At 38.2% G+C, this 286,482-nt stretch overlaps 14 protein-coding genes, 1 long non-coding RNA gene and 1 pseudogene across 29 annotated transcripts; 9 read left to right on the forward strand and 7 right to left on the reverse strand.

The window, feature by feature from the left end:
- The first annotated feature begins 7,289 nt into the window (after nt 1–7,289).
- On the forward strand, nt 7,290–16,575 carry LOC103711606 (annotated as a pseudogene).
- A 2,644-nt stretch (nt 16,576–19,219) lies between these two features.
- Nucleotides 19,220–26,752, reverse strand: LOC103711607. 3 transcript variants are annotated; one of them, XM_008797826.4, is made up of 9 exons: nt 26,471–26,740; nt 24,558–24,616; nt 24,146–24,454; nt 23,325–23,385; nt 22,148–22,272; nt 21,737–21,799; nt 21,365–21,489; nt 20,859–21,017; nt 19,220–19,642 (listed from the first exon to the last, which is right to left on the reverse strand). In XM_008797826.4, exons 1-8 carry the CDS (start codon nt 26,544–26,546, stop codon nt 20,873–20,875), a joined length of 963 nt encoding a protein of 320 aa, XP_008796048.2. In that variant the 5' UTR covers nt 26,547–26,740; the 3' UTR covers nt 19,220–19,642; nt 20,859–20,872. The 3 variants fall into 3 exon arrangements, with proteins under 3 accessions (XP_008796048.2, XP_008796049.2, XP_008796050.2); XM_008797827.4 differs by lacking the exon at nt 21,365–21,489 and having other exon boundaries at nt 26,471–26,752; XM_008797828.4 differs by lacking the exon at nt 24,146–24,454 and having other exon boundaries at nt 26,471–26,739.
- A 2,922-nt stretch (nt 26,753–29,674) lies between these two features.
- Nucleotides 29,675–54,665, reverse strand: LOC103711608 (myosin-11-like). The gene is made up of 8 exons (XM_008797829.4): nt 54,159–54,665; nt 53,775–54,065; nt 50,316–53,696; nt 38,273–39,122; nt 37,529–38,172; nt 30,930–31,074; nt 30,764–30,845; nt 29,675–29,981 (listed from the first exon to the last, which is right to left on the reverse strand). Exons 1-8 carry the CDS (start codon nt 54,387–54,389, stop codon nt 29,879–29,881), a joined length of 5,727 nt encoding a protein of 1,908 aa, XP_008796051.2. The 5' UTR covers nt 54,390–54,665; the 3' UTR covers nt 29,675–29,878.
- A 6,473-nt stretch (nt 54,666–61,138) lies between these two features.
- LOC103711609 (phosphopantothenoylcysteine decarboxylase-like) lies at nt 61,139–68,174 on the forward strand. 2 transcript variants are annotated; one of them, XM_008797831.4, is made up of 3 exons: nt 61,139–61,290; nt 66,843–67,398; nt 67,656–68,174. In XM_008797831.4, exons 2-3 carry the CDS (start codon nt 67,063–67,065, stop codon nt 67,938–67,940), a joined length of 621 nt encoding a protein of 206 aa, XP_008796053.2. In that variant the 5' UTR covers nt 61,139–61,290; nt 66,843–67,062; the 3' UTR covers nt 67,941–68,174. The 2 variants fall into 2 exon arrangements, with proteins under 2 accessions (XP_008796053.2, XP_008796052.2); XM_008797830.4 differs by having other exon boundaries at nt 61,143–61,290; nt 67,041–67,398.
- A 4,028-nt stretch (nt 68,175–72,202) lies between these two features.
- On the forward strand, nt 72,203–80,933 carry LOC103711610 (cystinosin homolog). The gene is made up of 8 exons (XM_008797832.3): nt 72,203–72,351; nt 72,513–72,645; nt 74,091–74,180; nt 74,299–74,423; nt 74,596–74,638; nt 78,593–78,710; nt 78,795–78,844; nt 80,610–80,933. The coding sequence occupies exons 1-8, from the start codon at nt 72,233–72,235 to the stop codon at nt 80,754–80,756; spliced, it is 825 nt and encodes a 274-aa protein (XP_008796054.2). The 5' UTR covers nt 72,203–72,232; the 3' UTR covers nt 80,757–80,933.
- An 18,788-nt stretch (nt 80,934–99,721) lies between these two features.
- LOC103711611 (B3 domain-containing protein Os01g0905400-like) lies at nt 99,722–113,942 on the forward strand. 6 transcript variants are annotated; one of them, XM_039133768.1, is made up of 6 exons: nt 99,722–100,253; nt 100,473–101,811; nt 101,908–102,027; nt 102,145–102,323; nt 111,877–111,945; nt 113,463–113,942. In XM_039133768.1, exons 1-6 carry the CDS (start codon nt 100,110–100,112, stop codon nt 113,709–113,711), a joined length of 2,100 nt encoding a protein of 699 aa, XP_038989696.1. In that variant the 5' UTR covers nt 99,722–100,109; the 3' UTR covers nt 113,712–113,942. The 6 variants fall into 6 exon arrangements, 5 of the variants coding, with proteins under 5 accessions (XP_038989696.1, XP_038989698.1, XP_038989697.1 ...); XR_005514898.1 differs by lacking the exon at nt 111,877–111,945 and adding an exon at nt 105,052–105,637 and having other exon boundaries at nt 99,723–100,253; nt 113,463–113,578; XM_039133769.1 differs by having other exon boundaries at nt 99,724–100,253; nt 101,911–102,027.
- LOC120113072 lies at nt 102,332–104,034 on the forward strand. The gene is made up of 2 exons (XR_005514899.1): nt 102,332–103,447; nt 103,543–104,034. It is a non-coding gene; the product is annotated as an uncharacterized LOC120113072 (long non-coding RNA).
- A 2,435-nt stretch (nt 113,943–116,377) lies between the features above and the next one.
- LOC103711613 (probable LRR receptor-like serine/threonine-protein kinase At1g67720) lies at nt 116,378–152,506 on the reverse strand. 3 transcript variants are annotated; one of them, XR_005514900.1, is made up of 16 exons: nt 152,369–152,506; nt 150,694–151,231; nt 147,816–148,327; nt 147,454–147,586; nt 147,288–147,359; nt 147,126–147,194; nt 146,964–147,035; nt 146,698–146,766; nt 142,231–142,400; nt 141,875–142,146; nt 121,407–121,533; nt 121,241–121,306; nt 120,973–121,159; nt 120,744–120,876; nt 118,967–119,494; nt 116,378–116,725 (listed from the first exon to the last, which is right to left on the reverse strand). XR_005514900.1 is itself a non-coding variant. In XM_039133772.1 (16 exons), the coding sequence occupies exons 1-16, from the start codon at nt 152,436–152,438 to the stop codon at nt 116,684–116,686; spliced, it is 2,799 nt and encodes a 932-aa protein (XP_038989700.1). In that variant the 5' UTR covers nt 152,439–152,505; the 3' UTR covers nt 116,378–116,683. The 3 variants fall into 3 exon arrangements, 2 of the variants coding, with proteins under 2 accessions (XP_038989700.1, XP_038989699.1); XM_039133772.1 differs by having other exon boundaries at nt 119,219–119,494; nt 141,875–142,137; nt 152,369–152,505; XM_039133771.1 differs by having other exon boundaries at nt 119,219–119,494; nt 152,369–152,505.
- Nucleotides 152,507–156,574: 4,068 nt separating this feature from the next.
- LOC103719649 (adenine/guanine permease AZG2) lies at nt 156,575–158,806 on the reverse strand. Its single transcript, XM_008808990.4, has one exon. It carries the CDS (start codon nt 158,540–158,542, stop codon nt 156,905–156,907), a length of 1,638 nt encoding a protein of 545 aa, XP_008807212.2. The 5' UTR covers nt 158,543–158,806; the 3' UTR covers nt 156,575–156,904.
- A 31,112-nt stretch (nt 158,807–189,918) lies between these two features.
- Nucleotides 189,919–190,644, forward strand: LOC113463566 (F-box/kelch-repeat protein At1g57790-like). The gene has a single exon (XM_026809451.2). It carries the CDS (start codon nt 189,919–189,921, stop codon nt 190,642–190,644), a length of 726 nt encoding a protein of 241 aa, XP_026665252.2.
- An 8,380-nt stretch (nt 190,645–199,024) lies between these two features.
- Nucleotides 199,025–200,373, forward strand: LOC103719653 (F-box protein At1g10110-like). The gene has a single exon (XM_008808994.2). It carries the CDS (start codon nt 199,055–199,057, stop codon nt 200,171–200,173), a length of 1,119 nt encoding a protein of 372 aa, XP_008807216.2. The 5' UTR covers nt 199,025–199,054; the 3' UTR covers nt 200,174–200,373.
- A 3,206-nt stretch (nt 200,374–203,579) lies between these two features.
- Nucleotides 203,580–207,232, reverse strand: LOC103719648 (protein WVD2-like 7). Of its 4 annotated transcripts, none has more exons than XM_008808989.4 (10): nt 206,975–207,232; nt 206,110–206,694; nt 205,645–206,025; nt 205,498–205,556; nt 205,177–205,251; nt 204,973–205,072; nt 204,713–204,784; nt 204,447–204,557; nt 204,242–204,352; nt 203,580–204,009 (listed from the first exon to the last, which is right to left on the reverse strand). In XM_008808989.4, the coding sequence occupies exons 1-10, from the start codon at nt 207,041–207,043 to the stop codon at nt 203,845–203,847; spliced, it is 1,728 nt and encodes a 575-aa protein (XP_008807211.2). In that variant the 5' UTR covers nt 207,044–207,232; the 3' UTR covers nt 203,580–203,844. The 4 variants fall into 4 exon arrangements, with proteins under 4 accessions (XP_008807211.2, XP_038989701.1, XP_038989702.1 ...); XM_039133773.1 differs by having other exon boundaries at nt 206,110–206,713; XM_039133774.1 differs by lacking the exon at nt 206,975–207,232 and adding an exon at nt 206,823–206,963.
- A 5,038-nt stretch (nt 207,233–212,270) lies between these two features.
- Nucleotides 212,271–213,254, forward strand: LOC120113173. The gene has a single exon (XM_039133984.1). It carries the CDS (start codon nt 212,271–212,273, stop codon nt 213,252–213,254), a length of 984 nt encoding a protein of 327 aa, XP_038989912.1.
- A 4,019-nt stretch (nt 213,255–217,273) lies between these two features.
- On the reverse strand, nt 217,274–256,806 carry LOC103719647 (kelch domain-containing protein 4). Its single transcript, XM_039133776.1, has 20 exons — nt 256,636–256,806; nt 256,454–256,540; nt 255,650–255,718; nt 255,109–255,241; nt 254,963–255,009; nt 250,793–250,879; nt 248,645–248,706; nt 245,185–245,227; nt 244,923–245,003; nt 239,635–239,751; nt 238,428–238,533; nt 237,645–237,708; nt 230,586–230,628; nt 229,466–229,732; nt 229,228–229,389; nt 228,600–228,734; nt 225,491–225,643; nt 221,892–221,978; nt 217,782–217,850; nt 217,274–217,683 (listed from the first exon to the last, which is right to left on the reverse strand). The coding sequence occupies exons 1-20, from the start codon at nt 256,765–256,767 to the stop codon at nt 217,576–217,578; spliced, it is 2,052 nt and encodes a 683-aa protein (XP_038989704.1). The 5' UTR covers nt 256,768–256,806; the 3' UTR covers nt 217,274–217,575.
- Nucleotides 256,807–267,871: 11,065 nt separating this feature from the next.
- On the forward strand, nt 267,872–279,048 carry LOC103719646. Its single transcript, XM_008808985.4, has 10 exons — nt 267,872–268,088; nt 271,702–271,727; nt 272,149–272,233; nt 272,336–272,545; nt 274,289–274,411; nt 276,384–276,441; nt 276,514–276,587; nt 276,949–277,037; nt 277,108–277,180; nt 278,621–279,048. The coding sequence occupies exons 1-9, from the start codon at nt 268,008–268,010 to the stop codon at nt 277,175–277,177; spliced, it is 816 nt and encodes a 271-aa protein (XP_008807207.2). The 5' UTR covers nt 267,872–268,007; the 3' UTR covers nt 277,178–277,180; nt 278,621–279,048.
- A 683-nt stretch (nt 279,049–279,731) lies between these two features.
- Nucleotides 279,732–282,552, reverse strand: LOC103719645 (heme chaperone HemW). Of its 2 annotated transcripts, XM_039133777.1 has the most exons (3): nt 282,459–282,552; nt 281,573–282,379; nt 279,732–280,456 (listed from the first exon to the last, which is right to left on the reverse strand). In XM_039133777.1, exons 2-3 carry the CDS (start codon nt 282,358–282,360, stop codon nt 279,832–279,834), a joined length of 1,413 nt encoding a protein of 470 aa, XP_038989705.1. In that variant the 5' UTR covers nt 282,361–282,379; nt 282,459–282,552; the 3' UTR covers nt 279,732–279,831. The 2 variants fall into 2 exon arrangements, with proteins under 2 accessions (XP_038989705.1, XP_008807206.2); XM_008808984.4 differs by having other exon boundaries at nt 281,573–282,546.
- Between the last annotated feature and the right edge of the window lie 3,930 nt (nt 282,553–286,482).

The raw sequence follows: 286,482 nt of genomic DNA on the forward strand, positions 1-286,482 counted from the left end.
GACAATGAAAAAGTGACATATTTTCAGTCCTACAATGAATCTCAAACATGTATGGATAATAGTAAAACTCACTTTGAACCGGCCAATATATATATAACTTTTTACGGATCCTTTTTTCCAAGGCAGAAAAAAAGTATGAAAAAAAGAGATTTTTGTATTTTTATTGGACCTGATTTATCCAACCCATCTCTGTCTAACTCTACTTACCCCATCTCAAGATTTTATCCCTCCCAAGGCAAGGGTATGATAGGTATAAGTAATGACCTATTCAATTCATTACCATCCTTACCCCAGCCTCTTTCTCTCTCTCTCTCTCTCTTTGGGTGACTATAATGAAAATCTCGCATGAAACTTAATGGCGTCAACTAGGCATGGATTATAGAACCCAACCTATCTAAAAACAGCCAAGAGATAATTTAAGGTCTGTTTGGAAGAAATCCTGCCAAATTTGTGGGGGTTGTAAGCTCGATCCCCGCGAGATCGCAATAATCATCTTCCCATCTCTTCTTCTCTAAGCTCCTCTTCTTACAAAATCATATAGAATTTCTCCCAAACAGATCCTTAAATTAAAAGTTCAATAGTTTAATAAAGTATTTCTCAAATGCTTTTTGAATGATAGTTCTTTGATTTAAAAAAGTATTGGTAATTTTTTTAATATCAATACTGGAAGAGCAACAAGATCTATGCAGCTGGTTATTCATCCATTTTTCTCTCGAAATAAAATAAAGAAAAGTGGTTTCTCACATTTGGTTGTTGGCCCACACCTCATTGAAGGGAAAAAAGAGAGGAAAAAACCAGGAAACTTATTTTTAATATTTTGTTTGCTAAAGTGCGTTGAGAATTTGCTACATGAACTTGAAAAAAATTCTGACGTTGCAATTCTCTTTCAAGAAAAAATTGCAAAAATCTAATTTTTTTTAAAAAAACTTCTATTAGTAGTTGCAACTCTTAGTGATTTTTTTCCCTCAGACCAATATTTATTTCTCTCATATAATATATATATATATATATATATATAAATAATAATAAATCTTTCAATCTCCTCTATATTATGTTTCAGAGAAATGGTTTCAACTTACCTCTATGACAAGAGACTATAAAGTTGTATCTTTTCTAAAAAGTCCGGAAAGAAACTCATATCAATGGTGAACTTCTTATTTTAACCACCACTAAAATCATACATTATTATTTTGTTATTGCACATATGTTGAAAATGTATATATATGATTATAAGGAACTTTAGCATGGACTTGAAATATCATGGTACAAGTTCCGAAAAATTATTACTAATACTAATGGACCTTTTATATGCATGTAGAACTTGTACAACCATTAAATATCATATCTTACTAATTGTTAATTCACTTATATTGAAAAAATATATACTATTATAAAAAACCCTAGTATGACAATGAAATATCATAGTACAAGTAAGTTGAGCAAACTAATAATAAGTATTAATTAACCTTATATAAGCATCTATAGAGCTTGTACAATTATTAAAAATTATTTAATTATTATTGTACAAATATTTGAAATAAAAAGGATCCTGGTGAGGAGCAAAATATCATAATAGAAGTTATCAAAACTTACAATGAATACTTATTGACCTTGCATAAGAAAGCATATATAGACCTCAAACAACCATTAAAGACCATATGCTGCTGCTAATTGTCATTATAAAATTACTGAAAATATTTTGAAATTACAAGAAAACCTTGTACAACAATGAAATATGACCGTCGAAGTTAAGAAAACTGGCAACAAATACTAATTTACCTTATATAAGCATGTACAAACTGTGTGCATCCACTATATCATGTACCGTTGGTAGTTTTTATTGTACAAATTATCAAAAAAATATATGATAGCATGAGAGCCTAGTGCAGACACAAAATATCATGGTGCAACTTAAGAAAACTAATAACAAATACTAACTAAACTTGTATGAACATGTAAAAATTGTGTACAATCACAAAATATCATGATATAAGTTTTAAAAACTAATATTGGATACTAGTTGACCTTGTATAGGCCTGTAAGGACTATATACAACTACTGCATATTAGGTACTACCACTAACTTTTATTGCATAAGTATAAAATGTATGCAAATGATAAGGGATTCCCGTACAGTCACGAAATATCTTGGTATTAGCTTAGGAGACTACTAATGGATACTAATTGACATTTTGTAAGCTTATATGAACCGTGTACAGCAACTAAAATTTATGCATCATTATCAAGCTCTACAAGAAAACTGAGATATGAGTGAAAATGTTATATTATTTTGGGTAAACTATTGGATGTGGGCCTAGTCCAAATCCAAGTCAACAAGAACATAAAACTGTCAGGAGTTTGAGAAGACATTGTAACAAATTTAAAAAGAAGAAAAAACTAAACAAGTGATGCAATTAGTAGAAATTTTTTTTATTACTATGAGAAGAACAGAGACAAATTTTTAATGGAAGCTGAAGTCCCTTTGTTATGCTAATATTACAATTATTTATACTAAAAAGATCCCTAAAAATTCTTAACTAAAAAGATTGAGAGCACCAACGTGCTTCTAAATTTATTCAGCAAACAAAGACTATAAACATTCAAATAATTGACTCCTAAATAAACTGAAGACTAAAACAAACTTAGATTTATTCAGCAATTCCTAAAAACTAGGATATGACAGTAGTCCAGTAAGTTTCACTAATTTGCAACGCACCCCCTTAGTGCAAACTTACTGTCAACAATGCCAAGAGCACTTCGAAACACTTCAAACTTTGCTTTGGCAAGAGCTTTGGTAAATATATCAGCAACTTGATCTTCGGTTCATATTTTCTGTAGCTGAATATTCTGAGTTAGCACCTTTTCTCGAACAAAACGATAATGTGTTTCAATGTGTTTTGTGTGAGCATGAAACATTAAATTTTCAGCAAGCTTAATTGCACTTTCATTGTCATAGTGAATCGTAACTGGATAGTCCAATGCAGAAATCATTTCTTGAATGAGCCTTTTAAGCCAAAGACACTCTTGAGTGGCCATAGTAGCTGCTACATACTCAGCTTCACAACTTGAAAGAGCAATAGTAGTTTGCTTCTTATTGCACCACGAGATTGCGGCTGAAACTATAGTGAAACAATACCCTATTGTGGAGCATCTCTCATTCACGTCACCAGCCCAATCTGTATCTACAAAACCATTCAAAAAAAAAGTATATATTGTTTGTACAGTAATCCAAAATTTTGAGTGCCTTTTACATAATGAAGAATCCTTTTTGCTGCAATTAAATGACCTTCACATGGATTGTCCATAAACTGAGAAATGACACCTACAGAGTATGCAACGTCAGGTCTTGTGATAGTTAAATAGAATAAACCACCAACAAGCTTTCGAAAAAGTGTGGCATCTTCCAGTGGTTTTCCTTCATCTTTAGTTAACTTGAGACAAGGTTCCATGGGAGTTGTCATAGCTTTTGGCTCCCCCATACGAAAACGATTCAATAAACTTGCTGCGCACCCTTTTTGAGAGACAAAATAACCATCCGATTTTTCAACTTCCAAGCCAAGAAAACAGCTAGCTTCACCCAAACTCTTCATTTCAAACTGAATGGACAAGGCATCTTGAAGACGAGTTATTTCAGCATTGTCATCTCCGGCAATGATCATATCATCCAGATAGAGAAGGAGCATTGGGTACATCGAGGATGTTTTCTTAATAAATAAACTTGGATCTACATTTGAAGACTTAAAACCACAAAAGTCAAGATATTGAGCAATCTTACCATACCAAGCGCGTGGAGCTTGCTTGAGGCCATATAATGCCTTCTTGAGTCGGCACACGTGATCAGGAAACTCCTTAGAAATAAATCTCTGTGGTTGTTCCATAAAAATATCACGTTCTAACTCCCCATAGAGGAATGCATTCTTCACATCTAGTTGCCACAATTTTCAGTCTTTATATGCAGCCAAGGAAATAATAGTTCAAACCGTCACCATTTTAGCAACAGGACTGAAAGTCTCCTCGTAATCTAGACCATATTGCTAAGAAAAACCACAAGCAACAAGACGAGCTTTATACCTGTCAATAGTGCCATCAACCCTTTTCTTCAACTTGTAAACCCATTTAGAAGTAACTAATTTAGTGTTCTTTGGCTTCGGAACAAGCTCCCACGTGCAGTTCTTGTTTAAAGCTGATATTTCGTATTGTATTGCTTCTTCCCATTCAAAAATACCTTTAGCTTTATTGTAGGATTTAGGCTCATTTTCACAAGAATCTCCTATAAGAAAGTAGGACAAAAAGAGCAATGATTTAACTAAAATAATCAGTTAAATATTCAAGTTGCTTTCTTTGTCTAGACAACTCTCGAATAGCAGCCTTAGTAGTCTCATGTTGCTGAATGTTTTCCTCGGTTGGAGAAATATTGCTCCCCTTTTCACTGGATGTAGCATCACCAAAGAAAGGTGTAAGATTAATTGTGCCTCTGTCCGCATATGCATCAACTTGATGTGATGACACTTTGTCAAACACCACACCACGGGAAACAACAACTTTTTTTGTTTCTAGATCCATACATCTCCATCCTTTTCTGTGAGTGTCATAACCAACAAAAATACAACTCCTTGCCCTCGGGTTAAGTTTAGTCCGATTACTTTTTGATATATGGACATAACAAACTAAGCCAAAAACTCGAAAATAACTCACATTGGGTTTGCAATGATATAGTGCTTCAAAAGGAGATGACAAGCAGACTGAATAGTTACTGCCCACAATTCTTTCGGAAGATTCTTTGCATGCAACCACGACAAGCACATAGTTGTTAGATGTACCAACTTGTGCTCAGCAATCCCATTTTGTTGTGGAATTTCTGAACAAGTCATTTAACGTTGAATCCCATGTTCCCTGCAATATTCAAAGAATTGATCGGACATGTATTCTCCTCCATTATCTGTGCGCAAACATTTTATTTACAACCCAAATTCTTTCTCCACATGCTGCTTGAACTGAATAAATTTGGAGAGAGCTTCACATTTGTGTTCCAGAAAATATACCCAATTGAACCGAGGAAAGTCGTCCACAACAACCATCACCATGAGATCAGAATGGACCAACTGAAGTGCAGTAGAGGCTATATTCTTTGAATTCGGGAAAGGAAGACGATGAGATTTTCCGTATTGACAACTAGGACAAACCACATCATGATGAATTTCCTTAAAGAGAGGAACTCCATCAAGAAGTTTCTTTGTGGAGATTTTCTGCGGCAATTGATAACCAACATGGCCTAACCGAGCATGCCAGAGTGTTGCATTTGCATTCTATCCCGTCTTTTCAACATATGCATCACTTGCAGACAAAACATATAATGATTCTTTTCTTTTCCCAGTAAATAAAACATCAGCTGCAATGTGCTTTACATTAGAAAGAATCTGTACATCATCAGGACCAAAATGAACATACCTCCCAGAATCGGCTATTTGAGAAACTGAGGTGAGATTCTTCTTTAAGCCTGGAACATGATAAACATCTTTGAGAGAAACACCTCTGTCATTTGAAATATTTGCCTTGACATTGAAAGGTCCTTTTATTACAGGATATAATGAATTATCAGCTGTCACAATGGCTCTTTTCCCTCAATGCGGACGAACATTAGAAAGTAAAGAAACATTTCCCGTTGCGTGATGAGAGCAACCGGAATCAACGATCCATTTATTGCTGTAGTCTATGAAAATATTAGCTTCTGTTTGTGCATCGGTCTGGTGCACAACAAAAGTCACATTAGTCGGTTGATCAATAGCTTCAATGGATAAGCAATGCTCCCCTTTGGGTTGTTCAGACTCACTATTTTCATGTGCAACATTTGCTTCTACTTTCGTAATTTTGACACGACAATTTGGTTTAATATAGCTTGATTTTCTGCATCGATTACACACAATTCTCACATGACAATCGCACTTTATATATCTCAGTTTTCCACACCAGTAACAACATTTTGAATTTCCTCTGAACTACCCCTCATTTTTGGACTGCTTGCTATCACCTGAAGAATGCTTAAAGGAGTTCTTTTTTCCTTGGTCCTTGGTGTAAAGAACATCCTCCACTTGAGAGAGAGGTTGTTTGTTATTACTGGTCATTTGTTTCATCAAAGCTTCCTAATTAGAGAGCAGATTCTCCAACTCAATGATCGAAGGTTGATTTGCCCACCCTTGTACCGAAGAGATAAAGGGCATAAACTCTTTTCGTAGTCCACAAATAAGATAACAACGCAAACATGCATCACTCACGGGCTCCTCCGTATCCAATTCTGAAATTTCAGCACACAAGGTTTTAATTTTTAGAAAATATTCTAAAATTGAAAGATTACCTTGAGTCATCCCAGCAAGATCATTCTCCAAGTGCAACCTCATCGTATTCTTTTGAGTGAACAACCGTTCAAGTGTCTCCTACACTTGCTTTAGCAATGTTACATCACAAACATGCTCAATATAGTCTTTACTGGTCGAAGTTCGCAAAGCAAATAGAGCTTTGCCGCACTTGATCTTCCACTTCCACCGCAACTCAGCATTTTGGGGTGTCTCATCTGGAATTACAGCTTCATCACCAGAGATAAGATCCCACAAATCCTACTCTTGTAGATAAGCTTCCATGCATAGCTTTCGATAACCTTAATTGTTACCAACAAGCTTTTCTACAGAGGTATGAGAGGCGCCACTTCCACCATTCATCTTTACTGAGTAATAAGATCAAACACTTGGTAGGAATCTGGCACTGATACCCTGTAACAAATTTAAAGAGAAGAAAAAACTAATCAAGTGAAGCAATTTAGTAGAGAAAAATTTTATTACTCAGAGAAGAACAGAGATAAATTTTTAACGGAAGCTGAAGTCCCTTTGTTCTGCTAATATTACAATTATTTATACTAAAAAGATTCCTAAAAAATCTCAACTAAAAAGATTGAGAGCACCAACGTGCTTCTAAACTTATTCAACAAACAAAGATTATAAACATTTAAACTGACTCCTAAATAAACTGAAGGCTAAAACAAACTTAGACTTATTCAGCAATTTCTAAAAACTAGAATATGACAGTAGTCCAGTAAGTTTCACTAATTTACAACAGATATTGCACATCGAAGAAAGTATTTAACCATAATAGGAATTCTTGATTCATATCACTTTGTAAAATGTAAAACATCTTTTAAAAAGATTGGTGCAAACCGACATAATTTAATTTTTGGATATATAAAACCTAATATTAGATATTTCATAAGTCAATAGAATTATAATCCAACCTCAAATAATTTTGTATTTTATCGTATCTTTTGTGGAGTTAGCGCAATGCATGATAAAGATTCTAATGGGCCCCGCTCTGCCAGGTCACCTGCTCCAAAACCGGCAATTGTCGGCCGCAAAGCGCCTTCTCGTTTCCCGTTTCCCGATTCCCAGTTCCGTGCGCATTCCCTCCCGTTCTTCGACCATGGCCGCCGCGGGGGCTCTCCTCCACCGCGCCTCCACCGCCGCCCCCGGCGGCGAGGCTTCTCAAGGCGCAGGCCCAAATCCTTTCAGGCGGAGGGTGACAAGCCGAAGCGAACCAATAACTTCTCCATCTACTGCTGGAACCCCGGCGATCCCTCCAAACCCTACCTCCAGGACTCCCGGATCGACCTTTCCGAGTGTGGGTCCATGGTTCTTGACGCCCTCATCAAGATCAAGAACGAACTCGACCCCTCCCTCACCTCCCGCCGCTCCTGCCGCGAGAGCATCTGCGGATCCTACGCCATGAACATCGACGGCGACAACGGGCTCGTCTGCCTCACGAGGATCCCCTCCTCGGCCACCAGCATCACGCCTCTCCCCCACATGTTCGTGATCAAGGATCTGGTGGTCGACATGACCAACTTCTATAGCCAGTACAAGAGCGTGGAGCCCTGGCTCAAGCAGAAGGACGCGCCGAAGGAGATCCCGCAGAGCAAGAGGGACCGGACCAAGCTGGACGGGATGTACGAGTGCATTCTATGCGCCTGCTGCAGCACCTCCTGCCCTAGTTACTGATGGAAGCCCGAGTCGTATCTCGGCCCTGCGGCTCTCCTCCATGCCCACAGGTTTGTGCCGTTTCCTTCAATTTTCTTTGTAGCTTATAGGTTTGGATTGGAATTTAGCTGTTAGTGTTGGAAAAATTAGATTTTTCTTATGTGCTACTGTCCATTTTCCTTCTTTTCATTTGATTTTGCTGCTAGCTATTGTGATTTGTGTTTGTTCGATATCGGTTGAGTGAATTATACTGTTATCGATGGAAAAATTTGATTTTTCTGATGGTGAATTGTTCATTTTCCTTCTTTTCTTCCGGTTTTGTTATCTGGACTGGTTTGGTTTTGGTTGATCGAATTTTAACTGGTAGTGCTGGAAAAATTAGTTTTTTATTGACGGTTATTATTTATTTGATTGTTTTATGAGCCGGACCTGCTGTTATAGATTGGCGGCTTTTGTGATCATTTGCATGGTATTTGGGTGTCTGGTTGATGTTTATCTTTTGTTGCGTCCATGGATAGTGGTGATTTGCTTCTTGTGTTATGATTTTTGCTAGTAGAGGAATGTGGATAGAGTATAAAGATTTTGATTTGGTAATAAATTTCTATAAGTTGTTGGTTGATGATAGGTTTATATGATTGCTGAAATTTGGTGTTTGTTTGACTGATTTTGAATATCTTTGCTTGATGTTTGGACTTGTGAGTTATTTTTATTGGTGGGTCAATAGGTCAGTTGAAAGTGGAAAGTGATAAGCTTCTTGTTTGATGTGTAAGTATGTGGTAATGTTAATTTGTAACCTGCGAGATCACTAATCAGTGATTTATTAAGTGGTGGTGCTATATGTTATCTTGTTAAAAGAAAAAAATGCAAATATTTTTTGGTCTGATTGGCATCTATAGGGGCTTTATGCATGTGTAGGGGCTTTATGCGTGCGTGTGTGCATGGGTGGGTGCGTACGTGTGCATGCGTGCGCATGGGTGCATGTGTGTGCATGCATGCGTGTGCAATCGTGCAATGAAATCAGTTTATGAACAGAAACTTTGAGCCGGTGAAAGATATGATTGAATGGCAAGGTCTTCTTAACATGTTCTGAAAGATTGCATTTTGCCGGTTTACTTAATACGCACAACCCATTTTCTTATGAGATGGACTTTGGAGTGGCCACTATTGTGTGCTATTATTATTTGCCTATGTCACGTGGAGTCGTGGACCCTGTGGATAGATGGATACAGGTGTTAGACTACTGGTGTGACAAATCAACATAGGTCCGTAAGAAGAAATTGTAAGATTTTGGAAATCTTGGACATTTAAACATGTATACTTACTGAACACAAATTCCTGTGTCCATGTAAAATGGATTATTGCTGTTAATATATCTACTTAAATGTCTAAGCTTTATATCGATTCATGTGATATATTTTGTATCACTATAGCACCACTAAAAATGATAAACTTCACATTTAACTGTAAATTGCTTCTATACTGGTAGCCATGAATGTCCATTTGTTCCTGATTTAATTATAAAAAATGGTAATGATTTTGCTAACTTTACTGTAGTCATGTTTTATACTGATGCTAGTATTTACAATGGATCACCTTCTTCAATTAGTCTGCACTGAGATGGTAGTTCTACTTCAAGACTTGAGCTATTTTTTGATATAAGTGAAATGCAAAATGAATTTATAGATGACATTGACGTAGATGCATGTTTAGTACTAGCAATCTCTTGCAAACATTGTGTTTTGTGGAGAAGTTGGAGATGTAGGTTGGTGCCACTAGTGTTAATAATTTTGTGTAGCTTCTACTTTCCTTCCTTTGTGGGGTGTGTTGTGGGGTGTTGATCTTACCCTCTCTTATTTGTTAAACCATGTTGCTGCACATAGTGAATTTGTATGCTACTTCAATCCCCAACACTGTTAAATGTAAAAAGATCAAACTTTAATATTCTCAATTATTTTGACTTAGAGGTTACAAGAAAAGATAAATTTCATTGTAGTTTCGAAGAAACGTAAGACAATATAGATGATCTATGATCTATCAATTAGAGTTAACAAAATAATCAACTGAAAAAAAAAGATATTCTTGATTCCTCAAGCTGTTGTTCCTTTAAGATGTAAAAGATCGGATTCACATCATAACCTTTCTTGTCATGTCATAGAAGCCATTTGAATTACGTTATCCTAATCCATATAGATGCTTAATTTTTTTTGATATATTATTTGATAATTCTCTATCTTTGGAAGCATTTCATTGTTGTTGCTTAAGTGCCTTCTAAAGTTTTAGTTGTGTTAATCACTTTGTCATATGTGTAGAATATGCCTTCAAAGTTTTAGTTGCTAACCACTTTTTTTTTTTGTAAAAAAAGTAAAGTTTCTATCTGTCTTTAAAATTTTTTAGGGCATCTCAGGAATTGATTATAGGTGGTTTACTTGAATCATATTTTTCAGATTATGATCTAGATTTGTTGCGCAATATTAAGTCATTTACTAATGTATATTGGGCATTTTCTAGGACTTAAATTGTTCAGAAGAGAGTGAAGTAAGCATGTGAAATTAGAGCTATGCTTTATCGCAAATTGCTGAACGGAAGTCTGTCCTTGCATACGATATGGCTGTTATGAACTCAATGTTTTCATTTGCTTCCTTCTTGCCCATCTTTTTTTTTTTTGGTGAACCAACGTCTCACTACATGCCATGAGTACGCCTAGAATAATTAGAGGACAAAACACGCTCTAGTGCCATCGGCACATGCTCCAAGACCCCCTATGCGACGATCCCAGAATGATGTGCTGTAAAGGAAGCGACCCAGTCCGCCGCACTGTTCGCCTTCTGAAAGATATGCGAGACTCGGAAGAAGTCAAACTGCCCCACAAGATGACAAATATCATAGACTAGAGGGTGCAAGTCTGTCCTGGCACGCCCGCTCCGAATCCAGTCGACCACTGTAGCCGAATCACCCTCAAGAAGGACCCGTCGAGCACCCAGGTGCACTCTGGCCTGAACGAAGCCCTTCCATGCCGCACACAGCTCCACCACTAGGACAGACTCATCAAAAATACGCCGTCCTCCAGCTGCAATCAGCCTGGAGTTGTGGTCTCTGATCACAAAACCCACACCGCATCTGTTGCCGCCCTCTGAGATGCTGCCATCAAAATTCACCTTGAGAAAACTAGGAAGTGGGGGCTCCCAGGATACCAAAGGTATCATCGCATGCCTAGACGCTGTAAGAGCCAAAGAGGAACCCCAGATGTCCCTGTCACCTTTAGGTGAGCTCACAACTATAGCGCTCACCAGCTCGGCTACATGTGCGAAGGCCCTGTCCACGACCGATCTCGGATAGAACCCTCGGCCATCGAAAATCCGCGCATTTTTGTCGAGCCATATGTGATATGCCACATATGCCTATACCACCCCCTCTATACCATATTGGGTCTCCGAGCTGAATTCCTCAACTGGTGTAGGAATGTCTCCGAAGAAGTGAAACACTGTCGATGAGCCGAGGCGAGGCCCCAAACTTGCATTGCTCGCGTGCAAGTAAACAACACATCTTGTGACCAATAGACTCCTCCTCCCCGGACAACCCTCACAGTCGACGGGTAGGCGAATCTCCCTCCGAGCCAATACCCTACTGGTAGGTAGTATGCCCTATGCCACCCTCCACAGGAATAGAGCCACCCGTGGATGGACTCGTAATCGCCAGATCCAATGGCCCTCCAACTGACGGTTGGGCCCCGAGTCCAATATAGTCTGGAGATCCCTAATTGTAATTCCCGCCCTGCCAGTCGGGCTCCATACCCTCCTGTCAACCGTCCGCTCTAAGAGTAGGGGTGTAGCCAATATGCTCTACGCTAGGGCATCACCAAAGAGAAGGTGGACTTGGTCAACATCCCATCTACTCTCTTCGGGAACCAGAAGATCACACACTCTGCAACCGGCTACTGTAGCCGGGTCGAACATGGTAGGCCATCTGGATAGCAGCAATCCAGCCATCCAACTGTCCTCAACAACATCAATCCTGCGACCATCCCTCACTGCCCACGAGATACATGGGAGCACCTGTGGGGCTCGGGCACACCATAAATCTGATCATTCATCCTATAATTCATGATCCTAGCCTTGGGTTACATCTATATCTCTTTGAACAGCTCCAAGATTTTTTTGGCAGCTTGGTCATATGTAGTATGTTCATGTGAATTTTTCATGATGATTCACTGAACAATTTCCAGTCACTAGTTATTAGTAGCTTCACATTGTCCTTTGGAGGCGCTTGTTATTCAGACCTGTTAAATAACCTTGTCTACTCCAAAAGCTTGCACCTAACATGAAGATGATGTTTCAAATAAATTGATCTTTGTCCTTTCCCGTAGAGAAGCATGCAATGCTCTGATGGAAATTAGCCTACCAAGAAGGGTGCTTCATGGCTTTTACTGCTAGTATGTCCAAATATTCTTGAAACTAGGACTAAAATACTGTTGCTCTTGAGTTTTAGTCTAAGAACATGGCCAGTTCTCCATTGTAACATGCCATATTTATTAAAGTAGGAACATGCAATATTTATCAGATTTGCTATCACAAATTTCATAGTTTTCAATACACTAGAATAGGGAGATTGAGTGCTTCCTGTTTTAGGAGGAACATAATATAAGTTAAATTAGTTAGTGTAATTTCTTGGTTGGGACTGGGAAATGACTGAAATAGTAAGAAGCTAGTTAATTCTAGTTGGGAAAGAACAGAGAAGTAGGTTCTTCCTCCTAAGTCCTAATAAATACTAAAAGAAGCCTTGTAGCAGGGAATATTTAAGACTTGGCCTTTTTTTGGAACAATGGAAGAGCTACAGAACTAATTCCAAGGATTTGTTTCTTGGCCTTCAATGTCTAGCAATGTGGGAATAAATTTGCAATGGATCATGAATTGTTTACCATCCTAGGACACATTTGTTTGCTATATTGTTTCTTGGAATAAGAGTGGTTTGGCTTTGGGTGATCTTGAGAGAAACCATGGGTGATGAGGAGCTTGGTGGCTTTCTTTGACATATCTCCTTTGTACCAGAGATAGACAAGAGACTCTTCAAGTTTGTGTAGACATCGAGGCAGAAAGTTCTGTTGAGCTGTGTTTTTGGTGTTGGCCATATAATATGAGGAGTATAGGTTATAGTTTTTTTCCTTGTCCCATAACTTCATAAGTGGACTTCATGGCTCTGTTTGGGTATTTTTTGGTCCTACCAAGACTGAAAATAGGTGAGAGTGGGGATTAGGGGACTGGGGCAAGGTGTTATTAGAATTTGGTATGTATCAAGAGTAGTAGGATGGACTGATTGCCTTGTAAAAAGATAAAATTGTTGACCAGTTTTTCTTTTAAGAGTAGAGAAGGGGTCGTTAAACATGTGATGGAAGTCTTATCCAAAACATTGGTTAAACCATTGGACTTGCATTTCTTTGTGCTGGAAACTCTGACAAAAGATATGGAAAAGCTTAAAATAACACCACAGATAGCCTAAACTAAGGAATTAGTTGCAAACCAGGATTTGTAATGTTGACTTCGGATAGTTGCAGCAAGCTTGGATTGTTGTGGTTATAATTCTCTAAGCACAATGTTATCTTAGAATTTGCTAGCTAGATTTCATTTGTTCATGTATTTGAGCTATGTGCTTCTATTTGTTTTGTGCTTGTCGAGAAGGGATGCTTCTCAAAGGCATTAAATTCAGTCTAATGGATACAAATTCTAATGATATTTGAGCACTAGCATTGTAAGGCAAGTAGTGGTTGATACACCAATCTGGATTATCTTTGATTAGATTTGAGGTAAAGTGGAGATTCGAATTTCAACTCCCTGTAGCGAGGACCCAATCTTGGTCAAGCTATTAAAACCTGAAGGTTTAGTGCATCTCTTCCAAGTAAGGGTGATTACGGGTCGTCCAGATGATGCGAACTGGCTATCTCTGTTTTTACGCACCCCTAATTGTGTGTAGTAGGTGCAAGTATAATTATCATAATTTATTATTTGTTATTTATTATTTGTCCATTCCAACATGTCACTATAGTTCTAAATGTTTGGAGTGAGATGGACATAATTGATCTAATGAACAGTCCTTTATAAACATTATAGATACCATTTATTTTGCATTTAACTTCTGAATCTCAACAAATGAGTTCTATATTTGGTGGTTATTAGAGAATCTTTGATTTAGTGGACATTTTATTTATGTCTGAAAGTCATCAGAAGAAGTCTTGAGAGTTGAGACGATTTTGATTGTTATAGATCACTAAAGGATATCTAGAATTTGAGGGATTTATTAGGGTTTATTTTATTATATTTATTGTAGTTTGTGTTACTAGAACTTTGACATAATTGATTGTATTGGAAGGAGAAAACTATTGCGTTGTGTCTTCGATGTTCTTATTCTGCAGCCATTGCTATTGTACAGGATAATTCTAAAATCAGCGGGTGTCTGTAGTCCACTTGAGCATGCTATACATTCACTGAGCTGCTCTGGAAAAGAATTGAATGAGAAAAATTTCTTAACATATTTCACTTAAATTGAAATAAATAATCTGCCATCTTGATTTGTCCTAGAGGAATTATGACACGGGCAATCTTTGAGGTGGGGCCAAGGTCAAAAGAAGAGTGAGGGTGGTTACTCCTTTTTTTGAAGCTTTCTCCTCATGGTCGAATCACTGCAGGATAAAGCAAAGGTATAGGGTCCAAGTCGAATGGAGCTAGAATAGGTCTTTAGGGCCATTAGGGTGGGCCAGGTGTAGATTTTGTTGGTTTTCGATCGGCAGGATGGTGCAATAATTTAAAAAAATAACATATCAAAGGATTTAGTGTTCTTTATCATTTATTTCTCTTGTTTGTATTGTGGTTTCTGCATGCAGACTTTGAAGAGCATGCTAGTCTTTTTGCACATTGTTACTGTATCAGTTATATGATATGTTTCATCTGGGGAAGATCACAGAAGTGTACAGGTTGATCCTGCAGCACATACTGATCTGGTTATGATATTTGAGTTGCAGTTTGACACCGAATGGGAATATAAGCACTAGAGGATGATGTTCAATTTTTAGATAAAGTGATAAGTTAAAAGCATGGAATTTTTTGATGCGTAACTATTATTTGTTCAGGAATGCAATATGCTACAACCCCAGCTGTAGGACATTGTGACAATGGGATACATTGCAAAATTTTATTGGCTGTGCAATTATGGCCCACTAATACAACAGGGAAGGTGGTTATGAATAGAAAAAGAATCTTCCCAGATTCTTTTGTACCCAAACAAAGTCTGCCATGTACGAATTTTCCGCAACTTAGGGTATGTTTGGATATTCCCGCAAGAATATCCTGCAAGAATCGGGCCTGTTGGCCTGCCCAGCCCGTATTTTCTAAGGCCTGTCCAAGTCCTAGCCTAATTCCCAATCTATGGGTCTGTTTGTCTGCAAAAAGGACCATGGAGGTCTCTTTTTTCTTCTCACAGGATTCAAGCTGAGAGATGTTGGGTTGGTATAAACCATGCTTAAATAGGCAGCCTAATCTACGAATCCAGCAGGAAATTCAGCCCAATCCTACTGGATTACCCAAACAGGCCCTTGGGTTGGAGGGGATCCGTTGCCTTCATTCAAATAGTCCTTTAACTATGTGAAAGAATGTCTTTACATCGCAAATATTATAGTTACTAGCATACAAACCATTTTGTTGGGTTTTAGCCTTGAATGTCATCCTAGTATGGGGTCGAATATTGTCTTACCATAGCAGACAAATTCCTGGGAAATGTCCTGGGGAATGTGTTGAATCCCAAGGGATGCTAAGAGGTAGAAATGCCTGGAGACCAGCTAATACAAGCTCTTTTTCTTGTGTTTTTTCTGATTTTCACGCACTTTTTGCTGATCTTTTCCCACTTAATTCCTGGTATTCTATCATCAATTCCAATTGTGGCAACCTCAACAAAATCTGCTTGCATTTATGCTTGTTTTCTATCGTACCTGATTGTTAATTTCAGCAGATTTACCAATGTTCATATATTTATAAAAATCTTTGACACCTGTGAGATTTTTTCCCCTTCTTTGTCATGCAGGTGGATACAGAACAGCCGTGACCGGTACATAAAGAAGCGTCTTGAGGCAATAAACAATGAGTTCAAGCCATCATTTCAAGCTATATCGCTGCCACACTATAATGAACTGTGCTTATGCCTGCCCCAAGGGATTGAACCCTGCGGAGCAAATTGAATCAATTAAAAAGCTCCAACTTCAGTAGACATTAATCGAGTAAATTTTTCATATTCCTGCATTTCTAGATTTAGATCTCCATATTGGGATGTTTTCGCCACTCTCTGAACTGCTGTCTGTGTCAGTAATAATCAAAGAATGACTGTGTCTTGCTGCAGTTCCTACTGCTTGTTTTGTACTAAAAGAAATAAAGGCTTGTAATTTTAACTGCTGCTGTCAGCTTTCAGCCGTCTCATTCGTGCTCTGTCAAATGGTTTTTCATGTTTTTCATTTAACTCACGACTTGGCAGCATGTAGTGAAATTCTTGAATCATTATTATCTGTCTGTTATCTTGATAAATTGGAGCGGATTGAGGATAAAGATTTTGGTGACCTTCGGAAAAAATCTGCTATAATGGTTGAAATTTGTCACGTTTGCTTATTAGAGTTCAATCATTTTTTAGTAGATGACCACAAAACTGTACTTGGTATCTGGTCTTTCCTGCCATTTTTGTTAGAACCAATAGTTCCAAATTTTTGATGATTGTATTTATATCATGAAGAAGCATCTTGTGTGAATCTGTGATATTCATAGAACTCTGAAAGGTCTCTTAATTAACTTTGACGAAAACTCTCCTGCTATTCTGGGTGTGCTTTTACAAGTCTGCCAATGGCATAGTCATTCAAGTTGAATCATAGTATGCTGTCCTTGAGAAAAATAATACTTTGAGGTATGTTTAGTTTCCATTCCATGTGTTGTCGATATCAGTAGTATAGATGGCTATGAAACAGTACCATGCCATGAAATTTTCTGCTGTTGTTCTTTTTCATTAGATGGCTGGACATCATTTCAGATCTGATTTGGTTGATTTGCATGCGTACCTGGGTTTTTCAGGCACAGTTTCGGGTATAGCTTAATCAAGGTTCAGGTTATACTGGTTCCAGTGCAAACCTGAAGATGAAAGATCAGTCCTCCAATCAAATTGTCCACTTTGGAATAAGAATAATAAGTTTAATTTCCAACCTAAATAACCTTATTGGGTTAGCCAAATCAAACCATTATGCCACAACCCATTCTCTGACCAAAAAGTCACTGAATCTTTGAAGAATTAAGAAGTAAAAATACAAACAACTACTTCACACCTGACCGGTGCTGCTGTTGTTTTCATTGGTATTGGACACCAGATAATAAATAGATGTCACAAGATCTATACCAGAAAACTGTTGTTTTCATTGGTACTGGATACCGGATAATAAATAGATGTCACAAGATCTATACCAGAAAATATTTTAACATGGCAAATAGGGATAAGTAGGTGAAATAGTTCTTGTTCCTTCCTAAATTCAACCTACAACATGAGACCAAAAAGAATAACAGACCTATAAATAAACCATTAAACCCGCATGATAGCCCACAGGTCAAACACCAAGTGCCTGATAATTTTCAGAAAGTGTGGTTAAGGCAGTTGCAATGAATTCATGCAGCTCAATCATTCTTCTTTTTCCTGGTTCTCAGGTCTTGCGCTGTACCAGTAAGCGTGGATTCCATCACTGCTCCCCCTAAGCGCCATTACCAAATTAAACCTCAGGAGCTTCCTGCGTCGCAGTATGTAGTCATAACTGGTAAGCAACCAAACTTCCTTCAATCCGGAAGTTCCGAATCTGCTATCTCCTTTTCAGCTTCCATTATTCTCAATAAATCCTTACCATCTAATAGGACACAATATGATTGCACCTGCTGACAAGCCAGCAAGTTTGCTGGAATTAATTAACAAATAATGCTTTCTGATCGATCATTCATGTTCCAGAACATGCAGCCTGCAAGTAAACTAATATTGTCTCATGTATGCAACACAAGGATGTGGCCACTCCCTGATATGGCAAGGGTTTTGGACCTGTACTCTAGTTGGCTTGTGCTTGCACCTTAGTAGGTGCAACTAAAGTAGGAACAACTAGGAGGAGGTGTGGGACTGAGATCTTGGCATTCTAAAGTAACTGGAAGCACCTGAGGACAAGATTTCAGCTAATTAGGTTTGAGATGGAAAAAGTATAGATAAATACAGTGGCTGATTGATTCATCATGTTAACAAGAAGCTAACATAAATGGACACTTCAGAATCTTTTTTTTACAGTAATCGATTTTTCAAACGGCGATTGAACTGAAAAATGAGAAAAAAAAAAGTTTGTGTCAAATCCAAGCAAAAAAACTCAATCACATTCCACCATCTCTTCACCCTTTGAAGTTTTATGGTCAGGTATGGTCGACTTTCCAGGCTGTCCTTGTTACCTTGGTTTGTAGGACCTCTCCTACTTGATAACTTTGTCATGGGTTTGAGGATGGGTACCTCCTTCCCCCTCAAAAAGGTAATATGAGACATCAAATAGTGGGCGAATTCCACAATTGGGGGTCCATGGCTGGTGAGCAGTCATCATAGCTCAAGCATATTTTGCATCATTTTATTTCTGACACAATAGTGCCATGTGATGAGGATTACGAGTTTGAGCTTGGTACAAAGCTACAAGCCAGGGCTCACCCCAAGCTTTGATACCTCTTTTCTTTTCAGTTCAAATAGCTGCAGGTGGGGCGCTATATGAAATGTATGTCGGTCTTAATTTAGCCCTATTGAATGTTGGAATACTTGTGTATAATCAAAGAATAAAAATTAGACACCTTGCAACTTTCCTCCTGGTTTTGATTCCTCCTCTAAAATGATATTGTATGCAATATTCTTACACTTGATTTATAATCTAAATTGCAGCATTAAAGATTCTTGCTATCTTTGTAATCTCTAATTGCATTCAGATTTCAAAAGTCCACCAAAGTTTTAAATGAAATGCTATTATAACATCATAATGGCTCTTCTTAGTACCTGGCTAATTACAGTATGGTCCCATGGATGAGGTTTTTACTATGAGAGATAAAGGCACAAGGAAAGGGAGATTGATGGAAGGAAGATTACCATATCCTGCAACAGAATCACCAACAATAAAACACTAAACCAAAGAGCTATAATTCAGTTCTAATTGATAGATAACATCATATACTCATCCGTTAAGCCAGTTACATAACAGGAGTTTTCCAATCAATATCATGAGTAGAGGCAGTTTAACTCAGCAAGTTTTTCGAGCTTGCACTGTGGCAGCCCTGTAGGTCATGTTTTATGAGATTCAAAAAGAAAGGAACAAGGGACTAGGTTTTCATAGTTGTAGTCTACAGGTGGTGCATATGCTAGATGTATATACAGATGGTACAGATACATGCAGATCAATTTGTTGCATCAATTTTACAACAAACAATGAAAACATTCCAGCACGTTATTTTTCGCTCATATCAGGCAGATCCTGTGTAACAATATACTCATCCGTCAATTTTGCTCCACCATCATGCATGGTCCTGTGGATCCTCCTGTTATGATCAATGCTTAGGTCTGCAAAAGGAACTGTTTTTCAGTTTCACCCACAAAAAAAAAAAGAAATTTTCCTTAATTTTGTTTATATTAGTAATAGGCTACAGAATGTGTCGAGGAAAACCAAGTCACATATGAATATAACTAACATGCTTTGAGTGTCAAAATGTACAGGTAAAATGATAGCTTACAAAACACTAGTTGGGTAGATGTTCATAATTTTGCTTCTTATATAATTGATTTCTGCCTTCAGTTTGCTATTACAAAATGTCCATGTAAAGATGCTGAATGTACATGAGAGAATATATCGAACTTCAATACTTAAATGCATATAGTGCGGACTAACATTTGAGCTTATCTTGCCTCATGTAGGTTGCAATAATAACTGTGATATAGCTTGCTGCTATTGTAATATCCACAAATTTCCCCCATTTTGTGAGAAGTGCTGTGTACCTTCATACAAGTGGCTATTTGATAAGCATCCAGCAAAGGGATATGCTTTTCCGCACAACACTCATTAAGATGGTCCGAATCATGATATCAATATGAAATTCCACCATCTTACTGGAACTTCCAGGTGCAGTTTTTGGGTGTTTGAAGCCTCACAGTAATGCCTATGAATGTATGACATAACCTTTTATGTAAAAGTCGCTTCACAAAAATTTTTCATTTACAAAGATTTTGTAGGTGGTATGAAGCAATCATTAAGGTTCTACTATTAGACTTGGAAAGAGTTCTAGACCAAAGGGAAAGATGAGAAAGTTTTATATAAGGAACAGCCTTTATGTTTGAGAGACTTCAGTGATGTCTTGCATAAAGCAAAAAAAAAAAGTCTAGCTGAACTAGTACATAAAAAGCTTCATCTTTAAAGCAGGGCAGACTTAATAGTTTGGAAAAAATGGGTAGAACATTAGGGTGAAATATAGAAGGGGTTGGATTTGTTTGTCCAACAACCTCTCTGCGGTAACCATATAAGGAAATACAAATAAATTGTCATGTACAGCACCAAGGACAATGATATGGATTATATTAGAAAGTTGGACCAAGATAACAATGCTTCATAATTCCCTAAACAAAAAATACCAATGACATGAGAAAAGCACTGCTGTGTAAGTGAGTATAAGTCCAGTTTAAATGGAAATGAACAGAGTAATGACAGAGTATTTACATAAATAACATATAATACAGTACATAGAAAATAGTATACAGTAGTGTTTTAAATGTAAAAGGGTCTTACCAGGAATGATATAATTATTCATTTTTCTCCTGTGGAGTGGATGTGAGGCGCCATAGGAGGCCTCCTATAAGATTGTTTAACGAATGCGAGATCATTGCAACCACAACATTTGAGGAAATAATTGTTGCTACACCATAGGCAAGGCCAACAAATGTCGCCCTGAACAATTCGCAATACAACAAGCAGTTTAAATTATTTAATTGAGCTATTGTTTGGAGGAAATTCTGTAAGTATCAGCTAGTAATTTTGAACCATAAGGAAGGGCAAGGATAAATTGGCCAGCTTAGAATTATATACTTAATGCTACTCCTGCCATTTGGTGGGAGGGGGTGAGGGTGCACAATGGGTGTGATGCAACACATGCCCATCGTGAGCTCAGCCCTGTCTTGGCCTTATCCAAGACATCAAGATTCCAGGAAGAAACTTCAGAAGGAATTTTTCATATTTCTAATTCTACCTATTGTTAATCTCTGTAGAATTGCTCTTTGAGATGCATAACTATTTACCAGACTGCATAAGAATATCTTCGGCCACTGCCCAAGTGAAGACCTCCAAAAATAGCACCAATTGCCAGGGCACTTTTCCAGTTAAGGCCAAAGAGTGGCAGCAGTGCCCCACGGAAAAGCAGCTCCTAAGATATGATAAGTTGATGTGATATGAAAATATAATATGGGTAAAGTTTAGAACCAAAAAAAATACAAGTCAATCATAGCTTCAGCTATGTATTAGAAAGTTTGCATGGAAGGACAGGAAAAATGGATTACATGGTAAAACAGATAAAAAATTATACAATTGTCAAAGATGATACATTATGAAAAGATACAAACATTGAATTGCTGATTATGGGGAAACTGAATTATTTTCTGAAAAATGACTACCTCACTGATCCCAGGCAGAAATGCCACAATAACATAATCCAAAGGCTGTAGCGGACCAAGGATCTGTAATTTAAAAATTGAAAAGCTTTAGAAAACTGAAACTTCATCAGATTTTCATGCAGTAATCAGTGAAAAGTTGAAATTCTTCTTTCTTGTTCTGTTATTTCTTTTAACGATATACAAATTTTCTGTTGTGATGTGCAAAAGTTCAGATATGTTCTTCAAAAAAATTAAATGGAAGCACTAGAGATTTCTTTATGCTTCTTTAATGGATAAATGATTAGATATTAGTATACTGGTATTAATCAATCAAGAAAGTAGTTGTGCTTTTCTAGTTTACACTTAAATGTTAACGCCAAAAAAAATAAAGAAAAAAGAAAAAGAAAGCAGAAAGGTAAATGTCATGCATACTTGTTGGTTGGCAGCTTTGCTGGATTCTGAAAAATCTGGCCATATCCTCAATAGCATGTATCGGCAAGATGATATCAATATAACCAATCCTATGATTAATTCAATATGCCACGTCTCAAAACCAACTGTAGCAAACCAAGTGGTGGAAGAAAAAGAGAGAAAACAAAAGCTCAAATAATGAAACAATCAACAATGCTGTAAAGAGTAAAATGGAAACAACAGTGTATGCAATGCCCATTTGAGCATATTAAAAAAAAAAGAAATAGAGCATAAAAACCACTGGCCTATAATTTAACCACCATACTTCATACACTTAAAGGAAGGTCAAACATTTGATGCAGCATTTTTATACCATGCAAGCATGGATATTTAAAATCTGAAGGCGCAAAGTATTCATTTCCTCAGATGTTAGTTAAACATCAAAAAAAATTAGTCACATAAACAGATATAATTTTCAAGTTAGTCAGGTAGAGGAAAAGCTTTGCACAAACAATGAACCATGGACGTGAATAAGATATGTATAGGAATAAACAAACATGATTATATATAGAACTTGAATAATCTGACAGTGATATGTATAATTAAGTGTTTGAATAGCTTAACAATGATATGTGTAAGTTGGCATGCAAAATAGATCCTATTCAGGTCAAGTCATTGTGGCCAGCATCCAGTATCTAGAAGGAAGGATGGATCAATTGACTCAGAAGTGCTTTCCTGCAAGGAAAAAAGAAAATTCGGTATAACCTTTAACATAGGTTGAATTCAGAACAGTAAAAATAATATAAAAATGGCTGTGGTAAACACAAAGCTTATGGATCGAGAGGATAGAATCCTAAGATTCATTTAACGGAGCAAGCAACTACGAGTATGGTAACGAACTGGAGTACGTGAGAAGGCAATGTGCCATCAATCTGCAAGAGAACATGAAACCTGGAATTAATCTAGTTTAGCATAGTCATGGTTTGCTCCCTACCTTAGCAACCAAATAGGCTGATGGAGCGGCATGTATCATAACTAAAACAACTAGCAGTGGTCCATTGGTGGCTTTTTAAACTAAAAAGATTGAATATGCCAAGGCGATGACAAGTCACATAAGTCATTTACAAAGAAAATGTGAGAAAATGAATATTTTTTCTTAAAATTTTCTATTGAAGGATGAAAGGGCATAAAAGCTTACATGATACTTCCGTATAGGAGTCAAAAATTGCCCACCCTTCCATAGATGCAACATGGGAGGCCTGAATGTCAAAACAGGCAAGGAAAAGTAATCGTTTACTCATAAATATAGTAAAATGTTAGACAATGCATGAACATACAGTGCCAAGTCCGGACAACTGGGTCCTATCAGTTTGCTTGTAAGATCAACTGCATGGTTGATAGCTCAGAATCATACAACTATGAACTGTTTACTAGACGAATGTATGTGGGGTCTACAGAGAGAGAGAGAGAGAGAGAGAGAGAGAGAGAGAGAGAGAGAAGAGAGAGGTTATAGTTGCTTTTATTATTCCTTTCCTCTTGTAAGATAATATGGAGGATATTAAATTTCTTAAGCCATCACAAATTACTTTACAGTGAGGCTGGGCCTTGATGCAATGGTACGGTTGCTCCATTGTGACTGGGCATCATGCATTTAAAATATAGAAATAGCATCTCCGCATGTGGGGATAAGGCTTTGTACATCTCACCGTCCTCAGACCTCGCAGTGGTAGAAGCCTCGTGCACTGGAATGCCCCTTTTTTTATCATAGATTAGTTTAAATCACTTATCCAAAAAGAAGATTGCAAAAATCTATTGACATCTATCATACGTAGAAACCATTTTCTTATCTTTGTTCCAGTTTAGCATCACTTTTTGAAATATAAAAATCTTTTATACTAGCTTACTACTTTCAATTACTATGCATATTCTTTCATAAGTTGTCCAAAGGAATGATGACGAGCATCCCTACAGCTAATAAGTGCAGTGATTTACAACATTCTGGTACAGTGAAAAAACCACCTGTCGAATTATTGCACCCAAAGCAAGTATCAGGCCAGAGCTGACAATGCAAGCTTGAAGAACGGCACCTCTAGTACGGCGTGCAGTTAGATCATTTTCATTCAAGTTACTGCTAATTAATTCAACACTAGTGTCACAAGTATTGTCATCTCTTGTTAGAATCTTATCCGACAAATCCACAGTGTCTTCTGAAGAAAGTTGTTTACTTTGCTGCAAAGTTTTACTTTTAGTCTTGGATAACTTCAAATAGTTTCTTTCTTTCTTCTCAGATTTCCTTAATGCAAAGGCTCTAAATTGTAGCCCAAAACCCTACAAGAAGAAATGCCAAATTATTTACATTAAGAATGCTGATCAAATTGTGATAACCCAAACAAAATAGCATCAATCCAATAAAATGCAGAGTAGCACTTACACTGCACACGTTAGCAGGCAGAGATTTCCTTGTAGAAAAGAGGACATTAGACTTCCTCCCTGGTCATATACGAGTTATCCATTTAAGGAAGCAAGATCAAGACATAACGAATGATGAAAACCACTTACAATTCTTGTTTTTGCAAAATCAGAAAAGAGTTTTGAGAAAAAAAAGACCTTCAACAGTTGAAAAAAAAATTAAGATGCAGAAGCATGATAACAGGGCATCAGAACATAATTAAATGTAAATTCTCAAAACTGTGAATTGCATAAATCAAAGCCAAAAAATATGATTAAATGCAGCTCAAGTTTTATAACAGCAAACATCTGATCATGTCATAACGAAGTTAAGTTGTGATTAGGCAGCTGCAAGTAATAAAACCACTACTTTGCAAGCAAGGCCTTCAAATTGTTTTTGCTTTATCCCTAATAGAATTATGTTAATATTTTAATCTAGTGATGCAGGAATTCAAAAATCATGCTATACATGTAGAATTTCCATGGCTTCCTATTTCATATAATTACAGTCCAAAATGTACCTGAGACTTTCAAGAACTAGCATACTACCATAAGACAACTAGATACGACCAAGATATCAAAGACCAGCCTTCTGCTTCATCAAAAAATTTCATGAAATCCTAAAAGTATATGTTTCGACTACACCCTTGTCATCTAGTGATTTCTGCTCCTATTCAGTTGTTCTGTTTTCCATTTGAACTCCTGCTAGAAGTTAACAATGTGAGTCGAGGAAATTTTGGTCACAAAAAAAAAAATGTTGTCTAAGGGCTAAGGATTGTAAAGCTTTGAAAAGCCTTCAGGCTTCAGCAGTATGATCCATGTCTATTAACCACACTCATGCACAACTATATCTGGAAGAGGGAGTAAATGCGTATCCCAACCAACCATGTACCCATCCGATATTCAATAAACCTATAAAGCAACGAAGTGTAGGAGTTCTGTAGAGCAAGAAGTATATGTATGTGTCAGTAATTGTTGCTTTCCATTTAACATATATCTAGCCGACACAACATGAAAAATCATTCCTAAATTATGCTGGTACTACTGAAACTGGCAAGTTATTGTTCCTGATACAAGAATTCAACTAGAACTTTTCAATTTTTAGTTTCTATGGGTAGGATCAATCAATTTGAATTCTTTGCATCATTATACAAGAGTTTGGACTTCATGTCAAATCGCCAGGTTTTATCTTTATATAACTTGGCAGCAGTTCAATATTGCACTACTTGAAGGCATTGTGGCCAGACAAGCGATATGCAGAGTCTCATTTATTGGTGGTAACCCTTTCTTTTGCTGCTAACAGCCAGCCTCTGGCTGGTATTTGTTACTGAAATTTCCATCCAATACTTGTATACCTTGCTAGAATTCATAGGATTTTTCTCTAATATAAAAACAAGAAAGATTTTACACTTCCAATCCCAACAAAGCAGGATCCATGTCTCAAGTCCAATTAAGGGAAGACACTGCGAAATGGCACAGTTCTTGCTATATGAAAGTCTGAAAGCCCATAGCTTAACAAAAACAGAGTCCTTTCAACAAATTCATCGCAAATAATAGCAAAACTGATACTCTTATCAATTTTTACAAAGCTGCTTCAGAATACACAGGACATAATTCAAGTCTCTACGATAATAGCTGCATCAAAAATTTTACGTGCCGTTGGCCAAAGGAACAAAGAAAAAGAAAGAATGGAATCCAGCAAGCAGCTGTGGGAGTTCCAAAGAAGGAAACAAAAGCCATCTAAGCTAAGACAAACGTTCCTTCAAAATAACTTGCTTCAAAATAAACAGCACCGTTGAAATATTGCGATCAAAAAGCAAAGTCGCTCCTTGAATCAATTGTGTATGATGGTGGAGAAAAATTTTGTGAGTATTTGAGCTCAAGCGAGCGACAAACCTTGATGCGACGATAACAACTGATGGCTCCACAGAAAAGCAGTCCCGTGTCTCAGCAATGTATTCACTACAATCATTCTCGTGAACTCTAAATTTCTGCCTTGATTTTTTAAGCTTCGCAAGCTCTACGAGCTCTGCAGTTCAGCCCCGCTATCCACCGCAAGCCAGATGAATGGAGGAGAAGGGGGAGAGGGAGAGGGGTCTGATCGTCAGATGGACCAGGCCCAGTGGACCAGTCCAATAGTCGCTCGCCACATCACCGCTTTCTAGGGAGTGCCTCTCATCGACCTCGCCGTCCCAGTCTAGGAAGCAAGCCCAAAGTACTTATCTACGTCTCTTTGTCATACTAGCATGTAGGTATATAAGATTCATGTTTAGTATAGAAAATAAAAATATAAATAATATATATATATAGAATAATGGATTAAAAATATTTATTGGTTATTAAAAAAATTAAAAAAATTTGAAATTAAGTTTTATTATATGACAAATATTTTTGACATTTTGTCAAATGATTGTTTCATGTAGTTATTGTGCATTCGTTAATGTTTGGCTATATTAAGTAGAAAAGTAAAATTACAAGTATTAACTAGATAGAGTACAAATATAAAATAATACATACCAAGAATTAATTTTATCATAAAAGTTGATGAAAGGTATGAATAAATACAGTTATCCATTTATCCTCTTTCATTTTAATTTCAAATAGTTTATCTATTCAGGAGTCCAATTAGCCTCATAAAATAATCCCTTATTTCGTTAGAATAATTAGGATAGGTGAGAAAAAAATCCGCTTGCTTTATTTACTCATGTTGTAACCATCATATAGTAAAGTTTTTCCATAAAATTAACTAATATTTTTTTTGGCAAATTCAAAAGACTCCCAAATGCTCTTTTAATATAGCATTAATAAGACTTTTTCATATGCAATGCATGTGAAAACCTAGAAATTGTGCAGGATCTTTTCTATTAAAATTTTTCTTGCACATATAGAGTTAACAGAAAATATATTTATAAAAAATTTCATTTTTGGAATTTAGCTTTGTGTGATTCAATATAGATGTTTCATTTATATATAGTAGATATGGTAGATAATTGTGGATTGTCCTCAATCTAATTTATATTAAAAAGGAGAACTAATAATAAATGGTTGTAGTCTCTAATTCAATAAATTTTAGGATAGGGTTAAGATACTCTCAATTTTTGAAGCATGCACTTTTATTATTTCTCTTTCTATAAGTAAGAACATGGCTCTAGGTACACATTTTCCATGTTAAAATTATGAGTAAATTTGCAGATATAGTATATGACACTATCGGTAACATTATTGGATATGATTGATATATCATGAAGTGAAAATACTTTACAGCACCAATTTAGTGCATGAAAAAACTTCCCTATGTCCACTAAATTAATAAGACTCAACTTGATATTCAACTAGCTCCCTATGTCTCATGAATTCCTATATTTACACTATTTCCCTCATATTATTAGGGCTGCAAATGAGCAAGGCTATCTCCTGAGATAATTTAGACCCAATTTGATTAGACCTGACTTGATCAATTCCTTAAAGTCAGATGGATAATAGCTCGAGATGGGGCACAGCCTAAGATCCGAATATTAGAGCAAGCGATAGCCGAGATAAAAAAAATTAAAGGTTGAAAAATAGCTTAGGTCTGCGATGTATAATTTCTGACCTAACTTGGCCGAAATTGCGAATAATTTGATCCTTTTGGGACTAATAAAAGATATATCAAAACCAATTTAGACCAAATCATAATAAAACAAGCTCCATCTTTCTCTCTAAAGATCTTTCCCCATTAATTGATTAAACTTCATTAAACAAATCCATATCCTTTCACCCCAGAGGCTGAACCTTTAAACCTTCTCTCTCTCTCACTAGGTTGTGTTAAGAATTTATTTTTTGTCCACATGAGCTTATTTATAATGTTCTCAGATATATTGATTATTTATTATTTTAAATGAATATTATTTATTTTATTAAAATTGTAATTTGCAAACTTGATTATTGAATATGTTCATTTGTTGGATCAAATTTATAAGTTCTATTTGAATGAAAAATTCATGTTTAAGTTAACGTTTGTTTAATTTTATTTAAAGTCTTTACTGATTTTATATTTGATAACAAATTATTATATTTTTCTAGCTATAAAAGGATTGCTAAATGCTTCACCCAAACTATAGATCTGTCATGATCCCGATCTAGACTCGAACACTTTGGTTGGGTCTAGGTCATGCATCACCCCAATTAGATGAAATGACCTATTGGGTCTACAATTTTCCTCGTGTGCCCGACTTGACCTATCAAGACAACACGTTGGGTTTGGGTTCAAAATCAATATCCAAAAAATAACCTGTGTCAGGTTGTGGTAAAGTCCAACCTGACTCATTTGCATCCTTATGGTAAGAGAACTTTTCATGCCAAGGAAATGGAACAACCCTTCCCACCACCTGCTCCATCCCCAATAATGGTATGATGATGTATGGCTGGGTAAAATTCGTCCTATGTCCGGCACAAAGCCTTTAAGCCAACACATTACAAGGAAGCTCAACCTGGCCTCTATGTAAACCTCACCCAATAACAGAAGGAAAACAAATGACAGAGTATCAAGAAGATTAATAATCTAAAGGAATGATTAACTACATAAAGTTGATGCAAACAGCAACTAGTTTCATAAATTCCAGTAAAGTTCGAGCTGGTTTGACCTGGTCCAAATAAGTCCATATTTAGATTGTTTTTCTTTGTTTTTTTTTTTTTTTTGATCCAGTTCTGACCGAAACGACTTTGGTTTGGACTGGACCAGATTATTTTTCAGTTCAGATTTCGGATATGAAACAATTCAGTCCAATTCACTTGAAGCCTGACCTAGAGGATTCAGATAGGTATAGAAACCACAAACCTGTTTCAACCTGTTTTAGAGTTTACCTCTCTACATGCTTGCATTGAGAAGCAGTCCATTTGCCTGACCCTTTTAAGTCAAAGATCTGCTCAAGACATCTGTGACTGAACTCGGCGGAGCTGGAAAAACCTGATACATAGAGACCTTATCTCGCATGTTATCCATCTGGTATCGGTCCATGCCGAGATATGTGTCCAGATATTTGACTTCAGCATCAGGTAGAGTGGTTGCCAGAACCGTGACTAGCTCACCATTAGATCAAACCAAAGCAATGCATCCCCAACTTGAATGTACCCAAAAGTGATATTATTCTTATGGACTTATATCCTTGACTTGTATGATATCCAATGAATGACCGAATACAGATTTAAGCGGATGAGGGAAAAATGAATGACTTATAGATCATATGTAAAAATAAAATAAAATAAAAATAAAACATTCTATGGTACAATTTGCGAGTTGTAAGCGGTGGCTACTACTTTGCAATGTTACAGAATGGTGCCCAACAGCCATAGATGCAAGAAGATCCAATATGCTATGAGACCTAGCCTTGCTCCTGGGCGACTCATTAATATCCGACCTCCAGAAACCCTGCAAAAGCACCAAATGCAGAATAGAATAACTTCATCTGCTTAAATTTAGAAAAGCTGATGATCTTCAGCCATAAATAAGGGCCTATTTCGATGCCCGATCACCTATATGTAAGATGTCATGTTGGGAGCTATGTTGCCAGGTCCATTAGATTTAGAAATTGAAAGGATGCAACAGATGGAAAAATACCAGCACCTGAGACATGAACCCGAGTCCATGTAACATAAGGTGGGAATAGCAACCCAGGGAAAGGGAAGAAAGAGAAGTAGGATGGACTAGAATGTCTCCCATTCTAGATGGGGCCTCCAAGACAGAAGAGAGACAGGAGGAACCAGAACTCATCCTACCCCGTTCCAAGTTGTTTGGGACATTGAAATCCACCCAAACAGGTAATTCTGGAATCCAAAAAAAATAAAGGGTTCGCAGGACTCCAATGATCCCCATCCCATTTTTATCCTTCTTTCTCATGTCTCCACCTTCCCCCTTGGTGGATACTAACAGGTAAGCTAGTTGGCAAGCCAAATAGATCTACTTGTTGATACTTGATACAGATGTAAATCCTAAACAAAGGCAGCTTTATCTTTATATCTACGTTTGGTTTTATCAAACTAATATTCAAAAGAAAAAATGGGTGGACAATCTTATTGCAGAACTGATTCCCAAATATCTGAATAAATAAAATTTTGTTTTGTAGATTTACTACTCAAGGATCAATCATTGCATGAATGTAAAAACAAGTAGAAAGCATAAGCATCAGTGAAGTTAAAAGATGACAAATTTACCAGATACCATCAACCCGATCTGCAATCAACTTTCCTTGCCTTGGAATGAGACCAGATGTGTTCAGAGATTTGAAAACATGACCTGACATGAAAGGAATTGATATTCCATCAGGAAGGTACTGCACATAGAACTACAGTAAGATCACAGAGGCTGTCAATATCAAACCTTTATCATCAGTTTCCTGGGCCGCAATTAACCGATCGGACTCAGAATCAATACTAAGAACCAGATGTTCATTTGAGCCCTTCCGCATTGTTCTCACATGTGCAGCAGTGGTGACAGGTGATATTGAGTTCTTTCCAATTGGCCCCTGCATATATGCATAAGCAAGTTCAGGATCTCCAGTATGAATAATTAAAATTGCATGCACGTTAGTATTTCAATGATAAAATACTATGTTGCAATTTGGTTTCATAAATCTGATGATCTATGATGTACTGGATAAACTGATACTGGCCCAATAAAGATACTATCAGCATAGAGACAATGACAACAGCTGCTAATTTTGGGAAGTGCTCGGATGCATAGAGGGATGGGAAGGCAGAGAAGATGAAAGAAATGAGATGGTTTGAGTTGAAAGAAGAGATTAAGACTTAATTGGAACAAACAGCAAAGGATTAGTCTTGCTTGTTATGGTTTTGTGGTTATATTTAATTTGTCTGTGTTGTGTTTGGAAACAAGAAAATGTAGATCAAAGCGTAACTAAGAACTTGAAAAGGCTTGGTATGATTATGAATGTAGCCATAAGCTCTAAATTTCCATGGAAATGGACAAGCACAGAATAAGCCTTCTTCGTTACATCTTTATGACTATGAATATTGTTATCCCTGCATACTCTGAACGTGACTAGAGACGCATGCTTTCAGCGCACATGTTTACTACTTGCATGGAAGAGGACATGTTTATAAGTTATAACCTTCATCCTGAACTCATCCAAACCCAACACTCTCCCTCCATCAGAAGTTAAGGGCAAGTGGCAGTTCTAGAGTCACTTCACTGATGACCCTCTGCAGTTCCAACGGTCCACTGCCTACTCGAGAGTCTCTGGCAGCCCAAACAACAGTTACCTGACTGCTCAAAAGCCCTGGACAGGTATTTTTCCATCCCATTTCCACAAGATTCTACCTCTTTTTCATCCCCTTCTTCATTCTTCTTTCTTTGCTCTTTTATCCTCCTCTTATTTAATCCTTTGTTGTCTCTTTTCCTATCCCTCTTTAATTCTTGTCATTTCTTTTACCCTCCCCCAACATCCCACCATCTCCCATACAACCTGCCTTCTTTCGTTCTTTATACTCCTAGTTCATCCCCCCACAGCTATATGTTCTCCACCCCCACCCCTCTTTTCTGTAAATCTGTTTTTATGCTCCCTTTACTCATATGCTTTCCTCTGTTGTTTTTCGCCTCTTCCCAAGTTGCACGCTTCTTTTATCTCCATTCTTCTTCTGTTGTATTTTCTGTTTTTCTCACTTCATCTATGTTTTCCCATACTTGTTTTTTCATCCTACCACAATAGCTCTCTGTTTTTACTTTTTTAGCATGTGTCTACATTTCATGAAAGACTAATGAGTTGACATGCTGATTATGCTGATTGTTTTGAGTTGTTCTCTACCTGTTAGTTGTTACAATTCAAATTGCATACCAAGCCGATAATTCAATCTCAAATTATAATGGTTTTATTTAGTTATTTATATGTATGACATGAAAAAATATAAGTTAACAGTGTTAATTTCCAAGCTTTTGTTGGTCTTTTGCCTTTCCATTGAGATGGATTGGCTAAGTCATTAAGCAGTCCACTTTGGAGCATAGGTGCCCTTCGGCAGTCAAGGAATTCATTCATACGCCTTTGATAATCTCAGGAGAAATTGATACAAGATGCATTCTGGTCATTTTCTTAGATATTGGAAGCATCAGTACCATTTCTTAATAAAATTGCAAGCTTCAAATCCAGGCAATTTCACCTATTCTTGCTTTCTCCTCTTTTAGCACTTCCCCATCCATCAGACTCTCTAAACATACATTACCTCTGCAGATTCTGGAGTACAGCAGAATCTTTTCATATCAAACTTTCAGAATAGACAAAAGATACCAAGGATGTGAAATGCAGTTGTAACTTCATCAGGGAGACACAATAAAGCAATATTTACTAAAGAAGTGGTAACAGGTAATAATACATGTAGTCATGATAACATACAGCCCCTCATAAGTGTATCTAAAAATAACTTGCAAATAGCTAATTCCTACTTACTAATAACCACTCTTTGTGCTCAACAGCCTCCCGCTTAAGTGCTCTGCATAGCCTATCTGTTGAAATCACAAGAAATTCTTTCATTTCTTGAGACTTCTTACATCTTATGCCAGAATCTAATACATTAACGTACAACCTCATAAAACAATATTTCACACTCCCTCCCCCCTCTCGTGAACTCCAAGAATTCTTCTAGTGGATATCAAAGACATGATGGTTGGTGATATGGATCTTCACAAAGGGATCTAAAAGCTCTCAATCGATTGGATGTTCTGAAACTATTCTGTAGATGATAAACATGGAGAGCTGAGTGATAATAAAACTCCATTTGTTTTACATGTTGCCAAAATCCAGACTCGAGCTCTTAAAAAAGCATTATGATGCACACGGTAAAAGTAGGAAAATGAACGATAATAGTCACCATACCTAGGTTATGAGAAAATCAAGCCAAACAGCTTCTCTAATGATATTGAGCATTGCTCCATACTTGGCCACAATTGTGACGAGAAGCTATATACAGCTTCTTGCCTATCTGGGAGATGAGAATCTCCAAGACATGAAATGCAATGTCTAGAAATAGGGTTTTCATTAATAGACTCACTAGCCGCAACATCAATTAGAGGCTTTGAACTTGCATAAGGAGGTCAAAGAGAGAATATAAGAAGTTATGTTTCCTTAAAGGCAACCAAGAAAGCGCAAGGTCCACCAAACAAGAAACATGAACAGGATAGCCACCACATCAATTATATGAGCATTTACAAAACTGCAAACAGATCTGAACACTCACCAATTGAAAATATGCACCAGGAATATGTAAGGGGTTTATTATCAACAACATGAAACTTCAGGTAACCATCAAATCAATAGAAGGTGCATACTCCAAATAGATGCATGCTATTAATCCAGTTGGGAACACAGCAGTTGCATTCTATTGTGGCAACACCATCCACAAGTTTGAGAAACCTCAACATCCAAGTAGGGAAGGGCTCAAAGTCCATCCATCTATTGCTTTTGAAGGGCAATGAGAATAAAATGATGGCATCTACTTACGAGAGCAGTTTAGAATGCTAAGGGGAGTATCAAATCAGGATAAAATGTCCATGACAGCTTTTGGTAAAGGGGAGGGTTACAAATGGATTCCATGGGAGATTAACGAAACACAGCTTTTTGTGCCAATCAAAAATAGAGGAGTTAATTATACACAGCAGTCAATGAGCATAGTGGTCAACTTTATCACAAGGCAATGTAATAGCATAAATGATGTCAAGAATTCAAGTGGGAATATGCATAAAACAAACAACCCATGCAGTGCTCCACTAAACCATCTGAATGGGTTGCTCAACTGAAACATCTGAATGGGTCTTGCTTTGGTAACTCACCTTGAATCTAATAGTGACCTTCTATGAGGAGGATGAGACAAAATTAGGTTCACTAAAGAGCATATAGCTCCAGTACCATGGTGACCTGCCCCTCTAAATGTTTAACTTCTTCATAAGATTGGAGTTCATGATGGCCACTAATGATTAAAGGACCAAATTTTTCACAGCTACAAGTTAAACATAAGAAAGCCGAGACATAAATTGTGTGTAAAGGATTACAATTGCGCAGGACATGGGTCACCGTATATGTGAGATGAGGCAATGGGTGAAGGATGCATCAGACTATCAGAGAACATTAACAAATGGAGGGATCAGAATATAGGAAATGGTAGTAAATGCTTAAGCTCGACATAAAATAACATGCACAATAATGGTTGAATATCAGATAAGAGGATGGAAAGGCCAAGGATGTGTGGAATGACACAGAAAGGGAAAAAAAATATGGAACCTAAATGGAGAACAATAAAGATTCAGCAATGATATTCAAGGCAGTCTAAATTTAATAGGTATGGACTAGTCATCTGAAAAAATAAATGGAAAATCAAATGAACCAAAACCAATATTTGTAAGGGGACAAAAGAAATTGCATTGAGTTGTTGAAAGGAAAGGATATCTCATGGACAAGATTCATAGGAGATCCCATAGGTAAGGACAAAGAATCAAAATGGTTCCAACAACTCCATATATAGCACCATACTAACTTGGATTGAAGCCAGCAATAGAAAACGGATAAACCTATTACTGATAGACGAACAACAAGGGTTAAATAGCCATACTCCTAAAGTAACATGATGATATAACAACATGTATGTTGAGCTGCTTGATAAGACAGGTCAAATCCCTATGGCTTCAAGCTGTTATAATCTTTTTATAAACAAAAATGTTATTTTTAGAAAACTTAAGATTTAATGAAATTTCAGTTGATTTCATCAATATGGAAAATATGCAGATTAATTTTTTGGGTTTAAAGGTTGGCCAATCTCCCCATCCTTGATCAATTAAAGAGTCCGATTTGTTCACCTCTGAGGTGTGATCATTGAAGACCAGTTCGTATTCCACTCAATCTATGCTGCCTCCTAGTTTGTGTTTCCAATCCAACGTACCAATACACAAATCAGCTTTCTTCCAAAAGTAATTAATCTATATCTCATGTTTCCATTTTTAATCATCCTTGACTTAATCAGTAACCAACAAGCTCCACCCCAACAATATAGAATCTACTTTGTCAATCATTTCTACTGCTACAAGCTTTATAATAGCCAAATTTACCATTAATTTCTACAGCATTTCCTCCATGCAACTTTAGGTCTTCCTCCTTTCTAAAACTTGTTACATGTCAAACCACGTTCTTGTCACAAACACATCCTCAGACAGGATACACCTATATAACACCAATTAGAACTCAATTACTCATTGTCATCTCACATGCCCTTTAGTATACTCCTTTTGTAAATGTATCCTTTCTTATGTTAATACACATCCAATCCAGCATTCCCAACTTTCCACACAACCGTATGTACTTAGAACATGGTTACTATATTGCTGAACATGTTGATCCATGATTTGTTGGCCTATCTTTTAATTTCTTGAATTACCACCCAAGTATAAATGGCATACGAGGATTACATAATACTGTAGAATGACCCCTCTGGTTCATCCAACCTATTCTTTTCCTATAAGATATCTATCCCTCCATTCTTTCCTATAATCAGATAAGTCTTGTCATATATAGTTGTCTTTATTGAGAATAACCCTTCCTATGTCTACCCATCTACCCCCTACATATATAATGACAGAAATCAAATAGAATATGCTTAATTGCTAATAAAGCTGGCTGGTGCATTCCCCTACAAGCACAGCACAGTAAAACTCAAACTCTCTTCCCTTACAGGGTCAGCTTTCAGGAGGAACCAGAACTACCCCTAATCTGAAACCATAATGCTCAGGTCAGTTATGGTTGGTACCAGCTGGCTACAGGTAATTAAAAATAGATCTTTCCATGATTTGTACACTCTAATGGAATATATTTGAAGAATATGGAGACAAGGGATAAGAGGAGAAAAGAAGGCGATTGCAAAATAAATATCCATCTCCTTTTGTAAGTCATATGTGACATTTCTTGTCCGGTGGCAAAGGAAAACAATTTACAACATAAAAACAACTTCAGTCTATTGCTTTCAAGGACGTTGAATAGCAATCTAATACACGTGCACTAACTTTTGTTGGATCTATGCATGTATGATTTAATTTTTTATTTACAATCTTGAAGTTTAATTCTCATTCAAAAAGTTCATGATTGAAAAATATATAAGGCATCAATATAGGATTTATGATGTGAACAAATTTATGCATTCAATATGCAGAACTATACATGAGAATTCCACAGCATACACTTTCAGTGCAAGCTTCTATCCTCATTAAGTCATTTTTCTGCCTTGACTTTTAGATTTTAGATTTATGAATGCAAGGTTTGTTGTCTCGGTACCGGATCCCGTACCGGTGCCACACTAGCACAGTGTCGGTATGGTACGATACAAAAATTTTTTGGCGTACTGAGTGTCGGTACGCCACCCATATCGGGCACCAGTACCGAACTGGTACGGTACGGTACCTCCGTACCGTCCAGTACGACATACTTAATGAATGTATAATCTCAACACAATTCTAGTTTCTTTCACTCCATATATTTTCAGAGTTAAACATGCTCAATTATATTCGAAGAAATAGATAGCATAACTTTATGAACTCAAGTATTAACGACTACTCATTAACTGTTTTTAACATCTGTTTTATGTTCAGAACTTCAGATACTTAGTGAGTTCTAAACTTTTTATTGATTTTTATATATTTAACATCTTTCTTTTGAGAGGAACCTAGTTCATTGTGCAGCAACCAGTATATCACTCAGAATTGGTCTTGTACCCTTATCAGCTTTGGCCAACAAATCAAGTAAAAGGACTTTGATCCCTCAAGATAAAACATTTTAATTTTGTTCCTACCCATTTAAATTCTTGCAAGGATGCAATAATCCCTAATCTGAGGCATGCCTCCATCAACTCTAATAATTAAACATACTCAATAGTAAAGATAAAATATTCCTCTCCAGCTGAAAACAGAAAGGACATAAAAATGAATCGTACCACATCTTCAATCTCAGATATCTCTGATCCTGTTGCTGCTGGAGATGCTTCAAAGGCAGTCCTTTCTTTTACAATGTCAGTCTGTGCAGGGCGAGAATGAAATGACTCTTCAAGCATCTTAATTTTTGCTGTCAATTCATCCACAGCCTTTTCCTTTGCCTGCAACTTAGCTCCCAGTTCCTGTATCCTTGACTTGGAATTTTCAGAATCCACACTTGAAGCTATTGCCAGTCTTTCCAAAACAGTTACAAGGGCTTTTGCCTTAGGTTTCTGATCTTCAATTGAATCACTTCCTCCCAACATCTGTATAACTTTTTCCAGACCAACAGTCAACTCAAATAACTCTGACCTCTTTGACTCAAATTCCTGATAATTAGTACCAATGGCCTCAGCAGCCTTTTTCAATTGTTCAATTTCGTGAACATGCGATGCATGAATCAACTGCATATCCTCATTCTCATCAGTGAGGATATCCAACCTATGCAGCAGCTCACTGAATTTATCTATAATATAAAAGAGCTTGTCAACAGGACTTGAGAAATGAAATTCTTCACTCTGTGTTTCCAACTCGCTGAAAGGAATCTCCATGTTATTGATTTTATGAATAAGGGTTTCCAGTTGGTCTTGTGAGAACAGCTGATCATCTATCCGTGAAAAGACAAAAGAAGTACAAAAAAGATGAGAACTGAATATGCTAGCAAGGACAAATGTCTAGGGAAAACAAAAATGCTGGTTTGCACTTACCTCTTTCTTTTTCAGTTAGAGTGCGTTGTAGAGACAAAAGTTCTTCTTCTTTATTCCTCAACATCTTCTCTATAGCCTGATAATTCTCTATCTGAGAGTTCATTTCATTGCAGGTAGCTTGCAGTGCTTCAAGATCCCTCTCCAATGTAGAAACTCTTTCTTGGCTCAGATGCCGATCTTGAATGGCAGTGTCAACAGTCAACTCAGCTTGTTTCAATTTATCTTTCAGATCATCTATGGTTGTCACCCAGACTTCCTTGACATTGCCTAATTGTTGACACTGAATTTTGACTCTCCTGGCAGCATGTAATAAATCATCTGCTGCCTTAGCATAATCATCAGCATACCCCCCTTCTACCCCACCTGAAACAGCTTGTCTGAATCTTGAGTCCAGGCTAGAATTCATTATGTCCTCCTCTGTGTTAGAGTCTAAATTCATTAAATAATGGAATTCAATTTGAAGTTCTTGGGTAGCATCCACGCATGCTGAAAAAAGTGCCGTCACCGCTCTTTGTAAAGAAACAATTTTAGCTTCTTGAGACTGGTTATGAGCTTCCAACTTAACCAAATCTGAGTTCAAAGATTCTCCAAGATCAAGCAAATGAATGAATTCACCTCTTGTTGCTTGCAGACCATGCAACACAAGTGCAAGATGGTCATCCATATATTTAGACAAACCTCCAAATCTGACACGGAGAAGTTTTGCTTGAGCATGAAGTCCTTCTATGATTGAAGTCAAGGATGGAACATCACCTAGGTCAGGTGTGCTTGTCATGTTATGAAGTATGTTATCACTGAGAAAATCCTCAAATCTTGACAGGGAGAAAAGCTTTGTAAACTCATGATCATGCTGCAGATTTCCACATCAGTAGATCAATCAGATGGGAATTCAATGGTATGAGACTGTTTAAAAATAAATACAGAGGAATGAAATAAATGGGATTGTTAATATGTCACAGTTTAAGATAAAAAAAGAGAAACAAAAATTTGAAAAGTACTTGAACATCTCTAAAGTTTCTAAACAAGAAAAATGAGATCATGATATTTTTAGCTGAAAGACAGAAAGGCCTAAAAAAATCATCAGATCAACCTAGTGATTGCTTTCAGCAATATAATACAATACTTTTGAAAATCAGGACTTAGACTGCCTATATAATTGTGGAAATACTCTGTCATGTTCCTTTATAACTTGAATAAACCAATAAGTAACTCTGTTAATGCCAGCCTCATGTCCAGCTATAAAGAAGTGCTGGCATCTAGTCAGGTGTGGATCATAAACATTTCGCCAAAATGTAATTTTTGACCCCTAAAGAAAAATGATGCTATGAACTTATACAATAAAATATCTTCCCAAATTATAAACATAAACCAAAAAAATCAGCGGGACACTCTTTTTTGCCATCATCTTTGATTGTAGCCCTCATCTTTCACTTTTATTTTCACTAATTCCTATTCCAAAAACAACTTTGTGGAGCCAAGACAAAGCAAAAAAAGGAAGGTGAGAATGTGACATTGTTAGTAGCTATAAATATATGATCAGTTACTGTATAATGATCATATCCATGACAAGATAACCATACGAGAAATATATGATGGCCAAAAATGAAGCTCTAAAGAAGCAATTATCATGCAAGAGCCATATTACAATGTGATGTAGTGGTAACACTAACACATGACAAAAGGCGCACAAACCACTTGCTGAAAATAGCATAATTAAATGCATGGAACTGACATCATACTTTGGATGGATGTCTATACCCTTCAAGTGCACACACTTATAAGTGCATAACTTTTATTCATTAGATCAGTTGAATACAACCTACCAAGGATAACAAAGAGAAAAGCATGGTGGAAAAAAATGGCCACGTGGCCAGTTCAAAATATTGTTTTAATGATAAAGGAAAATAAAGATTCCTTTAAAAATAATTTTCATGTATATTTCCCTCTTTACAAGTGATGTAACAAATCAATAGTTTATCCATGGAGAATCAAGTTCATATCTTATTCCATAAAATCACATTTATAAAAGATATATTCAATCAAACAGTTGAATTACATTATCTCTCTTTGTTTTATGACACTCAGCAGTAAGTTGTAATAAACCAAAAAAGATCAGAAAATCAAAAGAATATGGGTTGTCTTGTCCCATAACATGACAAGATATTAAGTCTAAATTAAAGAAACAAAAGTACAAAAGAAAAGAAACCAAACAGGTAACTACTGAATAAATTTTCCCCTACAAGATTAAGATTACATCACTAAGGATGGGAAAGTGGCTTCATAAACCTAGCAAAAGATGAAAGACCAGCCCTTTCACCATCTGCCTGGCATCTTATATATTATTATATATTGTTATTCTTTTCTCTCCTGAAAAGAATAACTGAACAATCTGATGGTGCACAATGAATCAGTACCAACCATGCTTATGAGTTCCAGCATAATTTACCAAAGAAGAACCAAGAACTTTCAGTACATTTTTCCAATATGGAAAGGTCACATCTGCCGAGGACAATGTGTGAAGTCTCCGACCAAATGCACATGCACAGTAGAAGAAAATTCAAGATAAATTGAATGCATGGGTTCATAATCAACTTAAGCATGGTTTAAGTTGGTCTGAATAATCTAATTCATTGATTGATATGGCACAGCCACAAGTGCATGGCCCATGCTTGCCACGCTGTGGTGCCCATGTGTGCCTACCAATATGGCACAGCTTGGTATGTACCTGCCAATATTAGGCTGGCACAGCAACATGAGATATGTCATTCCTTGAAGAAACCTTGCTGTCAAGTTTGAGAATTGCTTTGTAGACTGGCATGAGTTTTGTATGCATAAAGAAACTAAAGATGCACTAAATGATGAAGGGTTGGCATTTTAGTAGACTTCAGCTTCCAAAAGATTTGAGCATTTCAAATATGGTAGGATCAGTTTATTGTACATTTAGTATAGGCTGAATAACCTACAAGAGGCTGGTCATTCCTAAATTTAGTAATAAAAAGTTCCACTAAATCCACAAGAACATGTACCTGAGCTTTCCTCAACCATTTAGTCACTTATCAATTCCTCATGCTCACATGACATGTCATAGTGTGTAGGCTGATTTGTCAAGCGCTCATGCATATGCAGAACTTCTCTTTGTATAGATATATTGTGGGACAAGATTAATTTTAGAAAATTCTATGAAGAGCACTTCTCACCCTGCCGATTCTGTGTTCATGGCTCATGGAAAAACTGACTTATTGCGATTCAACCAACCCCAAGTGAATCATAACAATTCCCTCATGCCACGTCAGGACGAGGAATTGATAGATGACTAAATGGTGCCATATAGCATTATGCTCAATAAAGATTTAAAATCTCAGTCCTAAAATTGGTATTGATCAGGGACTAGGATGGTGCAATATTTAATGATATCATACTTTTAGTTGGGACGGCCTGGTGTCCTAGTAATTCAATGGGATGTCATTTTTCTCCTTTCTGTTGTTTTTAATGACTTTTTAAAGGATTTTTTCAGGGTTTGGCATAATTTAAGGTTTTGAGCTTATGAGTTGCTCTATGGTGTTGGTACTAGTATCGTCACCAATATGGCATTATTTCTATTTTCTATTTTTTAAGTGTTTATTTGGATTGACTAGTGCTATTTGGGATACAATTTTTCAGTTTATTTGTTTCTTACATTGTGTTACAAGTTTTTACAGTTGTTTGTTAGGTTTCTTGTCCCTTTCTTTCCTCCTCTCGAATGTGTTTAAGGAAAAGAAAGAGATTTGTGCAACTCATTTTGATGCATCACCAACTGGTGTCGGTTACCACTCCAATTCATAATGCCCAATACCAACTAGGACAACCTAGGTTCTGTGCTGGAGTCACAAACCAAACCCAGCACTCATCAATTTGATTCGAAACAATAGGGATAGGCCAACATGTTCTAGGTATTCAATCCTTGCTCTTGATTATATTCCAAATCTTGTGGGTCGGATATCTAGATTTAGTAAAAATCTAGAGATGCAGACATCTTATTTTAATCATAAAATAATATATCAAATTTAATTTAGAAAGTAGTGACTTGCTGTAGTTATGTAATTTTGGTAAAATATTCTAGAATTCTATGTAAGGGAAAAGATGTGGTTCCTAGATGAGCTGGTCATCTCAGTTAATGATGATTGCATAAGTTACTAAAAAATGGAAAGAAAAGATATTTCATGGTTGGATTTTTGAATGAATGACAACAATTGTTAAGTTTAGTTTCCATCTTTTTCTATCATTTCTAAACCAAGAATTGTGGACTAGTTTTTTTTTCCACTAGTATCAATGTATTATTAGTAAGGAGCAAGGTATGCGGTACCACTACCGGCACCCGTACTAGTTGGCCGCATTACGGTATCGTGCCATGCCATTCTGGCACGTATCGACAAAGGAAAACTGCAGGAGGGGGAAAGGAAGGAGAGAGAGGAGAAAGAGAGGAAGAGGAAGGGAGGAGAGGGAGAGGGAGGGGGAGGAAGAGACGTCGAGAGAGGTGGAGCAAGGGCAGAATCATGCCAGTTCGCCTTGGTACGGTTTGGAACATCCTAAATCGGATGGTTTGGGATGGTACCGTGTTTCTTGGTTGGGAGTGAGATTTAATCCCCACCAACCAGCAACCCCAAGCTGAAATAAGGAAAAGATGCAGAGGTGGAGAAAGAAGGCCAATAGGATTTTGGCACTTATGACAAGGGTTTAAATCTCGATGCTAAGACTCATCCCGGTCTAGGGCTGTTCTGGGGTCAAATCGATATGGTACTAGGATAATACTGAAAAGGAATAGAACCACTATCTACAAAAAAGAACAAAGACAAAAAAATAAAAAAAACAAAATTAAATTTAAAAATTGGTGTCCATGGGATAACAAGTTGTCCCAAATGTCGAGACGCAACTATCCCAATCCATCCCAACTGGGACAAATTGGGATAACCTACTCTAGAGAGACTTGAAATCCCAGATGCATCGCAAGACCTAGTGTCCTAATTATATATGGTACAATCAGCATAGTCCGGGTCCTATAGTCGATTTCCTCAAAACAAAAACACCATAATTGTTCATTATAATGGAGGCTAACTTGAAGTCTAATTGAAGCTAACCCCATAAAGATGCGATAAGGTTAGCAATTATAGTAAGGTTAAACAATTAGAAACATTATGAGAGAAACTTGATCCTTCTCGCCAATTGCAAGATCCCTTTTTCATGTATGAATGGGGGCAAGTGAATATCTTAAATTTTGTTGGTGTGCCACCCTAAGTGGAAGATCCTTGCTGGTAAACCAAACCTCTATTCACTATAATGAACTTAATCACTCCATCAAAATTTTCATTGAATTAGACAAACATTCTTGCTCTTGTGAATTTTTAATAATTCTTTGAAGTCATTCAGACTTCCATTTCTACAACATAATCATTCTCCTCTCAAAATGTGGTGATGAAATTTAAAATGTTATTAGCATAAATCCATTGAAATCCTTTGATATGTCTCCATTGAAGTTAGGTAATTTCTCAACCCTTCATCATGAAGTGCTTCCCTAGTAGCTACATTATCCAATATCAATCACCCTCTATTGGAAAAATTCTAGGCTTTAACAAGACGACATGTGTATGTTGTTTATAGACAATCATTCATCATCTCCAAGTCATCTATTAGCCATAAGATTTTGATCAAAAGGTGACGATGCGGTAATTCAAGCTGGGAAATAATTGAGTCGCCAAAATTTATTGTGTGTAAATGCCACTTTGTTTGTGGTTGCAAAGGTTCATCAAGGATGAGTTTTGAATTGTTGAATTTGCTTTGTTTGAAGAGCAGAAAACCAGTCATCATCAGCACAAATGCTTACATTTGTTGTTCAAGGTTAGAATTGAAGAAAAAGTTTCAGAAGTGTCAGCCATCGTCAGCAGAAATACTTACATTTGTTGTTTAAGGTTAGAATTGAAGAAAAAGCTGTGGAAGTGTCCAGGTTGCCCATGACCTAAGCTTTGCGGGGTTATTAAAGAACTGGATCCTTTGCGTTTGTGTGGCAGCAGTGGAAGTCCAGCATGTAAATCATCTAGCTTGAAGTAACAGTCGGATCATTGATTTATTAGGACCTATTGTTCTATACCTAAGGAGAGGATATAGACCACTAGATTATATTTTGAAAGGCTCATTGACATCTTTCAATTTGTTTCTTAAAACCTTCCAAGAACCTGCACTACTAATTCAAATTGGCTAGAAGGCTTGGACGTTGCTCATCAACCACTAATGGAGCAACATTCAATAAGGTCTACATTTATTTCAAACTAGTAGCACTAGCAGAGAGCAGGACCCGATGCCCTTTGTACACATATGACATTTTCTTTTCTTACTCCTTCCATTGTATGTTAAAATATACTAGGTTTTATAGTTGATTAGTATATGATGCATTAGATGCTTCCTCCCCAATATATATATATATAAATGGTAAGAGAGCCCTCTCAAGCCACAGTTGATGCTTCCAAGCCCAAAATTTGTTGATTTAGGCCAAAGATAAACTCTACGTTGGATAAGTTTGAGACTTCATTAGAAACACCAGAGCATCAATTTTTGACTATGTCACTTCGTTTTATTAAAATTGTTCTGCACATATAAAACCATAGGTTGAACCTATGGTGAACTATTGAGACAGTCGTAACAATTATAATGCTTTAAAAATTCAAAATTATATTCCAAAAAAGAAAAGTTTGATCCATTATAATGATTGCTATCAAACATTATACAACAACAATAGCAAAAAAGATGCTTTAACCCATTAAGATGTGGTCCACTATGAAGAGGAACTCAAATCAAAGGCTCCACATTAGACTTACGAACCTACTATCTAGCAAATTTCAATCTACCCATGAATTTGGCTAACATTCTAGATTGTGCCATAAGGCAATTGTGAGAAAGAAACATCAAAGAATGTTGAGAAAAGGGGATGAGCAGGGGAAGGACAAAAGGAAAACTACATGGAAAAAAAATGAGAGACCAGAATAGTAAATTAGAAATATTAAGGGATATAATCTGCCTACCCCCTACTACTATGCAACATCTTCCTATCATCAGGTTAGCATGGATATGTGTGTCAAACCACAAGATGGACACAAGCATGAAAATAGCAGCTTCATGAAACCATATTTACAGTAACAAGTTTACTTTTCTTTGGAAAAAAGAAGCAAAAAAAAAAAAAAAAACTATAATCATAGTAGGTTTCATTACAAGAACAACAAGATCAACATACTAACCAATCACCTATAGAGCATCACATTTACTAATTTAACCACTGGATTATTAGAATAAGTTTCAATTCCATCATAACTTTTAAAACCGATATTTTTTCCTAGCACTAAGGACATAAACTCAAGCCATAAATTGTTCTAGTACTTGCTTTGTTTGTATATGAATATAGACTACGTGCCATAGAAGTATCATATGGTGTTGTCGTTCTTCAAAGGCTCCACATGACATTTATGACCCTACTATCTAGCAAATGTCAATCTACCCATGACTTTGGCCAACATTCTAGATTGTGCCATATGGCAATTGTGAGAAAGAAACCTCAAAGAAAGGGGATGAGCAGGGGAAGGACAAAAAGAAAACACCATAGAAGAATGAGAGACCGGAACAGAAGTATTAAAAGATACAATCTGCCTACCATCCACTACTATGCAACATCTTTCTATCATCGGGTAAAGCATGGATACATGTGTCAAATCACAATATGGACACAAACACGAAAATGGCAGATTCTTAAAATTTAGTTTGCCTTGGTAACATGTTTAAAGTAACAAGTTTACTTTTCTTCAGAAAAAAGAAGCATAAATTAAAAAAAAAACTATAATCATAAAGTAAAGTTTTAGGTTTAATAACAAGAACAACAAAATCAACATACTAACCAATCATCTATAAGACATCACATTTACTAACTTGACCACTGGATTATTGGAATAGTAAGTTTCAATTCCATCAAAACTTTAAAAACCGATATCTTTTCCTAGCACTAAAGACATCATCACTCAAGCTATAAATTGTTTTCGTGCTTGCTTTTTCACTTGCTTTGTTTGCATATGAATATAGACTACGTGCCAGAAAAGTATCATAAGGTGTTGTCGATATATGTGAAAAATTTTAAATCTACATCTTATATCCAGAGAATATACTAGATTGCAAATAGTATGTCGCAAAAAGAGATAAAGATGGACCACTTGTGATTTATGAAATATTTATCATGGGTCAAACCAGAAATAAGCACAATACACCTTACAGGCACAATTTATCAATCAGAATGTATTTCCATATGGACCCCTAGCTAGTTCTATGTCTAAGAGACGTGCATGGTGTTTCTTAACGATGCTCTAGTTAGATATCAATTAGTTTTCGACGAAATATCTTGAATTTTATAAAGTTCTTCGATTAGGTTCTGCAAAATCATGATCCTTTGTTTAGAGACCAATGAATCCTACATTTATTGATCCTCATGCAGTTGTCAGTACTCTCCAATACTAACACCTCAACCACGTAGAAGAATCCATCTAACAATAAAGCACCCTCTTAACTTCCGTCAATGACCTTCACGTGAAACTATGAAACACCTCTGCACATTCATTTTCTAGGTTATAACCATGTGAGAGGTCCATCCACCTATTCAAGAACTGCCTAGGCAAGAAGAGAAATGAACCAAGTAACAAATTGGTTAGGAAATTGTAAATAACAGGTGGATGTGTTACCTGTTGAACTGCAAGCTCTAATAAGGGTTGACTGTATTCCAATACCCTATATCAGATAATGATAGCCTTAGAGCTCTTTGAAAAAAGAAAGAAAGGAGCCCATGCAAGAAATTGCCTTTTTACTCAATTGGCTTGGCAGAAAACCAAATTTGTCCCATGAAATGCTTATCAGCTATACCATTCTTTTCTCTACCACCCTTTGCATAATCTGGTAACAATGCTTGCTTTATTTTTGAAAATTATGTACATTTCTAGATCACCTCTATAAATACAACAGGATACTACTACAATTCTCTGTAATATACATGTTAGGAATCTTCTTTGGTTTTAAAATTTTCAAAAATTTTGTTAGCCAAACTTGTTCTAGTTCAACCATAATATTCTGCACTTTATCGTAGTACCCATTATTCTTACATTCATAACTCTTCCATGCCTTTCAAAGTCTTTCATTACTTTTGGTTGTGCTATCTATCAATTTTCATCTGGCACCTAGCAAAAATTATCTTAATAGAGATCTCAAATAATGGGAACCATAGTATGCTGAACCGACCGGAACCGGTCGTTCAGCCCGTACCGGACCAGTACCGATAGGCACCGGTCCGATATAGCCCTTGAAATCGGTTCCAACCCTATCTGGGTCAGAACCTATCAGTTCCAACTCCATACTAGTGCGAACCGGCTCAGTTCATGTTAGTACATACCCGTACGGGTGCGAACCGGCTCGGTTCGCATCGGTACGGGTTAAATATTAAATTTGCTGCACGCCGGGGCCGAAACCTAGCCGAACTAGCCTAACCGGTACGGTACCGGTTAGGTTCAGTACGGTACTAGTACCGTACCAATGCCCACCGGTACGTCGGTACGGTCAGTACGCAGACCTTAATAGGAACTGATGTGAGTCTTGTTGCTTCCAGCATACTATGGCATATCCTCTCTATCCTTTTCTTTTTCCAATTTGTGCTCATCAAAATAATCAACAATGATCCAAAACCAACTCATGTAAATATGAGATCTTTGAGAAGAGAAAATAAACAAACATATAAAAAGATCTAATAACTATAGCAGAAAATTGTAGCAATAGACAGTAAGCCAAAAAAAGGGATGCCCAAAAAGCCAATCATAGACAAGTCAATATAAGAAACAGCCTGGCCTGTACAACTATCCTTACACTTTTCTTTTTGTAGATGCAACAAGAGTTTATCAGTTCCTCAGCAACTGAGTGAGTCCAACAAAACAAGTAGCCAGAATAAGTCAAAAACAGTTGCTTCCTATATAATTTAAGCTTACTTGATGACTCCAGCATAATCTTAAATCATTTTGCAAATAGTAATATAACTGCAATTAATTCTCCTATCAGTGCGGGGTTTTCTAAAATTGCAATAACTGTCACTAGCCATTGTAGAAGCATGTATTGTCTTATAACAGTTATAGAACTTCATATGAACTTTTAGTAAATAACTATATGTTACATATGCATCAAAAAACTCATATAAGAAAATGCTAAATATGGAGAAACCACAAATGATTCATTACAGTCATTATGAATAATGACTTTAGCACACATTAGACACTCATAGCATAATAAAGGGCACCTGGAAACATAAAATGTCATTGTATATGCCAAGTAGTACAACCTAACAGGGATCTCTGCTGACAACAACCAAGTCAGCCATCAAAGATTGGTCTAAAACTTTAGCTAACTGGGTTTTAGTAGACATCAGATCATCTCTTTTTTTTTAAAGAAAACATTTTTAAAAAAATTTCTCGACTGTATGAACTAATCCAACAAGAGAGGAAAAAGGAAATCCTAAAGAAATAATCGTTGGATGGTTAGGTTGGTAACTGTTTTGGTCTGGGTTGATGCATTTGGGAAGTAAATTAGGAAACTAAATTCTTGTACATGTTTCCTCTCTTCTGCTCCATATCTATATTAGATGGCCATTAAAACCATAACAAACTTTCAACAATTTAAGTTGTTCTAGTGTACTAAATGCTACTTTCTTCAATAAAGCATGCACATTCAGTGTTGAAAAATGATGAGGAGTGACTGTATTCTTGGTCTTCTGTTTCACTAAGTTCTCTCAAAGATTTGGCAGAAAAAGAAACTAGAGACTTTAACCATTTACTTAACAACAATGTTCTTGCAGTGGATCCGGTTGTGTTATTATCTATATATGCTATATTTGAAGCCTGTGTGAGGCTCCTTCCTGATGTCTTCAAAGCAGACATAACGTGACTCGATGTATCAAAAGTTTTCCCATTTAGTAATTAGGAATATAAGCTCCATCATATCATAAAATGATATAACTGCATTCCTTTTGGAGTTCCCATCAATCTCAATCTAGGTCTATATCATGATGCGTGAAATCTAAATCCAGCAATAGAAAGCTAAGCCACATAATTATACAACATGATAATGTCTATACTCTATAGTATTATTTTCCTGCCATTTGCTGTATATTCCTATCCTGTCTCTTCATCCCTTGGGCCTGCTTATGTAAATTCAATTCCTACTAACATACGGATACCTTACATTCTTTTCTATCTTTATTATATTCATTTGCTTATAAGTTTAAAAAAGAAGAAATTATTTAGAACAAAGACCGGTAACAATAAAGATCATGGACAAAAATAATGAGAGATAACATGTCAAATATAAGTAATTAAAATGGTCATAGCTAATGAAAACAACCACAACTAGCTCCAGATCAAGATGAGTATGTAATCCTCTCAAAGAACACTTTCATGCAAATTCTGAACAGAAGGTTCCTATATCTCAAGCCCTCAATCTTCCCTATGTTTTTCGGTCATTAGATCAAACAAAAAAAAGGATTTTCTTTCTATTTCGTGTGTATTCCTATTGTGCCTTTTGCTTCTCCCTTGGGCCTCCGCATACCAGTTTGGTATGAAATTGCTTCCTATCCCATGGGGCTTTTAGGTAGTCTTCTACCTTTATTGCTTCATTTGCTTTATGGTTTGACTATGAAAATAAATCATTGAGTACTAGTCACCAATGGTGATACTAGTAGCCATACTGGTTGGAGATGGGGGCAGTATGGTAGTGCTGCATACCGTACCAACATGGTATGCTAGTTGGTGCTGACACAACAAAAAGTGGCACTAACTACAATGTGTCAGTAAGGTATGGTACCAAGGGACATACCTGGTACCAGTCCTCTACAGATACAATATAGCACTGCTGGGACAGACTGGTACATACTTCAACCCTTGACAGCAACCAAAAGCGATAGAGACAAACTGATGAAAAATAACATCTGACAAACACAAATAACAACTACCTCAGGATGAAGATGTAGTCCCTTCTCAGCAAACTGCTCATGCATATTGTGAATTAGAAGTCCCATACTTCTCAAATTTTCAACCTTTTTCCTGAACTCTTCAGTCATTAAGGATAGTAGGCCTTCATCCTTCACAAGCATCTGAAAATGTCCTAAGTGGCTATTCAGCTGAGCTGAATAGTTTTCTAAACTGCCATGAGTTCCTGCCAACTCTTCCATGCACTCAGCTAGTTTGGCATTCAGTGCAATGATCTCCTCTTTGCTTTTTGATTCTGCTTCAGTCTTTTCAGCAACCAGTAGAGAACCGTTTCTTTCTGCCTGTGATAAGGCATCTTCCAAAGATTTTATAGTTGCATAAGCATCTGCTAACTTGCTAGCCTGCATATAATGTTCCTCTCTCATTTTCTCCAACTCTTGCTCTATAGAAGCTCTACCAAGTTGCAGGTCCTTTTTTTCGTCAGCAATGAAAGAAATATGCTTTTCTGCATCAGCTAATCTGTCCTCTAGTGATTTTATAGTTGCTGAGGCATCAGCAAACCTGTTAGAATACAAGGTAGCTTCCTCTTTAACTTTATCTAGCTCTTTCTGCATATGAGCCTCAGCAACTTGTAATTTTTTAATGTGCTCTGCAATCCAGTTCAGCTTTTCTACGGGCCCCACAAAGATATCATCTGTAGGAAGGACAATGTTTTCTATAGAATCAACTAATCTTTGCAATGTACTATTGCTTTTCTGCAAGATCTGTTCACTTTGATCTCTTTGATTTTTCAAGGAAGCAATATCTGACTCTAGCTTCTGAATGTGCTCTGGGAGCCCAGATAAACTGTTGATCTGCTCCTGGTAATCATGGATAGCAGAATCTTTTAGCTGCAGGTCATGTTTTAGCTTCTCGATTTCAGAACTTTTTTCATCCAGAGAGTGTTTAAATCCTTCACGTTCTTGCACCAAACCCTTTCCTTTCTTTACAGCCATGGACAACTTTTCCCTAAGAAGAGAAGATTTTTCTTCCGCTCGCTCAAGCTCTTTTTGCAAGGAGTCTTTATCACTTCTCAAAGCAACCAGTTCCTCTGACACTCTTCCCAACTCATCTGATAGCCTCATCATTGTGGACCTATCAATCAGATCTTCTTCCAGAATCATCTCACAAAGCTTCAGCTCCTGACTGCTTACATACAATAAACTTTGCACCCTTTCTATCTGTTCACTCTCAGCAAACGAGATTTTGATCCTTTCTCTGATTTTAGCCATGCATTTCTCTATCATCACATTCATGTCAACAGATGGTTGATCATCCAGCGTGATTTCAGAGACCTCTAGTAATACCTTCATTAACCCATCCTTCTCAGAAGAAAGAATAGACAACTTTTCAGCTATCTCTTCATATTTGCATCTGAGGTTTTTGTGCTCGTTCTGTAGATATTCCTTTGCTTGTTTCTCTTCCAAGATAGACTTAGTCAGGTGATCTATTTCCCTGTGTGTTTCCGAGAATTCTGATTCATGTGATGCTACAGCGAGCTGGGTGCTAGCAATTTCTTCCTGGAGCTTGATAATATCATCTTTAGCCTGGGTGAATGAGTTCACTAGCCAATTGATTTGAGAGTTCAATTCACTTGATGAAATGCTTTCTGGTAGCCCAATCAAGGACAAGGCATCTTTAGCTTTGTGATTTTCCAGGAAGATGATATCTGCAAGCCTTTTTTGATTTACAAACCACCTTACCCTATCTATGGCCTCCATGGAATGCAGCTCTTGTGTGGAATCAGTTGACATAATTTCTTCTATTTCCCGAAGAACCATGTCTCTTTGTGAGAGTGACTCTCTTAGGGAACTAACCAAACTGTGTGTTTCACTCAGTTCCTGAGTTCTAGCATTAACAGTCTCTAAGGCATCAGATTTTTGTCGCAACTCTGCCAAGCACTTCTCGAGCTCACTGGTCTTGTCCGCTAGTAACTGCTTTAACTCCTCAGCAGTGGCTTCTGCAGTTTGTAATGTATCAGATTTTTGTTGCAACTCTGTCAAGCAATTCTCAAGCTCACTTGACTTTTTGGCCAATAACTGCTTCAATTCCTCAGCAGTGGCCTCGGTACTTTGCAAATCATCATACTTTTGTTGCAAATCATGCAAGCACCTCTCAAGTTCACTTGTCTTCTCCGCTAATAACAGCTTCAACTCATCAGCACTGGCTTCTGCAGCTTGTAAGGCATCAGACTTTTGTTGCAACTCCCGCATGCACCCCTCAAGCTCACTTGTCCTCTGAGCTACCAACTGCTTCAGCTCATTGGCACTGACTTCACTAGCTTGTAAGGCATCAGACTTCTGTTGCAGCTCCAGCATCCACCCCTCGAGCTCAGCCATCTTCTCAGCTACTAACTGCTTCAGCTCATTAGCACTGGCTTCACTAGCTTGTAAGGCATCAGACTTCTGTTGCAACTCCTGCATGCAGCTCTCAAGCTCACTCGTCTTCTCAGCCAATGACTGCTTCAAGGAATCACGATGTTGAACCAATGATTTTCCCTTCGACACAGCAATGCTAAGCTTCTCTCTGGCTGCTGCCAACCTGTTCTCTGTCTGCTCAAGTTCCATCTTAGTTTTGCTTGTTTCTGCATTTGCCTCTCCTAAACTTTCTTTCATCTTCTTGACCTCTTGAGCCAGTTTCCCATTTTCTTCCTCGAGCTTAATCATCCTCTCCTGAAGAAAAGCTTCCTTTCTCTTGCTTTCAAGCAACTCTTCGCGAGCGACACTAAAGACAATACCTGATTCATTCTCTGGTGAATTTGCAAAGTCAGGCCTGATCTCTGCCAAACACTGCCCAACTTGTTGGATTTCTGATAAGAACTGCATGTGCTTCTCTATCAACAACAAGGTCTTCTTCTCAATAAGAGAAATTCCATCAACAGCAGAATCTTCCAAAGAGCCATGTTCTCGTCCAACTACAGATGAAAGGGAAGCTAACAACCTATTGGAAACAACATCAGATGACTCTTTCAAAGACTCAGACCATGCCTCCCGAAGTGCATCCAAGTAAGAAAGGATGACATCACGAGACATCAAAGATTCTGAGGCTTTCACATTGAGGTCTTCGATCTCTTGATCTTTGACATAAAGAACAGAACGAAGCTCCTTGACTGTGCTATCATAATTTAACTGCTCACCAAGAATGCCTTTCAAATGATGGATAAACTTGGAGCAATCACCTAACATCCTGTGTAATGGAGTGGGAGATGACAATGCTTTGTCCTCCTCGCGTTCCTCTGTCTCCAGCTGGTGAAGATGTTCGACCAATTCAGCATTGTTTACAGCAAGTACTGATTGTTGATTAATCATATCTTGAAGTTGTTGGCGTAGACTGACAACTTGCCTCCCAAACAACTCCCTCTCTTCCTGAATCAAATCTACTCCTTGATGAATAAAAATCAAAAATCATTTGTTTTTTCTAGGTGAACAGAAGGGGCACCTCACCTTATACTTTCTGCATTCGGCCATGGTGTCCTCAAGCCGAGCCCGCACCCTGGCAAGATCGCTGGTAGCCAATCTCCCCGGGGAACTCTCCCCAGTCTCAATTACGGCCATTGACTCCTCGAGCCCGCTGCTCCGACTGCCCACGACGCCCAGCTGGTCGGACGCATCCTCGAAAGTCTCCTCCTTCCCCGCATCCTCCCTCCGGTCCACCTCGTCCGGCGGCTCCTGCATCGATCCATCGATATTTACCAGAATGCCACTGTCACGATTCCCCCGCAACCCTCTGGATTCCTGTATTCCGAGTTCTTCAGCATCAATTCAACAAGAGAACCAAATCTGAACCCACAAAAAATCCCATCTTTAACCAAAAAAGAGACAACCTACCTGATCTGGATTGCCCGGGAGCTCGACCAGCACTCCATCGCTGCTCCCGCTCTCATCAGACGATTGCTGGCCGGTGCTCGGGGATTCGGGATCAGCGTACGCGCTCGGATCCTCGCCGGCCTTGGCCGGCGTCCGGATTGCGCCAATCGGCTTCTCCTCCTCGCCGCCGGAATTGGAATCAGAACTGCTCGAAGCCTTCGGACTGGAATCGGTATCCGAGTGATCCGCCATTGGCGATCAAGAAGAACTCCAGAACTCCAGCCACTTTCAACTCAAATCAGAAGCGGCAATTGAAACAAACAGCGAAAAAATAGAGCTGGAATCGACCGGACTATCTGCAGAAACCCTAGATCCAACGGATTCGATCGAATTCGAGCTGGAACCGATGGATCAAAGAATCGAACAAATTAAGAAATTACGAGATTTGGAACCGAGAAACAATATCGAAGAGAGGAAAAGAAACGAACAGGGAGTACAGAGAGACTTGGGGATGCGTTAGGATTATACAACGGATGGAGATATACGAGCGTTGCACGAATCGCGGAGGTGAGGCGAGAGATACGGTTCTCCTCGGCTGAGAGTTAACTTTATGTGGGGCCCGCGTATTTGACGGGAGGGGCTGGGATTTTGTGGTCCGGACGGAGGGAAGTCGGCGTCCGGGGTGGTGGGGCCCGGCCGCGCGGGGTGCACTTGGAGTGCGGTGGCGAGTGGGATGACGCCATAAGTGCATGAAAGCTGGTTAAAGCTCTGGCCCAGTTTGGCACAATGGATCATTAAATTGGCAGTTAGCATCTTAGTTTATTTGTGTCGCTATTATATTTTTTAAAATAAATTAAAAACAAAAATCTTTTTTATTTTTTTAAAATTTTGTAAATAAAAATATAAAAATTTTTTTAGGCCGGTATTAGCCAATGATAAGAGAAAGGAAGGAAGGATGGAGCCGGCAATATGGAGCCAGCAATATGGGTGAGAATAAGAAAGAGCTCGATGTCAGGTGGAGAGCAGCAAAGAAAAAAAAAGCATTAGATTGGTAACATGGCCAGACACTTGAGAACGAACAATGAAGCTAACGGTGAGATTGGGACCATTGGGTGAAAGAAGGGAAGTTGGAAGGAGGAAGGTGCTGAACTAAAAAATTAAAAATAAAAATTTTTTAAATATAAGTTTTTTAAAAATAATGAAAGTTATTTAAAAAATGAATAAATAAATAGAATAACCAAATATTTTTTCTATGTTGGTTATATATAAAAAAAAACAAAAAAAATACAATACCAGACGGATCCTAAGCTGATACTTTATTATTTTTTTATTTGTACTTTTTATATTGCTCTTGATTCACAATTGGCACGTATGAAGAGTGCAACGTTAGGAAAGGTGGGTTGAACGGCAGTCCTTCAAATTGGCTCTAATCCTGGAATGTACATGTCTGATTGACAGAAAGACTAATTTATAAAAAAGATGTGATTTCTATCAATTGGCGAAGCCATGAATTTTTTTTTCTTCCACATGTATATGAATTAACAAACGCGCCGTTACGTTTCATTGGTGTAATATAAAACTATAACCAATTATTACCTTAGTAGATGTGGCATCATGAAATTATATCGACATGGCTAATAGCAGTGGAAAATTTGGCATAAAGTCCTATGATATTAGATCCATGCATGAACTATGCATTTCTATTTATTAACCTAAATATGATGATGATCATCGATCTATGCCCAATCTTGAATAGTATTCTTTTGACTAAAATATAATTTGATTACACGTAAAAAATATTTTGGCAAAAAATCTTAAATTTTTTATTATTTGGTAGGATCAGAAACGTCCTTCATTGTATTTCTTCCAAAATATCCATAAACCAAACATTTAAGATGAATCAAGTTGCCGTAGAAAAATAAAGAAAATAAAAGGCTATGAGAAAAGAAAACAATTAGGAAAAAAAGTTGTCGATAAGTATAAGTGAAATAGGCTTAATTAAAAGGCATGGTTTAAAATAACATCAATAAAACAACACTCATTTTCCACTGCATTATATATCATATAATAGGCAAAAGGATAATGACAATTATGATAAGTTATTTAATACTATAATGACTTATTATGATACAAATAACAGTCATCGTTTAGCAATTGCATCCATTATCATTCCATCATCGAGGCACTAACTATACTCATAACTTATTCTAAACTGCCACCACAAAGTCAATATTTTTTTTAACTCAAAAAATAATATGATGAATGATCGATCATTTCTTGTCAATTTTCATTATTTTGATATAATTAAAATTGAAAGTACCTAATTTTTGAGATGATTTTTTTGTATTAGGTAACTTCTTTTTATGATTTTATATGTACAACTCTTTTTCGTATATATTTTTGAGATAAACGGGCATGGAGCTCAGGACCCATCTCACCAAAGTCAACCTTCCCACCATAGATAACGAGGCAACTCTCCAACCCTCAAATCGCTCCAAGATGCGTTGCATTACAGAGGCACTCAATCATCCGCAGTCTCCTCCCAGTGATGGGAACACCTATGTAACTCTACGACCCCTTCTGCTCCCTCATACCAAGGAGTTTCCTAATAGCTTGCTTCACCTGCAACTTAGTTTTCGAATTGAAATAGATAGTGGACTTATGAAGGTTCACTTTTTGACCTAATGCCTTGCAGTAGTCCTCCAAGACGCCTCTAAGGGTCAATGCATCGTTCGTTCTCGCTCTAACTAACAGAAGACAGTCATCTACAAATAGAAAATGAGAGATCGATCGGGGACTGGCACATAAGCGTCCATCACCCGCTCTCGACATGCAGCCCGTAGGAGTCGAGATAACATATCAGCACACATAATAAACAGGTAAGAGGACAAGGGACAACCTTGATGTAGCCCGATAGTGGAGTCGAAAAAAAGCGATGGCGTCCCATTGCTCAGGATGGAGAAGGACGACCTCTGCACACGGCCTAGAACTCAGTTGATCCAGGTCTCGTAGAAGCCAAAACTCTCCAATGCAAATTTGAAAAAGTCCCAGCAAACTCTATTATAAGCTCTGTCTATATCCAGCTTCAATGGTATGTAACTTCATCGACTTAGGTCTCACTGCATATCCTACATCATCTCTTAGGCAACTAGGATGTTGTCGGCAATGCTATAGCTCCCCACTAACGCCCTTACTCCTGGCTGATGAGTCTAGGCAGCAACATCTTCATCCTCCCTACCATAATTTTTGTCACTATCTTACAAAGTGTAGTGCAAAGACTGATCGATCTGAAGTGGCTAGGCTCCATCACTTCCTGACGTTTCGAAATAAGAGCGACGTAAGTTTCCTTCTAAGTATCTGACATCGAAGTCGTACTGAAGAACAACTGGACTACCTCCACTATTGCCCTCCGGATGGTGCACCCTTCTAAAGAAGAACGGGGGAAAGTTATCTAGCCTTTGTCCTCCACCAAGGCCCAAAGTGCCCCTCGCACCTCACTCTTAGAGACCGGCCCAATGAGGCCCGCGTTTTCCACCATCCCAACTCTAACGTCTAGATGCAGAAAGTGGGGGCTACCCCTAGGTTGCTGTCCTCTGTCCATATGGAACTGAAGAAGTCAAACAAAATCTTTCTTACACTATTCTCCTCCTACACTCTTTGCCCATTCTCATCTCTCAAGGATCAGATCATGTTCCTCTACCTCCTGATGATGGTCGACTGGGGGAAGAAGCAAGTGTTCCTATTCCCTTCTCTGATCCACTAGACTCTGGGCTTCTATCTCCAAAAGACCTCCTACTGGCCAGCTTCCGATGAAGAACAGCCACATCAGCCTCCAATAGCTCGCCACTACCATCCTCTCTTCCTTGAATGTCAACAATGGAAGCTTCCACCTCATCCAAGCGTCTGAAGATGTCACCCACCACCTCTCGATTCTATTTTCTCGGCCTACGTTTGGTAAGCTCCAACTTGCAGGTGACTCTCTATATGGCATCCCCTTACACCGGGGTCCCCCAAGCCCCCTAGACAATATCCCAAAATTGGAGTACGACAGTCATACCTTCTCAAACTAGAAAGGGTTGTGGTGGTTGGAGCTAGAGATAGGGCTAATCAAAAGAGGGCAGTGATCCGAAGTGATTCGGAGAGGGTGGCAAATCTAATAGGTGGGGAAGCACTGGACCCAGTAGGCTGACACAACAGTCTTGTCGATGCTCTCCCATACTCTAGCACGATCTGAACGATTGTTGTACCATGTGAATCTCGGTCCAAAGAACCTAAGATCCACCAACCCATTAGCTGTCAAAAAGTCACGAAACTTCCTTCTTTCTATCTTGTCTAATATAGGCCTTGCCTCCTCTCTTCTTGTGGGCCCTTAGATGCAGTTGAAATCACTAGCAACCATGGTCGGAATCCCCTGTATAACAAGATTGGTAACCTCTCTCCAGAAGACCCTCCTCACCCTACAATCAGTGCTAGCATTCACTCTCGACATAATTTAAGGTGTTTCATTAAGTTCCAAAATTACCATTACAACTTGCTGGGGATAGTTATGGAATATATCCACAGTGGTGACACCCCACTTCTACAAAACAATGATGCCCCCACAAACCCTGGGACTCAATAGCATAGAACTTCCAAGTGGCTGAAAAGCGACACTGAGCTCGGCGGAGTCAATCTCCAGAAAGCCACGTCTCACACAAGAAACAAATATCTAGGCCATTCACCTGAATCAATCTCCTGAATGAGGTAGTGAATGAGGTAGTGAAGGAGGGCATACCCGCTCCTCTGCAGTTTCCCACAAAAATCTTCATTCTGCGACATGCAACAAATCAGGACCCTGCTTCTCGCCTCATGGGCCCCCACTTCCTTGATCTCCTAGTTGGGTTGGCCCACCTCCATCTCCATCTTCAACTTTCCTTCCCGCAACACCCCCCAAAACAAAAGCCTTGGCCCTCCTCACCATTACTTGCTGATTCACTCTCACAGCAGGTGGGCCCGAGTCCGGCTAGCCACCCACCAGAGCCCCACCGTCGGACGCCTTCCCGGCTGCCAGCATCGCCGCCTCCCTAGCCGAGCAAGGGACCGACGCCATCAGATCAGGACCAACAAGAGCACCGCCACCAAAAATGGCAAGAGCTTAATCGGCCCCAAAGGTCAGAGTCTACGAAGCCCTTAGTAGTGTCGGAGAAGAGCCGGGGTTTGCTAGAGCAGGAGACACCATCATCGGGGAGGACATCAACGCTTAGGTGGAGGGGGGCGGCAACCAGCTCCCGCTCACTAGGGCCCCATTCGATCCCAGCTTTCCACTCAGGAGCCTTGGGCGAGCTAGGCCCATCCGCCCGAGTAGCCCAGTCCGCACCATCGGGCCGGCCCAAATCTTTCGGGCCCAGGCCCACACCAACCAACCTAGTCCCTGGGCTCCTGGGCCTCTTATTCAACTAGGCCATGCCCATGTCCACCATAGTCACCTCTGGGCTGGTCTGCATAGTATCCGACCCAACTCCACTTGAGTCATCCGCCGAGTCGACCAGGTTGTTCAGTAGGTTGAAGCTTGACCCAGTTCGTCGGCTTCCCTGAGTCGCCCCAAACCTAGATCCCGAGTCGGCACCCTCACTGGCCTACCGGTCCTTCGGGGGAGATGGCCGCCATGCCATCTTTGCCGACTTCTTCCACCTGTCCAAGTTCAACAAACCAGGGGAGTTCGACCGATTAGGAGGGACCACGACCTTAAGGACGACGACCCTGGGGTTGACTGAGCCGTCTTCCTTGGTTGCGGCAGCCCCTTCACGGCTCACAGCGGTCGGATCTTCATGGCCTCCAACCAAGGGTCGATGATCGGCCGCCGGGCTATCTTGTCAAAGCTCAAATCCGGCTCCCCACCTCCTTCCAAGTCTCCACCTGCCTTAACTACCATGGGAGCAGGGGACTTTGTTTGATCCTGCACATCGCCCTCCACCATTGGGGCCGGGAACTTGCACACCACTTCAGCGTGCCCGATTTGCCTGCAACCGTAGCAGAAATTAGGCACATTTTCATATACAAAGGGTTGCCACAGAACCTTGGACTTGCCTTTGATCTGGACTCCGGGCCGTAATGGACTGGTGGCATCGATGACCACCTTGACCCTTGCAAATCCTATCATCTTCTGCTGCTTCGTGATGCCATCGACGACCAGTAGCCGGCCGACAACCGTGACAATTTTGCAGGATGGTCTCACTCGCCTAGTACTCCACCGGGGAGCTTCGGCATCCGAATCTAGACCATCGTCGTCTTCTTCGTGTCCGACCTCATGACGAAGTCGGGAGCCCATGGCTTCATGGCTAGCAACTGCTCCACCACCACCCAAGGATCGCCGGTGAGGGCGATGTCTCAGTCAGCCGCCGTCTTGAAGCGAAGGGCCAAGTAATTCTCGGCAAGTGGCATAGCCTCCATCTCATGCACAGCCCCCAGAACCGGGCGGCCAAGACTCCAAATGACCATCGCCCAGTTTTCTCAAGCCTTCCTCAAGGCTTCAATCCACTCCTCCGGTAGTTCGAGAACCACTGTGAAATGTCGCCAAAGATTCTCCATCGCCTCTTCTGAGATTTGGCGCGTAGCCCATCCCTTCGGCTTCACCCAGCCTTCCTTCTCCTCGCCCGTACCGTCAGTCCCTAAGTCCCACCGACGGCTGAACTGTCCGCTGCCTTACCCACTATCTCAGCCATTACCGATCGCACACGAATATTGATGCAATCACTAACTTGAGCGAACTAACTTCTAAAAATGTTCTTAAGCCTTTAGGTAGAATATGATAATTTTTTTTGTTAAAAATATAATAAATATTTTATATATTTTTTCCAAAAAATAAATCCTAAACCAAACGTAAGCTATTTTCAAATATATTATTTTTTAAATATATTAAACAAAAATTATTTTTTAAAATATTATATATTCAAATATAAGTTTTTTTAATATTTTAGCATGAAAAATTATCCCTGCAGGCCAAACAAGTCCAACCTATCAGGCGGGACAAAATGAGTTGGTGGGTATTTTCTCTCGTTCTTTCCTGCCTCTCTTGACTCCGCCTCACGAGGAAGGGCAACCGCCGTGGCTCTGCCAGCGGAAGCGAGGACTGCAGCATCCCCCCTCCCCGAGACACCTTCAGACCCAAGAGCAGGTACCCTCTTCCCTTTTCCTTTGTTCCAATCAGTACTCCATCCCGGAAAGAACTCTTATGCAACCCGAATCCCTAATAAATCACAGACTCCTTTAATCTTTCCCCTAAATCTTTGTTCTTGATCTCATCATCTTCTTGCCAAGTCTCCGGAAATGTTGGTACGAGTGGCAGATTATTTCATCTCACCATCTTTTTGCTCCGATGGAAGAGCAAATTTGTTCTAGTCAATGCCATTGTTCGCACCCGTGTTTCATGTTTGTTATCGCCGTCCATGTTTAAAACTTTAATCTTTAGGTTTATGAGATAAGCTTAGCATCAATCTTGTGCTCAAGAGGGGCTTCTCATGAAAGAGTTGGTGGGAACAAAATTTTGGGAATAAAATTTGATCAGAAAAGAAACTGCAGAAGGATTTTTAGACCTGAACCGAAGCTTATCGAGTCATGCTTGTTTTTTAGGGCATGTTGAGAAGAAGGCATCAAAAACTTTTTTTGCATGGGAAAATGATTATTCTGGTTGTTTAACTTACAGAAAGGCATGTGATAACAAAACAAGCGGCAATTTTTGTTTTCTTTCTCAATTTTCGGATATGTAAAATTTGACCACCCCCACCCGAAAAAAAGAAGGGAAAGGAAACTGTGGATTTAGGGCGTGGAGAAACCTTTTTTTTCTTTTGACGAAGCAATGGGTACTGTGTTGAAAGAATTTTATTAAAAGAGGCGTAGAGAACTACTTCTGTTCAAATACTGACTTTTTAACTGGACTAATTTGTTGAAAAACCGAATTTCCCTTTTATTTCCAGGAGAATAAAAAAAAGGTTACCTAACTGAACTTTGATATGCATGGATCTGGTATGGCAGTGTAAATGGGAACAAAATTGGAGCAAATACCTCAATATTTTCAACTCTATCATCGGGGTGGTCAATTATTCTGCTTAGGTCCCAAATGGCCCCTTATTATGATTTTGCCACTTAGCCTAGAAGCTCCCATGTCTTAGTTAGTTGATTAGATTCCAAGCATAAAAGGGAACATCAGAGGAAGGATTGGTCTTGGGTGGGTAAAATGCAGTTTTGAAAGGCAGGTCATAATACGTTGCAGGTTTGCTTCTTTTTGTGTGATAACTGCTGAATGAGCAACACATGGGAGGAGAAATTAAGTGGACTCTTTTGCATGGGCAACTACTGGGATGTGGAAAGTAGTCTTCTAGTGGATGGTGGATGATGATGCTTCAAAGAGTTCCTTCATTATTGCTCTGACTTTTATATTGTAACTTGGAGATGAATTTGATTTCTTATGTCAAACCCAGTCATTTGCTTGTTTAAACTCATTCCTAGCCTTGGGAATTCTTTTTTACTTGCTTTCTAGAGGCATATGTTTAATTGTGTCATCAACAAGGTTGGCCTTTCTGCTGCTAACTATGCTTTATGTTTCAGGCTAATGTCTCTCTCTTTTCTACAGCTGCCACTGTTGATAATTCAAAACCAATTCATGGTTGGTGGGAATTAATTCATAACATCTCGATTCTTAGATGGATAATATTTTAATTGATATAATGACCCTATCATCTGAGGCAAGACCTGGTGGCAAAGTGGCTGCATGCTATTTATAGGATTGATGAATACTCTATTGTCCATCTGTTGCAGTTTGACACCAATTATCTCTGGCATATACTCTATATTTTTCTTACATGATATTCAGCTCATTTTCAGACCAAGCCATATAGTTAAGCTCTAGAGCTGTAGAAAATATGTTAAGGTGTTCCATTGACAACTTTATTTGTTATACTTATTCATAGCAGATACCTTGGAATAAGGGTTTACAAAATGAGATGCCTTGAAACAACATATATCTATCATTAACCTTAAGTTGTTTTCTTCAGAATTAAAAGTTTCACTTAACTTATTCATAGCAACATCAGATAACCTGTGACAACCAACGGGAACTATCATGCTCAGCTTGGTTTCTTAGTCGCTCACTGCTTTTTGTTAATAGTCGCTTTTCAGACCCCTGCTTTTTGTTAATAGTCACTGCATCAAAGGCAGGCAGTGATCATAATATGCTCAAGGCCATCTCTTTAATTCACTGTCCAGTCTGATTTTGTTATAGATGCCTTTTTCATCTCTGCATTTGATAATGGAATAAAGTAACAATAGTTGTTTTTTTCCTCTTGGTAGCTGTTATAATTGCAGTCACAAAATTTGTGTTGTTAGTTATGAATGAGAATGATTGCACCATTTGGTCAATTTAAAATTTGGCCCATGTTCTTTAGCATTCCCATTGTAAATCCAAATTGGCGTTCCCTCCTCCTCTAGTCTTATCATTTATTGCTATCACATATACAAGTTATATGCATTAGTGTGCCCTCCCTTGAACAGCAACAGTTAGTGCATTAATATTTTTCTTTTTGCTTTTTTCTTTTTTTTTGGTAGAGAGATAGAAGAGTTAGGCTGAAGCCTAACTCAAATTTATTGCAACTAAAATTGAACTAGGTCAGCAGGGGCTAACCGACCAAAGGAGAGGAGTTAAATAGGAAATATGAAAGAGTATGGTGGAAGAGATTAAGGTAATAAGGTAAGAACAGGGTCCATCTTCCTTCTCATTTTATCAATGCAAAACCTTGTCAATCTTCCTTCTCATTTTAGCAGTGCAAAACCTAGTCCAGTCCCTATCGGGAAGTAGATGTTGTCATAGACTATTGGGATGTTCTACTATTGCTTCTAGAAACTATTGAATTCCTTTCCAATCATAGACACCAGTTTGTAACTGAGATGATAACATCCCATCCAACCCTCTTTTTCTTGATCTCCAATCAGTCCACAGCTCTCATATTGTTGTAGGGAAGTCCATGACTCCAAACAAAGATCCAAGCTGAGCCTGGATATCATTGAAGTAGATGCAAACCAGAAATAGATGATCTGTCAACTCCTCATGGTTCTAAGAAAAGGGCATGTTGCCAGATGACTTCAATTTCATTTTCTTTAGTTTCATGCAGATATCTTATTAAGAATTAGAGGCCAGTTGAACAACCTGACCTTCTAAAAGAACAGGACACTTCCATATCTTCGATGGATGCCTTTCTTGAACTCCTTGGTTATTTAAAATTCTGTATGCCTTATTAACAGAAACTATTTAGCCACATGTCATTCCAATATGTAGGTCCATCATCAACTAAAAGACATCCTCTTGTAGTGGATGCCAGTATCTCTGATAAAAGAAGCTGGGAAACCCATTCAACCCTGGAGCCTTGTCAGTAGGCAAATCAAGAACAGCGTTCTTCAGTTCCTTTGTCAAAATGTCTTCCAGTGAGTATAGATCCACTTTCTCTTCTACGTACAGATTACCCAATCAGCAACAACGCTACTCTGTTGAAGAATGCCAAACGACTTTGAAAAGGAGTGGAATTGATCTTCTATTACTTTCTGCTCATCCACAATATTGCCATCTGTGTCCAGATCATTTATCTTGGAAAAAAGGTTTTTTTTCCTTCTCATGTTAGAAGCGGACCTATGAAAAGAGGATGTATTTTTATCACCCTCTTTGACCAAGTCATGCGTAAGGTTTCCTCCTTCTTAAGTACATCTTTTAGTTCTACTTTGAGATTATACTACCTTTAATATCTTTCCTCCAGGGATACAAGGTGCTCATCTTCTTCACAGTCTAGCCATCTAATTTAGGAGGGAGTTTCTTTTCTTTTTTTTTTGTGGCTTCATTATGTAAGCCTAGTAATTAGAAATCAATGCTTAGCCACCAGCCTAGCTGCTGGTGAGTCCAGATTTTGTCCTTCATTCAACCATTTCTCAATTAGTTGATCAAAATGTGGATATTCTAGCCATAGCTCAAATTTGAAATTTTTGCTGAGCTTCTCGATGGGGATCATTCTGAGCATCAGCAGTGCATGGATGAATGAGGAATTGGGTAAAAGGAATTGCCTGAGAGATAGTAAAAATATCATGCTGCTCTAAGGATACTAGGAATTGATCTAATTTGGTGAAACTAGGGTCCTCTCTTTTGTTTGACAAGGTAAAATTTATCCCTACCAAAGGAACATCTATTAGATTCCACTGCTTAACAAAGTTATTACACTAAAATTTGCTAATTCTGCCACTAGCTATGCCCTTCCACTCATTGCTGAATCTAGCACTATTGAAGTCACCGGCATATACCAAGGACCGGCCCATAAGGATTACACAGCCCCCAATTCCTCCTAGAAAGTATCAAATTGAGATCTCGTATAGGGTCCATAAACATTTTAACAACTCAGGCTTGATTGGTAGACTTAGAAGCAGACTGATAGAGAGAAAACACCTTTCTGAAGACAAGCACCATTCAAACTCTGAGTCTCAGCAAGTCAATATAATATACCATCTGAAGAATTTCTTTCTCATCCTGCAAATGAACTAGAGTGCTTGATTCCTCTGCAACACATGCATTTGAGTGCATTTTGGTAGGTAGTTATGTAATGTCCTGACTCCAATAGAGAAGAGACCAGGTAAGGACACCTCACAATTGCTAGAAGCCTCTCCTTTAAGAGAAGAAATGTTGAGGCAATAAAGGACCCACCTTGGTTTGTGGAGTTTTTTTGTTTGTTTTTGGGTAAAACAAGTTGTTGAAGTTCAACCTGTCGGTTAATAACTCCCTTAAAAGCAGAGTAAATGGGTGAGGAAGGGGACTTGATATCTTCAGTAGAAAGAGGATGGATATTCCTTCTTGCAACATGCCTGCTTGGTGGGGATCCAGAGAGAATAAATTTGAAGGGCTGAACGTTACATTACTGATCTCTTCAGAATAGTTATGGGATAGTGGTTTTAATAGCTATCTAGCTGTTCCCCTGCAATTATGGTGCCCTTCAAACTACACTTGTGACAGCTGCTATGGATATCTCCAAATTGACCTAGTAAGGTGCTTTGATTTCTTGCTAACCCCCCAATCCTCATTAAAATAAATAAATATTGTAATTTCCTTCTGTGTCCAGATCCTGACTGTGATGGATTTTTATTTAATAGTAATAAGGTCTTCTCCAGTATATTTGTACATATCCAATCATCTCTATCTATAGGAGCAAAGATAGGCTGTAATTGTTAGTTGAAGCAAAATTTTTGATTCTTTGTTGTCCACATACTTGTTGGAAGGTTGGGAAATTAACTGCAGCAGTGTTGCTTTTTAACTGGCGGGCAGGATCTGCACTCTGGAAATTGAAACCATGTTGAGAGTTCGAAAATAGAATTTATATGCCATAGCTGATGCAAGACCATGGTGCAATATTCTTTCTCCTACTCTTCACTCTCTACCTTTACTCCTAGAACACCCATTGCTATACATTCTCAGTTTGTCTAATTGTTTGTATATTATTTTCATCGGTAATAGTTCAATCAGAATTGTGTAACTTGGGAATTTCTTTCTATGTGATGATGAAAACCAAAAGTGTTTAGTCTTCAACACAATCAACTTAGTTTGCCATCTAATTTTCTTGATCTTGATAGCTTTAGATGTTGGGATTACCTTGTAAGATTGTAATAATTTTATCCTTCACCTGACCATGAAATATATTGAAGCAGGTCGTACGGAAAGGAACTGTGCATATATTCTAAAATCTCAGCAAGACTATTGGCAGAATAGACAGTGCTTTCACATGTTTGATATACATAGTCTTTCTGCAACATTTTAAAAAGACTGCTCTAACTGTATGATATCTCGCTATGGATTTATATTGTTCAATGACCGGTTCCTTGCTATATTTTCTGGTTTCTCTTTAGCACAACTTCCTAAGAGGAACTGATGGCTGTGGAGGCATCATCAGAACATACAGTGCAAGAGGGTGCACAGCATGTTAAACCACGGATTCTCCTGGCTGCTACTGGAAGTGTAGCTGCTATTAAATTTGAAAGTCTTTGTCGTAGTTTTTCTGAGTGGGCAGAAGTGAGAGCAGTAGCTACAAAGTCATCCTTATATTTTTTAGATAAAGCATCGTTTCCAAGGGATGTGACTCTTTATACAGATGATGATGAATGGTCTAGTTGGAATAAAATTGGAGATGGAGTGTTGCACATTGAATTACGAAAATGGGCAGATATTATGGTAATCGCCCCATTATCAGCAAATACCCTAGCCAAGGTATGTTTGATTTAATCCATTAAACTGCTTCTTTGGACTTAAATGGCTCCATAAATCTGTGTCAAGGGGGATTTTGAAGTGTTTGAACGCATATTCCATGTAGTAAGGCAATGCAAAAAGAATTTGTTGTTGATTTCTGTTGATCATTATGTCTTTCTTCACTGAAGTACTAGCAATTCCATAGTCTCTGCTACTGTAGTTTTACTTGATACGTTGCTTTATATGGTGTTGATTCATTTTCTTCTTCCCTTGAGTAGATTGCAGGAGGACTGTGTGGCAACCTACTAACATGCATTGTGCGAGCCTGGGATTACAGAAAGCCTTTGTATGTTGCTCCTGCCATGAACACCTTCATGTGGCATAACCCCTTCACAAAACACCATCTGGAAGCAATCAACGAACTTGGTATAGTCTTGATCCCTCCCATCACGAAGAGGTTAGCTTGTGGAGATTATGGAAATGGGGCAATGGCTGAACCTTCCATGATCTATAACACAGTGAGGCTTTCTTACAAACCATCACCTGTAAATGGATCTGGGTGACACTTAAATGTTCTTAGGTGTCAATCAAGTTTTCATCCTAACATTTTCTCTGCAGCTGCCTTGTTATGTTTTGTATAATGAAATATTTTATTTTAAAAAAAATGCTGTTGGTGTTTGAAGTTTCAACTTGTTAGATTTTAGGTTATCCTCACAGGAATGTGGTTCTTTTTTGTTGCTTCTAACTGGAGTGACTTTGGAAGTAGAGCTGTTGAATACTTCAAAAATCTTCTGTAACCTTGAAGGGCTGTGATATGCAGGAACGAAATGGACTGCAATCGATCTGTGATCCCAATTTTAATGTGAGTAGATAGATATCAAGATAGTTGGAATACTCGTTTGGTTTACTGTTCTCTATAATAGTCTTTAACACGGACCTGTAATTAGGAATCGCTTGACAGGTTGACAGAATTTTTCCAGTCACACTCTCTGAGCTTTGCCTATTGATTGATTAGATTCTGTATGGATGAAGAACGATTGTCTAAGGGCTGTGAGGAAGAAGTAGGATTTAACCAAATCCAGTAGATCACTAGAACAGTCGTGGACTGCTCTGGCATCCCTGGATAGGCTCGGAGAGGGTTTTTGAGCAAGATACATCATATTTGAAGGCTAATTTCAACTTCTTAATTTTTGGTGTCTCAAGCATTAAAACTAAGCTCTCCATAAGTATCATGGGAATATGTTTTTCCCCTAATCTTCAATAAAATAGGTTAGTCAAGATAAAAGGTTTTTTTTCAGGTGAAATTTTGATCGGTTGTGATTCATAATTCGGGAGGAAGTGGGAGACAAAATTGATATACGAGTCAAAGATTTAACTTCATAAAAATTATATATATTTTTTATGACTATAGTCACTAGTTATAACTATTTGAGGAAAATTGTGACTCCTTCCAACTATAAGGGAATCTGATCTGGATTTTGTAAGGGTTGATCTTTTTAGTATGAATAGAGATATTATAATAAAAGAAAAGGAGATTTAGAACCTTACTTTTATATTTTTGTTATTTTATTTTAAGAAAATCGAGTTGAACAAGTTAAAGAATTTTTTTTTTAATTAGATCACTGTCCAGTTGCACTATATATTTATGGAGATAAAAGAACATGTTCAAAATTATTGGCTTTTTTTATTATTTTATTCTAGAAAATTCAAATTGAGCAAGTCAAAGAAAATCATTTCTTCTTCTTGATTGGATTGCAATCCAGTTGTATCATATATTTATGGAGACAAAAGAGCATGTCCAAAATCATTGGTTGTTGGATACATACATACATGTAGTGTGAGGTTCAAGTTACATCTAATATAACTTTTGTAGAATTGCATCTTTTGAATTAGATGATAAAGATTCTACATTGACGATGTAAGCTATTGAATATGATCTACTACCTCTAAACTACTTAAACATCAAATATCATTTGATTTAAAGATCTCTAGCTTATACATCAAGTGGTCAACAATTGAACAATTTAAATAATACAAAACGTTTTGACAAATTAACACATTGTAAGGAGTTTCCAAATTACATGAATTTTAGTGTGTGAGTAACTAAGATAGTAGATCCCATTTAATGGTTCAGATCATCAATGCAAGACCTTCATCATCCAATTCAGAAAAAGGTATAACTTGATCCTTACCTATATATAGGTCTCTCTCTCTCTCTCTCTCTCTCTCTCTCTCTCTCTATATATATATATATATATATATATATGTGAGATAATTTATAAGGTATACACATAAGTAACAAAATTGTAAGGATATTCACATAATTTTAAATATTAAGGATATACATGCAAAAACCCTTATAAAATAAATACATCTTAAAAATAAAATTAAATTACTACAAATGAACATCACATAATCATGTAATATTGATAATTATAGTAACATAGTTAATCTAAATTATACCAAAACATTAGATATGCAATAAATTATCGTGACAGGTAAATAGACATTACATATCTTAGTAAAATTAAATGCTAAATAAAGATGGACAGCATAATAATTATTTATATACATATATAAGATCATTTTAATCTATATACTCAAATTTATTCTAATTTTAGAATTACATTAAATGATGAGCATAAATATTTTTTGCAAAATAAAATCATTTTAACTAAGGATTATTTGTTTACATCATGAAATGTTAAAAAAAAAGTTGCACTTTTATTCAATTGGGCATAAATACAAGGACATACAGATAGTTAATGAAGAGCAAAACGAAACAAAAAAAAATTATATTATTTATAGGTCATATCAACATTATTCTTTTCTTTATTGATATTTTTTCAATCGGCAGGATGAGAAGTGGTTTTCTGTAAGCACCCTTTTTGAAAAAGTCCTTGACTTTATGCTTTCCCCCCTGAATTTTGCAATAGACTAACGAACACTTAAAAAAGCTTGATATAATACTGGTGGAGAAATTTGATAGCTAATATTGTCACATTATATATAGGGATTAGAAGGGTGATCTTGAAAAGTTGGATGGCTAAACCGACAGAAGTCGTGATGGAAATAATAATCATATTTGGAGCTAAATTCTCTTACAAACATTCTTGTTCTATAGCTCATTATCTACCGGCTCCTTCTATCAATATTTTTTTTTAAAAATAACGGATGCTAAAACATCAATTTAACAAATTAATTCTATTTTCACAAAGGTTTAGGGTATTAGAAGTATTTGGATATCGAATCCTCCAAGTTTGGAGGATTAAGTATATGTAGAGAAGGGATACCTCCCACATGAATTTAACAAATTAATCCTAATTTCACCAAGGTTTGGGGTATTTGAGGTATTTGTGTATCAAATCCTCCAAGTTACAAGATGGCAGCCATTGTAACAAGTTCATTTGGCACAAATAAGAACTATTAATTATAACCTTGGTAAAATAACATCTCTCTTCAAAATTTAAAATTTTAAGAATTTTCTCTCCAAATTTTGTACCACCTTAATATACATAACTTTTGATCATGTAAACAGTGATTTGGATAATAATGCCTGCTATTATCTGTTATTTTCCATTTCAATGCTGCTATAACAGTTATTATTTTAATATCATATAGTTTCAGATGCCATAGAATGGGACAAATACAGGTTATTATAAACATCATAACAATCAATAATAATTTTACAGTAAAATATATATATTTTTTTATCTTACCATATAATGTTAATTCTTGTGATGTGCCGCTGTAGGTGTTCCCCACTTCATTCATTTTTCTTTTCGTGAGAATCTGTGCGGTTATATATTTAGTCCTACATCAGTTATTTGCTGGAAGATTTTAAGTATTTATACAAAGCTAAATAATTTAAAATATACCTTTTGACTATTTTTTTATATATGAGATTTTAAGTTACGACAAATAGTATAAAAGCCGATCCATCCGATAGCCTATATGGACTAGGGATACTACAATACGAATTCATTAAGGCTGATCATGAATCGATAATTATACTTATGATTAGATTTAAATAGATTTGGACCTTTAGCCTAAGAGAACGTCAAAGCTTCAACAGAGAAGGATGTGAGAACCGTGCGACATATATTTAGTCCGATATCGATTATTTGCCGAAAAGACCTTGGATACTTATATAAGCCTAAAAAAGCCAAAAATCTGTGCGGCATGTGTTAAATCCCATCTCAGTTATTCATTAAGGACACCTTAAGTATTTATATAAGACTAACGGGTCCAAAATATATTTTTTGACTTTTTTTTTTTTAATGCGGTGCCAAGCAGTGTTACGTTTTCTCATTCCTATCTCATCAAAATTAAATTGACGTGTAATCACAAATTCTAAAATCCATCTTTTTCTTATAATAATTATTTATTTTATGTAAATAAATCTTTTTACTATTTTTTTATAATATAATCAGACCTTGTTCTACATGTGTGTAGTATTTATTATTTTATTTTTAATACAAAACGCATGAATCTCACTTTCCCAGCGGTTATTGAAATCGTGAACCAGATAAACTTTCTTAAAAGTCACCTCCAGTTGGTGCAAACGCGTCCACATTCATCTCCACGACGCACTTGTCCTACGTTCCAAACCAGCTTCATCCAAACCCCGCATACATCGTAAAACTCCAACATCAGCTTTCCGGAAATACCTCTCTTTTCAGCAACAATAACACTTCCTACCGATATGGTTCCTCCGTAAATAATATTCAAATCTAAGGGCCTTATTTCCGACAGTTGGCCACGTTAGTTCTTCCTGTTATTAAGTATCGAAGGGGAGAAAAGGAGAGAAAAATTCGTAAAAAGAGAGAAAAATTCGTAAAAAGAGGGGAAAAAAATGGCTTCTTGGAATTCTATACACCTTGAGGTTACCTATGAGGTTCTTGGATGGATCGCATTCGTCTCATGGTCATTTAGCTTCTACCCTCAAGTCATCCTCAATTACAGGCGAAAAAGGTTCGATTTTTTGTGACTCTTGTTGTAATTTTAGCCTCAAATTCCGTTTTCTGGCGGAAAGATTGAATTTTTATGGTGTATTTTGATTGTTTTTTGTGCTTTTCTTGGGTTTTGGTTGCTGTTAATTGACATTATTTGGCTTTATTGGTCGGGCATTGCAGTGTGGTTGGGCTGAATTTTGATTTCTTGGTGCTGAACATGACGAAGCACTCGTCGTATCTTGTATACAATGCGGTGATGTTCTTCAGCCCCACAGTTCAAAGGCAGTATCATGAGAAGTATGGATTTAAAGAGGTAGGTGGTCATTAATATGTGTTTGTGTTTCTGTGGATTGGAGCACTTTAGCTGATTGCTTAGTGTGGAAGTGTGTGTGTCTTTGGAGCTGGAAAACAAAACTCCATGCAAACATAAAATCTATATGACTCTTTCTATTGCTGCCGAATCCGGGCTGAGGTCGAAGCGGAGCTCGATCCTAAGGTCGGCTGGAGATGAGTTGAGTGGGTTGGTCGAGGTACTAGGGGTGGATCTCCTCCGTGTGTGGTCTGCAAAAAGTTTGCTTGCCGGAGAGTTTTTGATAGAGGATCCTCCGATACCTAAGTCAGAATAACGAGGCAACAGCATAGAAGGGAGAGAATTTCAGCAGAATGTAGTCTCTGTGAATAATATTGCATGCGTATCTAAGGTCCTTTGGGCTCCCTCTTAATATAAGGGTGCCCACGTTGTCTTTATCTAGCCTGACATGGGGTGCAATAATGACCACGTAACAACTGGTAGTATGGTCGCGGCATAGGAGCAAGTCCACTAGGCGGCGGGCAGTCAATTAGTAGTTCAAACAGGGGTTCTTGAGAGTTAATATTCCATGCTATTTAAGAATATTAGTAAGAAAATGCAGATATGGATATCATTCTCCATAATTACATGATATGGAGGTTCTGTATTCACCATGTTCACAAGTATAAAAATAAAATATTGTAAACAGTAACACAAGTCTCCTCAAAGACATATGTTAGTAAGATACCTTGTTACCAATAATACACCTTTCATGAGGATTGTCATATGAGACCTCATTAGTTTTGGTGCATTGGCTAGTTCATTCTTGTTTGCCACTTTTGCAATTTTTTGATGCGTTTGCTTTAAAACTGGGCCAAAGTGTTTTGGTATCTGGTCAAACTAGAACTGAAACTTTAAAATTTATGAGGGTTTAGTTGCATGCACATTCAATCCTTTGCATAGTGTTTTGGGCTTTCTTCATGGTGTATATATATTTATATATTTTAATTCCAATAGGAAGTGACGTATGTGGATCATACTCAAATCTGAAAATTTGGTTGACTTAAAATTAGTAATAAAATGATTTATTTTTGCTATTTTAAATGCAGTCTAGAATACACATAGATTCTGCTTTTGTATTTTAAATTTGGAGGTTGACCAGTCACTCCTCGCTTAAAAAGAAACAAGGCTGAACGGTATATTTCACATTGTATTTATATTAAATTTAGTCTATGTAATGAGATGTGATCCAATAGGCTATGCTGTTTCTAATTCAACGTTTTCATATCTCTAGAATCTGTTTTTGGGCCACTTTAAAACGATAATGACTATTTATGGTGATGCTGATAGTTGATCATGACATTACCGTAGATTTTTGGTTACAAGTATTTCCAACCTAAACACAGTATGTAGTGATAATACATGTAAATAGTTCATCTATACATCTTTTCTTTCCCCCATCATGGCAGATGATTCCTGTGGCTGCAAATGATGTCGCTTTTTCAGTACATGCTGTTGCATTGACAGCTTTCACTTTGTTCCAAGTTTTAATCTATGAAGTAAGTGATCCTATCTTAAACTAACTAAGCCTTTTGGCTTCTAGATTAAGTGACAACCCAATCCCTCATTGTAAGTACTCACTTTTCACCTTGTTTTTATGTCTGTTTACAAATGCAGCATGGCAATCAAAAGGTCTCAAAAACTTGTATTGCAATCACTACAGCTATTCTGGTTTCTGCTGTGGTCTGTGTGATCATAGCCTCGCCGAAACATTCGTGGCTCTGGCTCATCTCTGTATTCAAGTAATTCTTTATAGTTACCTGAAGAGAAACATTTATAGTGGCTCACTGTTGTGATTTTTGTTTGGAGGGCAAAAAAAAAAGAAATAAGTTATCACAAATATTTCTTCAATTTTTTTTGTTGCAATAATCTGATAATGTGATTAATCTTTCCTTATTACCATGTGTGTTTTAGCACAATACAAGTAATCATGACAGCGATCAAGTACATTCCACAGGTAAAGATACTTCTGTAGTTTAATAAATTTTCTATTTCCTGTCGATTGTTCTTGGTTTTTAAAATATTATCATATTTTAGTGTGCAATTGTAGGAATACGATAAAATTGGCTTTTTCATCTGAAACTTGCAAAGCGTAAGTTGATGAAGTATAAAGTTAACCTTGATTGACTAATTCAAGCTTTATGAGAGACATTCTAATGTGATTACCAATCTGAAAATAGAGCAATCATATATTAGAAGTTAGAATTCTGAAGTTTCCTCTCACTAATAGCTAATTCAATTCAATTCCAAATTTGGCCCGCATAAACACAAAATAGGAAAAACATATATTTAAGGAAAATAAAGGATGAGATAGAAGCATTTTACCCTATGCATTGTGAATAACTCATCCCCCACTTAAGTTTCTATCCCAATTCTACATTGGAAATGCACCGGTATGTTAGCTTATGCTTTTTTCAGCATTCATATCTGAATGGTCTTTATTGGATTGAGTTCTACTTAGGAAAGAAACTACTTCCATTTGTAATGGTTAATTTTTTGAAGATGAAGGCTAGGTGGCCAACTTAGGTGATTTCAAGTCTAGAAAGCACTCTTTTTAACTTAGAATATAATTGCTTTTCGAGTTAGGAGATTTGAATTCCCTATAACCTCATACAGAAAGATATGTAAACAATTCTGAAGTTAATCAAAATAACTTTATCTCTTTCTCTACCAACTAGCCTTAGCTCAGCTGGCTGTCATCCCTCTCCACGTAGGAGAGGTCCAGGATTCAAACCCTGGTGGTGGCATTCCTAATTCTCATAAAACTCTAGGTCTTCTTTTGTACAATTGTCAACCAATAAGTACAGCAGGTTGTCAAAAAAACTGGCTGGAAACAGTAAGATTTATAAGGATGCCAACTAGAGAATAAAAGAACTCGGATCATATTTCACTTAAGGGCATATTCCTTGGGAAGGAACTTTTAGTGACCCAAGCACTGGTGCTTCAAGTTGGATGCTTTATTGGGTAAACCCTTAGGGATCACCACGTATTGATGTCACCATAATAATGCGGAGTTGAACAACAACAATGGATCAAATTTTTTACTTGTGATATTGATGGCTATAAATTTAAAGTTATATATTTGAATCCTTTACCTCATTTTAATCCTATATGAGTCAGAAGATCCATTTTCATTAAGAACAGATAGCTTGGTTCTTCTAAACTTAGGGAATTGGTAGTTTTCCATCCAGGTAATGTACAGGAATAGGATGTACTAGGTTTTATGGAACCAAATTATCATGTCAAGCAAACAAGGTGCTTATTAAGTGCTCAGATTTGAATTTGGCTGGAGTAAGGTTTTACATAGATGGAAGGAAACAAATTTTGGTTCAAGTTATCCAATGGGAAAAGAATATTTAATTTAAGCATAATGATATTAGTGTATGGGAGTATCCATGGTACATTAGGTTGTAAATCTAAGGGTTTGAGAAATTTATGTAGCTTTGAAGATCATAATATGTAAGAAAGAGTTGGTAGGAAGAAAGTTGACCAATTTAGATGAACAACCAGGAAAGTGATAACTATAAGAACCTTTTAGAAGTAGAGATGATATCTGGTGTTGCTGGAACACCTTAATACCTAGACATTGTAACTTGACTTTTCAGGCATCATGCCTTCTTTACAAGCACATTTAATTAGGTAACAGTTGCTAAAAATATCTGGGCAAAAGTTCTTCAAAGTCAATTACTCGAGTAATATGCAACTATTTGGTGAGTTGAAGGTCATTAGCATCAGAGTCTGCTTTGGATTCTCCCAATTTGCAGAATTTCTGTCGGTGGAACTCAAACAGGTTGATGTCAAAATTTCAGTGGGTATCACCACATGTGTATCAAAATATATTAGGTTGCTTTCAAGCTTTAAGGAATCCAACTGTTCCTCTGACTTAGTCAAAGTCCGGAAAAGTATTTTCTGTGGAAGTCCTTCAATATAGGAGCAGAGCCCCTCATTTAGGTTCTAGAGGTTTCTGTCTTTACATGTTAAGGTCTAATGAGGATGTACTTCTTTTGAGAAATAGATAAAAAAAATCTCCATTTTGTCACTTGTGTTGGTCAAACCCATCTACTTGATATGATTTTGCTGGCTACATATTACCTAACCTAATCTTAGAAGAAAGAATCAAGGGAAGGAAGTGGTGAAACTTCCCATGGGTCTATCCTAGCATACGATGACACTTTTTCCTCTGTATGAAGTCCCAATCCATGACTTGGAAAAAAAAGAGAAGAGAAGATGGAGTCCCTTTGATTAAGATCCCCCCCCCCCTTCCCCCCCGCGGGAGCCAATCACCTAAGTTTTGCTGAATCTATCATCGGCTGCATCAGATGCTCAAGAAGAAGATAAAGTAGGTTCTCTTAAGATTGCACAATAATCTTATTGTGGATGGATGATGAGCTTGGTAATAGAAGGATATTAGAATATATATTTTTCTCAAGAAAGTGTATCTTAATGAGAGTGCTAGAAAGCTGGTGATTGATGAGCTTGAATAGTGAATTATCAGTGATCATCTATAAGCAGTGGAAGAGAGATAAGGGCAGATAAGGCCTCCAAATTTCTGAGTGTCCTTGCAAGAGGTTGTTAACAATATCTTTATGTAATTGCTTGGTAAGTTATTCAATGCAAAGCTTCATAAGAAATTTGCCCTTACTGTCGTATTTGTTTCATAAGGGGGGAATGTAGGAGTTTCAGCATATTAGCATCGCAAATGGTATTCATATTATTTTCGCTATTATTTTAGCAAATTAAACAACTTTCTAAATGATTTGATGTTAATGGAATACTGTTGTGGGGCACGGAATCATAGATTTTGCCTTAATGGTTTAGTAGCGGTTAAATTCTAGAATCTAGATTGAGAAAGTTCTGGGTTTTGTTTCAAAATTGATATGAAAAAGAATTATGTAAGAATAGTACATTTGACAGAGGAAAGTAGGTCTATGACTTTGAACTTCTTCTTGATTCTCTGTCGCTCTAGTATCTCTTCTTAAGAACACCACTTAGAGGCATCATGACTTCATGGCAGCAATTTTCATTTCTCTTTCTTTATTTATTTTTGGGGAGATGGTGAATCAAGATGTGAAGCTCTCTGCATGGTCTTGAACTGTTTGGCAACCCTTTTAATTATTAATCTGGTTTATCATTCACACATTGATTTTCATGATGCTTTTCCTGAACAAACTAGTTGTGTTTATTCTACACTCTTATGTTCTACGCTATCCATTACCCGAGGTTATGTTTCTGTAAATTGATCATGCTGGTAGTAATAGTGGAAGCAGACCTAACTAGAAGGACGAGTAATTCATAGAGAAAATAGACATTGAGACATGTAGACAAAGATATGCAATTAACCTGTAAGACTATCTTTCTTTAGGTAGGAGGTGATATTAAATAAAAGATGTCTTCTCTCCTCATTACAACATAAGCATGCATTCTATTCTTTGTCGAAATTTTTATGGTTATGCTATAATTCATCTAACATAACAACTATTTTACCAGTTAGAGTAAAAGACTGCAAAATACATAATTAGACATTAAAAAAATTGATGTTCTAGTTGTTATGATTTTCTTACATCAATACCAACATACTCCTATTGATGAAATGCAAAACCATTCATAAATCAAGGCTTAGTTGGGCATATGAAATTAGTGAAGGTCACTGTAGGTAAGATTATTTTCTGGAACTTCATATTAATATTCAAGTAGGGCCACATATGAAACATTGTTTTCCTTCCTTTATAGGAAAAAACACGTTATGTTATTGATAAAGATTTTTGGCTTATTTAGTGGAAAACAAATATTCTATCTGGTCTCTATGTCTATCCTATTTGTTATATTCTGCTCATTGATTCTTTACTTAGGTTTATTTACTTTCTTTCTGAATAGTTCTTATTTATGGATATTACCTAGCTCTCTTTGTTAGGCTGTAATGAACTTTAGGCGCAAGAGCACAGTTGGCTGGAGCATTGGCAACATTTTACTTGATTTGTTGGGAGGCATGCTGAATTTTGCTCAGATGGGTGTGCAATCTATAGACCAGGGTGAGTTCCGTGTTTCTTACATGAAGTTCTCCATATGACGTACAATTTTTTTCCATTTTCTTGATCAAACTCATCATTGTGCAGATACATGGGTAAACTTCTATGGTAACTTTGGGAAAACACTGCTTTCATTGGTTAGTGCTATACTGTTCTCAACTCTTAGTCTAATTTTTTGTATGAAGGAAGATAATGGAAGTTTTTGTTTTTTCTACAGCTGTACTGGTAATGCATTTTTCAAGTTCTAGAGTCTTTCCTTTTCCATTATTATATCTCTTGTTATATACAGCAGTTTTTGACATATAACATGCATATTTTTGGTAGAACATATAATAAGCTTTTGATTCATTCCATGCACATAGAGTTCGCTATACCTGTGATAGTGAATTTGGTTGGGAAGGAAGCAATTCCACTGATTGTTATTCATAATGCTAGAGGTTAAAGAAGTCTAATGGGTAGGATGACAGTGTTAGGTCATGTTTAATTGAGTCAACCTATAAAGTTGCCTATCAACACAACTTCTTCTCAAAGTGTCTGCAATTCCATAAGCTGAATAAATTCAAAGGATGAAGGTTGTATTGCACTAAGATGAATTATGGACCCTCATGAGAAAGCCGCCTTATCTTTATCTGTGTGTGATGATTGTGCGAAAAAGAGCAACTCTTTTAGTGAGAAAATGAGTAGTTTGGTTTGAATCATTTCTTAAGGCTTCTTGCTTGTTTTTAGCAAAACTTAGTTAAGCAGTCAACAGTCTTGCAGGAAAATACTAGAAGAGGCAAAAGCTACAAAATTCGTAATGATCTATTATTATCTGAACTGAAATCTATTATTATCTGACTGAAAGATGCATGAATGGTGGTTCCTAGCTTAAGTCTGTTGTTGATTTAGGTACTATTGATCTTATGAGATCTAGATTTTTGCTTCTGCTTTAAGTTTAAGCCAATTGATTTCACCATAGGAGTATCTCGCCAAGGAGTAAGGACATTACTGTATGTAATTTGATGGCCTGCCAGAAATCTTTGGTCTTGTCAATGAAGTTGGCTCTTCTCAATGGTCTAATTATTCAACTTATCAATTCAACCCTTTTTACACAATAAAATAATCATGTTGTTGGATGCTCCCTTGTTGGTGTAAGGTTGTCTTTTGTAGAAAGAATCTTGTTGATACCGTTCCCATGAAAAAGAAAAAGAAAAACTAAAGAAAAAAAATTAAAAAAGAAGTCTACTTATTCTCTTTACATGAGCAATATAGAAGGGCTAGGTTGAAGGTTGATTCCCTGGCCTTTATCGTCTCCAAGGCTACCAGGCAATCGAAAAAAAGAGGAAGAAAATCAAGCTTGTGTCAGGCAGGTGAACTATTTCTATGTGTGTCATTTAGGATTACCCTCATAGGCCATAATCTGTAGAAGGAAAATAGATTTTTAAATGTTTGATTCCCATTCCCCAACTTATTGGACTTCTGCACATAAATACATCACCATAAAACCCTTTTGAATGTAATTAAACCCCCAACTTCTTAATTCTTCACGGATTCTTATGCATTGATGCTAAAGTCCTCCTTGCTTCAGTATAAGGCATTGTATTCTACCAAGACTTTGATCAGATGCAAATATTAGTTGAATTCCTTTGTTATATGAAAATGCTGTGGATATATTTTAATGTAAGTGGATACCTATGCAATCATATTTTGCTTGCACTGAAAGCACTGATAGTAGAATATGTTGAGTATTGCTTGATGAGCTGATTACATGAGAATTACGCCTAAAATATCTTTATCCCAGTCCTAACATAATCCTTGAGTGTCCAAAATTTGATAGCTTCAAAATTGGTCGCTGAGGTCAATTTTCTTTCAATAAACATGATTTTTTAAACTGAAATATATTCTTTTAATTCTTTTCTTCAGGAAGTTGTATTTTTCGACCTTCTCTTTATCTTCCAGCATTATATACTCTATCCTGCCAAAAAGGAAGAAAGAAATCAGACAATTGTGCAAGAGAGAATCGGCCCACTTATCAAGTCTCCAAACAATTCTGTATCAACAAATGTATAAAGGGATATCTTGGCTTTTTAATGTTTTCTTTTTATTTTGTGAATAGAATGGAGGGGAAATTCCTCCAGAAAACATCTTTTCATTTGATGTGGTAAAACTAGTCATGTGCAGATGCGCTTATCTATATGCCATCAGATAGCATTCCTTATTTACAACACAGAATTCAGGTGATAATAAATAGACTAATTTATAATCATGCAGTTTCATGAAAGCGAAATGCATGGATGCTCTTTTAGCATTTATGGAGGTGATGGTGGAATAATTTACATGGATAAGATTGGCTGACGTTGATCTGATAGAACTTGTATGATATTGTTTCATTATTTTTTTTAGAGTTCCATCAAAGAAACCTTGATCGAGCAGCATATAGAGAAGGATAATGACATGAGAGTCTTCAAGTGTTCTCTCCGGAAGAAGAAAATCTTGAGAATTTGACTCTCTCTCTCTCTCTCTCTCTCTCTCTCTCTAGGGGGAAAAGCCATCTTTCTGTAGGAGAAAAAAAATCACTTCAATCATGGTATAGAATTTCCTTCTGTGTCTAATTTGAGTGTGTTATGGAAAAAGTAGCCTCATTATTCACCTATTGGTCACAAGATTCATGTAGACCTGCATTTCTTGGAAGCTCGTCTAAGTTCATCTCTGTTATTCTGACCAAGCTCCCATGTAATATGACAATCTCCCATGTTTGCCTGGTTGCAGTGCATCCTCTAGGATCAGTTGGAGCAAAGTGCAGGTCCGGACTGATATTAGATGCAATTTCATGGTCAATAATTTTTAGTCTGAAATATCAATAGTTGTGTCGTGGATCACTGCATGAAATTTATGAATGATTTGAAATCGACTATTTTGACAATAAAAAGAAAATAATTTCGATTTTTATTGTTGGTTTGTAATGTTATTACCGACGTATGACCTGAATTTGTTACATTATTTTAAACATATACATGACTATATGTACTTCTGGGATTACTATTAAAACTAGAACTATTAGAGTTCATCAAACAGAAACTAAAATGTAATATGTTTTGGATAAGATACTCAAGTAATATCTTTGCTTTATTTTAGCTGTTTAGAAAATTATGCTGCAATTTAATTTTATGGGCATCTAATGCTGCTGCTATAATATGCAATTGGGACAACACAAAACCCAATATGTCAATCCAAGCCATAACCTCATCTTAAGCTTGATTTAAGTTGGGTTAGATTGATGACAGGTTGGAATTTGGCTCGAGTTGTCTTGGGATGATTGAGTTTAATAGAGGTTAAAACTCTCTCACCACCATATCATTATGCATCATCCCACCCCAATTAGCAGATTGGACCGAGAGGATTTAAAGTTGTCCTAGTTGTAGCCACATTAAAGATTTCAAACATTTCAAAATGTGTGTTCCATGAAATTTTTGATTTTATAACCCATCCAATTGGGTGTCAAACATGAACTTAAGTACTTCTTTGGAACCGGATTCATAGCAAATTTAGTAGTAATTGACTCATTAAAAGTTTATGTAAGGTATAGATAGATAAAGGAATTTGAAATTCCACTTAGGGTTGGGCTTGGCATGCTTTATTGAGGTTGACAATTATATATTTATATTTCATATTTGGGCCATATACTGTGGACTGAACTGTTATTTTGAAGCTGAATGTTCTACTGAAACTAAGATGATGCAATGATTGAGTCCAAGACATGCCTTGATTAGATCTGGCGGCCTAGGTTTATACTTTGTGAATCTTCATAAAAAATCTTCAATTTATGATTGATAGCAGCTTTAAGCTAGCTCACACCAAGTTTAGCTTTTAATTGTCCGTGATTGGGATTAAATAATCTTTGTTATAATAAATGAGATCAAACCAAGATTGGGTAAAACCGTGAAAAATATTTTTCCAAAATATAATTGATATAATTAGATTAGGCTTTCAAACTAGGTTTTAGGAAGACGCTTCTAGGCTGAGGCTTTCGAAACTAGGCTTTCCAGGCTACTAACGGAAAGCGCCATAGTGCTTCTTAACGTAGCGAGCCTACACAGGCGGGTGCTTTCGCGTTGCTGCCATGGCCAACACAGGATATTCCTCTAACTCGTTGTTCCCACGCGCGTGTCATCAGTGCAAATTTCGAAATCATCTTACGCATAACTCTTCACTCTGCTTGGGAAGTGTTCGGAGTAGCACGAATATCCTATGAAGGGGTCGATCGCTTCGCCAATGGGACAGCTAACTACGTACTCAATTTGTTCTTGAATAAGATGTCCTCCTACTTCGAGATGTTAATAGCAGCTCATATTGGCTCAAAATTCCACTTAAAAGAGATTTGCCTGGTGGAAGCAATTTAACAAGCCAACTATCAGTCATAATTTGAGCACAGATTGAAAACAAGGCGAGCATAAGTTGGTCCTAGGTAACTCATGTCCAATTCAATATGACTCTAAATAAAAATAAATAAATATTAATTTATTAACTTTGTGTTTATAATTCATATATTTTGACTTTTTCTTATTTAAAACCTCCTTAACTGGCATATTTGGTTCTAATGGTTGGGATGGCATAGAGACCGTGCGTCCATATTGAAAGATAAATTGATCGATTGCTTTGATCGACTCTATTGCCGCTGAATCCTGGATTGAGGTCAGAGCGCAGCTGGCTGACCCTGAGGTCGGCTGGAACCGAATTGAATCGGCTGGTAGAAGTGTGGGAAAGTAGATCTCCTCCGAGGATAGCCGGCAAAAAGTCCACTTGCCATATAGTTTCTGGCGGAGAACCTTTTGATGCCTAAGTCAGAATAGAGAGGCAACAGTATGGAAGGAAGAGATTTCAATAAAGTGTAGTTTTCCGTGAGTAAGTAGTATTGTCTTGCGTTGTGTACTTAAAGTCCTCGGGATCATCCCTTTATATAGAAGAGTCCATTTGGTCGAGGGCGGCATGATGTGCACCAGTTGCCAGGCAACGACTGGTAGTACGACTATGGTGTGGGTAGCATATGACACTGATCGTGTGCCGAATATAGAGTTGCCACAACTGCCAGTTGCTTTCATGACGACCGATTGCCAGAACTGTCAGTCCTTGTCGACACGTGTTGATTGGCTTCTTGATCGGAGACGAAGTCGCTCATCTCGGTTGGTTGGCTCATCGACTGGGGTTGAAGTTGTCCACCGCGGTCTGTACCGAGGTTGTTAAGGCGGTTTGGTCCGAGGTCAAGGTGTCCAGTATTACCCCCATCACTTGCCCCCCACTTCCAAGGTCGAGTTGCATTTCAATTCGGGCAACAAAAGTCACGTCGTCATCTCGATCAAGGACAGGACTTTTGTCAGGGGCAATAAAGGCATTGTTTGGTCTTTTCAAAGCATCACTGAATGTGGGGTATCCTGGGGCACCATTAATGTAGGGCTATCTTGAGGCGTCATTACTGTGGCGATATTGGTGAACCGCTCGTACCGTACCCCGAGTTGACAAGTGTTTCGATTTACCCGGGTAGCCGAACTAGCTCTTCAATCAGGGACATCTATGGCTCTATATAAGGGTGGCCCCTCCCTTCTGTTTATATTTCTTTCTTCATTTGCTCCTCCACCTGCGTGCTCAAGTGTCCAAGCTTCTTGGTGGTGCTCTGGCAAATTTTTGTTTCTCCGGCACTAACATCCTCCATGCTTCTCCATTTTCGGTAGGTTTCCGTTCCTTGGATGCTTGGCCTCTTCCCTTTTTCTTCTTCTTGGCTTGCTCGTCTTCCTCTTCACCTTTTTCTTCATCTCCTCTACTATCATGAGTGGAGCCAAGGTTAACGCTTCGGAGGAGAGTTGGTCATCCGACCACTCTTCTCGAGCTTGACAGCCATCACCCCCGAGTGAGGCTGAGCCCGAGGTATGGTCGAGGCCGGATTATGAGATATATGTCCTTACCCAAGAGAAAATAGATCTCATCCGAGCTCAGCATTTCATACCCCATGAGTTCACTTTTGAGCTCACCAGTCCCCATGCTGGGTAACCAGTCCTCGTCCTTCTCGATTCAGCCTGTATGAGGAGACTTTGAGGGCCAGGCTGAGACTCCCTCTCCACCCCTTCTTTGTCCAGTTGATGAGGTCCTACAGCCTCGTCCCAACCTAACTGGTCCGAACTCCTAGTAGGTCCACATCGGCTTTCTTTCTTTTTGTTTCCTTTGGAGCATCTAAGCCTTGGTTTTTCATTTTTAGGGATGCTTCACTCTAAAGAGGCATCCTCGAGACAGCAACTAGTAGTACTTTTCTCCTCAAAAAGGCCGCTAGTTGCTCCGAGGTATTCCCTCTTCCATCTATGGATGGAAAAGGAGAGTTTTTTTTCATTTCTTCCAAGCAGCCATGGCAGTTTGAGACCATAAGGAAGACACCTCGGAGAGATTTAAATCGGCCCCTGAGGTCGTCTAGACAAACTTCTACAATCTTAATCTAAGATTTCTGCCTTGCAGGAGTTGTTGTCTGAGGCGATGCTGATCAACGCCGGTCTAAGTCCAGCTGACCCTTAGGGTAAGCTTCTTCTGAATTTTCTCTAACTTTTCACCTTGTCACATTTCTTTTTGACTTTGTCCTCGATTTTGCAGCTCTTGTCGCCATGAAGATTGACCTTACGATGATTCGTCAAAGAAGGAAGATGAAGAAGAGGTCGACCGTGGATGCCGAGGGTGAGGCCCCCTAGAGGACAAGGTTGAGGGGGGATTCCTCCTCGGCTCCTGCTGCCGAAGCTACCATTGAGGTCGCTGTCGAGGCCTCGGTTTCTGAAGTCTCCCCTTGTAATAACCCCAAAATTTTTTTTTATATAAAAAGGGATAGAATAGTCCTTTAAAATTGATATAAGGGGTAAAATTGGAAGGAATCAAAAGATAATGGCATAGTTGTAGATATGTTGAAGTGTTAGGGGCAAAATGGGAATTTAATAATATTAAACAAAGGTGAATAGTGCTTTGATGTGATTTAAATGGGGTGGTTGGTGGCTCACGGGAATGAAACCGAGAGAGAGTCACAGAGAGGGGGTTCTCAGGCGTGGAGGAAAAGAAGGAAAGAAAAGGAGAAGAAGAAGAAGAAGAAAGAAGAAGAGGAAGGGGATTCGAGGAGGAGGGGGATCCCGGTTGCACTTTCAGCTGAAGGAAAAAACGTAGATCTCCTTCCCCTCTACGCAAGGACCTCGATTTCCAAAAAGAAAAAGGTAAATATCCGTCCCTATCTAGTCTTTTGATGACATTAGGCTATACAAAGGGTGGATATAGTCTAGAGGGGTCGGATAAGGGTTGTAGAGGTGGTTAAAAGAGGAAGAATCGGATTTTAACAAATTTTTCCGGCACTACGGAAAAACTGTGTCGAAGTCCCAACTTCGGCGAATTATTTAGGGGGTCAAACGGCCTCCGATGATGATGCATGTTATCTCTTTGGAATCCTCTATGAGTGTAGAATGTTAGGTAAAAATTTCATCAAATTTGGAGTCCTGAAAGTGGATCAAAACCGGGATGAAGTAACCCACTGTCAGATCGGGTTACTGTTTATCCGGGTGGAAAATAAGGGATTTCATGCCATAATAGGGTATTAAGCCTAGATTAGGCTAAGGGAGACCTTGTACTCGTGCAAGGGAGTCCCTAATACACATAAATGATGAGTTAATTAATAGAAAAAGAAAAAGAGAAAGAAAAGAAAAGATTTAGGGAACGGAGGAGTTGAATCAATTAAAGTTTCCTATATTATAATTGGTACGTAGATTATGACCTTGATACAAGACTAAATGTATGGTAAATGCATGTCACAGTTAGGCAAGAAGCTAGGGAACGAGAGGAAGAAGTTCCCCACTGCCTGCTGTAGAATTCTAGAGGCGTATCGAGGCCGTGCCGGATTGGCAGGTGAGTGGGAGTTATGTACTTTGCACCATGAGCATCCTTAATTCATTTTCATGAATGTCGCCAAGTGTGAATTGATTCCACTTGAGCATATTGATTGATATTGTAGTAGATTCCTCTATAATCTTGATTCTCCATGCTTGATTATTCTGTACATGCATTTGAGGGAACATTGAGAGGAATTACGAGGGGTTGATGAGTAATCAAATTGATTCCGAATTGTGAAATGATTTCTTTTGTAAATTGATTTCATTTCCTCTATTTTAAAGACTTGTGAGTCGTAGCTTGATTATACTCTTTTATGAGTAATTAAATTGGTTCCAAATTGTGAAATAACTTCTTTTGTAAATTGATTTCATTTCCTCTATTTTAAAGACTTGTGAGTCGTAGCTTGATTATACTCTTTTATGAGTAATTAAATTGGTTCTGTTGCTGGTGGTCCAAATCGAGAACGATTGGCACAGCGGTGTGAACGGGGTTCCCTTTGAGTTGCTTTGGTTGCGCTCCGCCCTCCGCCGTGAAACCTGCAAGCAAGCCTCGCACCACCACCGGGGTAGTGGGGGCCCTCCGACGATCAAGTCAGAGGAGATCGAAGGAGAAGGAGAAGGAGAAGGTAGCAGGTGAGATGATACTCTGGAAGATATATCTTACCCTCCCCCTTCCCCCCCAGCCTCATATATATCAGGCTGGGGGGTTTTTCCGGGGATTCGTCATCGTGTGGCACGATGGGGCTGCCACTGACATGGCCGTTACAGGGCGTCGTGGGGCAGCGCTGGGTACAGCCATGGCAGGGCATAGTGGAGCTCCGCTTTGTACGGCTGTTACAGGGGATCGTGGGGCAGCGCCGGATACGGCCGTTGCAGGGAGTAGTGGAGCAGGGGGCCGCGGCGTGCCTCAGAGGAACAGTCTGTTGTTGTCGAGAGATTGCCGACTCGGGTCCGGATTGCTGGATCAAGGGGCAGCCGACTCGGGGTCGGGCTGCGGAGCCGAAGATATCCGACCCGAGGTCGGATTGCTGGATCAAGGGGCAGCCGACTCGGGGTCGGGCTGCGGAGCCGAAGATATCCGATCCGAGGTCGGATTGCTGGATCAAGGGGCAGCCGTAGTCTTCCTGGGCGCGCGTGCCGGTCACGTGGGGCATGGTGCCTAAGTTCCCCCGTAACAGTAGCCCCCCACTCCCGAGCCTGGAACCAGGAGGGGAACGGGTGAAGGGAGTGATGCTTCGAGATTGCCGCCATCCCTCGGAAAGGCGCGCGCGCTCCGAGCTTCCCGCCTTCTTTATGGCGTATGGCAGTTGTCGCTGATCTGGCGGTCTGCGGATTTCAGCGGACATCCTTCCTTAATGGCGTCGATTCGCCTTTGGGGCGAGAACGATCCTTCGGTAGCCAGGCGTCCTCTGGCGTCACCGAGGCGTCACCCACCTTTCTGCCTATTTAACCGGGGGCCCTCCCCCGTCCGCCTTTCTCTTCACAGGCATCCTCGAGTTTCTCCCTTGTGCTGTTGCCGTTGCCGTCGGACTGTTCGTTCGCTCATCCTTTTAACTCTTGGTAGCGTCTCGCCGACTCCTGATTCTTGAAGTTCCTCCGGCACTAGGCCAGGCATCCGAGGGTTAGGCCTCAGGAAATCCTTCCGGCGCTTAGGCCAGGCATCCGAGGGTTAGGCCTCAGGAAATTCTTCCGGCGCTAGGCCAGGCATCCGAGGGTTAGGCCTCAGGAAATTCTTCCGGCGCTAGGCCAGGCATCCGAGGGTTAGGCCTCAGGAAATTCTTCCGGCGCTAGGCCAGGCATCCGAGGGTTAGGCCTCAGGAAATTCATCCGGCGCTAGGCCAGGCATCCGAGGGTTAGGCCTCAGGAAATTCATCCGGCGCTAGGCCAGGCATCCGAGGGTTAGGCCTCAGGAAATTCATCCGGCGCTAGGCCAGGCATCCGAGGGTTAGGCCTCAGAAAATTCTTCCGGCGCTAGGCCAGGCATCCGAGGGTTAGGCCTCAGGAAATTCTTCCGGCGCTAGGCCAGGCATCCGAGGGTTAGGCCTCAGGAAATTCTTCCGGCGCTAGGCCAGGCATCCGAGGGTTAGGCCTCAGGAAATTCTTCCGGCGCTAGGCCAGGCATCCGAGGGTTAGGCCTCAGGAAATTCTTCCGGCGCTAGGCCAGGCATCCGAGGGTTAGGCCTCAGGAAATTCTTCCGGCGCTAGGCCAGGCATCCGAGGGTTAGGCCTCAGGAAATTCCGCTCATTGGTCGGCCAAGGCTGGCGCAAGCCGAGGCGACCGGTCGGGGCTTCAGGCTAGTCTGCTCCCAGGATGATCATCGGGTTAGCCTGGCATCCGAGGGCCGAGCCTCGGGGAATTTCGCTTGTTGGTCGGCCAAGGCTGGCGCAAGCCGAGGCGACCGGTCGGGGCTTCAGGCTAGTCTGCTCCCGGGATGATCATCGGGTTAGCCTGGCATCCGAGGACCGAGCCTCGGGGAATTCCGCTCGTTGGTCGGCCAAGGCTGGCGCAGGCCGAGGCGACCGGTCGGGGCTTCAGGCTAGTCTGCTCCCGGGATGATCATCGGGTTAGCCTGGCATCCGAGGACCGAGCCTCGGGGAATTCCGCTCGTTGGTCGGCCAAGGCTGGCGCAAGCCGAGGCGACCGGTCGGGGCTTCAGGCTAGTCTGCTCCCGGGATGATCATCGGGTTAGCCTGGCATCCGAGGACTGAGCCTCGGGGAATTCCGCTCGTTGGTCGGCCAAGGCTGGCGCAAGCCGAGGCGACCGGTCGGGGCTTCAGGCTAGTCTGCTCCCGGGATGATCATCGGGTTAGCCTGGCATCCGAGGGCCGAGCCTCGGGGAATTCCGCTCGTTGGCCACGCGCCTGTCGCTTGCCGCTCGACGGGATTTCTCCGTGGCCAGCTACGATCGTGTTTCTCCTATTCTCCAAGCGTCGCCTGGGGAACACCAGAAGGGTATTAAATGCTAATTGAGGCGTTACCTGGGAAATCGGATCGCCAGTTGCTGCTTGCAAGGAGTGTCAGTTAAGCGGCCGCGATACGCGCGCTCTTCGAGGCGGATGCGGCCTGGGCGCGAGCGGAGATACGTGGGCCGTGGGATACACACCGCCCGGAGTGTCCTGCATGAAGAATGCAATTAAGGAGAACGACGCTTATGAGGTCGTGGGAGGATACGCCTCGAGAGCCGGAACGGCTCCGGATTCGATGCGCCCGCATTTATTGGAGCCACCCGCATCGGAACGACCGGGGGGCCACAGTTTGGCTATAAATATAAGGGCAGGTGCGGTGATCGGTGCCAAGGGGACAGAAGGGACTCTCTGGACGTTGGCGTGGCGCTGGCAGGCGTCGCATTTCCGTACGTGATCCTTTGAGTCCTCCAACAAGGTAGACCAATAATAGCCTTGCCTCATGATCTTGTGCGCCAAGGACCTAGCCCCCGAGTGCGATCCGCAGACGCCCTCATGGACTTCGCCGAGGACGTAGGCCGCCTCCGAGGGGCGGAGGCACCTTAAGAGGGGGGCGGTAAACGAGGTCCGATACAGCCTCCCTTCATAGAGTACGTAGTGGGCGGACTTCTTGACGAGTCGCCGAGCTTGATCTTCGTCCTCAGGGAGGATCCCTTCGGCGAGGTAGGCGACGAGCGGGTCCATCCAAGACGGCTCCGGATCAATCGCCATCACCGCTCCAGCCTCGCCGATGCTCGGGGCATCCAGGGTCTCCAGGTAGATTGCCCTCGACAAGTTGTGCGCCTCTGCGCCCACTAAGCGGGACAACCTGTCGGCCCTGGCATTTTCACTTCTGGGGACTTGCTGGATGTCGACACTGCCGAGGTCGGAAATGAGTGCTTGCACCTTCCGGACGTAGTTCTGCATGGTCTGGCTCCGGGCCTCGAACTCCCCACGGACCTGCCCGACCACCAGCTGGGAGTCGGTGAAGACCTTCAAACGCCGGATGCCGAGCTCCCCGGTGAGTTTGAGTCCTGCGACTAGGGCCTCGTAAAACAAGATATCAGCTGAGCTTCCACTATCCACAAGAACACGCCTTACATCATAGTTTGCCATAGTGAGGGAGATCACCATGGCGTCATCGTGGGGGGTCTGAACCCCCTTTACATCCTCATCACAAAAGGTGATTACATTGCCGACCCTCTGCCTCTTTGCGACGGCCGCCCCTGACGCTTCCGTCGAGCCCCCTGAGTTCCTCACGGGCCGAGGGCAGCCCCCAGTGATAGTGTGGATCACGCCCGCAACGGGTCGATTCTGCTCCCGAGGCTCCGGAGGGGCCGGGTCGGCCGAACGCGGGTCTGCGGGGGGACGTCGGTCGCTCACATATCGACCGAGACGCCCCCGGCGGATGAGAGCCTCGATCTCGTCCCGAAGCTGGAAGCAGTCCTCCGTGTCGTGGCCGTGGTCTCGGTGGTACTCACAGTACGCCCGGGAGGGCCTCTTCCCAGGGATCTTCCGCATCTGTCTCGGGGCCGGGAGGTCCTCCCGCCCCTTGATCTCCATAAGGATCTGGGCCCGGGGGGTTAGGAGAGGGGTGTACCGGTGAAAACGTCGGGGCGGAGAACGAGGGCGTGGGGCGCCGTGGTTCTTCGTCGGCGACGGGCTTCTGCGCCGACGCTGAGGCGTCGGGCTCCTCCTCTGGCGTGCCTCTTTCCGCCTTTTCTTCCCAAGCTTTTGAGGGATCTCGGCGACCTCCTTGCTCCGGTGGGCGGCCGCCTCCTCGGCGTCCGCATACTGGTTCGCCCAGGACAACAGCTCTGGGAAGCTCCGCGGTAGGCGTTTGTCCAGGGAGAAGGTGAGTCTGCCCTTCCGGAAGCCACGCTTCAGGGCCGAAAGAGCTACCTCCTGACTCAGGTTCCGGACCTCCAGCGTAGCCCTGTTGAAGCGGGTAAGATAATCCCGCAGGCTTTCTCCCTCGTTTTGCCGGACATCAAAGAGGGAGTCGGAGACCAGTCGCCGCCGGCTACTGACGGCGAAATGAGTGATGAAGAGGCGAGTGAACTGGTCGAAAGACCAGATTGAGTCAGCCTCCAGCCCGGCGAACCACGCCCTCGCCGGGCCACGGAGGGTTGCCGGGAAGGCCTTGCAGAGAAGGGGATCTGATGCTCCGTGGAGGAGCATAAGGGTCCTGAAACTCTCGACGTGATCCCGCGGGTCTGCCGCCCCGTCATAGGGCTCGATCGCCGGCATTTTGAACCCCGGGGGATTCGGGGTTCGCAGGATCCTCGAGGCAAGTGCCGGCTGGGAGGAGATCTCTAAGTCGGCGAAGGGATCTTTGGAATGGCCCTTCAGGACCTGGAGTTGTCAGTGGAGATCGTCCACCCGCCGGTCCAGGGAGCGCGACCGGTGGGTGGGAGACAAGGAGCGGCGAGTGGGGGACCGACTGGAGCGCGGGTTCCTCGAGGACTGGGGGGTCTGGGAACGCGCCCGGGCCCGCCTCTCGTACCCCGCGCAGCTCCGATGGGAAGGTCTCGGCAGAATAGACCGTGCTCGAGAATCCTCCTCGCGCCGGCGCTCCTCCCCATGGGAGAGGAAGGAGCGCGGGTTGAGGAGGACAGGCGAGCGCTCAGGGAGCAGTGGCTCCTGAGCCCGCTGCGGCGCCCGGGACATCGCACCCTGCAGATTCTGCACCGCCTCCGCGAGGGTGCGAACCTGCTGGGCTAGCTAGTCGAACTGGGCGGCTTCGACCATCTGAATGGGCGGTGGGGCGGTGGAGTGTTGCTGAGAGCGTGTTGGAGATGCAGCGGCCTCCCAGCCAGTGGCGCGAGAGGCCCCGCGACCGGAAGCATTGGAAGCTCCACGACCACCTCGCCGTGCCATTACGATCGCTCTGAGATCCGGCCCTCCTTCTAGCGCCAACTGTTGCTGGTGGTCCAAACCGAGAACGATTGGCACAGCGGTGTGAACGGGGTTCCCTTTGAGTTGCTTTGGTTGCGCTCTGCCCTCCGCCGTGAAACCTGCAAGCAAGCCTCGCACCACCACCGGGGTAGTGGGGGCCCCCCAATGATCAAGTCAGAGGAGATCGAAGGAGAAGGAGAAGGAGAAGGTAGCAGGTGAGATGATACTCTGGAAGATATATCTTACCCTCCCCCTTCCCCCCCAGCCTCATATATATCAGGCTGGGGGGTTTTTCCGGGGATTCGTCATCGTGTGGCACGATGGGGCTGCCAATGACATGGCCGTTACAGGGCGTCGTGGGGCAGCGCTGGGTACAGCCATGGCAGGGCATAGTGGAGCTCCGCTTTGTACGGCTGTTACAGGGGATCGTGGGGCAGCGCCGGATACGGCCGTTGCAGGGAGTAGTGGAGCAGGGGGCCGCGGCGTGCCTCAGAGGAACAGTCTGTTGTTGTCGAGAGATTGCCGACTCGGAGTCGGATTGCTGGATCAAGGGGCAGCCGACTCGGGGTCGGGCTGCGGAGCCGAAGATATCCGACCCGAGGTCGGATTGCTAGATCAAGGGGCAGCCGACTCGGGGTCGGGCTGCGGAGCCGAAGATATCCGACCCGAGGTCGGATTGCTGGATCAAGGGGCAGTCGACTCGGGGTCGGGCTGCGGAGCCGAAGATATCCGACCCGAGGTCGGATTGCTGGATCAAGGGGCAGCCGTAGTCTTCCTGGGCGTGCGTGCCGGTCACGTGGGGCATGGTGGCTAAGTTCTCCCGTAACAGGTTCCAAATTGTGAAATAACTTCTTTTGTAAATTGATTTCATTTCCTCCATTTCAAAGATTTGTAGAGCCTTTTTAGTGGTATATTGAGTTGTATTGCACTTCCTTGACCCTCACTCCTAACCCTGATGTTAGTTTATGATTGGGTCATGATCGAGTGAGTGGTAATCTTGATTATACTCCTTTTTAGTAGAGTATTGGGAGGGTGCATTATGGCATTTATGCATGGCTTGGCAGTATCTGCAGGACACCTATAGTCGATGGGGTTGAACATCGGCCTTTGTGCACATAGTAGCCTTCTGGGTGGGCGGAGCCCAGTCCCTTCCTAGGGGGGACACGGCCCTAGGCGTAGGATTGGCCGGTCCTACGACTTATATTCTGCTTGCCGCCGGGCATAGTAAGACCCCGCGAGGTGCAGTATGGCTTTCCGCGGATGTAGAATTCCCGCGAGGTGCCGTTTAGTATGTAGATGTGAGATGGATTTCTGTTCTGGATACTGGCCGGCATTTACATGATTAGTGTGGTGTCTTATCCTACATATGCATGTGACAGTAAGGAGTTGTTGCTGGTTCGCCTGGGGCGTAAAACCCACCTCCCGACAGCTGTCTAGTGATGATTTCAGCATATTGACACCTGATTTGTATGTTCCAGCATTATGATCTGTTGAGCATATTCATGAGTAGCATATATGTTTGCTTGATTATTCCATATATGCTTCAGATGAGTTGATATTGATTGTGGTAATATTGATGATTTATTCCATATTCTCTATGTTGAGTTCATGTTCATGTTGTTATTGATCTTGAGATTTCATCTCGAGCCATGATTATATTCTGTCTCATGTGCATAGTACTCTCTACTCCACTCACTGAGTATTCATATACTCACTCCCCAGTTTGGTGTTTTTGATTGCAGGGCAGGTATTGTATAGAGAGGAGCAGGGTTAGAGATTGTCTGCTTACTGTGCCGCTCCATAGTATAGTATAGTATAATGTAGATAGAGGTTTATACCCTTTTGGTGTATTATAAACCTTCTGTTGTATATAGTGTATAGTTACAGTCGTAGATCCTGTTGTGGATATGGGTTTGACCATAGATGGAATGGGAACCAGATTTTTATACATATGAGTTATATGCCTGAGATAATGTATTGATATATATTGTCCAGGTTCATTATGTGACGGATTATGTGATTGCTGCTCTGACAGGTAGTGTGTTGTATGTATTGAGATAATCCTGATAGGTCACTATAGAAAAAGTGATCATTTTGTGCATGCATCATGCCAAATTTTTCAAGATTCATTGATGATTGATAGGTAGTAGGGTTCTACGCGGTGGCTGGTGGCCTTATGTCTACCCGCACCCTAGGACCGTCGCGGCGGCCCGCCGGGAACGGGGCGGGGGTCGTGACACCCCTGAGGTGCCCGTACCTCGGGGGGAGACTGTGGAGATCGACCTCGAGGTCGAGGTTGTGTCGCCGATTAGATCGGCCTTCAGAGGGGCTCGTCCTCGCATAACCTTCCGTTATCGCCACATCTTCACGTCGGTTGCCCCCCAAGGCCCGTGGCTCAGCTCGATCAAGTCTAAGCTTGTTTGTTCCCAAAGAGGGCCCTTCAACTCTAGCCTACGCCTTCATGATCTATTTTCCGAGATGGTTTGTCCACGAGTCAGATTTAACTTTGACGACCCCCGGGGTGGTGAAGGAGATAGTCCTAGCCATGCAACTCCCAGTCGGTATGGAGATATGCACTCTATGGGCGTCATTGAGCTATTCAACGGGGCCTTCGTCTAGGTCATCCAGGTAAGCTTCTAACTTACAAATCTTCACCTAAGTTGTTCGCTTCAATAACTGAGCCTTCTTCTTCTTTTCAACATGCCTACGAGGTCGACTACATGTATGAGTTGATCACGATGCTCACAAAGAGCGGTGCAGAGCGCAGGGCGAGGTAGGAGGACACCAAGGAGTAGGCCCAGCAGTTCGGGAAGAGGGCGGAGGCTACTGAGGAGCGGCCCGACAGGCTTAGGAGAGGGTGAAATCCACTGAAGACAAGATAGAGTTAGCAGAGCCCACGCCTTGACTGTGCAAATCCAGGAACCTATCAAGTAGAGCCAACTGTCCGCAGCCAGGGAGGCCTTCAAAGGTACTAAGCGGAAAGCTGTGGAGCTTTTTGCGAAGTTAGCCTGGGCTGAGCAAAAGGCCACCAAGGTCGAAGAGCGGGTCGTCGAGGCTAGGGAGCAGGTCATCAGTGCCGAGGCCAAGATCGCGAAGGCGGTCAAGGAGTATCTCACCTTGGAGAAGTTCCAAGAGGAGACCTTGGAGAATGCGACCAATGCCTTTGGAAATGGCTTCAAGGAATGCCGAGATCAGGCTCGGTGGATCTTCCTGAGGATGGACTTCTTCGGCCTCAATGATAATGACGATGACGTCGGTGAAGGCGGGGAAGGGGGGTTGCGAAGGAGGCGAAGTCAGCGGCGGTGGCAGAGGAGACGACCTCAATGGTGGTGGCGGAGGCGACGACCTCGACGACTGTGAAGGTGACAAGGTCGGCGGTGGCAGCGAAGGCACCGAGGGGTCGAAGCTGAAGAATGAAGTCCTTCGCCTCGTTATCTTTTGCTTTTTTCCTCAGATTTTGCTAAGGTTATTGTAAAAATTCAAAAGTAATGAAAGTGTAAAGATTTCTCAAAGTACATGTTTAGTTTTTGTTCTCACTATTTACTTGTGCTTGAGTTCAGGTCATCGCCCCAAGCTTTGACCTTCTCTTGTAGCTATTTTTGCTTGGCCTCTATCGAGGTCAATGTATATACTAAAAGACAATGAAGTTAAAGAGAATTTTTAAAGTATGTGACTTTGGCTTTCACTAGTGTTGTTCATTTCTTGGTTTGAGTTTGGGTCATCGCACCAAACTTTTCTTCTTTTTATGTTCAATTCTTCCCAGGGGATCAGCAAGGATCTTTAGCCTATCTTGGGCTCAGTTCGACTCCAGATGGATTCCGAGTGAGCTCAGCTTAAGAAGGTCGTAGGTCGACTTGGGGTGTCTCTTTTGTTGATCTTCTTTGGAGTCTGGCTCCGAAGAGATTTCGAGTGAGCTTAGCTTGAAGAGGTCCTAGGTCGGCCTGGGGTATCTCTTTTATTGATCTTCTCTGGAGTCTAGCTTCGGAGGGATTCCGAGTAATCTTGACTTGAGAAGGTCCCAGGTTGGCCCGGGGTATCTTCTTTGTTGATCTTCTTCGGAGTTCGGCTCTAAAGGAATTCTGAGTGAGCTCATCTTAAGGATGTTCCAAGTAGGCCCGGGGTATCTCATCTAGTCGGTTTCATTACTGGACTATCATTGGCCTTAGAGGTCTTAGGTCATAGCCCATGCATTTTCGAGATGCCTCGAGTTGAGTATGCTTGTCACAATTGTCCGATCTGAAAGACAAACACAATAAAGAATTTTTATTGAAATTGGTAGAGACTCTGCCAATCGAAGGGCTTGATACAAAGGACGAGCTGAAGGAGCAGCGAGGAGAGGTGATCGAGAAGTTGGTACAGGTCTCTTTATAAGAAGATGAGCTTGACCGAACCATTCAGATCAGCTCCAACTTAAGTGAAAAGAACCGAGCCGAAGTAATCAACTTTCTCCGCATCAATGTGGGTGTCTTCACCTGGTCAGCTGTTGATATGTTAGGCATAAGCTTCGAGTTGATGGTTCACAGGCTCAACATAGACCTGACCCACCAACCTGTGTAGTAGAAGAAGAGAAACTTCGCCATGGAAAGATAACAAGTCATCGACCAAGAAGTTGACAAACTCTTGGAGGCCGTTGCTACTGCCTCCACCACTATTATTAGTACTGCTTTCACTTTTAAAATCACCTTTGCCACTACGACACTCATCCTGCCACCAAGTCCACTAGTGTCGCATCTACTAACACCACGCTGCCATTGCCTCCACAACTGGGGCTCCATGCCAACAATAGCACCACTGACATTACTAACACCCACTACCACCCTTACTACTTTTGCTACTACTAACACTGCCGCCTTCACAAACGTCATCTTTGCCTCTCACCAACAATCAATACCGCCATCACCATGTCATCTTTGTTGCTATTACTATTGCTACTGCCACCACAATTATATTTCTATGTTTTAAAATAATTAACTATATCAAACATTTTTATATTTTTCAAAGAAAAATAGTAGATCTTTGTTTTTGGTTTTGAAAATAGAAAAAGAATATTCAAAACATACCCTCCCTCTTTTTTTTGTGTGAAAATAGGGATGGGCTCTATCCCCACATGCCACCCCTGCGCCTTCCACCACCAAGTCCATACCCAGGTCTCCAAGTAGATCCAAACCTAATTCCAGTGGATCTCTAGGTGGATCGAGCCAGGGCCGGCCCAAGCTTTAGGCGACCGAGGCGGTCGCCTAAGGCAATCGAGGCGGTCGCCTAAGGCCTCGGCCAAAAGGAAGGCCTTCGGGCTTCGGAAAACTGTCTAAGGCCGAAGCCGAGCTGCCGAAGTCAGAACTCAGAACTTTCGTCCACTCTCTGTAGCCGAGATTGGGAAGGCCTACGAGGGATGAAGGAAAAGGGAATGGTGAAACCGAGCGGGAATGGATTTTTTATAGGTTTTTTAAGGGATGGAAGAAAAGAAATGGTGAAACAGAGCGGGTGAGGAACCTTTTTAGAGACTTTTTTAATGCTCGAGGAAAAGAGAATGGTGAAATAGAGTAGGGAGAGATTTTTTTAATGATGAAGGAAACGGGAACTATGAAATAGTGTGGGACAGATCTTTTTTAGGGATGGAGGCAAGGGAATAGTGAAACAAAGCAGGGAGGGTTTTTTTTTTGGGATTTTTTCAGGGAAGGAGATAGCAGAAAAGTGAAACAGTGCGATTAGCGCATGCAGGGGTGGGTGGGGAATGTCAAGAAGGTGTACTTGGGATTTTAGATTGATCAATTAGGAAAATCTTAGCCTTGTGGATCGGCAATCAAAAATCCAATCAACGAAGGCTTTCCATCGTCGCGGAGTCCACAGAGGGATTGGCAATTAACAATTAAATAGCTGTTTTTATTTTCTTGGGCCTATCAGGCCTTTCATGAGAGAGAGAGAGAGAGTGTGACATCCTTGATTTTTATTATTTATCACTAACGTTTTACCATGCTGACATGCTTCTTTTTCATGCTTATTCTTAAAAAATTGACAGTAGCTTTTCATTTCTAGGGTCCTCATTAAAATTGACAGTAGCTCCGGCACCACTTCTCGTCATTGAGTTTGGCACCGCTTGTTGGGACTTGAGTTTGTCGTCGAGTCCGACACCGCTTCTGTTGACATTTCGGATTTTATCATTTTCAACCCTCTAATATTTTGATTTGTTTGTAGTGATTATCTTAATTATTTTATTTGATAATATTATAGATTCAAATATCTAATAAAAAAATTGGATATGGATATGAAAAAAATCGAAAAAAAAGAAAAATAGAAACATTCATTCAATCTCAAATATGAGATTTGGATAGATTTGTTGTCATAAATAAACTCATTGTATCTAAAAAAATGAGACGATATAAATAAAATTTTAAAATATTTTATACTTATTAAAAATTTTATTATTTAAAAAATAAATTTTTTTTTAGTAAATTTATCTAAGGCCTCGAAATGTTTTGGGCCGCCCCTCGAACGAGGCTAGTGCTCACAAAACCCTGGGTCTCCAGGTAGACCAAGCATAATGCTCACGGGAATCCAGGTAGACCCCATTGGTTTGGCGGCAAGGGGAGGTACCTTTCGACCTATTTGTTGATCCCAGCCTCCGTAGCTTTTTACTGTTTGTGGTCAAAAAAGACAAGTTATTAATTCATAATCGCACTTTAACCCAAAAATAAGAAATAATTCTGGCAATCGCAGCTAATATCAAGCATGGGAAGGAGCGAAAAATCAAAATCTCTTTCTTCACACTTCTGGCGCGCATGCAAGAACCCAATTGCGAGAACAGTCCCCTGCCTCCCTCACCATTTATGGCATGCCACCGACTGCCTCCCGGCAGACTTCTGCCCAGGGCTCGAAAATGGAAACTTGATGGGAAAGTAAATATCAAGGAAGGCGAAATTTGGGGTCCTTCGCTCCCATCTGTTCGATCCCTTTTCGGCCAAGGAATGGAGCCAAGAAGTAGGAAAAGTTGGGGCATTTCCGAGGTTTAATGGGTGGGGGAGAAGCTATCCCTAGCGGCAATCTTATCTCGGGAAGGCGAGAAGCCCCAATTGAGATCGAGAGCCGGTGATCGGTTGGTCTTAGGCTTTTGGGGGGTTTTCTCGGGAAAGAAGGCGAAGAACATAGAAAAGAGAATAGAAAAGCAGGGTTCTTGTCGGGTTTAGGAGAGAGAAGTTGGGATTTGGGTGCTTTTTTTGGGGGGCAGAAAAGCTAGAAGAGCAGAGAAAAGGAGCGGAAAAAGCAGGATTTTTTTTTTTTTTGAGTTTTTAGGGGGGGGAGAGAGAGAGAGAGAGAGAGAGAGAGAGAGAGAGAGAGAGAGGGAGGGAGGGCGAATCAAGAGAAAACTTGGGTTTTGGGTCTTCCTTGGGTTTAGGAGAAAAGGAGTAGAAACAGTGAAACTTTCGTGAGGTTTAGGAGAGGGAGACGAGGAGCCAAAGAAAAGTTGGGATTTTGGGCGCTTTATAGGGACGTGAGCCATCTCTTTTGATCAGTTGTTCAGGCAAAGAAGAGAGAAAAGGCGTAGAAAAGAAGGGATTTTGTTTGATTTAGGGGAGGGTGAAGGAGAAGTAGGTGAAAAAATCGAACTTTTTGGGGCTTCTTTTGTGGTGAAGAGAGAAAACCCAGAAGAGAGGGGGAGTGGAGTGGAGAGGCGGAGGAAGGAAAGAAGATGGGTAGTATTAAGCATCAGCAAGCTTGCATGGAATGCACCAAGAAGTGCTTGAAGACCCATGGAAGGAAGCTCACACCTGATTCTAATTCTACCCCACTATCCTTCTTTAAGATCATGGTTGGTGATTTCAGAGAAGTCTTGGTATGATGCTTCCTCACTTTCTCTCTTTTTCCAAACTTCTATTTTTTCCCCCCTCTAACATGTTATGAATCGGCACTTCTATTTCTTTTCTCAAGAGCTATTTGATTTTTCTTAAAATAAATTGTATCCTATGTTGATTTTGTTCCTTATTTCTCATTGTTTTCGTATGCACTAGTTTTGCCTCATCTCTGATACTAGTTCTTGAACCGGCCTATGCAGTTCATACCACCTAAATTTGATCTTTTAGATGAATCGTTCAATCATAACATATATCTCGAAGATTCAGATGGAAATTCTTCAAGGGTTAAATTATCAATGAAAGATGGCTGTTTAGTATTTCAAGATGGGTGGCGTGAATTTGTGTTGGACCACTCTATAGAAGTTGGAGAGTTTGTCATATTTAAATATGTTGGTGAATTCTTGTTTTCTGTTCAAATCTTTGGTGTGAGCGCTTGTGAAAGAGTATGCTTTCATGATAAAAACAAGAGCAGTTCCCGTAAGAAGAACATAAACAAGGCTGATTTATCGCTTGAAGAGTTGCAGTTGCCAAAAAGATATAAATGTTCTGGAGATCTGAAAGATAAATGCCACCTTGTCAATGAAAACTCACTGAACAAAGAACAAGAATCAAAAGATGATCTTTCTGACTTGCCTGATATTGAATTTATAGGAAGTAACTGTGCTGAGAAAGATGAAAATGAATCAGAGAAATCTCCTCATTGTCTCGGTAATTCTGAAGGGACACAAAGTGAGATGGCCTTGGGACTTAACAAACAATCACGTGACAAGATTGATGAGGTTGCTATGAGGGTACAGGAGGAAGGCAGCAGTGTTCCTATGGGTCGTCCAGAAACACATGGGATGGATCATAAAGATTCAGTGCACGAGCAGGAAACAAGCACAATCCCTTCTATAAATGATCTGGATCCTAAAGCTATGGAAACTGATACCAATCCTGATGATGCAGACATAGCAATGCTTAATGAAGAAAAAATATTCCATTGTGATGATAATTGCAGAAGATCCCAAACTGCACCAACAATTGAATGCACAAAATCTACGACCGAGAATCAAATGAATTCCAGTTGGGACATCATCATTTATACACCCAAAAATGACTGCTCAAAAGAACCAGGCATAGCTGAGAAACATCCAATGAGAAATCAGGGAGTGCACAAAATTGACACAGTTCATTTAGCTGATGACCTTAAAATGCTTGAAAATGAGAACAGGAATCTGATTGCTAAAGACAAATCTGCCTGCAAATTTCTTCTGACAGAGGAAGGAGTATGCCACATTTTTGATGAAAGTTTAACTGTTGAACATGAAGCAAGCCGAATAACTCCTATCATTCTGTATGTCAGTGAAAACAATTGTGTAAACAATAATGGGGGGTGCTGCGATGAAATTATACGCATGCCCAGAGAAGAGGCTTCCTCCAAGTCCAAAAATATTCCGGAAGTTTCTTGCCCTGAATCCACACCTGATCCCATTAAAGTTGAAAAGTGTGAGGAGATCAGGGAAAGTTTGCACAGTGAAGAGGGCTTGTGTTCCTTGGGTCGGTAACTTCTGCAATGATCCTAAATTTCATGCACTTCTATTTCTACTCTTTTTTTTGTTTGATTTAGAGTATTGACAAGAAATAAATATATAGCAGGAAATACCCCAATACCTTTGTCCAGAAACGAGGACGCTCCTTTTGCTGGCAGTGTCGGAAGTGCCCCACAGAATTTGCCTCACATGGATATCACAGAAGGAAAGACACGCCAGTCTGGTGATTATGCCCTGGAATTTTTACTTGAACTACTAATTCCCCTATCTGCATGTCTTATTTTATATGGCAATATATGCAATATTTAATTAACTCAAGAGACTCTATTTTGCATGGTAGGAATGTTGCCTGATGACTTTATGGAAGAGGATGAGGAAAATATTACACCCTATTTGAAAGAAAAAACTCTCAAAGCTGTGAAAGCTGAGAGGATGGATTCAGATGGTGTAGACGAGCAGTCCTCACCAAAATTAATCAGCTTGAGCTTTACATTGTCTTCCAATGCTCGGTCCTGGACTGTGAGTAAACTTCCAATAAACTGCAAAATTAGCATTCAGGTCTTTTTAAAATATGTTTTAATTTTCCTGTTACTTGCTAACTATGGTAGATTGACCATAGGTAAATGCAAGTTTGTACTGTGACTTAGATGTAAGTCCTCTGCCGGTTTAATTCCAGGATGTGTCATTGCAGAACCAGGTGAAGTGGACCTAGGGGTCCTAAACAAGATAGGTAGAAAACAAATTCAGGGATCAGGAATGATTTTTCATGTTTTTATGTTAGTCAAATGTTTATCTGAACTCTCAAATAATCAAAATTATTCTTGACACATTTAATAATTCAAAATTTTATGAATTTTTCACAAATCATTCATGAAACGTGTGTTAATCTGTTATTCTAATTCTTTTTGCTTATTCTTACTATTGTCTGTGATTGACGTCTGATCGATTCTTATTATTGAACAAATCACTTTATAAATTTAATAATAATTTTAGATTTTTGTTATGTTATGGTTCTTTCTAATGTCTTCTTGTCTGTCTCTTCCCAAATTTTTTGCAACTTCTTACTTTCTCCATATTTTGATTATTCTACCTAGCTGAGTCAATTCCTCAGGACCAAACTTGTAATAATTTCATGGTTCGATAGAGATCATCCTAGACCTAGAATTGCTGCATTGTAACAGACATTGTGAGATTGCTACTGTGTTAGTTCATGCGAGCCTACCATTAAAACACAATGAGCCTGTGAAATTCATGGCTCCTCCAACACTTGCATTCATGTGTGCGCTGTAAGTTGTTTGCTCTCTCTTGTCAAACGTGGACTACAGCTAGGTATTTACTACGTTTAAGAGAGTTGTAAAATAATAGTCATCTTTTTGGCATTCTTACATTATGCCAATATGCACTTAACCAGGATTTTACAAACAATGGATGACAAACAACATTTGAGGGAACATGCTTGTCATGATAATGTTCTGTAAATGGGATTACTGAATCTTTCATCTGCAGGCACGCTGCAGCATGAGGGAGGGTATTTCCTCCTAACTCTTAGAAATCTTATTTGATTAGAGAAAATGGACGACTTGAAAGAGAAGCTAAACCAGCTTCTGCAACAGTGCTGCGAACTCTGCAACATAGAACAAATGGTATATTGTGCTCAAGTTCTTCAACTATATTACCAATTGCCTTGCAGAACAAAGTATTCTGTAATAAATAATTCTGATAATGTCTATTGAATCAGAGAACCACGAGATCTGTAGCATTTTCTTCTCCTGGAACAGACGACAGAAATCTTAGCGATTCACATTTTCCAGCCAGAGAGAAGTTTAAATAAGCACCTCTATTCCCCTATATCAAGCTTGTCGCTGGATCTAATGGACCATTAAGCAGCGTCAGTGTTTCCCAGAGGGATTTATCCAGCCTTCTTTGAATTCTGTGTAACAGAAGAATTCTTCTGCATTCAGTGCTAAGAGCAAGAAAAGTTAGTCTAGCTTCTTTTCCCCTTTGTACCATTAAAACAGCCATGCAATGGAACTATGTATTCATGTGAATGGATTGACAACCACCTTTCTTCCAACATTTTTTTCCTTTTTTTTAGGAACTAGGAGACGAGAAATCTTGTTTGGAATTGGGTTGAGGGTGGAATTCAAACATAGGTCCTTGGTATCAAACCCCAGTGACATTACCAACTGCACTAGTTGGCACCCTCACCTCTCCTCCAACATCTTGTTTATTGCTGAAACCAAAAATTAAAGTGCATCAGTGATTCAGAATACCAGATACAAGAATTGTCAGAATAAATTACATCATCAGATCTAATTTATTAGGCAAGCATAACTATCTATATCTACCACTGCAAAATGCAAGGAACAACATTAATGCTGCATATGCTGAGCATGTTCTACTACATGGCATGGCATTGCAGTTGCATGCGTTGCCTGCTTGGTTATCTGACATCTAGTATTAGTCTAACTTGTCATGGCTTTTGTAGGGAGAGTGTATATATAAATACGACGGAAGCTAGTCACTTTTCAAAACAAGACTAGAACATTCAAATGGTTTAATTTAGGCACAAAACATGGATGAATTTTTGAAAAATAGGTGGGCTAAAATTTTGGTTTTAATGACATTAGATGGAGAGGGATTTAATTAATGGCTCCAATCTGAAATGGTCCAAAAACCACTCACAAGTATTATACTATGCATGCTTTTCAAAGTTATATGCAAAACTCTTAGTTTGCATGGATTTGTTTAAACAGCGCATAATTGCTTAAAAGTTTCTTTATGAAAGATTCTCAAACCAGTGCAATCTTAGAAGCAACTCCTGCACCTTGCAGGACCATTCAAATGCTCTCTTCTGTTTTCCAAGCTTTGGCATTTAAAGCCATGTGCTATTCTCTTCATACATGTCAATGGAAATTCCAATTATATCAGATAATTTTATTAAAATGTTGTCTAGCCTTTGGTTTTCTGCTTATGGACTTATTAGGATCAAACCACTGGATTTAGACTTGGAAGAACATGCTTTTTCAATGCTCCCTTGCTGAACTCAAGTATCTTACACTGCTTGGTCAGTCTTGGAAAATGCACTACATAATAGGAGGAGGCCCTCAGTTCTCCCTTTGCATTTAAGGCTTTCTTCCTCTTAAATTATTAAGGTGCATCCTATAACTGCCAGCAGCTCTTTTGCCTTTTGGAACTAATGAATTATATTTTCTGATCCATCATCTTGATCATAACTATATGCTAGGTCTTTCACAGCTAAAGGGCTCTAAAAACTAAAATATCTCTAAAGGAAAAGAAGAAAGAAAAAACTTGCCTGGCATTGTTGTTGGCTGCCAGTTGTTGCTGATCCAAGTCTTTCACCTGCCATTGCCCTGCATGTGCATGCTACCTGTTGATTCGGCCTCTGATTTTGCTTGGGCTGGACTTGCTGCTACATCCTCCAAATCTTTTGTGCTATGGAGATAAAAGGAAAAATGAAATTTGAAGGTTACATATCTCAGGTGTTTTGATCGGGTCAGCCAGTTGCCCAGTTGACAGTGAAAATTGTGGGAGTGTATATGACTCCCATTCCATGATGGGAAGGCCTTGGTTAGAATGCAGTATGGTGACTTCAGCATGCTCCAAGTGTCTGTGCTAGGTATAGGATGGTCAGGGTGCCAACATGGATCACGTAGATGCTAGTGTAGATTGTGCAACATTGGGCCATTATATTTGACCCATGAAGTAGACCAATATGCTCGGTTAAGTTGTCTTATCTTCTGGGCCCTTGTAAACGATAAATCATCTTGGCCAACTTAAAAGCTCTTTCTCACCAACGTCCACTTTGCAAGGTAGAGAATGCGTTATTTAGAATACAAAATCAAGGACAATAGCAATTATTATTCCTTACGTTTTAATACAAAAGCAAAAGGACAATAGCAATTATTATTTCTTACGTTTTAATAACTAAGCATGCTGGTATTGTTTCTTTACATATCATGTAAATAATAATCATTGGCCACACATAACCTGAGATGTTCATTTTGTTTTGAGCGAAGACATCCTTGAGCACATTTATAACTTGAGAACCATAAAAATTAGGAGTTGCAAATTGTTCTTCTCCAAGTCCAATATGACATAAGCAAGATCTCTTAGTGGCATAGGGCTTGACATCCAACCAGATTAATTGAGCTCTTAGTGTTTGCTTGGCTTATTAAGGCTCGAATCTTATGTAATTTCAACTTTAACAATGTTATCTTGGAGAGAATAACTTCTACCGCAATGTTTATAGCAGATGGGCTGAACCGGAATTGAAGAGCCATAGTATGCTCTAGCCAATCGTCACCCTAAATGTATAGACGACTTGAGATGATGGAACAGTAGATACTTCATATTAACCACATTGGATCTTTCGATTTGCCACATTATTAACACGATGATCAAAATTAAATCATTAACTAACTAGCAAATTGCCAAATAACAATTAGTATATCAAGTATATGTTCAAGATGACCTTGAGGAGGATAAATGAAACTGTTGATATGGAAAGACTTGATATAGCAATGAATTATTTCAATAGCATTTGTGTTCTTTCATGGAGAGCGCATATTTATAAACATGAACAGAATAATGTGTGCTGATAATCAAATGGATCAATTTCCTTTTAGTCCTATGGAGCTTAAATTCGGTGTGGTTGTGGGAGCACAGTAGATTAGTGATCCTTTTACTCAATGGGACTAAAAGGAAATTGATCCATTTGAGTATACTTGTGAGAGCACAGTTATGTTGTTCCCATATTGAATGCTAGTGATTTTCGAAAATGATTAAGTTCTATGAGTTTAGGAAGTAGTGGCTTAGGTTGGCTAGGAGCCATATTGTCTTATGCAAGGTTTTAAAACTTTGTGTCAGTTTTGGTCCCCTTGCTGGGTTTTTGATCCGTGGTAGAGTTTCAGTTTTGATAGTTTCAGCAGTTTTGGCAGCTTCGCTTTGAGTGTTAATAAAAAAATTCAAAAATTGAAGAAAACTAATAATAAATAAAAAAATCAAGACAAGTTATTTTAGAGCATTTGCTTTTATTTTAGCTCATCTAAAATAGAGTCATAATTTATATTTTTTGGGTATTTTTGAGCTGAAATTAAATTTCATTGAAGGTTGAAACATTGATCATATCATGTGAACATACTAATATTGAGTAAAATACCAAATATCAGTCAATCATGCATAAAACAATAAGACAAATATACAAAAACATAAAATTAATTACATATCTCACTTTAGAAAATAACATCAAAGCTCCTAAATATGCACAAAAATCCTTACTTCTATATATTGCAATATTGTTTATAACTTGAAAACACATCACACTTGCAGCTTACCCACTTTGCTAACACAATTTAGATGAAAATAACACGGATTAGATTATTAGAGCCTTAAGTAGAGGTGTAGTTGAATTATGTCGACGACTTTCAGAAAGCATTATGTATATTTACATGCAAAACAAAAGAATAAAAATAAAAGTAACATTTTCAGTCAGCTTGGCCGAAACAGGTGGGGACCATTAGAAACTGGATAATATAGGCCTAACTGAGGCCAAAAATTTCAATAAGTTCTAGATTGGTTTGAGTGAAACAGACCGATTTTGCCTGAAACTTCAAAACTTTGTCTTATGCAGTCCCTCTCTTTATAGGGCTGAACTTACTTTAGTGGCTCCTAAATTTGGCCTAACTAGGCCATGATTCTGCATGAGGGAGGAAGGGGGCAAAACCACCAATGTTTTTCTTATCTATGCTTTAACACCTCTATTACAGGTTTTTACATTTTTTGAGAGGTATTTATTTCCAACTTTGTATTAGGTAACTATTTCCAACTTTGTATTTATTAATCATCATTGTATGACCAATTAATACCATTGTTAAAATATAGGAAAAAAATACTAATTGACATGTAATGTTACATACACTAGGTTCTTGAAATGCATTCATTTTTTCTATTTTCAATAATATAATATTTTATATGGAGTATTATATTGGGTGTTGTTGCCTAGCTATTTAGCTCAAGAGGAGGATGAATTGGGCTTTTCGAAAACTTAAATATAATATAGCGGAATAAAAACTTGATAGGTGAATATTAATGTCAGCAACTAACTAATAACTAAATATGTGGCAGAGTAATGCAAACAAATTAAGCAACACAAACACATAATTTATAGTGCTTCAGTGCCAATCCTGAACCTATGTCTACTCCCCAAGATACCTTTTTCGAAAATTTCTACTGTAATCTTTTCAGGATTACAGTCCGATTGTTTTATCCGGGCTCACATTCAACCCAGTTGATTTTCATAGGTATTCAACCAAAACCAACACCAAGCCTATCCTTAAGCTCGACACAATTCAATTCATGGTTTGGGTGATCTTTCTCCAAGTTTTTGTCCATAAAACTTGTCACAACAGAGTATAGAAGGTAATGTGTAAAACACAATAAAGTATAGCTCCTGAACAATAAATACAAAGTAATAAATGGAGCTTGACTCAATTGGTTGGCTTTGATTGATCTTGAATGAACTTCACCAACTCTCAGTTGAAGAGGATATGATCTTTCAGCTCTCAGTAAATGAATATCAATTGGTTTTCTCTTTGAAGCTCTTGTTTTTGTTGATTTCTTTTGCACTTCTTATTCTCTCTTTTTTTTTGTTTGCCTTGTTCTTTTGGTGTTTTCATATATTTATACCATTTGGAAGTGGTTGGAGCACTCTCCTAGCTGTTAGACAAGTTGAAAGAATCGTTGTGAGATGAAAACAGTCGTTCTGATTTATAGAAAAACTAGTCGTTACTATTGTCAGGCGTAGAGAGGTCGTTCGACCTTTTCAGGAGTCGACTCATGATCTCCAGAAGGCGACTCATGATCTTCAGTGGTCGACTCGAACTTATTGTTTTTACTGTGCTCTATCTTTCTTCTGTGATCATTGTGGAGTTGGCTCTTTCAATTCAGAGGTCGACTTGATAATTTTAGGTGTCAACTCTTCAACGGACTGAGTTTTACCACTTTTTGTTTTTTCACTGTGGCCGTTTAGGGTTGACTTGCTTGTTTCTAGGTCGACTCTTGTTTGACTGGAGTTAGCTTGTGTTTCTCATAGGTCGACTCGCCAATGTGATGAAGTTTTCAGCTCTCTATCTTTTCTCTATGGCTATTCGGGGGTCGACTCGTTTGTTTCTAGGATTGACTCTTGTTTGACTAGAGTTGGCTCATGTTTCTTATGGGTCAACTTGCCAATGCGACGAATTACACAGCTTTCTGTCTATCTTCTGAGACCGTTCTGGGATCAACTCATGATCTTCTAGAGTCGACTCGTGAAAGTGTATCAGTCAGTGACAGTGTACTAGAGCCAATCATTGCAAATTGAGGGTCGACTCTTGAGATAGCTCGGAACGAAATTCTCTGTATTTGTATTTGAGCTTTCAAGGATTGCTTCAAAGCCTTTTTGGAGTTGTATTTCTTGATGTAAAGCTTCATTAGAGAGTTACTGAAGGCTTTCTTCTTGGCTTTCTAAAATCAAGTATACTCAAGGCAGTAGATTAGTGATCCTTTTACTCAATTGTTTTGCATCATCAAAATCAACCTTTTAGGATCAACAGATGCTTTTCGGGTTTTAAGGCATCAGATTTGCCTCTTTGATGATTACCTTTTTCATGAGCATTTTTGTTTGTTTGTGGGAAAGATAAATACATTGTTGATCTGGGTAGTGATTAAACAATTAATAGCATAATGGTACTGAATGAAGGTTGGTCTTTTTGGTGACAATAGATGTTTATGGAATAGGTGTTGGAAGCATCATGAAGCAGGAGCAGACTTAAGATTTTTAGGTGGGCTTTGGCACCCATTTAGAGCATTTTATTTTATTTCAAGTCATCTAGAGTCGTAATATATATTATTTGGGTAGTTTTTAGCTGAAATGAAATTTCATTGAAGCTTAATGCATGTACTAATATATCGAGTAAAATATCAAATCTCATTCAATCATTCATAAACCAATGAGACAGTATACCAAAACATAAAATTTATCACATATCTCACCTTTCAAAATAACATCAAAGCTCCTAGACACACACAAACACCTTTATTTCTATATCTTGTAATATTTTTTATAGCTTAAAAAAACACTCATCATGATTGCATCTTATCCACTTCAATAATAAATTTTAGATGAACAGCATGGATTAGAATATTAGAGCCTTAAGTAAATGTGTAGTTGAATTATATTGATGAATTTCAGAAAGCTACTTGCAAAACAAAATAATGAACAATAAAAAAAAATAATAGTTTCAATAAATTTCAGCCAAAATCGAATGAAACTGGCCAAAACTGGCCAATATCAAAATCTTTTAGCAAGTTTCAGATAGGTTTTGGCTGAAACCTCAAACCTTTGTCTTACGTTGTCCCTCACTATATGAGGTTGAACTACCTGAGTGGTGAGGGGTTGGTGGGGGAGACAACCACCGATGCTATTCCTATCTGTGCTTTAACACCTCTACCACAAGTTTATATACTTTTTAGAGAGCTGTTTATTTTCAACATTGTATTAATTAATCATTTCCAACTTTGTATTTGTTAATCATTTTTGTGGGACCAACTAATATTGTTATTCAAATAGGAACAATTCCATGTTACTAATTACCATGCAAGGTTACAAGCAAATAATTTCTTAAAATAGATGTGATGTTTCTATGTTTTATTATTTGTTTATAATCTTTTATGTAGAATATTAGATTGGGTGCTTTGCTCAGGTGGTATCTTTTGCTACATCTATACCGTGGCCACTTTTAAGATATCGGATCTGCCTCTTTGTTTATTACTTTTTTCATATGTTTGTTTATGGGAAAGAGATATATTACATTGATTTGGTCAATGATTAGACAATGAATAGCATAATGGTATTGAATGATTAGCAATAGAAATAGTGCCTGCAAATGCAATGGGTGTAGAATAACCTGCTTGGGGTCTGGTACCCACATTAAAGAAAATTTAAGTTCTCACAAAAATTGATATCAGGAGAATCAAATTATTTATGGAGAGTGGAACTTTGAATTTGTATCCTTTTTTGAACAAGAAACCCTATATATCTAGTGGATCAACTTTAATATATATTGCCTCTTGAACTGAAACACATCAATGCAAGTTTTTCCAACTCAAACTGGGGATCTCAAATAACCTTGATCCCAAACCAAACGGATGAATTGATAAAGGTTACTGCATAAAATCAATTTTGTATTTCTGATAAAGAATAGATGCTATCATTCTTTTTTTTTTTTTGTCGTTTCAGTTAAAAATTGACTGGGTTTATTTTTTATTGATCTGAATTTTAATAAAACCACAAATAGAAGAAACTTTTGCCATGAGAGGCACCATGAGTCCATGAAAGTCTTTTCGCATTAAATCCTAAGGACATGGAGGTTGTTAAAGAGGGTTTTTAGATAACTTCACTGGGGATTGATATCAACGTTGATCAAAATAAAATTGAGATGAATCATGTCTCTATTGCTCTATCAACATATCTGTCTTAGAGATATTAGTTATGTATTCTAGATATGGTTTGCCATGATATGCATTTGATGATCAGAGCTAGGGTCGGCATCTCATGCGTGTACATGACTTGGACAACAACCAACTCTTATGAATCCTTAGCATGGCTAACCAACTTATAGAAGTCCTACCAAGTAGATGTTGCAACATTTGGAATGAAAATGATGCTCCACGTTGATTACAATATTGTGGAGTACGTTGAAATCATAGGAAGGTACTAAAAGTGGAACAAGTATATGTGCTTCCTATAGTGCTAGTAGTCTATGTGGAACACATATGCATTGTTAATGTGTAAACAGAGTTATATGTACATCATGGTTTTCAAAAACTGCCGAAACCGAATAGTATGACAGTAACTGTTACATTCCGGCATGAAACAGGCACCAACACAGGTGCTGGGCCTTCGAAACAGACATACTAGTATGCATCAATCAACCAGTATGTATTGGTGTGTATGACAGTACTGTATCATTAATACCTATTGGTACCGATAGGTTTTTAATTTTTTTGGAAGCTGTTTGAAGCAGGACACACCGTCAGTGCTGGTATTGTACCGATGCCATACCATTTTGATGGAAAAAAGGTTGGCTGTTCAATTATGGTATTTAAAATCTTGAATACATATATAGTATATAGTATGAACTTTGACCATATTTATTAATTTGTTGAAATCTATCTACTGTTTGTATGATAATTAGTAGACTACTTAAAACTATGCAATGCATAAAATAATTATTAATATAATATTGATGATGTTAAATTCCTATGAATTATTCAATAGCTAAGTTTATTAGCTTAAAATGTCTACATGTCTACATGCTGCTAATATAAAGCATCCATAGTCGGTCCAAGTCAAACAACACAATTGCATACTTACCCAAAAAAAAGAAAAATAAAAGCAATTGCATAGATTGCTATATATTGATAAGTCAATTGCTACATTTTTTATTAAGTTGTATATCATTCAAATCAGTGCAAATGTGAGCATGGAGTCGGCAAAATATACATAATACACTAATGAGGCTAGACTTTGCTACTTTCATCCTTGTCTTCCACAACAAATCAGTGGTGGTTCTTTGATTCCACTTCAGCTATGGGACAAAGTTTGAAGAAAAGGATCTTTGAACAGATTGGTTCATCCCATCATCCTCGGCAAGTCAGCCTCAAAGAATGGGTGTCAGGTTCCTATCTAAGGCAACATGAAACCTAAATGGTCGTAATCACAGTTTAATCTTATGCAACTAGGGGGAATCTCACTAAAACTTCCTTACACTTGGAGTGGGACTAGAAGACAGGGAAGATGACAGGGCTTGTCACAGAGAACTCTGTGCCTCTTCAACACCCAAACTAGAAGGTAAGAAAACAAATTGAGATGTTGCCCCAATTGGAGGATAGTTTGTGACTAAAATATCTCAACATAGTTGACTTTTATTTCTCTACTAGTAGAAAATTGTTTCTTTCTCCTTTTAAATAAAATAATGGGATAAAGTTTGTGAAAATAGTCCCAAGGAAGGACTCTAGGGTATCATTTTCATTCTAGTTGTTGCCTCATTTTCTCAAGGATTACTGTCTTGCTACCTGTATATATTCCTGATTTCCTGTTGGCGAAATTCATTGTGTAGTTTTTTTGAAAAAGCCTTTGTTTGGTGAGTATAATAGTACTCTTATTGGGATTCTAGCTTGGTTGGGCTAGCACCCTTGCTGGTAGTATCCCTTATCCCTAGTCCAGCATCTGTTAGCAGGAACTAGGTCTCATTTATTAAAGTAATGAAAATTGAAACTAGAAAAAAAGTGGTCAGACTAACTGAGGAAGATCAGGGTGATCAAACAAAGCTAAGAAGATTGGTGTGAGGAATCAAGACATGAACCCAATGTTGAACAAGACTAAGATAAAAAACTGCCCTGCACCTCCATTATCTCAACTGCTTGTAAATAATCCTTATTACCCTGAAAATAGCATCAAGCGATCATAGTGTCAACTGGATCTTTTATTAGATCTGCATCTGCATGCTTGGCACTTTGCAAGCGTTGCTTAATTGAATAATACTAGTCCTCCATCCATTACTTCACCTGATGCAGAGTTTCTTACTTCATATGCAGGAGTTGCCTCAAACATTGCCGTACCGCCTTGGGAAAAAGAGACATGGAATGAGAGTGGTAACGCTCCAGGATCCTTCTATGAGGCAATGGCCCGTTTTGTACCATGAAAGCCTCAAGTTTGTAGGGTTCCTTGGTGGCTGGAAAGATTTTGCTGTAGCAAACAACCTTCAACAAGGAAATATGTGTGAAATTTTTGAAGTCTCCAGTGAATGGGAGCCTACTTTTCAAGTGCGGATATCTAAATTGTAGGGCCAATTTTAAGTTTATAACTTAAGCAAACACCTACTGTGTTAGTCTGGTTTTATCGCCTTTCTGCATCAGCACCCACGATGGTTCTTTATGATATCCTGGAAAATTGAGGCGAGCTGTCTACTTGTAAATTTTGACACTAATATCTATATGGTTATCTTGCGACATGACTCCATAGATCTTGCAATTTAAGATGTTTCACACTGCCAACAAAATGCAGTATTTATCTAAGCCTTGCCATGAATTATCCACCTAGGTGGTTACCAAGCACATAAAAGCAGTCCAGGTTTCCTCTGTTTTCCCAACACAAATGTACTGGTGCAGGAACTGTTCTTACAAAAATCCTTATTGTCTGTCGAAAATTGGACCGATAGGATGAATTAGAATCTATATCTGATCTGAGTTTTTTGGAAAATGCCTTGTGCAGGAATAGTGGAGACCGTCCTTTGAGACATGGTAATCGGTGGTGCACGGTTGCTGGATTCAACTTTAGATGAATTATTCTAAGCCTTGATATGGAACACATTGATGTATATGTTTTTTGGGTACAAATTGAGATACATGTTTTGTTCTGGTTTGTCAACCCCATTCAAGTAGACATAGAATTGTTTACTTTAAGTCTTGCTTTAAGATGCATCAGGATTGGTTGAGTCATCTAAACAATATCTGCTTTATCAAGGTGATGGTAATTTCTTTTCTGAATGCCTGAAAATACTGCCTCTTGCTTGCATGTCTATAAAATGCAACTGCTTCAAACCCTTGGCATGATTTACAAGATAATGACATGCGGCATTATGCAGTGATTTATTTCCCTAGTTGTTCTCATTTGTATTTGTCCTAGATGATTACTTCACTGCATATTTAATGTGAACATCCATGCTTTGAACTTAGTAACATGTGAATAAACTACTGTAGAGACTGGCATCTAGAGCTTTGTATGTGTGCTATCAGTGCAAGTCTTCCATGCATGCTTGCTACAGCTTAATGCAGTCTTCTTAACCGGAATACTCTGCTTGCAAAACATTGTTATGGGGAAAACTTTGTGGCTGTTGGAACAGAAGATAGAATTATTGTCTTTTTTTTTTTTTTCCCTTTTCGTCCATCAGCGTCATAGCTGGTCCCTCAAACCTTTAGGCTTTAGCTCTGTCCTCATTTTTTTCTTTTTAATCTTTTTATCCTTATTCTGTGTGTGAGAGAGAGAGAGAGAGGGGTTAGTTAATGAAACTATACGCAGAGGCACATACTTACATATCTGGCATCTCATCATTAAGTATCAAAAAATTAGGCAGTCTAAATAACATAGAATTATATATATATTTTTGAATGACATTTTTTTGGTTGAGTATTTTTTAGAAGTTTTTAGATCATATGATTTTTGGTGTATAAGCAGATTTGAGGTAGTAGATTACATTCAACAGCTCGGATCATTAGTATAAACCCTTGTTGTCTAATATAGAAATAATTAGCTTTGAGTGGAGAACCATTAAAATATACCGAGACTAGTTATATATATATATATATATATATATATATATATGTATGTATATATATATATATATATATATATATATATATATATATATATATATATGTATGTATATATATATATATATATATATATATATATATATATATATGTATGTATATATATATATATATATATATATTTATTTATTTATTTATTTATATATGTATATATAACTTTAGAATGATTTTTTTTTGGCTGAGTAATTTTTTTTTTGAGTTAAAATTCATGTTAATGTTTTTTTAATTTATTTAAAAATTTTAGTGACAATATTTAATTATCAATTTTTATATTTTAATTGTAAAATAATAGCTAAATGTTTGATCAGCACTGCAAATTCGGCTTGATTCTATCCCAACTCAACTCAATTAATCAGGGTGTAACATCTTTTCCATAGACCTGACATAACGTGACTCATTAGCTAATAAGTTGGGTCGTCCAAAATCAGGACCTGAACATAGAGTTGGGTCAAGGCAGGTGCTGTGTATTAGGTTTTTTTTCCTAATATTTTGTTTGTGACTAGCCTATGAATTTCTTTAGCTTTCGATGTAGTTTGCTTATAATTGTCAAAGTTACAGAGGGTGTAAAGGATCTATCTTTCATACGGCTTTATTGCAATATTCTTTCTATGATTATATCTGAAGTGTCCTAGTTGAAAGTAAGGAAATATACCAGAACTACCATGTTTTGAAGGGGCTGAAACGGCTAGGCCCATGAGATGAAATTTCTATTGCTTCTGATGGCCACGAACCATCAGTTGGCGTCTTTTTTTTTTTTTTTTTTGGTACAATCTTGGGGCATCTTTGAAGACAAGGAAAACATCTTGAAACTCAAAGGGACATTGGGTAGCGAGATCTTGAGTCATTTGTTTGGCAGTTGATGGTACCAAGGGGATGAAGATGATGTAGAATATGGTTGCAAAGATTATGTTGGACAAGCCAAGTGGTTCAAGTGGCAACAAAGATGGTGATATGGAAGTCTGTGTGGTTGGACTTGCTTGGGACTTCTTAGAAGCTTGGCTTGTGGCGGGGGAGAATTGAACTCTCAGCTATGCAAATATGACATAAGGAAGAGATATCCAATTGCTCATTTCACTTCAGCCAAAAATGTTTACCATCTGCATCTCTGACCATGTATGATATGTTGAACTTCACAAATTATCATCGAAATCATTGAAATAATCCAAAATCATTTGTTCATTTGAAGAAAATCGAGCATCCAAACTCTTTATAGCATACATTTGGTTGTCCAAGACCCCTCCTCTTTTTTTTTTTTTTGCTCTTCTCAAACGGCTCGTCCCTTTGAACGAGTACTGCAAGTTAGAATAGCATTTTCCAATATACAACTGGAAAAAGATAAAAAAAAGTGAAAATCATTGTCAGAGACGATCTGTTTAGGAGGCAGAAATTCTTATCATTGTCAGTCCATTGGAGCAGGTTGGTAGCTCTTAACGCGCCTCTGTCACGCTAACAAGCTGAGTGTCAGACACCTGCAGATCAAAGTAGACTCAGGATTGTTACAGCAAGCTCTTAATTGAATGGAGGAACATCCATGGAAGATTCAAATTTATGCTACTGATATTATGCAGTGAACGGATCATTTTTAGAGAGGTTACTTGCATAAGCTACACCAGGAGGTCAAGTGCCCAAAAGAAAGGCCAATAGTAGAACAATATGTAAGCTAGTTACAATAGTCATGGAATTTGTTTACCTAATCTTTTCCCTACAATTCCAAATTCATAAGGAAGATATGAACTGCCGATAAATTTGTATGCCTAAGTCAAAGGAATTAGTTGTTGGTCATTGAGAACATGCTTCTGTGAGAAATTTGCAGTGAGCACGGTCACGATCTTGCAATATTAATAAGAAAGTTTTGGTTAGAAAGAACAGGAATAAGCAGGCAGATGCTTCAATCTGGTGTGAATGGTTATTGGGTTAATTTCAGTTTCAAGACAAGGATCCAGTATCAGATCTTATTCATCAAGCGGTGAAAGATGGATTCAGTTCTGCATGTTTAAATTCAAATAGAAGCTGATCTGGTTGGGTCTTGAAAGGTTGTTAAATCTTACAGCGCACAACTGTTTCTCGAGTCAATTTCAGTTGCAGCCTAGAGTTTGTACCAATATCAAAACTCATTAATCAGTCTGAGGTTGAGTGTATTCTGCAAGCTCAGACACAGGAACAAGCAGATCTGTTGGGTCCAAGCAGAATGTTATTTCTGCAAGCTCAGACTCAGAAACAAGCATATCTAGTTGGGTCTGAGCAGATTGTTAAATCTCACTGTGAGTCGAACTAATGTTTCAGGTCTAGAAACTGGATCAACAGACCTTGTTCATCAGTCTGTGTTGGGTATAATTTTTGATTATAGGGTTTAAGTTTTTTCTGCAGGCATAGACTCGGAGGCATGCAGGCCTGGATGGGCACGAACAAGTCGCCTGAGTTCACTAACAATAATCTCAAGATTGGGATCAAGTTTGTAAACTATAAATGTGCTAGATCGGATTGGAACATGGATTGAATATTGGATCTTAAAAATAAAAATGTAAAAGAACTGTAATAATTGTCAATTACATGGCAAATGAATGGAGATTAAAAAGCCATATATTGATGTATATGAGAAGTCTAGTTTCCACATCATAATCTATACCATGTCTAATGAAGCCGAGCTAGTGAAGATGTTTATATGCAACCTATCAACTCAATTATCCGTTTATGTAGAATATTTTAGAAAAAAAACTAATCAAATTTTAACAAATCATTCTGAAAGCTAAAAAACCTTTCTCCTCTTGCATTTAAGCCCATGAACTCCAAAGCAATGGGTTTGCTAATTTCATTTGCTCAAGGCTTATTAGTAAGTGAATTTTAAAGCCTAGTTAATGCAGCACAAGGTGCAGTTAATAAGTACTATGACCAGCAAGACCACACCGAGCTTCATAGAAGACATCGGATTTATGGGCAAAGACTTTGACTAACAAATATTTGATGATTTAGAGGTTTTCACTTCACTGGATTTCCTATAAATCCGTTAGAGACATATCAAATTTTAGCTAGATCTCTATATTTGTAGTGAATAATTCGAGCATGTTTCTTTATCACCGGGTCCTATTTTGAGTATGATTTTGTAGTAGGCCAGGTCCTTTATATATTTCTAATACATTGTATGAAGGCAGTCTTTTGATATCCTAATAAATCTTTTTGGAGAGAATTTCCTTCACCAAACAAGGGTTTTTCAATCTAGTGTGCTTCAATTTGTATGTTGATCTACAAAGTTTCCCGGCCATCAAATTGCCTTTCATCCTTCTTGTTGCGTCACTAGTCCAATAAATTACATAAACGAACTTTTACATGATTTAATTTATAAAAAAATAATCAAGTTACATCCTATGATCAAAAGGATTATATAATTCATTAAATAGATCCAAAATTTATGGTCTTAATTGATCCTAATCCGAGGATGAGATCTAGATTATTTCGAGCCATTATGATCAGGATTGTAAACCATGGAACATGAGTCATATTATTTTAACAATAATAGTCACTAATATAATACAACAAAGTGAAGGCTTAGAAGAATACATGACTTTGTACCAGCTAATTTGCCTTTTAGGTTTCATAGAGAGCCCCCTTATTCACCTAAAACTGGATAATCCAGGAACTTAGCACCTATTTAGAAGATTAGCATTAAGTTCAGAGCCAGTCATAAAACATTTAAATACTCCAGTGGATCATACCGTGATTTATACGCTGGCCCAGACAATACAGAATAAGGAATGCAGGTTAGGTTGCCTTGAAGCTAGCAAATTGGTATAGCCCAGTGATTGCACCCATACTTCACATTTGGAGGTCCTGGGTAACTAGGTTCAAACCTCAGGAGGTATTCCTATGCGTTTGGTCATGCCCTCAATGGATTCTACATTTCACAATGAGATTTAATTGGCATTCTTGTGGGCTGGAGATTCATTTTTGGGTCAGGCAGAACTTACAATTTCCAGCGGATCAGATGGAAATGATACATGCAACGAAGGCATGGAAGAAGAGCTTGAAGATGAATCATGGGTGCTCTGGCTTCCCCTCTCAATCTTTATTGCATCTTGAATGACCATCTCTACTTCTTGCATCCTTGGCCTGGAAACTCCATGCAGCTCGACGCTTAGGACGGCAATTTCAGCGATCCTCCAGACAGATTCTATTTTAAATGTACCCATCAGTGAAGGATCTATGATACTTGTTATATCACCCTTACGAATCGATGACCTTGCCTGCAAAACAATATGTTCCATGTCAACACTTGAATTTAGTGAGCACCAAATATTGATAAGTACATGGATTTTGATACTTTTGTAGAAATAATATGTTGCTAACTATTTACAATATTAGACGAATTATTCTCTCGTTAACCTCGGTGGTTTCAGGTGTCATTATTAAAGCATGTTATCAAGCAAAGGCTGGCATATTTCTCTTAGTACCGCTCGAAGATCTTAGAATACCCATTTGCTATTCTTTTATTCCGCACTCCAGTTTTGATTCTTTCTTGATACGTACTTAGTATGTTCTGACTTATCTGAACAAGGCTTGTGACTTGTGAAGGTAATACTGATAACAGAAAAGGAGAGAAGAATAGGTACAATTAGAAAAGTAATGCAAAGGAAAATGGAAACCCTTCCACAATTTCACTCCACTCCTAGAGGACAATTAGCCATGTATCTCTGCGTCACGAGAGTGGACAAAGTAATTACATGCAGTCTTATGACTCAAAAGAAGAATATATGCTAAAATTCTATGCACTGACTCATTAAGGATCAGAAGTATGAATTTGGTCATTTTACCAAATGACATGATTTTTCAATAGGATATGGGTTTCCAATTGACACATGATTCAAGTTATCTAAATCAAGTGCATGCCGTATATGCTGTCAATATGGTTAGATATTCTTAGTTAATGGAAATGCTTCACACTCATGACAGCAAATTTCCCAAGTTTGATTCTTCATTAACATAAAACTGCTTCATGTGTCTGCCTGTTATCATTTTACCTCCGCTCAAGATGTAGGGGGTTTCCAACACATTTAATTTGACTTGAAAAAAGAAGCTTAAAGGATGCAAATAAAGTATATGTCCAAATAAAATATTTCATCCACACTATTGTGGTGCATGCCTAGCAATTATCTGACTGATATCCCTTTGTAAGAAGTGGGGTTAGGGCAAGAGGGAAAAATTGGTGGACTGGTGGAGACTGGTTCCCACGATCCCTACAATTTTGGGATACTGGAAACCACCATTTAGAAGGTTCCAGTATATCTAAAATCCTGGAATTTCCAGATTCTCAACTCCCTTTCTCTTGTCTAAGCATCCTTTTAACAGCCTCATCATCTCAGTCCTTCCCACCCTTATGCAGGATTCTAAACATCTAAACAGCCACAATTAACTGAAAGAATGTTCAAAGGGTATTCTCCAATAATTTGCTTTCTTACGCACAAAAAGAATGTATACAAGAACGAACACACATACCCAGTGAACAATGTTCCAGTCAGCACCATAATCTTCTACTGAAACAGGCTTTCTTCCTGAGATTAGCTCTAGAAGAACAACTCCAAAGCTATAGACATCGCTCTTATCGCTCAACTGTTGATTAGCATAGTACCTACAAAAACAAGTTAGGATTTATGAATTGTTGGACTATAATAAAAAAGAAAAGAGAAAAAAGAAAATCAAGTCCATACAAAAGGTCAATTCTTACTCAGGGTCAAGGTAGCCCACTGTTCCTCGGGCAACACTAGATACATGGGTAAGATTTTCATCAGCTTGTCTAGAAAGCCCAAAATCTGAAACTTTCGCCCTCATATTGATGTCAAGGAGAATATTGCTTGTCTTTACATCTCGATGAATCACACTTGGATTGCATCCATTGTGCAAGTAAGAAAGGCCTAGAAATATCAAGCAGAATAGACAAGTTACAACCGGAGAAACACAAATCAATAATAAAACATAGAATCTTCATGTCACACCTTTTGCTGCATCCTCTGCAATTACTAGACGAGATAGCCAGTTCAAACTCTTCTGCTTAACAGAATCTGGTGAGCAGATTACAATGTGAAGTTTAACTGAATAGTTTAATTTTTTGCTAAAAAATGTACTGAACAGAGGGTTTGCAAGAGTCAAGTTGTAATATACCATGAATGTGATCTCGCAGGGTTCCATTGTGCATATACTCATAAACAAGAATTCTTTGACATCCTTCTTCACAAAATCCAATTAAAGGGACCAAATTCTTATGATGAATTCTTGATAATAGAGCAACCTGAAATAGTATCCGCATAAGCAACAAGTGTAAGACCATGAACAAGTTTCTTCAGCAAGAAATCTCAGTATCTTTTCAATATGTATTTCTGCATTAACTTTTCAAAATTTCATACATCAGTAATTAAATCACCATTTTCTTTGCTGGATTTTAGTTAACTTTGCAACGAGAGGTGAAGCTCAAATTATCGAATTCAACTGCTGCTCATGACACATTTGACAGCATGGGCATTGGCTTGACAGTGAAAAACTTTAATTTTGTGGTGGATGTTAGCAAAGGATGACATAGTTTTCCCATAGAGTTTCTGGAGGGTTTAGAAAAGCTCTCAGCACTAGCAATATGCAATAGTGCACATGATTCACTATAGAGTATAGATAAAAATAGCTCTACCAATATAATTAATGATAGAAGAATGATGACATCACTATAGTAATAAGAACGACACTGGACAAAGAATGGATGGAATGAAATACCATGATTATTCCATTTACAAGATTCTAATGGTTTGTAGGAGATAGAATATAATCATGTGAATTAGAAAAATCACAATTTAAGGTTGTGTTTGGCATCATTGTCACTTTTCTTTTTCACAAAACTTAAAAATAGAAAATCTGTTTCTGCTTTTTTTTCCTAATTTTTTTTGACAAAAGAAACATGTTTTCTAGTCACTATTATTTTTCTATTTTTCATAATAAAAAATAGGAAAACATGTTTGGTAATCCAAAATAGGAAATCCCTTTGGAATGCTTTTCCTCCAGTAAATGTTAGACATGCAGCCGTCGGTGATCATCAAGTGGAGGATACATGAGGTGCACCATGAATTGCAGTACCCATTCTATGTTGTCCATCTCATGGATACCTGCTGAATGAATGGTGAGGATAGCGTAGCCCTTGACATTCACATAGTTCCGGTTCCCTCCCACCACCACGATGTGGGATGTTATTGATGACACCATTGTTAGAGGAACCGCTATTGATTGCGAGGACGGTGGGGTGGAAGAGGCGGGAGGGAGGGAAGAGGGAGGAACTTCTTGGTGAAGTGGATGAGGGTGGAGGCGACGAGGTAGAGCAGTTGAGGGTAGAAATAATCATAGGAGATGAGGCTTGACTTGATTTCATAGCTCAAAAAGTTATTTTTAAAAATAGTGGAAGTGAAAGTGGAAGTATAAATTTTTCACCTCCACTTTTTTCATAAATTATGAAAAGTAATTTTAAAAATAAACAATAAAACTAAGGGAACTAAACATCTTTCTTGCATCGGATTTCGTGTTTTCATGTTTAAAAATAAAAAAGAAAAAAATGATACCAAATAGGGCCTAAAGTCATCAAGAAATGATGTCTTTATTTGAATTTCATTAAAAAATGCTTTACAGACATAATATTGCAACTGTTAATGCTAATTGTGAATGTAGCTACTTTGATTGCTTACGGTCTCTTGAACATGCGCTAAGCATCTTAGAAAGGTTGGATAAAAACTGCATATAAACCTTAAAAAGATCATGACGTATTTTTTTTTCAAAATTCATGCCAATGTACTATTTATTAATCGACAATGTGATACCAATAAGAAAGCTATCAATGAGCACGCTAGATGCAAGAGGAAGGCTAACCCCATTATCATAACTTAGGTGAAGCCTCCATGAATTTATTGCCCTTTGCAAAAACTTGACTAAAACAATTGGGTGATTCTAAACTTCACATCAAACAAATGAAAAGATGGTAATTTTTACTGCATTGAGTAGCAGATTGCTTAGTTACCTTTTACCAACAAGCAATGCTCTTAGCTTCTTATTATGTCCATGGTTCCTAGTGAAAATAAATGTATTCAAGCAAAACTGAGATTTGGGAAAGGTGTCAATGGTCAAAAATCAATACATAAAGATTGGAGAGATAATATCAGATATGCGGAACAATAGCCTAGGAAACTAATTGCAAGTTCTTGAGCCTTAAGTGACATACATTGACACCTCATGTTATCTGATTTAAGTGTGAGTGTGTGACTTATAGAAGGATGAGAAAAAGGTCAAGAGCAAGAGCAGAAGGAAATGTCTTAAGAAAAGGAAAAGTGCATAGAGACTAATAAAGTTAACATATCAATAACAAAAGGAGAACGAATGTGCAATTGGAAAATGAAACTAATAATTTGAAGGGTGGTCAAGAAGGTGACAACATGGGAGACATATAAATACCGTTCATGGCTTTAAGCTAATCCAAAACACAAACTTAAGCTAGGAAAGTTTCTCTTTATGGTTTGCCGAACCGGGCCGAACCGCTCGGTTCAACCAATATCGAGCCGAATCGGCACGGTTCGGCCAGTATTTTCGAAAAATGCCATGAACCGCTCCGAATCGATATGAACCGCTCGGTTCACATCGATTTGAACTAGTTTGCCCCCATTTTATAAAAGGCTTGAATTTATGGTCTGCCTAATCGGGGTGAACGCCTGGCTCACCTCGTACCGAACCGGTACCGTACCGAACTGGTAAAAGACCGGTACAGGTCTCGGTACCGATTCGGCTAACCTTATTGTTGTTTGATTGGAAAGCAAAAAAGAATTAAAATCAAAGCATTGAAAGTGAAAATTATAATGATTAAGGAGAACTGCTTGTTAATTATATGTTTTATGTACATGAAGCTGCAGAAGTTTAGGGAAGTTTGACTATGAAGAACAACAAAAATTTATGGACATTTAGTCATCTTTAGAGTTAGTGAAGAACATTAAACCTTGCAAAACCCGAGTTCTGACCATGGATATAAAATAAGAAATTCATAGTGCACAAACCAAAGTCATGTAAAGCATGACAAAAACAATAAATAAATTTTATTATCTAATACCATTTGTTGAATGAACCAAATAGGTACAAAAGCAAGACAAACCTAGCCAAATAGTCCAAAGGATGAAGCAAGGTTCGCTATCTCGGTACCGGGTACCGTATCGATACCAATATTGGTTCGATACAGTACGGTACGATACGATATGCACTATTATTGAAATAGTCCTCTAATAACTTTTTCAAATTTTATGTTGGTATGCTTCAATACAAATCAATATGCTTCGGTACGGATCAGTACACACTACAGTATGCTTCGATACAAGTCGGTATGCCTCGATATGGGACGGTACGCCTCGGTACGGGGTGGTATGGAGTTTGTACCGACTCAAAGTTAAAATTCGTACCAATTTTCTCCTTGTACGATATGGTACTCTCCATACCAGGCGGTACAGATGGTATGATAGACCATGAGATGAAGTATGGCTAGTAAATATGGTAGAATAGGCAAATTACCCACCAGGATCTAGCAAACTATGCCAAACATGCTGGTTCGGGGCATAAAAACTAAATCGAATGGTCACCAACACTGTTCAACCAGTCGAATCGAGACCTTGCCTCTCCCAACACCCTTGAAGGCTCGCCTCCCGTCTCTCCCCCTCTTGCCTCCTTTTCCGACCTCTCTCTTCAGGTGAGTCCATTCTTTGTCTTTCTCTCGGTCCCGATCATCAAATCTATAGCCGTCAGATGGGTTGAAGCCTTTGCAAAGTACTTGAATCCCTCGAAGCACTCTCTCTCCTTCGCTCGCATGTCCAATAGCATCCCGTCCATGTTTGATGATGACAACGTCTAGCTAGATGACTCCTCTCTCTCCACATCTTATCTCTCTCTCAGGTAAGTCCAAAGGGCTCGGCTTCTCCCTCTCCTTCTATATCCCCCCTCTCCTTATTCCTCTCCTCCTCTCTCTCTCCTTGGTTTCGATACACTGCAGTTCAGCATGATACATGCTGGAATCGAACCAATCACCGACTAGTATAACTATCGACACTAGTTCAGCGAACCCTATTATCCAATCTAAATACTTGGAGATGCATATTTAGGCATAAAATGCAAAACCACTTCCAAGGAGGGAGTGTGACTTTCACCTAATGTTACATTCCCAAGGCTAGAATCCAACTAGGCTAGGTGGAGTATCTATGCAACCCAAGCCTAATTGAAAAAAAATTCTAGGCTTCAGACTAGGCTGAGGCTCCATTTTTTTTCAAAATTATTGCTTAAGCTTGACCAGAGCCCGAATTCGAGCTTGGCCGAGAGCCCGATTGTGTCGTCCTGGAGAGGGGAGAGAATGGAGAGGAGAGAGAGACTAGGTGGGAGAGAGAGGAGAGCAGGGAGAGAGAGGAGAGCAGGGAGAGAAAGCTAGAGAGGGGAGAGAGAATGTAACTATTGGGCCTAGATGGGCCGACTTAGACCATAGTCGGCGGCCCATCTGGAGACCCAAATTGGGTATCTTTGGGAAGAAGATGGAAACAACCATCACCCGACTGTTGAGGCGGTTATAACCGCCTAACAGCCACGCGGTGGTGGCCGTTAAAGCCTTGCTTTTCCCCGAAGAAGGCTATAAAAAGTCCTTAGAGGCTCTCTTAGAGACACTTCTATCTCTCACTGCTCTCTCTCTCTCTCTTTCCTTCTTCCAGCGGCAATAGATCCACCCGGATCCGCCGCCGAGCCATCGGAGGAAGCGGCCCAAGCTTCCGCAGGAAGCTTCTTAGCTCCTTCACGGAGCTAGGTGAGCCTCGATCTTCCTCTTAGCTCTTCTATGTTTGGTTATTTCTAGATCTACTCTTACTGTGGGATCAAAACAAAATGGAAAACGAAATAAAAAGAAAAAAAAAAGGGAAAAAGGGGAAGAAGAAGAGAGGGGAAGGGAGAAGACCTACCTAGGGTTTCGGCCACTGATTCGGCACCGGCGCGACTGGCCACGGTTGCGGCCACAACAGATGACGGCCAAAGACCTTCCTTCTCTCGATTATCCCTTCCTCTTGATCTCCTCTTCCTTCAAACCCTAACCCTAGATCTTACTTTCCGACCCTTGGGAAGAGTCCACCAGCCCGGCTTGGTCGGAGAGGAGGATGGTCATGTTGGTGGTGGGCTACCCGTGCCTCCCTGGCCGGGTGGGCAGGCACTACCTCGGGTTGGGTTTAGGGGGAGATTAGGGATGAAGGGAGAGGAGAAACAAAAGGGCTAAGAAATTGGGTTGACATTTGGAGGAGAGGGTTTTAATGGGCCACGGGCCGACTGTTTTAGGGATGGATGTTATGGGCCTAAGTACGGCAGAAAGCTTCAAATGGCTTGGGCTTTAAAGGCCTGAAATTTGGCTGGGCTTGGTCCGAGCAAAATGTTCCTAAACTCTAAATTAACTTGGGCTAAAGGGGCCCAAGATCTGATGGGATATGTTAAACCAGATCTGGGCTCTATGGGCCAGGATCTAATAATGGATTTAAAGGACCTAGACTAAAGGGTTGTGTAGTGGTTGGGCTCGAACTGGGCTTGGGCCAAGCCAAGGTCTTCCCTAAATCTAATTGAAATTAAGTAGGACTTTGTAGACTAGGACAAGCATGGCCAGAACCATTTTTAGCCTGTAATTGGGCCACAAGCCAGATTATAAACCAACTATTTATACCACCGGGCTGAAAAGAAAATAACCTTGTAACTGGGCTTGAACTTAAAACTGAATCAGGTCATTGGCCTGAATAAAAGATTAGCCTAGTAACTGAATTAGGCCATGGACCTGAACCTGAAATTGAATCAGGCCATGAGCCTGAATAAAAGATTAGCCTAGTAACTGAATCAGGCCATGAGCCTGAATAAAAGATTAGCCTAATAACTAAATCAGACCATAGGCTTGAACCAGAAACTGAATCAGGCCATGGGCCTGAATAAAAGATTAGCCCTCTAACTGAATCATGCCTTAGGCCTGAATCAGAAACTGAATCAAGCCATGGGCCTAGATAAAAGATTAGCCCTGTAATTGGGCTATGGGCCTGAAAATAAAATATGAGTCCTTTGGATGGGTTGTAATGATGTAAAACCAAAAGTGTATTAAAAAATTTTAATTAAGAAAAGAGTGTGAATATATAGAAATAAAATATAATAACTAAAAGCAGAAAAGTAGTAGAAAAAGTAGAATAAAAGTTAAATAAATAAATAAATAATTGAATGAGCAAGTAACAAATAATTTGATCTCTATGATATGGCTAGGTGTTGGAGATTTGTCATCTAAACTTAGAAATTTGTGAGCAAATTGAGGTAAGTGACCATGACACAAATCTTTTTGCTTTCAAATACATGAAATTATTTGGATATAAAAATGCATATTATGTAAATTTCTCAAAACCTAGGATCAAGCATATGTTAGCAAGTGTCGTATGATTTTGGCTAAATGACATCCATCATGATTACTATATTGTATACACATGATTTATGATGATGTAAAAAATTGTATGAAAAATGAAGTTTGCAGTATGATCATGGATTTTACACATTATGATGCCATTATTCATCTTTCAATCTATTTATGAAGTAAAGTTTATGAAAAGCATGATATGATTTATGAACTCTCAGATTGCTATGTATAACCCCCGCCAGCAGGTAACAGTAGCTCGGCATACGATCCCCGCCAGCGGATAATAGTAGCTCGGCATACGGCCCCCGCCAGCGGGTAATAGTAGTTGGTAAAAACCTTGCCATGGGAATAAAAGCGGCCATAGCTGCACTACCATCTGAGAGTATGGATTTTAAAGCATGAAATAATGATAGAATTTTATGATGCATATCCATATTTATGAACTTGCATGATTGGGCATGCATTGCTTTATAACTTGTTTTAATATATATGTTATGAAATGTTTATTTTGGAATATCTGTTATTTTGCTTAAATAATGCATTGGCATGAGGAATAGTATGCTTGATCCGGTAAGATGGTGCATGGTTACTTATTGAGCTGCATAACTCACATAACTTTTTTTATTTTCTTTCAGATAAATAAGAATGCTAGGAGCAAGAAAATTGATGTTCTTTAGGGTTTGGAAAAATTTGTTTGAAATGTTCAAATTGTTAGAGCTCTGTACCATTCCCTGTTGATAAACATTCTATGAATGAAATATCATTTTTATATGAAATGTTAATATGGCTTTGTGTTATTGTGGGCAATGGTTAGTAGTAGCACGACCGTGTCATGGGCTGAATCAGGGGTGTAGTAAATTGAGCCAGATTTGGGGTGTGATAGAGATCAGGTGGAAGAGAGAGGAGAGGGGGCGAGAGAGATCCGAAGGGGGAGAGAATACAAGAGAGAGGGTAAGGGGAAGAGAGATCGGCTGGAGAGAGAAGGGGAGTGAGAGAGAGGAGAGAGAGGAGAGAGCAAAGAGGAGAGAGAAAGGAGAGGGGAGAAAGATTGGGAGAGAGGGGAGAGTGAAGAGAAGAGACCGAACGGATAGGGAGAAGAGAGCGGCTGGGGAGAGAGGAGAGGGAGAGAGATTGAGAGGTAGAGAGGAGAGAGATTGGGTGGGAGATAGGCGAGAGATTGGGTGGGAGATCGAGAGGGAGAGAAAGGAGAGAGGGGAAAGAGTAGAGGGGAGAGAGATCGGGTGGGAGAGAGGAGTGAGGAGAAAGAGTGGAGAGGGCTTAAGTATTGACGTACTTCGGGCCCTATTTTGAGAACCAAGCCCGACTGAAATGAGGATGATAGTGTTATTTTGATGATTAACAAGCAATTATCTAGAGTATGTTATAAGTTAAATCGATACTACATTCTTAAGTCTGTTACTCTCAGTATATTTGTTTAAATTGATATAGATACATTTCATTGTTTATTTGAATGAATCTAACCTTGAGATGCAGCAAAGTGTGGATTGAGTCGACCCAAAGGATGATTGGGTCGACCCCGGCACATCAAGAAATCATTTGGCACACTTCTGCAAAAATGGCACAGATGAACAGTGTGTTGGGTCGACCCAAGGAAAGCATGAGTCGACCCAAACATCAAGATCCTCAAAACAACTCAGAAAATGGTTCTCTGGATTTACTGAGAGGGTCGACCCAAGATGAAGTTGAGTCGACCCAAGCTTGAGTCGACCCAAACCCTGTGTGGGTCGACCCAAAGGCAAGACAGCACAGAAGACAGAAAAGGTTCTCTGGAAACCCTGTTAGGGTCGACCCAAGAAGAAGTTGAGTCGACCCAACTGAACCTTGAGTCGACCCAAGGAAAGCATGAGTCGACCCAAGTGAAGGAAAGATGAATTCCAAGTTTCTGTGTTTCTGAAGGTTGGGTCGACCCAAGAAAAAGTTTGAGCTGACCCAAGGTTTGGGTCGACCCAAGAAAAGTTTGGGTCGACCCAAGCACGGGCAGAAGCATAACGGCTAGTTGTGCAGAAGTGCTTTTTGGACTCCCAACGGCTATAAACGGCTAGTTTCTTCAATCCAACGGTCAGGAAGGACTATTTGGAGGTTGGAGAAGTATTTAAGAGGGAGTATTCATCAGAGGAAGCAAGCTTTGAAAAAGACATCAAGTGCATTCAAGAGAGAACCCTAGCAAGGCAAGCTTCATCCAAGAGCTTCATTCAAGAGTCAAAAGAAAGTGGTTGAGCAGATTCCAAGAGTCATTAAGAGCTCCATCCACCCTTGAAGAGTGAAGCATCCTTGACAAAGAAGAGAGAAGTCACATCAAGCCATAAATATTCTCTAAACTCTTCTTTGTAGATTATATTGTTATATTTGCTCATCTAGGAGTTTAAATCTTCTTCCTTTGTTTATTAAACTACTTGTAAAGGTTGGTTGGTTAGCCCGCAAAACCAACGGAATAGGTTGATTGGTGAACCCGGAAAACCAAAGTGTAAAGGTTCGTTGGTGAGCCCGTAAAACCAACATAGGTTTTTGGTGAACCCGGAAAACCAAAGTGTAAAGGTTCGTTGGTGAGCCCGTAAAACCAACATAGGTTTTTGGTGAACCCGGAAAACCAAAGTGTAAAGGTTCGTTGGTGAGCCCGGAAAACAATCCAACTGTAATCCGCGGGATTATAGTGAATTCCCGAGGGGTCGCTTGGGGAGTGGACGTAGGTGCTAAGGAGAGCACCGAACCACTATACTTCTTGTTGTTTGTATTGTGATTTGTTTAAGTTCACTAACTCATCATTTAACACAAGTAAGATAGTTAAAATTAAAGAAACCAATTCACCCCCCCTCTTGGCTTGTCACCTTGGGCAACAAGTGGTATCAGAGCAAGGTGCTCCAATAGTACTCATTGATCTCACAATCAAGAGTTAAAGATCATGACAACCCAAGTGGGATGTTCTATGAGTGAGGGGCAATCCACAAATAGACCACCTCTATTTAATGGCACAAACTACACATACTGGAAAGCTAGGATGATATTCATTCAAGCTTTAGACTATGAATTATGGTACATCATTACTAGAGGCCCTCACTCACTCTCTTACACTATTAATGAAAAAGACTTAGCACAATTGAATGCTAATGCTATGAACATACTATATTGTGCTATCCATGAAACTGAATTTAATAAAATCTCTGCATGCTTATCTGCTAAGGAAATCTGGGATACTTTAGAAAATATTTATGACAAAATTCAGATTAGCTCACATGTGCTTCAATTACATACTAACAGTGAGCCTGCAGAAAACGATGTTGAATCTCCCAATCCGGAAGAAAGAACAACAAATGAAGAATTCGGTGATGAAAACAAGGATCCATACCCAAACACCGAAAAATTCAAAAGCTTCCTAAAGACAAAGAAGAAGAGAAAGCAAGAAGAAAGTAAGAAAGAGATAAAAAGGAAGAAAGCCTTGACCAAGGAAGAGTCAAGCAAGAAAATAAAAGTTAGGAGCAACAATGATGATACTAGCTCCAAAGAAATACAAGGGGTAACTAACTTGTGCTTTATGGCACAACAAGATAAGGTACAATCTGAATCTACTCTTACATCAAATGATTTTCAAGAAGAATTCTCTTATGATGAATTATTAAATGCTTTTCATGATTTGTATTGTGAATGTAGAAAACTAGCTATGAAGAATAAAAATTCTAAGAAACTAAATCTAAAAATTTCAAAAGAAAGAAATTCTTTTGCTGGAATACAAGACAAACTAAATTCTGAAAATGAAAGCTTAAGGTTAAATTCAGAACAATTGATTCAGAAAAATCAGAATTTAATTAAAGAAAATCAAAACCTAAATGAAGAAATCAATCAATTAAAATTTTTTATTAACAAATTCACTGTAAGTTCAGAAAGATTAAAAATGATGTTTGAAAGCCAACATGTTGATTATGATAAATTAAAATTTGGCTCAACTTCCTTACTTAACAATAAATCTCTAGAGAAAAAGATTATCAATTCACCAAGCAAACCATTAAATAAGATAATTTATTTCAAACATGAAAAGAATGGGCATAACAACTTTACCTATGGTTCTAATACGAATAAATCAAATGGTAAAGTTATTACGATTAAACAGATTTGGATTCCAAAAGGAACCATATGCACTAACCCTCAAGGACCCAAGCAAGCTTGGGTACCCAAAATGAAAATATGAGGGTGTAGATGTAGGTGTGCCATGCTACCCATGAAACAAATGAAATTGTCATACAAATGGGTGCGTTGACACATAATTAAAGATAAGTCTCAATTTAGTTATTAAATCTAGTATAAGGTTTAACATTCTACTTCGTGTATTGAAATTATCTTTTTATGAAATTACGATACTCTCTGCATCAAAGTTTTTAAATGCCTTATATGTTAAATCTTATCTCAACGATTTTAGCATGAAATTTTCTAGTGCTTGCATCATGATAAGAAAACAATGAATGGATATATATATAACCTTCTTCTTCAAGTTTACAAAATCTAAATTCCCTCTCTAGTATAAACACTTGATGCTGATTTCATACCTTCATGTTAAAACTTTATTGAGCATAATACTTATGAAATCTTATTTCATTATTTGTGAAGATATGAGTATAATTTATCATTATATCACTCATTCCTTATGTGATTATTTGAAATATATTATGATTTACTCTATAAGTCGCATGTATGCATCATATGTTTCAATCATAAATGATTAATGTGTCGTGATCATAATGGAAATTCTACTAAAAAGTTTTATAACAATGGATTGTTTTTTCTTTATAAGTAATTCTCAAGACTATTCTAAAAATCTAAGATTAATAAATCTGATCTTTAAAGTGTTTCATTTAGTATAATCATTGTATCCTTGATTGAAAGATTAATATCCTTACATAAAATTATCTCAAATTCTACTGATTAATGTTAACACGTCATGTTTAATCTGAGCATAAAAATATTCTAAAAGTATGAATATTAATTCCTTTGAACCATCTCCCATAAGTCAAATATAAAATCTTAATTAATCTAAAAGAAAATTGCCTATCTCTCTGAAACAAGATTATTTGTATTGAAAGCCGAATCATAACCAGAATTTTGATAGAAACAACTATTTAAGATAATTTGATTAAAAATTAACTGGTATATCTTATTGATAATTATCTTAAGCAAATAGAATCTAAGCTAAATTGCTTCTGAAAATAAGAAATTGGTTTGACTTTGATAAATCTTCCTATTGCCTCACATGAGTGTCCTTGAACCATATTATTTAATAAAATTATCTCTTTAGTTCAAGTGACTTGTGCTTGCTTATATTTAGGCAATCTCTTGAGTAGAGTGACTCAAATTCAATCTTTGTTATATCTTATGTCAAGTCATATAGTTATGAAATATGTTGTATGAATATTCTTGTATCTTGGACAACCTAATGACTTGCCTTCAAGAAAGGAAAAAGATTCTACTAATGATGCAGGATCTATAAGCAAGAAATGAGAGATTTCAACTTGAAGGACACCTCCACGTAAGGTACAATAAACATTCATATGCAAACAAAAGAGAGAACTTTCTTTAGCCAAAAGTTTATACATGAGAAGTCTATTAAGTATTTGACTTAAAGAATGCAGAATGAATCGGTAATTTCATATATCTCTCTTATAAATCAGTTGAGCAAAGTCATATTGTGGCATGATTAAAATCTTTAATTACTAATTTCTTGATATCATGTCTACATATATTTTGACTAACTTATGCTTTAGAAATTGATTCATGGTTTGCTCAAACTAAAATGTTTCTTTGCCTATATCATAACCATCAAATACACAAGTATATGCTTAAAATGCTGATTTGAATTGACTTGTGAGAAGCTATGAATTCTTGAGCATAATGAAAATGTTGTTTGCATGATATACATTTATATGATACATAAGATTATTTCTTTATTCTGCTCTTTCATGTAAATTACTTGAGAATAACAAAAAGAGAGAGAGATAAAGAAAAGAAAATGGATATTATTTAAGAGAAGTAAAATCTAAGTAAAGGCAAAAACTTCAATCTTAAGGAAAAGAAAAACAAGCATAATACATTCGGCATATTTGTGAGACTAATATGAACATTCCTTTTGGAAGAGATAAAATCCGTAATTAATTACAGAAAAAGTTTGAAGTGAACATTTTAACCCTTCTATATTGCTCATCATAGGGATGGTGCCAATGGGGAGGCTAGTGGTAGTACCCGGCACTATTTGACCCAACTATTCGGTGTAGGGCATATTAGGGACGGCACAAGAGGGAGGCTAGTGGTAGTACCTCGTGCCCCTTCCAACTCCACCGGATAGGGAGCAAATAGAGTATAGAGCATAGAAAAGTAAAACCAAAAGAAATGAAGATTAGAATATCCACTGAGTGGTTAAAGGAGGAAATTCAAAAATGAGGAAATGAATGACAAGATAAATGAAAGTATATAAAAAGCTTGTGAAAAGCCAAATGAAGTTTCGATCACTTGAAAACACACCTTAAGGATAAAAGCTTAAACTTAATTTAAAAATGCTTCTATCGTTGCATTTTTGTAACTTTCATTATATACTTCAATGATTGCATCATTTTGGGGAATAACTCAATATGATTTCTAGATGAAAACTACGGTTTAAGAAAAAATAGAATTACTTTGGATACCTTGGTTGTTTGCTCCGATACGCATCTGAAACATATCATTTTTTATCTTATAAGTGTACTGAAATTGGTCTAAATGATGTGTTTTTCAATGATCTTGATTGTAAATAAATGGTTCTAAACATATGATATTATTTTGATATTAAAAAGATTTATGGTGCTTCATATATACATTGCTGAAAAACTATGACTAAGAAATTAATATTTTGAATATACACTCCTACATAATTAAATGCTTCTATCATTAAAAAGAAAAGCTATTTTTAAGAAGAGAGTTAATGATCCTAAAGCTTAGAATATTTCAACTCACTTCAATAATTCTTATAGGAAAGAAAATGTAATTACTTTTGAAAGAAATTTGAGCTTCAAAAGAATTATTTTTTGATTAATATCTCCATACATATTCAAAAAAAAATAAGAGGAAATATAATTTATTCTTGAAAGATTAAAAAGAGTGATTGCTATAAATTTTGAAAAATTCTAGATCACTCTACATTCTTGATATTATAGAAGAACAAAAAAAAAGGTTTGAAAGAAAATGCATCTTTTGAGGGGGAGCTTTAAATACTCAATCTCTTTATTGAAAATTATCTTCAAACTCTAAACTCTCAAATGGAATGATTAATTAAGGGGGAGAAAGAAAATTTCAGAGTGAGAGATCATATAGAACTTAATCGTATAAATTCGCATCTAAAGATGAGACAAAGAATACTAAATGTAAAGTGGTATTAAACTTTGTGCTTCATTGAATATCTTTTGAAAGTTGGATTTCCATCTGTATTCATCGGTAAATCATTTATTTCTGAAAATTTAATTGAAAAGGATTCCATCTGTCTTAGTTTCGAAAATTTATCTTGGAATCTACTTATGAGTTCTTATTGGCTTGCACTTTAGTGTTTCAATCCTGAGCCAATTCATTTTAATTGATTTTGATGCTAGGATCTTTAAAGGAGTAAAAGAAAGTCTTTAAGAGAGCTTTAAAAGAACTTCCAAAGCCCTGAATTTTATGTATCCTACATTGCATAAATTCATATTTTGGTATCTATGCTCCAATACTTTTATATCATGAAAGAACTTTGAAGTTATTAAGGATTAAAGATTCAACATAATCTTATGTTTTTCGAGTATATAAATTTTGATCTTTATCTGCTCTTATACTATACTCTAAAAATTAATTAGATTGCTCTCATGTTGCTATATACTTAATATATTAAAAAAAAAAAAAGGTATTGGATTTTCATTCGTGCTTTCTTTGAATATTATTCTTGATACTCCTTGAAATAACTTGAAAAGGATTCCATCTACACTTGATTTCAAAACTATCTTTGGAATCTACATTTAGAGATCACTTCTGGCTTACATCCTAAATATCTCATTCCTAAAGCCAAACACATAGAAATAAGATATCATTTTATTAGGGATCATGTGCAAAATAGAAACATATGTATTGAGCATATATGCACTGAAAAGCAATTAACCGACATATTCACAAAACCCTTGAGTGAAGATAGATTCTGCACGCTAAGGAGGGAATTGGCATATGTGATCCTCTTTATTGAAGAGATATAAAAGGGAGCAAGCAGTCTCATGATACATTCCTCCCATTTCTAAAAACCCATGTAACATGAGTCAAACTTGTAATCTATAGATTCCTTACTCATGTATCATTGTCCCAGAAAGAATTTGTAAGGATTGGAAGCAAGAAAATTTTTTTTAGAAGCGAAAAGGAAGAGAAAGGAAAAATTTCTGAACTTGGGTCGACCCAACCCAGAATAGGGTCGACCCAACGTTGAGTCGACCCAAGAAAATTTTTGAGTCGACCCAACGTCGGGACCCCACTATTAAAAGGGGGACCCGTGAGCTATCTAGGGCACTGTTTACCCTTTGTCCTCTTTCGAAAACCCTATTCCCCACTCTCAAATCTTCTCCAATCATCTCCAAACAGTAGATTACTTCAAGATCTTGGAGAAATGGGACCCAGGAGAGCCGTAGCCAAGCGATCCGGGAGAGTCTCACGATCTTGTTTAGAGCCTAGGATATGTATCTAGTTCTCATATGTATTTTGTGTTGATCATGTATTTTGAACCTTGATTAAGGAACATTGTATTTGCTTTTGTTTTTGGCATGATTGTACTAAAATATTCCTATTTTGATCAATGAAGTTTGAATGTTTGTTATTTATTGTGTCCTTTCCCATGTACCTATTTGATGATAACAAAAAGGGGGAGAAGTAAAGAAAGAGTAATAGGGGAGAAGTAAAGATAGAGTAAATAGAATAACAAAAAGGGGGAGAAGTAAAGAAAGAGTAATAAGGGAGAAGTAAAGATAGAGTAATAAGAGGAGAAGTAAAGAAAGAAAGAGAAATAATTTGTAAAACAAATTGAAAATCATATAGGAAAGCATATACATCCAAGGGGGAGCAATTTGCAACAATGAAAATGATCAAGTCAAAAATTTATATCAAATTTCAGAATTTGGCACATATAATTTCAGAATTTGGCACGCACCTTTCACACCTCGATACATAACCTGAAACTCATGTTTTATCTCAAATTTTTGGAGTTTCATCTTTAATGAATTATAAATGAAAGGGGGAGTAATTTAAAAAGTCAAATTGGCAACATTTGAATGATATAGGGGGAGACTTCACTCTTATATATGAAAAGCTGAAATTCAGCAAGTTAAGCCCTTTCAAAAACTGATTTTAAAGACAAGTATCAATAGGCTCATACTCTTTATTTTGTAATCATCAAAAAGGGGAGATTGAGGATGATAGTGTTATTTTGATGATTAACAAGCAATTATCTAGAGTATGTTATAAGTTAAATCGATACTACATTCTTAAGTCTGTTACTCTCAGTATATTTGTTTAAATTGATATAGATACATTTCATTGTTTATTTGAATGAATCTAACCTTGAGATGCAGCAAAGTGTGGATTGAGTCGACCCAAAGGATGATTGGGTCGACCCCGGCACATCAAGAAATCATTTGGCACACTTCTGCAAAAATGGCACAGATGAACAGTGTGTTGGGTCGACCCAAGGAAAGCATGAGTCGACCCAAACATCAAGATCCTCAAAACAACTCAGAAAATGGTTCTCTGGATTTACTGAGAGGGTCGACCCAAGATGAAGTTGAGTCGACCCAAGCTTGAGTCGACCCAAACCCTGTGTGGGTCGACCCAAAAGCAAGACAGAACAGAAGACAGAAAAGGTTTTCTGGAAACCCTGTTAGGGTCGACCCAAGAAGAAGTTGAGTCGACCCAACTGAACCTTGAGTCGACCCAAGGAAAGCATGAGTCGACCCAAGTGAAGGAAAGATGAATTCCAAGTTTCTGTGTTTCTGAAGGTTGGGTCGACCCAAGAAAAAGTTTGAGCTGACCCAAGGTTTGGGTCGACCCAAGAAAAGTTTGGGTCGACCCAAGCACGGGCAGAAGCATAACGGCTAGTTGTGCAGAAGTGCTTTTTGGACTCCCAACGGCTATAAACGGCTAGTTTCTTCAATCCAACGGTCAGGAAGGACTATTTGGAGGTTGGAGAAGTATTTAAGAGGGAGTATTCATCAGAGGAAGCAAGCTTTGAAAAAGACATCAAGTGCATTCAAGAGAGAACCCTAGCAAGGCAAGCTTCATCCAAGAGCTTCATTCAAGAGTCAAAAGAAAGTGGTTGAGCAGATTCCAAGAGTCATTAAGAGCTCCATCCACCCTTGAAGAGTGAAGCATCCTTGACAAAGAAGAGAGAAGTCACATCAAGCGATAAATATTCTCTAAACTCTTCTTTGTAGATTATATTGTTATATTTGCTCATCTAGGAGTTTAAATCTTCTTCCTTTGTTTATTAAACTACTTGTAAAGGTTGGTTGGTTAGCCCGCAAAACCAACGGAATAGGTTGATTGGTGAACCCGGAAAACCAATTGGAAAGGTTCGTTGGTGAGCCCGTAAAACCAACATAGGTTTTTGGTGAACCCGGAAAACCAAAGTGTAAAGGTTCGTTGGTGAGCCCGTAAAACCAACATAGGTTTTTGGTGAACCCGGAAAACCAAAGTGTAAAGGTTCGTTGGTGAGCCCGTAAAACCAACATAGGTTTTTGGTGAACCCGGAAAACCAAAGTGTAAAGGTTCGTTGGTGAGCCCGTAAAACCAACATAGGTTTTTGGTGAACCCGAAAAACCAAAGTGTAAAGGTTTTTGGATTGTGAGCCCGGAAAACAATCCAACTGTAATCCGCGGGATTATAGTGAATTTCCGAGGGGTCGCTTGGGGAGTGGACGTAGGTGCTAAGGAGAGCACCGAACCACTATACTTCTTGTTGTTTGTATTGTGATTTGTTTAAGTTCACTAACTCATCATTTAACACAAGTAAGATAGTTAAAATTAAAGAAACCAATTCACCCCCCCTCTTGGCTTGTCACCTTGGGCAACATGAAATTATCTCGGGCTTATACCCAACCTAAAGCTAACTCGGCCCGAGCCCACTTCTAGCCCTACACACTTTCTTGGAAGAGAACATGCATTTACTTTAGGAAGTAGGAAAATATTATTTTCATAATCATGGAGTCTAAAACTGGATCTTTGTAATTCATATTGCTTTGTTTGTATGTATCGACCATTATGAGGCTAGTACTTTTCTGTTTACCGTTATTTGACGTTATTACATAGAAAACTGGGCTGTATCGATATATAAGCTTGTGAACTAGTGGTACTAGCTAGTATGACAAATACGAATTGGTATGGATCAATTTAAATTTTAAGTTAATAGCTTGAGTACTTTAATACTTATTTTGACTGCCCCATTAAAGTTTTAAGGAATATTCTTGGATATTAAAATCATATATACATCAATATGTTGACTCATTAAGATTCAGTAATTACAATAAAATCCAAGAAAAATATGGATGTATAAACATAATGACTGCAAGCCACATGAGTTTCCAAATTGACAATGAAGAGTTGATAGATTGCTGGTTTTCAGTGAAAGAAACATCTCATGTAAGGTTACTTATCTTTTACATGCTTTTTTCTAAGTGTTTGTTTTCTTTTTTGCATATTAATTACTTAATTTTATTATTTTCAGTTAATTTTTAATTGCTTGCACAAGAAACCTATTTTATGGGAAAACAAATTAACAATCAAAGTAACAATCAGTGTACCACGGGCATCTAAGTAGGCCCAATATGCATTGTTGACCCCTTTTCTAACAAATTTAGTTTTTTTTTTTTTGGTAAGTCGGCCTCTCACTACACTCAGCTGTGAGACGGCCTAGAACAGTCACAGTACAAAACACGATCTAATGCCAGTAGCACACGATTGAAAATACTCCAAAAGACACTCTCAGAGTGGTGGGTTACAAAGGAGGCGACCCAGTCTGCTGCACTCTTTGCCTTTCGAAACACATGCGAAGCCCGAAATGACTCTAACTCCTCTACGAGAACAAATTAAGGTTTTGGATCTCCTAGTAAGTTAACATATTTCTCAAAAAAAAAAAGAAACATGGTATCGATGCTAGAGGTCATGATTTGAAAACATTCAAATCCTTGTTCATGCCAATTTTAATTTATTAACTAAATAATTGTTATCTTGAGTATTTTTCCTCTTCACTCATTTCTACTTATTACTAGAAGTAAGATTCGTCATCTCGATACTGCACTCTGTATCGGTGCCACATTAGCACTGTGTCGGTATAATATGGAATGGAGTTTTTTCGGCAAATCGAGTGTTGGTACGCCACTCGTACCGGATACCGATACCAAACTACTATGGTACGGTATGCTCCGTATTGCCCAGTTTGGGCTGGTACGGCAAACCATGATTTGAAGTTATTCTTGAATCGTTTGTCTTTATTTGTATAGCCCAGGCTATAGAAGGTGTGGTGTTAGATATTGATGGGAGGCAAAATGGATCGTCCTGTTCCAGCGTGGAGTCACTCAATTCCGACCGAGCAGGCCTTAGAGCCAAGCAGGCCTGACCTCAGCCCGCCGAAGGCCGAGCCGACCTCGACCAGAGGCTAGGCCAACCTCAGCCCTCTTCGAAAGCCGAGCCGATCTCGCCAAGCACATGCCGCGGCCTCCAAGCCTACCTGACTTCGTCCGCAACCGCACCTGCGCGCGCGCCCACGCCCACGCCCACACATGTGGCCGAACATCCCGGCCTCGCCAGCCGCTTTCTATGAACCATTGCTTGCTGGCCACGCTATGATGTGCCAACCAAGGATCATGCCTTGCTGCCCTAGCTATGCTTGCTATCAAGGGCCATACCCTGCTACATCTGCCAAGGGCCATATCCTGCCACACCTGCCAACACACGTCGGCTCCAGCTATTGGCCAACTGATCACAGCTCAGCCCGAGATTTCAGGTAACGGCCGTGACCCTCACCCTATAAAAAGAGGGTAGGAAAAGACCCTTGGTAAGCTATTATAAGCATTCTTAAGCCATAAGAGGCCATCAAAGGCACGGAGAAACCTCTCAAAAGGCCCAGCTAACTTAGCCATCGGAGGGCCTTCGCCGGAATCTCCGACCAAGGCTTTATGCAGGTATCCCAAAGCACAGGAGGTGACCCTCTTTCTCCATCCCGGCCGGTGGCTTCTCGTCTTCCTCTGGCGCGGTCACCCTCAGGCCAAATTTCAACCACAACAGGTATGATATACCTTGTTGACCCCTTCTCTAATAATTAAGCTTTTGGGTCTAGTGGTAAGTTAACAGCACTAACAGAATACTTTGTGTCAGCCACGACAAGTAGAGCATCCTGTACAAGTGTTTGGACCCTTGGATAATATATTTAAGTGGCAGCTTATGAGGCATTAACATCAAGAACTGGTTTCTGCAATGTACCCACATCCCATTAATGCTAATCTGAAGACTTTCTGTTCTTTTATGTCAAATTTGGAAATTTTGTAAAGGCATCACCGGGATAAGTTGGAATCTTCTCATGTTTAAATGTTTCAATTTTAATGTTAGCTTCATCAGGTAACAATATAAGAATTATAGATGTGAAACTATTACGTTTATGGCTATAGTCAAGTTTCACACGATTATGAATAATGATAAGACTGTAGGAGGGTACCCATGATATATATGCTGATGTTTGCAAGAATTGGTTTTCAATCAAGTTAATATGCTAGACTGGGAGATATCATTAATTGTTCACAGACTTAATGGTTCACATAATTCTTTGAAATAATTGTGCACCAATGTAGACTGGGAGATATCATGATATTTCAGCCAGTTTTATCCACGTGCAGAGAATGGATAGATCAAATTGCTAATTTTGTCCGCTCAAGGTGTGAAGAGACGTACTCAAAGTCACTTCAGTGCTTTGCACATACATATAGCTAAGGTGCACATAGCAATGATTGTACAGTTAGATTTATCTACTACTAACAAATTTTCTTCCCATACGAAATCAAAGAGCAAGACTATTGCTAGACCTTCATAAAATTCCATAAATGAAAACCAAATTAAAGTTTCTCTACTGCTATAGATGAAAGTACCTCATTTATGAATTGTTGAGTTCCGCTACTAGTTGAATCAGCAGAAACCTTGACTGCCACTTCTTTTCCGTCCTTCATTTTTCCATAATAGACAGTGCCAAAGCTTCCTTCACCAATCTTTTTTGAAAACTTGCAAGTTGCTTCTTCTATCTCAGTAAGTGAGATATAGTAAGCCAAATCTAGACCATCATCAATGACCAAAGATGCACCTCGTACGATAGAATAGGGACTTGAAGATTTAGAAAGGATGCGCAGATAATTGCCTGAAAAGACTATCATATGATATCAGTAACAAGTCATTTTGATATCAATAATAAACGAATACTATTTGTTAATTAAAGTTCTAGTTCACATACTTTTCTTATGACTTTCACCCTGCAATGGCTTCTTTTGATGATTCCAAAGCAGCCACAAACATCCCACTAGCAAAAGTACAGCAGCAAATGCTCCAATGACTGTAGCAACTATTAACTGAAGATGCCTCTCATGCTGTCCCATTAAGCGTAATCCAGGATTGCCATCATAACTGAAAGCAGGGTGCTGTTGGTTAATGAAATGCCACTGTGCTGTCAGAAAATCTAACATATTTTTCTGGTGTTGTCATGTTGAATCAATATAAGAAGGCTGCAAGGGGCAGGAAGTTTCAGAACTATGTAGAATATAGCTGTATTCAAGCAGTTAGCGGTATTTTTGGGGGAGAAAATGTACCTCCAATTAATGTTTGAAACTAATTCAACTCTGCATTTTTATCATGCATTCTACTTTTAAGTATATGATTTTTGCAGTTGCTCCATCAAGAGTGACCTTGTTTTGGAGATTGGAGACATGGATAAATGTCAAGAAGCATCCAAAACTTTGTTGTAGTTAGTGATATAGGGATCTAAAGAACTTCTTAGTGCCCATTTTTACATACTTTATAAGATAGATGCCGTGAGGTGAGAAGTGTTGTGAGGACCTATGCAGGCATGTGTTTAGTCCCACGTTAGTTATTCTCCGGAGGGATCTTAGGTAATTATATAGGACTAAGGACCCCAAATAATACCTTCTGGCTAACCTTTTTGAGTGAGGTTTTGGGTTATTATAAATGGTATCAGAGTGGATCCGGACAATAACCTATTGGATTGTGAATCCACCATGTGCGGGCTCAATTCCCATTGTTTGCCCAAATTTAAATAAATTAAAATAATAAAATTATAATAAAAAATTAAATTTGATAATTTACGATTCCATCTATTATACCACTCCGTGGTATGTTTCATTGTGTAATTTAGGTTTGCCCTAATTGGTACTTACAATTACGTAAATCAATAGTTCAAACTACACTCAAAGGTAGGGCATTTTCCATTGATATAGGCCAGCACTCTCACTTTCACCACCAGTTACATTTTTAGTACAAATGAAACTATAAATGTAACTGTCGGGGCCATTAGAGCTGACTATGGGCCGACCATTATGCTTGTAATTAGATTTGAATGGATTCAGACTCTTAGCCTGGCAAGGATGTTGGGGCTTAAACATAAAAGAGTATGTGATGACCTGTGCGAGCATGAGTTTAGTCCCACATCGGCTATGCACTGAATAGAACTTAGGTACTTATATAAAGCCGAGGAATCCAAAACAATCTTCCGACTAGTCTTTTTGGGTGAAGTTCTAAGTTGTTGCAAATGGTATTGAGTGGATCCGGCCCACGACATATGTGGAATAGGGGACAATGTAGCACAAGCTCATTTGAATTGATCATGAATTGATTGTGGTGTTTGAGATTGGATTGGAATGGATTTAGACCCTTTAGCCTAGCAAAGATGCCAGGGCTTAAACGAGGAGAGTATGTGAGGATCCGCATGTGTGTTTAGTCCTATATCGGTTATTTGTCAGGAAGATCTTGAATACTTATACATGACTAAGAAACCTAAATAATACCTTATGGATAGTCCTTTTAGGTGAGATCCTATATTGTGATAAACATAGTTCGTCGTACCGACCCAAACCGAATTGTACAGAGCATACCATACCATACCGGTTCGATATCGATACCCCATGAGGAAGGTATACCGACACTCGATATGCCGAAAAAATTCCGTATCATACTATACTGACACAGTGCTAGTGTGGCACCAGTACAAGGTCCGGTACCCTGACAGTAAACCTTCAAGTATTCTCTTTTAATGAGGCATGACAAATATCTCTCTGAGATAATTTCATTTTAGACTAGTTTGTATTACAAGTGCATGCCTTAAACTTTAGCCTTCTAGCTTATTATCATGTCGCATAAAGTCACCAAATTACAACTGACAAATAACATCTCTCCAGAGTATCAGATCTTTGTTGGGGGTCTTTTTTTCATTTTTTTTCCTTTAGAGAGAGGAACCTCTCTAATTGGATTATTAGAAACAAAACAACTCCCACAAAGTCATCTATTATCAATGTAGAAAGCATAGTTCTCTTTCACTTTCACCATCCACTTCTTAAATTTTCATAGTAGTGCCAGAAGTATTTGTTATCTGATTGGAGAAACTATAGGCTAGGTCATATTTCTTATTCGCACCTCCACACTGTTAGTTAAAAGGGTGTCTTTCAATTTTCAAATATATTTAGCATGCATGGCTTTCATAAAAAATGTGTAGGCAATTGGCAGGGAGCTTCTTGTGGATGGAATGAAGTTTGTGGTTCTAATCATCAAATGGGAGCTGTGCTGAAAATATATTAGAATTTTCAGACTTACCAAATGTGTACAACGTGGTGCAACCTAGGCTTGACCAGGCTCAACCCTGTGGCAACCATTGTTCGTCCCCAGTATGCTGGTTTAAGCTCAGGTGTGGGATCAGTTTGAACTCAGTTTAAATTGAGTTTGACTCTGTTAATGAGCTGGGGACTGCTCCTGACTGGTTCAAGTTAGTGGGCTTGAGATCTGATACTTATGACATGTCTTGTCCATATTTGCGATTTTAACCTTAAAGGGACTTGATTCTGGTGGCTGTCCAAAACAGCAACCAGGACCAGATCAAAGGGCCAAAAGACCTACTTTTCACTTAACATGAACTGAGACACAAAACCTGGCCAAAAACAAAATTGAGAGTTGACTTTTCACTACAGTTGAGAAGACTCCCATGGACAAAGTTCAAGAAGATGACCTCCATTGATCCCTTCCAAAATTAACAAAAAAAAAATCTTGTCTGCTCTTCGTTCTTCTTCACCTATTTCCACTTTCATTTGAAAGGTTCAATTTCTTGCTTGTTCACTTGATAACTTTTGTTTACTAACCACCTGACCTCAAAAGCTGAAGCTGATAGGATATGAATAAACAGTGTGAATCAGGCTTGTAACCCCCGCTCCATGAAAAAAAATCATGTGTGGCAACGGGCCATGCACATGGAGGGATACGCAAGTTAAGACAACAATTAATAAGGGTCGAGATGACAAGTGGGGTATTAAATAAATAACAGGCCTAGAGGGGGTTTGAACTCAAGACCTCCGACAACCTGATCTCTAATACCAATGTCCACTAACCACCAACTGCAAATGTTTAAGCTGATAAGGAGTAGTTGACAATCTATTTCAGACTTGGCAGGTTTAGTTCATGGATTTCCTATATTTGAGTACAAGTCTTCTGCTAGAATTGTTCCAGGGACAACTCTTAACTTTGTGTTAACTCCCTTTGTTTTTGAGAGTTTTCCACAGGATAACTCTACTATAATCTTTTAAAAGGACAAATATGTTGCAGAAATCCAAATGGAATCCCCCATTAGACACTGAACCCATTTCTATGATCCACAGATATGATAGACTATTTGATTTCTGACTTAAAATCTTAGTATCAGAATGGACTGAAAATTAAAACTATTTGGATTCTGAAGTTTATCAATGATGTAAGCTTCACCTTGATGGCAAGGTTTATCTTAATGATGGACTTGAAATAAGCTTAACTCGACCTTAAAATCTTTACTTGGATTAATTTAAGCTAAAAAACATATGAATTCATCAAGTCCTCTAATGACCTTAGGGCATCACTTTCAGATGTACCTAACTGGCTACATTCACCTTGAGTGGGTGAGTAACACTTGCTACTCAATCTTCAGTCGCCTTGTTAATTAATTAGCTTTTATCCTAGAGTTGAAGGATCCAGATGGAAAGCAGCTTAAATATATTATGTGAAAGGGTACAGGATTCTTTATGACACTTATGATGATAACTCCATGAAATCACTCATTTTCTGGGTGCACGTGTCGGAATCTGGTTAGTCACCAAATTTAGATACCAAGATTGGGGTAAATTGACCTTTATTCCTCAACACAGGCCAATGTTAACACAACATCAATATGATACAATTAGAGTATCGAAACTATTGTGAACCAGAATCGAAGAAGAAATCCATCTGAACTACTTGATGCAAAACATATGATAGACAACAGAAATGGATCACCTTCACAAATGGGTATATGAAATAGAGACATATTAAACTTTTTCTTTTATTGTTTCCCTGTGGTATTCTCACCATGCTGTTCACCACATTTCATGAATGCATATTGTACAAAGGCATAATCCAAATGAGAGTGCATATTTCTCACATTCTGGCTCACCTCTCCTCTAAGTCTAAAAATATGACATGAATCAAAGCTTAGTAGAGTTAAATTGACATCAATCATCCACTGCAAAGAATTTATTGCTGTATTTTGTACTTATAATAGAAGAGGAATATGATCATTCTGAATCCTAAGGAGAATCAAGATTTTGTTTCTCTAACAAAAAGTTTATTAACTTCTTCAAGAATAGCACATGCCATACTGGCCTATCTGTTTGGATTATTAGAGTTTCTGCATACTCACTTGAATATGAATTTTCCATTTAACAGTGCTGGAGGTATATCCCCGCTTAAATAGTTGTTTTGTACATACCTGCAGTAGTCAATTTATCACTGTATCATCTACTCTCTTAAGAAGAAGCTTTAAGATTAAATCATATAAAATAAAATAGGTAATGAGTCAACCAAGCATACAGAATCAGGTAAAAATCAGTAGTCAATTTACTCATATACATGCTAAAGCTTAAACCCAAAACTTCACCTAATATAACTACTCATGCTGTTACGTACAATTCTCTTAAGCTTGGCAGCTTGCCAAAGTAAGATGGTAACTGACCAGTCAGTTCGTTGTTCTCTAGATGCCTGTATACATGCAGTGTGAGAGATGTGGTTAAAGAATAATAATGCAAAATTTTCTTTTAAATTACTTAGATGCAAAAAATAAGAATTTACACGACTTCCAAATTTATTAGATTGCTCATATCTGGGATTGGGCCGTCCAAGGAATTATCATCAAGCCACCTGAATCATTACTAATCCATCAGCCACAGCACTATCTTTCAGGATGATATTATTTCCAATACATAGACATATATATTGAGTTTGACGGCTTACAACTCTGTTAACTGCTCGATCTGCTTTATGTCTGCAGGTATTGCACCGCTCAAATTCTTTCCAGACAAAAATCTGTTGAGGAGAAGCAGGCACAATTCAGAAGTAAGTGTATTGTTTATTAAGGTGATCATGATTCTCATCAGCAAAACAAGGTCTCAAAAATTACATTTGTGTAATCCTTGGTGGCATGCTGGAGCTGCAATTTATCCATTCCCAGCGAGCAGGGATACAAGGATCACCATCTTCATAGGTCCATTCTCCCTGAGAAGACATGGATTGGAATGCATGCAAAACAGCAGCTTCCAGCCACAATGATTATTATTAATCAGCTCATACAAGAAAACAACTGTCTTTGAAACAAGTTGGCATCCATCTAATAGTTTTCAAAAACTGGAAAAAAATAAAAATGAGGTTTGAACGAGTGACAGGCAGGATTTGGCCTTTCCATAATTGTTAAAAATCATATTCTCATAGGCATAATCAATAATTATATGAAGATAAACCAAATAAGAGAGAGTTCACTATTACCATCTTGGAAATCTGTCTTTGGTATAATTTGTACATATTTGCTGATTTCAATCGCATTCAGAAGGGGACCACGAGTTGAATCTTGAGTCTTGGAGAATAAGAATGATAGAACAAAATCTAGTGATACATTCATATAGCTGGGTTCATAAAGTGCATAACTCCCATGGGCATTCTCAGCAATATTGACAAATATATTATCATAACCAGGAATATAGGGCTGCTTCATCATAAATTTTCGAGTCTCGTTTTTACCTAAATCTTCAATTTCAGCTAAATATGCATAAGCTCGAGCATTGGCAGGGAAACCATCGAGATTTAACCTGTATGAAAGGATTCCCCTCGTTCCAACCACAGCAGTCTGCATCACTTTAAGTGGCGGAAATTCCCGTGTATTTATTTTTATGTTCCTCTTAGTACAAATTCTTCTTGTTCCAGGAGCCATTCCCACAAGATAGTTCTGCCTTTTATATAGATCAGATTCCCATATACGGTCATAAGGGTCATCAGGATACCTGTTATATTATGAACATTTAGAAGACTTATTTATATTCCCAAAATGGAAGAAATTTCAAAACTACATAAATTCTTAATGGTGACGGAGAGATTTTTCAATGGAAAATAATGAACTAGGAAAATAAATAAGGGCAATGAAATAATGAACTTGGTATCTCTGAACATATTGAAAGAATGCATCTGTTATTATTGCTTGTTGGACAAACATTGATAAAGGATTCACTTTTGGAGCACACCTTGTATTCTTTCCATCTGATTTCTTCTGCAGAATATATTGCAGGTTATTTTCTTTCCTTTTTATTTAAAAACTTGTGGACAGCATATAGATGAAAGCCTGCTATCACCTTCCAATAAACTTTTGCTGTATTAACCATATTTGCTTCCTTCAGTCTAATGTTACCAAGGTTTATGTGCCAGACAATGGTTCTCTTTGGTTGCATGTACCCCTTGAGGAGGAATATCCATATGGGTTAGAAATCCTGAAAAGAATGGAGGTCGGACTACCAGACAATCAAAATAGATGGTACCTAATTGTGTAGAAATCTTGGATAGATTCCGAAAATCTTGAATATGTACCAAAAAACTTCAATACAGATGGTACCTCCTTGGATCAGATTACAAACCTAGAAAATATTTGATGTGTACTGAAAATGTTGGAGAACAATAAAAGGTGCCCAAAAATTATACTAATGGTTTTTGGGACAAGACTTAAGACAGCTTGTTTAGACTGCAGATTCAGCTCAACAAGTGATTCTTTAGTAAATGTTTTTAGTACTGACTATAAGGATCCAGTACAGTACGGGCCTTGGTATAGGCCGTAACAAGACATGGTACAGCTGCTGTGATGACTCCAGCAGTGTACCAAGAGTCGGTATGGCGCCATACTGTTCTGATCCAACCTGTAGCAGAAAATAGGGTCCTGTACAGAGATCATAAACCTTGCAACTAATAAATGTTTCATAGAAGCGAGAACTCTAGTAATTAGGTTAATGGTTGTTAATCATACTGCAATTTTGAGCAAATACCTTGTGGCCATGTCAGCAGTCTTGTATAGAACTGTCACATTACCAAGAGAATTTTGCTTACAAATATAACTAGTGTCAGCTAAACTGATACAACTCAGTAACTCGGGAGTAATAGTTAAGCATTGAGTCCGTATGCATCTTCATCAAGGGTAACTCACTTTTATGTCAATTCCCCGACCTGCAGCAGTTAATGCAATAAAGCACTGTCGATAGCCACCTGTGTCTTCAAATGTATATGTCAAGTTGTTGAACGGTTGGCTATTCTAAAAATCTTACATAGAATCCATCGGAGGCTAAAAAGGATTTTCAAAGGAATTATTATTGTGGATAACAATTTTGTTGATTAGAGGCTGCACATCACACATAACCATATTTTTATCAAGAAAACATTTGGCAGACACCGTGACACAAGCAATATGCAATGTTACTGAAAGATGTGCCACTGGAAACTAAAGTAGAAAACCCTTTCATTCTGAAGTCAGGAAGCTATCTAATGTTTTCTAGAGAAAAGAAGATGAGTTTGGAAAGTTTAAAAAGGGCCTGAGCCCTGAAGTTATATAAATTGCTGATAATAGGGCCTAAACATGTCTTCTGAAGAAATCTAAAAAAGAGAAAACATGAGGCATAATTGTAATAGAATGAACGCACAATAAAAGCTCAAACAATCAAAGAGAGTACCCAACATGCATGTAAAATTTCATTTAAAGAAAAAACTTAGATAAAGCAAATTGAGCACAAAATGAACCTACGCTGCAGTATTTCGCACCAGAACTCTGTATTATGATAAAATGTAATCTAGGTTGATAGTTGATACTACAGATGCATGATAGAAATCACATAGACCAAACCTTATTTCTTCTATGCATAGTATGGCTCTTAGGGAGTAATAATATATGAGCCAATCCTATAATCCTTAGAATCTTTTAACTCAAGCAAAACCCAGACATAAAAATAGGGATACATTGCAAATGGCTTTCACTACCTTGAAAATGAGTATGTATTAGATGGTGAATTTTGGAAGCAGAAAGCAGATCAGTGTGCTTGGATTCTCTTGTAAAGACTTCTAAACAAGGTACGCCGTCTTGGTACCAAGCCTCGTATTAGTGCCACACTATCACTATGTCCATATGGTACAATACAAGGCTTGTTCGGCATTCTAAGTGTCGGTACACTCCCCGTACCATGTACCAGTAACGAACCGATATGGTACGGTATGCTTTGTCCCGTCCAATTCAGTATGTTACGACAAACTTTGGTTCTAAAATTTGATCATGAAGGGTATTGCGATTTGCAAGATGCTAGTTAGGACAATTAATGTCTTAAATCATAACTGCACATACCGTATAGGTTCATCACTAAGAGCACCAAAGTTTACTCTTGCTGCAACCTTGAGGTAAAAATCATCCTCATAATTTGTAGCATACATTGATACATTCAAGGGCCGCAGCTCAAGAGTTGATATGAAAGGATAACTGGTGGATGCACAACATAGGCAGACTTGTAAAGAACTAGAAGTTGCCCGGATTATCATCTCCTCAACAAACACACTGGAAGCATCTTTTATTGTTACAGTGGACCAGTAGGTGCTGTCCATAAATAGCTGGAACATCGGGTAGGGGTTTCCAGAATCTGAATTTCCATACAGAAATGTTGCTCGGACAAGATATCTCCTTCTTTCAGTAGTACTCAATGTATAACAGTACTTCTTGCTGTCTGCAGGAAAATACCTATGGAACTTATACTGTGGTCCAGTTTTTCTTGAAGTCCTTACTTCTGCCACCTTTCCATATTTGGTTAATCCGGCATCTGATATCCAAGCAAGTCCAGTATTTGGGTCTGTGTAGTTACCTGTGCCTCCACAGTCTATGCTAACAAAATCTGTAAATGAAAAATGAGTTTTATTTCAAGACTTTACATGAATGAAATATCTTCAAGAAACATATGAACACTGCTTCATCATGTCAAGATAATGTTTTATTGATGATGCCGATAAAATATTCTCAAAGAATAGAAATGAACATAATTCCTGTCATATGTAAAGCAGGTAACAATACCAAAGCGATATAACTTTTTTTTTTTCTGTTTGTTTCATGTGTTTTTCTTTTCTTCTTCTTTTTTTTTTTTTGGGGGGGGGGGGGGAGGGGGGAGGGATATTAGTGAGTTAAAAAAACATTTAACAGAAGAGTAGAAATGCACTTTCATTTTTTTGTGCTTCAAGTTAGAGCTCCCTGTATCATAAGCTGACAGCCCAGGACAGGATCAGACTATGTTGTTTGACCATGATCAGCTTTGTTCTGACTGAAAAATAAGGCTATGATGAAGGTGCAGTTGGATTATATGGGAGTACTGTAGTGTTTAAACACCAAACTTCAAAGTGCATCACCTGACTTCCTTAATTCTACTTGTCTACATTTCTGCCTTATTATTTTTGTGAATTCTGAGGAATCCTGGGGCCAACCATACAAAAGCCTTACAAGTATACCGATTTCTAGTAAAAAAAAAAAACAAAAAATCCTACTCTGACTTGCTTTCTTACCTCCAGTTGAACTTCCAATAGGAAAAGACCTAATTTCTCTAGTCTATAATATTTTCTTCTTAGAAGTAAACAATCACCTCTCGTCCTCCATTATTAAACAAATAAAACATGAGTTGTGCTTTCTTTTGCCCTCATTCAATTTCTAATTTTACACACCTCACTATCACACCCGAGCAGTTTTGGGTACTTCATTCACAAATTATGAGTCAAATATTAAGAAAAAAACACATACTGGAAAGAATATCACCGGCATAAATCTAGCAAAAGCATTACTAACATAAAAGTGAATGGTTTAATTTGATTATTTGATATCCTCAAAATTTCTGTCCACCAATAATCAGCATCAGTTTCTATTCCTCATTTTATATGGTAATTAATAACCAATCCCTCAAATAAAGGATTCATCACGCAAGATGCCACAGAAGCACAACATACTTGCATTACGATGCATGAAGGGTAATAAAACACAACAAGCATACCTCTCACTTGGCCAGAAACAGAAGGAAACAAAAGCAGAACCAAGAGCAGCAAACAAGGGAGAAGAGCCATGACAAATTTAAAGAGGATGAAGTGCCCCTAAGAGAATTGGCTGCGCAACAAGTGCTAGTCCTGAACAACTAAACTCTTTGGTATATATATAAGAGATTAAGAATCAGAAAACCATGCTACTGAGCTTTCAACTGATTACAAAAAGAATGGGACAATTGTTAGGGGGTCCATCTAGCACTCACCAGTCTCATTCCATCAAAGAATCTGCTTTCCAAAATGTAAACCCTTTACGGAAGATCATTTCAACAACTTTGTGCTTTTGAATATTATAAAGAGAGAAGCGCGAGCCCACGCGAGTGCTGTCTTGGTGCTTGTTCTTTTTTGTTCCTTGGTGTTTCTTGGGCGAATGTCAGACTCCTGGGTCGCCGAGACAAGAGTTGGAGAAGTAGGTCCGGGTTACATGGACCGGTCAAGTCTTTGGTTTGACCAGACCGGACCGGACTGGACTCCTGTCTGTGACCTGAATTTGGTTCAAGACATTACAGTTTCTGTGGGTTTGGGGTTCTTTGCCTCAATTAGATTTTTGAGGAGAAACCAATGGGATAATAGCAGACTCTTGTAAGAAAGTTCATGTGAGAATTAGATGATGACCTGTTTATTTGTCTCATCGAGCGAGTTCGAATTCTCGTGAGGCCGAACCAATTAGATGAGCCTCAAACTCGAACCATCTGGAGAATCGGATCTAGGTTTGGGGCTCAATTTGGGTCAATTCAACTAGGTTGAACTTTTGGGGCGGTTCTCGAACCAATGATTTCATCAGCATGCCGTTATAGTTTGTAGTAAGATTTGAGAGCTAGATGTCCTTGTCTCAAAAATTTAGTTATTATTAAGGGTATGGTGTGAACAAGTATGAACATAAATTCAACTTTCGACTTTAGCCATGCAAAAGTTGGAGAACATCAAGATTGGAAAGAGAATAAAGGGTGTTCTGAGTGGAGGTCCGAACACAAAGCCATCATCCTCTTCTTTTTCTCTTTGGACAGCTGTAAACTAACGGGTTAAGCTCTGATTCATGGAGAATTCAATTCCAATCTAATCAAGCTAGAGTTAGGTCTATAAATACTCCATTGTAAATTTCTTTACAGTTCTCTTTTTTTTTTTTGGAACTACTTTGAAATCGTTTAATTACAAAGTGCGTAGATATTTTGTGTGGTACATCATTATCACAAAGTGAAAGCAGCCCCATGGCATAATGGCAACTGGTATACCCTAGTAATGTGTTTAATTGATCTCTCCACTTCTCAATCTAAGAAGCCTAATACCAATAAGCAGGAAGTCATCGAAAATAACAAGGAGCCTAATAAACTGATGAAAGATGATCACTTGGGACTACAAGATCTAATTGCAACCTTCAAATGGTTGCTGGTGATCATAAGTTTGTGGCACCGAACAATGCTTGCTGATCTACCCATCTCATGCTCTAATATATTTTCAAAACTTTCAATTCTCAAATAATTCAAGAGTTGATGCATGAGAAAGAAATTTACTAATAGCCTTCCTCTCATTTTCATTTTCAGAATTTTAAGTACCAGCTTCAATGGGCTAGCAGCTTCAATGGAGGACAAAAGCTTCAGGGCCCAAAGGATGCAACCCCACTGGATGCCACATCGAACCCATGAATGGCACCAAGTGTGTCATATGGCTGGAGACATCTTTATCGCTTTGCCTTTTGGAGCAATTTTTTTATTTCACTTATCAAAATTGTCGCCTCATATTCCGTCAATATTTTGCCATTTAATGAAAATCATAACCATCAATAAGATTTATATATCTAGGATTTGGCCTGGCCCACTTCATAGCTATTTTTGTATATTTATGAACATAACCATAGCCCAACCTGTAATCTTATGATTTTACTGATTGTATTGACCTAACTCATGAATTCTATAGAATTTTCAGCCCAATCATCTAAATAGACTCTTAATAAAAATAATAACCTGAATCAAAATTAATATGTCTACCATTGAGATCTCATAGTTATTTGTGCAGTTTAGCCCTCTAGATCCCTTGATGAGTCACTCCGTAAAGATTTCTGCAAAAAAAAACAACACCATAATTATGTTTCTTGACGTCTTTTTTTATTATTCAAACAAGTTCCATGCACGGAACAATAGCAAAAACTACTAGGATACTCAATTAGGTTGATTATCTTGAGAAAATAGGTAGATGACAAATTCTAGCTAGTAAACACACATTGATTTGCGTTCCATGAACCAATACAAAAAAAAGGCAACATAAACCGTCTGGTTTGTTATATCTTAAGAAAATATGATAAAGGCAAATTCTAGTAAGTACATAGAGATCCTACAATTAAGCTTCCACGTAACACCACAAATCTTTATGGAAGCCTGGATCCGTGGAAAATTTCCCCACACGTTTATCGTCTCTTAGTGTCCATTTGATTGGAATTCTAAGAAGTGTGGCAGCTCTTCTTAAAAGAGTAGATGACAGATTATGAGTTCCATGGGACTAGCCTAGATTTAGTCTAAGCCAGCAAATTACAAGCAATGCCTGTTACCTATCCCATCCCATATTATATAGATATCCTGTTGTATAAAGTTAGGGGCTCTTCAGTTATGCGCAAATCCATAGTATGTATAAAGTATCACAACTCAAGACCTCACCCAAAAAGGCTAGTTGGAAGATATTACTTAGATTTTTTAATCCTGTATAAGTATCCAAAATCTCTCCAACAAATACCTGATGTGAGATACAATAGCACGGATCCTCACAAACTTCTCATATTTAAACTCTAGCGTTCTCTATAGATTAAGGATCCAAAACCCTTTAAATCTAATTATAAGAACCATGATTGGCCCATGGTCAACCCCAATGGGCTCATGCTATAATGTTCCCTAATCCACATAAGTCTTGGGCCGAGTCGACACTGATATTGTTTGTCACAACGTAGGATCTCACCTAAAAAGGCTAGTTAAACGGTATTATTTAGTTCTATAGTCTTGTATAATGATCCAAAATCTCTCCAGCGAATAAACGATGTGAGACTAAATATACACTTGCACGGCTCCTCACATAAAGGTGGGGCTCTTTATGAACAAAATTTCTTAGTGTGCATAGTAGAGGAGATCATATAGGGTGGTCTTTCTTTTTTTCCATGTATCCTACTAATGAAGGAATATCTTAATGTGGAAACAAAGAGTTAAAGCGGGCATGACTCCTACTAACGAAATTCGTCTATCCTGTGACTTAAAAAAGAGGAATGTGAAATGCTCATCCTTGGGGCCATCTGTCTGTATCTCTCTCTTCTTCCTTGTCAAGCTATCCTTTTCTTTCCATCCATTCGTGACACATTCCTCCTCCTCCTTGAGTCTCTTTCTTCTCTTCTGAAATACAGAGTCACTTCTCTCCGTTGCCATGGCATGTCTTCACCGTTACACAATACATAGCTAAATGATACACACCTAGTTAGTTATCCAATGACTCATACATACTTTTAAGCAAATTGATATACAGTTTTCAGAATATCGTATGCACCAGTACACAGTGCATGTTTAGATGGTATACACCCCAAAGATTTTTGATTTGTACTTTAAGCTTCTTTCATACATATCTATCAGCAACCTAGTACACACATCCAAATAAATCAAATATCTAAGTAAATTGATGCACAATTTTTAAAACATTGTATTTAACGATACACAATACACGTCAAGGTGATACACATTCAATTGATGCATGCCGATTTGTTGCGCGCGCGCGCGCGCACACACACAGAGAGAGAGAGAGAGAGAGAGAGAGAGAGAGAGAGAGAGAGAGAGAGAGAGAGTTCCTCTAGCTCTCTGCTCTTGAGGAAAACAGACTCTGATCCAGCTAAAGAAGCCTGGTTTACTTCCTGAACCAAGCCTTAACTACACCTGCGGGATGAACTAAACTTTGATCAGAAAATGAGCAACCGAACTGAAAGCAGAACCGTTATGTCATGCCCAAGTCCAAACTTTAAGTCTTGCACTGTATGTTCTAGGACTAGAAACCTTGATGCAGGCCATTAAGTACTTCAGCAAAGACATCAACAAGGACATTCTCGATGGCTCTCGACAGTAAGCCAACTTGTCATTGCCCTTAAACCTTTACCAAAACAACACTGTCAAGACTGTTGGAGACCTTATGAATCCACATTTTGTCATCCGGATCAGCTGCTCAGTGATAAGGTTGCCTAAATGCACATAATGAGACCAAGTACTTGAAAGGAGTACATATAGTCTATAAAACTCTTAGCAAACACAGAGCATATACTACAAAACACAAACAACCCAATGAAAAACACCTGAGAAAAAGATAGAGAAGAAGATGAGTAATGATAGAATGACAAACATTATACAGACAACAGCCCTCTCAACATTCTTTCCAAAGGAGACTAGTTGTGAGGGATTGTATGTCATCATGTTTGTCACCATAGCATTGAACAACAGAAAAAACAAAACTAGGGTAATGGAGGAGATCACCTATCAAACAGGTGTGGATGGAACTTCTGCACTAGCTGCAGAGACTTGATTTTGAGCCTCATGCATCATCTTCCTCATCTTCATCACCAACTTCCATCCCTCCACCACATAATCATACAAATGGAGGATGAAATACATGGCTAACCCTGCAATAATCCCATTAGATATTGAGTAGGTGAATGGAATTAAAAGCATCGTCAGGAATGCCGGCACAGCCTCCTTCATCTTCGACCACTCGATATCCATCACCATCTTCGACATCAAGACTCCGACCAGCACCAGCGACGGCCCGACAGCCCATGGTGGAACATTTGTCAACAATGGTGTGAAGAAGAGTGAGAAAAAGAAGCAGACACCGACAGTGATCGCAGTGATCCCCGTCCGGCCTCCTTCCTTTAGTCCGGCTGTCGACTCCAGGAATGTCGTCACCGTCGTGGTCCCGAGCACTGACCCCACGATCGTCGAGCTCGCATCCGCGATGAATGCACGGTATTCCCCCTCGAAACGCCCCTTGTCGTCCACGAACCCGCCGTACTGCGCCATCGAGTACATCGATCCGGTGGTGTCGAGGACGTCGACGTAAAGGAGTGTAATCACGGCAATCCAGACCTCGCTCCTGTTGAAGCCACTGAAGCTTATCTTCCCAGCCGTGCTTTTTATCAAACGGAAGTCCACCACCTTTTTGAAATACTCATAGTTAGCGTTCCCTGTAGGGCTGTCAGGGAAAATTGTGACCCTGGTGCCTCTAATCCAAGACACCAAGGTCACAAACACAATCCCATAGATCATGCTGCCCTTGACCTCGTTCGAGAGGCAGATGGCGGTGATGACGAACCCGAGGGCGCCGAGCCAGAATGTCGGGCTCTGCAAGGTCCCGCCGAGGCACTCGCCGGTGGTCGCATCGGTCTTGGCGCACGCTGCTATCTTGACCAATGTCGACGAGCTCGGTCCGATGAGGCCGACCCCCTGCTGGGACTGGAGGCCGGTGAAGGCGAGGAATAAGCCGATGCCGGCGGCCGATGCGAGGCGGATGTTGCGGGGGATCATGCGGGCCAATTTAGCACGAAGGCCGAGGACCGAAAGCGCGAGGAAGAGGCAACCTTCGAGCATGATGGCGGCGAGGCCGGTGCCGTAGGGGACGGGGCCGGAGCCGTGGAAGCCGACCATGTTGTAGGCGAAGTAGGCGTTGGTGCCCATGCCGGGGGCCAACGCGAGGGGGAGGTTGGCGAAGGAGCCCATGGAAAGGCAACCGATGATGGAGATAGCGACGGTGGCGACGACGAGGTCGCTGCGGGTACGAGAGAGGCACTGCAGGTAACCGGGATTGGATTGGAACTTGCACTCGGGGCCGGGGAGGGTGCGGTTGGCCGCGGGGAGGTGGGGATGGTCGGGGGTGCAGTCGTGGACGCTGCATGGGCCGCCGGAGTCGGTGAGGATGGAAGCGTTGACAGAGATGATGTAGGCCATTGTGAGGAAGGTGGCGAGGCCAGCGCGGAGCTCCTTGGTGAAGGAGGTTTTTCGGGCTTCAAGCTTGAAGTATCGGCCGACGGGGCTTTCGACGACTGCTCGGTTGAGGGCCGACTCCGCTCGCCGGCACGAGGCCGATACGCTTCTATAGGTGGTGCATGGGCTCCCTCCCATCTTTCCTTTCTCTCTCCCCCCCTCCTCTTGCACTCTATATCACACTCTCTTCACAGTCTCTCAGAGGAAAGAAGCAAGGTGGGATGAAAATTGGGGTCGGGAATGGCAATAAAGTCTCTCTCTCACTCACTTTGTTTCGCACTATCTTCCCAGTGATTATATCAGAGGAAAGAGGCAAGGTGGGATGAACCTGGGATTTGGTAATGGCAATGGAGCGTGTTTGACGTGGTGTTGAAGTATATATAAGGAAACGGATGGGTCAAAGGGAAGGTTTGGCGAATTCTTCTTTCAAGCGAAGATACACCCCCGACCCCTTACCCACGCGGTAAGCCACCTAATCAACGGTCGGGGGCGGATCTTTCGCGCAAAAGGATGCACCGTCCTTCCGGGAATCCCCCGTTACATTATCCATTTGTATCACGAGGTACATCCAAAGAGGAAAATTAATTTTACACTCTCCAAAAGATTCCGTATAACAAAAAGTCCGCTGGTCCTAAAATGTTTGGTCCCATAACTTCACCTACTTTAATTCCTGATCCTTAAGCTCCTTTTATTTTAAAATACGATGCCAAAAATGCCCCCGCCCCCCCCCCCCCCTCATCTCCCACCCCTGGCTATCTTAAGGTGAATTTCGATGGTGGTATGGCGGAGGATGGCGCATCCGGGGGTGTGGGTTTCGTGATCAGGGACCATCGTGGTACACTCATTGCGGCTGGAGGACGGAGTATCTTTGGCTGTTCGGTGGTGGGAGCAGAGGTGCAGGCTGCTTGGGAGGGACTTCTGGTCGCGAGACGGGCCCTGGGGGCCGACAGACTTGTTCTCGAGGGTGATTGCTCGACAGTGATTGACTGGATACGAGGTGTGGACACGTATGGGGATGGTCACCCGTTGATACGGGATATACGCAGTATGGTTCGAGAACTGATTTCATGTCAGATCGCCCATGCCTACCGAGAGGCGAACAGTGCAGCAGACTGGGTCGCCTCCTATGTTGCCCGGCATACTGGGGAGGCCTTTTGGTCTAGATTAGAGGGTGTCCCACATGCTTTATTTTGTCTACTTTTCTTTGACATGTCTGGATGTATCCATGTTAGAGGTATATGAATGAAATATCGTTTTGACCAAAAAAAAAAAAAAGAAAAGAAAAAGAAGAAGAAAACGGCCAGCAGCGGCCGCCGCCGACCAGGCCTGCCCCCTCCCGCGGCCGCCGCTGGCCCTGGCCTGCCCCCTCCCGAGTCCCCTCCTACGGTCGCGCCGCTGGGAATGCCTCTGCCCTCGCCCCCACAGTAGAGAGATGCCGAAGAAAAGGAAGAAAGGCGCCTTCAGTGTCCTGCAGCCATCGCTGGCCACGACTCGCCCTCCTCCAGCATCCGCCCTCCAGTCGTGGACCCTCTCCGGCGCCGCCGGCCTCGCGGGAGGAGAGGAGTTCTCCGCTGGCCAGCCGTGGCCGCCGCCATCGGCAGCCCGGCCCTCTTCCGGCGCCGCTGACTCGCAGGAGGAGAAGAAAGAAGAAAAAACAAGAAGGGAAAAAAAAAGAAAAAAGGAAAAAAAACAAGAAAAGAAAAGAAAAGAAGCAAAGAAAAGAAAAGAAAAAAAAAGAAAGAAAAGAAAAATAAATAAATAAATACATAAATAAATATTTATATTTATATGAATGAACTAATAAATAAATAAATAAATAAATAATATATTGTAATGAAATAAAATAATTATAAATAAATAAATAAATAAAGCCACCGTGGCTGCCGCCGGCCACGACCGGGCCCCTTTTTGTGGTCGCCATGGCCCGGCCCCCTTTGGCGCCACCGGCCTCATGAGTAAGTAAAAAAGGAAAAAAAAGAAGAAAATAAAATAAAATAAAAAGAAAGAAAAGAAAAATAAATAAATACATATATATATATGTATGAACAAATAAGTAAATAAATAATTATATTGTAATGAAATAAAATAATAAATAAAATAAATAAATAAATAAATAAAAGTCGCCGCAGCTGCCGCTGGGTGCGGCCGGGCCCTCTCGCACGGCCGCCACGGCCCGGCCTCCTTTTGGCACTGCCAGCTTCACGGGAGGAGAAAAATAGAAGAAAATAAAAAAAAGAAGAAAAGAAAAGAAAAAAAAGAAAAGAAAAAAATACATATGTATATAAGTGAATAAATAAGTAAATAAATAAATAAATAAATAAGATAATAAATAAATATATTGTAATGAAATATAATAATAAATAAATAAATAAATAAAAGCTGCCGCAGCCGCAGCTGGCCATGGCCAGGCCCCCTTTCGCGGCCGCCACAACCCAGCCCCCTTTTGGCACCGCCGGCTTCAGGAGAGGAGAAAATAAAAGAAAAGAAAAAAAAGAAGAAAAGAAAAGAAAAAGGAAAGAAGGAAAGAAAAAGAAGAAAATAAAATAAAAAAGAAAAGAAAGAAAGGAAAAATAAATAAATAAATACATATACATATATATATATATATAAATGAACGAATAAGTAAATAAATAAATAAATAAGGTAATAAATAGATATATTGTAATGAAATAAAATAATAAAATAATAAAATAAATAAATAAATAAATAAATAAAAGCCGTTGTAGCCGCTGCCGACTGCCACGGCCCGGCCCTCTTCTAGCACCGCTGGCCCCACAAGAGGAGAAAATAGAAGGAAAAAAGAAAAGAAAAGAAAAGAAAAGAAAAGAAAAAGAAAAGAAAAAGAAAGAAAAAAATAATGAGTGAGTGGCAAATAATCTGATCTTTATGATATTGATAGGTACAGTGGATTTGTCACCATTGGAATTAGTTAAGTAAGCTTAAAACAATTCATATAGCCTTGAACACAGTTAGCCATTCCAATTACATTAATAAGCTTGGTACACAAGTAATATAGTATGGCACTTATTTAAATAAGTTTGGCACGCAATTAATCAATGTTTGAACACTTAATCTAGTATGGCACAAAATTAAATCTTCTTGGCACACAGTTAAATAAGCTTGAAACATACTTAATATAGCATGGCATACAGTTAAATTATTTTGGAATACGGTTAAATCTTTTCTGCACATAGTTAAATCTTCTCTATACACAATTAAGTCTTCTCTGCATACAGTTAAATTTTCTTTACACATGTTAAGTTAAGAGTTAACTACTCAAAAAAGAGTTAACTGATTTCAAACTTTTTGCAATATTGAGCCTTCTTAACTTAATTGTGTGCAGAGAAAACTTAATTATATACAGAGAAAATTTAACTGTGTGCAGAAAATATTTAACTGTGTTCCAAAATAATTTAACTGTATGCCATGCTAGATTAACTGTGTTTCAAGCTTATTTAACTGTGTGCCGAGAAAAAACCATATATGAATATGTTCTTGGTTTTTTGTTTAATTTTAGAAAGTTAAAATCTTTGAATGAAGAGGATTTGAAAAAATATTATCTTAATCTCGAAAACTTTTTAAAGCATGGTGAATATTCTGATATTGATGGTCTTGATCTATTTTCAGAGTTAAAAGTTTTAAAAGAAGTTTTACAAATAAAAACTAGTATCCCCATTGATACTTTATGTTTTATTAAAAAAATAGATTATTTTCCAAATGCATGCATTGCTTACAGGATATTGTTAACAATATCTATAACAGTTGCTTCTGCTGAAAGAAGTTTTTTAAAATTCAAATTGATAAAATATTATTTGCAGTTAACTATGTCACAAGAAAGATTAAATAAATTAGCTATATTATCAATTGAAAATAGTATTTTAATGAATCTTGAATACAAAAATTTGATTAGTAATTTTGCATCTCAAAAAGCTAGATAAATTATTTCTAAATAAATTTTTAAAGTATTTTACACTTATTATAATTTTTTTATTATTTTTTTTAAAATGCCTCTTTAATGAATTCGTTTTAGGCTTCCAAATACATTGGGCCATCTTGAATTAGTGCAGCTTATGAATACTGTCGGTTTTTATGATGCCTGATTGCTTGGTGAAATGGGCTTTGAGAAAAATCATCAAATAAATGACGACCATTGCTATCCATGTCAACCACGATTCCTTGTGAAGAAGACAAAAGCAGGAGTTAGTATAGACCTAAATTATACATATGGTTTGACAGATTTATCACCTTTTATTTATTTATTCATTTATTTCTGTACGATGGGATTTATGATGCCCTACGTAGTAGGAATTGTTCTTCCTCATTTAACCCCAGCAACTGTATACGACGATGTTAGCAAGCTGACAAATTAAACGTCTTCATGTGTCAGACACCATTGAACATAATATCCAACAATATAACCATTTACTTTCTTTTTTTTCTTTCTCAAGAACAAGGGAAAGAGAAAAGGAAGGGATAAGCCCACCCCTACGTAGCAGCTCTCATTGGGCCCCCACCCCGCCAGGAGAGTATTCGATGCGGGCAGAAATGTCCATATGTTGGGCACCCTGGTCGGTTTTACTCATACTTTTTCCACCCGTTGGCCCGACTCGGTGATCCCTCTGGGCTCCAGCACACCTAGCACTACCGAGGCTACCAGCGGACTAGTAGCTTTTCCAAATCCCGTGTCCGAGCAGAAAGATCCGATCTCCTCAATTTAATCGACGCTCGCGCGTTTCATACTCGAAACCACTTGGTTGGAAATAAGACCCCGTTCTGCTGAGCTACCACCTCAATGGCACCATTTACTTATTTCGGCGGACAAAACTAAGACAAATTTAGCACCATCTATTGAATAAATGGATCGAATATAAATCCAAAATATCAAATTGCTATTGTTTATATATTGATTTGGATAAAGTTAGACCCTTCTGACACCAACCATGTCCCATCTCTCAAATTGCCTTTTTTTCCTCCCCTTTATTTTTTCTCTTTTCCTAAATCACTCGAAGGTGGTGGAAATGATGTTCTAACCGATTGCCATGTTGCATCTCCACTGCATGCATCAGTTTCGAGCTGCATAATGGTAGAAATGATGGAAATCTTTGCAGAGAAAGCATATCGGGAGACTCGAATTGTTATCAAACGATAGCTAAAAAGAGCATCCCTGTCCCTCGAAACTCGTAGGATTCGGTCTTTATCTTATTTAAATTTTTCTTCAGTACCGCTATGTCTCTCTACTTGCAGCTTATTTTATTAATGAAGTACTATAAAAGTTCAACTTTCTTGCATGCGTATGGAAGGGGGGTTATTGTAATGTTTTGAGGGACTGAACAGCATATTCTTTTGAGAAAAAGAGCAAGAGTACTGAGGCACCTAAAGCGAGGAAAGCTTCGAAATGCGTCCAAGGCCTCACTTTAAAATAATACTATAATTATACTTCAAATTACAAGCAGGAGAGGGGATTGAGTGATCATATGGCTCCAATTATTCTATATCTGTCACATTCAAATAAAAGTGAATACTAGTTTTCTTCCTCGTCCTCCAAAGATTATTAAGCTTTCTCTTCTTTTAATGACCTTTCTTTAAGGGGGTTGTAGGTTTTGTTGAGACAATCATTCTACCCATCGGTTTGCGAGTTAATATGAGTGATTGATACCGATGTGGCTTCATGTGGACGGCATGCCTCAGTGTAATTTTGGATTTCTTTTGGTTTAAAAAAAGATCTTAAAGAAACTGACTAAATCGGCTACGTCGGCGCCATGGCGGATCCTGGAGTGGGCAAATCGGCTACGTCGGCGCCGGGGGAGGCAGTTGGGACTCGGCCACCTGGCCCTGGGGAGGAGGCGAAGGCCCCCACTTGGTCGGAGGTGGCAAAGGGTGCTCCGAGGCAGTCGGTCTGGACAAACCATAGGATCTCTCCACGGGAGCTACAGGCACTGCAGAGTAAGTTCCCGGAGATCTTGGAGGTGCCGGACCAAGAGCTGGAGGGGGCGAGGTCGGAGTGGCGGAGCACTACAGTTATTGTACGGAGCTTGGGCAGGAGTGTTCCGGCCGCTTGGGTAGCGAAGGAGATCCGCAGGGTGGGTAAGCTGCAGTATGATGTCGAGTGTTTCTCTCTGGTGGAAGGTTTCATCGTTGTGAGGTTTGCCAACGGCGAAGATCGGGAGGCTGCACTGTTGAATGGTCCATGGTCTGTGGCCGGGCAGCTGCTAGCCATGGAACGGTGGCGCCCCAACTTCGTTCCGGGTGCCGGTGGGCTAGGCAGAGTGGTAGTGTGGCTTCGGCTCCCGGGGCTTCCTCTGGACTACTGGAAGGGGACGACTCTGTTCCGCATCGCTGCGAGGGCCGGTGAACCTCTGGCAGTGGATAGCTTCACGGAACAGGGGGGTCGTTTTGGCTTCGCAAGGGTCAAGATTGCCTTGGACTGCTCCGCCCCTCTGAAGCCGGGGATCTTCTTGAAGGGGAGTTCGGAGAGAGCTGAGGATAAATTCTGGCAGGCTTTCGTCTATGAAAACCTGCCGGCTCCATGCTCCAGATGCGGTAGGATTGCTCACCCAATGAAGGAATGTGGCGCCCTCTCTCCGGCGATGGGAGGGGGGGATGGTGTGGTGGGGAGCTCGGATACAGGGAAGAAGACGGCTGGGGAGAGCTTCTCGGAGCCCTCGGTGGTGGCGGATGGGGAGGCAGGCGATTTGGGAGTACAGGGGGTTTTTGGTCCTTGGATGGTTACGAACCGCCTTCGCGTCCATCGTCCGGCCAATCCTCCTAGGCGGGGGACGGAGACGTCCGAGCAGAAGGGGAAGCCGGAACCGGCACCATCCCCAGCTCGCGCTGCCTTAAGGACCACCGGAACTGTGCCGGCTTCCAGCTCTTCCCCGATCGACCTGGAGGGGTGGCAAAAGCCCTCCAAGTTCGCCCGGCGGCGGACGTTGGAGAAGGATGTATCGGTCGCCGGAGGAGGGGCGATCGGGGAAGAACCGAGTCAACCCGGTCCTCACTCAGAGCCGCTGGCTGAGCCGGGGAGTAAACCGGGTTCGAGTGGGGCCAGCTCTTCGATGGGCCAGGCTGAAGGGCCCAAGCAGGCCTATCGCTCCAGTGGGCCGGGCCCTAGTCATCTGAAGCGGTCGAGAGCGCCCACGGGAGGCAGAGCCCAGTTCGATGGGGGGCAACGACCGGTGGTGAAGCTCTCCGGCAGGTTGGAGGGTGCCCGTCGCTGGCGTAGCCGGAGTTCTCCGCCGCCTCAATCGGTGATGCGTAAGCGTTCCCTGAGGGTGCTTCCGGAGCACCGGGGAGGTGGGGGGGTGTCTGACATCGGTGGTGGGGTGACGACCGGGCGGAAGCCGACGCGGACGGACAAGGCGGCGAAGGCGAACCTGGCGGAGACGGTGGTGGTGACGTCGACTGGTGCCTCCACGGTGTCGGCGGCGTCGGATCGGAGGAAGGATGCCGAGTATGAGGCTGGCTGGGTGGGAGCGACTGCAAACGGAGTCGGGGAAGTCCCTGTTGGCACAGCGTGCCATTTGGCACGGGCTAACAGTGATCCTAATCTGGCGGCCTTCCTCCTCCACGGGGAGGACTTTAAGGGTGGTGGCGTTCCCTTGGGTGCTGGGGAGCTGATGGGGACTGACACAGAGCCAGTTTTGAGGGCTGGGGATGGGGTAGACAGGAAGGGGAAGCACAAGGAGGTGGTGTCCCAGTTGATGGCGTCTGTGATGGGGGTCAGGTCCGAGGTCGTGTGTGGACAGCGGGATGCGGAGGTAGCCGGTAGCAGTGGCCCCGGGGAAGTGGGCTACGCCAACTTGTCGGGTGAATTATGAAGATTCTCTTATGGAATTGCTGTGGAGCGGGGAAGCCGTCATTTATTCCGGCATTTCGCAGGTTGGTGCAACTTTATAGTCCTGATATTTGTGTCCTTTTCGAGACCCGGTTATCCGGTAGGGGCCTTCAGAAGGCAAGAAGGGCAGTACCGGGAGGATGGGGATTTTTTGCAGTTGATTCTCAAGGGCTATCCGGTGGTATCATTGTCACTTGGGCGCAGGGGTGCTGCCAGTTGGATATTTTCAATGTATGCAACCAAGAGGTGATTATGGTCATCTCGGAGGGGAATAGAAACCCGTGGGTTTTGGCAGCGGTGTATGCGAGTACAGATTATAGGGTGAGGAGGATCCTGTGGGAGGAGGCCACCCAGTTGATTGGTCAGGGACATCCAATGTTGATGGCAGGTGATTTTAACTGTATAGTTGACCCTCAGGAGAAGATGGGGGGGAAGCCTTTCTCTTGTGAGAGGAAGATTAGGGAGTTCCAGGACTTTCTCATGATGAATGGTTTGGTTGATTTGGGCTTTGTTGGCCCAAAGTTTACATGGTGTAATAATCAGCAGGGACAGGCCAGAGTTTGGGAGAGGCTAGACAGAGCTTGTGCTACTGCTGGGTGGATACAGAGTTTTCCTGATCACCAGGTTCGTCATTTGCCGAGGATTGCTTCGGATCACTGTCCACTATTGGTTAGCACCGATGTATTTGTTCCAGCCCGTTCCCCTTTCAGGTTTGAGAAGATCTGGCTCAGCTATCCTCGATCTTGGGAGATGGTGCGGGAGGCTTGGAGGGTGCCTGTTAGGGGAGATGCTATGTACCGAGTCTCACGCAGATTGGAGATGACGAGGAGACGGCTTCGGCGATGGAACCGTGAGGAGGTGGGGAATATCTTTAGGAGGGTGGAGGATCTCGAGGGGGTGATTACCAGACTACAGCTTCAGGAGTCCCAGGGGGGGCTTATCAGAGGAGGAGGTGGGGGAGCTCAGATCCCACTTGGCATTGCATGATTCCCTACTTAGACAGCATGAGATATTTTGGAGACAGAAGTCTAGGATACAGTGGTTACTGGATGGGGATCGGAATACCAGTTTTTTTCATCAGGCGACAGTTATCAGGAGACACCAGAATCGGGTCAAAGCTATCAGGGGCGAGGATGGGGTGATAACGGAGGATCCCGTTCAGATTCGGCGGATCGTGGAGAGCTTTTTCAGGACATGGTGGACGGAGCAGTTAGGGGATGGGAGCTCAGTGGACTTTCCAGCTCCGGGGGTTAGGGTGTCGGAGGAGGAGACTGCAGCGCTGATCAGGCCAGTTTCGGAGAGGGAGATTAGGGAGGCGGTCTGGTCCCTTGAGGGGACAAGGCTCCGGGGCCAAATGGTTTTCCACCGTTATTCTTCCGGAGGTACTGGATGATAGTTGGGTATGATGTGACGGCTGCCATTCAGCAGTTCTTTTGTACGTCTACGATGCCTCCCGAGTGGCAGCGGACCTTCATTACACTGATACCGAAGCGGCGGGACGCCACTGAGCCAGGCCATTTTCGTCCGATTAGCCTTTGTACGACCTTGTACAAGGCTACGGCGAAGATACTTGCAGTGAGGTTGAGGGATATTCTTCCGAGATTGATCAGTCCGGAGCAGGGTGCTTTTCTGGGTGGGCGGAGTATTTCAGATAATGTGATGATTGCCCAGGAGTTCATGTTTGATCTGCACAGAGCCCCGATGAGGAGGAGCTTGATGGGAATCAAGCTTGATATGGAGAGGGCCTACGACAGGATGTGTTGGGATTTCCTTCTGCGCTCCATGCAGGGGTTTGGCTTTCATGCGACATGGATCAGCTGGGTTATGGGATGTGTGAGGGCTCCCTCATTTGCCATCTTGGTGAATGGCTCGCCGTCCCATTTTTTTGAGTCTGCTGGAGGGCTTCGACAGGGATGCCCCCTTTCACCTCTCTTGTTTATTTTGTGCGCAGATGCGCTTTCCAGAGCTCTCAGACAGGCGATGGACTCTGAGGAGATGGAGGTTTATAGACCGGTGGTGGGCGCCCCGTCGTTGTCTCACCTGCTTTTCGCCGATGATTGTTTATTGCTTGCTCGGGCTACGAGGCGGACCGCGGAGGCCCTCCGCAGGATCATCTGGCACTACTGTGAGGCATCAGGACAGAGAGTTAACCTGGGAAAGTCCTCTGTTTGTTTCAGCCCGAGGATCAGGTCGGCGGTGAGGACCACTATCTTAGAGATTTTGGGGGTGGGCGAGCAGGAGGGCATGCTGAGGTACCTGGGGGTCCCGATTTCTGGTCGGCGGCTGCGGAGCAGGGACTGCTCATCACTTGAGCTCAGCATCAGACAGAGATTGGAGGGATGGCAGATGCATACTCTATCCATGATGGGGAGGATCACATTGGTTCGGTCAGTCCTTTCTTCGATCCCTATCTATTTATTGTCCAATTCCTTTATTCCAGTGTCTCTTGTGAGGTCTCTTGAGCAGATCTTTAGGAACTTTATTTGGGGGAGGAGTAGTGGCAGAGGAGGTATCCATTTGGTGGCATGGGAGGTGGTGTGTCAGCCGATCAGGTTCGGTGGGCTGGGGGTGCAGTCCCTGATGGCTAGGCGGGAGGCGCTAGCGGCGCGACATGCAGTGAGATTTGTGTTAGAGCCGGATAGTCTGTGGTCCTCGCTGATGAGGGCCAAATATGGAGCTTTGATACCTGGGGTGCGTGGCGGCCGTACCCACTCGCCGTTGTGGAGGGAGATGTGTGCTAGAGCTGCGCTGGTGTTACCGGAGTTGAGATGGGCCATTGGAGATGGGCGGTCGATCGACGTTTTGGAGGACAGGTGAGTGACTGAGCAGCCGATCAGCCGTCTTCCGACTATGGTGGACTCGGCGAGGATTGCTGGATTCAGGGTCCGTGATCTGATAGACCCAGAGGGGGGCCGTTGGAGGGAGGGTCTGATTCGGGAGGTGTTTGGGGAGCAGTTGGCTGAGTTGGTCTTGGATATTCCGATTCCCTGGCAGGAGGTGCCGGACAGGTTAGTCTGGCGGCCGACGGGCCGAGTGCAGGTGCGAGCTCGGGATCTCCATTCCTTGATCAGTAGGGCACCAGATCGGTGGATTGAGGGCAGATGGATCTGGCGGTTGCGATGTCATCCGCGGGTGGCGCTCTTCTTCTGGAAGGTGGCATGGGGTTGTCTACCGACCAGGAGCATGCTAGCTAGACGGGGCATGTTGATCTCTTATTGTTGTGAGCTGTGTTTGGGGACGGAGGAGACCATTGACCATGTTTTATTGCAGTGCCCCAGGGCCAGGGAGGTATGGAGTAGGTCCCCTGTTACATTACCCCTTTCGGTGGAGACGGCCCAGGACCTGATGCACGTTTTGAGAGCCTCCATGCGGAGCCCATGTTTTGCTCGGGAGGGCATCATGATGGCATACATCATTTATCATATCTGGCTGGATAGGTGTGCCCGCATATTTGAGGGGAGGAGGTGGTCTTCGCGGATGGTGGTGGATCATGCAGTGCTACGTGCAGGGGAGATCGTCGTGGCCTCTGCTTCTGTTACCTCTTGGATGGCCAGGGACATCTGGGGTACTTCCTCCGCTGAGATAGCGCCCAGGTTCGCCCTGGTTTCTTGGGTACCCCCACCCCTTGGTCATCTCAAGATAAATTTGATGGTAGTAGGCTGGTGGATGGTGTCTCTGGAGGTGTGGGATTTGTGATCAGAGACTGTGGGGGTAGACTGATAGCCGCTGGGGGCCGCAGCATTTCAGGACCTACCGTTGTCGGGGCAGAGTTGTGTGCTGCTTGGGAGGGCCTATCCTTTGCGAGGAGGGCTCTCGGTGCTGTCCGGGTGTTTCTCGAGGGAGACTCCTCAGTGGTGATCGACTGGATTCAGGGGGTGGATAGGTTCGGTGATGGCCATCCACTTATCCTTGAGACTAGGAGACTGGCTCAGGAGATGGGTGACTTTCATGCTGCACATGTGTATCGGGAGGCGAACAGAGCGGCTGACTGGGTCGCCTCCTATGTTGCCCGGCACTCGGGAGGGTTTCTTTGGACATCAGTAGCTGAGTGTCCTACCCCGTTGTTGTCTTTACTTTCTTTTGATATGGCCGCATGTACTCAAGCTAGAGATATATGAATTGCCGTTTTCACCAAAAAAAAAAAAAGAAACTGACTAAAAGTCCCCGTCTGGGAACACCCAGCCCCACACCCCCAAACTCGCATGCTGGCCCACCCTGGATCAAGAAGATCAGGGTCCAGAAATTGCAAATCGTGGGTGAGCTTATCTCAAACATCAAGCCCCTTCGCAAGACAATGGAGAGTTGTGGGAAATTAAGAGTCAGAAAAACATGCTGCTAAGCTTTCAGCTGAGAATGGAATAGGGTTATGGTGATGGCTACAGTAATCAGCTGAATCCAAAAAAGCTCGTGTGGTGATGGAAAGGGGCACCTTTTGCTTTAAAATATTTGGGCGATGATGAATGACAGTGTGACTTTTCAAACTAGGGATGTGTTCAGAGAGACTAATAGAATCGCAAACTGGGTGGCTTTTTATGTGGCTTATCACTCCGAAAGTATTCTATGGGCTGGAGAAGAGGAGTTGCTTAGAACACTTCGAGATCTAAAAATTTGTTTTCCAAAATGTAAACATTTTTTTTTTGTGCATGTATGTAACCTTTAAGGAGGACCATTTCAACATCATTGGGCTTTTGGATATTATAAAGAGAGAAGTTCAAGACCACGGGAATGTTGTTAGGTGCTTGCACTACTAAACGTTTCTCTTGTGTTCCTTGGTGTTTCCCGGGGAAATGTTTGACAGTTGGGTCGTTGAGACAGGAGTAGGACAAGTAGGTCCGGGTTAGATTGACCGGTCAAGTGTTTTGTTTGACCAGATCGGACCGGACTGGACTCCTGCAGTTGGTCGCTAGGTGCGAGATCCAGGTCCATGTCCGAGACCTGAATTTGGTTGGAGACATTTCAGTTCCTGTTTGTTTGGGGTCCTTTGCCTCAATTAGCTTTTTGAGGGGAGATCTAAGGGATAATAGCAGGCTCTTGTAAGCAAGCTCGTGTGAGAATTAGATGATCCATCTAATTTGTGATCTTGGGTGAGTTCTCGTTGGGCTGAACCATTTAGATGAGTCTCAAACTCGAACTATTTGCAGAATTGGATCTAGGTATGGGGCTCAATTTGGGTCAGTTGGACTCGGTTGAACACTTGGGGCATTTCTAGAACCGACAATTTTATGAACATACTATTTTTGTTTGTAGGATTTGAGAGCTAGGGCATCTTTGTCTCCAAAATATAGTTATTATAAGGGAACAGTATGAACAAGTATGAATATAAATTCAACTTTAGCCATACAAAATGTGATACTTGAGCCTATGGCCCAGGTCCAACTTAGATTAGGGCCTACCTGTAAGACGGTGTCCTCCTTGCTTAATGAAGGGCACGCCTTTGTTAAAATAGAGGTACATTTTTGTTTCTTCCTATTCTTGCAAGCGACCGAAACCCTAGCGCCACTCCATTGTTTCTCACTTGCCACTCTTTCTCCTTGCGCACCTCTCTCTTGACATCTCTCTTGCGCCTCCTCTCTTTGTCCACCCAAACCCGCCTCTTCTTTGCCGCGTCTCATCGCTCGTACTCATCCGCGATAGGGTTGGTACCCAAGTCGGCTTCTTGTTGGTTATTTTATGTGCCTTTTCGTTTTATAATCCATAGTTTTCTTGTATAGTTTAGTAATTTTAATGCCGGTCAATATTCGATCTTCATTACCTAATTTCTTGGATTTGGAATATCTTTAGATCGGTCAATTCACTTGGTATGGGGAACTTAACGGTTTCTTGATGTTTCTTGGTTAATCTGTTGGATTTTAAGTTATTGTTAGTCAATACAAAGCGATCTAGGATCCTTGATGAATTTGTCGAATGTTGATATTTTGCAAGGAGTTATGCTCAGCTTTCGGTGGTTGATTTGTTGGATTTTAGTTTCATCTTTAGCTAGTGCACTTGATTTGAAGTGATTAGGGTTTCTTGATGAATCCGTCTTGCATTTTTTAGAATATAGAATTGTTGGTTCTTCTTCGAGAGTTTCCATTCGATTGTTGGTGGTTAATTTTTCTAGCTTTTGAGTTTGATTTTTGGCTGTTTAGTTGAGAAAATACACTTTGTAGTAATTATTATCAAATATTATGAAAATTGCGCTGTTTATTTGTGTACTTTACAAAATTTGATCAAGCACCCATGCATTTTTCATAATCATGAGATTTTGCTACAATTATTCTAATTAATTGAATTTTTGGAACTTCTGCATGAATCTTTGGATTTTGTATATTGATGTATTTAAATATAATGATTTGGAAAATCGTGCTTGCATATCAATTATTGAAATTTGATATTCATCTGTAATTATGGAATTGTACATGCTGAGCCAAATTTGTATAATGCAAAATAAATATGACAATATTCATTGCATCATTTAGATTTTTGTGTATATTGATTGGACTCTCAGGTTAACTATATTTTGGACCATACTAAACGAAATTATACATTGGCATTTGGCATTTGATTATTCTCGAACTTGATTACTTTGGACCAATTATGCGGAAGTTCAATATGGTACTTTGGACCTACTCCAGAGGGGCTAAGTGCGGTACTTTGGACCGTATCACAGGAATTTTATGTGGCTATGATTATATTGATTGATGAGTTAATAAAATATTTTTGAAAAATAATGATCATAAGCTATTCATTGAAACATTGGTATAGTAACTTTGGCTTTGATATTCGTGTCTAAAATGCTCTTTGGATCATATGTAGATTATTGGTTTGGAAAATTTTATATATATGGCAGCATATTGGAGCTATATGTATGACTTTGATCACAAAATATTATTTGCTAAATAAGATTTTGTATCATGCACTCATGTTTATTATACTTGCTTGATCCTTTTGACTATGTTTTGTTCACTTACTGGGCTATTAGCTCACTCTTATTTATTTATTTTTTACAGAGCCTGGAGCATAGGAGGGAACCAGTAGTAGATTATGAGAGTAAAATAAGATTTTAGATTTAGTTGTATCAAACCAACTTTTACAATTTTGTTTGATTAAATTGGTTGAGGTATAGCTTCACTTCAATATGTTAATTGATAATGTTTTGAGGATTGGCTTTTAGTGAGTTCCAGAATTTATTATTACTTCGATTATTGATCGTTCATTTGACAGATTATCATCTTGCATGGTGGGTTGTCACATTCCTCGGCATGTGTCCTTGGGTTAGGGGGCGAGAAGCTGATCACTTGGACTACAAGATCCAATTGCAACTTTCAAATGGTTGCTTGTGATCATAAATTTGTCACACCAAACAATTCTTGCTGGTCTACCCATCTCATGCTCTAATATATACTTTCAAACACTTTCAATGTTCAAATAATTCAAGAATTAATGCATAAGAAATAAATTTGTAGTTTTAGTAATCTTGTACACTGATAGCCTTCCTCTCTTTTTCATTTTAAGAATTTTTAAGTACCAGCTTTAATGGGCTGCCAAGTTTTTTAGTCTCTTTGGAAGGGTCCAATCTTCATACCAAAACAATGCTCCATTGCCTTGTGTCACAAATGGATTAGTTCTTTTGACCGCAACCCCACTGCACACCATATGGAAATCCATGAATGGTACCAATCCTCTTGCACCATGTGGCATAAGGCTATTTTCACTAATCAAAATTGTCACTTAGCCTTAGAGCAAAGTTTTTCTCTTTTTTTTCACCTAATCAAAATTGTCGCCTCATATTCAAATCAACGTTTTGTCATTTAATGAAAATAATAACGTTCACCGAGGATAATTTGTCTAAAGTGGAAGCATCATTAAATCGTGTAGTTCAGCACTCTAGAATCCCTTGATGAGCCACTAAGTGAAGCATTCTGAAAAAAACCACCATGATTGTGTTTGTTGACCTCTTTTTTATTGAACAAACTAGTTCCATTCATGAAACGATTCCAACAAGTAGCTAGAATACACAATTATGTTGATTATCTTAAGAAAATACAAAGTTGACTAATTCTAACTAGTGAACATAGATCTTGATTAATTTCATTTGCATGAACCAATACAGAAAACTAGGTAAGATGAACAGTTTGGATGATTATGTCTTAAGAAAATACAATGATGGCAAATTCGAGCAAGTACATATAGATCCTATAGTTGAGTTTCATTGCTATTCTACAAATATATATAGAAGCCATTATTTGTGGAAAAATTTCTCCCATTTTTTATCGTCGATTAGCATCCATTTGATTGGAAATCTAAGAAGTGTGGCACCTGTTCTTAAAAGAGTAGATGGCAGATTATGAGTTCCACGGGGACTAGACTAGATTCAGTAGTCAAGCCAGCAAATTACAAGCAATGTCTGTCACCGAGCCCATCCCATACCTTACAGATGTTGTGTTGTATAAAGCTGGGGGCTCTTCAGTTATACACAAGTCCACAATTTATAAAAATGTGGGGCTCTTCAGTTACATCCAAGTCCAATGAAGGCTCTTGAAGCCTTCATGCAGACCATTAACTACTACAGCAAAGACATCAACGAGGACATTCTTGATGCCTCTTGAGACCACAAGGCAACCAGTCAATGCGCTGAATCCGGTACCAAAACAACACTGGAATTAATCCAAACAAATGGGAGTATGGTCAGACAACTATCCAGGGCCACAGATGACAGCCACAAGAAGATATTTCGTTTCCAATTAGAAGATTAAAAACCGGTCTAGTTTGCATGGATTGGTACTCCTCTCAAGGTTAAAGACTTGCCATTTGAGGTCTAGTTTTGCTTGGCTTTTCTCTCAAAGTTGGCGCAACGAGTTCAAACCGGACATGGCCATTTGTTAAATTTATGTATAGGACTAACTCAGCGACCTTAATTTGTAGCTTCTTCTTCCCCACTCCCATCATCGAACTCTTGATCAGACATCTAGTAGATAGAATAGACCAATATATGGGCGGCTCCCATGGAGAGGAAGCCTGTGGACGGAAGAGACCCATGAGGAGGACAGCCACAGCAATGGCGAGAGGAGACCCACAGCGAGAAGAGACCAACGGCAAGGGGTTTAGTTTCTTTTGTTGGTAAGGAAATAAGGGAAAGGAGACAATACACTCGAGAGTCCGGGAGAAGCGGATGTATGAGAGGTATTGGGGGGCGGCACACTATTTCCTAAAAAAATAAAGAAATTACTTTCGGAAAACATTAGTACAGGAAAAAGATATCTCTCGACTCACACCTATCGATGCTAGGAGAAAGCACCAGCAATTAAACTACCGTACCAAAACATGCCGATGCTTTTAGAAAACGTCGAAAATTAATAATGCTTATAAGAATCAGCAAGTAGAAACAAAGAAATTTTTGACACATTTTTGTTGAGCATTGGTAACCATCTCTAATAGACAATGCTAATAAGTATTATTGGAAACTATTTATAGGACAATGCATTTAAGCATTGTTGCGAACCTAACTACACCCCTCCTCCTCCCGAACCCTAGGTCTCCCCCCAAGTCACCCATCTCAGCCTTAATTATCTCCATTGATCCCAGCTCCGCCTCCTCCTGCTCCACATCCAACCTCTTTCTATCCCAGGTGTTCTCATGCGGCCTTCTCCTCCTCCTCTCCTGAGTGTCATCTATTGAAGTTGGAAGAAAGAAATGAAGATTGAGAAAGAGAGAGAGTTCAAGAGGAGGATGAGAGTGAATCTGGAAAAACTGAGTTACACTACAATATTCTTACAATGCTCTATTTAAATAGACACAAAAGCAATAATCTCTGCTAATCGAAAAAAAAACTAATTACAGTCAGAATCTATTTCAGCTAACCAGAAACTGTTATTTACAGCTAATCAAACTTTTAATCCATAACTAATCAATTTATCCATGTTAACAGAAAATTGTTATGCCATATCAGATTATTTCCAACTCAGTAAAGTTGTTGTATTTAACACTCTCCCTCAAGATGGAGTGTGTATATTGTGCACACTCATCTTGGATAGCAATAAATGAAACAAAGGACCACTAACTGCTATAGTAAAAATGTTAGCTGGCTGATTATGAGAAGATAGTATGTAGAATTCCTTCTCGAATTTTGTCTCTGACAAGATGGCAGTCTAACTCTGTGTGCTTTGTTCTTAAATGAAAAACTGGGTTGGTAGCAATATGCAAGGCAGCCTGATCATAAAACAAGATTGCTAGCCTATCATGTTTTACTTTCAGATCTGCAAATAAGTATAGCAACCATTAAATTTTACAAATAGTTGAAGCCATTGCTCTATATTCTGCTTCAGCCGATGACCTTGATACTGTGTTTTGTTTCTTGGATTTCCAAGACACTAATGCATCCCATAAGAAGGTCAATATAAAAATGCATAATACCCTATTATTGACCTTCTTGTATCTAGGCAACTTGCCCAATCTAAATCTGAGAACACTTTTAGATAAAGATCATTGGATGTTGGAAAGAAAATTTCTTATGCTGGTGTGCCTTTAATATATTTAAGACTTATGTGAGCTGCATCTAAGTAAGGCTATCTTGGTTGATCCAAAAACTGACTTAATACTTGAACAGCAAATGACAAGTCAGGTCTAGTAATAGTGAGATAAAGCAATCTCCCAACTAATCATCTATATGGTGAAGGATCATCTAACAATTCTCCAAAAAAATTGTCAAGCTTCACGTTCTACTTCATTGCAATCTTAGCAACTCTTACACCAGTAGAACCAACATCCTCAAGTATTTGTAATGCAAATTTTCTTGACAAACTGATATACTCTTGTAGACCTTGCTACTTCTAAGCCCAGAAACAATTTCAAAGCTCCTAAGTCTTTAATCTTGAATTGATAATCAAATGCAGACTTTAGAGCATTGATTTCTTCTAAATCATTTCCAGCAAGTATAATATCATCAACATATGCTAAGAGAGCAACAAATGAATTTGCTCTTAATCTGGTAAACAATGTGTAATCCGCCTTAGATTGCTTGAATCCTTACTGAATTAAAAAATTAGAGAACTTAGCAAACCATTGTTGTGATGCTTGCTTCAAACCGTACAAGGATTTATTCAATTTACAAACCATTTGTGATGATGATGAAAACGACTCCTTGCAACCAAATCCAGGAGGCACTTTCATATAAATCTCCTCATTTAAGTCACTTTGCAAAAAAACATTATTAACATCAAGTTGTTGTAAGTGCCAATTGCGGGCTGCATCTACTGCCAATAAAGTTCTAATAGAAGTAAGTTTGGCTACTGGGGAAAAGTATCAAAATAATCAAGCCCTTTCTTTTGAGTGTAACCTTTAGCAACTAAATGAGCCTTCAATCTTTCTAGAGTGCCATCTGATTTAATTTTTTTTTGTAAACTCATTTGCAGTCTATAAAATGTTTTCCGGGTAGCAAAGTGGTGAGAGTCCAGGTGTTATTATCCTTTAAGGCTTGAATTTTCTTAGCCATAGCTTCACACCACTCAGGGCTTTTAGCAGCTTGTTCAAAAGAGGTAGGTTTCTCAATGTTGGAAAGACTAAGTGTATAGGTACAATGAGAAGGAGAAAGTTTCTCATAGCCAAGAAATTGAGAAATATTATGAGGGTTACCTGAATTAGAAGGATCTGTGCTACTGGAAATAACTGGCTTGTAAGATGAGGTAGCTAATTGACAATGATATTGTCGGAGATAAGAAGGTTTCTTTCGGATCCTAATTGACCTTCTAGGAGGAGGAATAGGAGAAGAAAAAATGGGTGAAATAAGGAATTGTTCTGTATGGGTAATATTAGGATGGGAATTATTTTGTATGATAGAATCAATAGGAGAAGAAGAATGATTGTTAGAAGGAGGAACTATCTCAAGAATGGGATTTGAAAAAATAAAAGGGTCAGTGTTATCAAAATGGACAGATTTGAAAGGATACACAGTTTCATGAAAAACAACATTACGACTAATGAACATAGAATTAGTCTCAAGATCAAAGACTTTATACCCCTTAATGGCATAAGGATAGCCAATAAAGATGCACTTGTGGGCTCTTGAATCAAATTTAGATCTGGCTCGGTTTAATGAAGAGGCAAGACACAGACAATCGAAAGTTTTAATATGGTTATCATCTGATTTTTTTCGAAAACAAAAGCTCAAAAGGTGTTTTGCCTTTGAGTAAAGGGCTTGGAAGTCTATTTATGAGATAGGTAGCAATAAGGATGCATTCTCTCCAAAATTTGAGAGGTGGTCTTGCTTGAAATCTAAGGGCTCGAGCAACATTCAGTAAATGCTGGTGTTTTCTTTCCATAACTCCTTTCTGTTGTGGAGTTTCAACACATGTTCTTTGATGGATTACTCCCTTCAAAAGAAAGAATTCTCTAAGGTTAAATTCTAAACCATTGTCAGATCTAACACTTTTGATTTTGAGGTTGAATTGGATTTCAATGAGGGCAAAGAAGGATATAATAGTAGACTGTGTTTGTACTTTGGACTTCAGCAAATAAACCCAAGTAGATCTACTATAGTCATCAACTATAGTTAAAAAATACTTAGAACCATCAAGTGTTGAAACATTAAAGGGTCCCCACAGGTCACGATGTACCAATTCAAATGGAGATATAGATTTTATTGTACTGGAATTGAAAGGTAATGTATGTTGTTTTGCAAGAGGACAAACATCACATTGATATATATGATGTATATTTATTTCAGGTATATTTTGCGGGAAATGCAACCTAGTAGATGAAGGATGACCTAAACTATAATGCCAAATGTATAAAATTGTACTGAAAACACTGTTTACTAGATGTCTAGAAGAGTTATTTGGATTATCCAGCAAGTAAAATAGACCACCTCTTTCTTTAGCAAGACCAATCATTGTCCATGAGCACAAGTCCTGAATGAAGCAAAATCCAAATAAGAAAATTAGACAACAATTCAGATGCTTGAGTAGAGAGCTGTCAGAAATGAGGTTGAAAGAAAAAGATGGTACACAAAGAACAATATAGAGAGTGACATATTCAGATAATTTGACATTACCTATGTGAGTAACAGCAGTTGAAGTTTCATTAGAAAGTTTCACAAACTTTGAATAGTGGTTGTAATGTTGCTAAGAAAAGAAACGGAACAAACAATATAAAATGTAGCCCCTGTGTCTAATGCCCAAATGGATGCACCATGGTCGAAATTGAGAGAAGTATTGTAGGCCATAGAAGTTGTACCTGTTAAATTTGCTAGGGACTGATCTTGAGAGCTTGAAGTACTGCCTGGCTGAAAAACAGGGGACCGAACATTACTAGAAGCCAAATCAGCCTGCAGTTGAACAAGAGCAAGGAATTGTTGACATTGCTCTCAAGTAAAAGGAAACTGTGGAGGCTATGGAATATTAGAACCTCCCTTAGTGAAGGTTGAAACCATCCGCACTTGATTTGCTGAACTTGGAGCAAAGTTTCTTTCCTTTGGTTTGTATCTAGGTGGATAACCATGAATTTTATAACACTTATCAACCATGTGTCCTAAAACACCACAATGACTGCAGAGAGATCTTTTTTTCTTATTGTAATTTTCAGATCTATTGAAACCTCTTGCAGATCCATTGTTTGAATGCATGAAAGTATTAAAAGACTTCCTAAGCAAAGCAACAGAATCTGAATTCTGTGTAAGTGCAGTAGAAATTCTCTTTGTTTCTCCTCTTGTAGTATCAATGAAAACACCTTGTCAATTGATGGAAGTGGATCAATTAATAGTATTTATCCTCTACTATGAGAGAATGATTCATTTAGCACCATGAGGAACTGAATTACAAACTCTTCTTGATGATAATGTGCAAGATTATTAGTGGCTCCACATGAACAGGTAGGAAGTGATTTATAGCTTCCTAATTCATCCCATAATGACTTAAGTTTGGTGAAATAGGAACTAACTGAAGCATTGTCTTGATTCAAAGATGAAATGGCTTTCTTCAGCTGGAAGATATGAGGACCATTTGTTTGAGAAAATCTTTCTTTCAGATCGAGCCAAACACCATGCGAACAATCAATGTATAGTACACTTGCTCCAATCTCTTTAGAAACAGAGTTCAAGATCCATGAACTAACCATGTGATTGCACCTCTTTCAAGCAGAGTAAAGAGAATCTTCTAAACTCGACATAATCACAAATCCATCTATGAAACAGATTTTATTCTTGGCATGAGTGCCATCTCCATAGATCTACTCCATGAGGCATAGTTGTCACCAATTAACACTTAGGAAACCAACATAGCTCCAGGACTATCTCCATGGTGAAGATAGTATGGATTATCCATAGTATCCTCTTCAGAATTAAACCGAGGAATAATATTCGAACCATGAGCAGCATCGGAAGCTTGCTCTGATACCATATTGAAGTTGGAAGAAAAAAATGAAGATTGAGAAAGGGAGAGACTTCAAGGGGAGGATAAGAGTGAATTTGGAAAAACTAAGTTACATTACAATGTTCTGTTTAAATAGACACAGGAGCAACAAACTTTGTTAACTGAAAAAAAAACTAATTACAGTTCAGAATCTGTTTCAGCTAATCAGAAACTGTTATAACTAATTTTTACAGCTAATCAACTCTTAATCCATAACTAATCAACTTATCCATATTAACAAAAAATTGTTATGCCATATAAGAATATTTCCAGCTTAGTAAAGTTGTTGTGTTTAACATCATCCACTCCAAGCTCCCTGCTATCCAACTCCTCCCCCTCCTCCTCTTCCTCCTTCTTCTCAAGCCTCTCTACCTCCTCCTCCTCCTCTCCCAAGTGTTATCCATTGGTGGAGTGTTGTCCCCGCCAATCAACTAGCTCCTCCTCTCTCGAGCATCATCCATTGGTGGATCACCCTAATTGTGAAGCCTCTTGTTGAGAAGAAGCTCTCCAAGTGGACCCTCGAGCTCGTCCGAAGAGGTATAAAACCAAAATAGTTCTTATGGGATCTTTCTTCTTCAGTTTTGGCAATTTACTTATTTTTGGCCATATTGTTTAGTTTTTATCTTTACATAACTCTCTCTTTTGTTCTTTCTTATAATATTGATCTTTTTTCATATGGGTCATTTGGGATTCCTTGGTTTTGGGCAAAATTTTTTGAAAAGGTAGCACCCTTTTGTTCCCTTTGAGATATTCTTATTGCATTCTTTTCACATTTTTGTGTACCCATGGGTATACCATATAATGAAATGATGTGTTAGATTTTTCTTCCCTCAAAATAAGAGATCTATGCTTTAGGTTTTGATTCCCTCAAAAAAAGAAAATTATGCATTATTATTTTATTCCAAAAATAATTCTTAAACCAAAACAATTTGGATGTAAATTTTAATCTAACAATGATGCAGGTCTTTTTTTAACGATGATGTAGATCTTAGTCTAATAGTTTTGTACCGATGATTTGAGTTGGTAATATCTCCTATGCTGATACAAGAGATTTGGATTCAACTTTATAGCTGGCCATGCTTTAACTTGTTCTAGTTCTTTTTGAAACAAATGAATAAAAGATGTCATATAATGTACAAATTACAATAGGTGCCAAGGATCACCATTATTGGGATTGGCTTATATAAATACTTAGTCTCTACATGATAGTCTACATATATACTTAGTTTGGATGTGATAATTATCTTGGTTGTTGTTAGTTGTGAATCAGGCTACCCTTTCTTGATCTATTGTGTGTCTAGTTGATAAATAACAATAAAAATCTAGTAGTAAGTGACATTAAATATTTTATTCTTTCATATTTTTAGGTCAGTTGTGATTTCGGTTATTATTCTTGTAGAATGGACAAAAGTTGGATAAATAAGTAGAGGTCCAATAAAGATTATTTGGATAGAGTATAACAAATAATGTACATGATGTGCAGCTACACGGGCTCACATAACAGAAATAGTAATAGTATAACAAATAGAAATAGTGTATAGGAATTCAGAAAACTGCTGGATATTAGCTTAGGGCTATTAGCTATTAATTTAATATGAACTATATAGTTCATAGTTCTAAGATAAAAAAGGGTTCGTGAGGCACCTAATCGTTATGTCATAATAGATCCAAACATTTGCCTCGATTCGACTTCAATATCATAATTGCTTTAGTCAATAACTAAATAAAATAAAATAGATAGATGGGGGATAGGAAAGAAAAGGGCCGAAAAAGGTTTTCTCATATGGTCATCACAAAATATTTCTAGAACCCAATACACCCAATGCCAGATAGCTGTCAAAATTCTATATGTATCTATGAGATCGAGTATGGAATTCTGTTTATTCACTTTAAATTGAGTATCTATTTTCCTCTTTTTTCTGCTAGGATTGGGCTTTGCTGGGCCTATTCCTACGCTATCTAAAATAATAAATTAGATTAGGTGATGCCCGTGCCCGTAGGAATTCGGGTCTCTCCAGTTTCACTGGTATCATAATTTCTGAATTTTTGCGTGAATCAAGATTGAGATTGAGGAAAGGAAGTTTTCGAATCACTGACTCAGGCCCATTGTCGAATCCTATTCAGCAGAATATAGAGGTACTTATGGCAGAACGGGCTAATCATATATGATTCCAATATGTATATATGGTCTATGAATCAACTCATAAAAGGCAATGTGATAAAGCATTAATACTGATATAATCAATTTGATTTTCAATATTCCTATTTATGGGGACAAAGAATAAAACTATCACTATATTTTTCCCTTTTACTACTTCTTCTTTCAAGCGCAGGATAACCCCAAGGGGTTGTGGATTTTTTTCTACCAATTGGGGCCTCCTTTATGTTCTTGACAGCCCATCTTTTTGTCTCAGTAGAGCCACCGGTTTAGGTACAAGATATTATCATTACCGCCTGGACAATTAGACATCCAACCCGTAATCGCAACGACCCAATTGCAAGAGCGGAGCTCTACCAACTAGTCTAGCCATTGTTTTTCCTTAGATCCCTTATTTCACTCCGATAGTATCATAGATCGGGATCGATGCAGAGGAAATGAAAGCATTTCTACACTATAAATAAAATAAAGTAAGTGGAATAGATAGAACATTAGATCATGCCACATCACTCATGGTCAATTCCTCAGAAGATTCTTCCACAATGGACTCTGATAAGTGAGATTTCTAGTAAGTGTTTATAGAATCTTCTTCTGTCCGAAGAAATCATTCATCGAAATAATGAGTCATCTGTTCGATTGATATGGACACATCTGAGATCAAAAAATGCAGGAACGAGGGGCGATGGAATACACCATTATGGTAGCCGAAACGGCAGATTCACCTACTACATTGCAATACCTCGCTTGTTATACGATTTACTTTAAATAGCATGTCATTCTATATTGTATCAGAGTTATAGGCTTGGAGATTGGTTGTTCTTATGTTTGCAGCTCAGTGTAGTTTAAGAGCTTTTAGTTATTCTCAGTAAAGTGAGAAGCATATGGACTCTTTTTTTTTGGGTTGGGGGGATTTAACTAGTGAATTATAATGGTAGATGCTGCTACCATCTCTTCCATCAAGATAAAAAAAATGACCATCACGAATTATACACACTAAAAGTCTTGCATCAAGCCTTGTTTGATTGGGCAAGATTTATGGTAGATTGTGAATGGGACAGAGACAGTAATGCTATCGGAAACTCCTGATAATACAGAAGTATAGAAAGAGTGGAAGACCAGAGCTGAAAAGGCTATATATATTATCATAATGAATATCGATAAAGATAATCATCAGCATATTTCAAAGCCGAAGAAAGCATGGGATGTTCTTACTACTCTCCATTCAAAGTCTATTGAGGCTCCACTTCAATTTTTAAAGAACAAGATTAGTGCTCTCAAATAAGATAATGCTATGATCTTATAATATTTTATTATTGGAAAGAAATTATTTGATGAGCTTGGCATGCTTGATTCAAATTTTCATAATGATGAAAATAAATGGCATAGACTATTCATTCAAGCTTTAAATAGGGAGTATAGTGCTTCTATGTTTGCTATTTCCGGATGGCCTAAACAACCTACATTAGCAAAATTGAAAATATGCTTGTTAAAGTACTTAATACTCGATTGTATAATTTGACATTTTCCCCTCAAAGAGAAGAGGTCTTATTTTCTAGTAGTAAAAATAAAAATAAGAAGTGGAATCCTTAAAATTTAGAAAAAAGACCAATTCGAGAAATTGAGAAAGATAAAAATCCTAATTGAAAGAAAAATTATAAATTTAAAAAAAAAATTATAGATGTAAAAAATTTGGCCACAAAATTCAAGATTGCAGGGTGAAGCACGAATAATCTAATGTTGCATCCTCTACTTCAGAGCATGGAGGAGAGAAGAGAACTAATGGTTGGGCTTTCGCTACTATTATTGTTGATTTTAGTTGTTTTAATAGCCAGCATATATGTATTTCTACTTATTCTTCTATGTTAGATATTGATTTCGATCATAGTAATACTTTTAATTCTAGATGTGCTAATCATCTTACCAGTCATAGAGAGATATTTGATTCTCTATGTGATTATGTTGGTTCTGACATTATCATTACTCATGATGATTTACTTTAACCTATCAAAAATATTGGTGATTTATCTCTCATATTATCTGTTAGTTCTTCTATTTATGTAAATAATGTTTATTATATTTTTAGCATGGAGAAAAATTTGATTTCTGTTTCATAAATCATGTATAAAGTGTATTCTATTTTATTTGGGCCAAATATGGTGGAGACTTATGCTAACATTAGAACTTCTGGAAAGCTTATTACTCAAGGTAGAAAAATGAACAAACTTTATATTATACATGCTGGTAATTCTCATATTGATCAGATTTTTTAAGCATGATACAATTGATTTATGCTTGATTGGCTCATGTGAATTATGACAACGTTCAAGATGTGCAAAGTAAGAGGTTCTTCCCAAGATGAAGGTAAAATCTAGCATTATTTGCAGTAAATGTTAATATAGAAAGGTAGACAAGCTACATTTAAAGAGAGCCAATTAGATCTTTACGGCCACTGCAACTAACAGATCTCACTAGGAGGATTACTTCATCTTTCACTAGTTTAAGGTATCCAATTATCTTTATTGATAATTACTCTAGATATATTTGGATTTATTTTGTTAGATAAAAATCAAAAATGTTTAAGAAATTATGTCAATTAAAAAATCTCATTGAAAATTTCTTTAAATTAAGAATTACTTGCTTAAGAATCGGATATGGTGAATATGTTTCAAGAGATTATCTAATCTAACTAGTTGTGGTATATGTACGCGATTTATTTGCCCAAATACTTCTCAACAAAATGTATTAGAGAGGAAGAAGCGGCATCTCTTTGAGGCTATCTATAGTCTGATTCATCCAAAGACTATTGAGCGTGAATTTTGGATGGTGTACATGCAGACAACAGTATATGTTCATAATAGGGCACCTTTGAGAAGTATTGGCCACATGAGTCATTATGAAAATTTGTTTAGGAAGACCATTGTGAGTTTGGATGTGTTTACTTTGTGCATGATAATGATACATTCTCTAATAAGCTAGAAAAGAAGTCTTTGAGATGTATGTTTCTTGGTCATGATAAGGCTAGAAAAGGTTGGAGATGCATTAATTTTGAGACAATGGAGATTTGTATCTTTATATATGGTGTTTTTTTATGAAGCTCTTCTTAGTAGTCTTCTGATGGATTTTATTTCCTAATTGGTGATTTTAGATCAATTTTTGATGAGGGCTGTGAATCTCAGAAGGATGTCGGTCAAAGAAAAATATGAACCTTCTTCTCCTTCTCGAGCTTCTTCTTCTTCAACTTAACAGTCAGTCTTCTCTATCTCTACCTACTTCTGGTACTCATAAATCCATAAAAAATTGATGTGCATGCATCTAATTCTAAGAAAAAAGAACATATTGTAAAAGATGAGACATGAAGTTACTTGAAGATGAACTTGAATCTCCTAAGGATCTATCTCCATTGCAAAGAAATAAGAGAAAGAAGAAACTAGTTGATAGGTATGGAGACTGGGATTATTTTTCTATCACTTATTGTTATGTTTTTACTGTTGCTAATCAAGTAGAACTCATTTCATATGATGATACTAAACACATTTGTTGTTTGGAAGTGATATGACAATAAATGACAAAGGTAATATTGCATGCTCAATTTCATCCAGCTCATAATCTATGTGACGATTCAAGCACATTCAGAAATTTTCCAAGGCATTTTGGTTGGGATCCCCTAGCCAACCTGAAAGCTAAAACAAGCAGACTAGAAGCAGCCAACCTCCAAAGCTAAAGTCTCTCGGCTTGGTCTGGTAACTAGTCAGCTCGGCCACCAATCCGAACTGAGCATAACCCTCTCATAGTAGAGGTGACTTGATCTTTTCACCTAAGAGTATGCATGGTCCCAGCAATTCCATCACGTGCTAAACATTTTGTCCCTAGGTTGCTACTCCATGTCAATAGGTTATTATAGCATGACCCTTAGTTTGTTGGAAACGATTTGTAGAAAGTTTGTGATCCCTACTATAAATTAACTCAGAAACCCTCCATGAGAAAAAAGAATCCCTAAAGCACAGAAGCATTCTTAATATTTCCTTTACTAATCTCTATTCTTTTTACCTTCTTCTTCCCACCAAAAAAAACTCTCTCTAACTTAAGCATTGAAGAGCTCGGCCAGAGCCAATCCAGCAAGCTCTCTGACCTTATTTATTATCTTGCAGATCTATGAAAGTGGCCCACATCATCGATCTAGGATCAGCAGCAACAGATTAGTGCTGTCAGTGGGAATGAAGGAAGGAAAGCCATGAAGCTCAGAATAAATGACCACCAAGGAGCTGTCCCTGCGTAGCTCCCCAAAATCTTGGCCTCGTTAGCTGATCGTGAAGGTTGCCGATGCCAGATTGCTTAGCTTGTTTGTCCAGTAGGTACAAGCTTCCATGGTGATGATGCAAGACCTGCAGCAATGAGTTGTCCCTCTCCCAGCTTAACCAACTTTAATGAGTCCTCTAACTTAGTGTTGTTTTATAGATTAACAAAGGAGATACACATCAGCAATCTGGAGAGCAGGAGCAACAAGATGAATCATTAAATTATAGGAGAAAAGATATTAAGAGAGCATAAAAAGTACATGGATATCGTATTAGGTGATATTTCAATATATGTTGGTTTTATTGGTCAAGATATTAAGAAACAGTCTTTTATATGGCAACAAAGATTTTGAGGTTTTGAAATCCTCACGAACGATAAAAGGCTGATGCCCACACTAGAACAATAGTGCATGTACCATAAGTGACAAAAGAGTCAAGATAGCAAATAATTAATGTAAGACCTAAATTAGAAGATAACAGGTTTAAGGAGTGATTGAAGCTTATCCCTTAAGAAGTGTACAGATATATGTAAGAGTCTCGATAAACATAGATGTTCTTATAGATTTGTTTGATGCATTGGTTAGGGAAACAATGGCACATGGTTTTAGCCTTCGATATCTCAAGGAACAATGCTAATATATGTTAGTCTGTCTTAATAAAGATGGAGAGTTGAAAATTTTTAAAATGATTATGATGATCTAATTCTTGACTAGTGTATAGTAGCTAAGTTTTCAACCTGTAGACCCACATAGTGAAAATGAGATGAATCATTAGTTATATGTTAAATTATTTTTTAGTAACTGATTGGAATCTAAACATGGTAGAAAAAAATCTATGAGATCAAAAGTTGATGATAGCATATTAGCCAATAATTAGGAATGTTGGCATGTTTAACGACATGAGTAAGAATCAATATTTCATATGAAGATAATTGCAACGATCCAAGGTCTTCCCTGAAAAGGCTAACCAGAAGCTAATATTTGGGCTTCTTGGCCTTGTATAAGTATCCAAGGCCTTCCTCGTGATAATCGAAGAACTAAATATTTGCCCATGCAGCTCTTCAATACTCCTCCTATTTAAGCTCTAGCATGCTCTCCAAGTTCAAATCCAATCAAATCAAATCACAAACACCATGATTATCCCATAGTAAACGCTAAAAGGGCCCATGCTGCAGCTTTCCTTAGTCCACATTGGCCATTCATTGGATTGGCTGAAATAATGATCCAAAAAGGTCGAAGCTGCAGCATCCCTTCTAGATAGTCTTTTTGGTTGAGGTCTTAGGTTGTTACAATAATGATTTTGTCATCGTGGAATCCTCATAAAGGGTAAAAGGCTAGTGTCAATATCAACACTAGGGTATGTATACCGAAAAGCGACAAAGAGAAAACATGGTAAAGGTTTGAATAGGTTTATGGAATAATTGATGTTTAGCCCTTGTATTAATTATCATTCAATATTTATGGCCTATATACCAGAAAGCGACAAAGGAGAAACATTGCAAACAATTGAAAAGGTTTGAGGGGTAATTGAAATTTAGCCTTTGGATTGATTGTCATTCAATATTTAGGGCATATGGCATGTTCATTAACTTCTTTTGCCATTTGTTTCAATGACCCTTTAAGAGTACTAGCATGAGTTTCAATAAATATAGATATTTCTAGAATTTATTATTAACATATAGAATCAACTTGATATCAATTCTCCAGATATTAGAGGATTTCATCCCACAAAATCTCCCTCCCTTCCTTCCATTTAGACATGCAATCTTAAAAAAGAACAAAGAAATCTACAAAAATAAATGAAATCCAAAGGGCAAGACTTCAATTACTCTTTAAACTTATCTTCATTATTTATGTTATTGACCGTTTGGTATTTTATATCAGTTCTCAGTATGTGTATTTGGTAATGCTAGTGCTAACCTTTTCTTCTCTAGAGGATTTCATAGCCTTAAAACTTCTATTATTATGTAATGTATAGGTTCTTACTAATTTGGACAGACAAAACCGCAATATCTTGAAATATTAGCTAATATGATATCACTACATTAGCTCTAATATTTTAATTTCCTTTGCCCTATATATTAATTGAAATTAGTTAGTGATTGTTAATAAGCAAATCAATGATTAACTCATTTATCAATCTAAAGATTCATATATTAGCTATTGCATGTCAGCTAAGATATCAATACATCACAGCTAATTTAAAAATTTCAACTTGTAATGGATTCAACTAGATGTTAAGTCTGGGTCTAAAATTCAAGCATTTTACTAAACAAGTCTTTTTTGTCATCCTTGCAGAGATGCAATATTTATAAAATATATTCTAAACAACTTTAAGTTTACAAAAACCCTTACTACTGCTAGTAGACTTGCAACATGCATGCTAGCATGTCAAACCTCTTCAAATGCACTCCATGCCATATAAGAAATCTATAAATATTCTTGTAAATCTTTTGGTATCCTCATAAATATTTTAGTCAACAACTGTTAGCCAACCTATCCTACCTTTTAAACTGACTATCTAAAACTTTAGCAAGTACACCTCAGATATTAACACTCCCACTAACTGCTAACCTTTCTTAAAGCTCTTTTCATCCTGTACATACACCTCCACCAGGCCATTCCAATTCACTTCATTTAAAGAGCCTACTAAGCCCCACCTCCTCATTCCAAACCCATCTCACCCTCTAAAACATTAAGCCCATCCCCACCATACCTCCCGCCTTCAAAAAGATCTCTAGGTGAGTCAATCTCCCCCCAGATCCCCTCCATAAGATCGTCTATCGGCTCCCCACTATCGTTGATTTTGTTCATCTTCGTGCTCTATGCAAGTTGTGGAAAGAATCCATGAAGCCTTCAGACCTCTCGCCACAGCTCCCATGGTTGTTGTTACAACATGATCCAGACTCTGATGCCCGACCCTTCTACTGCCTCTTGTCAAAAATGATCCACATCCTTTACCTCCCTGAGGCCCAGGGCAAGTGGATCGTTGGCTCAAAACATGGCTGGCTCATCCTCGTTGAGGCTGAGAGCTCAGTTATGACTCTACTCAACCCCATCACCCGCAACATCTTCATCCTCCCTAATTCAAGCTTCACTAGCGACCAAGTTCGCCGCACGACGATCTCCTCCCCTCCGACCTCACCCACTGGTTGCACTGTTATGGTGCTCCTCCATGATGCTCCTTTTGTCATCTACTGCTCCCTATTTGGCAACCGATGGGGCCAATGGGTCACCATCAACACCAAGCTCCCCTTCGACAACTTTGGTGCCTATGATGTCATCTTCCATCACAAAAAGTTTTATGTGATCAACGATAATTTACTGCTCACCATAATTGATGTTGCCACACTTGTGCCAACTGTTAGCAGGGTTGAATCAATAGAACTCCCATCCAAAGGGGATGGATGGATGGTGAAAAGGGCCTATCTCACAGAGTCCGAGGATGATCTATTGCTAAATGTCTTCTTCGGCCGATCGGAATATAAGGAGGTGAACAAGGACTACTTCCACCAAGATATCTTTCACTCGAGGGACTTCTTCAATGTCTTCAAGCTGGATGAGAGTAGGTAGCCGACATGGGTCAAGGTCAGGAACATGCATGACCACACAATATTCTTAAGCAAATATGCCGCTATGTCGATGAGCACTGAGTGATTTTTGGGGATCAAAAGGAATAGCTAATATCTTGCTTCCTGCCAGGAGATCATCAAGGATGATAAGAGTTCAGAAATATGTTGCATCCATATTTTGAGCACGGATGATGGGCATTTAGAGAGGCAGACCTATAATTGGGACTACTTGTCGGAGGTATGGGTAGAGCCAGTTTGGGTGGTGCCAAGTCTGACTTAAGAATGGGGCTAGGAAGGTAGATTCATAAGTTTAGGTAGAAAGTTTCTATATTGTTTGTGTACTTTTGCTTTATTACTTTGGTTAGGGTAATGTCCTTGTGTGCTAGCTTTTTGTGTCTTCTTTGTTGTGATGGTAAAAAATTAGTTTGTAATCTATATATGCTTGTATCCTCCATTTAGCTATAAGATCTTGGTATTAGTTAATGATTTTCATGCCTCTTATTTCTTTACGATGACATGTGATAAAGTTTGACATCCATTAGGATTCAAATTTTTGGTTGCTTTGATCTATAGTTCGTTTATTTTAGCTAATTAAGATGTGAGTTACTAAAAATTAGGGTAAAAGAAACAACATAAAATATTAGGAAGAATTAGCTATAAGCTTAAGAGATTCATTGGCTTACTTAATGTGATGAATTTGCAGCAATAACTAATTTTATTAGGCTGCAACAAACTCTTTTCATTACTTGTGATTCTCTCCAAACTTATGATTACCAGCATCACCAACCCTAATAAACTTACATTCATTTTGTGTTATTTTATTTTGTGTTATTCCAAAGACTACCGAAGGTTGCAGGTGTTCAATGGGAATTTTAAGAGTTTGAGGTGCAACCTTATTTTATTTCTTTGGTACAAAGAGTTAAAGAATAGATAGATGAGTTTTGCCTAATATTATTAAGAGAAACTTAACACCAAGTAATTCGTATGATTGCATTTTATGTTTGATCGATACGGTCTCAAAATTCATATTTATGCTTCTTTCCACAAACCACGGTTATTCATATGCATGGACATTATTAATTTTGTCATTTGGTTGATACTTCTAACAAACCAACAAAAGCATTCAGTGTAGAAAAGAATGCATTAAACACATTATTTGAAGGGCCAAAATATCCCGATGCCAAATCATATCCAAAATATGTGTTAGATACAAAAACAAACCCAAATACCATTAAAACTCCATGCCAATACCCAATATTAGACCCAAGAAAATAGATATCGGTCTAGGTTTTGGTTATAAATTGTGTATTTAACAAATTACTTTGCTAGCATTTTGAACTATTTTTTGAATTATTTAATCTGACCAAAATAATACCACATGAATTGAGAAGTTCAAAAAATATAACAATATAAGAATAGAAAAGCTATACCTAAAAGAGGGAATCTATTCAATTATTACTTTTGTTACCTAAGAATTCATGCAACCAAGAAATATGAAGAAGGATTTACAATACTCGAGCACAATATAAACATTAAACAAGAACAAATATATTGATAAAAAACTTATTTCTTGGCAAGAACTATTAACCACATGACACATATTGAAATTTGGTGGAATAAGATAGGTTACGGTTTGAATACTCTTTACTTGTTTCTTCGGTTATGATTAAAAAAAAATGATATTACATAGATACAAGATGTATACCCTCCTTATTATTTGCTAGATCTAAAATCTTAATAATCCATATTAGACCATTTTTTTACTTTGTTAGTGAAACTATAATGGCATTAATACGCGTTGGGATAGGACAAAGGTAGTTGTGCCTTCTCTTTGCCTCTTCAATTTTTCTACTCTTCTTCCTTCTCCTAGGTTCCAATCTATGCGTTTGAGATCACACCCCTAGCCTACTACCATGAGCTGTCCCATTCTTATTCCTTCCTCCATGTCCTATGCTGGCCTCAGCAAGCCTATCTCATTCCCATTTCCTTTTGCTCTGTACCCATCTTCCATTCACTCATAATCAAAGTGATAGTAAAGGAAGAATTACCATTAACGTTATCATCCTTCTGTAGCTAAGTAACAATGATCACTAGACTTTTAGTAGACTGATGGCTATTTCAAGTATGTCTGCATCCATGATCCTCTACATCTTGGATTTGATCATGATTTGAAATTTTAGGTAGCCATAACTTCTAACCTAGGAGAAATTTGGCAACATGAAAGAAGATAAAACTGACAAACAATTTGAAATTTAATTTCTAACTAAATTTAAAAATTTTATAATACTTTTTATTTTTAAAAATATTTGTCCTACCTTGGAGAGAAATCTAACATGGATTGCAAAAAGGCATATACTACTACTAGTATAAATACCTTATACCATACATATTGATGAGAAGAAAGGAGGACAGGCATTACTCTATTTTTTACATCTTGTAATTAAAAGAGAAATATAACTTGTGTTTTGAGTTGATGGACCCCACTAATATAAACAAAGGAGGTATAAAGTAGTTTTTTAAAAAAATAATGAGAAAAAGAAGACTTAGAACCCTACTTTCATAAATTTTTTACTCTCTATTACTCTTTTTGAGAGGTCTTAGTTGAGCAGATTGAATGAATTTTTCTTTCTCTCTTTGATTGGATCATTGAGGATCCTAGACTCCAGTTTTATGGCTTCAGCATGATTTTATCACCACCATATACATTTTCATGGCTTTGTGGGTCTTATCCTTGAGGATTTTGAGGCCCTTTATTATTTGTGGATGACATGCTTGTCAATTTTGATGAATGTGACCATATTTTGCAATGAGAGGGGCAAGTAAAATTAATGAAAGAAAAGGTAGTGGAAGGGGAGGGCGGTTAAGGAGGTGTAGAGGTTAGCAGTGGGATTGGGTTGAAACAAGAGATAACAAAGAGATGGATGGTGATGGAGGGAAGTGGGGTATTTTGAGGATAGAGAAGAAAATAGCAGATGGGGGTGGAGAGGAAGAGATGGTAGGTTATGTGCCACTAACAAGGTGTAATCTTATGGTGTGGTGGTGTTGTACGAAGAGGTTGAAGGAGGCAATGAATAAGAAGTTGAGAAGAATAGGAGGAGTGGGAAGAGAAAGAGAAGGAGTTCGTGCCTCACCACACTATATCAATTTTTTTATTACCAAAACTAAAAGGCTTAAACATGGACTATTTTAATTTACATCCCATGCACGGCTAATAAAGTGGAAGTGAGTACCCTATCTTTTTAGAAAAGGATAATCCTATACACAAATAAACACATAAATACAAATGCACCCCCCGCCCCCCCCCAAAATCTTTTTCTCTCGCCACAAACCACCAACCACCTACGATGGAAAAATCTCTATTATCATAGACATCAAAGACCTGAGAAAGCTAGTCAAACATAATCTTACAATCTTGCTAAGAAATGGAAGCTGAGAGGGGGAAATCGAAGTTCTCAATTAAAAACAAGGGAGAGGATTGGTGAGGCATAGGAAGAACTACAAAGAGGAGTATAAATGGGGCTTAAACATTGAAAAGAAAGGAGATAAGAGTCCCTTAAACCATGTGGCAGGGTTGTGAGAGGAAGAGAGAGATAGAAGAGGGAGAAAGAAAGAGGTGGAGAGGGGAGGGAGTGTGAGAAGGAAAGAGGAGGTATACAAGGCAAAAGAGAGAGGTTGGGCAAGGAGGAGAGAGAGAGAGAGGGGAGGTAGGGGGAGCAAAGAACCAGGAAGAAGGAAAGGGAGTGAAATAAGGGAGAGGGAAGGGAAGAGAGGAGGGAAGAAGAGAGGAAGGGAGGGGGGAAACCCAACCACAAAGGTTTGAGGAGCCTAAGGAGGTCAGTGATAGGAGATGCCCTAGGGCTTTACACAAGAGGGTGTGGACCGAAAGTCTCTATCTCAAAATTTTAGAGAAAGAGAAATAGTTATAGAGTGATACTTCATTTTAGCCTCATATCATTCCAACTATTTATTTTTTGTACCCAGTTGATGCACAAGTTAGAGAGTACTAAAATATTTGATTATTGATTTCTATGCATTTTTAGTGTTATAGATCAAAAGTTGCATGTATATACATATATATACATGTATATACATATAAATACATGTATATACATATAAATATATGTATATACATAAATATACATATAAATATATGTATATACATAAATATACATACTATATATATATATTATATATGTCCATACATATGTGTATATATATATATAAAGAGAGAGAGAGAGAGAGAGCAAGAAAGATGGACAACACTCCTCTCAAGAGAAAAAAGTTTTCGCACGTCTCAGGTCAAAAATCAATAATCAGATATATAAATCGAGGTCAAAAAAGTTTTCGCACGTCCCAATAGTCCCACATCGGAAAGATCCGTTCCAGAGCCTGGGCATATGAGGCGGGTGTCTCCTAATCCTGCAGACGCGTTTTGGGTGGAAAACAAAATCGGGGAGGGGTGAAGGACGCTTGCGTGAAGCCCCAGAACCGGATAATATCTGGCAGGGGAGCCCCGCGGTCCCCCCTCATGTGGCCCCCACGTGGGCACTGGGTGCCTCACGTGCTCCGCAGAAGCGGGGGCGTGACATTTGGTATCAGAGCCGAGGACGGCTCTTGTCCGATGGTGGAAAGGGTGTGAGGCCCAATAGTCCCACATCGGAAAGATCCGTTCCAGAGCCTGGGCATATGAGGCGGGTGTCTCCTAATCCTGCAGACGCGTTTTGGGTGGAAAACAAAATCGGGGAGGGGTGAAGGACGCTTGCGTGAAGCCCCGGAACCGGATAATATCTGGCAGGGGAGCCCCGCGGTCCCCCCTCATGTGGCCCCCACGTGGGCACTGGGTGCCTCACGTGCTTCGCAGAAGCGGGGGCGTGACACATACCACCAAAAATGCCTAGAAACTAAAAATCAGATGTTCTCGTCGTTTCTAACTTATGTATCAAGTAGATGCAAAATATATATATACTATCTTATGCTTTGATCTAAGTATTAAAATCTATTGACTTTCAACTTATAAATATTTTAACATGTCCATGAGGTAACCTCTCAATCTAAACACTGTATCATGTGTTTTACCACACTAGTACTATAGAAACCAAGCATTTTTATATCTACTTGGTGCAATAGGTTATAGAACATCAAACCAAATAATTTTCTACTTCTAGGCATTTTTAGTTGTATAATTCATAATCATCGATATAGATCTTCAATTTGATCAGATTTGAGAGGAGCAGATACTCTTTTCTCTCAAAAGAAGAGTAGTCCATCCCATATATAAAGATGACCTATATATATGTGTATATATATAGACATACATATATACATACATAACATATATACATACATATATGTGTATGTGTGTGTATATATGTTAATTTTTATTTTTAGATGCTCTTCATTGATTATCATTAATAAGCATTTGGAGCCAAATTCTCTCAAGCATTCTAGTCAAACTCTCTCTCTCTCTCTCTCTCTCTCTCTTTCTCTCTCTCTCTCTCTCTCTCTCTCTCTATATATATATATATATATATATATGTATGTATGCAATATGTATGTTTGTACGTATGTATAACTATATATCTACATAATATATATACATATATTAAGGGTGAACTTATAATATATAAAAAATAGATATTATGTGCACTATCAAATTTAATATTGGTGATTAAAATAAAAAGGATGAGATCTGCAAGGCCTAAAATGTCTAAGCCTCTGGTCCATATATTAACTTATTCACCATCAATATACTATATCGTCTCATTATAACTATATATTTGGGACGACTTGATGCATAAGGTAAAAATTTCTAAAAGATATGATTTTTTGTATATAAATATTTTATACCTTCTAAATCATATGTAACAATTTATTTTTTTATTTTTTTATCACCGTCATTGAATTTGATAATGGGTGTGAAATCCTTTTTTTTCACCCTATATACATTACAAAATGCACCCAACAACTACATACAAACATACACACACACACACACATAGAGAGAGAGAGAGGAGGAGGAGGAGGAGACATGGCAATGGTGGACATGTATAAAGTGCAAAGGAGGTGGTCAACTATAACATGATTGTCGTCCTCATATTACCTCTAATAACTCTAAGATGATAAGTGAGAGGAGGATTAAAAATCTTAAAAAAAGATGAAAGAGAAATAGATTCTTCAATTTATATTATATTAACATATTTTTGATCTATAATGATATAAATATAAAATATTTTATATTATTAGGCTAGGTGAGGTTGGACCTAATTAGTTATTATGGAGTGTGACCTAATCCCAAAAGCCTACTCCACCTTAAAAATAAAGCCTGACCTTAACTCAGTTTATTAGGTTAAGCCAAATTTTCTAAAACTAATGAGTGGGTCGATACTATACTAATACTCATACCAATGGCTTATAATAAATTATCTTTTCTTAGGGCAACATATAGGGGAAAAAGAGGGCTAAATTATATCCAGTTGGATCCTTTTTTCATATTTCAATCTACAGAATATAGATAAAAATTTGAGTATCTGTCTAATATCTGTTATATATCTATATCTATCATACGGATATAGATAGAAAACTATCTGATTCGTATCCAAATATTCGGTTTTATTTTTAATCCTATTTAATCTCATATAGCATTCCTAAAATTTTATTAAAAAAAATAAATGATTATGTAACAAACTATTGGCTTAATTTACCTTTTGTTCAGAGATATATTTCACTTTATAGTCAAAAAGTTTAACTATGTAACTTATATATGTATTTATGTATGTACTTTCAATATCCAACATATTCTCATCTATTTAAAAAATAAATATTAACATCCATATCCATATCCATATTTGCCAAATATAAACAGATATGAAATCGATATACCGAAATCTAAGTTGTATTCGATCCATTTTCAACCCTAGTAGAATATTATCTTTTTAAAATAAGGACTATAGAAGAAATTGCTCGGTCAATAGGGCGTACACATTAAGGAGCATTTAATCCAATGGCTAGTCCTCAATTACATCTTTTGAAATGTATATCTACCTAAGTTACATCATCAAATATTTGTCTTGTTAACTTTTCTTCTAGGTTTTTATTACATGTAAGCTAACGTCAGCATTGGCAGTGGCATCGTATCCTTCATGAAGATTTCGTATCGTCTCAGAATCTTTTTCGTTATATGAAAATATTGACTTTACTATCTCGGCTAATAAAATAAATATATATCTTGAATATTGACTAATATGATGTCTTTATTTTAACTATTATTTTTAATTTCTATCATACTATATATAGACTTTAGTTCATTATATATATTGATTTTAATACATAAATTAATGACTAATCTCGATTATACTATATTGGCATGTGATACAAATATGGATATATTGAAATCTAATCCATATTCGATCAATTTTCAACCCAGCAGAATAATAAGTTATCCTTTGAAACTAAGGATTGTAGAAGAAATTGTTCAGTAAATAGAACCTACACATTAAAGAGCTTTCAATTGAAGGACTTGTCCTTAAAACTTATCTCTTCCTAAGGTACGCCATCAATTGTTTGCCATATTATCTTTTTTGTCGGATCTTCATTATATGTACCCTAATATTAGCACTAGCAGTGACCTTTTGTTCTTCATGAGGATTTTGTGGACTTAAAACTATTTCCATTATATAAAAGCATGGATTCTTAAGGTCCCTCCTCATAAAATCAATATATTTGGAAACATTAGCTCATATGACCTCTTTATTTTAACTATCATCTTTAATCTATTGTATTATACAAAGATTTTAGTTAATTATAGATATTGATTTAATATACAAATTAATGATTAATCCCGAATTTACTATATTAGCATATAGGTCAATAAGCTATTATATTCTAATTGAGTAAGTGGTGCATTTTAGTTATTTAAAAATTTTTCCACCTCTCATGTTGATCAAGAGAAATTAATATCTCAATTCAATTTATTGCCGGTTTGCTCGATATTCCAGAAGAAGGCTAAAAACAATGCACCTCTACTTTCCAACCAATGCACAAGAGGAACCTCCTTTTCCTTGCCTCTTCTCCATTTAGATATATACAATACTTGCAAAAACATATCCATAATTATTTATATTTACAAAACTTCTTATAAATTCCAGTGCAGTCCTGCTTGCACTGTGCATGCCACCCTACACATTGGATATCTGCAAATTGTCTTTGAGACCCTGATGTCCTCAATTTTTTCAGTTACCACCCCATTCTTTCTCAATAAACCATGCAACATGTTTTCATCTGAAAAGTGCACTCCCGCTAGCTGCCATCCCTTGACAGAGCCGCTTTCCACCCTTTAAATACCCCTCTTCCCTCAACTCCTTCGTCCCCAACCCACCTTCCTCTCCTTCCAAATCCTTAAACCCATCTCCTCCATGGCACCCGCTTTCTCGAAGCCCTCCGGGTGGGCCGACCTCTGCCCAGATCTCGTCGGCAGGATTGCCGGCCGGCTCCTGACTGTCACCGACTTCGTTCGCTTTCGTGCGGTCTGCCGATCATGGCGTGCCTCCGTGAGACCTTCCGACCTCCAACCACACCTCCCATGGCTGATGCTTCAATACAATCCAGACAGCGATACTCGCCAATTCCACTGTCTCGCCACCGGCGCAGTCTACCATCTGTCCCTTCCCGAGGCCCAGGGCAAGCGTGTCATCGGTGCCAACCATGGATGGCTCATCCTCGTCCAAGAGAACACCTCCATCATCAACCTCCTTAACCCCCTTACCCGCTCCTGCTTCACCCTCCCACCCTCTACCTTCACTGGAGACAAGGTTGGCCATGCAATCATCACCTCCTCCCCAAACACCCCTTCCGGTACTTGCACCGTCGTGATCCTCCTCAAACAGAACTGCCATCTTGTTGCCTACTGCTCCGGCGACGGCGGCCGCTGGGGCCCCTGGGCCGTCGTCAACACCGGCCTCCCCTCCGACGTCTACGGTGCCTACGATGTCGCCTTCCACCGCAGAAAGTTCTACATCGTCAACAGCCATGCCGAGGTCGCCATCGTCGATGTCTCTCCACCGGCGGCGACAGCCACTCGCCTCCAATCCGCGGAGCTCCCCTTTCCCTTGGATGATGACATAATGATGGAGAAGGCCTTCCTGGCGGTGTCCGACGACCAGCTGCTGCTCTTCGTCTTCTTCAGCATGGTGGAAAGCGACGATGAGAGCGAGGAGCCCAACCGCCCATTGATCTCCTTCGATATCTTCCGGTTGGAGGAGACCGGCCAGCCGAGTTGGGTGGGGGTCAGGAGCATGCCCGACCAGACGGTGTTCAAGTGCAACGCTCAGGTAGTGGTGGTGAGAACCGGCATGTTTCCGGGGATCAGAAAGAACTGCCTGTACTTCGCTTTCTGCAACAATGGCGAGCTGGCCGTTCAAACTATCCGTGTGTTTGACATGGAGAACTGGCATAGCGAGTGTAGGAGCCTCAGACCGGACTCTCTGCCAGTTTTTGGGATCGACCCTGTTTGGCTTGTGCCTAGTCTGATCTAATATGGTGAAGGATCTTCGTTGTGCTCTTCTATCTTTCTCTGTCTGTCATAATTCCAGCTTATAGGATCATAGCATCTTTCAAGTCTTATCTATGTTAAATTCCTATGTGTGAGCTATCACATTTGGATATTAGTTGGTGGCTGTTCTTTATTTCGCATTATCTGTGGATGATATGCAAGGAAACTTGACATGCACTTGGATTTGGTAGTTTTCATTTGGTTCTATTCGCTTGTTGTTGAGAATGTCAGTTTCATGGCTTTTCTAAACATACAATTCGATCATCCGAAGAACAACTCTGAATGCACACCTTTGAATGTGTAGTTTGCCAATGATTTCTCGTGCAGTTACGAAAACTTGTCGACATGATAGCGTGGGTCCTTCGTATCACGGTTAGAAATGGCCTATATATTTCCATTTCGCAAGTTTTATATGATGTCATGTTGATGTTGCCGAGAAGTGCATGCAACTGTGTTAAGCTGTATAAGAACCCCTTCTTTTATATATAAATCAGGGTAAATCTCTTGATGTGTCGCATTATGTTCATGTTGTGGCTGCTGTGGAAGTATGATGTTGACTATTTTTATGTCGTTTTCAATCAGGTTGTATTTTTCCCCTGACAATCTGTTTTGACATCATCTGTTGATTCCATTCCGTATATAATTTTCGATGAAAGCCTTCTGGCAATCTATTCGACATCCATTCAGTTGTATTTAATTTTCTTACATCATTAAATAGAAAATCTTAAGGATCAGTAGAACTAAAATGAAGGCAATGGATTGTGATCTACAGTTAAACATGTTTTCTAGTTTTGGTGAGACTTACTTAGAACGCAAAATGCACATAGAAGGTCGGACAGGCACAGAATCTCATAGTACTCTGTCAGGTGGCCAATGTCCTTGCAAACATGGAGTGTGATCTTCCTCATCCTTCATACTGGTTAAATAATTTACCTCTTATTGTCTCCCTTATGGCCCAGGCCGACTTATTTTGTTTCGATGTTTTTGGATTGTAACATAGTTTCAAAGGATTCCTCCTTTCGATGTTTTCAGTAAGGTACTTCTTACAAGAACCTTTGGCAATGGAGATGAGTTCAGATGCTGGCAGGACTGTTGGCTAGGGGTTTTCATATTCTAATTGTCGATCTCTCTCAATCATTTTTTTTCCTTCATCAGAAGAACAGAGCCAGGAGCTTCAAATGTTGGCCTACTGAAGAAAAAATTCTAAGAAACCTAGAGAAGCCTTGGATTTACTCCGAGAAGTCGAAGGACCATCTTCATGTTACATTGCAAGCAATGTCCTTGTTTTACAGTCGGAGGATTTAGTTCCTCCGACGAAGTTAGATAACCATCTAGCTGTGAGAGCTCTCTTGCATCCTCTTCAGTTTGAATTTTGTCTTTGACATGCTCCAAGGGATTGCCCACAACCTGAACCAACCCACCCAAGTTGCAGCCTCTTAATGATGTTAGAACTCATTTATGTGTTGTGAGACACACCTTCAGGATATTTTGATGAGTGTGAGATGATTTAAATCTACATACAGATGATAAAAAAAGCTCACTGAAAGTTTGTTGGTTATTCTAAACACAGGCACATTGCCCTTCACTTAAATAGGCACACTAAAACCATATGCAAGAATTTTATTGACCTCATTCGCATGAGCTCTATTATCTATCCTAGTTATTTTTATTAGGTCTTGGACTTCTATCAAGAGCTGCCAATGACTAAAATGAAGGAAAAACAAAAATTGTGTTAATTAAATAAATAATTAATCTGGAGGTGATTTAAACTCATGACATCCAATAGCCTGAGCTCTGTTTTTGCATTAATTTACCGCTGGACTTCAGAAGCTTGCACTGTTAGAGAATGAATCGACCATGTATATCAAGCTTTACCCCCCCAAGTGTAGAGGGCAACCAGAAAGCTAAGGCTTGGTTGGCAGTCACTTATAATTTACAGTGTTCAAACTATAGCTTCCAAAGATATTTCTATGATCGTAAAATCGAACAATATTCCTTGGAAGCAGGAACAAAATTGAAAGGTTAGTGCATGTTGAAACATCTGCATGAAGTAAACCAAAGTAAATACTGGTTGAACTAATTCTGCCCTTCTGGATTGATTAAGTTTTTGCTTGTCAACAAATCACTCAACTTCAAAAGCTTAGACTGTTGGGAAAGAAGCTGTAAGCATTTTTTCTTAGAAGAATTACTCTGGCTTCTAAAGGTGCCAAAAGAGAGAGGAAAATACTAGTAATCTTTTTTCCTTTTTTTTTTTGTAATAACCAACACAGAGGTTACAAGTATGCAAAATTACACCCGTCTAGTAGGTATGCATGCAGATCTGTCCACAGACAAAAGAGAAGCGTTGGCTGTGTACTACTTATGCTTATTTGCTTCTAGTTTTCAAATGGTATAAAATCTTTTGTGCAGATAAAAGTGAAGGGCTTTTTGGATCCAGCAATGACAAGGGACCTTTGTGTGTGTATATTTTGAGGGATCTGCTAATGGGGAAGACCTGGTTCAACAGCTTTCCTGTGTTCTCTAGGCAATGCTCATAAGTTAAAGTATTATCTGTTACGAGTTTTTGGTAGGTTGATCATAGAAAGAAAGCACTAGCAAAGATATTTAATTTCAGTTGTTCATGTTTGTTTTGTTTACTTGGATTGCTTTTGAATATATTCTGGACCCATTCTCTATTTTGCAAGATATTGAAATATTAATCTTAATTAAACCAAAGAGATGTATAGACTTGTGATGAAATTTTCACAATATCAAAATAATAAAATTTGAGATTCAACTTTGTTTTAAACTTTTCAAGTTCATTTCCCCCACCTTCACTTCCTAGATCCTATTATGATTTGGTTCTTACCTCACGTTTTGCTATCAAAGAATTTTTTAGGGCAATTGTTCTTAAATAATCATACAATTTCCTTATCATGATTTATAAATAGTTCTGAATATTAAAAAAAAAAAGCCTAACCAGGTAAATTGTTCGATGCTGACATGTTTAAGAAATAGAACTTGTAGCACATTTTTCTTGTAGCAGCAACTACATATGGAAGTGAGATGATTGATTATTTCAACACTCTTTTCACTTCTACTAGTTTAATAGGTGTCAGCACCTGGCACAGCCATAACCATCTGGTACTCACTTTGTAGTAGGACTAGTGACCATTTATAAAAACCCATTCATGGCTTTTTAGATGCATAGGAAATCCTCAAGGCTCTTCTTGAAAAGCCACACTAAAATAGCAGAAAAAACTTTAAGCCTTATTTCAACCCTGTATTTTTTTATTGGTATTCTCTCTCTAAATCTTCATTTATTCTTCTCTTCTTTTTTGTAAACCAAATGTAGCCCACATAAGATTTGGAATATGTGCAAAATGAACATGTTGTAATACACATTAAAATACATGGAATTACAGATTTCAATTTCATGCAGAAAAGTTTTTGAATTGTTCTAACAATGCAAAGCACAGCCTAAAGTACAAACTAGAATTGAACAGTAAGATTACATCCAGGACTAAATCGCATGACTATTTTATCACGGGTCATAATGAGCCTTTGAAATATACATTCTTTTCCCAAAAGCCTCCAACACCATGCTGAAATGCATGAAATTTTTAAACCTTAGCAAGACAGTGGACTCTTAGTTATGTTTGTTAGGTAGTGGAATTACAAATTGGTTGGTGTTTCACTATAGTCATTCTTCTCTGTTATACTGATTGATCTAGTGCTCCTGAAGGAAGGTTTTGAAGGAGGCACATTGTTAAGCTCTGAATCTGCTTTCGAATTGCTTGTCCTTCTATGTTTGGGAGACTGGTGTTGTATTAATTGTATCTGCAAAGCATACTTGACAACTATTAACTATAATGCTTATTTCAAGAAAGCAAAGGCAACAAATTAATGTAAGCTCGTATAACATTGAGAAATCAATAAACAACAACTTGTCTTCTGGCAAATGTAAGGGCTAGCAAATCTAATCTTCTTGGAGTTGTAAGAAATTTGTCATTGATACAGGTAGTTACAATAAGCTGCATAGGTCGGTAGAACAATAATAGAAGAATTATACCTTTTTCATGTCAAAATTTGTTGGTTTTATATTGTGGTAGAAATCTGGCAATGGTCTGGCCTTAAAGCAAAGGCTCTGGTTTGATTTTCTCAATTCATTTTCAGCTTTTTCCTGCTTAGATAAGGTAAACATAAGTGACTGCATGAGATCGAAGAATATTGTGGTAATATGCACGACTTGGTGCTAAGTATAAGAAAAATGGTACCTTTCTCATCTCTACTTTTGGTGGTTCAATATTGCGATAGAAATCTGGCAACGGTCTGGCCTTAAAGCAAAGACTTTGTCGCAATTTTCTTGATTCACTTTCAGCTTTTTCCTGCACATATAAGGTGATCATAAGATTTAATGTGACTAATGGGAGAGAAAGACAAACTAAAAGAAGAGACACTACCAATTACTGTTTTAGTTCAAACATAGGGAAGTTAATCATTTCGATATCAGATAAAAAATTCCATCATTAACAGAAAAGACCTTAGATGTTTCTTGAAGTTGCAGTTTCTTCGCCCCCTTTTTGTCAAATTTGTCTTCCAAATTATGAAAAAGCTGACACAATTGCAGATAGGGGAATCAAAAGCATAGAAAAATACTGAACTTTACCCGCATGAAGATGAAGCGCATTCAGCCAAAATATAATTAATTTAGGTGTACAATTAAGCAATCCAGATGAACCATTACAGACAGGCTTCTACTGCAATGTAGGACATTTAAATCTTCTAGATGAAGGCTTTTACCTCCTTCCGTTTTTCTGCCCTTTGCTGAGTTTTGAAGCTAAAAGAAGCAGCAAGTGGGCTACACTGTCTGTGTCCTTTAATACTTGAAGATTTCGAATAACTGTAACATTAATAGTCATTCATTAGAATTCATTCTTTTTAATCATTCAGAGATATTATCACCAACAAGAAAATTAAACAATGTTTTGTTGAAGCACCACTAACTCGAGAGAGAGTGTTTGCAACTTCAAATCTGCTATTTTCTTCTTAAAATATGATTGTTCTGGCGGTGTTTTGGTCCTGAAATCATAAACCAGCATATAAATTATGCACAAAAATTATATTACTAGAACTTCAGAGTGACATACAGGGTCAAATGTTTCAATACATGCAAGAAAGAAAAATTTCAGTCAAATTACCAGGACTTCTTAATATAGAATATTTACAAAAACCTTTTTCTTCCTCTTTCCTATGACTAGGAAGCAAATTGTGGACAGAGTAAATGTTGTGCAAAAGCATGCAAGCATATCTTGACCCACATAGTACCTTCCATGTTCTGATTGAGGAGTTAGAGAAACCAATTTTGTCACTCCATTTGAAGATGCCTGCAATGCACAAGTAAAAGTCTGGCTTAGCATATGAATTAAACATCTCACATTGCATGAAAAATTCTTCTAGTAGGCGGAGGAGCACCTTTGTTGGTGTTCTAAAATGATGGGACCATTCTTGAGAAGCTTTTGGTACAACACTAGCAGCTTTTGAGTTTGCAACCTTCTCAAGGATCGACAAACTTTTACTTTCTGAAGTAGTAGTTGCTCCACTTTGGTATTGGGTTATATTGATTGACATATGCAGTGATTTTGTAGTTGATTTCTTCTTCTCAATCGAACCCATGCCACGTTTCCTAGTGCTGCTTGGAGTGGTATCGTTTTCTTTAATGCGATGAAAAGATGTCGTTGTTTTTGCTGGGGAAAATGGAGGCTTGGATGATCTACTAACCGACGATTTTGAAACTGGACCTCTTGATTTCTTTCCAACTGAATCTACACTGTCCTTATTGGTGACAAAACTTTCCTGGAAGAACCAAACTTGTCATGATAGATTTGAAAACCACAGCTTTCAAATACAAAATTTTGCATGGCAACAAAAACAAATTACCTTTAGTGGTTGATTCTCAGAAGGACTGCATGTATCAGGCTCGATCACCGAGACCTTGTTATGGTTTTCAACATCTTCAACAACATCTGAGGATTCAATTTGCGAACAGGATCCCTCAAGGATCTCATCTTCTAATATTGGACCAGCTTTGTCCACCTGTCCTGTTCCTGAAACATGGTTTTCTCCACCTGAGCTAGAACTAGCAGCATTGGCGGCCACCGTCGCAACTGCCGGTGCTTCAATGGTAGTCATGATGTCGCTAACTTCTTTAGATTCGACTTCCGGATCGGAAGAGTCGATGTGGCTGTCATCGTTGCCGAATCTGTCATTGGCTTCTCTTTCAGGGGAAATAGTTGCGATGGCATTGCCATGCTCCAGAACAGAGGCTGGTTTCCGAGCAGCCATGTTCCTGTAATGAGCTTCAAAGTAAGCCTTCTTCTGAGCAACCGAGCCTGGTTTCGAGTACTTCCCAACCTCTTCCAAGTATCTGTTGTGAGGGAAGGATGACCACTTTCCCCAGTCCAACGACTCCGACAAGTACCTCCCGAAAGAGATCGATCCCCCTAGTGCCGAAGCTAAATTCACCTGCGGCACCAGAATTTTCCTACATTATAATCTAATATCAGAAACTCATCATGAAAAACAGCCATTATAAGATGTTCCAAAAATGTAGAAAAGGAGGAAGATCTTTCAAATTTTAAAGCATTCCTCACAGTGGTACTCATGAAAGAAGTGCATCAAGAAACAGTGAGATCATGCATTGAGGTGTGTATCAAATCTCAAACCCATCGACGGAAGTATGAAGAGCCCAAAAAAGAATGATTGGTGAGTTCATGCATTGAACTTGTATTCTTTCTTTCTCTACCTCTCTGTCCTGATTGGAGGCTTCAGGAGCATGACAATAGTCCTGCAAAAGACAAGAAGAGTCTCCCATTTCCTCTCAAAACTTCTCTCCTCTCCTCTGAAATGGCTCCAAGAGATCAGTGGGAGTGGGGAGACTAAAGAAGATTGGAGACTGTATCAAAAGCTTCTTTTTGTGGCCTCCGTTACATACTTGACTTCGGGTGGGCGTGGCAGTGCCTCTTTTTCCTTTGAAATTTGAATATTTTTAGTATATATTTAGTGCGGGCTCCACGGTTTTAAACGTTCAAATCGCAACGGCTATTTTTCGGGGGGCGGTGAGCTTTTTAATTCGGCGTTTGATATAATATGCACTCTTTTTCAATAGATGCACTCCGTTGTGCGGGTCCTTTTCCTTTCCACTCCCCCCATCTATGTGAAAAAAGGGAAGCAAGGGGATTGAATTTATCAGCCACAAAAGGAGAGCCTTTGATGACAGAATCCTGTTTCTTTCAGTGGCCTGATGGAAAAGTTGGGGAGTGGCAGCATCCCCTTTTCTAACTTTCCAGATGGAGGAGGATTTAAATTTGAAACTGGGAGTGCAGGCGTTGTGATGGTTGCATAGGAAATAGATAGCTGTGGTGATGACTATTAAGTATTTTTTGATAATATATTTCCCATTTAGTTATGTTTCTTTCTTAATCATTGGTTAAGGGTGAGTATGGAAGAGTGTTTTGTTACAAAAGGAGTATTTGTGCAAGTTTGGCAAGATATTTCCTATCCATCAAATGCTCCAATGGCAGGGTAGTTCGAAGCTTGAAATTTGAATTTTGTTTAATGTTTCTATAGAGGTGCAATTTGAATTTTAATGTTTTAAAGTTTTGAGGAATTATGTTGGATGGACCTTCCGACCGTCTCGCAAAAAAAAAAAAAAAAAAAAAAAAAAAACATGTTCTCTCCGCCTATAAAGAAATAAGACTATATAAGATGAAAGACAGAATTAGTTGAATATTTAGTTTCAAGTAGAAAAATGGTGGGCCAAATTTGAATAACAAATATTTGCCAAAATTTGTATAGATCCATCAAAATAACTTGGTTCTGAAAATAATACAAAAGTAGGCTAGTGGATCTTTTGGTTCACACTCCTAGCCTTACATGGATAAAAGGCTAGGAATGTATGTAGTATGCTCCGATTCATGCACATTAAACCACTACTACAAATATTAAGCTACTATTTTCTGGCCATAGTTATTATATATACTAATGTTTAGCATATGCAATGCATATGCCTTTCTTGGAAAGGAGACTAGGGATGTCTCTATTGTGCACAGATTCATAGACATGCTAAGCCACTATAATGCACTTGCTTTTCTCGAAAAGGAGAGAGAAAGACGGGGCGTGGGGTGGGGAAGGAGAGTTGAGGAATCAATCTCCTATTTTTAAAAAGAGAGTATCACACCCCTAGCCTCAGAATTATAATTCGAGAGCATGATAACTGTCGTATACTCATAAGAGTTGGCTCTATAAGCATGCAAGGTATACCACCTGTCAATTAATCCAACATAATTTAGAAATCATATAATTCATATATAGGCAATAATGATTATCAGGATGACCAAACTATCAAACAATATCACATATACTTATGCACACCACCATAAATCATAAATAAGGATCTTCTTCCAAAATTACAACTTAAAATTTTTAGTATTTAAGTTGTTTATACATGATCCCTAAATAACACTTCTAGTTTATACAGACTAACCAAGATTAGATTTACATTAACTACGAAGACACTCTACCTCTAAATACTCTACCTAAAAGTCGGTACAGGCCTAGTCTTTGGTCCTTGAATCTGAAGCCAAAGTGGACCCAAGGGACAAGGGTGGACCTATAAACCCCTCAACCCCTAAGTTCTAATTGTCTATTACATGCTTGAGAGGGAGATCAATGGCCACAAGTAAAACCAAATTAAATGAAGATTTCTAGTGATGGAAAGAAAAACAATTGTCAACAAGCCAAAGGGAAGAGGAATAACTTGTAGATGTTTCAATGGATTTTGTCTTATAATTTAGAGCATAATCCCTATATAGCCCAAAGAATCATTATATGATTATTAACCATAAATAGTTAAAGGTCTACGCTTTAATTATGTGCAAGTTTGCGATTATCAAGGACAAGACACAGAGAGAGAGAGAGAGAGAACTAATTCATGCATGAGATTATTAGATATGGGGGTTTAGTATTAGTAGAAAATATAGTAAGAATTCCATGAGACTAAAACATCAAGATGTAATGATTAAGTCAAACTTGGGACCTGGCCCTAAATGTCAAATACCCAATAAGGAGTTAAGGATGCTAAATTTCACAACAACACTATTTGATAGTTCTTATTAGACCAAGAGATTGATAAAATAGTGCTTAAGCTCTAGCCTCCTAAAATGTTATTATTAACTAATTTTGATTTATTCATCAAGGTTAGACATCTCAAGAGAAAACATCTTGTGGGATAAAAGACAATCACAAGATGTGGAACCATCTAGGGTTATATATTTCTTGCAAAATTCATGTTATAATTGCAATTAAAAATAAAATTATTTCTAGCCTTGAAGGCTTGCTATTTCTGGCCTTTCAAGCTATCTTGAAGTGGCAAGCAAGGGTTAGTATAGGTTGAACACTTTTTTTGAAGAAAATATAAAGAACTTATGGACATTAGATTTGGAAGAAATTCTGTCCTTCTCAAGAAAATTTTATCTTCTACACATATGGTTCCATGAAGCACATTCTGAGATTTTTATTATATCAAATATGATAAGCTTGTGAGAGACTAGCCTAAACAACATGGAGCAAAGAGGCTAAGAAGTGCATAGGGTTACTGATTTAAAGATTTATATTGTTGACTATGCTGTATATCACTAAAAATATTCAAAGATCAAAAATTATGTATTTTGATAGTCTCTAATGTATGCACTATGCAGATGCAAAAATTGATGATTTTCATTATAATAGTTAATAAAATACATGATTGAATATTTAAATATAAAATCAACTTATTGATCATGATCTACACACATGGATATATTAAAATTCATTGATCCTTAGATCATAGTTAACCTGTTTTCATATTTTTGAACCATCCTTTTTTTTTAATCCACGTGATACATATGTCAAAGACCACGAAATTACATGAGTTTAGATTTATAAGTATTTTTAGTGGTACAGAACATGATCAACAGTGTAAATCTTCAATTAGATGTCCTATCATTTATTTGGAGTTGAGAGAAGTACAAACATTTTTTTAATAGTATTGTCCAATCCTTTTGATTGAGTAAGCCCAATAATAGAGCGGAATTTGGAGATATATAAATTAAATAACTAAAAATTATTGTAATCTATATGAAACTAACAAATCTTTTCAAACTCACAACTTTTCATAGAAATCAAATTTTAATGACCTTAGACTTGTATAAGATGTTTTTTGATATCACACGCTTAACGAAATTCGAATATTTTTTAGAAAAAAAACTAACCAAAAGCTATAGTTATAATTTATTATCCATTTTTTCTGATTTTTAGATTCTTCTAAAATTTAGTTTAGATGGTTAAAATTTTCTAAATTGTATTCAAAATTATTAACTTCTTTTGCAAAAAAATTTTGTTTACACTTTATATAGCTTAAATTTAAAATTTTTAGTTATTTTTGTCCTTGTCCTGCATAGATACACTCAAGGGATACGGTTAAGTCAAGTTGAATGCACCTAAATTTATAACTTGTGCACACAATCCCTATACAAATTAACATATTTTAATACCGAAAGCACATAATATTTGGGTGATGAATGCAAATACTAAATTTGCAATACCAAGGTGGCGAGGCTAATGGCACCAAAATTTCAGATTTGGGCTATTCTTGCTATTTAAAGAAATCTAGATAGGCAAAAATATAGATATGGCAAGATATTCTTATGGAAATCCTAAAATTGATTAAAATAATAAAATAAATAGCCAGTGACAAGTAACCATGAGTCGCGACCCACATAATGCCTCTGCTCGCCCAATAGCTTGATGCTCAGCAAGATGGTGGGACCGGCCATACAAAACTAAATGTAAAAGCCCATCCATCCAACAAAATCGAACCAATACTTAGGGCCCGGTTCTCCAGAGGGATAAAAATTTGCATGAGAATTTGTATTTTTTTGAATAAATATTTCTCAACATTTAGACAGAAAGATATTTTATCCATATTTTTTTTATATATATCGAAAATTATCCATGCACTTTTGAATTACTATTTTTCCGGATAAGTTGCTAAAATTATCCATATTTCCCACAATACCTTTTATTATATAAATATTATTATATATAATAATATATTACATTGTATATAATATAATATAGATAACATAATATAATAATATAGTATGTTGTGGTAATAATAATATGATATATCATATTGGAATATAATATATTATTATAATAATAAGTTATATTGTAATAATAACATATTATTATATGATAATAATATTATATTGTATTATATTATGTCAGATTATATTAGATTTGATATTATAACATATATATATGTAGTATAATATATAATGATATATGATATAATATAGATAATATATATTATATATGATATAATATAGAGGATATTTTATATTATATTATAGTATTATATTATAATGCTATCTTATATATTGTTATTATATATTATATTATATTGTTCTATAATAATAATAATAATATTATTATTATTATTATTATTATAAGGTTAGAGATATTTTAGGAATAAAATAAAAAAATATTTTTTTTGGCTGATGGAAAAATAGCTTACCCACCTCCTCCATGGGAAATCCTTTTTACCATTAGTGCATGGATAAATGTATCCATATAAAAATAATTTATCTATCTAGAAAAGTATGGATAAGTTAATCAATAAAAAAGTTGTTCTGTTATAAAATCTTGACTTTTCATCTTCATCTCTAGATGGATATTCATCTGAATTCATCCATGACTATTCAACTTCTCATAACCCTCTAATTTCATCATTAATGATGAATTAATATATGTATGGCCTTTGATCTTTCTCCTTTGGCCTATAAATGGGGGATATATAGTCTTGTATCGTGAGGTGAAAAGTAAGAAAGAATAAAAGAGCCATTTATATCTCATACTCTCTTGTGTTTTTTTCTCTTTATTTTCTATTGCTTTATTACTTTTACTTTTAGTTTCATACCACGTTATCAGCACGAGACTCTAACCAACTAAGGGTCTTCACTTATTTGTGGTAATATATTTTTCTTTCCTTTTATTTCATAATGTCAAATCTCACCAAGCTTGAATTTGTAGCCCTTGACATATCCGGCAAAAATTATTTATCATGGACTCTTGATGCCGAGATCCATTTGGATGCAATGAATCTTGGAGAAACTATAAAAGAAGGAAATGACGCATCCCTGCAGGATCGCGCCAAAGCAGTGATCTTCCTTCGCCACCATCTCCATGAAAGCTTGAAAGCCGAATATCTTATAGTGAAAGATCCATATGTCCTTTGGACAAATTTGAAAGAGAGATATGATCATCAGAAATATACGATCCTTCCAAAAGCCCACTACGAATGGATTCACCTACGACTGCAGGATTTTAAAACTGTAAGCGAGTATAATTCCGCAGTATTCAGAATTACCTCTCAGTTAAAATTATGCGGAGAAAAAATTACTGAACAGGATATGTTAGAAAAAACATATTCCACTTTTCATGCCTCGAATGTGCTCCTGCAGCAGCAGTATCGAGAGCGGGGTTTTAAAAGATATTCTGAGCTGATATCATGCCTACTTGTTGCTGAGCAAAATAATAAACTTTTGATGAAAAATCATCAATCACGACCAACTGGTTCAGATCCATTCCCTAAAGTGAATGCTGCATCATCTGTTCATCATAAACATGACTGTGGTCATAGTCATGGACGTGGCTGTGGACGCAGTCGTGGCCGTGGTCGTAATAAGCATTGGTATCGTGGAGGCTACCACGGCATAAACTTCAAGAAATCAGCAAACAAGGAGGAGAAACCACAAAACTCCTCTAAAAATAAAGAAAGTGATTGCTATCGATGTGGCATAAAAGGATATTGGTCACGTACCTGCCGTACGGTCAAACACCTTGTTGACCTTTACCAAGCTTCACTGAAAGGAAAAGAAAATGATGTAGAAACAAATTTTGTTGAAGATCAAGATCCACTGAACATCACCAATTTAGATGTTTCCGATTTTTTTGAGAATGCTGATGGAAGTTTGAACATCTGAGTGCTGATGGAAATGTTCAATATGATTAAATCTTGTTTTACCTTTTAGAAATCTACTTTACTTTGAAACATGTTATATCTTTTGTAATAAAATATATATGGTGCTCCATTTTCTTAATTACTAACTGCTATGTTTTATGCATCTTTAATGCTTATACATACTTTATTTTTATTTTTTGAAGAATATGGATTCATTTGGAATCAATAATAGAGATTTGTGTCTGGCAGACAGTGCAACAATACACACCATTTTCAAAAGTAAAGCATATTTTTTCCAGCTAAAACTAGCTGAAGCAAATATTAATACAATATCTGGTATTTCAAATCTAATTGAAGGCTCCGGAAGAGCCTGTATAATGTTGCCTGGAGCAACAGTATTATCAATAAGCGATGCCTTATTTTGTAGTAGATCCCAAAGGAACCTACTAAGTTTTAGAGATATACGTCAAAATGGTTATCATATTGAGACCATAAATGAGAATGATAAAGAATATCTCTATATTACATCGCTTATTTCTAGCAAGAAACATATGGCGGAAAAATTGCCATCATTCTCTTCTGGATTATATTATACTTATATCAATCCAATAGAATCCAATGTTGTGATTAATCAGAAGTTAAGCAATCCAAAAACTTTTGTTCTTTGGCATGATCGCTTAGGTCATCCAGGTGCAATAATGATGAGAAGAATTATTGAAAATTCATATGAACACCCATTAAAGAACCAGAAGATTCTTTTATCAAATGAATTATCATGTGCTACTTGTGCTCAAGAAAAATTGATTGCTAGGCCATCCCCAACTAAAATTGAGATTGAATCTCCTACGTTTTTAGAACGGATTCAAAGGAATATATGTGGGCCTATTATTCCATCATGTGGACCATTTTGATATTTTATGGTATTGATAGATGCCTCAACACGTTGGTCACATGTTAGTCTATTATCCACCTGTAACGTGGCATTTGCGAGACTCCTTGCACAAATAATCCGGTTAAGAGCTCAATTTCCGGATTATACAATCAAGAAAATTCATCTTGATAATGCAGGAGAATTTACATCCCAAGCTTTTAATGATTATTGCATGTCAATTGGGATTAATATTGAGCATCGTGTGGCCCACACGCATACATAAAATGGTCTGGCAGAATCTCTAATTAAACGCCTGCAGCTAATTGCTAGGCCAACTGCTCATCATAAATACTCCCCATTACATCTTGTTTCTGGCAAAGAACCAGATATATCCCATCTAAGAATCTTTGGTTGTGTAGTATACGTTCCAATTGCTCCACCACATCGCACAAAGATGGGTCCACTAAGGAGAATGAAAATTTATATCGGATTTGAATCTCCGTCAATTATTAAATATCTTGAACCATTGACTGGAGATCTTTTTACAGCACATTTTGTTGATTGTCAATTTGATGAAACAATATTCCCCAGATTAGGGGGAGAAAAACAAAAGCTGGAAAAACAGGTTCTCTCATGGAATGCATCATCAATATCTCATTTTGATCCTCATACAAATCAGTCTGAACTAGAAGTTCAGAAAATTAGTCATTTGCAAAAGGTTGCAAAACAATTACCAGATGCATTCACTGATGCTAAGAAAGTGACCAAGTCACATATACCAGCTGTAAATGCTCCTGCTCGAATTGAAGTTCCAAAGGAACAAACTACTAACACATTGGCAAATGAGTCTCTTGCACGCCAGAAGCGTGGTAGACCTCTTTGTTCCAAAGATAAAAATCCAAGAAAGAGACGGGAGCAAAATAAACAAGTTAGCACTACTTTAGTTTTTGATCCTCCTAAAGAGGCTATAGCACAAAAGCCAGTAGTAGACATAACTAAAGAAGTAACTTCAAAAGAGTGTCAGGCACCTAAAAATGATGAAAGAATTGCAAATATTGAGAATGAAGAAATCTCAATAAGTTATGTCACTACAGAAAAAAGATGGAACCGAAATAAAGTTGTGGTTGATGAAATATTTGCATATGCAGTAGCTACTGATTTAATAAAAGAAAGCAAGGATCTTGAACCGAAGTCCCTTCAAGAATGTCGACATAGAAATGATTGGCCAAAATGGAAAGACGTAATCCAAGCTGAATTAAATTCGCTTGCAAAGCGAAAGGTATTTGGACCTGTAGTCCAAACGCCTGAAAATGTACAACCTGTTGGCTACAAGTGGGTGTTTGTACAGAAAAGGAATAAGAATAATGAGATTGTCAGATACAAAGCACAACTTGTAGCATAAGGTTTCTCACAGAAACTTGGAATTGATTATGAGGAGACATATTCTCATATAATGGATGCAACTACATTTATGTTTTTAATTAGTCTGGCAATTTCTGAAGGACTTCAACTGCATCTTATGGATATAGTCACAGCTTATTTATATGGATCACTTGATAATGATATTTATATGAAAGTCCCTGAAGGACTAAAAATACCTGAAGCATGTAGTTCAAAACCCCGAAAAATGTATTCAATCAAGATACAAAAATCTTTGTATGGATTAAAGCAATCTGGACGAATATATCAAGATATAGTTCAGCACCAACACGGAGACATTGGAATGGTGTTAAACACATATTTCGTTATCTTCGAGGAACAACTGATTTGGGATTATTATATTCAAAGCAACCAAAACCGGAACTGGTTGGATATGCAGATGCTGGATATTTGTCTGACCCACATAAAGGGCGATCACAAACAGGATATTTATTCACATATGGTGGTACTGCTATATCTTGGCGATCTATAAAGCAAACTATCACTGCCACTTCTTCCAACCATGCCAAAATACTTGCGCTTCATGAAGCAAGTCGAGAATGTGTATGGTTGAGATCTTTGCTTCAACATATCTATGAAGAATGTAATCTTCCAACAATCAGCGAGAAGTCAACTATAATATACGAGGATAATACTGCATGTATTGCTCAAATAGAAAGATGATATATTAAAGGTGATAGAACCAAGCACATCTCACCAAAATTCTTTTTCACACATGAACTCTAGAAGAAAGATGAAATAGATGTTCGGCAGATTCGCTCAAGTGAAAATCTAGCAGACTTATTCACCAAAGCATTGCCTGCAACAACATTTAAGAAACCAGTACAGAAGATTGGTATGTGTCAACTCAGAGCCATTTGTTGACATGCTCATATGAGGAGGCGGCTTATACGCACTGTACTTTTTTTTCCTTCGCCTAGGTTTTGTCCCATTGGGTTTTCCTAGCAAGGTTTTTAATGAGACAGTTTGAGAAGCGTATAATGAGAATATTGTACTCTTTTTTCTTCACTAGAATTTTTGTCCCACAGGGTTTTTTTCTAGTAAGGTTTTAATGAGGCATATTTTTAAGAGATGAATATCCAAGGGGGAGTGTTATAAAATCTTGACTTTTCATCTTCATCTCTAGATGGATATTCATCTGAATTCATCTATGACTATTCAACTTCTCATAACCCTTCAATTTCATCATTAATGATGAATTAATATAATTATGGCCTTTGATCTTTCTCCTTTGGCCTATAAATGGATGATATGTAGTCTTGTATCGTGAGGTGAAAAGTAAAAAAGAATAAAAGAGCCATTTATATCTCATGCTCTCTTGTGTTTTCTTTCTCTTTATTTTCTACTGCTTTATTACTTTTACTTTTAGTTTCATACCAGTTCAACTTTTATCTGATACTTACCCACCGGGTCCTAGAGAAGACGTGAGTGAGAGAGAGCACCCACCAAACGATGTGATTTTTAAGAAAACACAAAAAAAGCTTGTATTTTTTAAGAAAACAAGTATTTTTTAAGAAAACAAGTTTCTCTACCAATTCCTCTTTGCAATCAGACACCCTTAATTACTCATAGTAGGACAAGAAACGAATCAATGCAACAAACAAGCAGCCCTATTATGACGAGTAGGGATCTGGAGAAGTTACCGCCTATAATTGGAGATTGGATCTTCCTGAGCTAGAGAGGACCCAAACTCTATTGAAAGAGAAATTTTAGATAATTTTACTTAAATATATTAAGATAATAGACAACACCAACTAATTTTTATCTTCAGTTAATTAACCAAAAAACATGGCACTAAATGCCGTAAATGGGAATAATCATCTTAACAAATGCAAAAATTCATGGATTGTTGTATAAAGAGGGTGTAGAACCTGGCCGTCAAATGTAAGAGGTTCGGAGATAAATATGGAGATAATGGTTTTTTCATTACCAACAAACTGACATTCTACTTCTTTCCCTTCTTCTTTCAATACAAAATCACTTCGCAACACCGACCAGGTTTCCAGATGAAATCAGAGTTCTCAAATGGTGGCTATTTCTGTGGAATTTTCTGCTTGTTTTTCTTGTTGCCCCTCTTCCTCGAACTAGTTTCTGCCCCTTGCTCCTCTTCAGCCTTTTGCTCTGCCTCTAGAATGGCCAACTACAGAGAATAATAAAACAATATCGGTGAACCAACACTCCTCAAAGCAATGACATTATAAAAGACTGGTGGTTTGCAGAATGTAAACCAAGATGAACCTCATCAAGTATGGGCTTGAGCTCCTTGTACCGAGACTCAGCAAGATCGAAGCCATCTTTGCGAAGCTCCTAAGTTCAAAAACAAACATGCAAGTTTAGAATAAAGCTTTAAGAGTAAGCATGCAAATTTAATGAGAACAAAAAAACATTCAAGAAAATAAGGATACGTGCAAATTCCCACTCAATTGGGAGTCTGGAATAAAGTAGTCACATGGGAAAGGAACTAGAGAGCACTGTGGGTTACCGAAATGCTCCCAAAACCCAATATTTTTGGATTACTCATTTGGTTAAAAATATGATTTATCCTATCCAAGCTTCGCCGTTTCGATACCGAACTCCGTACCGGTACCACACTAGTACAGTGTCCGTACAGTACAGTACGAGATCTTTTTTGGCATACCAAATATCGGTACGCCATCTATACCGGATACCAGTACTGAACCGGTATGGTGCGGTATAGTACATCCTGTACCATCCGAATTGGGTCGGTATGGCATACCTTGATCCTATCCCAAAATTTTAGGGATAATAGAGTTCATAACCCTTCCACGTTGCTGAAACTTCTTTAGCTTGCTTCCCCAATATTCTCCAGGAAAACATATCTTATTGCAGGATATGCTATCCCAGCATCTAATCATGCACTTGATAGACATGCTGCAGCAACATGCAGCTTACGTACTTTCTTAGTTGTATGATGCTATGTCAGAACAAAACAATGTTATCAAAAACATTCTAGCTAATCTGAAATCATGTTTAAAAAGTCAAAAATAAGAAGAGACCCAAAAGAAAGCCCAAGCCCATCCATCCTCATTTCTGCATCTCACAGGACCTGTCGCCATGCAAGTAGAGCAAGCAGTAGCCATGCTGCTTGATAACTGATATCTACCGACACCAATAATTAGAATTTGGTTAAGAGAGATGATAGTAGGTTTATTTTTAACTGAGAATGGGTAGATTTAAGAAAGAACAAGGTCATTTCCAAAAGTATGTGAATGAAGTCGAACAAAGAAGAACAGAATTAAGTAATTGCAGAATCATGCAATGTAAAAAATTAAAACTTCAAGTTCTGAAAGGGATCTCAAAGAATTAGATATCAGAGCTGCCACAATCTAGTTGGTGTCTGAAAAATTACGTTGAAATAATGATAACTTGGCTAGCTAGTGTATATGACAAGAATTTGACTAGCTTGAGAAGAATTAAAAAATAAAATGATGACCGACTGGAGAAGCATGCTGATACACGGTGATAAGAATTCTAGTGATATAATTTAAGAATCCTGCATCAACCGTAATGAAATAGACAAATGTGTCATCTTTTAATTTTGTGGGAAAACTTCGTTCAATGTTTTGAAAAAGAATACAGAAGAACATGCAATAGCACGGAGTAGCATTTTGAAACCACTGACCCACACCAACCTGAATGATAGCTGATTCATGGTTCAATGGTTTGACCACAGGTTAATTACAAGAAGGAGAGCCTTTGATAGTGGATCAAATTATTTTAACCTAATAGCCTTTCCCCAATTGCAAGTCCCACTCTGGGCAGTGCCCTCTTCCCAGCAAATCCTTTTCCATGTTGACCATCGGCAAGGTCTGTCTCACATCTTTCCTGATGGGGCATAATACTTTGAGAAACCCTAGGACTAACCTGTTCATGGCTGATAGAGATCCAAACTAGTAGCTGGGTATTGCAAAGAGAGGAAGAATTGGTTTTGGGGCTTTTAAAGATTCCCAGCAACGAATGACCGATGATCCATGATGAATTGTGCCTTAAGCTTCTTCCTCCCCAGCATGGACACTAATGACGGGCTTTTGTTGCGATAATGCTCGAGACTGAGAGGTAGAGACTAGAGAGAGAGAGAGAGAGAGAGAGAGAGAGAGAGAATGGTCATGGAGGACTAGAGAGTGAAAGAAATAAACAAGGCAAGAGAACGAAGCAATCAGTTTAAGATTCAGGGGATTGTTTTTCTCTTCTCTGATAATATATACTTGGCCTAGCAATCTTTCAACAAGGGTAATTTGGTTCAAACGGTTAAACCATCTGGCTCAACAGTTCAAAGTGCTTCCTTAAAAAATCAAAGTCCAAGCTTGATATATTCTACTCTTTTGAATTGTTCCATCTACCTAGCTTGCAAGGAGTGAAGGAGTGAGAGAGCTCGTATATACCTCACACTACATATGAAAGAGAGTATTTGGTCCCAAGTCCCAACCTTATCATTTGAAAAATACAACTTTTGCATTTTATAATCAACTAGTGAATTTGCACATGGAGCTAGTAACTAATAGAATGAGAGAACTTAATGGTATGATTTTGTCAAATTTATATATTAAAAAAAATAACATTTCGTGATAGGAGATATCTAGTTTAGATTGCATGTGCTGTCAATGTAAGAAAACAAGTTAACTATTTAATATTTTCATTTTTTATTGAAAGAGCAAGCCTATCTCATCAAACTCCTAATATGCAAGGTCTTTAAAGAGGTCTGGTATCAAGTCCGATGACATGAACACTTGATTGTTCTTGATTTAGCTATAACTCACTCATCAAACTCTTTCCTGTTTAAAGTTAAAATTAATCCAAGATATCAAACTCTTTCATGCTTAAAAGATTGTAAACTCTTCCCCTCCTGGCTAACGTAAATCAACCAAAAAGTGATTCCTGGAGAGTGTTTTTGTGATATAATGTCTCCAAGGTACACCTTGGCTCCCACCAATACATCTAGATGGTTTGGGATGCTATTGTAAGTCCTCTCTTTAGTTTATTAGGATCAGCAAATAATGGAAAAATACTAGGAGGAGAAGAGAGCTGATCTAAGCAAAGGTTTGGGGTGGTGAACAAAGATGGTATTGTGGTTTAAAATACTTATGTGTAACTGATGGCTAGGGCTCTAAGTAGCTATCTCCTTTGTCCGCTAATCACTATTTACCAGTGATGGTGTCAGAAGCATATTTCGAAGCTTAAGTGAGATCATGGAAGTTCATGTGGGTAAAAGGATTAAAGTCCTCTTGGACATGACATATTAGAAAGAGAGATCCTGCCAGTCGAGCTCAAGTGGAATAGGTTAACATGAATAAGTCCTAGATATTCACCTCTTTAAGGGATAAGCTAGTTCAAGTCAAAGAGTTTGGACGTCTAATGGTCACATCCAGTGGTTAAAAGATATTTGTTCATACTTCTATATGGTTTAAGGCAAGAGGTCCCTCAAGGTGCAGGTCAAGGTCTCATAAGCAAATGATACATTGATGGTTAATAAGGCTTCAACAAGAAAAGTGAAGTTAAAAGTTTCAATTTTAGTCAGAATAGCATATTGCATAAGGCACAACTTCAATGAGACACATAGAAGTTAGACCTAAAGTAAAAAAGATTCTCAATATTGTACGGATAGTGGGATGATTGGGGATGCATCAAATTTGATAGAAATAGGGTGGATGAAGTGGATGTGCACCCTTAGAAAGTCAAAATCAACAAAAAAACAGAACTGGAAAGTAAAACATATTAAAATAAATTAAACACAGCATTTAGAGTATGTAATATGTATTAGAATGTTGGACAACATCAATAGACAAATGTTAAGCTGGATATCTGGAAAATAATGACAGACATGGTAACAGATAATACAAAGGCAGCACAGGATAAGCATTGAGGATAAAAGTAAACAATCTGAAAAATCCTGGGCATCCATAATACAGCATGCGAACAAAACGATATGGAGGGTTTAAAATTTCATTATTAGAATTGTACAGAGGAGACTAGATAATATTAATATGGAATTGTGAAAGAAGATTTTATAATGGTTTCCAATGTGGACTTCGACCTGCACAGAAACAAATATTGAAGCAGTCTTTTCCTATACACTGGTCACCTTGTTATTACTCTAAACTATATTCTCTGTAACTAGAAAAAGATTTTTGTCTTTTCTGATATCATGTAAACATTAAGTTGCCTTTCAGTTGTACAACTTTTGATTTTTCTATTAAAATCCCAAAGTGCAGCATTCTTCGAAAAATATCTAGTGTCAGATTCTGTATCAAGAAGCAAAGGAAAGTTTTTTTACGAGCATCCATGATTACGTGACAATCTGAAGATAGAATACAATAATTTAAAACCGACCTTTCCAGTATGTTGGGTGTGCTCATATGCCGCCATTTGCCAATACAAATTTGTCCTTCGGTAAAAATCTTTCAAAGATTCTCCAGGCTTCGTAAAAGTAAGAGAGAAAAAAGGTTAGAGAGCAAGTCCAGGGGGCAGGTGCATTAGTGCTAGATGCTAGGGCAACATAACAAGCAGCAGCAACCAGATACATATATATAATCATGAATTTATTATTTATTTGAAAACAGCATGAACACCAGATACAAAACAGAAGGTCTGTGTTGCAGTATCAAGCAAGCAAAGTATAAATATTAAGAATTGTTATCCCACTTGATTGACTAAGAAAAGAAAATAAGAGGATGTTTGCATGCTTAAATTGCCATGATCTGTAGTAAGAAGAACTAAGTGATTTTTGCTCAAAATCAGAATATTGTTTCAACAGAATTGCAGCTCTTTTCCAAACGAGTCAATATTTACATGCTTCAATGAACTTCCAACAAATTAAGTTGAGAAAACCCAGCAGAAAAAATAGATTCAAACAGAAGGCTGCATAACGTCCCTTTTATCTTACAGTTGATTGGATGACCCTACCTTTTAAATAGCTAATTGGACAGCAAAAAGAACTCGGCCGAGCAACAATCCAACTTCTAGAAAGATCTTATATCAACATCACAAGGCTCCACAATACAATTAAGTGCAAGGTACGCCGTACCAGTCCGAACCAGATAGTACGGGGCATACCGTACCATATCGGTTTAGTACTGATACCACCGGTACCTGGTAAGAGTGGCGTACCGAGTCGGGTTCTAGTACCGAGACGATGAACCTTGATTAAGTGTATCATTAAAGTTATGATTCTTTTCCCTTTCTAATATAATTAAAAAGTTCAAAATAGAAAAAGAAAAAAAAATCAAACTTCATAGATTATATATAGCCAGAAGACCTCAAGAATATCGCTAATGTTTCTCATTCAACACTCAAAAAAAATGACTAAATAGAAAACTTCTTAAGTTCTCAAAATCTTTTGAGTCCTGGCCCTTGTTTTGTGGAACATTTCATGCAAAAAATTCTAGAATCCACCAAAACAATACAACAAACGTTTCAACTCTATGTTCGTACCTCAGGGCTAATATTACAACTATTCTTCATCTAGAATGTATTCCAAACAATAACAGCCACCATCATATGGTAAGCTAATTTTGCATTAAATTTTGCATAATATATATCCAACAAAGACATCTTACATATTAGAAATGGATTCCAGAATGAATTACCACCAATGAAAATGAACGTGCAAGTAACAACCTAGGCTCTGTTTGGATGCTGGTTGTGTGATGGTTCGAGGTGGGTTAGCAGTTTAACCAGACAAACAAGATCCCAAAATGGCATGTTAAACTTATTCCGTAAATGACCCAAAAAGCAACCTAACCCGGTTAACTTTATTTCATGGTGGAGGGTGAAATAAGGCTAACTACACATGAAGCATAACATAGAGACAAACACACACACACAAACACCCCATACATATTTACCTTGACAAAATAAATCAGACTCATGGGGACAGGACCACCCAATTATTCCCCATTGCTATGAGTAGGTGCTTCCTAGGGCATCTCATTCACTAGATCAGGCTAGAAGGAATGCCCTAATCTTTACCAACAAATGCACCAGAACTTGGCATCCATGGGCAGACCATGGCCTCTTCGCTCCTAGGTATCTCTTTCTTCCTTTTTTCCTTCTGTACGCTATTACTCAATATCTCTTCCTTCATTACTTCTTCCATATATAAAATTATCTATTAGACCATACTTGTATACTAATTATTATTAAAAAAGATTTTCAAATTTTCATTCTCATATTTAAGGCTGATTATATGGATCTATTCCAAGGCAAAGGTTCTCAGAATGTTAAATCTAACCATGCAAAGTTCTTCTGGAAACTTACAGATGCTGGCCAACAGTGATTGCAATTTCTATTTGAAGGATGTTTCTTTTTCTAATGCTCCAGAACATTGTTTTTCATTTTTTTTTTTTGGGGGTGGGGTTGGGGGGGCGGACCTTTTCAGATGGCTCACCTTAGACTTTTCAGGACAATTATGGAGGAATAATTAGAGAACATAATGGGTAAAGATAGGATTTAATTCCAAAAATTTAGAAAACTAGCCCATCCATTTAAGGGATTACCAGTCCATATCAGAGCTTGTACATCAGCTAGGTCAGGGCATGAGGCAAGACTGGTTGGAGATGGATCTTAGAGTCCTTAGTTGGACAACTAAATGTATGGATCCAACTCAGGAAGCCATCCTTCATGGTCCTATATAAGAATTAAATTCAGATTCCTGTTTATATATTGGAGGAGGTTGAGCTGCTGATCTTCTGGCTTAGGCACCTGCAAATCCTATACAAGTTAACACATGCAACAGGTATTTCTCTTCTTTCCTATTAAAAAGAACATCAGTATAATGGAGGGTAAGGGTGACGAACTGTTTGCTATAATCAACCAGCAGACTCTGTTTTATTTCTGCAATATATAATAGTTAATTAAATATTTAAACCTGTTGTCAACTGCTTGGGAAAGAAAAAAAATCTAATAACCTAAAATGGGAGCTGATGCAGAAGCGAGTTTGATCATGGAAGACTGGAGGCAAGAAAGTGATACTTAAATTTAGGAACTAGAGATCCTATAGGGCATCTAAAGTGACTAAGTAATGGATATTAACAGAAAATAGCCGTATAATGATTGCCTCTCTTAACAAGTGCTTTATAAAGCCATATTTAAAAAAAAAAACAACTGGATTTAGAGAACCACCAAATAGTTTAAACTATAAAGAATTACATCAATTGAACTAGCATAGTTCTTTATATAGTTTAGAGCACTATGGGGTGCATGCCTAAAAATTGGACTGGGAGTCAAGAGGTACATGTCAATGCATAGTAAGGCTAAAAGCAATTATTATTCTGCAAGTACAAAAGAGTACAGAAACCAAGAAATGCATAAAGGCATATAAAGAGACTGCGAGTCAAACATGTCATCAGTTAACATATCGACATCATAGCTAATATAAATTATTTTGACAGCTAATTATCCTCTGGCAAAATGATTTCCATAAACTTCTACAGAATTGTTACTCAAACACTTCAAAGTTGCCCTAATCAAAGACTTCAAAGTTCAAACCAAGTAACCCAAGCTTGGTAGCCGCTTAAATTTTCACATAGCCAACTGACAATGCCATCATCTTCCTATGCAGATGCTTGAGAGTTGAGACTACCAGCAAAAGCTGCTACTTCTAGAAATCTTTCAAATAATGTTCTTGATAATAGTAGTTTGTTTTGAGGCAGTTGGCACATGCGTTAGGAGCTTATGTCCTTACATAGCCCACCACAGATTTATTGTGCTGAATATTTTAAAAGTTTGTCATGTCTGCTTCATAACATGTTGACAATTGGCTCGTGTAACGTGTCTGACAAATATTCCTTTTCAATAACATAATTTGTTGAAGAATTTTTTTTGAAATGAACATATAAAGAAAGTCTCTGCGCCTGGAGTACGTGTGCTATGTATACGATTAATGAAGTTAAAGAAATTTCAATCAGTATACAGAAAGAAAAAGAAATTACCATTGGAGTTCTTTGAGAATCTGAAAGGCCAAGACTAACTCTGATCTGCTCTATCCTGGCGCGTTTCTCCTTTCTACGCATATTCTTTTTCTCTCCCCTTAACAGAGAAACAGCATTTCCCATGTCTAGAGTCCTTTCACCACCACCGCCAGACTATCCATCCATTCACACAAATAAATAAATAATAAATGAATGAAATTGATTCTAAAAAGAAGATAAAAAATAACAAAGATTAGATAAAGCCACAAAGTGTGATAGAGTAAAACAACTTGAACTGATTAAAATATGTGCATTTTAAGGAGCAAATGGGCATACAACAGTTGTTTGAATGTGCCCGAATAAGAAAAAATTAGGTGGTGCTTATCCTTGTGGTTACTGCTGGGATTATATACACAATGATACTATGTGCTAAATTAGTACACATGCATGCTTGCATGTACATAAGTTATATGTATAATAGTGTGCCCACATTTCTGCATACATCGGTTATTTTGTTCTTCCATCCCTAGGTTCTCCATTTTTTATTAGTTTCACTGTCATAACAAAGAATCATGGGTAGGACATTCACAGAAGAGATTCATGCTTCCTTGGTGGAGATCCACAAGGGTCTTGATATTGTGACCCACATCAATCATAAACTAGATTGGTATCGTATGGTACCGTATTGTCTTGACACACAATACACATGTCAGTGCCAGTCAAATGCCAGGTTCTCCCCATCTAGGATTTCACAGTGAAAACTTGAATCTGGAGGGGCGAGGCATGAGGGTTTGGGTTCTGCCAGTGGTTGTCGTTGGAGACGGGGGTGGATGTCGTGGAGATCGTGGCTACCACAATTGTAGATCTAAGCTGCCAGATGGCATCAAGGGCCACGAGGCAAGGGTCACCAATCGAGCAGGTACCAAAGCTGGAGGAGATGATGGTGAAGCAAAGCTTGACAAGTCATCCAGCATGGTTGTCTGACTGTGGTGGGGGGGGGAGAAGAGAGGAGGGGGAGTCTGAGAGAACTGGTCAGTGCCGCTCAAAGCCAGGTTGAACTAAGGGGTTCTGACCTATTCTACTTGTATCTTGAACCGAACCTAGGAACCATCCCAATTCTGGCTCAATTCAGTTAGAGATGGTTTGGCGAACATTAGTGCTAATAGTCTGACTATTGGATATGACTGGTGCTAACAATGGGATACTAACATGCAACCACAACATAGCCACAATTCCAAAAGAAGAGATCTATCACACCATTAGAATTAGGCCTAGTCATCCATAAATATTATGCCAAAGGTTTCAGACTATAGCAAGTTGTTGGATTCTGCGCCTTGCCCATAATAATATAGTAAATGTGTTTTAATACCCTTTTTTTAGGGGAGATGCATTTAGAAACTTGATAAATAACTGTGATAATTTTATGTTGAAAACATGGCACTTCATTTAAAGGGTCAAACACTTGAAACAACACTTCCAAGTGATATAACGTGCCATGCAATGTCCGAATGTCCAAAACTGCTGACACTTTCAAAAAAAAAAAAAGTGTGTCTAACTAATACAGATGTAAAGACATATAAGACTTGTTTTATCAGAACTCTGTTAGTTAATCTAAGAGAAATGGAGTTTCCCAAACAAAATTAAAAACAAACATGTATCAAATGTTGTTAGTTGTTACATTGTCATGCTAGCTCAAATTTCATCATAAGATGAATACTCAAGCTTGATTCATTGCCAAAATCAGAAACTGGCTCAAATGGGCAATTTTGGCTAGTGGAAAATGTTTTCTCGTGTTTAAACCAAACAAGACACCAGAAGGTTCTCCTGCAAGACTTTTAATCCCTAAAGAACCAAAAACTCTTTGAACAACATGGACAGATATACTTAGATATGAACATGCATGGCCAACATGGTGTCCCATACATCTCTATATTGTGCCCATCTATACTTAAATATACTTAGATACGAACCTGCATTAAGGATGGCTGAACCATATCGAACTAGACCAGTCGGGGACCGGCATAGTTCAACCAGTAAATTCAAGACAGTTCAGCCTCTAACGTCCGGTTACCACTTATTAAAACCCCTGGTTCAGCCTCTAACAGCACAGTTCACACTTATTAAATCCCATAGTTCATGCTTATTAAACCCCCTGCCCTCCTCCCCGCCCACTCATGATGAGCTCACCCCCTCCACTCGCGATTTCGAGAGAGCACCCCCTCCCCACCAATTGCGAACACCACCCACCCCCACCCCCTCCCACTCACGATGGTTCGAGAGCGCCTCTAGTAAGTTCCTTCTCTCTTGTTCCAAGGGTTTGGGTTAGGGTTTGCATTGGCCCACCCCCTCTATCCCCCCCTCAGGGTTAGGGTTAGCATTAGGGTTTCTCTCAACCCTCCCCCTTCCTCCCTCTCTCTCTCTCTCTTCCTCTCTCCCTCTCCCCCTCCCTGTCCCTATTTTCGGTACGCCCCGGAACGGTACGATACAAGCCCGTACCGTACCAAACCGGTCGCTAACTGGTACGACCTCTGATACCGGTTTGGCAAACCTACTCCCGCATCATGCACGACATTCAACCAGAATCGACACAAAGCACAAATCAGCACTTTAAAATTTAAACTATAATTCTTACATACTTCTACATAGGTCTTACAATGCTTTAATATGATGAAGTTAAAATGTCCAGACTCATTAACAACATTTTTAAAGTGCTGTCGAATATATCAGATGAATGTCTTTTTCCATTTTTTCCCTCATGGTTCTGAAGAAATATGGTCAGGGTATCTGCAGAAGTACCATCAGTTTCATTTTAATCCAGACCAAGCCAAGGCTAGGGTGAATCCTCTAACTGTTAAAGGTCCAGTTGGACAGTTCAAGAAGGACACTGATGCACCTAGGTGGGTGATGTGTTCTTCAGATAAGCAAATTCTGCTTGATCTATGCGGAATGACCTATAGTTAGTTATTGCCTGCTGTCGCCTACTCAAATATTCCGGACTTGAGGAGGTCGTGTGCTAATTGATTTCTTCTCTATTCAGCCATGTATTTACCTTTCAACAGAAAGACAATGAAGTTGAACAGGAAAACAATATCGTTATCTGCATGGTAAGTGATGAGTGTAGGAAATTTACCCTCATATCATCGTCATCGTCGTCATCATCATCTGTACCATCACTATCTCCACTATTGCTTTCTTCATCTTCACTATCATCATTCTCATCATCATCATCATCCTCAGAAACTTCCAGCCATTCTGATTCAGATGCCTGGACATTGAAAATAGCAAAATCAATTAACAAAAGCTATACTCAAAACAAGAGCTACTTGGCTGACTTAAGTGCATCTATGACGAAGTTTTTTGGAATACTGTCACTCAGCAAGAAGTTTATCGTCTAGTCTAAAATTTAACAAAAGGAAATGAAGGAACATGATGCTTAAGGATAAATCAACTATCATTATAGCAGTTCAATATCTAAATGATAGATGCTCGCAACTATAGGAAATAACTAAGCGTGCATTCTGATATGCCCTAGTTTCTGATGATTTCACTGACTCTTCACAGAATATGCTGTCTTTTAAAAATAACATAGAAAGGCTAAATTGATTATAGACCATGATGCAAAAATAATAGTATTATACACGACTCAATTTTGTACTCTTTTGACATAAAATGTTTTGATCAACATAAAGAAAAATATAAAAGATGGAGTTTTTGAAAATCAGACACATCTAAGAATCATGGATTTAAATGAAACTAACCGGTATTATACACTTCCACTCATCTAGTTTGCTGAGGTTAAGTGAATATAGATCATCAAGTGTAATTTCTTGATCTTTCACTTCCATCATTCCTCCATACAAGTAAAGCATATCTTTTCCCACAACCATGCAAGAATTAATACGTCCACAAGGCTTTACTGTCTACAACTCAAAACATGGTCAGTGAACACAAAAATGCAAATGGTACAGGTTTAAATTCAAAGTGTATGCAACCGACCTCTGATGAGCTGCATGCTTGCAAACCAGAATTACAGCCCAGTCCTTGTACCTTTACATCCGATACCCTGGTTGAGGCAACATCATCCAGGGAAAGAGTTCTGGTCATATGAGAAACATCCTGGGTGCCATATTGCACATCAGATGTCTCCTCATAATACTCCTCCTCGTCCCCATCATTTGCTTCAGACATCTCTATATCATCTCGACTGTCCTTGCTGGAAGAAGCAGAATCTTTTATGGGTTCATTTCTTTTGCACCCTTTTACCTACATGAAAATTACCCAACATACAATAATCAAGTTTAGTATAATATTAACAAAAGAATACCCATTCTTCATAGCAAATGGAAATCAGAAACTACTGAAAATAATAGCCACTATTGACCACTATAGCAGAAAATAAGTCATGGTGTTAAAGAACAATTCTTAAGACTGTTATAAACTTATAATATTTGCAATGTGAGGAAAATGACCAGATCGAAGAAAATAACAAAAGGAATATAAGATAACAGCCTTTATTATCATTATAGTAATCAAAACAAGAAATAATTGCTCTTACAGATTTTTACATGTTTGGCACAAGGATTGGTGTTTTAATAGTCAAACCATGAAATATAACTAATACTTACAGATTCTCACATGTAATTTTAGCATAATGAGAGCCCTGAAACAGTTATAACACCGTCATGGCTTTCATACAGGTAAAAGCATGAAATCATATCAGCCATGACAGTGTTCTAACAAATAGTCATCTCCCTTAAAACTTCAACATTTTTTAACAATTATTGTTGCATCATAGTCATAATTGTAAGCCAATATAATGGCTCACCACAGAAAACAACATAGTGACATATAATAGATATAATATAAAAGTTATAATCGACATTATCATGGCCCAGCTTTCTGCCATGTTATGCAACAAGCAAGCTTCGTGTTATTTTCTTTTGTATTAAAAAAAAAGATTATAACAAAAATCATAACATCCACTGACTTGCGTGTGCTTTTCAAATAATGATTAAAGTAGTGTTGCAGATCCAAGGCATCAACAAGAGAACTCTAAGACAAACCAATTGCACATACTTATTTCGTAATGAACTTTTAGGAGTGATGCTAATTATACCCTGTCTTTAGCAGACTTATCCTTCCGTAGCTCCAGAGGATACCTACAGAATAATGCAAGAAAATGAGCTGAAGCAAAGGAACAAAAAGAAAATTATTGACGAATGCAACCTTATGAACTGTTCTTTACGCTATAGTATTGATGTTAGCAAGCTTCTAGACCATCCACAGAGATATTATTTGGAAACAGATCAACCCATGGAAGTTCTACATTACAGATAACTAAAATGGCAATTTTACTTCTTCGCCCCGTCAAATTCCTCTAGTCATCATACTTCATGTTTGAGTTATTTATGTGTATCACATATCATACAGAGTACAACTTCATAGTTTATAGCCCATGCATGGTATTCATGTAACACACATCAAAGGGAATTAGAACACCTGGGTGTTCACCACGGTTTTGTGGATTACAACACATTGTAACTTTGTCAAATACTTGTTGCTCAAGTTCCATGGTCCAAGGATCCGCCTGAACTTACTGAGGGCGTAAAGAACCTAATGTGGACCAAGCCTGAAAAGAAACTAGTTAGTTTGGTATGGTTCATGCCAACCTTATACCATCACCAGATGATCTCAATTCCAGGAAATACCGCCTAAACTGCACCCAAACTGGTCAAATTTATCCAGGATCAAGTGGTTAAAGGTAGATGGAGGGCAGCTTACCCCGCCACTCAGGATGATTAGAGAGCCTGTTTTCTTCTTCTTTTCCACCATTTGAAGGTGGGACTGAAGTGAGGGAGAGAGGACTGCAGCCTAAGGAGATTGGCACAAGGGATAGAAACTCATATTTGGATTTTTGATGTTAAAAGATTGTTCCAGCTATTGAACTGATATGCCTCTTTTTTTTTCAATTTCATCAAGAAAACAAGTGAAGTTTGCGTTTATTCGACAAATAATAGGCAAATTTTGTCAAATTAGAACTAAATATTGCTTGATCATTTGCTTCATGCCCTCATGTATGAATCCAAGAACAAAGTCAATAATTTTTGGTGTTCTAGTTGAACCCTAAAACCTACACCCAGAAATCAAGTAAATCTGAAAATAACCTGGGCAAATAGCATTTATCAAGTGATATTTCAACTATGCCGTCAAGAACAGGGGTCAATCTGTTTTCTAGAAACTGTTTTCTAGCCATTTAACTATTTAAAATCAATATCCATGTTAATCTTTGAAAATAGTATACAGTGAATTTTGGGGGGAAATGGTAGCATGTTTGCACTAGTGATGTACATATTCTATCAAACTGTGAAAGTTAGAAGGTTGCAATTTCAGCACACTAAGGGAGTCATCTATTTTAATTTGTTTAATTTGTGACATATATATTTTAAAATAAGGTTCACCATCATGGTACCGGATCCATACCGGTACCATCCTATTACAATATCGATACACCCAGTATAGTACCCGACACAGTATATCGAGAGTCAATACGCCTCCTGTACAAGAATATCAATTCGGTATCGATACGATATGGTATGATCGCTAGCACCAATACCAACCAGTACAACAAACCTTGTTTTAAATATAATTTAAAATCCAAATTATGAAATTTCTGAGAAAAACATGCATGTTAATGACATCAGCATATAGAAAACCATGACTAGGACACTCAAATCAACACTCTAACGTTATTTCTTGTAAAAACAAAGCATTAACAAAAAAAATAATAGAGGCAAAACTCAGATTTCAGAGGCCACAACTTTTTTGATTTTTAGTTTAACTTTGAGTCAAGGTTCACCAAACTGCTACCATGACCCCCGTACAGGTTGGCTACCGATACAACACAACTTCGTACCATGTCGTGCCAGAGCATACCTGAACAAGGAGATGGAGGGCGGGAGGGAGGTGTAGGACGAAAAGAGAGAGGGAAGGAGGGAGAGAGAGGGGGAGAGGAGGGAGAGGGATGGAGAGGGAGAGAGAAGGAGAGAGGGAAGCCAAGATCTTTGGACTCGCTTGAGAGAGAGAAAGAGAGAGACCAATGCCATCGAGGAGCACGGTGGAGGCAAGGGCGGCGATGCCATCAACAAGGACAAGGTCGGAGTCAAGGATCGGGGTAGGAGTTGTGCTCGAGCACAGAGATGATTGTAGCCATGGGGTTGAGGAAATAGGCCGATGACGAGCAAGACATGACAGAGTCACAGAGGAGGGATTGCGAGGTAGATAGAGCAGAGAGAGCCGAAGAGAGCTCTCGAAAGCTCTCGAAGAGGCGAGTGATCGGTTTATAAGCCAAATCGACCCACATGGCTGAACCGACCAGCATGGCCAAACTAGCCTGCACAGCCAAATCATCCCGTGTCAACATCAGTTAGGTTTGGTATATCCAGTTCGGATCAATTCGGCAATCAATTCTTCAATTCAAACTTATTGTCCATTTAGTTGACTGTTGATAATCCAGCCAAACTGCCCTATTTTCTCTTTGAATGGAATTTGCTCCTCTTTACTTATGATTCAGATTTAAGATTTTGTCTCTTCAGGAGTTTTCCTTACATTGATCGGCTTGCCACTACAGCCCTTCAGATTCTCCTGAATTTTCTCTATCAGTTGCTAGTGATTGTGTGCTCTATTACCATTCATTCACCCTCTTTGACTTAAATGACTTTTTTGGCATCATATCTGCTTTGAAGTCCTTTTATTATTTGACACAGTTATTTTGTGGTCTGCTATCATTCATGTCATATAATGCTTTTTCTTCTTAAAGTAAACCATGTTTTACTTCTATCTTGGGTCTTTAGGTGTAACAGGCCATCATATACTTATACAAATTTGTATGTATGAATACATGCAAGATTGAAATTTTGGAATATGAACCATTTTATAAAAGTTGAATAGGACTGCAACAGATGAAATACTCAGAGAATAATTTATACGATTTTCTAACTAGACTTTTGGGTTTTAGCAATGTTTGGATATAACAAAACTTATGAGATTTTATGATTTAAGAAATAGCTTAGATTTAATGCTTAAAATTGTGACCCAAAGCTGAAATTTGGAATTTGAACAAAACTTGTGTAATCACCTTTTTATTCTTGACGAATTTAAATTTTTAAATTTTTTATTGAATTCAAATCGGGGGTGCTTTCTAGTTTACATATAATATCTCAAGCAAACAGATATACAAATTAAAATAAAAGAAAGAAGAGGATTACATGTACATAAGTCTCTGTCTACCCTTGTCATAGCTTGCCTGAAAACTAAACCAACTTATCTGACCACCTTAACCAACTGAGCTACTTAACCTAAAGGAACCAGCCTACTTAGGCAACTGACCTAGGTAGGTGAATTTACCCAGTGGGCCCACTTGGTTGACCGATCTACCTTGCCTATAAATGGAGGATCAGTCAAAGGGGAAGAAGGGAAAGGGAAACAGCGAAGAAGGGCAAGGAGAAGGAGAACTTGGACAGGGGGCTTGAGAGTCCGTTAGCTTTATCCTGTTTGTAATTTTTCCAAATTCTTTTGAATCTAAGAGATGCTTTGTGAGCCTTGAAGTTCTTTCCAAATTCAGCTGTGTTCCAATGTCAAGCCAAATTTCAGATTTGAGAGTTTTGGTCAACGCAAATCCATCCATCAGATAATATATTCAAGTTAGATTTTTTTCTTTGGGAACCTTGTTATTAAATTTTTGAGCATAGATATCCTTTTGAAACCCTAAAATTCAGCAAGCTTTTGAAGCTCTTTGAAACCACAGAAACCAGGTTTTCTTTTGCCTATGAATTTTGGAATGAAATTTGTGCTCTGGACATTTCCAAGACGTAAGATTTTGAAAACACATGAGACTAGTTAGTTCACAAAACTTAGGGTTTCCTTGTTTGTGGAACCTATTGTTCCCAGATTTCAAAGTCGGCTTGCATTTTAAAATTTATAATTCATCAAAAATCCTATTTATTTGCTCTTCAGAAATTGATACTTTGAAACAATGTTCTGGTTTCTAGATAGATATACTGAAGTCAAATCAGTCTCCTCAATGATGATTTTGAACTTACTTTTATATGTGTTCAACTTGAGAATATCTTTTCAAGAATCTCTTATACATATCTGGCTTTCCTTCGGAGCTTTCTGATAAATCTTCTATATTGCATTCATGAAATTCTTTCAGAATTAAATATAATATGATACTTGCAACACATACATACATACATACACTTGGACCTCTAGCCAGGTAGTTTTACTTTTGGCCTCATTCAACTTATTGAGAGAATTTCCGTGGACCTCGAGAATTCATATGGCCTCATCCACTTTACTAATGATAATTTTATCTAGCCACATCTGCAATAGCAAAGAAAATTTACGTCGCCTCTAGGATCAAAAACCTTCTATAAATTATACAAATCAACTAAGAACCTTCTATGAATTTTGATCTTTCCATATTACTTAAATCTTTAATTAGAAAGTTTTAGTTTCAATAATTCAATTTATTATGACCTCACTGAATGTTTGCTTGAACTGTTTCTACAAAACTTTGTATGCAATTAAACACTATTTATTTTTAATCAAGGATAAAATTCTTTAATACTATTATAAAGATGCTTATTGAGCTATGTAGCTCAATCCCATCTTCGTTATCAAACTTTTCTGAGTAACTAGTGGGAGTTGGACTAGGTTTCAGAATAAAGATGAATAAATTTCTTAGACTATGATAAAGTTGCTTATTTAGCTATGTAGCTTAAGCCCATCATTATTATCAAACTTTTTGGAGTAATTAGTGAGAGTTGGACTAGATTTCAGAAGTAAAGATGAATCAGCAAGGTCTAGCTTTTGGATGTGCATTTTGGGATCTGGTGATTATTGAGGCAGCACCAATCATATAGTAGATTAGACTAGTGTTGTTTGTGACCTTAAAGGTATAGCTTCATGTGCAATGGATTTTGTTCAAATGTTGTACCTGGATTTCATCTAAGACTCATGGTTTGTATTACAGTTCTTAGTTATGTTCTCTTTTGATCATATGGTTTGCTAAGAAATGTTAAATGTTATTGCAACCTTGCATCCATTTTATTCATTATGATAGTCACAGTTTGGGATTCAAACAAGCTCAAATTTGGGTTGTGACCTTAAGAGTTTGTATCTTTCTAAATTTCAACTTCTTCATACGTAGCCTGGTTGAGCTCTTCCATGCCTTTGCCACCTTTTGGGCTCTGTGAGATGTTGTCTTGTATGTCACCAACAAACCAATCACCTAGAAAGGTATTGGTGGGAACTGGGCATATTCACACAAGAAAAAAGATCCAGCTTAATGTTAGCATATTACTTTAATCAGCCCATGGATGCTCATAGGATACCATACGTCTTGCCATGGAAATAAAGTGTAGCAAGCATAGGCTTTAAAAACAAACATCAGTATTTATGTAAAATATCTTGAATTTGTCATCTATATGCCGATCACCCTGACTGGTGTTGATATGCATAGTCATACAAGATGAAGAGCCAACTAAATTAATCTACAACTGATGTTTGCTTTAGTGCATCTACTCTCTCCCATTAATGTATTTCAGAAATTGCATCTATTGGCTCATCAATGTCTATTGCAAACTCACTATCTGATTATGGGCATCAACATGCTTATCGTGTGTTTCAAGAGCCAGAATCTTCTGAATAAAGGGTGCTGCACCAACATTGGACTTGAGAATCTCACTCCTACACTAACTTCTTTTATGTAGGTTCTTTCTTTGAGAGCTCGGAATCCCCACTTCTACGCCTGCACTTGCTCCAACACTCATTGCCTCTTTCAGATGACTAAGTAGTTTACCTAGCACATGCTTTTATCACTTCCCTAGTACGCTTCTTATGTTTACAATCAATTTCTTGCTGAAGATTAATGTCAATGACAACTAGGATATGCTTAGAATCAGTCAGTAATAAGAGGAGAATTATTGGAAAGCAGGAAGCTTATGTACCTATGCACGAATGCATGTATCTATAATCTATAAACTATAAACTCAAAGAGGACTATAAATAAATTATTATATGTGAATACATAATTGGAAGGCTAAAATATTGGTTAACAGCCTTTTATCAACTTTGTCAAAACTCAAGGACATCGGTGAGGCCTGAACTTCCAAGTTAAAGAATGCCTATGGCTTCTACACCAGTGTTGGCTGACATCAAGAAAGAGACTAAAGAAATATGCCAAGGCTGTATGTAGTTGGTTACCAGCTTGATGCATGGTCATTTAAAAGATTTTTTGGATTTTTTTTTGTATTTCTGTTCTAGGAACCACAATAATTGCCGAAATTTCTCAAAGTTTGCAAACTCCTTACAATATAGATCTCTATATAAGAAAATTACCAATGTGTGCAAACTGTATAATAAAATCAATTACATTCACCTAATGCTTACTTTTTTAGTATTCAATTGCTCATCATGAAGGATACCAAGAAATAGCCTCACAGAAGTAAATGTATACAGTTATATCTCACCAAAAGAATCAAAAAAGAGAGTGATAACAAACTTAATAGTTATACCCAAGGTTTTAAATCCCGTGGGATAGGGGCATCCCGGTTTCTCCATAGAACGGGAAGTCCCACTATCCGGCCACATCTCGACACCAATCACGGTCGAGAGTCCTGTAGGTACCCTCTGTCTCTCTCCCCTTCTTTTTTCCTTTCCTTTCTTTTTCTTTCACTTTCTTTCTTTCTTTCTTTCTTTTTCTCCTTTCCTCTCTTTTTCCTTGCCTTCCTTTCATTTTTCTTCTTCTTTCTTTTTCTTATCCCTTCCTCTTCTTCTTTCTCTTTCCTTTCTCTTCTTCTTTCTCTTTCCTTTCTTCCTTCTTTCCTTCCTTTCATTCTTTTTCTTTTCACTTCCTATCTTTCTTTTCTTTTTCTTCTTGTTTCTTTTCTCCATTCCTTTTCTTCATCTTTCCTTCCTTTCTTTCCTTTTTTTTTCTTCTCTTCCCCCGCATGGATGAGTTTCGGAGTCCCTACCCCATCCGGCTCCTGTTTTCTCATAGGAACAGGACGAGGCAGCCAGGACGCCCTTCATCCCGTCGGGACTTCAAACCTTGGTTATACCTCAATATCTAAAGGCCAATCACTAAATCAGTAAATACATAAGATGAACATACCACCGATGGCTGTCTAACTGAAAGCCATATAGCTCATTCATAAATAAGCTCATGAGTACATCGCCTACATCAGCAAAGCACAAGGGCAATATCAGTGAAAATTAACAAATTTTCATGAAAAATCAAATGTCCAACACTGAGAAGATGTTAAAGAAGAATAGCGTAGGAATGGAGCAAGCAGCAACAAGCCAACAACAATAGCAAATTTCTATCATACACATACAAAAGGCTTGCTTGAGATAAGAAAGAGCGCATTTAATTAAAATAAACATACATTGAAGAGCTTAATTAAGTAACAGGTTTCACATGGAATACCTTACACGAAAAGGCATAAATTCACATCAAACCAAGACAGGAAAACTCAATAGGCTTTCACACCCTTACAAAGGGGAGGTTCACACCCTGTGGTTTGCCCCTGAAACAACCTACTACTTGGAATGGAAACATTTTAACATTTTCACTTGTAAAGAAATATACTCAAGACAATTTGATTTTGACATAGTCAAACTGCAATTAATTGCCAATAAGCATAATGATAGATGACCAATAGTTGGCTACCACAACAACCAGTGAAACAGCACATTTAAATTTAAGGAAAATCAAATAAACAGATTGACGGCTTCATTATTTGCTTTACCTGGTGAAAAAAATAAATACTTCTAGCTTAATACTGAACATGTTATCTAAAATCTAAAGCAAAAAGGATGGACAGTCCAACATTATATAAAAGAAAAATCCATAACAAAAAAAAGAAGAGTATATGCAGCATAAAATAAGACTAACCTTTAGCTTCCATATCTACAACACCTCCAAATAGGACAGCCCGCTTCTTGTGGACACACATAGAAAACCCAGCACGGGGCCCAGGAGGCATCCCACTCTTTTTAACCTATAAATACATTAAAATAAGAATCTACCTTTTGGGGAAACAAAGAATAAAGGAAATGACACTAAAAAAAAGAAACCTAAATAAAATTTTAGAAAAAGAAAATGAGGAAATACCAGGCATGAGGTTAAGTTTCAAACCTTAAGGGTTCAAGATGCAATTTGGATCCATATATTGAAAATATGCATAAAGGCAGTCATTTTATATTATTTTCACATTGTCTACAAATGACAGCCAAACTCATCGCTTGATGTCCCTCAGGAATGAAGTAAACATTTGAACTCCAGTGCTCATCATGATCAAAAAAAAAAGCAGTCCAGCACCATTTTACTTCTAATGAATCTAGTGCTCTGCAGACAGCCAAAAGTTTCTTACTTTGGAACCTAGCTGGAGTTATAGTCCTTGCTCACCCTCTTGCATAAGTGGAGCCTTTCCTAATTTCAATCCTGTCTCCTATTTCATTTTATTTTCTACCAAAGCTCTTTTACTGTAGGTAAAATCAATCATTTATGGAGAAGCAAGCCATTGTTTACAAATTTAATTTACTTCTCAGACAGGGGTGTCTTATTAATTATGTCAACCAAGTTATACGACTGAAATATTTGTTGGAAATAAGAATAAAAAACGCTACATCTCAATTTCAATTATATTTTCTAAAATGTGCCTTTTCCAATAAAAACATCTGCTTTATGCTAAAGTTTGCACATATGCTTATTCTCACATATACTTCTACGGTTCTACCCATCATCAGCCAGTGGATAGTGCTAACCAACCAGAGGCAGTCATCTCATCATGGCAATATCTAGTAGCAGTTCAAGAGTGCTACCATAGTAAAGCATTATATGGCAAGCAACCAAAGATTAACACCAGTAGGGAAAAGAGTGAAAATTTTCCCTTAGAGGAGTAAAAATCTACAGAATGATTTTATATCATGGACCGACAAGAGTAGAAATAAGCCACAAATTCCCAAATAAATCAACGATTCAGATTTAATAATATGTAACCATAAAGTAAATGCCCACTTCAAAATTTTGATATCTAGACAATTATAGTGCAAGTGTATGATTAAAATATAATTGGTAAAACCACTAGGCAACGAAGGACCTTGTTCCATTCCCATGTCCGAGGATCAAGAGACCACATGTCTGAATGAACAATCCCTTTCTCTGAGCTATTTTTATCAGATACAACTTCTTTTGAATAGCCACCATACAGAAATATCTGTCCATAGAAACTAATTTCAGTAAGACAAAAACAATCTTGATCCTTTTTTTTTTAAGACAATTGATGCTAGAACTGCAACAAAGAAACAAGTGCAAATACAAACTAGAACAAACTTATGCATATCTGGAAAGTAAAACCATAAAAGTCAGATGGAAGAAGAAAATTTGATCTTAAATTTAGGAAAAAAGATTTGGCATATGGTTTTCATAGATAGGTCAAACTAACAACCAAGAATGCTTACTTGATACACCTATTAGGTAGCTTACTGATCACAATTAACTGAAAAGACAGTTAAAAATTTAAGATGAAAATGCATAGAACAAACACAAGTACTCAAGAATTACTTTATACAAATCAAACTATAAGACATAAGCAAGCAACAATATCACATGAATGTGGCTAAGGTAAATAGATCACAGTAACACTCTTATGGTTGCTAGCCAAGGCTTGCTCTTCTACAAATTACTTCTTGCTACTTCCATCCATGTCTTTTGTGATTTATTTCCTGACATTATAGAACTCCTAAAACCCCCATCCACACCAATTTCATCCTTGGCATAAATTGCACACAACCAAAAATATCCCTGATGGTTTTCCTCACAAAATACCATAACAGTATTCTAGTTGAATTTCCTCTACTTGATTGATTTCCACTCGAGAAAAATGAATATAAAATAATTTTTTGAACAACGACAGATATTTTAATTATATATTGTATGCCTGAAAGTTGAGCGGACGGGAACTCCTCATTGACTTAGACATGGTCAAGAGTGCCCAAAAGATTTTTTTTTTGGACAAAATATTACATAGTAATGTTAGACAAATAAACCAGGGAAATTGCATCAGTGACATAGTCTCACAACCCAATACCCTTAAAAAAAGTTTGACCACTAATTCAATTTTTTTTCTCGGCATTTCTCATCTTCAAAAAGGAAAAGAAAATGAAGATGCTATCTAATTTCAATTTCATCATCATTTGATGGCTCATACGCCAAATATCATATAAGTTCATTGACTCTTCTAATATGAATTTCACACTGAGGTGGATGACACAAATTATACTTCATCGTCACTTTGAATAACACCTCTCTCCTATAATTCCACTGATCCCTTAATCAAGTCAAAGAAACAATTCATAAACATCAAAACAATACAATCAATTACATAAGACTGATGAGGCAATGAGTTTATGTACGTATGTAGCTATGTATGAGTATGGAAAGAGTTGAACAAGAATCATAATAATAGGACATAAATCCTATCAGTGCAAAAATTACATGAACCATACAAATATAATATCACTCTAATGACCATGATAAAATAATCAATATGCCTATAAAGTAACAAATAAAAAAATCAAACATTTTACAGTTCTCTTACATGTGCATCAAGTATTGATAATACCGAAAGGCCTTGAATGAGATAAAATTATTTAATCCATTTTTCGTCAATATTCGAACTTGTTGAAATCTGGTTGGAATGTGTGTACTGAGATGTGCAGCTCATCACAAATGGTTTCAATAAAAGTGGCACGTCTCATAATTTTCAGTAATAGAATATGCATTCCAGTTCTCTATGGAGGATTTATTAAAGTTCTTTCTCTCGTGCATGTATGCACATTCTCTTTACCCACATAGACATGTTTATATTTGAATGACAAGTATGTCCAAATCCAACGAAAGTAATACAGGATGGCAGTTTTGATTGTGGATACAGACTATGAATCAGTACCTCCAAGCTCATAGCATCTAAAATTATTGCAATCAAAGAGAGAGAGAGAGAGAGAGAGATGCATCGAGGGTTTCATACCAATAGATTAACACTCCCACTTAACAATATCTAATAACAAGATATTTGATTAACTTAATCCATTGTTTGGATGTGTGACAACACAAATGTTAGTTCAGATGTGTTTCGGGATGTGCTAACCTTAACCAAAGTGGTGGGAGCTATGTATCTGGGCAGCCTAGCTCTACGAATATCCTCTTTGTTGTCTCCACTTATTTTAGTTTCTCATAATATAATGGGATGTTCAAATTGAAGATCTACACCATTGATCACAATCTTCACCATTGAAAATGCTTAGAAACCAAAAATCATGTGTTTTGGTTGTCTCTAACCTATGCATCATATGGATAGAAAATGAATTGTTAAAATGATATGACATCATGTTTTGTTATAATCTTAGCATCACTTAGATCTACTGATTTTTGAATCTATATATACTTTAACATGTGTAGATCATGATTGATAAGGTGGATTCTCAATTTAAATGCTTCATCATGTATTTTAGCATACTAGCAAAATAGAAATCTTCCATATTTGTGTCCACATGATGTATATGTTAGAGACCACTAAAATATGTGATTTTTGACTTCTAGATATTTTTAGTGATATAGATCAGGAATCATGATCAATGGTATAGAACTTCAATTTGGATGCCTCATTATTAATTTTGGAATTGAGAAGAGTGTAGTCCATCCCATTTATACTTACATGTATACACACATTACCTAATCTAATTATAAGAGCCAAAAATAAATTCACAAGGTAAATTATATACATCAATTATAAAAAAAGCTTCAAAAATCTATAATAAAAATAATTTATATTTCTTATAAATCTTTATTTATCTTCATATTAAACTTGATAAGGTCATCTGTCATTATATGCCAATATGTTGGAAGACAATAAGGTAAAAGTATTTTTGTCAAATGTAACTGTTGCAAGAAAGATCTGCCGAACCGACCCAAATCGAGTAGTTTGGCCCGTAATGAGTCAGACCAACACCAACCTATAATGGTTCAACTTGTTGGGTCGGTTCGGCCAATTTAATCTCCCAATTGCCCCCTCTTGAAGAGCTTGATACCTCTCTCGAAGGTTCTCCCCAACGAAACCCTAGGCCCTCTCAATCTTTGCCTCTCTAGAACGCTATTGACACCGAAGAAGGTAAGTTCCTCTCTCCCCCTCTCTCTTGACCGCATCCGAAAAGTCTCCACCAGAGGTGCTCCGGCATCCCCCTCTCCCGCATCCCCATTCTCTCTCTCGATGGGCTTCAGACTGAGGTGCTCCGGCATCCCTTCTCTCTCTTCCCCCTCCCTCCCTCCCTCTCCTTCTCCCTCTCTGTGTCCCCTTCTCTCTCTGCCTTTTTTCTATTTTTGAGTTTTGAAATGAAGTCGGCAAACCATATGCCGACTTCAGTTCAAAATTTGAAAATAAAAAAAGATCTGAAACAGACCGAAACGACACGATATCTATACCGTACCGTACCGTACCACCGATCAACCAGTATGGGTCCCACTAGTCTAAGTGTATAACCAACCTTCATTGCAGGCATTATACACAACACTTCAAATACCCCTATAGAAATAGAATATTTGTGCATAAAGTTTTATGGCTAATATCATGTTCATAACTAAGATTGCATTATTTTTGTTCTATACTAGTAGAAGCATAATATAAGAAAGCACCCACTTATTAAGCTCTATAAAATAGTAAATTTAGCTTGAACACCAAGCAAAATCCAAAAGATTGGGATACTGACATGTAGCAATGAAATTAACCTACAAATTCAAGTATTACCATGCGAAAAGAGAGAGATGAATTACATTATGAAATCAAAGGTGATGCCAATCAAATAAATTCAAGAAAAAAGGAAAATTATCTTATTCATATTGTAGGATTTATCCCAAAAGGACCACTTATGAAATGTATCTTCTTGCTTAAGCGATTAATTGAAAGATTCGTAAAAACAATTTGGCTAATTGATGTGAGTATCACGATAGGTAGATGAGTAACCAAATAGACATTGAAAAGAAAAAGGCATAGATAAAGGGTACACTAAACTGGTTCAATATATGTATAATGAGACAATAACAATCACAAGAATTGGTGGTGAGCCAAGTGAGTTTCTTGTCCCGTCAAGCCTAAACCAAAAATCAAAACTAAGCCCATATCTCTTTATACTTGTATAGATGAACTTATAGCCAATATTCAAGATAATATATCATGATGCATGCCATTTGACGATGGTATATGTTAATTAATGAGAAAACGATAGGATTGAATGCTGAAACAGAAATGCCACACAAAGAATATCCTTGGAGAATATGGGTCTAAAATTACTATAACAAAGGTAGTATATGTAGTGTAACTCAAACTTGAAAGGAGATGTACCAAAAAAAAAAGGAGATGAAAATGAAACTTCAACTGATATGTTTAAGAGGTAATACAATGTGATCGGTTTCATGTCCTGCATGTGTTAGTATCAAATAATGAATGCTGGGCAATAAACAAAGTAAGAATCCAAGCATGGATGACCAGTCAAACTTGGAAGGACAAGCTGAGGAATAAGAAAATTAGAGAAGACATAACAGTGCAACACATGATCACAAAGCTAAGGAGAACCAGTTAAGATAGGAAAGGCATGTAGAAAAGATCTGAAGGGCACTATTATATAGAGGTACTTGGACAAGCGATAAATGGGGAGGAAAGAGAAGGGGAAGACCAACAGTAACACAAACAAAAGTTATAAAATGAGATATGAAAAGTTGCAGGGACACTAAATGCAGCCCTAATAAGAATGATATATGAAGGATCTGAGGTCATATGTCCAACGGCTACGGTCGATAAATCATAATTATGGAAAATTCCAAACCACAATAATATTTCCTTACTAGATTTGCAAAAACAACAATTAAAGCCCCAGTTTATCTTGGCAGTATTGTACTGAACCAAAGAGAGATCAGGTCCTAGAATGCATCTTCGGACCCCAGGTCTCTATAGACCAGGCCATCCTAGTCCGTCCTGGCTAGGATGGACCATGGCAGTTGCATCACAGTTGCAGCACAAGGGTCTTGGAACCTTTGTGACTTAGCAAAGCGACACAATATAAGGGAAAGTTATAGGGTCTTGCCTCTCTAATTACCAAATGCCAGAAGCAGTATGAAGCCAGCAATACATACCAGATGAAGACAAGATTAATTTTTTTCAAAAACAAAATTTATGAAGATTAATTAGACAGTATAAACATGAAACACAGCATGATTGCCAAATACAGATGCTCAATATGAATAGATCAACTGAGCAAGAGGAATAATTGATCCAAAGATCAGCATACAGCAAGAAATGTAGTTTAAGAGAACAAGATAATCTACTAGTCGACTTACTTGATCTTGGAAAACAAAAAGTTGAAAACCACTCCTTGCATTAGGCCACATGCATCCAGGACGGGGTTTTATTTCTTGCCACTACAGTAAGAAATGCATGCATTCATTATATATATAAAATAGATTGAGAAAGGCCTACCACCAACCTAAATACCTAGTGCAAGGTACTAATAAAGCAAATATAGCCCATAAATGAAACAAGCTGAAGAGAACATAAAACTATAACCTAATGCATGCGACCAAAAGCTCAAGTTACATTCACCTTGAACTGATCGAGATCAAAAATATGCAAATCATTAAAATACCTGCAAAAACAGAACAAAATCCGATATAATTATATTTTATACTTCTATGCATAATAACAAGTAACTAATAACTTCTTAGAACTTCTAAGAAGAACACTTGGGCATTTATACGCATGGTAATTTTGGATGATTTGGCAAACCAAAACACAGATATAGAAAAAATTCCAAGCACAAAGACGACATTTTTAAGTAAATTTGTGTTTATTTTTACATAATTTTGGAATTGGACAATATTGGCATTTGCTTCTCCATGATTCGCAATGCACATGCATGTAGATATTCTAACTAAATTTTAAAATTTCAAAATCAAGAACTGAATCCATTGTTTGCCTAATGGTTAAAAGCGTCAATTTTTTGCTGCATGAAAGAAAAAGCGAGATGGGCATGTGTAAAGGAGAAATGGGGGAAGAGAGAAGAGAGAGGAAAAGAGAGAGAGAGAGAGAGAGAGAGAGAGAGAGAGAGAAGCAGTTTGTTCCCAATAATGTTGATAATTTGGAGAACCTTTGAAAACAAAATATAAAAATAGGAAATATGAATATATATGTGCTTTATTTACAAAACATGTACATCATATGATGCTCATAAGTATTAATGCTCTATGCACAACATATTAGTGGCATCTAAGTAGAAAAACACCATTCCTGTAACCAAACATCATATATATTGAATACTAAGATATGTAATAGGATTAGAGCAGCTTGAATGAAAGTGTCAAGGAGCTTCTGTGGTATTATTATACGATCAACAAACCTCAAAGACCCCAAGGAAAATTTTGGCCAATGTCTTATGGCTCCAAATGTTGGAAAATCTTGAGGATTCTTGAAAAAAAGTGAGAAAAAATGAGAATGTCAAGATGGATTATGGTAAAACTAGATTGATGAATGAGTATAGTAAGGCTTTTTAGTAATGCCATACAGGGCACCCCAGTCACACACGAAGAGTACATAGTGCAATACGCCCCTATATCGATGTATGGTTCGTCGAAACACCTTGGTATGGCACATGGCACATACCTCAGCATGCCTAGGTACAATAAATGCACCATACTGCGGTATGGTCGGTTCTTGGTATAGTCCCTTTCAGAGTTGAATACAATGGTAATCTGCTGGATTTGAACACAGCAGAAGAGAGATTGTTCTGCAGTAGAATAAGGGGGAAACTGAGAAAAAATAAGAAGAAAAATAGAAAAAAGAAGAACATAAAAGATGGCCTGCGCCTCTTATTGCTTTCAAAATAACTCACAGACAACTCTAAAAAACCCACCAACAGCTGGCAGCCCCACCTTTTATCAACCTCCTTTTATGCTTAAATATGGACATGAACCTAAAGTAAACAGCCACCCAAAACATTTTTTTTAACTGACTAGCTGGCTCATTATTATACTCACATCAGGACTCCCTACTTTAGACATAACCTGATACAATAAAGTAACTGAATTATCTAATAAGCCGCAGTTACTCTTCACAACACTGTATCATGAGTAATTCCTAATTATCGTAAGCTGCAATAAGCTGACCCTTTAAAGTTTAAACAATAATAACTAATAAAACCACATTGAGAACAACTCCTAATGCATGACTTCTTCGAATCTTTGACTAGATGACTTGTTGGAGTTGCACAAATTAAGGGCAAATGATGGAGATTCCATTGAGATGACATGGGCAATGTACAACAACGATCTGAGGGGATTCATAGGAAGATGACCTTTAATTTCTACTGGAGGGTGTAAGAGGGAAGACCTAAAGTGATTTAGATGAAGGTTGCGAGGAAAGAAATGAAAAGGCTAAGAGTTATGTCAAGAGTAGCTCTATATAGGAACTCTTGGGGAATGAGGATCCATGAAGCTACCCCCAAATAGGTGGGATGAGGATTGATGGTCATGGTTATGATAGTAAGATATCAAATAAATGATTTAAGAAGCCAAATTTCCGAAACGAGAGTGACATTACATCAACAAATTTAGTTTGTTTTAATGGGTGGGATTACATTTGAGTGTTCTCGCAACATGCAAATATGTATCTCATAACATCAACAAAGCAAGTAATCAAATAGATTCCACCATTACGAAATGTTTTTTTTCTTTGAAGGGTGCTATTCCAAATAAAAACAGAATCTTCTGATTTCGAACATGTGACCTAACTATCGACACCTGGAAATGTAGAACCGTTGTTGAGAAATGTTTTTATAAAAATACTTCAAGGTTCTTAAGCTATTATTTTATGAAAACCAATCATGATATTAAGGAATTTGTTTCCTATGAGTTTTTGTGAGCAACTAGAGGCACATGGCAAGGTCATCAGATAGCAATCTCATTGGCTGAAAAGGTGTAGAAATTTGGCAATTAGGTGATCCTACTTAAGGCTCAGGGAAGGAGTCCCTGCAAGCTCTGTATCTGTGTGTGTGTGTGCATAAAAAATTTTCTTTCCAGGATCATCTAGGAAACATGGATAGTTCCAATCACATTTCATGTCCAAAATGGATACATATCGGATATTGATACTCATTGAATGCTTCACTAAGCGAGTTTGATAGTTGTGTTAGGTATCCTATTTTTCAAAGTTAATAAAACACTCCGGATACTTCCAGAAATACTCAAGATACTTTTTTGATACCTCCAAAAATGAGGAGAAAAAGCATTTTGTTTCCTTTTTTATGCTAACCTTTCAAGTATGAATGGTCAATTCTGGAGCCTATAATGTTAATATTAAAATATGAAGTATGGGTAGGGGTCTATGAATTTGAATAATGACTAAGTGATGACCTTGTAAAAGTTGATGTTATTGTACAAGTATGGACTATGTTATTGTACAAGTATGGACTATGTTATTGTACAAGTATGGACTATGCTATTTTAATAGCCAATTATTTATGTACATTCACATACATTTGTACATTATGCCCGTATGCATGTATCTATGTAGAGAATGCACATATATTCATTGATGTATGTCATAATGGCCTATGTATAGAATATCATGTCTATAGCCCATATCCTTGTTGCGCCAGCAAGAAACTCTATGTGCCAATTATGTGCCAAGCATCCACCAGGGTTGGTTGAAACAAGACCCTTGAGTTATTGCTGATATAGTTGGTCAATCAAGTAGATATGAAGAATTTGTATGAATCACTTTCTAAAGTGTACCACCTCCTCAATAAACTGAATGGAAAGACTGCAAGCACAAGCTACACTAATATAATGTCCACAAATGATGAACTATCAATTATATAATGTGCACAGCTGCACGCTACCAATGCATGCAAGCCTTTCACAACTAGCTTTATGTACAACAAGAAAAAGACAAAGAAAACTTAAGAGAGCTGAAAACCAACAACTTTCAGACTGGCATGGTCATCATGAAAAAATAATTAAAATTAGCAAGACTTGTAAAATCTGTAATGGTTGAACCAAGTAACAACCTCACTTCTCTAAGAGTGTCATAAAAGCCACCAAAAACAATAATCTTGTGCTTGTATAAGACCTGACAAGAAGAAATGGTTTGAGAGTGAGAACTGTTGTACATATGATAGTTACACCCTATGTCATGCATCGTTCCACTCGCCGGAGCTAACAAAACATATGACAAAAAGCATTAATAACACATGTATAATTACTAAGTAGTTAACAGATTGTCATGCATATGCACAAACATGGAACATGCACAAACAATGTAACAAGCAGACACGTGATGATGCACCTATGTGTAAGGATATGTGCAAGCATGGATATGCATATGTGCAAGCATACATCAGACATGCACGCAAAAACAGACGACGACACACTTACGGCACCCAAATGTGTGTTTGCAGAAGCACAAACACATGATGCCACACTCACACTCACCCACTTAGCAGCTACCATGCCTGCCCACCTACCCATGCCATCAATCATACATGCATGCATGTGCATGCCAAACAGGCATGCACGTGATTGAACACACATCTAATGTGACTATGAATGTATGCACTATGCAAATTTGTGGGTGGAAAGCAATGCTATGCTTGTCATGTACTATCGAATGAATGAAAAATCTTATGCACTTCTCAAGATTCTGAAATCATTATTTAGAGCATGTCAAGAAAGCAAGTACTCGACTATTGCTTCATTAGTTCATTTAGTTATTTTCGCTTCAATTTTCATTTATAAATAAAGTACATAAAATAGAAATAGGAAGAAAAGAAATAAGCATTTCCCCACTTCTAAGATTTCTACTAATTAAACATAGAACCTTTCAATTTTCTCCTCAACCTTCTGTTGGTAAACACTCCTTCTCCTAAAATCTCTCCAAACCCTCCCAAAATCTGTCTCCTCTAATATACCTGACCCTACCTCCACCATTCCAAACAGCTAATGCTCTAACTTATAATCTTGCATATAATATTATCTAAGTTGCTAAAATTAAGTTATAGACACATTGTAGATTTAATATATATATATATATGCCATATAATTTACTTCAGATAAAATGTAATTCAAAATAAATGTAATTAATTTAGGGAAAAGAAAATGCATTGTGATACTACTTCAAATACTTTATATTGATAAAACAAGTGACAATTTGATCTACCAAATTGCTAATACAATTTTAAATTTAGCAATATCTATTATTGATATAAATTTCAAATAAAACAAAAAAGAAATATGAATCTTCATATTAAATTAATATCTAAAATCCAAATAATCAACTTCACTAGTATAAAATTGCAAATTCTATTATACATTGTTGACCCATTCTCAATCACCTTAAGCTTTGGGGGTCAATTAGTTAGCTATCATGGTATTAAATATCAGCTTAAGCCTCTTCCATAAAAGAAATTGTATGTTGTAGCAGTGATCAGTGCTTGCATTACCAACCTGTACCAGCCAACATAGGGTTGCACCTTATTGATCTGGTACCTTACTGGTACCACAGAACTATTGTCTCAACTCCAACAGCATACTATATATTGGTAAGGGGGCATACCATATTGACCCATTTTGGCAAGGAGACATACTATCTATTGCCTACATCAGTATGTTACATATGCGGGGTACAGTACTAAGACAAAGAATATTGGTGGTGATGGATTCATTTTGACTATATTAGTTTTAGAATTACAAACCTAAATAGAATAAGAGTATACTAAACATGAATAGATGAATTGTTATGCAACATTAATATATACAAAAATTATATACTTTACATAATCAAAATATATGCTATAGTCAAAAACCATTACAAAAAATTATTAGTCAATAGTAAGTTGAGATTGTTAGACCTAGAACCAACTTGCTTCCTAAAAAATAAAAGAAAAAGATAAGAAAGCTTTTTGTAAAACATAGTAGTTAGGTGGATTTGTTCTTCTTGTTGCTTGCTCTAGGCATTTGTTGCCTCTAAACATTTCTCCTTCATGCATGGAACCTTTTCACCTCCATTCACCTATGCAATTTAAATTTTACTAGCGTAAAGAAATGCAAAAAATCTTTTTCCTTTCTCCTTTCATTTCTTTTCTTTGGAGGGTGAGGATGCAAAGGATTATTATTTGTTACAAAGTTTACAATAAAGAAATTAGAATTTTGAAGCATACCATGCGATGTCCTGAGCGTGCACTTGGACATCCTTTAATAAGTAGTTGTTCCCATTGATTAGTTTTCAAATCAAACATCCAAAAATCCTGCAGCATGAAGTTCAATCAAGGAGCTAGTTATAATGGTAAAATTATTCCAGGTTTTTTGAATATCAAAAAACAAGAGAGCTTAAATAAAAAGAATTATCATGTATGGGTCTCAATCAAGATGTACCCCCACCTTATGTAATTCTGATTTTAGATGATAATATCTAGAGGTACCACCCATGTCTCATAATGGATAACATTGATTGCAATTAAGAGAATTGTATCTAACAAACATAAACAATGCAATGATTAGAAAGTATGCAAACAAGATGTGAATAAGAACGGAGCTGAAATGTGTGTGTATGCGCTTGCAAACATTGGTTGCATGGCATATAAAAATTACAAAGTTCTAGGGCAGAGGTCATTACAATATCTAGCCAAACAAAGAAGACGTTGTATCAATAGAGTCAATAGCATGTTGAACATTGACCCATATCAGATATACAACCCTGTTTAGGCCTACAAACTAATGAGATAAGCTAACATGTTCAGGAAACAAATCAATTACATATCAAGATAATTATATCTTGACCTATCATCAACACAAACCTAACCTTTTTAAAAGAAAAAAATCATTAAGGATATCTTAACAACTTGATGCAAGGGACCATTGCTTGGTGCAGTGGTAAAGGCTTGGACTGCTAAGTGTGGTGGCATGGCTTCAAGTCCAGGGGCAGCCACCTTTTGTAAAAAATGCCAAAGGTTTGGCATGTCCCTGACTCCCCCTCCCAAGACCCTGGGTTGTTGAGAACATAACTGGGTAATGTGGTAATAGCTTGATGTGATATACGATTAGAAAACACAAAAACAATATACAATGCTTAAAGTTGATATGCATAATACATATCCCATGTTAGCGGTTGTCCTACATGAAATGGTAATACGAATAACATTTAGAAGTCAACATGAGTATCTCATTTGCTAGACTTTGACTTTCCACCATGCCAACAAATCTAGTCTAATATAATATACCGTTGTTAACAAGGTTGTCCATGAAAAGAGCAAATCATGTCAAGAGTGTTCACAAATTCACCCAACAACTATATGAGACCACTTCTGAATTTTCTGTATCCAACATAGCAAGCATCAAGACAGATTCCTAAAGACATGATAATGAAAGTTTTGGTTATATATTAGACAACTTCTGAATGGTCGATCGACAATGAGTTTGAGAGGCACCTAAAAGACATTATTATATAATGTGACAATGTCTTATACATATTTATATTGTACTCGCAAGTTTCAAAAGAAGGGCCAAAGGTTAGTGAGATTGTATATATTATGCTTTTGTCCAATAGAGGATCCCATTCCATATTGACAACAAAACCACGTTTTAAATAGATTCCAACTGAATTCAAGCCAGGTTCAAGCATGCATGCATGTATGTACGCATAGTATAAACATGCATGCATGTATGTACGCATAGTATAAACATGCATGCATGTATGTACGCATAGTATAAACATGCATGCATGTATGTACGCATAGTATATACATGCACACATGCATGCATAAACACATACATATATGCACACATGCAAAAAGCTGTATGTGTTGTGTATGCTTATCTATGCCTATCTATGCATGTTTTATATATGATATCAATAGCCTGTAAGTACGTATATATGAATATATAGCTTTTTGTATGCACACATAAATGTATATCTAAATGAATTTATGCATATTTTCACGCGTATATGATTATAGATATGTGGAACAAGGGTTCAAATCTCATCAATTAGTACTATATCGCTGGCTGATAAGCAATGCACCATATCACAAGTTGCATCAACAAAGGGCATCGACTGCTATCCTTCAATATGGGTGGTATATCTCTAGCGCAAGCCTATTTTGCTTCTAAAAATATTATGTTGCCTTTTTTCTTATGTCTTATTGTTTTATTGCTAAGCTTTTGCAGAAATATAGTAACTGTATTAATTTAAATTCCCTAGTCATTATCTGATGTGTGTTGAAGTTTTTCTATGTCTAAGTTAGTACATAACTTGCAATTTAACTACACAAAAAACTATGCATACATCATAAATAACATGCAACTGGGTTACTAGAAATCAATAAATTAATGAATGATATTGAAGATTTTTTTAAATGCATTCAAGATGAATTTGTCAACTACTAGCACTGTTTGAGTTATGACAAATGAACAAAGGAAGAGTACATTACCATTTCATTGAACAACAAAGATTGTTTTTGAATTTTGATAGAGAATGTGATCCTTCACCTCAATGTATATGCACATAATCATGGTCTATTGTACTGCCCTGTATCACCCGGTACCGGATATACCATACAGTACCAAAAGAAAACTGGTACAAAACTCAACTTTGAAACAGTAAAAACTCCATACAATCTCGTATTGTAATGTACTGACCTGTACTGAAGCGTACCAAGGTACATACCAACCATATCGTACCAAACCAGTAAGTTACCGATACGGCACCCAGTACTGAGATTACGGACCTTGCACATAATACTTAATTATGAATATTTCTTGAAGCCCAAAGTGTTCTTTATCATCATTTTAGTTGAAATGCTTTGATAACTAAGATCATGACTTTTCTTACTGGACTTCAGATTTTTGCAATGTTTGGAAAAAAAAATAGAAATTATAATCCTTTAAGATTTCAGAAATACCTTAGCATGTAAGGTTAAAAAATCAAGAATTATTCTTGACAAATTTGGATTTTTGAATTTTTCTTATTGAACTCAAATAGGGGTTTATCCTTTATATAATATCTTAAGTAATGGACATTTACTTAAATGATATTATGCAAATAAATTTGTATTTAGAGTCTCTGTTTGCTTCTCAGTAGGTTGCCTGCCACCTAGTTGTTCCAACATTCAAATGGTGGACAAAAACAAGAACGAACAACAAAAATTAGTTTGGATATATTATGGATCAGTACTGAATGGTTTCGATAAATAATGGACCACCCTAGGCCTTATTGCGCAGATCTACTCTAGTACACCTAAATTCCACCGTTCTAGCCCAATTCAACAAGAAGTGTGGTGTGTTAGTCCCTACCATACCATCTTAAGGCGGATAAAGTACATGTCGATCAATACAAGGTTGCTACTACTTATCAGTTGATACAGTCTAATTTGATCATTTTTTCAATCCTTGATGCGTATACACCTAAGCAATGCCCGCAAAAGCGATATCAAGTAGTCTTGTTACATTATCAATTCAATACGAAGCCAACGGTACACATCCCATATCCACATAGGCTCCCAACATTTTTTCTCACTCCTAAACACGATACGCCCGAAATCATACTATATGAAATGGAACCAAGCAGTACAGAAGGTTCTGCTCGGTTCGAACTGGTATCAACCGTTTTGGCTCATATATTGAACTGAACCTCAACATCATACCAGTATCCTAACAATGCAGGTAGTACAGATGGTACAGCAAAAATGCACCAAAATATGTGCATTGATCTATACATAAACATATGAATTTATGGACACGCACATATGGATGGACACGTGTACATAAATAAATAATTATACACATGTACGTATATATATACATATTATGTTATATACCTATACACCTGTAAAGACAAGCAAATTACAATAAGATTTATTGAAACTGACCTCAAATCCCATCATCGGTTTAAAGATGGAGGTTCCAAAACAAAGATTGAAACTATTGAATGTAACCTCATGATAGGCCCTCTCTCTCTCCTTACACACACACACACACACACACACACAAAGTAAGAGATATGTGCAATCACAAAATACAAAGATACATATATATATACACACAAATATACAAACACATAAACATATCTATGCTATATATAAAAGCATGAATAAATTTTGTTTGTACAGTCTAGTGCGACAGCAAGCTATCTACCTCAACAAAAATATGATTCCCCAAGGCAAATTTCAAATTTGTAGGTCTATGTCCATATAACGTTGTTCAATGATTAAGTTATATTAGAATACTTGACTTTCCAAACTGATCTCTAAAATAGAAAACAGTAAATGTTGAATGCCAAACAACAGATGATAAAATGGCTATGGCATAAAAGGATACCTAAGACAAAATGGTACCTTATAATGATGGAAACGTTCCTGGTTTGGAGATGTAAATTCACCACCTGAAAAAAAAAGATATGTCACATTAAAAACTTGGTTGATAAGATTATTATTGCCAAATTTAAAAAAAAAAAAAAATCTGCCAAGCTTAAGTCAGTTACCAAATATGTAAATATTATTTTTCCATGCAACTGCCTGATGAGCACTACGAGGAGGTGGACTATTGGGACTTGATACTAATTTCCATTCATTTTTTTCTACATCATAGCGATAAAGATCACCATAAACAAATGTCTGCAGCAACAAACTAATCAATTAACCTTTGACACAAATACTAATATTTGAAATTCAGGTTATTACCAAAAGATTTTGGACATAAAATAGGAATATATGAGGAGGCTAAGCAAGAGTCTAATTTCTTCTGTGGTTGAGTACCATCTCAATTATGAACCATGTGAAGAAGACAGGAAAAAAAAGTGTGCATGTTTTATAAATGCATGAATGAGAAACATTTTACAGGGAAAGTGACAGCATTTTTGTGTAAAAGTACTACACTTATCAGGAAAACAAGGAAAACTATTGTCACTTTTTCCTTTCTCTAAGAGAGATGATGTTTGATAAAGCATTTGTACTTCTACCTTTGCTAAGAATACACAACCAAGTAATTTGACCACATCATTTAACTGAATAGCAAATTCTCACCTTGCTACCATTGTAAAATTCTCCACCATACAAAATCAACTCTGTCTCTTTCAATTGATTAATTGTCAACTACAGGAGGACAACAAAAGCATTAGGTATATCACAAAACACAACTATTATATATAATATATATATATATATATATATATATATATATATATATACACATACATACATACATGAATATATAGAACCACATAAATATCCACTAAACCTTATCCCGACTATTTGGTTTTGGCTTTGCCTATTAAGGAATATCATCCATTCAAAAAATCTTACGGAAGGGATATAATAAAACACACACACACATACAAATCCTATGGAAGGGATATAAAACACACACACCCCCCACACCCACCAGTAAACTTTATCCCAACTATTTGGCTTTCGCTTTGTGTGTGCGTGATGTGTGCAAGTTCATTGAACAGCAATTTAGACTGCTGATGTGGGGTATTAACCTCAAGATTCAGAAATAATTACTTTCAACTATAATCTTCCAGGATTATATCAGAAACAACTCGAATTTTCATAAAAAGATCGTTTTTAAGAGTAGGCTGAAGTCAGCCTCACGATTCATAGCTTCACGAATCCTCACAAGTTGACCGATTTTTTGAGTCCAAGACAACAAAGAACAGCAATACACCAAAAAAAGAGAAAAAAAGGCTTTTTTTTTTGCTTTTCTAACAAAAGAATTCACTAATAGGGGTCATTCAAGCCAAGAAATACAGAAAAAGCATCTACTGTCGATTCAAAATGAAAACTTTTTATCTTTTTTAGCATTTTCTCCACCAGAACCCAACTCACCGAACAGTTGGAACGAGGAGAAGGGGCGGGAACGTTCTCCTCCACATGGACTTCCTTCTTCTTGGCCTCTTCCTTCTGTATACTTTTCTACACCAAAACCAAAGGAGAACCACAGAAGCGAAAGACTTAGGGTCAGACAGAGGGAAAGAAGGTAGGGTTTAAGGAGGGGTTTGAGAGATTACTAGTATGGCATCGACGTCGTCTTCTGTGGAGACCTTGCGGCTCTCCCGGCGGGCTCTCTTCTCCTCGGATTTGGACGTCTTCCTCTCCGTCTTCTCCTTCCCCCTCCCCGGCTTCTTCGTCTTCTTCCCCATCTCTTCTTCTTCTTCGCTTGCTCGGGAACGCAGATAGGAAGAGAGAGAGAGAGAGAGAGGTGCTGCGGCTCGGTTCTGCCGACTCTCCTCTTCGTCGCACAGGTAAAATAACCTAGACCCGGTTCCGTATTAGGTTTGCAAGTGGACCGGGTCGCGTTGGGTCTGCAAGGAGTGCATTTGGACCAAAAAAAATTGCAAGGCAGCGGAATAGAGTAATTTAATTACAGAGGGGAAAATTTTGATTTGAAAGAATATATTTTAGTGTTATTTTATTTTTTTTTTGTTTCCATAAATAAAAAGTACAAGATGAATTAATTGGTTAAATTAAATTATGCATGTTTTAAAATTATTGTGTTTTGTTCTAATGGTGAAGGGCAGGGACCATACATTATATAAGTGGTTTATATAACTATTCCTTAAGATTGATGAGGATTTTAGTTATTGAGCACAATTTTTTATCTATTTTAGACAGTATTTCTTCTTTTTCTAATCAGTCTTTGCTTTAATTTAGAGATGTTTAGACTATATTATGTATTTGAAATATTTTATATGTTTGAAGATCTATTTAGACTTGACTTGAACTTTTTTTAAAAGTATTATTCAATTTTTAGGAAAATAGAAATTAGGATAAAGGTGTTCAAAGTTTCTTAATAATATAGTAATCGAGGGTCATACCCAAGATGTTTCCGAAATGCAAAAAGTTAGTAATCAAAAGACAAAATCATACCGAATTGATCAAAGTCAATAGGCAAATATGCTTAAGTTCGGTGCCTTTCGAGAAAGAACTTAAGTTTACAATGAAAGAAGTAAAGAGAAGACTACAAAATATAATGACTCACAAATAATAATATGAAAAATAATTAAATATAAATGCACATTGTTTGGAACGATTTGAATACATCTTGGTTAATCTCCAAGATGGAATAATCATCTCTTCATATTAAAAAACAATATAAGAGCCGTGGATGAAGAATCCTCAACACATTCATTGCTACAAAAACAGTTGTAGTGGTTGAAAAGTGTGGAAAAGACATTTTTATCATTCTCTACACCTTTTGTTTATATTTTTCTTAACCGCTCAAGGAACCTACCTGAAGGATGTTCAAATCACTCAAAAATGCTTGATCTTGTATTATCCTCTAACTCCTTGGCTATGATAAACTCCTTAAATGACCAAGGTTGCATCTTTCTCACTTGACATCCTTTTGCCATGACATTAGATATGTTGTTCCTTTGTCCATGTCATTGGATATGTGGCTTTATTTATTTTTAGGGTAAACAAAATAAGAAAAATTGAGTTCACCATCTATATCAAGTGTAACAAGGGTATAGAGTTCTATAAAGCTAGAGTGTAAAGTACCACGGCCACATGCTTTGAAACCCCCTACCAAGTAATTTGGTGAGCTATTATCCATTAAAGATGTCATGTATTGGTATGGTGATCCCCTTTCAATTTTTGCAAATCAACATATTCAAACGTGATGGCCTCTAGTAGGACATATGTTTATGCCATCACATATCCAACACCATCTCCATGGTAGTTTTCCTTAACAGGTAGGTTGGAGCCTCAGGTAGAGTAATTATGGAGCCCCCACCTATTTTTTACTTAGTTGCCTTTTTCCGAATATTCCTTAAATCCCCACACTAGGAAAGATAATAGTGCTAAACATAGAAGACATAAATGTCTAAAAATGACTCATAGCTGGTTCAAGCATGATATACAAGTTTATGGGGAGCATATATGAATGAGCACAACACTCGACACATGTCAAGATAGTGACAATGCTTATAAGGTGGTGCCTCATACAAGTACAAGGAGTATAACAAACAAAAGTACATCATTGTTATTTTATATATGAACATGTGCAAGTAGCTGTAGTCTCTGCTATACTGATCTCTTTTAGAAATCTTTTTAGCACAATGATCATAAGTAGGAAATACATCACTAGAAACCCATAAGAAATAAAATAAAAAAAAATGGATAAGAAGCATGCAAAGGGGCACGCGGCGGATCAAAAGCTCTCAATATTGGTCATAGGTTAACCATTAAGTGGCAAGGATGTTTAGTATTTTTCTAGTTAGTGCATGATTCCCTTCAATAAGACTAATTGCGAATGTAGAGCCCCCACCCCCTGGCCATCTCAAGATAAATTTTGACGGGAGCTTGCCAAGTGCAACGATAGAGCTGGAGCTGCTTTTGTGATTAGGGACCAGGGCTCCAGGTTGATCGCGGCAAGGGGGTGACATTCCTTCGAGGTATCAGCCATTGGGGCAGAGCTCCGGGTAGCGTGAGAGGGTATCTCCTATACGAGACAAGTGTCAGAGGCTGAGAGCATCATCCTTGAGGGGGACTCAATCGTGGTGATTGAGTGGATACTGAATGATGGGAGAAGGGTGTCACGACCCCCGCCCCATTCCCGGCGGGCCGCCGCGACGGTCCTAGGGTGCGGGTAGGCATAAGGCCACCAGCCACCGCGTAGAACCCTACTACCTATCAATCATCAATAAATCTTGAAAAAATTTGGCATGATGCATGCACAAAATGATCACTTTTCCTATAGTGACCTGTCAGGATTATCTCAATACATACAACACACTACCTGTCAGAGCAGCAATCACATAATCTGTCACATAATAAACCTGGACAATATATAACAATACATCATCTCAGGCATATAACTCATCTGCACACATATATATATACCTGCTTCCTAATCCATCCATGGTCAAACCCATATCCACAACAGGATCTATGACTGTAACTATGCACTATATACAATAGAAGGTTTATAATACACCAAAAGGTATAAACCTCTATTTACATTATACTATACTATACTATGGAGCGGCACAGCTAGCAGGCAACCACTAATCCTGCTCTTCTCTATACAATACCTGCCCTGCAATCAAAAACACCAAACTGGGGAGTGAGTATATAAATACTCAGTGAGTGGAGTAGAGAGTACTATGCACATGAGACAGAATATAATCATGGCTCGAGATGAAATCTCAAGATCAATAACAACATGAACATGAACTCAACATAGAGAATATGGAATAAATCATCAATATTACCACAATCAATATCAACTCATCTGAAGCATATATGGAATAATCAAGCAAACATATATGCTACTCATGAATATGCTCAACAGATCATAATGCTGGAACATACAAATCAGGTGTCAATATGCTGAAATCATCACTAGACAGCTGTCGGGAGGTGGGTTTTACGCCCCAGGCGAACCAGCAACAACTCCCTACTGTCACATGCATATGCAGGATAAGACACCATACCGATAACATAAATGCTAGACAGCTGTCGGGAGGTGGGTTTTACGCCCCAGGCGAACCAGCAACAACTCCCTACTGTCACATGCATATGCAGGATAAGACACCACACTGATCATGTAAATGCTGGCCAGTATCCAGAACAGAAATCCATCTCACATCTACATACTAAACAGCACCTCGCGGGAATTCTACATCCGCGGAAAGCCATACTGCACCTCGCGGGGTCTTACTATGCCCGGCGGCAAGCAGAATATAAGTCGTAGGACCGGCCGATCCTACGCCTAGGGCCGTGTCCCCCCTAGGAAGGGACTGGGCTCCGCCCACCCAGAAGGCTACTATGTGCACAAAGGCCGATGTTCAACCCCCATCGACTATAGGTGTCCTGCAGATACTGTCAAGCCATGCATAAATGCCATAATGCACCCTCCCAATACTCTACTAAAAAGGAGTATAATCAAGACTACCACTCACTTGATCATGACCCAATCATAAACTAACATCAGGGTTAGAAGTGAGGGTCAAAAAAGTGCAATACAACTCAATATACCACTAAAAAGGCTCTACAAATCTTTGAAATAGAGGAAATGAAATCAATTTACAAAAGAAATCATTTCACAATTCGGAATCAATTTGATTACTCATCAACCTCTCGTAATTCCTCTCAATGTTCTCTCAAATGCATGTACAGAATAATCAAGCATGGAGAATCAAGATTATAGAGGAATCTACTACAATATCAGTCAATATGCACAAGTGGAATCAATTCACACTTGGCGACATTCATGAAAATGAATTAAGAATGCTCATGGTGCAAAGTACATGACTCCCACTCACCTGTCAATCTGGCACAGCCCTGATACGCCTCCAAAAATCTACAGCTGGCAGTGGGAAACTTCTTCCTCTTGTTCCTAGCTTCTTGCCCAACTGTGACATGCATTTACAATACATTTAGTCTTGTATCAAGGGCTATAATCTACGTGCCAATTATAATATAGGGAACTTTAATTGATTCAACTCCCCCGTTTCCTAAATCTTTTCTTTTCTTTCTCTTTTTCTTTTTCTATTAATTAACTCATCATTTATGTGTATTAGGGACTCCCTTGCACGAGTACAAGGTCTCCCTTAGCCTAATCTAGGCTTAATACCCTATTATGGCATGAAATCCCTTATTTTCCACCCGGATGAACAGTAACCCGAACTGACAGTGGGTTACTTCATCCCGGTTTTGATCCACTTTCAGGACTCCAAATTTGATGAAATTTTTACCTAACATTCTACACTCACAGAGGATTCCAAAGAGATAACATGCATCATCATCGGAGGCCGTTTGACCCCCTAAATAATTTGCCGAAGTTGGGACTTCGACACAGTTTTTCCGTAGTGCCGGAAAAATTTGTCAAAATCCGATTCTTCTTCTTTTAACCACCTCTACAACCCTTATCCGACCCCTCTAGACTATATCCACCCTTTGTATAGCCTAATGTCATCAAAAGACTAGATAGGGATGGATATTTACCTTTTTCTTTTTGGAAATCGAGGTCCTTGCGTAGAGGGGAAGGAGATCTACGTTTTTCCCTTCAGCTGGAAGTGTAACCGGGATCCCTTTCCCTCTCGAATCCCCTTCCTCTTCTTCTTTCTTCTTCTTCTTCTTCTCTTTTTCTTTCTTTCTTTCCTCTCTGTTTCACGCCTGAGAACCCCCTCCCTCTTTCTCTCGGTTTCACCAGCTCAAACCCTCCAATTAAATCACATCAAAACACTATTCACCCTTTGTTTAATATTATTAAATTCCCATTTTGCCCCTAACACTTCAACATATCTACCGTTATGCCATTAACTTTTGATTCCTTCCAATTTTACCCTTACCACTTCAATGCATCTACAACTATGCCATTATCTTTTGATTCCTTCCAATTTTACCCCTTATATCAATTTTAAAGGACTATTCTATCCCTTTTTATATATAAAAAAAAAAATTTGGGGTTATTACATCCTCCCCCCCTTATATAAAATTCGTCCTCGAATTTAAAAGAGTAAATTACCTGTCATAGCTGCATTCGATGTCTGTGCCTCCTGTGGATTTACCGTGAACACCCTTCCTTGCCCTCTGCCTACTGGAGCTGACAGTTGAGATGGTCCAGCACTCTGCTGTGATGTTTGTGCTTGACCTCTTTCCCTCCATTTCCTCTTACGTGGGGCAGGTGGAGCTGAGCGTACAGACTGCTCCATCGGGCCCTCCGAGAGATCTACTCCCTCAGATCTATCTCTACTGCTTTGCCCTTTCCCCATACTCATTTTCCTCTGTTCTCTTTCAACTCTTTCCTCTTTGTTTCTGGTCTCCCACTGTTTTGCTTTATCAATCAGCCTAGATAAGGTGGGGACCTCTATTGCCAGTACTGCATTATAAAGCGGGGAAATCAGACCCCGCCTGAATCTTTCTATCCTGGCAGCTTCAGTGGGGATGATGTAAGGAGCATACTTCCCCAATCTAGTGAACTCATGAGCGTACTCAGATACGCTCATTCCGGGCATCTGCTTCAGCCTCTCAAACTGAAGAGCCCGATTCTCCCTCTCAGCCGGAGACAAGAACTCATCCATCACTGCTTGCCTGAACTCTTCCCAGGTTGGAGGATTCCTACTGTACAATCTGTCCTCCACTTGTCTCTGGTACCAGTCCCAGGCATCTTCCTTCATTGTAAGCCCTACAAGTTCTATAGCTCTTGCATCAGAACAGGGCAGTCTCCGTATCATCTTTTCAGTCTCCTCCAGAAATCTCTGAGGATCTTCACCTTCTTCTCTCTTAAACTTCGGGGTTCTGAGCCTCAGAAACTCCTGTACAGTAATCCCCTCATCATCTAGAGCCCGCCTGGCCAAACTTCTTGGCACAGGTACAGGAGGTGGGATGGATACTACTGACGGGGCAGGAGATTTCCCCCGAGCAATCTGCTCCCTCAGAGCCTGATTCTCCGCCAGTAACTGTTCCATCAATGCATCTCTACTTCCTACCTCTCCTTGATCATCAACCCTCCGTCTATCAGCAGGAGGAGATTTTTCTCTTTGGGGCTCGACATGTGCGGAACCCGCATCCAATGCTATATCTGGCTCCATCCTCTTTCCAGGATGAGCAGGTCCTCTCCTTGGAGGTATTTTTTTTATATCTCTCTAAAAAAGTCAAAAAGAGAGGATGGTCGTTACACACTGAGTCATGATATATTTTACTGAGTTGTAAATGACTCATAAAATAACATACAGAAAAATCCTATGCTCCATAGTATAATCCTATACTTAATCCTGACTCATCCTATTGCTCTGACAGGACTCTTCTTAACCTTTGCTCTGATACCAAGCTTTGTCACGACCCCCGCCCCATTCCCGGCGGGCCGCCGCGACGGTCCTAGGGTGCGGGTAGGCATAAGGCCACCAGCCACCGCGTAGAACCCTACTACCTATCAATCATCAATAAATCTTGAAAAAATTTGGCATGATGCATGCACAAAATGATCACTTTTCCTATAGTGACCTGTCAGGATTATCTCAATACATACAACACACTACCTGTCAGAGCAGCAATCACATAATCTGTCACATAATAAACCTGGACAATATATAACAATACATCATCTCAGGCATATAACTCATCTGCACACATATATATATACCTGCTTCCTAATCCATCCATGGTCAAACCCATATCCACAACAGGATCTATGACTGTAACTATGCACTATATACAATAGAAGGTTTATAATACACCAAAAGGTATAAACCTCTATTTACATTATACTATACTATACTATGGAGCGGCACAGCTAGCAGGCAACCACTAATCCTGCTCTTCTCTATACAATACCTGCCCTGCAATCAAAAACACCAAACTGGGGAGTGAGTATATAAATACTCAGTGAGTGGAGTAGAGAGTACTATGCACATGAGACAGAATATAATCATGGCTCGAGATGAAATCTCAAGATCAATAACAACATGAACATGAACTCAACATAGAGAATATGGAATAAATCATCAATATTACCACAATCAATATCAACTCATCTGAAGCATATATGGAATAATCAAGCAAACATATATGCTACTCATGAATATGCTCAACAGATCATAATGCTGGAACATACAAATCAGGTGTCAATATGCTGAAATCATCACTAGACAGCTGTCGGGAGGTGGGTTTTACGCCCCAGGCGAACCAGCAACAACTCCCTACTGTCACATGCATATGCAGGATAAGACACCATACCGATAACATAAATGCTAGACAGCTGTCGGGAGGTGGGTTTTACGCCCCAGGCGAACCAGCAACAACTCCCTACTGTCACATGCATATGCAGGATAAGACACCACACTGATCATGTAAATGCTGGCCAGTATCCAGAACAGAAATCCATCTCACATCTACATACTAAACAGCACCTCGCGGGAATTCTACATCCGCGGAAAGCCATACTGCACCTCGCGGGGTCTTACTATGCCCGGCGGCAAGCAGAATATAAGTCGTAGGACCGGCCGATCCTACGCCTAGGGCCGTGTCCCCCCTAGGAAGGGACTGGGCTCCGCCCACCCAGAAGGCTACTATGTGCACAAAGGCCGATGTTCAACCCCCATCGACTATAGGTGTCCTGCAGATACTGTCAAGCCATGCATAAATGCCATAATGCACCCTCCCAATACTCTACTAAAAAGGAGTATAATCAAGACTACCACTCACTTGATCATGACCCAATCATAAACTAACATCAGGGTTAGAAGTGAGGGTCAAAAAAGTGCAATACAACTCAATATACCACTAAAAAGGCTCTACAAATCTTTGAAATAGAGGAAATGAAATCAATTTACAAAAGAAATCATTTCACAATTCGGAATCAATTTGATTACTCATCAACCTCTCGTAATTCCTCTCAATGTTCTCTCAAATGCATGTACAGAATAATCAAGCATGGAGAATCAAGATTATAGAGGAATCTACTACAATATCAGTCAATATGCACAAGTGGAATCAATTCACACTTGGCGACATTCATGAAAATGAATTAAGAATGCTCATGGTGCAAAGTACATGACTCCCACTCACCTGTCAATCTGGCACAGCCCTGATACGCCTCCAAAAATCTACAGCTGGCAGTGGGGAACTTCTTCCTCTTGTTTCCTAGCTTCTTGCCCAACTGTGACATGCATTTACAATACATTTAGTCTTGTATCAAGGGCTATAATCTACGTGCCAATTATAATATAGGGAACTTTAATTGATTCAACTCCCCCGTTTCCTAAATCTTTTCTTTTCTTTCTCTTTTTCTTTTTCTATTAATTAACTCATCATTTATGTGTATTAGGGACTCCCTTGCACGAGTACAAGGTCTCCCTTAGCCTAATCTAGGCTTAATACCCTATTATGGCATGAAATCCCTTATTTTCCACCCGGATGAACAGTAACCCGAACTGACAGTGGGTTACTTCATCCCGGTTTTGATCCACTTTCAGGACTCCAAATTTGATGAAATTTTTACCTAACATTCTACACTCACAGAGGATTCCAAAGAGATAACATGCATCATCATCGGAGGCCGTTTGACCCCCTAAATAATTTGCCGAAGTTGGGACTTCGACACAGTTTTTCCGTAGTGCCGGAAAAATTTGTCAAAATCCGATTCTTCTTCTTTTAACCACCTCTACAACCCTTATCCGACCCCTCTAGACTATATCCACCCTTTGTATAGCCTAATGTCATCAAAAGACTAGATAGGGATGGATATTTACCTTTTTCTTTTTGGAAATCGAGGTCCTTGCGTAGAGGGGAAGGAGATCTACGTTTTTCCCTTCAGCTGGAAGTGTAACCGGGATCCCTTTCCCTCTCGAATCCCCTTCCTCTTCTTCTTTCTTCTTCTTCTTCTTCTCTTTTTCTTTCTTTCTTTCCTCTCTGTTTCACGCCTGAGAACCCCCTCCCTCTTTCTCTCGGTTTCACCAGCTCAAACCCTCCAATTAAATCACATCAAAACACTATTCACCCTTTGTTTAATATTATTAAATTCCCATTTTGCCCCTAACACTTCAACATATCTACCGTTATGCCATTAACTTTTGATTCCTTCCAATTTTACCCTTACCACTTCAATGCATCTACAACTATGCCATTATCTTTTGATTCCTTCCAATTTTACCCCTTATATCAATTTTAAAGGACTATTCTATCCCTTTTTATATATAAAAAAAAAAATTTGGGGTTATTACAAAGGGGATCATAATACCTGCTCCTACGAGACATATGATGGTTGGCGAGGAAGTGTGATGCATTTTAAGTAGTATACGTTTACTGAGAGATGAACAAGGTTGCTGATTGGGTTGCCTCTTATGCTGCGCATCACTCCAACAAGTTCCTTTGGACTTAGAGTTCTACTGTTCCTTCGCAACTGGGCTTTCTTCTTTCTCTTGACACTGCTGGCTGTGCTCACGCAAGATTAGTATGAGTAGCCGATGTACCAAAAAAAAAGAAGAGCCCATATGGATGGTTTATACATTTTTTTAATAGAATGGCCCGCAATGGGCTACCCTAAATATCTTTAAATATCCAAAATTTGGTAAAGAACCTCATGGAAGTGGAAGGCCATACGAATCTTCTACTTGAATTCTTTTTTTGTACATTTCTTAATAGGGAGTGGAAGACCACACGAATCTTCTCTATGAATTCTTTTTTTGTACATTTCTTAATAGGGGGAGTTCTTTATCCTTTGGCACCATCTATTTGGAAGTCTTGTGCTCTTAATAAATTCAAGGTATTTGTGAAGTTTAACATAATTCTTTGTTATTATAGGAATAATTCAAAAGACCTTTATGCAATAGATCTTGAGAACTCAAATTACTAAAAATTTATAAAACTTAGGCCACGATAGGTTTTAATTAGTCAAAACAAATCTAATTAGTGTTCTATTTTTTTCTTTTTTCTTTTATGGATGGCGATGATTACTAGATAGAAACATGATGTTCGCTTTCCCAATTTTAAATCCAACAGAATTAGGTTGGATTTTCCGTTGGATACCTGGATTGGATAACCTATTTAGATATAGCTCTTATAAACACAATACCCCCGCAGCTCGAATTTTATGGGAGGATAAAAGAATCTACATGGGTCTTTTTTGCTTTCATGCAAGCCAAATAGGTTTACAAGCCGATCCTTGCATGAATACCCAAATAGACTTAAGGACTTGTTTGGTTTGCGAAAAAATATCCTTATCAAAATATTTTTCTTAGAAAGCCGCTGCTTGGAAAAGTGGATTTTACATATTTGGTTGATAATGAAAAAGATATATATTTTAAAATAACTTATATTTGGTTAGACATCTTTTTTTTTTTAGAAAAATTATGTAAATTATCTGTTATGCCCTTAATAAAGAGAAAGACTTTATTCCATTCTATCTAAAAGCTTAAGGCATATTTGAAAAAAAAAAATCTTAATTCTCAGTTGGTGAGAGTTGATCTTTCTAATGTCCCATATAGATTTTTTTTCCCCATAAAATATGTGAATCTTATTCCTATAAAGCTACTTTTCGATTCCTCTCCTTTGAAAACTCCAACTAATTTCTGTTGACCTTACTTTTCCCCCTTCTTTTTCAGCAACCAAATAAGTCCTAAATATTTTATATAAAATATAAATATAAAATTATTTATTTAATACATTTGGTTGGATGATTGGGTTCAGTTAGGTTAGGATTAAGCTTAAAGCCCTAAACTCAATCTCCAAGCTCAATGTAGGTTAGAATGGCCGTTTCCGCCAAGACCATACAAATTCTCATAGCCTCAGCCCAAATTGATCCAACAAGTGGACAGTAACAGTAGGTCCGGCACAAGCGAGTCAGTCGGGAAAAGCCTAAAATTGATAGACTGCGAGCACCGTCGAGTCGTCTCGCAAGATATCACGGCGCGGAATTTCTCTCCGTCTCTCGAAGATGGGACGGAGGGTAATCGAGATCGCGCTTCTTCTCCATCTCTTACTCTCGCTCTCGCTCCATGGAGCCCGTGCTCACCAGGTACCTACCTCTTCCGAGACCATGCCCTCGGCTTCTTATACTGTTGTGATCACTCGAATAATAGTTTGGTTTGGATTCAGTAAACCAGATTTAGAACTGTTCTTGGATTCTGTTTAGATTGTTAAATTCTTTAGGTTTCATTTCTTGGTTTGTGTTAAGATTATTATATTCTTTAGATGAACTATCGGGATGATGCTGGTCGGGAATGAATAAATTTTGTCGATCTTGTACAGAAACCGTCGGACCTAATTGTCTCCTCGATGGAAAAGATGCTTATTTCGTAATTTGTTAATAAATTTTGCAATTTGACAAACCATTTCATGAGTTTAAGATAGTTATGCTAAAAGCAAATGGAATTAAGGAAATGATTATTGGATTAACTAATGTGAATGCGCTTTCTCTCATCGGGCCGGCCGTCTGACTGGCTAGTTCATGAGGATGTTGGCGTTTTGCTTTTGTTTCCGATAGTCATCTACTCGTGACTGGCTGTTAAGCATCAGAATTTTTTTAATGTTTTCAGTTTGTGGGGTTCATGACTAACAATTTTCCTTCTTGGATTTGACTTTTGAGGTTATTTTTCCTTGCATTGCATACTTTTTATGATACTTCAAATGAAGATGGATTCTTTGGGGATCGTTCTGAAAAATTCTGGGTGCGTAATGACAGTATGAAATTTGTGAAGTGGTGCAGAAATTCAAGAGGGTTATTTATCCTTAATTATTCACAATTGCTAGGACAATTGAATGTGTTTATTGATTGTGACTCCCCAACCCTTATACTCCCTGTCCATCACATGCTAGCTCCCAGGAAATAAGGCCCATTTGTCACATAGAATAGCAAAAATGGAGTCCTTAAGAGTGTTCTTGGCTTAGAAATTCAATCTGGATTTTTTTATATGGTAGGGTTGTCATAATGGCTTAGGATCGCACATGTGCATACACACAAGTGCGCATGCATATACACACACACACAAAGAGAGAGAGAGCTGTATAAAAAATTCTCTTGGTTGGTGAAGTTAAATCACTAAATTCCAGCACATTGTTCCATGATCACAGGTATCCATATCATGTCTGTAATTTTTTTTTGGGAAACATTTTGATTAAACATTCTATTTTAATGGAATTAATTTTAAAATAAGTGATTGATACAACAAGTTCTTTAAGCTGATTCCTTACTTGTCATGTGAGAACAATTTGATTTTGCCAAAAAATTTGGTCTTCCACTAAAGTATATGGCTTGTTCCCTGAATTGAAGTTGGTTGAAATCAAAAGGAAGCGATTTTGCAGAAATTTGAAAAGTTTGTCCTTTTTTTTCTGAGTTCTGACATTGACAAAAGACCTTCACAATAACTTGGAATGAGCTAGTTGCAACACGATAATAAGGATTGAAGAATCATTGCTATGCTTTTGTTGGCTAGGATTGGCTAAATACAATTCTTGTGTTGTTATGTGTTGACATTTTACACATACTAGCATGGAAATATGTAATTCTCTGGAAAGATTCACTGTGAACAAACTAGATGCTTATATTATTTAATTATTTTAGACTAGACCAATTTTAACTGCTTTTTGATAATGTTGATGTAGAGACAATTTGGGAAGATTGATTTTACAATAAAGTTAACATTAAATCTATTTAACTTGTAAAAATATGAAGTAAGACTAAGATTTGTGCAATAACTTGCACAAGGTAATTGATTCATGTTCTAGAGCAAGTTCTCGAGTCAAAAGAGAAGAAAAGCGAGCGAGGAAAGGAAAATATGAAAAAGTAAAAGGTTAGAATGAATCTAAAAGCATTTGGCCTCAAATGCTTCCCAGGGAAAATCAATGTTGGATCTCTCAAAATCAAAATCCATATCATTCATCATGGTCTATGTTATATAAAATGCTTAGAGAAAAAATTATGCATTTGCGAGGTATTTTTCTTGTGCATCAAATGGATGCGAATGGATGATTCTAATGGTTTCATACTACATTGTGGTTTGATATCCGGTAAAAAGCATCCAAATCAGCTGAAATTTAGTATCTCTATGTTTTAAAAAATATTTAGATCAAGATCAATGGTTTGGATTTATAAGTTATATATCCTATGATATATTTTTGCTTATAAGCTATATACCTACTATTATATTGTTCTAGTCCGATGCATGGGAAAGAGAATGACAAAACAAATGATTTTCATCCTCAAGGCATCTTATGTAATATAAATCATGATTAATGGTGTGAATTTTGATTTTGATATGCCCATCACTGATTTTCACTAGGAAGCAATTGAGACCATATGCTCTCAGAAGCATTCTAACACTCTCTCTCTGTCTTTCTTCCACCTCCCAATATATGTGTCGTTGGTAGCATGAACCAGTATGTACATGATGGTGCCTTATCAGTCTGCAGTATGTTGCATTGTCAATTTATATGCTACAATGTGCAAAGCACTAGCACAACATAGCATGGCGCAATGAATACCCTTCCAATGCCAGCAAGGCATGGCACTATTGCTAAACACTTAATCCTTGCATACTCATAACTAGATCTAATGGATGTAAATGAGGAGCAGAATAGGACCTGTGTATGGAAAGGTATTAGAGAGTAGGGTTCAATTAGCCAAGGCAACTTCCCCTTATTTTGGTTTTCTTTCTTTATTTATTTTTTCCCCTCTTTTCCTTGTTCTCCTTTTCTCTCTCTCTCTGTTTATACTAGACATCTTTAGCCATGATCTCTTACTCATGCATAGTGAGAGAAAACTACTAGTACATTTGTTTTTCTGGCTTTTAAGCCTATTTTAAGTGTTGGGGATTGTAATTGCTAGTGTGGAAACTAATCTAGATGGTCGATCATGTATTTTGCATCAATTGAGATTTGGGCTAATCACTATAGGTATGACTATTGCATAGCTCCTTCTCATTCTCTCTTTATACCCAAAAAGAGAAAGGTATTAAAAAAATAATGATGCTACCAGAATTTTAACTGCGTGGACTACTTTATACACCCACCAGCTATATGAATTGGGATTGGCCTTGTTGAACTAAGTGTCTAGCATCAGTAGTGTGATATTCAAACAGATTTTTCTTTGTTTTTAAGAAATATATTTCTTTCCATAAACACGAGGTCATGGTATGTTGAACCGACCCGTACCGGACTGGTCCGGTGGCTTATTGGTACGGTTTCGTTGCGGAAATCAGTTCGTGCCGGAGCCAGGGAAGAAAAAGAGAAACAATGAACGAGTGGGGGAGGGAGGGAGAAGCAGCCCCCGCAGCCTCTCTGCGCCCCCGCGGCCCTCCGCAGGAGTCTGCAGCCTCTCCTTCTCCCTCCTTCCCCTCTCGCTCGCTATTTTTATTCTTTCTCCGGTTCCGGCCGGGCTCTTCCGGTACGGGCCCGGTACTAAAATGGTACCGAATACGCTGAACTGGTCTGGTCGCCGACTGGTATGGCTTCCAATACCGATTCAGCATACCTTGCACGAGGTACTGTAGCTTTATTTTGTTAATGTTATGCTTGAGGTCATGGTGATCTATCCATTCTGATAGGTTTTTTTCTTGTGCCTATGTTAATATAACAAACTGATTTTCCTTAGTCTTTCTGCTGATTCCCTCTTTTTTTTTTCTATGTTCCAGGAGGCTGAAGGGGCTGCTGGAACAAGGTAATGTGCTTTCCAAAGTCATGTAGTTTCTTCTTTTGTATTAATTCACAATAAGTTGTTTTATTAAATGTGTGCAGATCTGTACTATTTAGCTGAAACTTTTATTGGTAGTGTATAATGACATACCTGGTTAACACCCCGCCTTTTTTTTCCTGAGACAAAACTTATGCAAGTTTTAGATCTTTTAATGCATTTATTTTAAGAAGATATGCTTATAGTCTTTGACATCATCTAGTTTGGGATAATTGCAATGTTCTCTAGGATCAGTTTGGCTTTTCTAATGAGGAAACCTGAAAAACTGTAACAGTTTAGACAGTTTATCTCAGAACTTTTAGATCATGAAGTTGTTCCAGATGTCCTCCTGGTGTCTATATTTATGCATTATTCAAAAGATTGATGCTTTGCTTGATCTTATGTTCAGATCCCTTTTGCAAGAAGTTGCACACAAACATGAAGTGCATTGTTCTAGAGAAAGAAGTAGAACTGCCTGGAAAATTATTGAGGAGGTATGATTGTGGTAGTGCCGTAGTGGTGCAGTGGGGGCCCTAGCCTACATTATTTGTTTCTTTGGTTGAAAATTCATTCTAAGATTTCCATAATTGATGCAGTATCTGATGCCATTTGTGGATCAAGAGCGGTATCTAATTTCAAGCAAGTGTAGACTTCATCCTGAGAATGACATGTTCCGTGAACAGGAGCAGCACAAAATTCATGTGGATTCAAATGAGTGGCGCTGTGGACTTTGTAAAAAAAGCTTCCGTGCAGAGAAATTCCTTGATCAACATTTTGATAACCGACACAATAATCTACTAAACGATGTATGTTTCATTCAGAACATAAATAAATATATGAATAATAATGAAATATTTACATCAATCAGCTTGCTATAACTGTTACTTTCTTTGGATTTTGGATCTATAACCAATATACACAAGATAGAAATGAAAAAGGCAAGACTAAAAAATAATTTTCCTATGCCCATTATAAGGTGATGCTGCATGGCTCTTCATGGATATGTTGCATCTTATGACCAACATATTATCTCCTTGCCCATATCATTCTTTGCAAGCAACTTTATTTTATCAGTTATTTAACTTTGACATCCTTATAAACATCACTAGTACCGCCCTTCAATTCCAAATAACCATCTATTTATATGTGTATTCCTTGTCACCTATCGGTCATCAGTTAATATATTGATATCATATGCCAGTGTTTCCCGGTTATGAATGCTTGACATTAGCTCCTTTTTTTTGACTTGTAAATATTAAACCGTGATAATTAGACCACTACTATATTCATTTCTTAGTGGTAGATCATCCTCTTCTCTGAGTACGCGGATTTTATACATGGTACAAGAGCTTTCATGTGGAAGAAACAATATTAAATGTTAAAAGAATATGCATAAATAAAGAAGAAATGGCAGAGAAATGACATGTCTTGTTTCTTATCTGAGGTTGGTGGGGCCACCTCTTTTTAAGAAAAAATAACCATATTGCTCTCTGGAAGTGGTTGGCCTTCATGTTTTAAGACAACTCATATGTGGCTTTTAAACATGGCTTAATACGTAATAAACTTGAATGCTAAATACCTTACTCTGTAATCTGCAACACTACCCAAAAGTTGGTTTGGTAGATACTGTAGTAGCTAAACTTAGGAATTAAGATGATGCTTGTCAAAAGAGTTATATGAAGAGCCTTTTGTTAAAAATACCAACAATTCCTTATTTTCTTCCTTATTGACATAATGTATCATGTTATTACTTCTTAACTTTCAATTCTTATTTGATCATATGATAATACATATCAATATGCTATGTTATTTCATAGTATATAGGTTATTAGTTGTTTGTGCAAAGGTTTGGAAACTTGGTTGCATTTTTTATTAGGTGGACCAAGTTTGGAATTTCAGCAATTATTGCTCAAGTTCCTGCCTTCAGCCAAAATAGTTAAGAGAAATTACGAAATATCAAAAAAGTTTTTGGGAGAAATAAAACAGAACAGGGAATAATATATTAGGTAATTTGAAAGCTTATCTTGTTGTTTGCAAACTTTGAATTTATGGTTTTCAACTTTCTGTTTTTGGGATAAAAGTGTGGAAATTTTAAAACATTTGAGAAACCAAGACAGGTCAAAGTGTTATTGTGTGGTCAAAATTGTTTGAATACAATCTCACTATTGAACACCTAATGATGTAATCATGTTGATATGCCGCTTTCATTTTTCTATATAATACATCTGAAATAATGAAAAATCTCTAGTGTGTCTTGATGCCAAAGTAGGTCTCTTGACTCACAAGGTTGGGCTTTTCGATCATGTTTTCTCAACTTATGTCTTGACTGCTTACGAGTGACTCCATAAAAGTGATGATTGCATTTCCCACCCCCTCATATATTGATTTACTAATTGATATTTTTCATCTCTTATAATGTATATCCTAAGTGTGTTGATCAATTTTAGGATCTTATCAAGATTGTAACATGCCACATTTAAATTCGTGCTTCTATTGCTCAAACAAATTTTAACTACACGTTGAAGTTTGTGAACTTTTAACTATTCCAGAGTCAAGGACGATGCTTGGCAGATCTATGTGGAGCGCTGCACTGTGACCTGATGGCTGACTTCAAGAAGACCAAGACCAAATGCAATCCTGCAGCTGCTGCTAGGAACCGCCATCTTTGTGAGGTTCTCTCCTACCTCCATTACTTTTGTAGGATCATATTTCATTATCTACAACAGTCTTTCGAAATCTTATTGTTCATGATTCATGCAGTAAAAACGATCAGAGACAGCTAGCTGTACCTTATGCATGAATATTTCAAGATAAGCTATGATTCCATAGCACATTTCATGCAAATACAGTTAGAGATTGTGGCATTATGAACTCAGTTCAGTTGAAACTTGGAAACAACTATCCTTGAATTCTCAGTCAACCGTTCACGCACACAAGAAAAAACAGAAAAAAATGAAAATGAAATAGTATTCTGATTTTTAATTACATATTGCAGTGAAGCAATGGAAAACCATAACCAAGTAAATGGGTTGTGTTTGCAATGTGCACGTGGATACTTTGAATTGTTTTCCCTGTCCGTAACCAGTAAGTATTGGGTACTAATAAATGCGTGTTGGATGCTTGCTCTAAAATCATATTTTTTAAAAATTAAAAAAAAATACTATGGATACACTTGAGAGTTGAGATACTGTTGGATACATCTGGGGATAAGGAGCCAGATTTTCTTTCTTTCTTCTTTTATGAATGTTGTCCTTTTTAGGAGTTTGTGATATTGATATTCTTTGTGGGGTATAGATTGTGGTCTGCAGAATAGATAATTACTCATTGATGGGTTCAAAGGGTCCAATATTGATATCCTATTTTTTTAAGATTTGCCTTCTAGGCGTATGATATCTTGTTGCATCTATGTCTAGTATTTGTATGCATGCTTCGTAGTGAAACACCTTGCTCTTGTTAAGATCACATGATGAATTAGATATGAAATATAAAATAATTATACAAATCTGTTTTTTTTAAAATTAATAAGAATTCCAGATTCATTAAAAGATTCAGGTGAAAATTAGTCATTGGCATTTTCCACAAAGTTTTGTTATGCCCATTTATTTAGTTAGGGCTTGTTAGCAATTGTTTCTTTTTATTATTTTTTGCTTTTTTAAAACAGAAATAGTAGTAGGGACCAGAAAAAATGCTGATACTTAAGTGAGTGTTTTTCTCCCTTAATTACTAAATCTTCAAAGTTTATGGTAATTTTACTTTCAAAACTTTTGGAAATAAAACCAAAACATAAAGCAGCTGCCACTTCCCCACCATTGTTGCCATCAGTGCTTCTCCACATCACTCCAAAACCATGATCACGACTGAAATTTTCGCTCGTACCACCATCACCTCTCCACTGCTGCTGGAAGTACTGCTGTTGCTGCTACCATTGCAGCCCCCCATCACTGCCAACACAAGCACGGTCACCTCCTCCGCTGGCATCCCCATTCCAGTGCCAGACTATTGAATGGTCATCTCCGCCATAACTAGTACTTATGTCACTGTCTTTTGTGGCCATCACCAGTGCCACTGCCAGTTACAGTTTTCCTCACCATCACCACCGCCAAACATGTTTTAGTGTCTTCTCTTTGAAAATGAAACATTACCCGACGTCTTCCTTCTTTAGAATATCAGAAACAAAACCAAAGCATTTGAAGACCAAAGTAGAAGATTGTCAATTGTGCCAAATACAACCATAGTTATCTGAATAAAATATTGAGTACCCCGCTGTCCAGGTTTCAAACGTATGAACAACTAGTCCAGTTCGTGATGCAATTATGATTAATCTATTTTCCATGAATGCAGATCATGTGATGGATTGATTGTGTGCTGCAATAATGTAAAACTAATTTACTTTCCAATTTATTCTCCCCATTTATGTTTATACCATAAAATCAACAGAGTGCCCTATATGAGTATGTAACTTCAATCATGTACAATGACTGGTTATAGGACCTCCTTCGTTAGCCATATCCAGCAACCTATGAACCACTGATAACATCATTGATCAGAGTTAGGATCAATTGATTTAGTCTACATTGATATTCAGCTTATTGTATAGCCGATATGAAAATGGTTATTGCATTATTAATCTTTTATCTGCTTCAGAGCCTTGCAGATAGCTGTTTTCCCACTAACCAAGGTCGCACGGCAAGCCATCTTCATGGTAATTTAGCTATCTAAACAATTCAATATACGTCTTATTATAACATGTTGTTTGATGCAATTGTACTTGCAGAACTTTTCTTACGGCAATTCTGTGATGCTCACACATGCAGTGGAGGGCGAAAACCCTTCTCTAGAGGGGGCAAGGTAACAGCCTTCCTGATTATGCTGTCATATTTTTTTCTCTCCAAAGTTTGGACTGCTGTGTAAGAACAAGCAAATACCATCTATTGCAGTCTCTTGTCATTGTCATGGAGTTCATTTGCAATGCAAAAATATGCATGCCAATTTTATTGTTGAAAGGTCACAAGTCCCGCATTTTAATTCTTGGCTCATTCTGTTCTTGAACTTCATTTGGCAGTGCAATGTTCTATGTTCTTTTTTAGAGATATTCATTTCTGACTGGTAACCACCATTTAATCCAATCGAATAAAAGAAAATCTAAGTGGCTTATTTTGATGTCTTCTCACATTTTTTGTTTCCTCTTCGTTCCCCTTAATCTGTGCAGAAGCAATCAAGCGTATTTTACCTTGCTGTTTGCATATTGACAGTGATGCTGTTACCTCTGTTCTATCTTTTGGTTTATTTGCATCAGAGGTATGGATCTCATCTACATTCTGTTCTTGATGGTTCCAAATGATGCTCTGATACCCTCTTGTCTTTGCAGAGAGATGAGGAAGGGCACTCAAGATCTGAAACGTATATCAAAAACAATGCGCAAGTCAAAGCCATCCTAGGTGGTAAGTCTCAACAACATGCAGTAACTTTAAAAAAAGGTCACATGTCACCAACTTCGAGGTATCCTAAGATCACAGCTCATGTGTTACCCGTGCGAGGTAGCTTATGCAGATGACAGCTTTCTCCACCAAAACAACGTTAGGTCAAGCTCTTCATGACTATTGGATTCAACAAGCTTATTTTCAACGAATAAAGGGGGAAAAATGTGCAAATAACATCAGTCACTTTAGTTACATTCCAACATCTGAAAATGGAAGACTTGCATGAGTGACTTGATCCCTGGATCAACTTTTGTGCAGGCAAATGAACCTTAAGGGCCTAAGGTTGCACAAGCGATGGCCATCCATTTGCTAAAAAACTGCTAAAGTTCTCTCCCATTCCTTGTTCTTTATAAACAGCCTGTAATTAAAGAATATATCAAACTATTATATTGTTGGTTTTCCTAAATTTGTCCCACCATCATTTAGAACCTGAGAGTTCTCTAATGATCCTTTTTGATACATATAGGGAGCTCCACAATGTCCTGCTTTTTGGTTGGTTTTCTTTGGATACCTTATGTCTCTCAGGTGTAATTTCATGCCTATCCATCTGCTCTGCCTGCCTTATTCATGCATGCTGTATTCGAGCAGGCAGTCATTTTTGACATCTGTCACAGTGTCCAAATATTTCATAACTATCATAGCCCTACAGAAGTTTCCCCAGACCCCCTTAATGTGTCTGTATATCGTATCAGACAATTCATTATAATTGCCACAAACTCATCTTCTATCTGATAGTGGGTTCATGTAAGGTATTTTTCTAGTGCATGTAGCATTAATGATATTTTTTCTAGGAACTGTATTATATAGTTCCATGTTTTCGGTTGACATTATACTTCTTAGTGCTCCAAGTATTAACACCTGAATAACCACGCATCTTCTCCCTGGTTCAGAAGATGCCAGGTTGCATACTTGTCAAGTATGTTGGTGGCTGTACCACCGACTGGGGATCAAATCCTGCCTTCATCAGGGTAGGGTGGGGTGGGTGGTCAGGAGTATCATTGGAAAATGCCACTTTTTTTCTTGCTTGCTGGAATCTTGAGGTTCCTACCTGCATGATTTGTGCCCTCACTTAAAATCACTTTCCTTTTGAGTTACTTTAATTTTATTTATTTGCTCCGGGTGCTTTATGTGCAAGTACATAATATCCACATATGTGAGGCACCAGAAATGGGACCCCACTGCCAAGGAGGCCTTTCTACTGAGATCTGCTGTGTCACCAGTTTTTAGTAACTACTTAGCAAACTTCCAAAGCTGACTGCAATTTGCAAGCTTGATTTCATTTATCACTGATTTTTATGGAGAAATGGCAATGAGAAATGCTTTGGATAAAGATTTTATAAATCATAATTGTGTATTAGTACCTTAATTTTCCTAGCTAATTGCTTATTGTCCATGAAGCAGGCATGTTGTATATTTGAATGCTTATGGGATTGCATGACGTTCATGGGTTGAAGAAGGCATTATGCATCAAAACTTGCAGGCAGGTTAAGCTGGTGCAGAGCTGCTTCACTGAGTCTCCACCAACCTCCTTGTAAAATTGCTTTGAATTGACAGAGGTTCTGTCCGACCTTTGTGTTATCTGGGTCTTCACCTGTCTACCAAGAATGCAGTAGTGCAGTTCATAAATGAGAGTCCAAATTTGTCATTTCCTTCGTGCAGACCACTACTTGAGTTTTGTACCATTGATGATATAATCTGAAATGCCTCAACAAAACTTCCTTCTTTGGAATTGTATGTTCGGCAAGAATTGTAAGCATTCGGCGTGTACTCGAACAGAAACCATTTAATTTTAAAGAACCATGAATTACGATATGCTGAATTCTGCCCCAGGCGATACTCGTTGAAATTCGAAATGCAGAATGTGCTACATACTGGAAATCTGTCACCATTTTTGTCAAACAATTTATCTGATAATATTCAAGTTATACCTTTGTCACCGCCTAGTTATTATCTTGCTCGCTCTTTCTTTCTGCTAAGAATTTATGCTCTTGAAATGTAGATAATTGAAGGTCTTACTGTAATTGAATAAATGTCCTCCATAATAAGTTGAGAAGTTATTTTTTGAATAAATAATTAAAATTTTCTCTTGAGATTCATGTTTATTATACTTGCATCTAATTGTTCGTAATATGTATATTTACATCCAGTTAATAGTTAAACTGTTTTTCTTACGTGAAAAAGTCAAAATTATTTTTGGATGGAAGAAGGATATACATATTTTTTTATATTATTGGGCAGCTGATATGTCACTTAAGATTACTTTGGTTATTTTATTTTTTTTTTTATAATATAGCATTTAGTTCCATTTAAGGTGAACAATTTGACTAATGCTTTATTAAATTATGAGTTAAAATGTTAAATAAAAATAAACCTCAGGAGAGTAACTATAGATTTTACGAATTATTGGATGTTAGCATAATTTGTCTCTAATCGTGCGCTGGGAGAGGAGGGCGTGAGTGGGTTTGTGATTCACTCTTATTTGTATTCTTCTAATGGGTAAAATAGAACTATAGGAAAGGCTCAATCTCATCGGTCTCAAAAGCAGTATACTTGAGAATTATTGAGGAACTTCATAAATAAAAATGATGGTTAAACAAAAATTTGCTGTGACTTCATGGAGATATAACCCCAAATGCAATAGAAATCAACTCATTTGATAGGAGGAAGCCATCCGGATCACTCAGCCTAATGAATGCAACTTTGTTCCCTATCTCATAATCATCATTCAACTGCTGCTCAAAATCATGATAACTCAATGATTTTCTATCACCATCCATTGCAACCACATGTCCACTCTCAACAAATGGTCTGAAGGTTCTGCATAAGGAGAGTGCCAAACAATTCCCAAAGGATCTTCCAAAACTGCTCATATCTAGACCTCTTGCTGTTCTCAGAGAAAGCATCACAACATCCATGGCCATGTCCTTGCTTCCAACACGAGTAGCATCACGATCTACCATTCCATCTTGCAGTTTCTGCACCCAGTCTACATACTCCTTCAATCTTCTTGGCCTTGAAAACCTAACTCCATTGATGTAGCTCGCGGATCCCAGACCAAATCCGTAGAAAGATCTACTTTGCCAGTATGTAAGATTGTGCTTGCACTCATAGCCATTCTTGCAGTAGCTACTGATCTCATAATGGCTGTAACCTTCCTTGGCAAGCGTCTCCGAAGCCATTTGGTAGAAGTTGGCCGACTGTGCTTCTGTGGGCAGAGGGAACTCCCCAGGAGTGTACCTGCAGTCAGGGTTGGCAATACTAAGCTATGGTGCCAAGTTATAATATTTTGGAATTTTACATTTTCTTTATATTGCAAGTTATGATTTTACAATACTTTTTTTTTTTTTTTTGTCGTTGAGGACAATCCTAGGGGTTTGAATGAGGAATGAAATCACATAAAGTGTTCCTACTGAAAATAAAAAAAAAGAAAATCACATAAGGTGTTCAACTGCAGATTCTTTTATTTTTTTGGTAGTTGAGCACAATCCTAGCTGTTTGAATGTGGAATGAAATCACATAAAGTGTTCCTACCGAAAATATAAAAAAGAAAATCACATAAGGTGTTCGACTGCAGATTTTTTTTTTTTTTTTTTTTTTTTTGTGGTTGAGGACAATCCTAGGTGTTTGAATGCAGAATGAAATCACATAAAGTATTTCTACCGAAAATAAACAAAAAGAAAATGACATAAGGTGTTCGACTGCAGATTTTTTTTTTTTTTTTTTTTTTTAATGGTTGAAGACAATCCTAGGTGTTTGAATGTGGAACGAAATCACATAAAGTATTCCTACCGAACATAAAAAAAAGAAAATCACCTAAGGTGTTTGATTGCGGAATGAGATAAAGATAAAACCCTAAAATTATTAAATTGTAACTCTTAAATGAAACAAAATAAAAACCATAAAATTATTACATTTGAATTCTTAATTTGAGTAGAATTTTGCAAATAAACAATTTCTCTCCTTATTGCCTTACATCATACCAATTTTCTATTTTTCCTCTTTCCAATAATTTTAAATACCTGTTAAAATAACTCAACATTTACAATTCAAAATCATGACTTTGAAGTAAGATTCTCCATGCAGAGCTGGTGTTTTAAATTAGAGAAATTTAAGTAGGAAACTCTATCAAGCATTCGAAAACAAAGTCGATGATGTTATTATGAAATAAGAATGCAATCCTATGACCTACTCCCTTTTTCTACAAGATTTTTGCAGAAGATATGGGATTAAAAAGGACTACTTATGGTCTTTTGAGCTATAGAAGATTAGAAATGGAGGTTCCACACATCTAGCATGAGACTCTTCTCTAGTACTTAACTAATGGCGAGCAAGAGTGAGTTCAGCATTGCTTACAGTCGTCCAAAGTTGGTGCCTTGCTCGAGCTGCAGGTCGTAGACAGAGACGTGGGTGGGCCGAGCATCCACCGCTTGGCTCAAGCTCTCCTCCCACATCTCCGGTGTCTGGTGAGGCAAGGAGGAGATGAGGTCCATGCTCCAATTCTCCAGCCCATCGCACCCAGTGACAATCTCTATAGCTTCATAGACCTCCTTCAAGCCATGCGCCCTCCCACAGGCCCTCAGCAGCTCCTCCTGGAATGCCTGGACCCCGAGCGACACCCTGTTCACCCCCAGCTCGAGCAGTTCCTCCATCCTCCCCCTGTCGAAGCTCCCCGGATCCATTTCGATGGAGATCTCCGGGTCGGTGCACGTGCCGAATTTCGATCGGAGTGCATCGAGGACCGAGGCGACGAGGGTCGGCGGCACGAGGGACGGCGTGCCTCCGCCGAAGAAGACGGTCTCGAGAGGTGGCTGGCTGTCGCATGCTGGTCTGGTGGCTTCGATTTCCCGGAGGAGGAGGTGGATGTAATTGGCGATCCTGGGGTCGTCGTCACGGTGATGGGATGACGAAGGAGAGGAGGAGGAGGAGGAGGAGCCGAGGGCGATGATGGGGAAATCGCAGTAGTGGCAGCGCTTGCGGCAGAACGGGAGGTGGACGTAGGCGGAGGTGGGCGGCGGCGGTGTCGGGATATCGGCTGAAGAGGAAAATTTACAAACACTTGGTGTGCGTGGCAGTGCGTTGGGGAAGCCAGGCACAGGTATGAGGTTTCTGGCTTTTTTGAGAAGAGGGGAGTGGAAGAGCATGGGGGGGAACAACGTAGACCTAAGCATTTAAATATCTTATAACTAGAACAAAACAGGTTAATAACAGCGGCAATCTTAGCTTAAATAAAACCCTTTACCTTTTGGCCTCGAGGACTTTGCTTATATTGGTGGAGGACGTGATATCCTCGGAAGTTGCTGTCAGATCCGCAACCCAGACCAGACAACAATATAAGACTTAATGACAAGCAAACCCATATGAGGTCATGAGTTTTGTTAGGTCTGAATTTTAGGCTCCACTTTTTTTATTTTATTTTATTTGGGTCTAGGGTTGGATCTTTTACTATTTGTCCCAAGGCCAAACCAATCCAACCATAAAATGTATGTGGGCTAAAAATTCACTGTCCAATTCAATCCATCTATGGCACTCTTAAAATCAAATGAAGTTTGGTTTGCTTTCGGAAAAGTCTATGGTAGTTTTCAAAAATAACTGAGGTAGTTTGTAAGGACTTCTTCTTTTCTTTTTTCTTTTTTTGGGTAAAACCGGATTTTATTTTAACTAATCTTGGGAAAATATATCTTATGAATTGGAAAATAAAATGTGTGAATAGTCAATAGAAGTTTCGACACGATAGTTTATAACGTATTAGCCGCATAAGTCGCCATTCTCTTAATAGAAATTTCCTATTGAAAAATTGATAGGACTTCTTTCTTTTTTGCTTCCCCTTATCCCCCCATAATGAATGATTAATACCTTAACAAATTTCTTAAAGGAACTTACCTAGAGAGAAAGAAATAGAAACCATACAACTCTTTGAAATATTTCCATGTTTTCTTTTCATGCCACATTGTGCCATTAAATTATGATTTTATAGCTATGTAACATGAAATAATCAATAACAAATAAAATTAGAATTGTAGATTATTAATTTTTATATTAAACTTATTATTGTAAAAAAAATTAAATAAAATAATTTAAATTTATTTTCTAAAATATTCTAATTATTTATGATGCCACGAGGATCCTCATAAAATATAAATAGTCAAACATTAGAATTATCACATTTTAAAGTTTTATTATATTGAATAATGGATATTCAATTGCTTATTTTAATATTTGATGTTAATTACATTATGTTTGTATAAAGATTTTTTTACATGCATTACCAAAGTAAATATAAAGAAATTTTGTAGGAATTTATCATGGAGTGTGAAAGCTATAATTGAGGGAAAATTGATAGTTTAAAACCCTAGAATTTTATGATGCATCTTCTTATTAAGCTAAAAGAATAAATTACAAAGTCTTCCCTACAGAAGTTGTTAGCATGACTATGCTTTACGTCATGTAAGAATTATCACACTCAAGAAGGGCATCATTATTATTGATAAAATAGATTTAAAAGCTATATATTAATATACTATAGTGAATTGAGTTATTATTTTAACAATTTGAGGCCTATTTGCTTGTAGGATATCTCCGAAATAAGGGAGGTTTATTCTAGAGTCCCAACAAATGACTCCACTTTTTGGACAGAGAAGATTATTCTGGTCATTGGTCAATACTATTTATTCCCTTCTATCGGACTAAAGTTTCAAGGAAAGGTGAAATAACTTTCACTCAATACAAAATGGGTGAATTATTTATTCTCTCTCTATTTTTCCTACTTTTTTTCATTTTTTAGTTAATGATCCACGAGGATCATTGGGCCAATGTGGATACTCTAGCTAGCCTAGAGAGGTCTAGATAAGGTCGAAGAGTGAGATCCACTTATTGGAATGCTCAATCATAGCTAAATTTTTGGAGGCTCTAATTTACTCGTAGGACATTTATTTGATATGCTTTTTTTTTTTTTTATAAATGAAATCAATTAACTTTTCAAGCTCTATAATATTAAATTTTTTTATTTTAGCCTCCAATTGGGGCGGTTAAAATTTAAGAAAAATTATGTGAAGTGACTAAAAATTTGATGTAGATGTTAAATCTATCTTTTACAGGATTCTATTTTTTTTTAATAATTATTCCACTAGTTATATCTATTTTGAAAATGCTACAACATCCTTTAACTAGAAAAGCAATCCAATTTGAATTATTTAATGGCGAACTGATAGCATAAATAAAGGCCTTGTAACTAGTTTTATAATTTTTTAATGAAAAGAAAATGAGATCTAGATCCTACCACCAATTATTTTATTTTATAATTTTTTTCAAAAGATTTAAGTTGAGTAGGTTGAAGAAATTTCTTTCTTTTTTCTGATCAAATCAGTTAACCTACCAATTCCTAACCAAACATCAAGTTTTCCTTAACCAAAGTATAAAGAAATCTTTGATGGTAGCAAAAGTTAGGAGCAACTAACCTTGGATTTTGCATCTCGTGACTAAACATAGTCTAAGTTTACACGAACGAACAATGAGTAAGAAAAGGTTTCGAGGATCTACATTACTTTAGATAAATAGTGAAAAAAAAAAGGTTCCTTAAACATGCAAAATGGAATTTACATTGAGTCTTGTATCATGCTTTGTCATTGTATAAGATTTTATTTAGATGCTTAAATTGACGGGTCAAAATTGAAACTTGTTGTGCACCCTAGTGCTTTGGGTTCAGTTAGTAATTCACCTTATTAAATTTGGGCTAGAAGAAATAAGTGCTAGCAGTTATTTCCATTTTCTATTCCAAAAAAAGTTGGTCACTTCTTTCTTTCTCGCTGAGGTACTAAAAGCTTCAAGGCTTTTTGCAACTGTTTTCATAAAGCTTCAAGGCTTTTTACAACTGTTTTCATGGATCAAGGAAAAGTTCTACGTGAGATGCCGTTTTTAAGCTCTTTGCAAAAGTTCTACGTGAGATGTGGTTTTCAAGCTCTTTGCAAATGCATGATGCCAATTGAATTAGTGTTTGCAACATGCTCCATTTTGGCAAGTCAGATTGTTAAGCCTTTGGCCTCTCGTTAGGCTTAAGTTATAGAATATATTTTTTTTTTGTTGGAGGAAAAGTTATAGAATAATTGATAAAAATGCTCAAGCACATCGTTTCTGAATCGCAATGCTCACTAATAAAGACAGTAATATTGATGCTCAGTTATTGTAGGGTTGATGTTTTTAAAGCTCCCTGGCTTAGCTTCGCTCCTTCCTGGCACAGCATAAGTATGCAGAAGGCTTGAGCTTATCAACTCTTTTAACTTCCTAAGATAACCTTTTTGTAAAATATTTAAAGATAGAGAAAAAATAGGAAATTGGATTTTTTTGAACTAATAAAAGTATAGGAGAACCTGGATCAGAGCAGTGCCAAGCGCTGCTTTAAAAGTATTATTGCCCTTGTAGTCTAGGGTAGATGACTTTAACTTCCATTATCCCCATGAATTAACTAAATTGTACTAGTTTGCACCCTAGGATTCTAGCTTATTTTGATCTACAAATTATTACTCATTTTCTTTGGGACATCTATATATTCTTTTTTTTCCCCTTTAATTAACTAGTTAGGTTGATCTATATATTTTCTTGGCTTCAATTAATCATAGAGGGTCAACTGTGATTAAATTCTCCTTTACAAGTGCTGACCTTGTACCTACCTAATTCAAGGGTTAAAAGCCAGATTTTAACTCAACAAACAAAAAAAAATTTAGATCGACATCGTTTTGATTAAGGTTCTACTCTATTTAATCTGCAAACAATTTAATAGGTAACTAGTTAATATGATCTGGGTCCATACATTTTCCTCAAGAGATTTTTGGCCATACTGACTTGTCATCAAGTCCTGCATTTTGCTGTTACAGAACTTCTACAAGGATAGAAAAGTGAAGCTTTCTTTTTTCATTTTTTTTGTTAGAATATAGAGCCCCTGGAGCTAACTAGGGAGAAGGAGCAGAGCTATGGAATCCCATCCTGTGATAGGCATGAGGGAGGAAGGAAGGAAGAATATACACTACATGGGCCTACTAAACCACCTTCAACCTGACTTAACAAATCTAAACCAGACCCAGTCCATTGGCCTACTAGGTTGGGTCATGGTCAACCATGGCTTGGATCTAACTCAAAATATGCAGATTTGTATTGGATAGAATAGATCGAGTTAATAGTTACTATTTTATATCTAAAATTCTAATAATTGATAATAAATTATAAACTTACTAAAAGTTTTCAGATGAGACTAAAGAATGCCAAATTAAATA

This window comes from Phoenix dactylifera, chromosome 14 (assembly GCF_009389715.1).
Source record: "Phoenix dactylifera cultivar Barhee BC4 chromosome 14, palm_55x_up_171113_PBpolish2nd_filt_p, whole genome shotgun sequence".
Lineage (NCBI taxonomy): Eukaryota > Viridiplantae > Streptophyta > Magnoliopsida > Arecales > Arecaceae > Phoenix > Phoenix dactylifera.

Bases quoted from the DNA above. Each gene is read 5' to 3' on its own strand.
- LOC103719645 (XM_008808984.4), bottom strand. From the start codon at position 282,387: ATGCTTAGGTCTACGTTGTTCCCCCCCATGCTCTTCCACTCCCCTCTT. The intron at 280,457-281,572 runs GTAAGCAATGCT...CCCTGACTGCAG, and splicing joins GGCACCAACTTTGGACGACT to GTACACTCCTGGGGAGTTCC.
- LOC103711610 (XM_008797832.3), top strand. From the start codon at position 72,233: ATGGCTTCTTGGAATTCTATACACCTTGAGGTTACCTATGAGGTTCTT. The intron at 72,352-72,512 runs GTTCGATTTTTT...CGGGCATTGCAG, and splicing joins CTCAATTACAGGCGAAAAAG to TGTGGTTGGGCTGAATTTTG. The intron at 74,424-74,595 runs GTAATTCTTTAT...TGTGTGTTTTAG, and splicing joins TGGCTCATCTCTGTATTCAA to CACAATACAAGTAATCATGA.
- LOC103711609 (XM_008797831.4), top strand. From the start codon at position 67,063: ATGGCTGTGGAGGCATCATCAGAACATACAGTGCAAGAGGGTGCACAG. The intron at 67,399-67,655 runs GTATGTTTGATT...TCCCTTGAGTAG, and splicing joins CAGCAAATACCCTAGCCAAG to ATTGCAGGAGGACTGTGTGG.
- LOC113463566 (XM_026809451.2), top strand. From the start codon at position 189,919: ATGAAGCCTTCAGACCTCTCGCCACAGCTCCCATGGTTGTTGTTACAA.
- LOC120113173 (XM_039133984.1), top strand. From the start codon at position 212,271: ATGTCAAATCTCACCAAGCTTGAATTTGTAGCCCTTGACATATCCGGC.
- LOC103711607 (XM_008797826.4), bottom strand. From the start codon at position 26,546: ATGATTGTAGTGAATACATTGCTGAGACACGGGACTGCTTTTCTGTGG. The intron at 24,455-24,557 runs GTAAGTGCTACT...TTCTTCTTGTAG, and splicing joins TGCCTGCTAACGTGTGCAGT to GGTTTTGGGCTACAATTTAG. The intron at 21,018-21,364 runs GTAAATAGTTAT...CGAATTGTTCAG, and splicing joins AGATATTCTTATGCAGTCTG to GGCGACATTTGTTGGCCTTG.
- LOC103711613 (XM_039133771.1), bottom strand. From the start codon at position 152,438: ATGGCTCTTCTCCCTTGTTTGCTGCTCTTGGTTCTGCTTTTGTTTCCT. The intron at 147,587-147,815 runs GTAATAGTGAAC...TGTGGCTGGAAG, and splicing joins AAAGACAGATTTCCAAGATG to CTGCTGTTTTGCATGCATTC. The intron at 116,726-119,218 runs GTAAGTTCTGCC...TTTGATCTGCAG, and splicing joins CATCTGATCCGCTGGAAATT to GTGTCTGACACTCAGCTTGT.
- LOC103719649 (XM_008808990.4), bottom strand. From the start codon at position 158,542: ATGGGAGGGAGCCCATGCACCACCTATAGAAGCGTATCGGCCTCGTGC.
- LOC103711608 (XM_008797829.4), bottom strand. From the start codon at position 54,389: ATGGCGGATCACTCGGATACCGATTCCAGTCCGAAGGCTTCGAGCAGT. The intron at 53,697-53,774 runs GTGAGGTGCCCC...GATTTGATTCAG, and splicing joins CCGAATGCAGAAAGTATAAG to GAAGAGAGGGAGTTGTTTGG. The intron at 39,123-50,315 runs GTAGTTGTTATT...GGAAATCTGCAG, and splicing joins GACTACATCTTCATCCTGAG to CATGATCATGAGTTTACAAA.
- LOC103719653 (XM_008808994.2), top strand. From the start codon at position 199,055: ATGGCACCCGCTTTCTCGAAGCCCTCCGGGTGGGCCGACCTCTGCCCA.
- LOC103719648 (XM_008808989.4), bottom strand. From the start codon at position 207,043: ATGGGAGACTCTTCTTGTCTTTTGCAGGACTATTGTCATGCTCCTGAA. The intron at 205,073-205,176 runs GTTAGTGGTGCT...TTAATGTTACAG, and splicing joins TTGCAAACACTCTCTCTCGA to TTATTCGAAATCTTCAAGTA. The intron at 204,010-204,241 runs GTATAATTCTTC...TATGCTTTGCAG, and splicing joins CAAATTTTGACATGAAAAAG to ATACAATTAATACAACACCA.
- LOC103719646 (XM_008808985.4), top strand. From the start codon at position 268,008: ATGGGACGGAGGGTAATCGAGATCGCGCTTCTTCTCCATCTCTTACTC. The intron at 272,234-272,335 runs GTATGATTGTGG...TAATTGATGCAG, and splicing joins CCTGGAAAATTATTGAGGAG to TATCTGATGCCATTTGTGGA. The intron at 276,442-276,513 runs GTAATTTAGCTA...TTGTACTTGCAG, and splicing joins CACGGCAAGCCATCTTCATG to AACTTTTCTTACGGCAATTC.
- LOC103711611 (XM_039133768.1), top strand. From the start codon at position 100,110: ATGGGTAGTATTAAGCATCAGCAAGCTTGCATGGAATGCACCAAGAAG. The intron at 100,254-100,472 runs GTATGATGCTTC...CGGCCTATGCAG, and splicing joins GTGATTTCAGAGAAGTCTTG to TTCATACCACCTAAATTTGA. The intron at 102,028-102,144 runs GTGATTATGCCC...TTTGCATGGTAG, and splicing joins AGGAAAGACACGCCAGTCTG to GAATGTTGCCTGATGACTTT.
- LOC103719647 (XM_039133776.1), bottom strand. From the start codon at position 256,767: ATGGGGAAGAAGACGAAGAAGCCGGGGAGGGGGAAGGAGAAGACGGAG. The intron at 256,541-256,635 runs GTAATCTCTCAA...GTTTTGGTGTAG, and splicing joins ACGACGTCGATGCCATACTA to AAAAGTATACAGAAGGAAGA. The intron at 239,752-244,922 runs GTAAGTCGACTA...TTCTATGGACAG, and splicing joins TTTTTGTTTTCCAAGATCAA to ATATTTCTGTATGGTGGCTA.